Source organism: Euleptes europaea, chromosome 2 (genome assembly GCF_029931775.1).
Source record: "Euleptes europaea isolate rEulEur1 chromosome 2, rEulEur1.hap1, whole genome shotgun sequence".
In the NCBI taxonomy this organism is placed as follows: domain Eukaryota; kingdom Metazoa; phylum Chordata; class Lepidosauria; order Squamata; family Sphaerodactylidae; genus Euleptes; species Euleptes europaea.
Genome location: NC_079313.1, coordinates 26726603 through 27011558, shown reverse-complemented (window position 1 = coordinate 27011558; position 284956 = coordinate 26726603). Strand labels below are relative to the sequence as shown.

Below are 284956 nucleotides of genomic sequence, written 5' to 3'. Positions count from 1 at the left end.
ATCTCATGGACCTGAAGCATCCCTTGTTGATCTGGCCCTGGATTGGCTACTCCCACCCTTTCCTTGACCTAAAGCCTCTCACTTTGTCCAGTAACTCATTTTAGAGTTCCACCATTGTTGTGTTCACTGTACCCTTGCTAGTTTTGCTAGCTCTGGCCAGGCTGGAGGAATTTGCAGTTACCTGCTACTACCATCCATCTGTCCTCTTGCGAGGAACTGTAAACAGTGCCACACACAAGGGTGTGCGTGGGCATGTGTGTTGATTTCCCCATATACACACACATTTCCGGAAAGAGTTGTTCCTTAAGCCTTGCCTGAGCAAGGGAACGTTTCCCACCCAGTTATTCCTACAAGATATTGGGCTGGGGGGGGGGGGTGTCCAGCACCCACATGAATATAGAGTGGTTCCCAGATCTCAAAGTGTGGTCAATTATTGATGTGTTGGGGCTAGTGAGAGCAGCAAGAGGTTATGGGCAGCTTTGGGGGTGGCAAATGGCCACTCCAGATCTCAAAAACTGCCCTGAGGGTTTGTGGACAGTCATACGGGGATGCCCGGTGGTGGGGTGGGACACAGTGTTTAGAACCTCTCTCGCTTTTTGAGTTGAGTGTTTTTGTTGCTCACTGGCAGAGCCCAGGGCAGGCAATAGCTATCAGAACACGCCCATCAAGAACAGAGAGCAACAGGATAAGAAAGACATGGGGATAGCTCCTCGACACTTGTGCTAGCATCTATCTTGGCAAGGCTCAGCCAACTCATTCAGCACTCCTAGGGACCCACTGCTGCCAGAGGCAGATGTTCCAAAAGGCCATAGTCTCTCTTTGACGACATTTTTTTCTACACGTGGAAGGCTTTAGATATTCTCCACGCCTTTTAGATCAATAGCTCTTTCGCTGCCCTGTCGCGCCCAACAGCTACTGTTCCGAAGCGCACTCTTACAGTCACTCACAACCCACAAAGCCTCTGTTGATCAGGCAACAGCTTCAGCCTCTTGCTGGAACCCCCCCTTACGCCTGAACGTCAAAGCTCCAGAGACCAGCGACAGTGTTCAACGGCGACGGGAAAAGGTAGCACAGACATCGCACGCGCGAGTGTGTGCTGAGACGTCACCGGGGCCTTGCCAAAAAAAAAAAAGTCTGGAAGGACAGCTTGCGTTGAAAACCGAGGACAAGGAGAGGAAAGGAGAGACAGGGAACGGATGCTCCATGCATTTGAGCGAAAGCTGTAAGACCAGGGAGCAGGCCACTTTCCAGTTCCATCCAGTTTAGGACAGCGCATGCCTTAGGAACATAGCATTGTGGTACAGATTATGTATATAATGTCTTAACTAGTCTTCTTTTTGCCTTCATATGCTCAATTATGCTTATGATTGGGGGAGGGGGGAGGGAACAGGGTGTAGCATAAAGGGGGGAGGGGGCTGGTGAGTTTGGTGTGGAAAGGGTTGGAGAAAACATTGAACTCCACCCCACACAGCAAGGGACCGGGTTTTAGCTGCACAGGGAGGAAGACATTTATTTTCTGTCACTGAACTTGCAGTTTTAAACCATAGTATTTGCTTTATTTAAAAATAATAATAATAATAAAGGAGAGGAAAACAGATTTGAAGATGCTGATGATGCTGATGATGATGCTGGGATAGTCATGGAGAACAGATAATTGTTGCTAAAGAGGTCATGGACAAAAAAAAGTCAAAAACAGTTTAAAATAATTGGCACAGCTTTGAAAAATAATGTTAATAAAGAAAAATTATGCTAATAAGATTTGTGTCGGCCTTCACTGTTGCTGCATCTTGCAGTAGGAAAAATGTGAAGCTCTTCCTTGAAGCATTCAAGCTTTCTTGTCCTCCCAAAGCAAGGGTAGTGTAGAAACTGGATATGAGAGCTCAGCTGGACAATCACTTGCTACCAGAGTCATAGTTTCCTTCAGTGTACTTTGGGACTGCAATATTAACTCTAGTACATTTGAATGCTGCCATAGCAGATTGGCAGAGCAGATGCTTTTTACATAACAAGTCACAGGTCCAACTAGGGTTGCCAGCTCTGGGTTGGGAAATATCTGGAAGTTTGGGGGGGGGCTGAGAAGGGTGGGGTTTGGAGAGGGGAGGGACTTCAATGCCATAAAGTCCATTTCCCAAAGCGGCCATTTTCTCCAGGGGAACAGATCTCTATCGGCTGGAGATCAGATGTAATAGCAGGAGCTCTCCAGCCACCGCCTGGAGGTTCAGTACAGGAGCGAAGAACACTTATAAGTGCAAACAAATATTTATATGCTACAGTGTCTAATACAATACGCACTTCATAAATATACAAAAAGAACCATTCATACAGTTGTAACACACATACACAAAATCATCTCTAGGATGGTGGTGAATGGAAAAAGTTCAATAAAAGGTGCAGTTTCTCTCAAGATATGCTCAACAGTCTTCTGTATTCATTCCATGCAGGTAAGCAGGTAAGTAGAGGTAATAAATATTAATTCAGGAGGAATAACTTCATGGAGGATACGGCCATTTCAAATTCTTGACAATTTGAATTCTTCATCAGTCCTTCAAGCATTTTCCTCTTATATTGCACATCTTGATAATAAATAGTTCAATTCCCACGAAGGGTAACATTCACAAGTTTGTGAATGTTACCCTTCGTGGGAATTGAACTATATCCAGCACTTTGTAATTTATCTTGATAATAAATAGTTCAATTCCCACGAAGTTTGTGAATGTTATCCTTCGTGGGAATTGAACTATATCCAGCACTTTGTAATTTATTATCAAGATGTGCAATATAAGAGGAAAATGCTTGAAGGACTGATGAAGAATTCAAATTGTCAAGAATTTGAAATGGCCGTATCCTCCATGAAGTTATTCCTCCTGAATTAATATTTATTACCTCTACTTACCTGCTTACCTGCATGGAATGAATACAGAAGACTGTTGAGCATATCTTGAGAGAAACTGCACCTTTTATTGAACTTTTTCCATTCACCACCATCCTAGAGATGATTTTGTGTATGTGTGTTACAACTGTATGAATGGTTCTTTTTGTATATTTATGAAGTGCGTATTGTATTAGACACTGTAGCATATAAATATTTGCTTGCACTTATAAGTATTTTCTCTCCTGTACTGAATTTCTTATCCTTTGATACTAGTACAGTGGTGTCTATTTTCTCCTCCACCGCCTGGAGGTTGGCAACCCTAGGTCCAACCCTGAGCCTCTCCGAATATGTCAAGTATCAGGGTTAGGAAAGACCTCTGCCCAAAACCTTGGAAGAAGCTGCTAGTCATTATTGATCTAGTACAGGGGTCCCAAACATGGTGCCTGTGGGTGGCTTGGCAACTGCCAGCACCTTTCCTGGAGTCTGCCAAGTGTTTTTACAAAGTGGATGGGACCAGGCAGAGCTTTTGCCTAGCAAGTGTTCTGATAGGCCATTGGAGATTTGATTGGCTTTGCAGATTTTTTAAAACATTGCTTGGGCAGCCACTGCTATCCCAGCACAAGGATCTTTACTGTGCAACTGAACATAGGCTGTAATATACTTGTTTTCCTTTTGCTCTTACATACAAAATTAGAATACTGCTTTCTAGAGCTATTTGATCTAGCCACGTCAACTGATCCATTAGATGGCTCGATAAGATGTTCGGAAGAGGTTCCCAGCAGCTCAATGTCCCCATTCAATTCACCGTTACTGATCCTGGGGGCAAACAATGACCTTAAGATGGACAGCTAAGGTCCAATCTAGACATTACAGCATCCATGGATCTGGCCCGTGGACACGGATGCCGCATTAGAGCTGACCTTGGCCACTTAAAAATACCTTGAGTGTCTGATCCTGATTAGGCCTCCCAGTTCAGCGGGTCCAGGTGGTTGTATTCCCTCCCCCATCTTTTCAAGTGCCAAAACAGCGGCACGTGAAAAGGCACTGGGGGAGGGAATAAGAACACCTTGTCTGGCTGTGCTGTGGGCCTATTTTTAAATGGCTGGGTTCAGCTGTAAAATGGAGAGAGCGCCCATGGGTTCAACCCTTGGAAACTGTAATGGCTAGTTTGATCCTAAGTTGCTGGGTTGGTGGAATGAAGAGAACTCCGCTGGCTCTAGGCAGCTCCCCCAAGATTGCATCAGAAACTGATTCTGAACTGCTGGAGAGTGGAGCTTGCTCATATAGGGTAAAAGGTAAAGGTCCCCTGTGCAAGCACCGGGTCATTCCTGACCCATTGGGTGATGTCACATCCCGACGTTTCCTAGGCAGACTTTGTTTACGGGATGGTTTGCCAGTGCCTTCCCCAGTCATCTTCCCTTTACCCCCAGCAAGCTGGGTACTCATTTTACCGACCTCGGAAGGATGGAAGGCTGAGTCAACCTTGAGCCGGCTACCTGAAACCAACCTCCGTTGGGATCGAACTCGGGTCATGAGCAGCGTTTGGACTGCAGTACTGCAGCTTACCACTCTGCGCCACGGGGCTCCTATTGCTTATATAGGGACATTGTGATTAATGAACTTCAATCCAAGGTCCCAACTCTGCTTTTAGGGTTCATTCCACCCAGAGCTCTTGCTTCATGTCCCTTCACCAACAAATCACAGCCAATTTAATTTTGACTTCCGTACAATATTTTTGCTCTTCCACCAAGCTTGTGAGTTTCCCCCAGCTCTGTTGTGATTTTTCCCAAACCTGCTTTGATAGATCTTTCCTGGAAGATCATACCCAAACCATATTTGGGAAACTGTGGAAGGAAAGGTGTGGATTTCCACACCCACAAACCCACAGCTTCTTTCCAAACAACCCTGGAAACTGTAGTTTGGCATGAGTCATGAGAATTCTCTGAGATCCTCAGGTTCTCCCACCGCTTGGAGTAACATTTCTCAGTGACCACAGAACAATAGTAAACCTGACTATGGCTGTGGTGTACATATGTTAGTACTGATGGAGAAGCGACTGAGGGAGAAATGAAAACGAATGGTAATAACAGATAACTGAGTACAAGTAGTTTAGAAGAGCATGACTTCCAACTTGTTATATTAAATAAAGCTGAGATAACTTGAAAGAACGTTGGGGACGTTCAGTTGCAGCTATTGGCTACAAATTTTGAATACATTCACACACTGAGCAGGGCACATTGTGCTGCTATATTTTTGAGTAATACATTCTCTTGTATGCTGAGCTGTTCACAGTCAACCTCTTCATCAAGCAGCTTGGTCTTTTCTCTTGCACCCCCAGAATGGAACATCTGGAACCGCTAGCTTTTCCTACCTTGGTGGCATTGGTTACATTGCTGTCCACAATGAGGCAACTGTTAGCCAAGCCTGCTGAACTGAACCCAAAAAGGATCCAATCAGCAGAGTCACATACAGCTAGTCCTTAGGAGGCCTGGATCTCTTCAATAAACCCAAACCATTGGCCTAACCCTAACGTTGTGTCCAAGACCTGATAAACAGAATACAAATCAGTCTGCCCCCTCTGCCCTCAAAGTCTTCAAGGCCTCTCAATGGGTTGTATGTTGTAGCACTTTGTGGGGAGATTATCACGGATCTCCTCCAGGTTCTTGATATCAGCAAGAATCTCAGCGATGCTCCTCTCTAGTGTTTGGATCCGGAGTTTCTGCCGGCTGGCTGTTTCCTCCAGCTGCAGCATCAGTTCTTTTAACTGGTGGTTTCTTCTTCTGGCTTTGGCAAGATTCTCTTCAAGCATGGTCACACCTTGCTCATCCACAGCCTCGGGTTGGTCTATATGCAATGACAATTGGGGGGGGGGGGACAGCCTGTAAGTGAAACTGTCTGAAGGCACATATTCCACGGGTGGCCGCGCTACTTCAATATGTAAACAACGTTCTCCATGTACAAGCCCAAATGCTCTATTAGACCACAGGTGCCCTATTCATAAAAGCCTCCATGGTATGCAGGGCTCTCAAAGTGGAAGGAGAGTCAAATTATGCCTTCTCGCTGTGCCATTGGGTGTATTTGTCCCACCTCATATCCATGTGATTTAGGGTCTACATGTCTAAAGCCCAATGTGCATTCAAAATTGGGCAGTAAAGAGCGTAATCGTCCAAATGAAAAAGCCATACCCAACATCTGGATTAAAACCAGGCACAATCTCACCTCTCTTTTCACATATGAGATAATTGGTTCTCATAAGGATTTGAATGATCTTGAGAGGCCCACTGTTCATCACACAGAATGTAATTATGTTGTCTGAACTAAAGTGAACCATCTTCAACTACTTGAAGGGCTGTCATATAGAGGATGGTGCCAAGTTGTTTTCTGTTGCCCCAAACGGTCAGACCAGAACCAACGGGTTGAAATTAAATCAAAAGAGTTTCCGTCTAGACATTGGGAAGAATTTTCTAGCAGTTAGAGTGGTTCCTCAGTGGAACAGGCTTCCTCAGGAGGTGGTAAGCGCTCCTTCCCTGGAGGTTTTTAAGCAGAGGCTAGATGGCCATGTGTCAGCAATGCTGATTCTATTTCCTTGGGCAGATCATGAGAGGGAGGGCATCTTGGGCATCTTCTGGGCATAGAGTAGGGGTCACTGGGGGTGTGTGGGGGAGGTAGTGGTGAATTTCCTGCATTGAGCAGGGCGTTGGACTAGATGACCCTGGTTGTCCCTTCCAACCCTATGATTCTATGAACGTAAGAAAGGCTCAGAATGTACACAGTTTAGGACAGAAGTGATTTTCAGTTAATTTCCATATGTATGGATGCTGTATTCCAGGCATATTCACAGTCAGCTGGGCTCTGAGAAACAGAAGGAAAGAGAGCTTCTGAAGTGGTGAGTGATTTCCCCCCCCCCCTTAACCGCTGGGAAGAATTAGCTGAGGTTACTGTGTTGGAGGACATTGTTTGAGGATGTGTGGGTGCGTATATCCTGCTGTAGAGTGGTGCCTGTTTGAGTAAAGTGCTGTTTCTGTTTGTCTCCTTTGCCTGGGTTGTAGCTGATTGTAAAGGAAGCCACGGCCTTCAATTTGCAGGATTTGAGCAGGGCTGTCAAAGATAGGACATTTTGGAGGACTTTCATTCATAGGGTCGCCATGAGTCGGAAGCGACTTGACGGCACTTAACACACACACAGCTGATTGTACCTAATTGCAGAAGGTGATTGCAGCTGATTGCAAAAGGTGATTGCCACTGATTGTTGTTGATTGGGGAGGGTCTGCTTTGCCTGGGGCTGGCTGCTGGCTCTGCCTTCTGCCGGGTGAGCTCTGGATAGCTGCCACTCAGTCTCCCTATCCTAGTTCATCTGGACAGTAAACCCAAAAGTGGCAAAACGGATATCCAAGTACTTAGCTGACTGCCTAGTAATCTGTCCAGTTGACAGCTCAATTTCTTCTATTCATTGATTGGCAGAGAGTTAAAAGGGCTTAACCAACTGTCTTTTAAACTGAACTGACTAATTAATTGATGGTCATTTGTATTTAAATATGATAAAATTAATTAATCAGTTTCATATCAAGAGCTCATTGGAAGAGCTTTTTTTGAGATATCGGAAGCAATATAAAGGCAGCCTGTGTTTTTTTGTCATTCCTTATCGTGACAACATGCAAGAATCAAAACAACCTTTTAAAAAAGCCAACCCTTAATGCTCAGCCTCATCAATCAAAATTTGTCTTCATGGATTAAAACTATCTCCTACTGATTAATCAGTGGATGTTTTACTCAGTTAATCCACTGATGAAACCAAGGAGTGCTTGTGGCTTTAATCATAAAAAAAGGTTTTGCCTCTTACCCATGAGGCGCAGAACATCTTCCAAGGCACTTAGCACCCCCTGGACAGCGCCCCCAGCACTTGCCGCATCTGCTTTAGCTCTCTGGGATTTCTGGACAACCTTGAGAAGGGACAACAATGACAAATATTAGGAGATAATTCACAGTGGGTAGCAGTGTTAGTCTGTCTGCAGTAGTAGAAAAGGGCAAGAGTCCAGTAGCACCTTAAAGACTAACAAAAATATTTTCTGGTAGGGTATGAGTTTTCGTGAGCCACAGTTCTGAAGAAGTGAGCTGTGGCTCATGAAAGCTCATACCCTACCAGAAAATATTTTTGTTAGTCTTTAAGGTGCTACTGGACTCTTGCCCTTTTCTACAAATATTAGGAGGTTCTCTCCACAGTCCCTTTGATTAAAAGGCAGAAGAGTTACAAGACTCACTTCCTGAGCCGTGGAGGCATCCAGATCAACCTTCAGCCCTTTCCGTTGCAGCTCATTTTCCACCTCCCGGGCCTCTCCCTGCAAAGACATTATCCCCTTCTCCAGAGCTAAGACTCCATCCGCTGTCCTGTTGGCTTCCAAGGCCAGCCTTCCTATTTCCTGGAGAAACAAAGGCAACAAAACAACAGGAGGAAATATTCATGAGTCAAGAAGGTCCACGGCGATGAAGGTCAAGAAAGGCATTATGAGAATGTGAAGAAACAGGTTTGGTGGCTTCACTGTCGAAACCACTGACCAACGGCATCAGTTCAGACTTCAATAAATCAAAAAATTCCAGTTAGAGATACCAAAAGTAACACTAAGTGAAAGGTACTGATGGAGACACCTCCTTGATGGGCCCTATCAGATTCCCATTTTTGCTAGCCAATAAGTTATCATATTTCCATTACAGCCTCCTCAACAAAGCCCCCTGTCTTCACCTCTGACCAGTCCTAGATGCTACCAAATACCTATGTAAGCATGTATAGAGTCAATGGAGCATGTGAGCCTTTGACAAATTTGAACCCAGGCCTAGGAAGACAGTGACAATATATTTCAGTCTAGATTCAACACAGGTTGATGTACACACATCCGTAAGCATTGCTCATTTTGCATCAGATTGTGTGAGCAACTGTCCATGTGGCAAGATCCAAAATTGAGGTTAAGAATTCACATCAAGCCACACCAAATATTAGATAAGAACATTTCATTAGGTTTATTTCCAGATGTGTTTCTATAATTTTTTTACGACCACTGAGGAAGGCCTACTCAGGCCGAAACGCATCTGGTTAAGCACTGGTCATTTACATTGTTATAGCAACTGTGCATAGGAATTTTATAACCGATATTTATATATGTAGCCTGTATCCCAGGCCCTGTGTTTTTAATGATCTTACTGTGTACACCTTGAAATAAATGTAATTATTTTGTTATATTCTTTAGTTTGTAGCTCAGCCTTTTAAGCTTTGTCTTTATCCAACCTAAGCCTCCAGGTGCAGGTTCAAGTTTACCTGTGCAGCTGGCCAGCCAAGCTCCCTCTCTCACACGCCCAGGATTCCAATCGGTACCACCTCTTCCATTCCCCCATACCTGATCAATGCCCACAGCAATCTCCTTGGCCTCCTCAGCCGTTCTTCGGGCCTCCTCTCCTTCCGTAACAGCAGTGCCCAGGGCCTCTTCTGCACGCCTGGTCTTCTCATTGGCACTGGTGACAGTGCTGCTTATGAGAGGAAGTTTCCGCATGGCCTCTTCTGCTTCCCTTTGCTTGTCGCCTACCTGCAGATTAAACTCTGAAAGCCAAAAAAAAGGGGGAAACGCTTGTCTGAGTAAGGAGGCCACTGAATGCAGACAAGGTTCCTTTTTGTGCCAGCAATGGGGGGCAGAGAAAAAGCTTGAGCCAAAAGCACTGAACTGGATGAAAATAGGCTGCAGTTTTATTGAATAATTGGATTTCATCCGTTTAGTAAAGATGGCTGAATAAAACTAGGAAAGCGCAGGTCAGAACCAAGCGTGGACCAAGTAATTAAAAGGGCCCAGAAGTGCTCGGATTGGTCCCTGCATGCTTGGTCCCTGCCTCTCGGAGCCATTCAGCTCAGACCTGGCCAGCAGCACCGACAATGGGTATGAGCTCACCCACTGCCAACACCCATCGTTAGTGCCACTGGCCAGGTCTGAGGTGAGTAGCACTTGCAGAGCTACTGGGGCTTGGATCTGCTTGCTCCTGCCTTTGGTTCCCCACAGGAGTGGCCTACCAGGAACTTTCCGGGTAAGTTAAATGGCCAGTCAGCTGCTGCCCTTTGCTATCAACCTGGAGCTGACTGATTAATTAACTGCACCCTACCACAAAGCCCAACGGATCCTCAAGGAGGCTTACCACTAGGGTTGCCGGGTCCCCACTGGTGGCAGGGGATGCTTCCCACCATCACTCTGAAGGGTGGTGGGAGAAAAATGAATGGGGAAATGGGAGGCATGCCAATGCGCTGATGTTGCTCCCTGTGCCTCAGAAGTGACGTCAGTGTATTGCCAGGGATCTCTTTACATCACCGGTGAGTCTCGTTCCACTGGTTGTCAGCCTTGTGCTGACAACCCTACTAACCACCCTGTGTGTGTGTTAAGTGCCGTCAAGTCGCTTCCGACTCATGGAGACCCTATGAATGAAAGTCCTCCAAAATGTCCTATCTTTGACAGCCCTGCTCAGATCCTGCAAATTGAAGGCCGTGGCTTCCTTTATTGAGTCAATCCATCTCTTGTTGGGTCTTCCTCTTTTCCTGCTGCCTTCAACTTTTCCTAGCATGACTGTCTTTTCCAGGGACTCTTGTCGTCTCATGACATGACCAAAATACGACAGCCTCAGTTTAGTCATTTTAGCTTCTAGGGTCAGTTGATTTGATCTAGAACCCACTGATTTGTTTTTTGGGCAGTCCACAGAATCCGTAACACTCCCCTCCAACACCACATTTCAAAGGAATCTATTTTCTTCCTATCAGCTTTCTTCACTGTCCAGCTTTCACACCCATACATAGTAATAGGGAATACATAGTAATAGGGAATACTAACCACCCTACAACCCTACTAACCACAGTCCCCTGTAAAAATATCAGAATATAATCAATTAAAATCATAGTATCAAGATGTTTGAGATTAAAAATCAACTCAGTGACAACAATCAAAATTCAAATCCATCTGTAAACATCTGAAAAATTCTTACAGCAGCAGATCAAACAGGTCATTAATCAATTAATATTCCTTAGTCAACAACTTCCAATTACAATGAGGCAAAACCTATCACTCTGCATATGCATTAGTACAAGATTTCCATACAAACACACAAGCACCAAGAAGTGCACCTACATCAATTCAATCCAAAACTCCAAGCCCAGCCAAACCCCAAAGGTCAGAATACAGCATGCACATTTGAGTCCATTTGGACAGAAGCCTGTTTGCAAATCTTTTCCTGATTTACAATATTTAAGTTGCAACATTTTCTTGACAAAGAATTGGATCTTTTCCTTGTTGTTGTTGAGTGCTGGGTGATAACACTATCTGCTGTTTCAAGCCTTGCCCTTCATGGAACTCGCAAGGCCCAGAGCACATTGACAACAGACCTCCAGTGCATCTGTTTTTTAAGCAACTCACCCCTCAGGTTCTTCAAGATGCCATCAACTTCCTCTAAAGAGGCATTGCCAGCACTCAGCGCCTTCTGGGCTGTACCCTTGGCAAGGTTGGCACGAGTCAACAGTTGGGCTGATGCCTGCAGTGGCAGGAGAACCAAAGAATACACATAACACAGAGCACAAAAACACAGGCCCAACTCCCAGAACTCACACTCAACCAGTTCTGCTATATAGGGAAGGATCCTCATTCATGGGCTAAGAATAAAAACTCAAGATGACCCAGCACCGTCTACAGTTCCAAGCCTGGATCATATGAGTGGAGCAATCAGAGGGAATTCCCATGAGGTACATGATACAATGTCCTTGTGGTTGCCACATGATCTTGGAGTTCCATCCCTCCCAGGTGCATGGTGAGCTGTATTCTGATTGTGGCTGCTGTTTACATGGACAAGGGGTTTCAGCATTCCACCCATGCTGTTTTTGTAAACTGAAACAGCTCCAGGAAGCTGACATTTATTCTGCTGAGAAAGCTTGTGTGTAATGATGGCTGCGCATAGAAGAAGAAGAGTTTCTGTACAGTAAAGACTCTCAAAGTGGCTTCTCCTCTCCCCCCCTCCCCACAACAGGCAGTTTGTGAAGTAGGTGGGGCTCAAAGAGTTTGGAGAGAACTGTGACAAGCCCAAGGTCACGCAGCAGGCTTCATGTGGAGGAGTGGGGAATCAAACTCAGTTCTCCGGATTAGAGTCCACCGCTCTTAACCACTACACCATGCAGATTCACGTAAGCCTCCCAGTGGAGGAAATACAAGCTCCTTGCAGCCATTTCTATTCACAAAAAGAGCACAGGGGGAAGGCTGAAGACCCTTCTTCATGCATGCCACCGCCTCCATCTGAACTCAGCCTCCCTTCCCCCAGGAGGCACGGAACTCTCAGCACTTGTGGGAAGAAGTCCTCATGGTGTCCAAGAGGACTTTGTATCATGTGATTTAGTCCTTGACCTACTTCATGGAGAAAATACAGGCTCGGACCCATTCAAGACATTTAGAGGTCACTTGGATGGGTACGTTCATGTGCCATTCACTTCAGCTTAGAAATGCATGAACATCTGGCTTAATGGTCCTTCTGAACAGGTCAAGCTGTCACAGATTACATCACCACTGCCTTCTCAAACTTCCCAGGTCATTAATATGGATGCACTTTACCAGTCTGTCATCGTGTCCTTTTTGCAAGAGCCCTTTGATCTCTTCTTCTTTGTTCCCTATGTTGCTTTGCAGCTGGTTATATTCTGCCATATAAATTTCCACCAAGCCTGCTAAAGAGTCTGCCTTCTGTCGGAGCTGCTTGGCTTCCTCCTTAGACATCAAAATGGGAAAAACCATGACTTTACTTAGTGCTACTCATGCAGGTCACAAGAACTGGTCCTTTCTATTACTGAGTTTATTTATTCACAAAATTTATATCCTAAGATTCTGCTTTCAACAGGGCCGCCAAGGCGGCTAACTGATGAAAAATATACATAATAAAAGCCATCAAAGCAAACAAAAGCTCATCATTAAAATGAATAAAATCAAAGCTAAAAGACACAAAAACATAAAAACAACAATTAAAATATTGGGCAGGAAAGGGAATCACTAAGGGAATGACAAATGGAACAAAAAAGTCCTCACCCACTGGCGGAAGATGCCAACAAAATGAGACAGAGACCAGGTACCACTCCTACTCCCCAAAGTGTCTGGTAGTTATATCCTAATTACTATGGATGATAGCGATCTACCCTTTTCGGTATTTTTCGGGGGTGGGGGAACCGTTAAAAAAAATGGTGGCAATTAAAGGGAGCTGAAAAAGCGAATCCTGAATAATGCCAATTTTTTGCCATTATTCAGGGCCGCTATGGCCCTGCCACCATTTCCCCCTCCCCCTTACTTACCTGCTGGTTGAGTCCTGCTGCCACCTGCTGCTTCCAAAGTCCATGTGGATTTTGGAGGTGGTAGGCCGTAAAGATCTGAACGCTGGGCTGCCTCCAAAGTCCATGTGGACTTTGGAGGGACCAGGCAGTGCAGAGCTGAATGCCGGGCTCTGTGGAGCCCAGTGTTCAGCTCTGCACCATGTATTTTTTGGGTTTGGGTTTAATAAACCTCAAAATTTTCATTTATTTGAAAATGCCAAATCCCTTATATTCATGTTTTTCAGATTTTTCAAGAATTTCCAGGTTTATTAAACCCAAAAAATATCGGGGAAAGGTGCACAGCCCTACTACTGACTGTTATGTGGTGTCAAATGATTGCATGTTATGAGCTGTCAAGTCACTTTGGACTTATGGTGACCCTATGAATTAATGACCTCTAAATATCCTATTATTAACAGCTTTGCTGAGGTCTTGCAAACTGAAGGCCATGCTTTCCTTTATTGGGCCAATCCATCTCATGTCTTCTCCTGTTGGGACCAAACACATGAACGCACACACACACACAGAGTCCTTACCTGGAAGATGCTTGTGTCAACCTTTGGTAAACGAGCTAGAGAGCTGAACAGCAGCTGGCTACTTTGATGGGCATGGTCAGCACTCAAAGCAGCGCTGTTAGCATCAGCCTCCAGTTCATTGAACAGCAACTTTACCTCATCATACCTGAAAATGAGAAGATGATTTTGAGCCCACAAGTGTGAGTTTCCCCCACCCCCATGATCACAACCCATACTTAATGTATGAATTGGGCACGGGTCAAAGAAAATTATGCATTTTAGCTCTTCCATAATCTGCCTTGGCTACTTCTAGCCAGGACATTCTCTTTTGCCATGATCTTTATTAATGAACGGCAGACCTTCTGAGTATCCCTAACTCTACAGTGCATTCCATGTTGTGGTGGGATTGAACCCCAACATTTGTCTTCTCCCTAGAAACCAAATCATCTCCCCAAAGGGGCCCCTGAAGCCACACAAGAATCTCCAGGATCCTTGTGGTGCTGTTCTGTGTGGAGCAGCCAGCAAACTATAGAGTCCATGAGTCTACCTAGATGCAGCTCCAACACGCTCAAAGTTCTGACCACAGAACCTGATGTTGTGGTTGTTTTCCACACTGAGACTGGCTTGAGTGGATTCCCTATCACCAATAAAGCACAGTGGCAACAGGATTCCCACTTGGTAGGTTTCCGTGCATTTTACCTGCCCCGTTCCTCTGTGATTGCCATTCCCTTTTGTGCCACTGGGGCTTTTTAGGTTTTCTTAAAAATTGCCAATTTACATTCTTATAGCATTATAATGTTATAACTATTCATCTTTTAGATTCTCTGAATTCCCCGCTTTCGTTTTAAAAAGCAGCCTCTACTTCCCCTTTTCAAAGAGGTAGAAGGAAAAAAGAGCCAGTGTGGTATAGTGTTTAAAGTGTCAGACAAATCCCCACTCGCACCATGGAAGCTTGCTGGGTGACCTTGTACTAGTTGCACATTCTTAGTCCTGGTCTTGGCTAGTATTTGGATGGAAGTCCTCCAAGGAATACCAGGGTCATGACATGGAGACAGGCAATGGCAAACCATCTCTGAATATCTCTTGCCTTGAAAACCCACCAGGGGTCACTGTAAGTCAGATGTGACTTGATGGGTGGGGGGACCCGAGAAAAGTATACCTCTGCAATAAAAAGGGCTAGAGACTTACTTTAAAGCAGGGGTGGGGAACCTTTTTCCTGCCAAGGGCCATTTGCACATTTATAACATCTTTCGGGGGCCATACCAGGTGTAGATCTCCCGTGGGGGGGGGAGAGGCTAGGGTTGCCAGGTCTCCGGCCACCACCTGGAGGTTGGCAACCCCAGGGGAGGCCACAAAGAGAAGGTCTGGAGGGCGCCCCCACTCCCCCCCAGGCGGGAGGGCAGCCAGCAGGGGGCCCGAGCAAACGAGGCGCATGGGGGGTGCAGCCCGCAGTAGATCAGCAAGGGAGGAAGGAAGGAAAACAGAGAAAGAGGAAAGGGGAGAGAGGGAGAAAGAAATAGAAAGAGGGGGAGAAAGAAAAGGATGGAGGGAGACAGACAAAGAAAGAGACAGAAAGAGAGGGAGAGAGAAAAGCCTTCCCCCCCACACACACACACCTGCCGGCCCCACGCGACCTGGCCCCAGGCTCCATGCCTTCCCACCCCCAGAGTCCACAAAAGGCCCCCCGAAGCCCAATCGGCTCCTGTGCGCATGCTCTGCTGCCAGGAGCCGTGGGCCTCTTCCCCCAGCTCCCTCTTGCTGCTCAACAGCCGACAGGCAGCAAGAGGGGCTTACAGTGTGCCCTGGCGTTCCTGCACGCTGCGGTAATAGGGGGCAGCCTTGGGGGACGCGTCCCTCCCCCTCCTCTTGCTGACCAACAGCCGTCAGTCGGCGAGAGGAGGTCCAAAGGGCGCCGCAGCTCCCCTGCAAGCCGTGGCCCCAGGAACACCCTCAGGGAGGGCCGCCCTGTGCTGCGCCTCCACGGCGAGGCCCCGGAGCTCCCAAGGGCAACAAAAAATGTCCTCGGGGGCCGCATACGGCCCCCGGGCCTGAGGTTCCCCATCCCTGCTTTAAAGAAATGAAAGCTGGGGATTCAGAGCACTTGATAGACAGACTGTTATAACACTATAATATGTCAAATGCTGTGTTTTTTTAAAAGGGAGACTGAAGCAGGACTAGGAAGACTTGGCTTTCCCACATGGGTGCCTCCCAGGCTTAGCTGTGAGCTTTCCCAAACTATCACAACAAAGCAGGTTTGGGAAAGATCACAGAAATTAATGGGATGACCTGGGACACACATGAAAGCCGGGGCAAGCAGCCCATGGGTAAGCGGCCCAGACCTGACTCAAAATTTGACCAAACTCAGGAATGAGCAGAGCGAAGGACAGAGATGACAGGGAGCTGAGAGCTCAAATCTCAGGCCTCTAATGTTGACCCTTCTGGTGAAGGGAGCTTTGACTCTCAAAAGCTTATACTCTGATAATCTTGTTGATCTCTAAGGTGCTACTGGACTTCATTCATGCTTTTCTACTGTAGACCAACACGGCTACCATGGTGTTCTGGGCTTTTCAGCTCGAGCCAGTTGCCTAGAACCTTTCAGGGAGAGGAGAAGGCAACGCAGCAAAAACTCACTGTCTTCTGAGGAGTCCCCTGCTCAGGCTCTGCTACCCCTTACTGAAGGGCTTACTAGAAGCCACAGCAACAGAAGCACTGCCAGGACCAATTGGGGTATTTCACGTTAGCTCACATTTTCTAAACTTGATTTATTTTCTCTCATTCCCTGAGGTGCTTGCCCCCTACAAAGATATCAACATCTCTGTCTTTTTGAAACTGAGAAAAGAGGATAAGATACTCAACCGGGAACATTTGAGAGACATTTGGGCTGACCCCCTTGGTAGCACATTCACATTTACATGTTAAAGGTTAAACCAGGGGTGTCAAAAATACGGCCTGCGGGCTGGGTACGGCCCCTTGAGAGCTCTTATCCGGCCCGCAAGCCAGCTGAGGCAGCCAACCCCTCCAGTCTCGATCTGGGCTGGCGAGGCATGGCCCGGCCCAACCAAGTGACATTTATGTTCTATCCGGCTGTTGTAACAATGGAGTTTGACACCCCTGGGTTAAACAAAACAATTTGATTTTTACTTCAAAGCCAGCACACTACTGTTTCCCACCACTACTTCTGTATCCTGCCTCCAAGCATATTCTTCTAATGTGCCTCTCTTACATCTGCTCTGGCTTGCAAAACAAAAACATTATCCTCCCTTTCTAAGACAACCATTGTCCTTGATGAAATCTCAACTACTGGGTTAAATTTGAACCAGTGGACCCACTTCTCCCCCCCCCCGCAAAAAACTAATTGTTTAACAAAAGTTTTGTAATGTAGTGGCTAAAGGTATGTATAATTGTCCACCTCACAGGGTTTATAACAGAGACAGCATATGTGAAGCATTTAAATACTCAAAAAGCACTGTATAACTGTTATTACTAAAATTAGATATTATAAAATGTACCTGAAATAATAATTTACTGTGAAGGGGGAAAGTGTTGCTCATCTTCATTAAACATTTCATTTAATGGAACAACCAATAAGACCAGTTTTCTATGAAAGAACAGAGTGTTCAGTAGAGGTGACTAAAGGTAAAGGTAAAGGTCCCCTGTGCAAGCACCGTGTTATTCCTGACCCATGGGGCGATGTCACATCTCAACGTTTACTAGGCAGGCTTTGTTTGTGGGGTGGTTTGCCAGTGCCTTCCCCAGTCATCTTCATGATCCACTGGGTGACTAGATACAATTAATTCATTTTACCATCTTGGTAAAGTCAAATTCACATTTTTGCATTTAAGTCACACAATTGTATAGTTAATGGGTCCTTGGGGAGTGTGTGACCAACCCTACCCACAATAATTTCTGTATATAAATGCCAACACCCTCCCAACATTACCTCACATTCTAGGTTGGCTAAGAGTGGCTAAACAATCAGATGAGGGTGTGGGAGACTTAGGTTTCAGTCCCCAGTGGATCATGAAGCTTGTTGGATAACCTTGGTCAAGTCTCACACACTCAGCTTAATCGATCTCACTTTGTTATTGGGAGGGTAAAATGGAGAAGGAACTATGTGTGCCAACCTGAGCTTCTCGGAGGAAAGGCTAGATAAACACGTATAGATCAACAGGCTAGATAAACACAGATAGATCAACAGAACTCCAGGCTATACAGATAAGGCTTGATCTGTGATCAAAGCCGAGGTCACATGGGACATAGGGTAGTTTTCGCTCCACCTCAATGGTGGCTTCCATTCACACATGAAGACATGGTAGCGGTAAAGGAGAATCCTGTCCTCTGTCCTTGACGTTGTGTGGTCAGTCATCACAAAGGGATAAAGCAAATGTGCCTTTGTGTACCTCGCAATATACAACCTTCCCCTGACCCCATCCGTATGCAAGACTTCCATCATAGCAACAAGCAGAGTAATAGTAAAATACTAGCAGTACTTAATGGTGATAACAATTGTTATGGTAAGACCTGGACCAATCTGAGAAGAAAGATGAAGGCAACTAACTACCCGTGCCCTTTAAGTGAATGTAAGTAAGTCCTGCTTGAGCATACTTTTTCTGGAGCCCTTGCACAGAGTTTGTCAGGATGTCTCCGCCGCTCCCGGCTGACTGCACCAAAGCCAGCGCCTGGCTTGAGGCATCTTCTGCTGCCCTGGCTGCTTGCTCAATAGTATTTGCCAGCTGCATGTGGCTGAAAAGCAAAATTTTAAAAAAAGAAAAGAAAAAGATTATCTGGGAATAGGTTGCAGGTGGAATGAGGCCAATTCATGGCCATCACTGCCCCTCCATTTGTTATCTTTACCCCGCTCAAGCGTCCCATGCAAGCAATAAAACAATTATGATGCCTGGCTATTATCTGGCTTCATAATTGTTTTGTTGCTTGCATGGGACGCTTGAGCAGAGAAAGATCCCCCGGAAGAAGCTCATGCGAAACAGGGTACTTCGTTTATTAAATTTTATTCCCTCACACCATTTGTTGCTTTTTTGTCTCCATTTTGTTTTGGTGCAGCACCCCCCTCTCTTTTTGCATCTTTACCCTGAACAGAATGGTACAACATGAAAGCAAATTTTTCTCTTTTAATAAAGTTTTGGTCTGCAGATCTGGATTTCTTTGCTGCAAAACTAGTGCTCTCTCTCTCTTTTATTAAGTTTTGACATTTTTTGTCTTAGTCTGACATAGAATTCCAATACATAACCTTATCCATTGGCAATCGAAACTGGGCCAAGCGATGGAAGACAATTGTCGACTCACCTGTCTGCCAACTTCATGGCTTCTTGGGCCAGAATTAAAAAACTGTTTGACCCTCCAGGGAGATCTGAAGATGGAATAACCTGAGGAGGTGAGGGAAGAAAGGAGAGAGAAATATCAACCTGTGCTTCTGAGGAGCAAAGGGGCCCAGGCCCAGTTGCATTCCAGAGCTCTGGTTGCATCTATTTTTGTCAATACTCTGACTGGACCAGTCATGTGTGTGTGTGTGTGTGTGTAGTGCCGACTTATGGCAACCCCTTTTGGAGTTTTCATGGCAAGAGACTAACAGAGAGGTGGTTTGCCAGTGCCTTCTTCTGCACATCAACCCTGGTCTTCCTTGGTGGTCTCCCATCCAAAGACTAACCAGGGCTGACTCTTCTTAGCTTCTGAGATCTGATAAGATCAGGCTAGCCTGGGCCATCCAGGTCAGGGCGGGCCAGTCATAAACACACGCAAAAGGTAATAATCTCTTCCTGCCCCACACATAAAACCTGCAGTGACAGAAAGAACGAGGTTATTTGCCACCTCTTCCTCCCAGGAACAAAATCCTGGCAGTATTTTTTATGTCTTTCTGTGACTTGGTTCATAACTGCTGCTCCCATGCCCTGAGGTGAGGAACAGCCGCAAGGAAAGATACTTGCCACGCCTCCTAACTTTGCCTTGCTTTGCTCCAAATCCAAGCGAGCTCCCTGGATGAGCCTCCTGGTATCTTGCACCTGCCTCTGGTATTGATTCCCCAAAGACTGTAGCCGGCTGGCTGTCTCATTTATCTCATCCAATTGGCTCCGGTAGGTGAATTCTTGACCCTTCATCTTGGTGAGGCGGCCCCCCAAGGACCTGTCAGTAGCTTCAATTTGAAGAGAGAAGAGAGGAGGGAAAAACAATGTTCACTAGGCTAGAGGAAATACATTGATAAAGAAGGGAAGAGTGGGCTTTTGGGTGGTGATGGACAGACAAGCACAATTCAAACAATATGGAGGAAATTCTTTCTTACAAAATGAGATTTCAGTCCCGCCATACTAGCAGTCAGAAGCAAAGAAGTGCTTGGAAAGAGACGCTGGCATGAAATACTCGTAATGGCCAACCCATGATTTCTTGCTCTGTGAACAAATCCCCTTGTAAACAGCAACCTAATACTTTCACAGCAAGCCATACGTTGTCATTTCAATTGAACCAAACACAATGGTTTGCACTCTCCTCTACAAACCAGGATTCCAAACATTAGCTTAAATCCTGGTTAGTACAGAAGAATACAAGCCATAATTTGTGGTTCAGATGTAATCGCAAACTATGGTTTGTTGCAAAAAACAGAAGTCTGTCATTAGCTTGCTGTATGTGAGTGGAGGAGGGGACCCATGAGTGGGGGGGGGGGAAATGGAATGCTACCTTATGTTAAAGAGTAAGGTTAACTAATGATCACCTGGCAATTGCTTGCAGGCCAAACCAATATTAAAGGGACAGCTGCAGGGACCAGATTAAAAGTTATCAACCCTAGCTGCATAGCTAGGACATTTGTCCTGCAGGTTACTTCTAAGGGTCTGAGGACCATCTGCTGTAGCTCAGTGCAAATAGTGAGGAAAATGCTCAGATAGACATTTATTTAGATATATATACCCCATTCTTCTGCCCAATGGAGACCCAAAATGGCTTACAATGTCATTCTCCCCTTTTCCATTTTATCCTCACAACACAACCTATGAGGTAGGTTAGGTTCAGAAGAATTGCCTGGGCCAAGGTCACATGGTGAGCTTCCAAGGCAGGTATTCAAAACCTCGGTCTTTTTCATGCTAATTTTCTACATTATGTAATATTACTTCATATCATCTATTCATAGAGCCACCATACACCAGAAGTGACTTGACAGCACTTCACACACACACACACACACACACACACACACACACACACACACACACATCCATTTCTTTAAACAAAAGGCAGGGCCAAAGATGGGTGGGGCTATGTGAGGGTAGTAAAAGGAGAAGGCATAAAACTCCCCAAGAGTACAGCAAAATATGTTGCTACTTCATCATTGCTCTAAACTGGGTTTCTATTTCCATCCTCTCCAGGCAGAAAAGGAACTACATTTTTTTTGCCATCAAGTCACATGGCAACCCCATGGGGTTTTCAAGGCAAGAGATGTTCAGAAGTCTGCCATTGCCTGTCTCTGCGTAGCAACCCTGGACTACCTTGGTGGTCTCCCATCCAAGTACTAACCAGGGCTGACTCTGCTTGGCTTCCGAGATCTGACAAGATCCAGCTAGCCTGGGCTATCCAGGTCAAGGCAGGCTGCTCTCAATGGTCTTCTTTCACTTACTCAAGCTCCACTGGCATCCTGAAGATATCTGGAAAGTTTTACCTTGCAAAGTCTGGGCTTCTCTTAGGACTTCCTGGAGCATCTCTTCAGCCTCTCTCATCTTCCTCTCCAGCTCCACATTATCGCCGGGTGCTTCGCCTGTCTGCACCTGAGAGACTAGAACCTCGAGCCCCTGCAGCTTCTGGAGGTATTGATCTACCTGGGGGAAAAGGCAAGGCTTACATGTCAATGAACAATGCAAAGTCATGAACAGAAAGGATCAGGTAGTGGGTGATGTGAAGGACTCTGCAGGGCTGCTACCAGTCAGAGTAGACTATACTGACCTCCGTAGACCAAGAATTGCTCAGAATAAGGCTTATGTGTTCATAGGGGCATATCTGACCATATGAAGTTCTACCAACAGCAGCATTTCTGTTTGAAGAAGAGTGGGTAACAATTTTCACTGATTATCCCCTCCCACTGCAGGCCCCCTCCACTTTCCCCTCATGGTGCTCCTAAGCACTCACTGTCCCTCTAAGAATAAAATGGGGAAGGGGCTCAGTGGACCACAGCAAGAGGGGATGTGAGAACGTCCCACTCCGCAAACTCTGCAGATGGTTGGATATACCTCATTATCATTACAAATCCCAAAGCAGAATAAAAATCCCATACCTGATCACTAAAATCTACTCCTTTAGCCTCAAAACCTGAAAATACAGGGTTATCCACCTCAAGGGTCACAAGAAAACCATCTCCAGCCCCATCTAGTCCACCAGCACACCCATTGCAGTTTTGTCCTCTGCTCTTCCTCCAAAGAGCTACTGTTACGAGCTGCGGGATCCGCCCGACACCTCGGGACTTTGCGAAGCCCCCACTCCCCCAAAATGAACCATCTCTCCCCTGAGGTCGGGGGACTGGCCAGCCAGCCCCGGATCTTCATAATAGCCTTACAAGATGCTGTGTATCTCTGGCTGACCCCCAAATCAACCAAGGCCTGACATGTGGTAGACCAGATCATGATGGAACAACTCATCATGGTGGTTCCTCCAAAAGCCAGGGAGTGGATATCTTACAACAAGCCCATCAACCTCCATGAGACCACCCGGTTACTTGAGAATGCCATCGCCACAAAGAGCCGAGAAGCCCGTAGCAACCTTGTGCCCCTGAGAATCTGCCTCCCTGGCCCCTCCAAGACAGGGAGAGGTGGACAGCCATGATCTGTACCCTACATCCCCGGGGGTGGCCCACTGTGCCCCTGCTGGATTCCTCCGACCGCTGGAGCATCGCTGGATGACACCAAAATGCCCCTGGAGGCGCTGGACTCTGCGACAGCACACCCAGAGGAGAGGGTGGATCCGTCGGTCCATGCGACACCTAGGGCAAGTGGGAACATATCTGCTGAGATTGCCCCCTTATGGAATGCGACCTCAGGTGGGACGAAGCCTGGCAGATGGAGCGAGCTGAGAAATGACCTCCGCCAGTCCTGGTGTCAGTACATCTGAACTGGAAGTCCTTAACGGCTTTCATAGACAGTGGCAGTTCTGTGTCTAGGATAAGCTCACATCTGATCCCAGCTCAACTACCAGTCATCTGCCACATCGCTTTAGCCGGAACGGAAGTACGCTATGGTCATATATCCTGTAAACCGCCTTGAGTGTCAGTCAGAAAGGCAGGCTATAAATTAAGTAAATAAATGCAGCACCTTGGGACGCAGGATCCTTGGGGGGAATGGATCTGCTGCCTTGAGAATTGCCTCTTTGCTCTCCTTGTATATTTTGTAGGTAAAGCAAATATTACTATTGAGAATTGCCTCTTTGCTCTCCTTGTATATTTTGTAGGTAAAGCAAATATTACTATTGCGCCCTTTGAAGCATTCTGTGCTCTCTTATGCAAAGGAAACCAACTCGGATAGCAGTGCCCCTGAAAATTCTCACCTGATGGGAAGTGGGAAGCTTGTAACAATATAAGCCTGGGAATACAAGGGCACTGCTGTGCACAATTGGTGCTACGCCTCTGACTGTGATGGCCCAGGCTAGCCCTATCTTGTGAGATCTCAGAAGCTAAGCAGGGTCAGCCCTGGTTAGTTCTTGGATGCAGGGAGTGTCAGCATGCCCTGTGGTGGGACCGCTGATGGACCCCAGGGTTTCTGGGAGGGCCCACTGTCATGGAGCCCCCCACCCACATGCAGGAGTGGTGGTATTCCCATCTGCAAACCCAGCACCCAGTATCATTGGGGAAGGTCAGTGAGAAGGCTCAGGAAGAGGAAGGGCATATAGGCAGATGGGGATGGGGTAGGGTTGCCAACCTCCAGGTGGTGGCTGGAGATCTCCTGCTATTACAACTGATCTCCAGCCAATAGAGTTCAGTTCACCTGGAGAAAATGGCCACTTTGGCAATTAGACTCTATGGCATTAAAGTCCCTCCCCTCCCCAAACCCTGCCCTCCTCATGCTCCGTCCCACAAACCTATTTCCCAACTCGAAGCTGGCAACCCTAGGATGGGTTGGGCTGGAAGAAAGGCATGAGCAAGGGTCCTGGAGGTACTCAGAGGAGAAGAGGGGGCGGTAGCAGTGCAGTGTCCGGCATACCATTCAAGTTGCTTGAATGGTATGCAGTACAACTTAGGTGAGCACCCTGGGGCATCATTTGGATGGTGAAGGGTTAACCCTCAGACCAGGCCTGGGGCCTTGGGGCCTTCATGGACTTGGGAGCAGAAGCCCTTAAGTGGTGCCATAAGAAGTGTCACATCTCCCTCAAGCCTCACAAAGGCTTGGCCAGGAGAAGCCTGAGTCATGTGTATGAGACGGCTCAAAGCTCAGCACCAGGGTGGCCTCGCACATAAATTCAGGGAGGAGCAAACAAGAGGAGGCCTGAGTCTTCTGCATCCCACCAATCGCCCACGCTGCAAATGAGTTTGGAATGGGGTTCAGCCTGCAGGCATCACAGATCCCCTTTGATTTGTTATGTATGTATATAGTTAGGCGATATGCAGGGGGAACTTAGGAACTTGAGTCCTGGATGAAGGATCCTAAGTCCTGCATGCGCCATTGGTCCAAACCAGCACGCGCCATTGTCCCTAAGCCGGCACGCGCCATTGGTAACCCGGGGTTGTTTCCCCCCTATCACGGATCAGGGGGGGAGTGGCCGCGGACTGCCAAGGGAGCATATAAGCAGGGCCGTTTGCACTATGTTCTCCAGTTCTGTTCCTGTACTTCAATAAAGCGGTTGCTGTTTGAACTCCGTCTCCAACCTCGTGTGTTCTCCCCACGCGGACGTAACAGATCAATGTAAGAAGTAACTGGATAAAGTTGGCCCGTTTTATCTCCCAAAGGAGGTGTCGGCTCTCTGCATTCTGCACCTGTAGGCAAAGGAAACAGCTCACCTGTGCCTTCACTTGTCCGTAGCAGGCAGGACAGCGAGTGTGTTCACAGCCAGGACCATCAAATCCTGCCTTACAAATGCAGCTTCCATCAGTACGGCACCGCAGGGGCTCAGCACCCACTGAATTGCAATTGCAAGCTGCGCAGGAGGAGAAAAAAGCTTACAGTTGGGAGAGAGCCTCCAAATCAGACTTGCAGAAGCTTGACAGATTTGTTTACTCCATCTACACCCCCAACAGATAGCATTGTTATCTATTAAAACTTCTGATTAAACGCATTATGTTGGGGAGAAGTAACTTGGGGGGGGATTCCAAATGCTGCAAGGTATTTGTTTTAAGCCAACTGTTAACTGTATGGATGTTTTCATGGGTATTTCTGAACTGCTACAGAATGAAATAGAGAGCCAGAGTGGTGCAGTGGTTAAGGTGTCAGACTAGGATCTGGGAAACCCAGGTTCAAATCCGCACTCTGCCATGGAAACTTGCCAGGTGTCCTTGGGCCAGTCACATACTTTCAGCCTCAACCGTGGCAAGTATTTGGATGGGAGACCTCCAGAGAATACCAGGGGCGTGACATGGAAGCAGGCAATGGCAAACCACCTCTAAACATCCCTTTCCTTGAACCCCCCCCCCCCGGGTCACCATAAGTCAGCTGTGACTTAATGGCAAAAAATCAAGAGAGAGAAGGAAACTATCCCCTGGTAGATCTGGGAGGGCCATCTTCTCTATTCTTAGGGCCTACTTGCTGAACTGGATGTTAGCCTGGGGGCCAAAACAGTCACACCCTTTCTTGGATGATAATGTGCTATTAAGCAATTGGCATCAGTTAGCAGTAAGGCATGGGGTACATGAGCTCAGATGGGAGGAAGTCTTTGATGAGGCCGAAGGAACTAATATGTTTCCTGACAGCTCCTCTAAGACACATGTTGGCCTCTCCAGTGGTTCTTTGCATTTCTGGAACAAGCATGAGATTACAATTCAATTTTTTAAAAAACTGGCTGAGCAGCCATGAGCCAGAAAAAAATTCTTTCAATGTTGACCAACACTGTTTTCATTATTCATTTAAAGTCTCAAAGTATAATATGTGTGGGAAACCACAACAATGTAAATAAGGAGGAAAGAATGAAAATGGGCTCACAGGAATTCCACCCACACTCACTCTTGTCGCGAAGTAGACCAGATTGAAACCTCTTTTTAGCAAATTCTTTATTTTCTTGGATTTAGATATCCCTAACCTTTGGGCACAGGGTGGTTAACAGTACTTTAAGGGCCAATCCACACTTTACTGAAGTCTTTGGTTGTTTATGCATGGGAGTTTTACCTGAGATTCATTGCTCACTGGACCCACACTTTCCTGTTGGGAATCTATGCACCAGCAGTCTCCAAGCTCAAATCAAGAAGCATTTGAGTCCCCGCCCCATAAAATGCTGCTCTGTAATTGGCTGTAGTGCTTACTATGAGAGAAAAGTCCTGTCACCCTGGAAACCCAATTGCCACATAAAAAAACATTCTAAAAAACTGAGCTCTCTAAAATCCTTTGTTTCTAAAATCCTTTGTTCTGCTCAGAAAGAAGCATTTGAATCCCCACCCCTTGACACGCTGCTTTGTAATTGGCTGTAGTGCTTTCTGTGAGAGAAATGTCACTCCCCCAAGCTTCTGTGTCCCACGCTTTGCTTTATGCATGGGGATTTTATCCAGGTTGAGCTCAGGGGAGAGGGAAGAATCGGGTTAATCGAGGGACGGAAAGTCCCAGGATTTGTGAGGGCTGGCAGCAAGGGCATCTCTAACGGACAGAAAACTCATGCATAACTCCAAGGAACAACCGAGACAGACCAGGGGCAAACATGAGTGAAAGTACCCATGCATAAATGATCTTTGTGGTCATTACAAGAAATCAGGATCATACTCACATTACAAGTTTAGTGGTTCTCAGGAGTGTGGGGATTGGGACTGCAGTGTGCACGAACAAGAGCTTCAGACTCCCAACCCCCACCATTTCCCCAATCTGAAACAGATATTTGCTCCATTGGCGAAACATTCTTGTACTGATGGCTACATGTAAATTTCCACAATGGAACAAACAGCAGCTCACAAGAGCCACATCAAGTCAGTAAAATGGCACAAGGGGAAAAGGTGTAACCTCCTCTCCTCATGTACTGCAGTCCTAATCCAAATTGGGCCCATGTGTGCCTGGGAATTAAGTTCCCAGCATTGAACTCCCAGCTCACATTTACTCCACATGTCAGCCACACGGACTTTATAACATGAGAATCAGCTTGGAGTAACTTTGACAGACCACACCAAGTGACAGAGTGGTTTGTAAGATGGGTCCCCTGATGGTCTGTATAACTGTGAGTTAGGTTGGAGCATTCTACTCACATCACATCTATCATATAGTTAGGCCCAGGTAGCTAAGATGGGAGATTGTGGCAGATTCAAGGTTATGTGTAACTGAGAGTTGTGTCATGTTCCCATTTCAGAGGCCATTTATTTTGCATTCTTCTGCAGAAAACATTTAGAAACAACCCAACCGAGTGGGAAGAGCTACATCCTTTGTCGTTCTTTTTCATGCATCACAGACTCTCTCCAGCCAAGTTATAGACAAAATGACAGCCCTAACCATCCAAAGAGACACACACACGTAGTATAAGGCTTAACATACTAGTTTTTCAGCTCAGCAGGATGCCCTAGGCTGACTGAACATGCAACAAGTTCCCAATAGAGCAAAGCCTGAACAAGTGGTGTGCTTGACTGGCTACCAAATAGTCACATGAATTCACCAATTTTGAGGCAGCTGTGCACATCAGGAAGTTACTGACATACGTTCCTCATTAAGGCAAGGCATTTGCACATGACTATAAAAATAGGAGAGTGATCCTGTGCCTGGGCATAAAGCTTCGTAAACACCTCTTAGGTCAAGGGTACCCAACCTCATTTTGCAGATAGGCACTTCTGGAATTTTGAGTACAGAGAATGAGCACTACCAGAAAACGGTGGCCATGGGGGCTGTGGCCAGTCACAAAATGTCGTGAGATTGCAAGCTTACAATGGAGGCATCTGTTTCTGAATGGGTGCTCCCTGCAGGCACAAAGGTGATGCCTCCTGGGCTCTTCTGAAGGATGTGTATACTTGTGAGGAAATACATGATTGGAGCATGGAAGTTCAGTCGAGTCTCTCTGGGTAAAAGTTGGTAAAATGTGGTTTAGATCCTATTACTGTTAGGTGGATCTATAACTGGTTGACAGATCGCACCCAAAGAGTGCTTGTTAATAGTTCCTCTTCCACTTGGAGAGAAGTGACTAGTGGAGTGCCTCAGGGATCTGTCCTGGGCCCTGTGTTGTTCAATATCTTTATAAATGATTTGGATGAAGGAATAGAGGGAATACTTATTAAATTTGCAGATTATACTAAATTGAGAGGGGTAGCAATTATGGTAGAAGACAGAGCCAGGATCCAGGATGATCTTGACAGGCTGGAAAACTGGGCTAAAACTAATGAAATGAATTTCAACAGAGATAAATGTAAAGTTCTGCATTTAGGTAGGAAAAGTCACATGCATAATTATAGGATGGGGAGACATGTCTTGGCAGTAGTGTGTGCGAAAAGGATCTAGGGATCTTAGGAGACCATACCCTGAACATGAGTCAGCAGTGTGATGCAGTAGCTAAAAAGGCAAATGCAATTTGTGGCTGTGGTCAGTTTTGGACACCACTATTTAAGAAGGATGTAGACAAGCTGGAAAGTGTTCAGAGGAGGGCAACAAAGACTTTGAGGAATCTGGAGATCAAATCCTACGGGGAAAGGTTGAAGGAGCTCAATATATTTAGCCTGTAGAGGAAACAACTGAGAGGTAATATGATAACCATCTTCAAGTACTTGCAGGGTTGTCGTTTAGGATAGCGTGAAGTTGTTTTCTGTTGCCCCAGAAGGTCAGACCAGAACCAAAGGGTTGAAATTAAATCAAAAGAGTTTCCGGCTAAACATTAGGAAGAACTTTCTGACAGAGGGGTTCCTCACTGGAACAGGCTTCCTTGGGAGGTGGTGGGCTCCCCTTCTTTGGAGGTTTTTAAGCAGAGGCTAGATAGCCATCTGTCAGCAGTGCTGATTCTGTGAACTTAGAAGAAGGGAAGGATGGGTTGAGTCAGTGTCTGGCTCTCGTGGCCCTCTCTTACATGCCCAGGAAAATGCCGATTGCCACTTTAGGGTCAGGAAACAATTTTCCTCCAGGCCAGATTGGCCAGGGTTCCTGGGGGAAAAATTTTTGGCCGTCTTCTGGGCATAGAGTAGTGGTCGCTGGGGGTGGGGTGAGGGAACGTAGTTGTGAATTTCCTGCATTGTGCAGGGGGTTGGACTAGATGACCCTGGTGGTCCCTTCCAACTCTATGATTCTAATATTAATGACCTTGAGGGCAACATCCATTGGTAACCTGATGCTGTACCTCGGCATTTCTCTGCTGGATTAGGAGATGAAGGATTTCCAAAGAAGCCATCCTTGCAGTTGCACTCCCCGGTCACACGGTTGCAAATCCCAGAAGCGTTTGGATCAGTGTTGCTGCACTGGCATCGCTGGCAGGGCTGCCATGGACCATTCTCACCCAGGGGGTCTCCAAAATAGCCATCAGTGCAGAACTCACAACGAGATCCTAGGAAGGAATGAAAGACAAATGGATGAAGCTTTTCTTAAATCTCCCCCACAAAACTACACAAACTTTGCATGTGGTTCTATTGGCATTCGCAAGTCATTGATCTCTGCTTTTTGTGCTACCCCACCATTCTGTAGGGAAAGAAACGAAGGTCGTTTATACATGGGTACTTACAATCACGTTTGCCCCCGGTCTGTCTCAGTTGTTCCTTGGAGTTATGCATGAGTTTTCCGTCATTAGAGATGACCTCGCTGCCAGCCCTCACAAATCCCGGAGATTCCCATTCCTCTGTTAACCCGATTCTTCCCTCTCCCCTGAGCTCAGCCCGCTTGAAATCCCCATGCATAAGGCAAAGCACGGGACACAGAAGCTTGGTTTTTATCACAGCCAATTACAAAGCAGGGTGTAAAGAGGCAGGGATTCGAATACTTCCTGCTTCCTCAGAGGTCTTTCTGAGCAGAAGAAAGCCTTTTTAAAACCAAGGCTTGGATTTCCCCCTCCCTTTCAGATTGCTCTATTTTTTGTTTTTTCTTCTTAAAATTCTTTTTATGCAGCAATTGGGTTTTTTTGGGGGGGGGGATTTTCTCTCACAGTAAGTTCTATAAATTAAGCCTCTATAAGTTCTATAAGATCAAGTCTCCCGCCCCTTTAAATGCTGCTTTGTAATTACAAAGCAGCATTTAAAGGGGCGGGAGACTTGATTTGAGCTTGGCGGCTGCTGGCGCATAGATTCCCAACAGGAAAGTGTGGGTCCAGTCAGCAACGAACCTCAGGTAAAACTCCCATGCATAAACGGTCTAAGAAGTACATCTGAATCTGAGCATTACCACTGGCTCCTGGAGGACAGTTGTTACAAACCACCTCCAGCGTCTCCGGCAGCACGGAGCAGCCGCGGCCACTGGGGCATGGGCACGGCTGGCAATTCTGCGGGCTCCACGGCGGACTGTAAAAGCCAGTTGGGCAGGCAGAACTAATGAGTTCCCTGTTTTCATCTCCAGAATAACATTCTCCTGGGCATGGTCAAAAAGAGAAAGGGGGGGAAAGAATAGCAGTTGAGATTAGCATTTGACAACACATGGTTCAGATAATGAATGCAATTCCTAAACCCTTTAGTGCTGCTTTAAAAAAAAAAAGGCTTCTTTCCCTCACTTGTGTAGAGAGGGAGTGTGAAAATATGATGGCAAAAATATTGAGGTGTATATATGCATTAATTTTAACAAAGTCTCCCGATTTCTGAAAACCACGCATCAAAATGTTTTCGAGGGTTGACTAGGAATTTTCTGAATAAGCAGAATGAACATAATTAATTTGCAAACTGTTGTTGTCATAGTTATCAGCCAAGCCCATTGTGACAGATTCTTGGTTTTATGCATCCACTGGGTATGTACATCAGATGTTATGTGGGCAGTCCTAACACGCCTGGAAGAATCTACCACCATCTAGAAAATTTAAGAATATTAATAGGTTCCCCAGGCTAGCTAGCCATTAATTCTCCTCGTCAGTGTAGTCTGCCTCTGTATATGAGATAGGAAAAAGGATCCTACCACCCACTTTCCTCCTTTAGCTAGTAGGGTTTGCAACTCTATCTTGGAAATTCTTCAAGACTTGGAGATGGTGCCTGGGGAGGATGGAGTCTGGAAAGCTCAGTGGAGATGGGATATCACTCTAGGACTTTCATTTCTCTTAGACGTTATAGTATACCATAGTCTGCCCTCTGAACCTGCCATTTCCTTCAGAGGATCTCTGAAGTCTGGAGACCAGTTGTAATTCTGTGAGAACTATGGGTCTCACCTTGAGAATGGTAACTCTTAGTTGTGAGGCTCGTGAGGGAAAATAATTCAGAAAGTCTCTCAGAATCAGATAATAAACTAAATAAAATATTTTAGTCTTCACACACCCTCAAATAAGCTAATAGGGAAATTTGAGAGCTGAAAACACAGAATGTGGAAAGTAAAAGTAAAAGCACAGTTCCTTGCTACCTAAACACTTACAAGATTTCAGATTTCTCCCCTCTTATCACCGTTCCCAAAGAAAACATCTGGAAAAGGGTGCATCAAAAAAAAATGAGCAAGGTTTATTTTCTTGCTAGCCCATATTTCAAGGACTCCCTCCGAATCAGATGTTTTCTCTAGGCCCAGTAAAAATTAAAAACAACAACGGGGTGCTCATTGAAACATCCCACCGAAGGAGGACCTGGTAAGTAAACTATTTCTCTGTGTGAAAGCTCTGCCCATGCACAATCTGAAGAGTGCAGAGCTTAGCATCACCTTCAAAAAGGTGTCACTTACCTCTGGCACTCCCACCCCCTTCTAGCCCTTTAGCAAGGCTTTAAAAAAATTGAACTGTGGATCAGCTATGAGCTGTGGGTCATCTGCTGGGGGGATGGAGACCACCGGGCTGCCCGGAGGATTCTTGTCTGGTTGGTGTTTCTGAGGTAACACGATGAGCCGGAAGGGGGTGGGAAGAGGCAGGGGGGTGGGGATGGGGCAGGTCAATGCCGTTCCTGCACACCTTAATCCCACTCGCTACTATTTCCACAGTGGGGCTGGATTTTCTCACCCTCAGGTGCAGCCCAGGATGCTTATGTGGCTTTGCTCATCGCAGTATAATGGAGTTTGTGGTTCAACTGAAATCCCACGCAAAGGACGTGGCCAATGGGGTGTGTCATAGCATCCACAACAGCGATAGACGTTAGTTGACACTCTCCAGTTCATGATGAATTTGGGATTTGCCAACCAGCGCTGAAGACATTGCTAGACAATGTCTATCCCAGTCTCTTCTCCTGGAGGGAATTATTATTGTTTCCTGTTTTTCCATGGCCACTAGAGAGTACCAACAAGTGGATGGCAGGGAGAAATCAAAGAGTTTCCCGTGAGAGATGGCTGCTTGTCCTTCATACCCTCATGCTATGGTGCCATACAGACATTACTGCAGTGATGCAGGAAATGGTATTTCATGGGTTCATCAGAAAGTAATGTAATGACAGTATCTATATCCCCAGTCAATAGATTTTCATTCTTTTGTGACTGTGTTGGCTATAATTTTAGCAGAATACGAGCTTCTTTTTACTCTTTTTAGAAAGAAGGCCTTAACGGTCCACTGAAACTCTGAGCGTTCAGAAGCCCATGTCACACACTGGCCCAAATACAGATCCTGCAGATGCAGTGTATGCATCTTTCCGCACAGACAGTACAGCGCAGTGATTAAAGCATCAAAACAGGAGTGGGAGACCCAGGTTCAAATCCCCACTCTGAATACAAATCTCAATGAGTGACTTTAGGCCGGTCACCACTGACTAGCCTAACCTACCCAGCAAGGTTATTTTAGGAATAAAATAGTGGTGAGATATCCATGAACGCTGTCGTGAGCAACTTGGATGGAGGGTGGACTAAAAATGTAGTAAATAAATATATGTGTGCACAGAAGCAAGCTTAAAACACATTCATATATTAATGCACATACAGATCCAGTTTGGGCCTCAAAAAGAGAGGGAGAATGCATTAGCTGGGTAAACACATATGTAACACCCATATCACAGGCTGTCTTGCACATAAGGTGAGGGAGAGGTTTTCTCCTACCTGCTCCTCTATCACATAGACATGATTCCTGGCTGAATACATAAGTTAACTGGCCCTAAGGGAGCTACGTTTTTCGTTAGAGACCAGATTTTTGTCCATGCACATGAAACAAATGAGCCCATCAGATTACAAATTTCCTTACCAGTATCTGGATCACAGATTCCGGCTCCCTGGCAGTTGCATAGCACACACTTGCTGAATGCCCCAAGTCTGGCAGGATCCTCTCTCTTATAACCTGGGGCACATTTTTCACAGAACTGCCCCTCATATCCTGTTGGACATGTGCATCGCTCTACCCAGGATGCCCGACTGCCAGAGGTTGGCCGTGCTGAAACCAAGATAACATTCGAGAGGTATCCTGTGCCTGCAGAAGCAAAAGCATGTTACAGTGAATACTTCATAAACTCATGAAAGGATGACATGACAAATAACCCCACATCCCAGAATTGTCTGGAATGAGTAAGAATCACCTTCAGGTGGTCAGGCAGGCAGACAGCTTATGCCTTCTCCCCCCAGTGTGATGACTTATGCAATTATTGTGTAATGAGGGCCAGGAAATAGGTAGGGGCTGGGTTGCTTGATATGTTCTGGTATGATGGAATACAGTTCTACCACACTCTTGCTGAAACTCTGGTGGCATCATGAGAGGAACCATTTCAAGCAATCCAGTTCCTTGTGGACCTTGCTTGGCTTCCAGAACAGGGAAAGTGAGGGATCAGTTTGCCTGTTGGTGGCAGGATAGGCAGGGGTGGGGCATTATTTCACCTGCACTGTATGAAATTCACTCTGTGCCCTAGAACATGCTCTCAAATTCTCTGTAACACACACACACACACACAATCAGGACAAAGGATGGTACACTATGTTAGATGAGAAGAAGTTCCTAAGAAAACTTCCTGCAAGTTAAATACCTCTTCCATTGGAGGAAGAGCCTTCTAAGTTGGAAGACGTTTCCTTAGGCTGGAGAAAACGTCAGACTTTGTTTAGTGGAGAGGTAGGATAAAGGCCCATGTGGGAAGCATTCCCTGATGATAAATAGATGGCTGACAGATTCTCTGATCCTTAATGCATTTTTAAAAAAATGATATTGTTTTAACAATTTGTAAGCAACCTTTAGGAGCCCCATGGCGCAGAGTGGTAAGCTGCAGTACTGCAGTCCAAGCTCTGCTCGCGACCTGAGTTCGATCCTGATGGAAGTTGGTTTCAGGTAGCCGGCTCAAGGTTGACTCAGCCTTCCATCCTTCCGAGGTCAGTAAAATGAGTACCCAGCTTGCTGGGGGTAAAGGGAAGATGACTGCAGAAGGCACTGGCAAACCACCCTGAAAACAAAGTCTGTCTAGTAAAAGTTGGGGTGTGATATCACCCCATGAGTCAGGAATGACCTGGTGCTTGCACAGGGGACCTTTACCTTTACAAGTGACCTTTTGGATTACAAGGCAGGATACCTTTATAATTTTAGAATTATAACCAATTAATGTTAACATTATTACCCAATCTTTAGCTCAGGTTTCCCCATCCTACTCCCAACTCACTGTCTCCATAAGTGGCTCTGATCCAAAGTGCTGTCAGATTTCCAATTAACTGGTGGAACTCTATGTCATTCAGCCTAGGGCTCCAGCTGTTGTTTGGGTGCTCATCCAACCTGCATGTCAGAGATGATGAAAGAAACAGGATAATTCTATTAGGACTTCATGTTCCTTCGGCTTGTTTCCCTTTCTCTGTGCATTAGTGTAGAGACATCAGAATCCATGCTTTATATGCTCTGAGGATCTTGTTTCTGTACTTACCTGTGAGTTAATGTTTCCTTGCATTCATGCAACTCCCCATAAATCTTTAGTGTTCTCATCTCCAGTTATTGGTATCATACTAGGCTTTGAGTTTTTGTCTCACTCCCCCATAGGTTTTAGTTTAAAGCCCTCCTTATCAGGTTTGCAAGGCTCTTACCAAACACATTTTATTTACCCTCGTGAGGTGCAAACCATCTCCCAATAAAAGAGCTTCTTCTCAAAAGTGTGAGGCATGGTCCAAAAAACCAAACCTTTCCTGACGAAACCATCTACATAGCCAGTCATTTATTTGTAGTATTTTTTTTTCCCTTCCTAAGCCACGGCCTTTGACAGGAAGAACTTACGAAAACACAACCTGTGCTCCCAGGTCCTTCACCTTTTTACCCAGAACCGCATAGTCTCTTTTAATACGTTCTGGGCTGTGCAGGGCAATATCATTTGTTGTCTAGAGGTGTAATCTATAATGTCTTATTGCTGTTTTTGGCAACCAAACAGGTTTGCAACTTAAGGACCATCAGCGATAGAGATAACAACAGAGATAATTTAGTACAAGGTAAAGATAAATAAATTCAGTTTAGGGAACAAGAACTGATTGGAACTGGCAGGCAAAGGAAAGCTTGTCTACAATTACTGACAATCTCACAAAGGAATTCCAAGATCTAACCTGGAAGTGAAAATCTAAACAATTGTTGCAAAATGGAGCCTCACCAAGCTTGTTCATACATGGTTGCACACCATCCGATTTGCCACCCCTTGCTTACTAAATACTTGATTACTGGTAGTGGAACATATGACAGGACTCAAATGAAATGCATAGATTGAGGTGGCATTAGCCAATATATAAGCTCTGTCTGTGGCATTAGATCTGTGATGGCTCATTCACGCAGAAGAGACATCACTTGACAGTGCAGTTTTCAAGAGACAAATGTGTGAACCTAGCCCACTGCTGCCAGTTCAATGCTGATGAATCTGAGGAGACTACACTGGAGGGTCTTGGGCATGGGAGACCCCCTACGTCACTTTACCTGAACGTATAGGTCTTTCTGGCACAAGGCAGCATCCTTCCATGAGGCACGAGGGGAGCAGTGATTCTTAAGCCAGCTCCTTCCAAGATGACATCGTACTGCGACGGACGACGGCCAGGTCGATTCATGCGATAATCAAAAGACAGCACCTGTCCATAGCTCAACTGCTGGTTCCCAAGGAACCTGGCTACAAAGGAAGTGCAAAGCAAACAGAAGCTTCAGAGGACAAAATTGACATGCAAAATTATGCCCATGTGGAATTTTATTTGACAGGTGGGGCCTTAGTTATATGACAACATAGCAGTGGGGGTGAGTGGGGGGGGAAGACTTTAAAGGACTGCAGTGATATCCATTGCTGAAATCCCACCAATATCAAAGGCCTCGGTAATTTCACAGAAGCGCTTAAAACTCATTAGTTTCAGTTTGATTTTAGAGTGGCTACCTTTCTCTCAACTGCATCTTATGACTACAGGGGGATTCAAAGCAACTTACATCATTCTCCTCTCATTTTCTCGTCCCAACAATATTGTGAGGCAGCTTAGGCTGACAGTGAATGCCTAAGGAGAGTTACTCCAGTCTAAGCCCATTAATTTCAATGGGCTTAGACTGGGGTAACTCTCCTTAGGAATGCACTGTGAGAGTGTGTGACTGGCCTAAGGTCTCCTGGCAAGCATTCATGGCAGAGAGGGGGTTTGAACTTGGGACTCCCAGATCCTAGTCCAATATTCTAAACACTTCATCACTCTGGCTCTCATTTTGCTCTAATGTAGGGAACTTTCAGTGCACATATAAAATGGCACGTGTGCCAATTCTCCAGAGTTGGGAGTGTTCCCTGTTCTCTAACAAGGGCATTAGAACAACAGCAAGCGTGGTGTAGTACTTACACTGTCAAACTAGGACCCGGGAGACCCATTTTTCAATCCTATGAAAGTCATCCTGTGATCTGGGGCCTGTCACTCTTTCTCAGCTTAACCTACCTCGCAAGGTTGTAGTAAGCATGAAAAGGAGAGGAAAAGAGAATTATGTAAGCCACCCTGAGCTCCTTGAAGGAAGGATGGGATGGAAGTGGATAGAATGACATTATAATAAAACAGATCGTCTGTAATCTGGCAAAAATATAATCTAGAACCCACTCGGAGTAAGGACAACAAGTAGGAATATGTAGTAACGCTGATAAGCATAACAAGTTAAAAGTGCCTTCCACTGAAAGGTCCCTTTGGCTTTTCCTTTGGCTACAGAAATACACACCTGGAGCGCTAAAGTAGATGGGATCTTGCCTTCTTGCTGTCACGTAAATTTCTTTATGGCGTGAAGACCACTGGAGTGGCAAAGGAGAGCCATTTGCCTCAGCTTTCCAGCCCTCATCACCTAGAACACAATCAAGACACAGCCTATTGAACTGAGCTAGTAATCCAATCCACACATATTGACTGCAGACAGGTGACACCGAGGACAATAGAGCACCTCCATGTAAACTGTACTGTATAATAAGAGAACAGTTTCTTGAACCAGCATAATCCAGTGGTAAAGGTTCTCTAGAACTGTACTATTGCATGATGTGGATGTTGAATGCTGTCCTATGGAAAAAAAGAATATTTCCCACATACAGAAAACTAGCATGTCAGGGGAAACCATTCCTTGGTATGCTTTTTTCTGTATGCAAGAAAAGTAAAAACAAAATGGGGGAACATTAAACATGCAGTCTCTTACCCGCAGTGTGACAGGGAACATTTCAAAGCTAGAAACAGACAGCTTTTCAGCAACACAGAGGCTGACTCCATACAAGGGGAGGGGGTGTTTCCATGGTGGTGATGTTGCCAGTGCAATTGTCGTTCAATTTGCATTTGCAACAGAGAATCTATATGGCAGAGGGTAATCCAGCTTTTCACCCTTGTCAGCCATGGCATGAACAGAGTTGCTGCAACTGAGAAAAACCTCCACGTGTAGGGTTGCCAGGTCCCTCTTCACAACCGGCAGGAGGTTTTTGGGGCAGAGCCTGAGGGGGGCAGGGTTTGAGGAGGGGAGGGACTGCAACGCCATAGAGTCCAATTGCCAAAGTGGCCATTTTCTCAAAGGGAACTGATCTCTATTGGCTGGAGATCAGTTGTAATAGCAGGAGATCTCCAGCTAGTACCTGGAGGATGGCAACCCTAAGAAAGAGCCAGAGGTATTGTTGTCTAGGGTGTCTCCATACTCCTGTTATCTTAAGTTGACAGGTTTTTAAAGTGTTTCACAAACCTGCAAATCCTACTGAATTAGAGACAATGTCACAAGAAAAGAAATGTGTGCATGCTGTGGAAAACAGCGCCTTTATCCATCTGAAATACCACTGCTTTTCTCCAGCCCAGATAAACCTTTCCCACTTGATTCTGCTGATTGTACACTACAAACTGGCAATTTTGATCCTGTGTTGCTAAATATTTATGCATCCGACACGGAAACCAAAATCCATTTGCCTTCTACTTTCACATTATGATTTCTCCCCACCAACCACTCAATATTTCTCAAAGAACAGTAGTTGAACCCTAGCGTTACAGAGAGGGACCGAGAGTTGCCAGGGAAGGCAACCATCCGTTCCATCGACTAAAAACCTGGAAATGCATCCAAGTCTGTAGAAGGCTAGTTGTGCCTTTACCCCTGGCTTCCAGTCCCCTTTAAAATCAAAGTTTAGACTGAGTCAATTTTGTCTAGTACTGGGCATATGAAATCACCTACTGGCTAATAAACTGTCGCTGTCTAATAAACGACTGGGCTTGATTTTTAAAAGAAAATACATCCCTTTTATGGAAAATAATGACTCCTTTAACTTGAGATTTACTTCGGGGGGAACTCTTGCATTAAAACGTGTACGGTCTGTCACTGAGGGCCAAACTAGATGTGACATTTATTATATTTTTCCCCACAGGGACTGGCAGTCGTAAGCCACCTACCGGTCCCCATGAACAACTCATTTGTACCACTGGGTGGTTGCATTTGCAAGCATCAGTGCATGAGCAGCTACACAACGGGGCAAATAATGGCTCCCTGGTTCCATTTCAGGTCAAGAAAATAGTGGAAAGAAGGAGCCTCTCCTCCCCCCCCACCCCATGGTCCCAACCAGAATCGGGATCCCACAGCACCTTTAGAGGGAGATCTCCACAGGAACTGGTAGCTGGTATATGGCTGCCTGTCCCTGTGGAGAACATGTGACATTTGGCCCTCAAAAATGCCCCTGGCTTTATGGGTATATAGGACCAAAGCATTTAGCCATCTTTAGAAGTAGATAAAACTTAGTTGCTCTACCATTACCTATATTTTATTCTTTCGTGGTAACTGGGTTTGTCTTCCTAAGAATCAGAGCAAAGGGATATACCTAGGGTTGCCAACCTCCTTCTATGAATCTCCCACGCTTGCTGTGAGCTTCACAATCTCAGAGATCTTTCAAAGAAGCTTCTAAGCAGATAGCTTTCCTGCTAGATTGGGATCAAACTGGATGTGATAGGAGCTGCTACGGTTTGGCTTGCTTCCTTTAATTTTAATTTTTTATTTTATTTTGTGAGCCCCCTCAAACAGTTTGTTTATTTTGTAACACGTACAGTGTTTCTGGGCCAAAGATAAAGGCTATTAAAATGAAGAGTGGCTTAAAAACACTTAAATATGACGAGCAACTAAATCATTTGGTACAAAAGTCTGTAAGGTAGGTTTGCCAACCTTCATGTGGGGCCTGAAGTTCTCTTGGAATTACAGCTCATCTCCAGACTACAAACATCAGTCCCCCTGGAGAAAATGGCAGCTGTGGAGGATGGAGTCTATGGCATTATACCCCACTGAGTTCCCCCTCCTCCCTAAACTCTACCACCACTAGGTTCCACACCCCACATCTCCAGGAATTTCCCAACCTGGAGCTGGAATCCATACTCTAAGCCTTTTTCTAGAACAATCTATGGTCATGCAATCTTTGGGAAAGTCATCAGATTACCAGTTCCTTAACATGGTTAAATATAATGGAATGTTTCCAAACTATAAATTTTATTTTTTTAAAAATATGTTGAAAACTACCTCAAGCAGTTTGCTGTAGAGGCAGCATATATATTCTCTAAATGAATATATAAATGGTCAGTTTGCTCCATACATAAATTGGAAAGTTGTGCATATCTAATTTTCACTACACCATGAACGTGCAAATACCAGCTGAACTCCCTGGCTTACCTTCTTACATTCTATCTTTCCAGGTACTTTCTCCGAAGCTTATCTCCAATACCAGGAGTGAGCCATACTAGAAAGCGCTTATCAGCATAGTCTTACGCAGAGTTTACACCTTTGTAAATTTATGGAAATCAGTGGACTTAGAAGGCTGTAGCTCTGTTTAGAATTGCATTTTAAGTGACCACCAGGAGTTTAGGGAGGGGAATGATCAGCTCCCTTCAGGAGTATCCCACTTTTGATATAAAAATATGACCCCCAACCCACTTCATATGTAAACAGGTCAAGAATCATGAATAAACAAATGTGGCTCCTTCTAGTTAAACCCTTAGAAGCAACTTCAGAGGAACTGCAAGTGATTTTTAAAATCTCCAACCCCAGGTATTAATGAATGCACCCATCTGCTCAGACTGCTCAGTTGGTAATAAAATCAGTACAAAGCTGTAACTATGCTCTGCTGGTTTGTTTTAAAGAAATCATAGCCATTAGCCCTCCCCTTATGCGCTCCATGTGGGTGTGTCGAGAGAGTCACAGGGAACCTTGAAAACATAACTGAACCTTGAAGAGCACTTCAAGTAAAATTCCTGTAGACAACAGGAGGGAATGTTACGCAAAATATGTTGGAGGAATGAAAATGTAACTGAATGATTGCTTGAAGAGCACCATGGTGCACAGACGAGGTTTGCCAACAAAGTCGGTATGACTCTTCTCCCCAAGGGTCTGATTAAACCTTACTCTGCCAGACCTGTGTGAGACATGGCCTGGCAAGGGGCGGGAGATGGGGGGAGGCTGGAACTTACAGAGGAGGGGTGTAATCATCCCAATGCAATGACACAACTTCTGACACAAACAGGAAGCAACAAGGTAATGCTCTAGCGCTTGGCCAAGCACTCAAGCGCTAGAGCATCACCTCGGCATGGATGCTGGTCACTTCCAGGTCACACCAAAAGTGGCGTCATCATGCAGGGATGATGCTGGGGTTGCCAGGTCCCTCTTCACTACCAGTGGGAGGTTTTTGGGGCAGAGCCTGAGGAGGGCGGGGTTTGGGGAAGGGAGGGTCTTCAATGCCATAGAGTCCAATTGCCAAAGCGGCCATTTTCTCCAGGCGAACTGATTTCTATCGGCTGTAGATCAGTTGTAATAGCAGGAGATCTCCAGCTACAGGTTGGCAACCCTGGAAGACACTCACAACCCACCCATCCTCATTTGGATGGCCAGTTTTGCCTGCCAACCAGGTAAACATGGGGGGGGTAGGGTTGCCAACTTCCAGGTACTAGCTGGAGATCTCTTGCTATTACAACTGATCTCCAGCTGATAGAAATCAGTTCACCTGGAGAAAATAGCCTCTTTAGCTATAGGACTCTATGGCATTGAAGTCCCTCCCCTCCCCAAACCCCGCCCTCCTCAGGCTCTGCCCCCAAAATCTCTCACCGGTGGCAAAAAGGGACCTGGCAACCCTGGGGGTGGGGAATGGCAACAAGTACCTGGAGATAGGGTTGCCATGTCCCACCCTGGCCAACGGCGGGGGATGGGGGGTAGGGTTGCCAGATCCAGGTTGGGAAACTCCTGCAGAGTTGGGGATGGAGCCTGGGGAGGACAAGGGACCTCAGTGGGGTACAATACCATTGTATGCACCCTCCAAAGCATCCCTCTATTTATGGCTCCCACCCACTCCAAATTTATCCTTGCACCAACAGCCTATCTCCGTTACTTAGAGATAAACAAATATAGGAGGGCTTTTATCTTGGCTAGGTGTGCAGCCTTACCCTCTGCTATGTTAGAGGGGAAATTTAAGAAGATACCCAGGGTGGAGAGACTCTGCCCCTGCAAATCCAGGGATTTAGAAACCACTGAACATGTTCTCCTGAATTGTAACTTTTACACAATACCTTGTTGTAAGTTTATTGAGCCCCTCATACTGAGAGTGGGACCCAACAGGGAAAGAGAAAAGATCCAAAAGCTCCTACAAGGAGATAATCCTTCAATCACCTCTCAGGTAGCAAAATTTTGTATGGCAGCAATGAAAATTCGTTGCCATAGAGTAGTCTCTTAGTCCAAATGGCAGATGTAACTTGGATGGGTTTTTTTTTTAAAGTGATTTAAGACTTGGACTGTAAACCTTTGTCTGTAAGACTATTTTAGTCTAGCCAAGGGCCGTAAATAAACAATCTAAGAATCTCCAAAGCATCTATTTTCTCCAAGGGAACTGACCTCTGTAGTCTGGAGATGAGGTATAATCCCAGGGGATCCTCAGATCTCACCTGGGGGCTGGCATCCCTACCTGGAGATCTCCCATCATAAGTGGGCTAGTGGGGCCTGGAGTTATCCCATAATTATAAGTGATCTCCAGGCTACAGAGATCAGCCGCACGTGATCGCCCCAGCCCCACCCCCTAAAACCTCCCACTGATGAAGAGGGGGGACATGGCAACCCTAAGTAGATAGATGGTGAATGAGAATGTGGTACGCACTGGCTTCTGAGCTCTGAATTTTATTTTCATGAAGCTACTTTTTATTTATTTTTACTTTTTTTAAAAAAAAGCATCAAGATTTTGTTGTATGCATTTGTATAGTGCTTGTAGTAAGTTCCTTGGAAACCCACACCAAAAAATGAAAAAGAAAAACCAAGTCACCGTGAAGTATTTACCTTGCTGAAAGGAAGAGGTGATTTTATGGATGCTGTAATTTTCTGCGCTGGAACATGCAGCTGAGTGTCCGTAACAGAAGCATGGAGAGCAGCCCTCTGGATTTCCCGAATCCAGGTTATAATATCCCTGCTTACATCTGTGAGCGAGAAAAAGAGAAAGCAAGACCACACGTGATTGTCCTTTTGTGCATACTGTATTGCACAACCTTTTCTCTTCCATGGAGGAGGCACACATATGCCACCCCCAGCAGCCTCCATGTCAAAAACATGTGCATGAAATAAATGTGTTGAACACTGAGACTGCTAGGAAAAATGCTCTTTGCTTCCTTGTCAAAAGTGGAGAAGGTCAAGAAAACAAGGGCAATGGAAGAAAAAATAGACAACATAGTAAAGCCTTTGGGGTTGGGAAGATTCCTGGAGTTTGATCAAACATGTCCTGGATTGCACACCTTTACCATCACTAACCCTCCCCCTCCAGTCTGGAGCAGGGTTGCCAGCTCTGGGTTGGGAAATACCTGGAGATTTTGGGGGTGGAGCCTGAGGAAGGTGGGGTTTGGAGAGGGGAGGGACTTCAATGCCATAGAGTCCAATTGCCAAAGCAGCTATTTTCTCCAGAGGATCTGATCTCTGTCACCTGGAGATCAGTTGTATTAGTGGGAGATCTCCAGCCCCCACCTGGAGGTTGACAGTCCTAGTCTGGCATGTCCCTGGACTTGCCCACCATTTCATGAAGTCTTACAAATATAGTATTTGCAGGTGTTTAACTCTCTTAGGGGAGGGGAGGCAGCATGGTATAGCCCAATCTCGTCAGATCTTGGAAGCTATGCGAGGTCAGCCCTGGTTAGTATTTGGATGGGAGACCACCAAGGAATACCAGGGTTGCTATGCAGAGGAAGGCACTGGCAAACCACCTCTGTTAGTCTCTTGCCTTGAAAATCCCACAAGCTGTCGCCATAAGTCCACTGCGACGACTTGACGGCACTTTACACGCACAACTCTCTTAGAGTTATGGGTTGCATCAAAACTAAAAACAGGTTTAAACTGAATTCAGTGCTTGTGCGTGGCATCTTTTTACATTGCAAGTTGTAATCTGGGGGAAGGGGATTCTTTTTCTGAACATACTTCACTGATGCCCATAATTGGAGAGTCTTTTCTGAATCAAAACAGGGAAGCCGTGTTCTTATACTTTGCTTTAATTTAAAAATAACTCAAGAGTTTGCTTAAGATGAGTTGTAAAAGTTATGTAGTATTCTCTGCAGCATAACAACCACCATACAAATGTGGAGGCCTTTAGAGTCAATGCAATAAATGTGTCAGAGAACTATAAGGATCTAATGGAACTGGATACATACAAGACCAATGACTGCAGTGTGCACATCTCCAAAGAAGGGACAGGCTCTCCATGAGCCCCCCACCTTCCCTTGTCCCAGAAAAGGGTGTGACATCTGGCTTTAAAAGTACGGAATGTACCTTTAGAAAGAAGTGTATAGGTCTGGGGTGGATTTCACCATGTAGCTTCACCTGCCCTGACATGGCACGGCTCCCAACGCTGTAATTAGAACGAGCTCTCTCCTGAATGTTTGCAATGGTGGGCCTATCTCTGACAAACAGCACAGCCTGGGGGCAGCCCTGTTATTGACATAAGTGTTTGGCAGGCAGATGCGCCTGGCCTCCTCCATAGCTTCTTTCAATCCACAGCATGTAGACTTAGCAATGAAACAGGCTGCCTAAGCAGGGTGCAGAAACGCCCTTCTTAGAGGGTAGTTTTTTTTAAAAGTTGTGCAGGAATTTGTCAAGAATGCTTTAGGAAATCCTGTGTTAGGCCATTGGCCTGGTAAGAAATTGGACTAAGGGCCATTTCATACACCATATGGCAGCAAATCCAAGATGGCCACTAAGTGAATGCCCGAGTGGCAACAGCAGCAAACCCTCTCTCTCTGGCAGAACTACACTTCATCAGAAACACAAGGCTTCCACCCAAAATGGCAGTCTTGGTGTCCAGTTCCCTTGGCCTCCTCCGTCCTGTGTAGTTCAGTTTATCCCTAAAGTATTTTATTGTATGTTTCCCTGCCCCAGCCAGCCAGTGATGTGACAAGCATGTAAATGATGGCGACCCCTTCTGAGTTCATTCTGATTGTTCCCTGGGAGATTGGAAAACCCCCACAGCTGACCCAAGTCTCCACTATTTCCAAGCATCACGCTTCTTCTTCAATGGAAACTGAAGTTCTCAGAGTTCCAAAATCATGTACTAGTGATGAGAGGGAGGGCATGAGAGAGAAGGCATGAGAGGGAGGGCATCTTAGGCATCTTCTCGGTATGGAGTAGGGGTCACTGGGAGTGTGTGGGGGGGAGTTAGTTATGAATTTCCTGCATTGTGCAGGGGGTTGGACTAGATGATTCTGGTGGTCCCAACTCTATGAGTCTATGATCAGATTCCATGCTTACCTGATGAACCATGCTTACCTGATAAACCCTGATGAACCTATGTTGCAATCAACATAGCCTTGGTTATTAACAAATCAAAGAGAAAGTGACATGTTGGTGGAGTCATATGCTGAGTGAAAGAACAGTGTCAGCAGCTGGTTGGATTCCTTGACAATGATTTAGTGGACCATAACCATAACCTTTAAGGATTCTACTCTGTTGATAGTTATAGACTTTATATACATACCGCTCACAACGGTCTCCTGCCACAGCCTCCTTGCAGATGCAACGTCCTGAAATACATTGACCTGTGCTGCCAGCTGGATCACAGTCACACTGGGAGAGCCTAAGAAATATGTAGTACAGTAATTTTGAAACTCAACTCAATTCTCATTGAGCATAATGTATAAGTATTTCAACATAGGAGGCTATAAGGCTTAGCTGATTCCAGTAAGTCATTCTGGTCATATACTTGTAATCCACCTGTGGATGGCCCATGATGTCAGAGGCCAGTGAAACCTTTTATCCTTTCAGGTTTGGTGAAGAGGGAGCCAACCATAAGTGTGTGTGCAAGGGCCCATTTATGGCAAGCAGGCTAGCCACAGATATGGGCAGATATGGACAGGTGACACATTTGATGGCCATTCTGGATTCTGGCGTGGGGCCCAGCTGGGTTCCCTATTGGTTTGGCTGCTGGGATCCAATGGTTAGGGTTGCCAGGTCCCAACTCGCAACTGGCGGGAGATTTCGGGAGGCGAGGTTGGGGGGCAGCGACCAGCGTCATCCACGCGATGACGCCACTTACAGTTGAAGCGGAAGTGCCGGTGTGAGGCTTTTCCTCCCCCTCCTGTTCCTATCTCAGTCTCCAGGCAGCCCGTTTCATTCCCCCAGTCCCACCCTACCACCACTCAACTGTTTAGCAGTGGTGCGGGCTTTCTCTTTTGCTCTGCCACATCCCCGCGGCTTCCCTGGCCGCCCCAGCGGTGCAAGCCCTCTCTGCTACTCTACCCGGTGTCCCTGGTTTCCCAGGCAGCTTCTCTCCCCCCCCCCCCCAGCTTTTCCCTGTGGTTTCCCAAGCAACTGGAGGAATGCTCTAGCAGTTGTGAGAAAAAAACTATGGTTCCCTTGTGATCTGCAGCATGGCTTCTATCAGGGGCCGGTGGGGGAGGGGATGACCAAGCAGCAAGCTGGTCCAGCTTGTGGTGGTGGCAGTGTGGGGCAAGTTGCTTGAGTTTGTACAGTACAGTACAGCTTAGGTGAGCACCCTGGGGCATCATTTGGATGGTGGAGAGGCCACGACGGCGCAAGGGGGAATTCGGGGGGCGGGGTGGGGGAGGAGCCGCCATGTAGGCGGCTCCCTATCCCCTTTCGGCCACTTCCGCCAGCGCCGGGAATGGCGGTGCTGCACCTGCATTTTAACAGGCTCAGCCTTGCTATTCCCTATGGGGCGAAAGGCCCTGGTTAAACAAACAAACAAAAAAGCCGCGAAACGGCTTTTTTGTTGTTGTTGTTTAATAGCATTCGGGGATCTGCTTAGGAAGAGGCGCCGCTGTGCCTCTTCCCCGCCATCCCCGTAGGCCTCAGCTCAGGAATGGCCTGTTAAATTTTTAATGGATCGATTCATTTTTAGTCTGCCTTTCTTCCCAATGGAGACCCAAAGCAGCTAACGTCATTCTCCTCTCCTCCATTTTATCCTCACAACAACCTTGTGAAGTAGGTTAGTGCGTTTCTGATTCGAGATCGCCCGGCCAGCTTCCATGACATATGGGAGATTTGAACTTGGGTTGAAATTATGTACAGCGAGTTCTTCTTTTAAACGTGGAGAAATCAGACACGTGACCCTCTCACATCTTCAACAAAAAGCAGCAAGTTCTCTTCTCTTCTAAACAGTCTGTGCCACTTCTAACTGGTGGCGGCAGCTGCGAGGAGTTGCATGACCGAACTTGCTCCCGTACAGGGAAAAGAAAACAAACCTCCACACCTATATAAAAGTAGATGTCTTCCTGCCACATGATCTGCTGTTTGGGCAGCTAAAACTTATACTGAGGCAAAGTATGATCACATATGAAGAGAGAGCTACGAGCAGTTAACTCCACCGATGTTATGATACTCACGACATTTGCCCACTGGCTGTGCAGCCATTCACTGAGAAGGAGTGGAACCCCTGTTGGCATCGGTCACATCTGTCACCCGTCACACCAGGCTTGCACTGGCACGATCCATGGGCATCACACTGCGCACTAACAGAACCTATGAAGAAGAAACAGAGAAAGCATTTGGGCAGTGCTTCTCAAAGATTTTAAAGTGCCTTTGGGGATCTTCTCTCTGTTGGGATCCAACATCACAGTGCCTCAAAAGCCTCCACATGAACACATGAAGCTGCCTTATACTGAATCAGACCCTTGGTCCATCAAAGTCAGTATTGTCTACTCAGACCAGCAGCAGCTCTCCAGGGTTTCAGCTAGAGATCTTTCACATCATCTACTTGCCTAGTCCCTTTAACTGGAGATGCCAGGGACTGAACATGGGGACCTTCTGCATGCCAAGCAGATGCTCTTACCACTGAGCCACAGCCCCTCCCCCAGCTTCCAGAATTATACGTCCAGGTGGTGAGGGCCATAAGGTACCTCTACTGCATCCTGAACTGTTGTCAGCTGAGCACAAACTGAACCTGTGGAAATGAATGAGGGTACAAGGTGAAGAAGGAGGAGATTGCACAACTTTGCCCACTCCTGTTCTCACCACTGGGAGAAGGGCAGCCCAGTTTTCACTCCTGGCCCAGAAGTCTGAGCCTTGAAACATGCATTTGGGTGACGGCCCAGCCTGCAGTTTCAGATAGGGTTGCCAAGTCCCTCTTCGCCATCAGCTCCTGGTTTTGAGGGCGGAGCCTGAGGAGGGAGGGGTTTGGGGAGGGGAGGGACTTCAGTGCCATGGAGTCCAATTGCCAAAGCAGCCATTCTCTCCAGGTGAACTGATGCTCTACTGATCGGCTGGAGATCAGTTGTAATAGCAGGAGATCTTCAGCTAGTACCTGGAGGTTTTACTAGAAAAAACAGCTCCCAAGTTGCAAACAATGCAAGACAATATAATTACAAAATAACAATACAAAGAACGCACAAAACAAAACACCGACAACAATAAACCGTGGGGAAATGCTGTGAGCGTATATCCCCGCGCCTCGGACCTGGCAAGAATGTGTAGGAAACATTTGCAAATGATACAAACAACAGGAGTCAATGTCCAGGTTTCTGGTAAGAAGCAGGTTGCTTGGTGCTTTACCAATATAAGAAGAAAAAGAAGAAGAGTTGGTTTTTATACCGCGGCTATTCACTACCAAAAGGAGTCTCAAAGTGCCTTACAATCACCTTCCCTCCGCCCCCCCCCCCCACAACAGGCACTTTGTAAAGTAGGTGAGGCTGAGAGAGTTTGGTGAGAATTGTGACTAGACCAAGGTCACCCAACAGGCTGCATGTGGAAGAGTGGGGAATCTAATCTGGTTCTCCAAATTAGAGTCCACCGCTCATGTGGAGGAGCGGGGAATCAAACCCGGTCCTCCTGGCTGGAGACTGCTGCTCTTCACCACTACACCTTGCTGGCTCTTTTCATACAGCTTCAGACACCAAGAGAATAGTATGGTTTACACAACTGCACCACAGAAAAGTGTCTGAAGGCAGATCATCAGCTAGGATCATTTTCACTCTCCTTACAGTTTCTGTAAGCAGAACAAATACCGAAGAAAACCCTCTCATGGTTGGCACAGGCCAAGTAACCCATTGCTCAGTCCAGTGATTCGGAAGATGTCTGAAAATCATGGGTGGGCAACAGGGACAACTGCCCAGGTGAGAGGTGCCCAGACCACCCACAGGCCCATCTGCCCAGGTGAGAGATGCCCAGACTACCCACAGGCCCATTCTCCAAAGGAGGGGGGAGAAGAAGAGCAGGCTCCTGCCGCTACTCGCACCTGTCTCATCCAGGGCTCAGGCAGCAGGCTTAGGGCAGCAGTCAGCAGTGACAACTTTCATCCACCATACATGCGTCAAGGGCCATTCCTTTTTTGGCCCTGGCTGGGTGTGTTTGGTGGGGTGACATGGATTCTGGGGCCTAGGGTAGCCAGCCTCCAGGTACTAGCTGGAGATCTCCTGCTATTACAACTGATCTCCAGCCGATAGAGATCAGTTCACCTGGGGAAAATGGCCACTGTGGCAATTGGACACTATGGCATTGAAGTCCCTCCCCTCCCCAAACCCCACCCTCCTCAGGCTCCACCCCTAAAACCTCCCACTGGTGGTGAAGAGGGACCTGGCAACCCTACTGGGGCCCCATCCTGCACTTTGGCCCCAGAATCACTAAGACTGCCCCTGTTGAAAATACATGGGACTAAATCGTTCTGCTGATTCCTCTACAATTCTACAGTATCCTTTACAGTTCTGACAGAGCAATCAGAAATATATTTTTCAATTAAAAAAGTAATGGGATTTGTGTGAGTGAGTGTGGACCAAAAATTAAGCCTCTTGTGCAATTAAAAAACAACACTTTACTTGTTTGTTTCTTGCTCACCAAGTTTCAACACTATAAACATCTTGCAATACATTTGCAGAAAGTCAGCACCCCTCAACCTTCCACCTACAATATGGGGATAAAATAATAGTGGCTGGACTTGTGAGGTTGTCACAAGGACAACTGAGTTCATGTATGTGAAGTACTTTAGTACGCTCCTTGGATGCCAGGCCTGATCGTCTTTTGTCAAATTGCTGCTTTCACTTCTAATGGGCTGGTGAATCTACATGAATCATAACGCAGGCAGCCTAACCCCAGGCAATGTGGTCATGAACAAAGTTTAATGTGGAAAGCCTGGAAAAGATGATATCATTCAGGGACACTTCCTTTTTTTTTTCCTGATTAGACAAGGTCTAATGTCTCATTCTCATGCCTAAGGCAGTGATTCCTTAAATGTATGCCAGGGCACACTGGGTGTACCTTGAGACATGTATTCATTAAATAGCTAAAGGCAACAGTGAACCCCCGAGTACCCTCCTATTGCCATGGTGTCTCTGTGTGAGTCAGTTTTATCAGCCTATCTCCACCTGATCAGCCCACTCAAAAGGTGGGTAATTCTCCTGCCCGCTTGCATTAGAAGTGATTGAATAACCCAAGTGCACTTGATGCAGAGATGCAGCAGAATTACCTAAGCTTCCAGGAGGCTGCCCGTTGAGTCTCTGCATGGGTTGCTGCTACACAATTGTTTATTTCCAATCTGGAGATTTACCCATATCAATTTCTTATAAGCACCAGGGACAGTCTCCTCTGAGGGTAATTCTTACAGTCTAAATGTAAATTATTTTGGTTGTAAGAGTAAACAGTGCCTTTCATTTCAATCCAGAAAACAAACGTGCCTCCTCAGCTGTTATAAATTTGGGGAACAATGGCCTAAGGGCAGCTTAAAATGTAATATGGGAATGATTCAGAAGTACAATTGAATCTCAAAGCATGAGGGGAAACACCAAAGGCCCATGGCTTGCCACTTCATTGATGTAGGCAAAGTTATATCTGTCCTACGCCTCCTCTAGAGAGCCTGCAGAAATGCATATTAATCATTCCATTTTATGCTTACAACAATTCTGCTGGCAGCCGTATGTCCACAAGGGAACTTACAAACAATTATTTGGATACATGTCTCCTCATTCCATGTTTAGCCCCTACATCTACCCTACTATACCTTTACTTGCTCTTGTAGACACATCTTAACCTTCCATGTATTGTTATAGGGCTATCTGCTGATATCTCTGGTTCTGTGCTTAGCTATTGTTATAGGGCTATCTGCTGATATCTCTGGTTCTGTGCTTAGCTATTGGGGATTGCTGTGAACTTCACTTGTTAGCTGATATGAACTCCAGCAATACTGAGGTATTGAACGGATTGGGGACGAGAAGACGGTAGGAAGCACATTGAGTGGGACAGGCAAGCAGGGAGTGTGCAAAGCAGATACTCTACTGCACATCCACAGTCCATATTGCACTTGGACATAGCTCCCAAACTATTGGCTTTCGCTCTACAGAAGGGTTTGGCAACTTCTTAAAGGAAATGTTCCTCCTCCGAAAACCAAGACAAATGGGTTTTGTGACAGGACGACTTGAACTGACACTTCAAATTCAATAAAATAACATATATACCTAACTTGTGAAGGGGTGCCTGTGTTTATACATTACAAATCAAATTATAAAAATACATGCCGCACCTTCAAGATGGGCAGCCCAATCCTGAAGGGGAGGGCAGATCTGTGGAGGTAAGCAAAGGCTTAAAAAGATAAAAATAGAAACAAGGGGGGAAATCCCCCATTGCCTCCAACATGTCTGCGCCACCCAAAAAGGTGGCGCAGTACCACCGCAGCTCAAGGGGGCATTCCCAGGGTGAAAGGGGTGAGGAAGTTGCCTAACAGCAGCCCCTCCCACAGGAATGCCCCCCTCCCACAGGAATGCCCCCCCCCCGCCATGCAGGGAAAGCCCTGCTGGTGTGGCTGTGCTGGTGGTGGGAGCTGGCAGCGGCCGGATGCTGGTGTTTTTACCCCTGCGCCAGCGCTACCTTATTCCGTGATAAAGTGGCACCTATGCTGGCACAGGGTCACACTGGCTCGTAAGGAGCTTCTCCCCCCCTTCAGGAATAGGATCTAACACATTTATTGTATTATAAACTTGCTTGAGACAGAGCCACTTCATCAGATGCCCATGATGAAAGTGAGTTCTAGCTCACAAACCATATGATAAAACAAATGCATCTTTAAGGCATCACAACACATATTCAAGGCACAGCTTTTCATTAGGTTTTTTTTGTCATGGTATTGACCAGTAATGAGTACTGGCACCTTTGGGAGTGGGGGGCTCTCCCAAGTCCTGAGGGTGAACTGGTGGAAATTGGTGCAACCTTATATATGAGTAGGAGCCCCGTGGTGCAGAGTGGTAAGCTGCAGTACTGCCGTCCAAGCTCTGCTCATGACCTGAGTTCGATCCCGACGGAAGTTGGTTTCAGGTAGCCGGCTCGAGGTTGACTCAGCCTTCCATCCTTCCGAGGTCGGTGAAATGAGTACCCAGCTTGCTGGGGGTAAAGGGAAGATGACTGGGGAAGGCACTGGCAAACCACCCCATAAACAAAATCTGCCTAGTAAATGTATTCTGCACGTATTCTGGACCTATGTTCGGAAATTCTCGTACGTACTGATCTAATTGTGGAACCAATATACATCAGACGACATTTACACAGGACGCAGTATACAACCTACAATCCTTTTAGTTACATTCTAGCCTTATTCAACTTTATTCTGTCCTAATGGAGACCTGAATAGACATTGCTGCTGGTCCCTAATGAGATGCTACCTACTAAGGTGTTTTGAAGTTATACTCTTGGGTAAGATTTATTTAATAAAATATTTATATATTTATATAATCTTTTAGGCTTTTTACAGTATGAATTTTATAAACAATGGATAATTGAGGGCTTAGCTTTTTATTTGAACTATTGTACTAAAAATATTGTAATAAATATGTTATTATACGGATTTTATTGTACACAGATACATGTAGCTGACGAAGCCATATGCGAAACGTGATTGATTATGATCTAGACAACTGATTATGATCTAGACAACACGTCCTGTCATCCTTCATTGTGGCTGTTGCTTGACTTCCAGCATACTGAAATATCTGTCATCCTTCATTGTGGCTGTTTGCTTGACTTTTAACATACTGAAATATAGTCTGAAAAGACATACAACTGATTCCCACAAAGGAAATATTCTTCCTATATAACTACTGGACATATTGGACTTACATCTGAATGGACTTGAGAGGTTTCCAAGTCCTGAATATGCTGGATTGAGATATATTACTTACCTGTATCTTGTTGTATTATATTGTATATATTTATTGTCACTTTTGCACTTTATTCACTTATAAAATTAAGCATTGCATATATTGTTTCTGTGCTGTTTTGGTTCTCCAACCTCCAGGTGGTGGCTGAAGCTCTATGGCATTGAAGTCCCGCCCCTCCCCAACCCCTCCCTCCTCCAGCTCCACCCCAAAAACCTCCCGCCGGTGGCAAAGAGGGACCTGGTAACCCTAGTTGAGACCCCAGGCCTGGTGGCAGTTAGGTGAGGAAGGCATTTGAGGCGGCCATCGGATATTAACATAAAGCAGTCTCTTGTGCCTTGAGTTCTGCTGTCTTTTTACACAGCTCTTTCAGGCTGAAGCTCAAACAAGGGCCACGATGGCAGAACGCTGCCTTGAGTGAGATGTGTGACGGGCTCCATTCCTTTTGGCTATAATGAACGGCACTGATACTGAACCCTCTCAGAGCATTTACATCACCTAGAAGAGCCGAGGTCATTAGCAGTAGTGATGATAACACTGTAACCACACAGCCCTTTAACAACGGCAAGTTTTCACATACCCACAGCTGGGGGAAGAATAGGAGAGGCAGTTAAGCACACACCTAACAAAGTGTTGTTACCACCAATCCATGAGCTAATTTTTTTTTAAGTCAAATGCTATTTTAGATGGCCTTAACATAAGCCCTGTGGCGCAGTGTTAAGCTGCAGTACTACAGTCAAAAGCTCTGCTCACGACCTGAGTTCGATCCCGACGGAAGTCGGTTTCAGGTAGCCGGCTCGAGGTCGACTCAGCCTCCCATCCTTGCGAGGTCGGTCAAATGAGGACCCAGCTTGCTGGGGGTAAAGGGAAGATGACTGGGGAAGGCACTGGCAAACCACCCCGCAAACAAAGTCTGCCTTGGAAACGTCAGGATGTGACGTCACCCCATGGGTCAGGAATGACCCGGTGCTTGCACAGGGGACCTTTACCTTTACCTTTTAACAGAAGCACTCTGTGACAGCGAGAGCAGTACACAAATACTGAAGGGAGGCGGGGCAGAGCAAGGGCAAAATCGGTTGTGAAAGAGCAAGCCCCATCTCCATCGTGCTGCAGAGACGGAAGGGGACATATAATTTGTGGAGTTACTTCCATTCTCCTTTGACTGTATACAAATTCCCCTAACGTTTCTGGCTCTGTTTCTTCAAGTGCCTCAGCCCCTCTCTGTTGCTTGTACACCTGCCACAGCCAGAGTGGTTGCTAGGGACTATGCAAGAAGCCTGTTGTGAAAGCCACGTGGGCTTTATAATACATGTGACTTGGTGCAGTTATTTTCCAAAGAGTCTGAACAGCCTGGAAAAACTCATCTTTTTTTAACTGAATCGAGCGTTCAGACAGTTGAGAATACAGCCTTTTAGGCAGGGGTGTTTCCCCACTAGGGTTGCCAGCCTCCAGGTACTACCTGGAGATCTCCCACTATTACAACTGATCTCCAGCTGACAGAGATCAGTTCACCAGGAGAAAATGGCCGCTTTGGCAATTGGACTCTATGGCATTGAAGTCCCTCCCCTCAACAAACCCCACCCTCCTCAGGCTCCACCCCAGAAATCTCCAGGTATTTCCCAACCAGGAGCTGGCAACCCTATTCCCCACGGTCACTCCCGCCAACTGCTTTGGGGCATCCTCTTGATTATGCATGCCTTTTCCATCCGTCAGAGGTCACCTCTTTCTGAGTGTTTTGCCTGTGTTTTCCAGATGCTGTTTTAGCCAGAATCTGAAAAATGTCGGCAAAATGCACGGGGAGAACAAGGCGACCTCTGACAGCTGGAAAAGGCATGCATAATCAAAAGGAAGCCCCGAAGCAGTCAGCGGGGGTGACCACGGGGCAACGTCCCTGCATAAAAGGCCTACATTTGTGCATCTTGACCTTTTCTCCTCACTCCTAGCCTTCTGGAAAGAACACTGCAACCCATTTTTGGGTCCCAAAACAGTTTGAGAACCAATGCTATGTAGTACCTGCATAATGCCAGTTGAGATCTGGCAACATAGTCTTACAAGATCTCAGCTAACGTTGCTTGGAAGAGGAACCATCCCTCCCATTTTTGTTTTCAGATATTTTTCTGGCAAACCCGGGGTAATTCCTTAGCTTGCAAGAAACATCTCCCTTGGATTTATTTTTTTTTTAATCCACACAGCAAGGATATTAGAAAACTGACAGCATGGTGAACCCTGTTGGAAGCCGCCTGGTTTAAATCAGAAGACCAAATATGCTAATGCTATTGAAACTCAAGATCTCTTTCATGTTACCCATTTTTGTATGTATGCTGACCTCAGTTTCAGATGAGACGATTCCCCAAGCTTTCAGCACTTAAAAAGGAATCACAGAAAACCCCTTGAGAAGGGTCTGTGTGGGTGCCTCTGCTCCACGTCATGGAAATAAGCCAAGCAGCCTGGAGTCCGCCTCCAGCATCGTTCCTGTTCATCCCACGGTTTCTTGGCAGGCCTGAATACTTGGGTTTCCCCTTTGCAAAATGCCAGAACCAAACTGCTTAAAGGAGTGTCTATGGCATCTGGCTTTACTGGCTCTCGCCAGGCCCAGGCCTGCTCAGCTTTTTCATACTGATGAATTCTGGAGAGTTCAGAGGCACTAGGGCTAAAGGCACCTGGAAACTGCTCTGTCCAGGGAATAGCTCCCTTGCTGGAATCAGGAACTTTGCTTGTGCTCAGAGGCAGTCTTAAAGCAAGCTAGACAAACAAACCACATAACTTTCTTATTTGTTCTGTTCTGGTATGGAACCCTAGTAGGGTTGCCAGATCCCTCTTCACCACCAGTGGGAGGTTTTGTGGTGGAGCCTGAGGAGGGCAGGGTTTCGGGAGGGGAGGGACTTGAATGCCATAGAGTCCAATTGCCAAAGCAGCCATTTTCTCCAGGGGAACTGATCTCTATCAGCTGGAGATCAGGTGTAATAGCGGGAGATCTCCAGGTAGTACCTGGAGGTTGGCGACCCTAAACCCCAGTTTCTCCCACCAACCCCAGTTAAGGGAAGAAAGTATGGGACTTTGGTTAGTTAATGGAAGGAGACGTGTGTGAAAAGGAGAAAGTGGTGGTGCTCCCAGCCCACTGCCTTCTGCTGTAACCAAGGGGAAAATGCCAGTAGCCCCCCCCCCAAGGATTTCAAAGCAATTCACCAGACCCTCTAATTGGCTTAGGGTTGCTAATAGGGTTGCCAGGTCCCTCTTTGCCACCGGCGGGAGGTTTTTGGGGTGGAGCCTGAGGAGGGTGGGGTTTGGGGAGGGGAGGGACTTCAATGCCATAGAGTCCAACTGCCAAAGTGGCCAATTTTTCCAGGGGAACTGTTCAGAGATCAGTTGTAATAGCAGGAGATCTCCAGCTAGTACCTGGAGGTTGGCAACCCTAATTGCCAACTCTGGGTTGGGAAATTCCTGGACATTTAGGGGTGCAACCCGGGAAGGGGACCTCTGTGGGGTATCATGTCATAGAGTCCACACTCCAAAGCATCAATTTTCTCCAGGGGTAGTAATCCCTGTTTTCTGGAGATGAGCTATAATTCTGGGAGACGCGCAAGCCTGGTAACTGGCAAAGAGACTTACTGGGTCAGGGGTATCACCAATGATGTAATGACGTTGCTGGTGACATGGTGACATCACTGCCCATGTTCCTGCAAGTGATGTCAATGTATTGCCAGGGTTGCTCTAGCGTTTGGGCAAAACTCTAGGTTATAGCATACCTCACAACACGCTGATGTAATTTCCGGGCTCATGGGTAGTGACATCAGCATGTCGGATAGCTGCAGTTTTCCTGCTCATTTGTTTCTCCACAGGCCTCTGGGGGGGATGACAGCCCTAGGGGGCTGGCAAGCCTACCTTTTACCCCTCGCAAGTAGAACTCAAAACACAAATAGGGTTTATTCTCCAAGGAGGGATGGGTAATTAAAGTAGGACACACATATAAAACTCAGACTTAGGCAACACAGTTTAAAGTTGGGACAACAGAGGGGATGAAGTCTTTTACTCTCTCCAATGCCTACTGAAAGTCTCTCACACTCTGCCTCTCCTGTGGCTTGGCTGGCTTTCTGAAGTGCTGCTGCAGATGTCCATTGACTACAGAGCATTCCTTCTCCTCAAAAGCATTTTGTTCCCTTTCCCCCCTTCAGTCTCTTTCTTTGGTTGTTTATGCATGGGAATTTTACCAGGGGCTCAATGCTCACTTGTCTCACATTTTTCTTGAAATAAAGCTATGCACCAGCACAATCACCACGCTCAAGTCCGGAAACTTGAGTCCCCGCTCCTTGAAAACACTGCTTAGTAATTGGTTGTAGTGCTTACTGTGAGAAAAACATTCAGTCCCCCCACACGTAGAAACCCAAGTGCCCTGTTTAAAAGCATTTCACAAAAAGGAGCTCTTTTAAAGGAACAGAATGGGGGGGGGGACCCAAGCATCCTTTTAAACCCCCCTTTTTTAACAAATCTACTCAGACAGAACTCTGGCTGGGAGACGAAAAACCAGGAAGCATTTGAGTCCCCACCCCTTGAAATGCTGCTTTGTAATTGGCTGTAGTGCTTACTGTGAGAAAATGTCACCCGCACCCAACTCCACTGTCCTGCGCTTTGGCTTATGCATGGAGAGGATGATTTCACCTGGGCTGATCTCAAGAGAGATCAAAGAATCAGGATTTAGCAGTAACGGGAAGACCCAGGATTTGTGAGGGCTGGCCGCGAGGTCATCTTTGAGGGATGGAAAACTCAAGCATAACTCCAAGGAACAACCGAGTCAGTCCAGGGGCAAACGTGAGCCCAAGTACCCAAGCATAAAGGACCTTCGTCTTTTTCTCTGATGCCCACTATGGCTCCTCCACTGGGACATAAAACCTTTGCCTCACATAGGGTTGCCAACCTCCAGGTGGTGGCTGGACATCTCTCGCTATTACAACTGATCTCCAGGTGACAGACATCAGTTCACCTGGAGAAAATGGCCACTTTGGAGGGAGGACTCTATGGTATTATACCCTGCTGAAGTCCCTCCCCCCCCGGGAGTCCCGGGAAGAGGGGCGGGGGGTCTTTAAACCCCTCTGCCCTGCCTGCGCAGACAGCGCAGAGGGGCTTGACAACCCATCCCCCCTCTTCCCGGGAGTCCCGGGAAGAGGGGCGGGGGGGTCTTTAAACCCCTCTGCCCTGCCTGCGCAGACAGCGCAGAGGGGCTTGACAACCCACAGCCCCTCTTCCCGGGAGTCCCGGGAAGAGGGGCGGGGGTCTTTAAACCCCTCTGCCCCCCCGCGCCTTCATGGAGCTTCCCTGAAGGCGCGGGGGGGCTCTTTAAAGACCCCCGCCCCCTTCCCGACTCTTTGAAGTGGTGGCCGCCGCCTGGGCAGGTGGCGCCCAGCACTTCAAAGACCCGGCCGAATTTTCCCCCAAACTCTGGATCTCCCGACAAATTTCGGGGATCCGATGCGGGGGAGTTCGGACTTCGGCACGGCCCGAATTTAAAAGGGCCGGATTTTGCCGAAGCCGAACTTTACCCCAAAAAAATTTCCCAACAGCCCTACCTCCTAAGCCTCCACCCTAAAAATCTCCGGGTATTTCCCAACCCAGAGCTGGCAACCCTAGCCTCACAACCTCCAGAACATTATAGGTAGATTTGGGCCTCTAAAATGAAATTACTTCATCCTTGCTAAGATTAAACCATTTCCTACATGTAAACATTCAGTGTCGTTTACATTTTCTACTTTGACTTTAGAAAGAAGAACCACCAACATTATTGAATCAGGTTCAAAAAGGAATCAAGTAATATGAACAACAGCAGCACCAGAAGAAAATCACATGGATTTAATAAATGTTTCATAGCCTCCTTTTCCTGGCAGTTGAGAGAAGTGTATCTCCAAAGTAGGAAGAACAATTGCTCCCTCATAAGAACTCCAGCTGTTACAGGCCATGTGAATTTCAATATCTTTCCAAGACGGCCTAGAAACAAATCCATGTTGTTTGGGCTGCTCCGGAAACAAGATTTCCTGTCCTTTCCCTCATTTGATAGTTAGCATGCTTGGAACTCAGCCCCAGTCATTTTGGAATGGAATTTATTTCCAAGTAAATGCTTATAGAGTATGAGATGAAGAAGCCCTTTTTAGTGCTTTACATTCAGCGCTACCAGATTAGTAAGGTGTTTAATATTTGAAGTATGTATACCACCCACTCTCAGTACCCAGGCAACTGAGAAAGCTTCTAATCATAATTCTAACAACTATAAAACAAAATAAACACATAAATAAATAAATGGAACGGCAACATCCAAATGTTAACCCCAGCAACACAAAAGTATGATAAAACTTTGTTGTTATAAATGGCCCAGAACAATACAATAAAACTGGGCTTTTTAAAAGAAACGTTTGAAACTGCACGGTAGTATGTGATTCTAATTCCCATGAGTAGCACACACTACTACAACACACCCATGCATTTTCCTTGTGTGTGCATCACTGCCCTTCTCATAATGTTGACAACTTCACATAACTTGACAAAGAAAGGGGTCCCCCTCGTTCCAGGAATATTTTCTTCCTCTTTGAGGCATTGTTGAACGCTCTGTGGGGAGTAGCAATAGAGCCTACAGGAAGTGTCTTTGGCAAGGGGGTGGAGAAACAGAGGTGTCCAGTCAAGTTCTGGGGTTCTAGAGGATCCACGATAGGGTTGCCAACTCCAGGTTGGGAAATACTTGGAGATTTTGGGGGCGGAGCCTGAGGAGGGGAGAGGAGATTTGGAGAGGGGAGGAACTTCAAAGCCATAGAGCCCAACTGCCAAAGCAGCCGTTTTCTCCAGGGGAGCTGATTTTTATCGCCTGAGGATCAGTTGTAATAGTGGGAGACCTCCAGCCACCACCTGGAGGCTGGCCACCCTAAACCACGATGACTTGCTTTACTTCACACATTAGCATCAGTCACTTTTAGCATCAGCTAGCATAATGCAACTTTTGCATCACTTGAATTTTGGAATTGCACATTTGTTCCCAGAACTGCACTTTTTATGTCTGGTTTGCCAACCTCCAGTTGGGACCTGGAGTTCTCCTGGAATTAAAACTGATCACTATATTACAAATACAAGTCCCCCTGGAGAAAATGGCAGCTTGGATGATGGACTCTATGGAAGCACATCCCTTCTGAGCTCTCTCCTCTCCCAAACTCCACCCTGCCCAGGCTCCACCCCCAAATTTCCAGGAACCTCCCAACCCAGAGGTGGCAACCCAAGGTTGCACATTTTTAAAACCTCCTGCAATGAAATAAAACCAAGCATACATTTAAAAGGGAATTGCGGCCCATCCTGGTTCTCTAATGAGTGTGCTTGTATAATAATCATACTTGTCTCCATCCACAGATTATATGTTTAGATAAACACCAAAATCATTTTAAATGCAACAAAATACAAAACTAGCCTTTCAACTGGCCTTCAGTTACTGCTAGGGCTGCCAACTTCCAGGTGGTGGAGAAGAAAAAGGCACCTCTATACTAATACCAATTAGGTTAGGAAAACAGTACAGGGGCAACAGTCATGTACAAAGAAGTGCAATTTATATAAGCTACTAAAGTGAAAACATATACAATATTGTACTCAACAAGGTAACCACACAACAAACTAACAATCAATATGTACAATATATATAGCAAGGCGCCACAATGATTTTCCAAAAGTCTCAGCAGAGTAACAGTAGCAATCCAGTTTCTGTGTACAAAATTTCATAAGGAGCCACAATCTTCCATAGGATACGGCCATTTCAGATTCACAATGATATGGAATCCTTCTTCAGTCCTTCAAATATTGCTTCCAAAAAGTGTGCTGTCATACACAAACTTGATACCATCCCACGTAGGGTAAGCATAAATCAGGTTACAAAAAGATGTCAGCAAAGTACATCACATTAAATGAATCTGAAACGGCCGTATCCTATGGAAGATTGTGGCTCCTTATGAAATTTTGTACACATAAACTGGATTGCTACTGTTACTCTTCTGAGACTTTTGGAAAATCATTGTGGCTCCTTGCTATATATATTGTACATATTGATTGCTAGTTTGTTGTATGGTTACCTTGTTGAGTACAATATTGTATATGTTTTCACTTTAATAGCTTATATAAATTGCACTTTTTTGTACATGACTGTTGCCCCTGTACTGTTTTCCTAACCTCCAGGTGGTAGCTGGAGATCTCCCGCTATTACAACTGATCTCCAGCCACTAGATATCAGTTCCCCTGGAGAAAATGGCTGCTTTGCAAATGGGACTCTATAGCGGTAAAGTCCCTCCTCTCTCCAAACCCAGCCCTCCTCGGACTCCACCCCCAAAATCTCCAGGTATTTCCCAGCCTGGAGCTGGCAACCCTAGTTACTGCAGCCAGTAACAATAGGTAGCTTCAGTGCTACTGATATAACTTATTTGTCATCTCTCCATCAGTAGGGTTGCCAGGTTAAACCTCTCCTCCAGTGAGAGTCTTTTAAGGCACAGCTCGGGATCGTGTGGCAACGCGTGGACGCGCCGACACACATGCTCGTCCCTTCCGGTTTACAACCAGAAGTCCCACCTCGCGAAAGGCCTCATGCCACTCAAACTCTTTAAACCGGAAGTGACCTGCAGCAGCGGGTACGCTGGTCAGCGGGCAAAGGGGCAAATTGCCGGGGGTTTGCCCACCACCACCGGGCATTTGGCAACCCTATCCATCAGCCCTCTTGAAGTCACCCACCTACCTAGAGGATTGCAGGCACAAGGCCTACAGTGATCTCCATGGTGCTGTTGGTAGAAACCCTCCTTGCACCGTTCACAGTGAACTCCCTCTGTGTTGTCCATGCAGTTGAGGCACCGGTATCCATTTCCTGTTTGTCTGAGCAACTCAATGTCAAACATGCACCGTCTGGATTTCCCACTGCAATCACAGGCTGAAAGACAGAGCAACCAGACAAACAAACAAAAAACATTAATTGTGAGCATGGAAGCCAAAGCCCTGCCATAAGGAGAGGTGGCTACCTTAGGTGGCCAGCTTGGGGTGCCATTTGAAAGGCCAGTGGTCTGACCCAGTGTAAGGCAACTTCATGTGTTCAAACTCAGAAAACAGAATGTAATGATAGTAGATTAGGAGACAGCCAGATCTGAGCCAAGGGACCCAGGCAGATCCCTGGCACACTCCCCATACACAATGAACGAGAGCTGTGCGAGAAAGCAATAGTTCTCTTGTGCAAGTCCCATGCATACTGATGTGGTTTGAGCAGCAGAATCTCCTAGTGGGTGGTGCTTAATTAGTGGGGGGGAGTACCACTTCCTCAAGCAACAAACTCTCAGGTTGGCCCTAACCCCGACTGCATGAGGAGGAGAAAAACCTCGCTGGATCTGAGCATGGGGGGAGCTGAGGAGTGGCACTAAGGAGTGGAGTTAGGGTCAGGCACTCTCTCGTTTCTCTTTTTCTAGCCAGTTTCTAGATCAGAATATCCTTCATAAGATTATGGAGATTGTAAAGGTCTTGAGCCATCAGAAGTTTTTTTGAATGGTGCTTTGCCTATGGCACTGTGCCAATGCAAGAACATTTTTCTTACCCAGGTTGTTCTTGAAACCTGGGATCTATACAAAGGACCATTAGCTTCTCCAAGGCCAGGGGGGTAACAACAGCTCTTCTAGCCAGACTCCACAGTAGAACAAAGTAGTCTCTCTTTCAAATTCAAAGGGAAGGGTACCCAATTCCACAGGCCCAATTCTGTATCTATAAAAGTATCACAGAGTTAAACAAATGGTCCCTGGGATCCCCTAAAGTATAGTTAAAACTTTTTTTTACTAGATGATATTTAGCGTATTAAAAAGTATCTCCAACTAAGGAGATAGGAACATAAGAAGCACCCCACTGGAACAGGCCAAACAGTGGCTAGCCAAATGCTGCTAAGGGAAGCCAGCAAAACAGGACAAGAAGTAGGGTTGCCAGGTCTCCCCTGGCCACTGGTGGGGGATGGTGGAGTAGGGTTGCCAGGTCCCTCTTCACCAGTGGCGGGAGGTTTTTAGGGCGGAGCCTGAGGAGGGTGGGGTTTGGGGAGGGGAGGGACTTCAATGCCATAGAGTCCAATTGCCAAAGCAGCCATTTTCTCGAGGTGAACTGATGTCTGTCAGCTGGAGATCAGTTGTAATAGCAGGAGATCTCCAGCTAGTACCTGGAGGTTGGCAACCCTAGTTTGCCAGTTCCAGGCTGGGAAAGTCCTGGAGATTTGGGGGATGGAGCCTGGGGAGGACAGGAAGCTCAGTGGGGTACAATGCTACAGAGTCCACCCTTCAAAGCACCCATTTTCTCCAGGGGAACTGATCTTGGTAGACTGGAGATAAGCTGCAATTCCGGGGGATCCCTAGATCCCACCTGGAGGCTGGCATCCCTGACAAGAAGGCAACAGTTATATGACATCAGGCATACTTGTCTTGAATATAAACTTGCTCTGAACATGAAGGTTCCATTTAGCTATCATAGTCAAAAGCTATTAATAACCCTGTTCCTGCTGATTCCCTGCCGATTAGAAATTACACATGTGGACCCCATATGAAATGGCATATTTGAATTAAAGCAGAAGTTGCCAAACCTGGAGAGATTTAATTAAAAACTGTTTTATGGTCAAGAGGGAAGGTCTGGGGTTGTGATGTAGCTGCCCAGAATGAGCCCAGTACTTTGTTAATCGGTTGTTACAGAATGACCTGGAGCTCCCTGTTGTTTCGGTTCCATTCAAGAAACGTTGGATTTTTTGTGTGTGTGTGTGCCAAGAAGCAAGTACCAGGAAACACATCAACGAGGAGAAGGAGCTCATAGGCACCACGTCAAGGATCACTGGCTTAATCTATGAAGTTTAGATAATTCATGTGCGCTGCTTTGAGCTTCCCAAAAGGAGAACAGAACATACATGTGATTAACAAATAAAATAAATTTTATCACCAATCATTGTCTTGGACTGCATGTGGATTATGGTATGCAATCATACCAGGATATGCTTTTATTTATTATCTGTGTCCAAATCTAGTGGATCACTGTGGCTTTTTAATGCTTTAATTGAAGGAGTTTTTACAATGGATTTCTTGATACAAGGAGCTGTCAAACCTTGCCCTCTGATGGCAACCATTTTGGGTTTTTTGGGTCACTAAGCCTTCTTCACACTACAAACTTTAATGCCTTCCTCCCTGCCTCTTTCTTGCTGGAAAAAGTCTTTCCCCCAGCTCCTTCCCATCCTTTCCCTGGCAGCCTCCACGCAGAAAAATTAAGGTCCAGCTTGGTGGTACTGGCTGCTGGACTGGACCTAGTTGCACAACGGAGAACCTGCAAGAACTTGTGGGGGACACCTAATTTCCCCTTGTATTCCCTTTGCTACATTATTTCTTCTTTCCCTCATCCTGGCAATCTCCATATCCTCTCTCTTTCCCCTGCAACCTTCTCTCCTTTCTCCCCAACCCACCCACCTTTTATTTCCCCCCTCATATTCAGCTATTTTAATTATTTATTTGCTTTATTTTAACCCTGCCTTTCTCCACAATGGAGCATTTTCCTGTCCTCCATTTTATCCTTACAGAAATTATGTGAGGTAAATTAGGGTGACAATGTTTAACTGGCCCAAGGTCACCCAGTGAGCTTCCACACCAGAGTGGGGATTCAAACCTGGATCTCCCAGATCCTAGTCTGAAACTCTACACCATGCTGGCTTCTGTAGGGTGCTGCCTGGTAGGAAGTAGCCAGATCCATATGAATCATGCAGTTCATGTAGTATAGGGTTGCCAGGTCCCTCCTTGCCACCGGGAGGTTTTGGGGGCGTGGCCTGAGGAGGGTGGGGTTTGGAGAGGGGGGACTTCAATGCCATAGAGTCCAACTGCCAAAGCGGCCATTTTCTCCAGGTGAACTGATCTCTATCGGCTGGAGATCAGTTGTAACAGCAGGAGATCTCCAGCTAGTACCTGGAGGTTGGCTACCCTAGGCCCCACTGTAGTATCATGTTGCCTGGTGGTTGCTGCCAGGCCAGGCCCTGATGAGTACTCCTCTCAAAGTCCAAAACAGCCTTTGCAAACAGCCCTGTCCACTCCCCCTGATTTTACTGACAGAACCCAAGGCTTGAGCAAGTGTAAAGTGATGCATATTGGGGCAAAAAATCCCAACTTCACATATACACTGATGGGATCTGTGCTGGCAGCAACAGACCAAGAAAGGGATCTTGGGGTGGTTGTGGATCACTTGATGAAGAAGTCCACCCAGTGTGCGGCCGCTGTAAAAAAGGCAAATTCTATGCTGGCCATAATTAGACGAGGAATAGAGAATAAAACTGCTGATATCATACTGCCCTTGTACAAATCTATGGTGAGACCACACTTGGAATACTGTGGACAGTTCTGGTCACCACACCTAAAAAAGGATATTGCAGAGCTTGAGAAGGTGCAGAAAAGAGCAACCAAAATGATTAGGGGACTAGAGCAACTGCCCTATGAGGAGCCCTATGAGGAGCGGTTAAAACGCTTAGGGCTGTTTAGCTTGGAAAGAAGGCGACTAAGGGGAGACATGATAGAGGTCTATAAAATTATGCATGGTTTGGAGAGAGTGGACAGGGAGAAGCTTTTCTCCCTCTCTCATAATACTAGGGTCATCTACTGAAGCTGGAGGGTGAGAGATTCAAAACAGATAAAAGGAAGTATTTTTTCACACAACGCATAGCTAAATTTGTGGAAATCCCTGTCCCAAAATGTGGTGATGGCTGCCAACCTGGAAGTCTGTAAGAGGGGAGTGGACATGTTCATCGAGGAGATGGGTATTCATGGCTACTAGTTAAAATGGATACTAGTCATGATGCATACCTATTCTCTCCAGGAACAGAGGAGCATGCCGAGTATATTAGATGCCGTGGAACCCAGGCAGGATGGTGCTGCCGCAGTCGTCTTGTTTGTGGGCTTCCTGGAGGCACCTGGTTGGCCACTGTGTGAACAGACTGCTGGACTTAATGGGCCTTGGTCTGATCCAGCATGGCTTTTCTTATGTTCTTATGAAGGTTGGCAGTACTGTGTGGTCGCCTAACAATGCACACTGAGGACATCTTAAAGCTACAGATGCTGCTTCTATTGTTATTATTTTATATGTATTATTTTTTAGATTTTTCTGCAAACCTTTTTCATGGTTGTAGAATGATCTGTCTCGTCTGGTCATTGTTCCAGCCTCTGGATTTAAGTATCCACAGATTTGGCCACATTGAAAATTAGATATACTGATGATAGGCCGATAGACATTAACATACATGAGATCTTACATCAGGGGTGGGGAACCTTTTTCCTGCCAAGGGCCATTTGCACATTTATGACATCATTCAGGGGCCATACCAGGTGTAGATCTCCCGGTGGGGGGGGAAGAGGGGAGGGTTGCCAGGTCTCCAGCCACCACCTGGAGGTTGGCAACCCCAGGGGAGGCCACACAGAGAAGGCCTGCGGGGTGCCCCCACTCCCCCCTCCCAGGCGGAAGGGCAGCCAGCAGTGGGCCCGAGCAAACAAGGTGCCAGGGAGGCGCAGCCCACAGTTGATCGGTAAGGGAGGAAGGAAAACAGAAAGAGGAAAAGGGAGGGAGGGAGAGAGAAAGGGAGAAAGAAATGGAGAGAGAGGGAGAAAGAAAGAAAAGGACGGAGGGAGACAAAGACAGAGACAGAAAAAGAGGGAGAAAGAGGAAGAGAAAGGAGAAAGAGTGACAGAAAAAGAGGAAGAGAGAAAAGCCTTCCCACACACACACACACACACACACACACGCTGGCCCCACACACCCGGACCGGGCCCCAGTCTCCATGCCCTCTCCTCCCCAGAGTCCACAAAAGGCCCCCCCCCCGAAGCCCAATCGGCTCCTGCATGCATGCTCTGCCGCCGGGAGCTGCCAGCCTCTTTCCCCCTCCCTCTCGCTGCTCAACAGCCGACAGTCGGCGAGAGGAGGTCCAAAGGGCGCCGCAGCGCCGCTGTAAGCTGTGGTGCCAGGAACACCCTCTGGGAGGGCCGGCCTGCGCCCCTCCTCTGCAGCAGGGTCCCAGAGCTCCCGAGGGCCACAAAAAATGTCCTCGGGGGCCGCATATGGCCCCCGGGCCTGAGGTTCCCCACCCCTGTCTTACATAGTATAAGACAGCATCCTGCCCCCAAAAAGTTACAATGTACAGTGGGGAAAACAACAAAGGGAGGGGAAGGAAGCAAAGCAGAGCAGGGTGAGAGAGATCTTGGTTGAATGCAAGTAATATTTTTGCACACAAACTTTTGCCTTTGTTTCTGTTGAGGCTGAGATCTAAAGGCACACCTACCTCATTCTTTCTCTGAGGAATCGTGATGGAGGGGCAGTGGCAGCTGTGATACTTAGCACCCTCACTAGACTACAGTTCCCAGGATTCGTTGGGAAAAGCCAGAAGAGTTAAACTATAAATGGGTACAGGGTTTTAGTACAGCCAACTGCTCAGACACTAAGGTTGGTTTCAAGGAGATGTTGCTAAGTAGACAAACCTACCACCATGGGATTCATGATTTATTTTTAGTGCTGAATTTCTGATTCGGATCTTAAACACTTGGCGTGCACATGTGTGCGCTTGCCTGAACAGTAACTGAGAGGAAAATAACAGGGAGTGAAACACGGGCTGCGCCAGCTTCTGTCTCACAAATACTGGGGAGAACCATAAGACCCTCCCCCATTTCTATCACCCACTTCACTGTGAATACTGAGATGGGTTTCCCGAGCAAGTATTTGTCTTTGAAACCTAGAGAGCACTCAGCAGCTGTTCTGGCGAATCCCCAAGTCAGCTACCATCAGGTTCAGGCATGACACTCGCATTCCAGGCACCTGAGAGGTGCCTCCAGATCGGACGTGCGCTGGGTCTGCCAAGGCTGCCAAGCCAAGTCGAGCTGATCTCATCCCATCAACGCTCACTCAGCAGCACCTGGAATTTAATCAGCCTGCTTACGGCGGTGCCTCCGTCCACGTGCCACTCGGCACTCTCTTTCCTCAACTCCTTTGCTGCCCCCCGCACCCCGAGCCAGAGGTTAGCTCCTGCTGGAGCTGCAGAGGGTTTGGTTTTTTGTGTTTGTTTGGTTTTTTTGCCATCAGGTCACAGCCAACCTATGGAGACCTTGCAGGGTTTTCAAGGCAAGAGACATTTGGAGGTGGTTTGCCATTGCCTGCCCCCACATCGCAAACATGATACTTCTTGAAGATCTCCCATCCAAATACTAGCCAGGGTCAGGGCTGAGAGTGTGTGACTGGCCCAAGGTCACCCAGTAAGCTTCCATTGCACGGGTGGATATTTAAACATGGGTTTCCAGGTCCTAGTCCAACACCTTCACCACTATACCACCTGGATAGCCCCAGGCTAGCCTGACCTCATCAGATCTCAGAAGCTAAACAAGGTCGGCTCTGGTTAGTCTTTGGATGGGTGACCTCCAAAGAATCCCAGAGTCATGACATGGAGGCAGGCAATGGCAAACCACCTCTGAACATCTCTTGCCTTGAAAACCCTATGGGGTCACCATAAGTCAGATGTGACTTGGCAACACACAAAAAAGAATTCATTTTTGGGTCCCTTTGTCTCAAACTTACATTTCACAGAATGCCAGAGAGTTTTTTTCCTCTGCTTTTTAAAAAGCCAGATGTCACTCTAGACAAACCCCGATTTAGGACTATGAAAGTGTGACCAGAGAGAAGTTTGCTTTTTCATTTCCCCTCAAGTCATTTTTTCAACTCAAAATCACCCAACCTACTTTTTCATCCACTGGGGGAAAGATACAGGGTCCCTTGTTTTAAAAATCCATTATCTGTGCTTTTACAGCAGGTGTACACGAGGCAGAGGTCAAAGCAAAGAGGGCACAAGAAAGTGAACATGGCTGATTTGCACATTACACTAGTAAAATACATATCAAAAATGTAATGTGTGAATGGGACAGATTGTATCATGACACATTATATATCATTCTGGTTACTGAAATAATGCATATGAAGAACAGTGATCACTCTGAAGTATTATAGAAATAAAAAGTGTTATTAATACAGGTCTGTACCATCACCAGGAGCCCCGTGGTGCACAGTGGTAAGCAGTCCAAGCTCTGCTCACAACCTGAGTTCGATCCCAACGGACGTTGGTTTTGGGTAGCCGGCTCAAGGTTGACTCAAACTTCCATCCTTCCGAGGTCGGTGAAATGAGTACCCAGCTTGCTGGGGGTAAAGGGAAGATGACTGGGGAAGGCACTGGCAAACCACCCTGTAAACAAAGTCTGCCTAGTAAACGTCGGGATGTGACATCACCCCATGGGTCAGGAATGACCCAGTGCTTGCACAGGAGGGGACCTTTAACTTTTTTTTATACCACCACCAGCATGACCTGGATGGACCAGGCTAGGCTGATCTTGTCAGATCTTGGCTGCTAAACAGGGTCAGTCCCGGTGAGTACTTGGATGGGAGACCACCAAGAAATTTCAGGGTTTGCTACACAGAAACTTCAGGCAAAGCCTATCAACATAAGCATCATTCAAGTTTATGCCCCAACTACAGATGCTGATGAGGAAGAAAGTTTTTATGCAAGTGTTCAGGAAGAAATTGATCACGCACCTAAACAAGGTATGCTGATAATCATAGGTGACTGGAACGCAAAAGTAGGAAACAAAGCAGAATTAAATGTTGTTGGCAGATTTGGGCTAGCAGCACGGAATGAAGCAGGAGAACGACTCATAGAATTCTGTGAAGACAACAATTTGTTATTGCAAACACATGTTTCAGGCAACCAAACAGATGATTGTATACATCACTGGTTCCCAACCGGGGGTCCACGGACCCCCAGGGGTCCGCGAGAACTAAATTAAGGTCCGCAAAATAAAGTTATAAACCCATACTAAATTAATATTTTCAATTAAAAGTTCTCTATTATTAAAAATATATTCAAATATTATTCTAAGTTTAATGTTTAACTAACAGTTATGATTAAAGTTTATTTTCAAATTCTCTGAATTTTTATTTTGAACCTTGGGGTCTCTGCACCGAACAAAAAAGTCCTAGTGGTCCCTGGTCAAAAAAAGGTTGGGAACCACTGGTATACATGGACATCACCAGATGGCCAGTATAGAAATCAAATAGATTACTTTTTTGGAAGCAGAAGATGGAGACACTCTATTTTCTCAGCAAAAACAAGACCAGGAGCCAACTGTGATACAGATCATGAATTGTTAATATCGAAAATCAAGATAAGGCTTAAGAAAAACACCAGAACGTTCATAGCACCAAAATACAATCTAAACAATATTCCTGAAGAGGTTAAAGACCATGTAAAGAATGGATTTGCATTACTGAGTTCAAGTGAATGTAAACCAGAAGAACTATGGGTGGAAACTAGAGATATTATCAAGGAAGAATGTGCAAAGACTATTCCTGTAGCCAAAAGAAAAGAAAAGCCTTGATGGATGTCTGATGAAACTCTTAAAATTGCCAAAGATAGAGGAGAAGCAAAAGTAGACGACAGAAACAGAATCAAAAGTCTAAGTGCAACATTCCAGCCGCAGCTCAGCTGAGAGAGAGGGAGGGCGCCAGCGCAGGCTTGGGGAGCATGGGCTTGGGGAGAAGGAGCACCGCCCTCAGCGCCTTCACCACGGCAACACGGCACAGTCCTAGGCAGACGCGACGGATCCACGTGTGCCCATAGAGAGGGCTCAGTGTGCCGGCTGCGGCACGCGTGCCATAGGTTCGCCAACACGGCCCTATGGGGTCGCCATAAGTCAGCTGCAGCTTGACGGCACATTCCACTACCACATACCACTACCTCATCCAACTACTATTACCTCATCCAACCATTACCACATACCACCACCTCATCCAAATCTGAATGAGCTCTTAGTGGCTTATTCTCCAGGGAAAGACAAGTTATTGATGCTTGACAGCTCCCGGAATCCTTTGCTGACTGAAAACCTCTCAGTCTAAGCAGAATGGGTTCAGATTTTATGAAAAAAGTTTCAGCTACCTTGTGTGTATCATATGTATTAAATCTGTATTCATTCCTCCGCAGTTGATACAGGAGATGCATTTGAGTTTGGCTTTTAAGCTCAAACATAAGGCAAAAAGTTTGCATCCATTAATATTATTTCTTAATGTAAACCAAGAAAGAACACATGGAGCTGGGAGAGGCATGTGTGTGTCTGCCTTCCTTCCATTTGTTTCAAGGTGGTTTTAAGGCATACATCTTCATATATCGCACTTAAACTACAGCTTATGCTGATCATATTTTAGAACCAAGCCATAGTTTCAATTTTTAAATATATAGCAGGCAAACCATAGTAAATGACTGACAGCCCATTCTTGAGAATGGGGCTGAAAGTTGATAGGAGGCGGCGTGACCTCGTCGCCGGCATAAATGCATGTAATCACGTGTTTACACGCATTCACGCTGGCGGTGGTGGCCAAGCGCCGCGGGACCGCACCTCCCCCCTCCGCTGGCGTGGCCTCTCCGTGGAACCAGCACCGGCGTGGAGAGGCCACGCCGGCGCAGGGGGGCGTTCCGGGGGCAGGGGAAGGAACCGCCGCTTGGTTGGCTTCCTCACCACTTTCGGCCACTTGCACCGGCAGCAAGAACAGCGTTGCTGTGCCTGCTATTTAGCTATTGAAGGGGTTTTTAAATGGGGCTGTTTTAAATGGGGTGAAAAGCCCCAGTTAAACAAAAAAAAGCCGTGAAACAGCTTTTTTTGGTTTAACGGTGTCGGGAAAACGGCTTAGGAAGAGGCGGCGCTGCGCCTCTTCCCAGCCGTCCCCGTACATCTCAGCTCAGGAATGGGCTGTGAATGATTCTTTATACAAAAAAGAAATTCTTGCATAGAAAACTAGATGTCAGGGGAAACGATTCTAACCGAGCTCTCTCTCTCTAATGTACTTGTTTTCTATGTGCAGGGGATATTTTGTATGAAGGAATATTCAGTCACGTAAGCCGCCAATGAAGTGGAACATCACAGGTGCAGGTTGATCCCCCCCCCCCAAAAAAATACTATGCCTGATATAGCTTGCCCATTTATTTTTCCCAAACTAAATAACCGAATATGGCAAAGATTGCTGATTACATTAACTGATACATATCATTAGCTCTACATGGCAATTTTCACACCCAAAGCTCAACCAGTTGGGAGATTATGTCACCCAATCACAGTTCAATTCCACTCCACTTTTTCAACTTTTTGCGGCTGTCAGAAGAATTGTTGGATGGAATTACATCATAATAATTATGTCTGTAATTGCATGGTGTTTTTTTTTTTTTAACCAAGGTAATTTCACATTTTTCCTGCTGCTGTTTTTGCCTGTTGCGTTCCTTCATGAAGATTCCTGAATAGGATTCTTAATGTCTAGCAGGAGCCTTCAGAGTAAAACTGTGCGTACACATGGAGACCCAACACTGCTGTGTGCTCAGGCTTTAAAGCAATCAGCTGAGTTTATTTCCCCCCTTTGACTTTGCATTGCACAAACAACTGAACAGACATCCTCAATAATTACAGTAAAAATACAGCAAGAGCTTACTTGAAGTTACTAATGCTGTAATAGTATATAGTACACTATATACTATAGTATATAGTATGGCAATCAGTTATAATTCCAGAACTCCAGGCTTGACCTGGAGGTTGGCCACCCTACTGGGGCCTGGATATAGACCCTAACATCCTTATGTCAGTAGCCTGAAGTGGTAAAGCTAAAATGGAGCCAACAGGATGCAGTGCTCTACCAACCAGACAAACCAAAAGGGCAGGGTAGGGTTGCCAGTTGCCCCTGTGTGCAGGGCAAGCTGTATTTCCAACATCCTATCAGAACAACAGGTTTTACGGTGGGCACCTCAGAATTTAGCAATGGCAATTAAAGGGAAACTTGGCCCTCTTTGGGTCATTTTGGTTAATGTATACGTGTGTGTGTGTGTGTGTGTGCGTGTGTGCGTAAAGTGCCATCAAGTTGCAGCCGACTTATGGCGACCACTTTTGGGGGTTTTCATGGCAAGAGACTAACAGAGGTGGTTTGCCAGTGCCTTCCTCTCCACAGCATCCCTGGTCTTCCTTGGTGGTCTCCCATCCAAATACTAACCAGGGCTGACCCTGCTTAGCTTCTGAGATCTGACGAGATCAAGCTAGCCTGGGCCATTTAGGTCAGGGCAATGTATACTTATCATTCTGTAATAAAAAACAGGACTCTGATGAACGATGAACCATCCTGGAGAATTACATTCTGAATTTACAGTTAAGCTATCCTAATGCTAAAGCTTGCTGGGGGTAAAGGGAAGATGACTGGGGAAGGCACTGGCAAACCACCCCGTAAACAAAGTCTGCCTAGAAAATGTCGGGATGTGACATCACCCCTTGGGTCAAGAATGACCCGGTGCTTGCACTGGGGACCTTTACCTTTACCTTTAATGCTACATTGCTTATTGCAGGGGATTTAAATGCCAAAACAGGAGCAGACAATGACACCCTTTTGAAATCTTTTTTGAAAGGATTTCCCCTGTAAAAAATTCTATTGAAAAAATAGAACTGAAGAAAACTCCTAGGAAATATTTTTCCATTTTTAAAAGATAAGATTTTACTCAATCAGAATGTGTAATATGAAGATGTTAATATAAAATCTACAGCATTAATTCATGATAATTCCTTTATATACTGCAGTTATCTACAATTTATTCTTTAAATGTGACTAATTTAGTCCACAATTGATGAGCTCTAATGTGTGTGAGAATACACAATTGACCAGTTCAATGTTATAAAGTTTAACTCAGTATCAAAATATACAGCTAGACTTGTCACTGTATAACTGTTTCTGTCCAGCAAACACTTTCTGTTTAGTACAGGTTTTTTTTAGTGTCATCTTTTATTTCTTCCTACCTCTCAGATGGCAAAAAAGTAAGATACATATACTATAGTAGCACAGGGTACATCCATTTGCAACACGCTCTCTCTCTCTCTCGGGTTGCCAACCACCAGGTACAAGCTGGAGATCTGCTATTACACCTGATCTCCAGCCGATAGAGATCAGTTCATCTGGAGAAAATGGCTGCCTTGGTAATTGGACTCTATGGCATTGAAGTCCCTCCCCAAACCCCGCCCTCCTCAGGCTCCACCCCATAAACCTCCCACTGGTGGTGAAGAGGGACCTGGCAACCCTATCTCTCTCTGACATTGGCTGTAGTCAAGTTTATTTAAAACATTCATAGACCACAATATAAATAAGAACACAATTATTCCATAAGTAAAATTGCTTACATACTAATAATATATATCTTGTTAAAATACAGATTTACATAAGGCATCTTTATACGCCACTCCACCCTTTCTTAATTTTAAGAACCAGCCAACCAAATTTTAAATTTTACAGGTAATCTCCTGCTGCTTATCCGATAGATAATATCCGTTACATTGGCTGTATTTTCAATTTTGCTTGTAGAAAGCTCAGGCATTAACCTTTTTAAATTTCACAAATATGATGAACACTACAGTTTTATGCTAATTAACATATACATGAGGCATGTTATGCTGTCCAGGAGGAGGTAGAACAAGGGAGGTGTTCCGTTCAGCTCCACCTTCTTTGGAAGCCTTTTTTGGGATGGCGCTCACCACCACCCCTCAAAGGTCTGAAGGTGCCCTCAGGCCCCCAAAAGCTGGGAACCTCTTAATTTATTATGAAAGTGTCAACATCTCTAAAAGACTCTCTGGCATGGCTCAGTCCTGAGCGAACTGCACCACAGAAATCTTGTTAATGTAACAAAGAACTTTGTAGGTAATGCATTAAACTCTATTAAACAAGTGCACACATAAATTGCATATGCTTGTTTGATATGCCCGCTCCCAAAAATGAATTTCTGTCTTCAATGTGAGCTCTAAAACCCCTTTAAAAGGTAAAGGTCCCCTGTGCAAGCACCGGGTCATTCCTGACCCATGGGGAGACGTCACATCCCGACGTTTTCTAGGCAGACTTTGTTTGTGGGGTGGTTTGCCGTTGCCTTCCCCAGTCATCTTCCCTTTACCCCCAGCAAGCTGGGTACTCATTTGACCGACCTCGGAAGGATGGAAGGCTGAGTCAACCTTGAACCAGCTACCTGAAACCAACTTCCGTCGGGATCGAACTCAGGTCGTGAGCAGAGCTTGGACTGCAGTACTGCAGCTTAACACTCTGCACCATGGGGCTCCTAAAAACCCCTTTACTGATTTAGAAAAAAATGTTTCCTTTCCACTGTCTTATATTGTCCTAGGAAGCATAGAAAAAGCATAGAGAAGGCATAAAATGTCCCACTATCTAATAACCAAGGGGAACGAGGGAAGCCACAGAAAGCATATTACCTTTAAAGGTCCCTAAATGATCTATAATCGAAATTAACTTCAGGGATTAAGAAATGCAATGTCAGCGTTATGTATTGGCTACAGAGAACAATATCCCTCCACGACTCATTTCTGCCTATGAACCATGGCTTATACACTTAATAGACATATGGCACATTTATCTCGATCACTAACTGGCCTCCCGATTGGGTGCTACAGCCCAACCACCCAACCAAGGCACAGGGATAAGTAAGTCAGCTTGCAGTTGCTACGCAACGACAGTACATGCTTTCCCATCTATCTCCAAGTTGAACCGATAGAAGTAGGGCTGGAGGTGAATGGGGGACCAAGGGCTGGGGAAAGAAGTGCGGTTTATGAAGCACTGGCTCTGTCAGGCAGATCTCCACTGTCCTGAAAATGTTTTCTGCCCATCTCCAGGGAAGGTCCATGTGCACAGAAGGGAGAGAAGTTCTCTCACTCTTGCACACCAAGTGGTTACACAGCAGCTTGGAGAACCCCTCTAAAGGAAGACCAACATGGAAAAAAAAAGGGGGGGGGACTGTTGTTAAAAGGAATCCATTCCCAACGCAAAAGCAGGATGATTTCTATGCTTGCAAAGCCTCACCTTCTCTTCGTTGAGTGCCAACGGCTGCAGGGAAGCGGAGAGAGGCAGCAAAGCAGCTCAGAGTTACCAGCCAGTACACAGCCATCCCAAGGAGATCAGTATTATGTCCTCCGACAAGTTCTCCAGTCCAACACACTTCTAAGCAAAATGCTGGAGGATTGTGTGTGTGTGTGTGTGTGTGTGTGTTGGGGAGGGGGGGAGTTGCAGCTGCAAACTGTTCCCTTGCGCCTGCTTTCCTTTCCTTTCCCCGTTTCAGGTGGTTTTATCACCTCCTCAGCTTGAATCACTCTAGACGGGAAGAAAAAAAACGCTTACCTTCAGCATGACTCACCTTGTGAATTTTTTTTAAAAAAGGCCCAGCCCATGCACTGTGCGGGGAGACAGTTTCTTCTTAGCCATTCGTAGGGGCGGTTCTAGTTCTCAACAGATTGCAACCAGCAGCAAACGCCCCTGGCCTCAGGCCCAGAGCGGGTGGGGAAAGGTGGCAGAAGAACTGGCAGCAAGATTTTAACACTGAGACTCCACTTTAAAGTCACCTTTCAGGGTAAGAAGAACAACTAGCTATGGAGAGTTTTCTTCAAGGAGAGGAAACTCAAGCGTGTCGACTATGACATTGTTGAGGAGTTGTGAGTAGCCATGAAGGAATACCATTTTCTCTTCAAAGCTACACCAAACACTGGAATGATCTAGGCCCTCCAACACTAGATACATCCTGCTCAAGATCAATTGATCAAGGAGCTTCTAAGGGATAAAAGGAAAGGAATGATCTAGGCTTGTTCTCAATCAGCCTTCACCCAACTGAATCCTTGTCAAGAATTTGTTTCCATTATAATTATTATTCTGACTGTAGAAAACCCAACTCACTTGCTCTGTGAGGAAGCAGATCAAACACTCTCTTCTTGTCTGCCTATTTGAATCCAAACCAAGAAGAGGGACAGAAGTGGGGATAAACTGGGGAGATAAGTCCAGATGTCTTCTTAATATTAAAGCTTCCTCAGCTAATGAGCCTCTTTATATCTTATGCCAGCAAATTCCATGTCAGCTACATTTTGTATTAAGCAGTACATCCTTGCTTCTGTCTTGAACCTACTGCCAGTCAGTGAGTGACTTCAGGTTTTAGAATGGTGAGAAAGAGAGAAAACCCTGTATCCGTACTATTCATGATATGATAAGCTTCTGTTATATCACCAACCCCAGTCATAAACTATAAAGCTCAAATTCTCAAAGGGAAGTGCACTAGTCCCCTTGCATCATTTTGATGAAGCAACCCAAACGGTACACTGTATTCAAATGTAGCTGCACTACAGATTTGCATGAAGGGTCTATGCTACTGCCAGATTTAGGCACTTTTCTCAAGGGGACAGGATTGTGCAGTAGCAATAGGGTTCCTCATGGCTGGCTTCCCTATTGTTTCCCTGCTCCACTTCACTGTCAGTGTCCAGTCTTCCCCCCGCCCCTTGCCACATGCCCCCTAAGCCTTTTCAGCTTTTTCTAAAAATCAGCAATTGAATATCATTCACCAATGGTATAACAATCAGTATATAATTTCCTCTGAATTCCCAGCTTTCATTAATTAAAAAACAAAACAAAAAAACACACAACTAACTCCTTTTGTTGTGGAGATGTAAGAGCTCAAGACTTAAAAATGAAAGCTGTGAAATCACAGAAAGTGATACATAGATTGTTATGACCTTATGTTAATGGAACAATATTCATTTGCTGATTTTTAAAGAACAGAAAGAGCATATATTGCTGCAATTTTTTTTTTGCTCCAGTATGCGTTAGTTTGTGCTTACTTGCAGTGAATCTTATTTGCCATTTTGTTACTTTGCATAGTCATCCAGTTTTCAGATATTCTGTTGGAGCTTTTGATAGTCAAATTTGGACGATGTTATCCTGATTAATTCCGAGTCATCTGTAAACTTGGGTAACTCACTGTTCACCCCAATCACAGATCATTTTGCAAATAAACTGAACAGCAGTGGTCCTGACATACATCATTAAGAAGCCCTATAGCTTACTTCCCTCCATTGTAATGTTATGGTATGCTACCAGTCTCCAGCTAATTTCCCCAAATAAAAGGAGACCCCTCTGCTTGGCGTAACAGTAAAACTTGCCTGTTTATACCATCTGTCTTATTTTATTTAAACTATTTCCAATCCCCAAGAGCATATGTCCTCTTATGCCACAACTGCTGAGTTTACTTATGTGCTCAAATGTTTTATGAAAGTCTGAATATGGCCTTGTATGCATGGGTTATTTATGACATGTTCATCCCCTGACTTCTTAGGGGCTTCATTTTCAGAAGTCACTTCACTCTCCCCCTGCATTTTCCCTGCGTTTTCCAGATGCTGTTTTACTGTGAGATTAATGCCAGCGTCGAGGCCAGTTCAATTGCTACTCCAGTGCATAGTTTTAACTTTGGGATTGTCTCCCCTTGCCCATATTCTTGCTTCTCCCTCCCACTCATCCTTCCCCCTCCCAGCCAACTCCTCCCCTCAAAGCCATTTGCGAATGCACTAGCGAGAGAATGCTAGAATACTATAGGGCTGCTTATTTGATCAGTTTCACAGTGAGTTTCAGTCCTTGGCCAGATGGAACAGAGTCGGGCTGATTTGCCGCCCTTCCTTTATATGCGTCCTCTTATAGCAGGGGTGGGGAACCTCAGGCCCGGGGGCCGTATGCGGCCCCCGAGGACATTTTTTGTGGCCCTCGGGAGCTCCGGGGCCCTGCTGCAGAGGCGGGGCGCAGGGCGGCCCTCCCAGAGGCTGTTCCTGGCGCCACAGCTTACAGCGGCGCTGCGGCACCCTTTGGACCTCCTCTCGCCGACTGTCAGCTGTTGAACAGCGAGAGGGAGGGGGAAAGAGGCTGGCGGCTTCCGGCGGCAGAGCATGCATGCAGGAGCCGATTGGGCTTTGGGGGGGGGCTTTTGTGGACTCTGGGGAGGAGAGGGCATGGAGACTGGGGCCCGGTTGCGCGGGGCTCTGTGCGCCTCTGTGTGTGTGTGTGTGTGGGCAGGGGAGGCTGGGGCCCAGTTGCGTGGGGCCAGCAGGGGTGTGTGTGTGTGTGGGGAAGTCTTTTCTCTCTTTTCTTCCTCTTTCTCTGTCACTCTTTCTCCTTTCTCTCCCTCTTTCTCCCTCTTTTTCTGTCTCTTTGTCTCCCTCCGTCCTTTTCTTTGTCTCCCTTCATCCTTTTCTTTCTTTCTCCCTCTCTCTCCATTTCTTTCTCCCTTTCTCCCTCCCTCCCTTTTCCTCTTTCTCTGTTTTCCTTCCTCCCTTGCCAATCGATTGTGGACTGTGCCCCCCTGGCACCTCATTTGCTCGGGCCCACTGCTGGCTGCCCTTCCGCCTGGGAGGGGGGAGTGGGGGCACCCTGCAGGCCTTCTCTGTGTGGCCTCCTCTGGGGTTGCCAACCTCCAGGTGGTGGCTGGAGACCTGGCAACCCTAGCCTCTTCCCCCCCTCCACCGGGAGATCTACACCTGGTATGGCCCCTGAATGATGTCATAAATGTGCAAATGGCCCTTGGCAGGAAAAAGGTTCCCCACCCCTGTCTTATAGGCACGAAAGCCTTTTTTTATGAGGCGGCTTATTTGGTCAGTTTCACAGAGAGTGGACAGTTTCAGTCCTCAGCTGGATGGAACAGTGCCAGGCTGATTTGTCACCCTCCCTTTATGTGCATTCCTCCCTGCTTTGGCTGTAAAATGGCTACTCAGTTCAGCTCAAATGAAATAATCCCACTGTGAGGCTAGCAGGGGTGGGGGGGCTGGTGACATTTTTCTTAAAAATACACTACAGCCAATTATAAAGCAGCATTTTCAGAGGGGAGGGACTCACATGTGTGCTGGCAAAAGTGTTTTTTGGGTAGCGACCTCACAATTTATTGCTAGTATGCATGTGTGAACAAAAAATTTTTTTAAAAAAGGGGTGGCTAGCCACACAACAATGGTGAAATTTGTGACCACTCCCCCACTGGTTCAGAAGCTCCGCATTTTCACTGGGGATGCATAATTGTTCACAAGGTACTCCTGGAATTTGTTCGGGGGGGGGGGGGGAAAGCCCCTGTACATAGTGTTTTGAGAAATCGACTGCAAATACTGTGCAGTTAGAGAGCAGCAGAGCCAGTGGAAAGAGACCATGCATAAAAGGCCAAAAATGTTCCCTGGATCACCTCTGCATGCTTTAGTGAGTCTACGAATTAATTCTAAAGGGCATTCCTTTACCTGATTCATCCTCATTAACAACTGCTTTATTCTAGCTATAGTAATACTTTCTGCCAATATACCTGGGAAATCAGACTGACACACACTGTAATTTCCTAGATCTCCCCCAAGATCCTTTTTAAAATAACTGGTGTTACGTTAGCAGCTCTCCTCTGCGAGGTCTGCTTTAAATGAATGTTGCATATTTTTGCTACAAGTTCACATTTGCATTTTTTAAGAAATTGCAGGTGAATTTAATCAAGCATTGGCAACTTGTTAATTTGTCTTTTTAATAATATCATCATTTAATACCACCTCTGGTTAGCATAGCTTTTGTGCTGCCCTTCCCAAAATCCTATGGTCCTTGTTTGGATCTGTCTCCAACATCTTCCACGCTGAAAACCAACGCTGTGAATTCACATTCTTTTCAGCTCATCATGGCTTCACAAGTCACAAGATAATATTTTTCCTGTACATGGTAATGCTACCTCACAATGTTTAAAAATGATTATAATATGACAAACTGTTCTCATTCATTAATGTGGGACACCATTTACTTGTGTTAGCAGCCTGAGCACCCCAGCATATGTAACAAGTTCTTTTCACAGGGACTCCTACACTGCTTGTTTGGCAGTAAAGGCTCAGAAGCTCCTAGAGATAAGCCAGTATAGGCTACAATATTGGACTAGGATCTGGAAGACCTGGGTTTGAATACACATTTGGCCATAGGACGCTCACTGGTTGACTGTGGGCTGGTCAGTGGTCACTTGCTCTCAGCCTAACCTACCTGACACGTTGTTTTTGTGAGAATGAAACAGAGGAAGGGAAAACTCATTTGGGTCCCCACTGAGGAAAAAAGTGGTGAATAAATATCTAAATAATAATAATAATAAAAATACAATATGCTTATCTGATTCCAGAGATGTGGATGACATGCATCCTAAAATTCCTTCAGTGGCTAGCTCAGCACTGCGGATTCCGAACTCTAATTCTAAATAATTAAAGTTTACGTGGTTTCCATCATCTCTTGATATGTTTGAAATCTTACTCAGCCGTAAGCTGCTGATGCTGATTCAGGCAGGATAATGTTCTGTGGTCAATTGCCAGGAGAATTAGTAATAGCACTGCTACAGTAACCATGGGGTGAGATCACCAAGCATTTCAGAAGTTTCTTTTACCAAAAGTGGAAAAAAATGCAAAATTCAGTTTGTTTTTGTCAGGTGCTTTTTCTTTCAGCCATAGCGGGAAGGCTGAGATAGCAGAGGTAGAGGAGGGCAGACGGTTACAAAATTCCGGGCATTGGAAAAGTCAAAATCAGAGCGCCCAATGCATAAAAAGGGTGAAGTAGTAAAAGACAAAGTAAGCCCGAACCAGTCGAGGAGCAGGCAAAGGGACCATCAGGCAGGCAACAAGAGGGTCAGGCCATTTATTCATGGAAGGTTTTGCATTGGATTTGTCACTCTATAGATGCACATTTTCCCCATCTGAATTCTCAAAACTCTGCATGGAGGCTTATTGTTGAGTTTTGAGAATATGGATGGGGGAAAAGTGCATCTAAAGAGTGGCAAACCCAGTGCAAAACCTTCCACGAATAAATGGTGTCAGATTCTGGGGCAACAACTCATGTGATTTATGGTGAAGAACAGCTGCACATTGAAAGTGATTGTTGCCCCCATGGGCATCTGACTGCCTAGCTCTGGAAGGTTCTGCTCAGAGCTTGCTGGTAGCCAGCCTGAAGTTCCTGGACCGTGTCCCCCTGTCAATGGGGAACTGGCCCTCATGGCTCCCGTTTTCACCTCTGAGGACTCGAAACAGAGCAACAGGAAATTAATGGTCAACAATCACAGCAACAATATATTGTCTCAGGTGTTCTCTCCCCTGCTCTCAAAGGTTTGTGGAACTAGTTACCAAGGAGAAATAAAAGGGCCGCACCAGTCACAGAAGATAAAAATAATAATAAGGCCAAGGCCAATGGTGCAAAATAGGTGAAAATATATTTTATTATTTAGATAAAATTCCCTGCGTGTTCCGCCCAAGAGGCTTTTCTGGGGGAATCTGTTAGTCTTGCAGTAGTTTTTTTTAAAGAAGAGTACAAGACTAACAGATTCCCCTGAAGAAGCCTCTTGGGTGGAACACGTAGGGAATTTTATCTAAATAATAATATGTATATATTTACCTATTTTGCACCATTGGCCTTGGCCTTGATTTTTGATCTCCTGTGGATCTTATTGCCAGATCGCTTTTAGCACAAGGGCAGCTGAAACAATGAAAAAAAATGACAATAGCTATATTGCTATATTCAGGAACATTTCCCTCCCATCCCTTGTGCACCATAAAAATGGGGAGATCTAATGCCATGGGACATCACTAATGCCCAGTGCAGGGGTGGGGGTTGGGGGTTAGAAGTACTCTTTGCACAACTGGAGGAGCATGCAAAAATTGTACTTTGCAATTTGTATAGTCACCATCTGACACATTACTCTTCTCTTGCCCTATATTCATTTGGGAAAACGTCTTCTGGTAACAGTGAAAATCTTTGCATAACCTATTTGCTAAATACATTCACCCCAGCCTAAGAAGGGGCTTCCACATGCAGAAACAAGACTACAATGGTTGCACAAACTAGTACACATCTGGATACACCACCACATCACAATCAATGCTCATCCACAATCCTTGTACAGGCTGATGTTTCTTTCTCATGGGATATGCATTCTTATTTGGGGTTCCCAATAGGGTTACCAGGTCCCTCTTTGCCACTGGTAGGAGATTTTTGGGGCGGAGCCTGAGGAGGGCAGGGTTTGGCGAGAGGAGGGAATCAATGCCATAGAGTTCAATTGCCAAAGTGGCCATTTTTCTCCAGATGATCTGATCTCTATCAGCTGGAGATCAGTTGAATTAGCAGGAGATCTCCTGCTACTACCTGGCAGTTGGCAACCCTAGTTCCCAAACATACTCAAGCAGTTATGGATTGGGGACATTGGCTCTCGGAGTGCATGATTATTGACAGGGATTGCTCTCCCCTGACCAAATGTGTAGTCCCAAAGGACATCTTTTGAATTATGTTCATATTACTGCAAGTAGGAAATTGGGGGGGGGGGGGAGGTGGAAGACAAAGTTATTCTGGATTAATGACAAGCAAAGGAGTGTGATCTTGTGCAAATAAAGGCAGCTGCATATCTATCCAGGTGTAGCTTTACAGTCTATCAACTATGCATCATACTAAATCATAGTTGCCCCTCCCTTTTACTCATCAGTAATAACTGTTTTGTCTAAGCATTTACTATCAGTCATACCAGACCAGAAGTAGCTTTTAGTTAATTCAGTAGTTCACTTGAATGTGGTGTTACACTCTGATTGCCATCCAAAACCAACAAACAGATTCCACCCTTCAAATGCAGTTGTCCTTTCCAGAAGCCATTTCAGGAGACTGTATATGGGCCTGGAGCCTCATGTAGCTCCATGTTTGTTTGCTGAGAGCCAACATGCAGCGTAGAGTTTGGCTGACTTCAGCCTTCCTGAATGGCCAAGTTTTTTGTTTTTAAACTAGAATTCCCGTGCTCCACAGATAGGGTTGCCAGGTCCCTTTTTGCAACCAGTGGGAGGTTTTTGGGGCGGAGCCTGAGGAGGGCGGGGTTTGAGGAGGGGAGGGACTCCAATGCTATAGAGCGTAATGGCCAAAGCAGCCATTTTCTCCAGGTGAACTGATCTTTATCGGCTGGATATCAGTTGTAATAGCAGGAAATCTCCAGCTACTACCTGGAAGCTGGCAACCCTAAACCTGGCTCTAGGTGATCCACCATAACCTGGTCTTTGGTGGACCATGGTTTACCTTCTGCCTATTCCAGATATAGTAGATTGCTCTGCAGAACGCTGATATAGGGCCCTAAGGGCTTCGGAGGCAAAAGATCTGAGTGTAAGTTCTGCACATTGTACCACACCTGGTCCCATTCCCTACATGCCCAGTACGGAGATGATCACCGTTCCTGCTTAAACGTGGAGCCTGCCTAGTAGCATTTTGGGTTTTTTAAATTTACATATTGTGTGTGTGTAAAGTACCTTCAAGTCGCAGCCGACTTATGGCGACCCCTTATGGGGTTTTCAAGGCAAGAGACTAACAGAGGTGGTTTGCCAGTGCCTTCCTCTGCACAGCAACCCTGGACTTCCTTGGTGGTCTCCCATCCAAATACTAACCAAGGCTGACCCTGCTTAGCTTCTGAGATCTGACGAGATCAGCCTAGCCTGGGCCATCCAGGTCAGGGCAATTTACGTATTACCTGTGCTCATTTGGCTGTGCCATAAGCTTGGGTTACCAAACATTATGCCTGCTCTTCAAGAAATGTGTTTCCCATTGATGCTAATGGAGAGAGAAAATGAAATAAATGACATTTATTTATGTAGGAAATGTCTATGTCACCACTCCAGATTCCTGCTCAGGGTTGCTGACAAGTAAAATCAATTCCATAAGAGCAATGAAATACCATAAGTTAGCAATGTGGCTTTAATTGTGAATCTAATGATACCTCATCAAGGTTTTTAAAAAGAAATTGAGCTAAAAATAGAAACTTTTTTGGACACCCCTAACCTACAATTGCTGCGAATGCGCTGGGAGGCTTAGGTGAACGGGGCCTTCCCCACCTCATGTTCATGCAGCAAAAAAGAGGGCGCGTGAAAAACACACTCTGCCCCACTCCCTCTTGCGCTGTGGGGTTCCTAACACAGATCTACCTTACAGAGTGGTTGAAGGGTAGAGTCACCAACCACAGGATGAGGCCTGGAGTTCTCCTGGAATCACACCCAAACTACAGAGATCCTTGGAGATCAGTTGTAACAGCAGGAGATCTCCAGCTAGTACCTGGAGGTTGGCAACCCTAAACCTGGCTCTAGGTGATCCACCATAACCTGGTCTTTGGTGGACCATGGTTTACCTTCCTGCTGTTACAACTGCTGTTACTACTGATCTACTGCAGTTACAACTGATCTTACAGGTTTCCTTGGAGAAAATGGCAGCTTCAGAGGGCAGGCTATTCCGCATCACATCCCTGCTGCGCTACCTCTCTCCCCCAAACTCCACCCTTGCCAGACACGGCCCCCGAAATCTCCAGGAATTCCCCAAGCCATAGAGGGCAATCCTACGTGAGGATCACTGTCAGGTAATACATAAGAAGTGCTCAAAGAGGTGTCGGGCGTTTGCTTCCACGAAAAAGCATTTTTCTATGTGTCGAGGAGCTCCATAAGGGTGCTACAAAGTGGATAACTGCTGCAGCAAGAAAGCTTAGTGTACACCCAATTTATGACTAAAAAATGCTCCTCGCTGGAATGTCTGTCATGACCTGGTCGGTGACTGTGTGTTAAACTTGCCTGTTCAGATAAAAACCGCCTGGAGGGCTTCTTTTCTCAAGCGAAGTTTGGAGTCAAATTCCAACCCCTCCAGGGCTGCGGCAGATCAGTCAAGGCCACACCCTTCCTTCCTGCTCGGTTCCAGTGAGCAAGCCAGGTGAGGCCGAGGTGGCGAGACTGTGGCTGAGGTGTCAGCAGTGCGAGGAAGTACAGTCACACCTGGCCTTGCCGAGGCCACATCTCCTACCTGCACCAGGATCCCTGCCTCCCTTGGTTAAACAATACGTTCCTTTAGCCCTCTACATCCATCCCATGTTTGCTTTAGTCAAGGGGTGGGGAACCTTTTTTCCACTAAGGGCCATTTGGATATTTTTGACATCATTCGCGGGCCGTACAAAATTATCAACTTAAAAATTAGCCGAGCAAGCCCCAAGCAGGCAGCTGCCCCAGATGACCCCGCCCCTGCATCCAACTGGTGGCGCACTCGCCCACCTGGTGGCACAGGATGGTCTGTCGCACCAGCTGGGAGTAGCCATTCAGCCATATGCCGGAGTTGCTCCTGCTCCTCATGGTCGGGGCCGGATACTACAGCCGGCTCCTGCTACCTCCGCCTACAGGGATGAAATGAGGACACACCGGCTAAGAACTCACCCCTCCCTGCGCATTCTGGCCCTGCCCCCTTTAACCCCTCCATTGTCGCCACTTCTGCCCCCAGCCCTCTTGTAGTACAGAGGGAATACGTTTCTCCATGGCACGGGTGGGAAAGGGTTAACAAAGTTTCTTGGGCGGTCCTAGCAGCTCCATAGCTAACAACTTTTCTGCAAGGGGGGAAAAGGTTCTTTTTCTCAGCAAAACAAACTCACATCCGCCTTGATCCTTCTGAGCTAGAGATCTGCCAGGGGCCGGGAAGGGCCAGACCAAATGATTTTGCGGGCCTTAAATGGCCCCCAGGCCTGACATTCCCCACCCCTGCTTTAGTCCCTTTGGTCTGTCTTCTACAGGGTCAACGGGGGGCGGGGGGAACAATGCAATTCTTCAGCAATATTCCTCGCATTTCCTAGTCAACACAAAAGGTCTTTTCTGTCCCTTCTCGGTCTGCTGAAGGAGTTCATCTAGATAGAAGTACTTTTCACAGAAGCTATCATGTACTTCTAACAGGCTCAGGTATAAGGCAAGGTAACAAAAATTGTTAACAAGAGTAATCCTTCATCATAAATCACCACATAATAAGTTACATCTAAAGTTAACTTATGTGCAGCAGGCACAAACGTTTTCAGTAGTGCTACCATGCTAGATAAATGTATGTTATGTTTATGTTTTTTACTATATTGGACAGATCAAATATAAGCCTCTGCTTAAATGAGCATCAGATTTTTTTTCCTGACAGTTCCTCCAAAAATGGATACTAGCTGAAGCAGTCTTAGAAAAGGCATTCTATGCACGCCTCTCTCACACAGAATGTCTTCTCTAAGAGGAGGATGGCTGTGACAACTGCATATAGCATTTAACTAAGCATATGTCTTTTTTCTTGATTCTCTCCCCCCCCCCGCCATATGTACAGATTTAATGAAAATATATTTAAGGCCTGCTAAAAATTCTTTGCCCTGACCTGGATGGCCCAGGCTAGCCTGATCTCGTCAGATCTCAAAAGCTAAGCAGGGTCAGCCCTTGTTAGTATTTGGATGGGAGACCACCAAGGAATACCAGGGTTGCTGTGCAGAGGAAGGCACTGGCAAGCCACCTCTGTTAGTCTCTTGCCATGAAAACCCCAAAAGTCAGCTGCGACTTGAAGGCACTTCACACACAAAAAAATTCTTTATCCAGGCAACGGGACTAACTTTAGGTTTTTATTCAGCTCTGCAGTATGGAAGTTCACTTCTGCATTTCTAAGGTATATTTGAAATGATAAGATGACTGGTATTCTACCACCTTGCCTGTGCTCATAGCCTAAACTAAGTGGTGCTCTCATATTCCCACAGACAGCGTAAAAGCAAGATGCTGCTTTTCAGGGGGGAAAGGTATCCTACAAAATACTGAAATTCCATCAGGTCCTCTCAATCTCTCCTGTTATTGCATCCCTCTTTCAAAACTATTCATTTGGCCACAACCTGGGTGTGTTCCTTTGCAGGAATAACCAGAGAGAGTGCGTACTCTGGAGCAATTCCACAGGCAACACAAGAATCTTTGATGGAATTTAAGATGTGCTGGAGGTCCATATCTTTGGAGGTGAGGGCTTAATACTAGTGTAGTTTGTTGGGTTTTGTTTTTTTTTAAATAATTGTATTCCTTTTTTAAAAGAGGTACAGGAAAGGAGAAAAAAAAAGGGAAGGGGCAGATAGGGAAAAGTTATACAATTCGTTTCGCGTCCATGCCTGTCCAAACCCGTCTGCATTTCTGCTTTTATTGTTATTGTTATTAATAGTATTGGTCTTTTTGGAGGCGCAGGAGGGTGAAGGGGAGGGTTTGAGCGAGGGGAATAGGGGAGTGGTGGGTGTGTTGTGGGCCCTTCTACCCCCGTCTAGGTCTGCCCTTGATAGTTCTTCATGTGAACCTGCGCAACTCATTGCTAAGTTTATGTTCTGAGGTGTTGTCTCTCAATAATCGACGTTTTGTCCATCTCATAGTAAGGATCGCGGATTCTTCTTGCTGTGCCCTGGGAACAATCCTGGATGCACTGGCGTTGCGGCCTGATTGTGACTTAGATCAGTTTTCAGCCATATTTTTTGTAGAATGGTCGCCATTTTTGTTGATGCTCCTCCAGTTGTGTGCCGTGGATTAAGTTTGTCAGTCTTGCCATCATTTTTGTAATCCATTCAGATATTTTTGGGATTTCCTTGTTTTTCCAGTTCCTTGCATATAGAACTCTCGCCGCAGTCACCGCATATTGGAAAGCTTCCTTATGCACGGTCTGTATCTGGGTCGGTGTTATTCCTAAAATAATGGATTTCGGGTTTAGATCAAAGTCCACCCGAAGAATTTCCCTTATCTCTTTGTGTATACGCTCCTAGAATCCCTGGGCCTTTTTACAGGTCCACCATTGGTGATAAAAGGTTCCTTCTGCTTCAGAGCACTTCCAGCAATTTGCTTGGTCGGATTTGTACATTGTTTGTAAGTCTGAGGGTGCCAGATAACATCGGTAGAACATTTTGCACCAGTTTTCTCGGACGTCTTCGGATTGTGAGAATTCGATTTCGGAGTTCCACAGCTTCTCCCAGTCTTGCATTGGGATTGTTTCCCCAAAATTCTGCATCCATTTTATCATGCATATTTTGACTTGCTCCTCTGCAGTTTCCATGGCCAACAGCATTTTGTAAATTTTGGAGAGCAAGTGGTCTTGGGATTTGGTGATCAGTAGTTCAAATTCCATGGGTGTATCTGAGGGGTTATATTCAGTTTTCAGTCCGTGGACTACTTGATGATATGCGAACCATGTAATTTTGACATTTTCTGCCGTTAGCTCCTCAAGTGTTTTGATCTGTCCGTTCTCCTTCATGAGCCCACCGTAGGTCAGGGAGACGTTTTTTCTACTTCTCACATCCAGGTATGCTTCAGTGGGTGACATCAGGTTTGACACATGTGGACTGAGTGTCCGTTTCAGGTAGTTCCAGATTTTCAGCAGATTGAAGGCAATGGAGTCCCGTGGCAGAGCCTTGGGCATTGTCTTTGGAGTCTTGGACCATAGCCAGTAATGAAAGCCTTTCCCTAGCGGGGCTTTTTCTAGTCTGATTTTACGGTCTTCTGGGTATAGAACCAAATCAGTAATGGCTACCAGCGCTGCTGCCTGGTGGTATAAGAGCAAGCTTGGCAGTGACCGCCCCTCCCCTCTCTGCGTCGTCTTGCAACACCGCGAACATGACCCTGGGTTTCCGTCCTCTCCAGATGAATTTGTTAATAGTTCTTTGCCATTGGTGTATTAGCATCTTGTTAATGTGTATTGGAATTTATTCTTGGTAATACGTTCATCTTGACTGTAGAAATTCTGCCAAGCCAAGAGATTTGCAGCCTATTCCATCTGTCTAAGTCCTTTTCTATTTTAGACCATGTCTCTCTGTAGTTCAAGTTAAACAGTGTGTCCTTTCCGGTTGGGATGTTTAATCCTAAGTATTTGACGCTCTTCTTTGGAGTTGAACATTGAATGAGTTCTTGGATTTCCGCTTTTTCTTGATTGGTCAGGTTATAGAATATCATGTTGGTCTTTCCTGTGTTTAACTTATATCCGGAGAAGTAGCTGAAGCGGTCAATTTCATGTAGTTTGTTGGTTTTTCATGCATTTTTACCAGCTTTGGTTCGTGTTTTATGGTGCCTCACAGCACCACTTACGGCAAGAGAGGTGGGATAAAACCATTAAAAGATCTCTCAGTACATCAATATTACATAAGAACATAAGAAAGGCCCTGCTGGATCAGACCAAGGCCCATCAAGTCCAGCAGTCTGTTCACACAGTGGTCAACCAAGTGCCTCTAGGAAGCCACAAACAAGACGACTGCAGCAGCACCATCCTGCCTGTGTTCCACCGCACCCAAAATTATAGGCATGCTCCTCTGATACTAGAGAGAATAGGTATGCAGCATGACTAGTATCCATTCTAACTAACAGCCATGAATACCCCTCTCCTCCATGAATATATCCACTCCCCTCTTAAAGCCCTCCAAGCTGGCAGCCATCACCACATCCTGGGGCAGGGAGTTCCACAATTTAACTATGCGTTGTGTGAAAAAATACTTCCTTTTATCTGTTTTGAATCTCCCGCCCTCCAGCTTTAGCAGATGACCCCGTGTTCTGGTATTATGGGAGAGGGAGAAAAACCTCTCCCTATCCATTCTCTCCAAACCATGCATAATTTTATAGACCTCTATCATGTCTCCCCTTAGCCGCCTTCTTTCCAAGCTAAACAGCCCTAAGCATCCTAACTGCTCCCCATAGGACAGTTGCTCTAGTCCCCTAATCATTTTGGTTGCTCTTTTCTGCAGAATATTGAAGAACGAACATGATTTCTTAACCTTCTATAAAGTGTTATGAATAACTGAAATACACATAATAACTAACATAAGGAAGAGTATTGCTTTTGAATCCTGGAGAACGGGCGTGGGGGGGGGGAAAAAATGGTTGATCCTGCCGCAAGTACATGCTCACTCTCTGCCTCTATTTTCACTTTTCACGTATTAGTGGGGAAATTTGCAATTCTTCAGAATGTTGCAGCTTGAAGTTCCCAGAACTAAACAAAGCACCAGATGTTTTCAATACACATGCTGGAATATACTCAACACCCACCAGCAGTAAACTTGTAGGGCAGGCATAGCCAAAGTCCAGTTACCTGAAAGTGCATTGCATTAAAATGACTCACACTTACTTCTGAGTAAACACATCTAAGGGTTGTTTTCACTCCTGTTTTTGCAAGCAGTGATGGGGGTTCTAAGGTTTCCCACAGTAAAGGGGATGTTTTCCCAGATTCTGGCTTTGTGAATTCCTCCTACAAAGTCTTCAAGGGTGGTAGTTTTAGTAGTGAGCTTCCCACAAGTGGCATAAAATATTAAGAGAAGCTCCCGTGTCTATGAGAAGGGTAGCAGAGGATTTGCACTTGGAGGTCCCAATGCCTGCCTTCACCATTGGCTCTCTCCAGTCGTCATGCACAAGTTTTGCCATGACTCCTGGAGGAAAGAGTGATGCCTCTGGGCACCCCTGTGCAAATCGGTGTTGGGTCGCTGGTGGGACAGAGTGTGGGTCTTGCCCACCCTCGCCATGGGATGGGAGCTCTGATTCTGCTTCAGTGCCACGAGAAGAGCGGTAACAAGTACATGAGTGGGTCTCTTGTCAAATTGTGACATGTCTGCCCCCGTTTCACATAGTTGAGCCCAAATAGTAGCTCTATACTTGTCCCAATCCTGAGGTTGTGGAGCAGAAGGGGTGTGGGGACCTTTGTGGGAGTTTGGAACCTACTTCTGGTGGGGATTTTCAGGGTGGCGTTTAGGGTCTGAATCACTCTGGTACCAGCAAGGAGGCTCAATATTGGAGCCATTCCGTTGGTCCCTCCAATTGCGGTAACTACTCCCTACGCCAGGGCGGTCCTGGTCTCTGTCTCTATTGCCTGCCCAATTGTTGCGGGGTTGATAGTAGCGGCCATCACCTTCACCATTCCCAGTCCTATACTGCGAATGGGAGCCATTATTAGCGTAGGTTGCAGGCTGGATTGGTTCTAAGTTTCAGTGGGGATTGTTTGCTGGGGCCATTTTAAGAGCTCTGGTTTCTCAGAGAAGGTTTGAAATTTGTCTAATTTTATCTCAGAACTCGTTCCATGTCACATTTGTGGGGTCTATGGGGCCAAGAGACATGTTAGTTTGGGCATTAAAGCTGGCGTACAGGGTCCTTTTAAAATAGTTGTAATTAGGGACCCCTCCCCCACAGATGGCTATTTGTCCTGCTAGCCAGGCTAGTAGCTTTTTACGGGTTACATAGGACTCTGGATATTCTCTGGGGCGGGAGGGGGTTTCGCTCCATGATGTAACATGTCATCAGTTTGGTCAGGGCAAAGAAGCTGTGCTGTTTCCCACATCCAGTTAAGCTGGTTAAGCATGGTAGGATCTCTGGTTGCAATGCCCGACTCTATGGCAGGGGCAAATGCTCCAGAGGCCCATAGCCGAGCTAGCTAAGTCAAATCCTTCCCCGCCCCCCGCAGTAGGGTGAAGATGTGAAACAGCAGTCAACCATGTGATCCCAGGGTCCCGATTTAGAGGGCCCAGCTGGCCAGCAATCGCCGTAGCTTCTGTGGCTTTCCAAGCTACCTTTTCCTTGATTTCCTGATTCTCTACTCTGCTATTGCCTACCCTCTTGGCTACAGTCCTAGTTCAAATGGGGTAAATTCGGGTTTATGACTCTACCCTATCAGGATTACTCAGGGTTTTAGGAATGGTGTCCTCGAATAAAGGCTCAGAGGGAGCGAATACTAGGAGTTCCAGCAGAGACTCGGGATGAACTGAGTTTTAAGCTACTGATTTCTTCCTGGCATGCCTTTTGGCTTATTTTGGCTCTTTGGGACTGACTTTGGGCTGCTAAGAATTGGGCCGTGTGTTTGGCTTGGGTAAGCTGTTCCTTTAAAGCAGCATTTTCTTTTTCGGAGGCTTCCGCTTGAGCCAAAGCATCCTCCAGCTTCTGCCGGTTTTCCTGGGCTGCGGAAGCATAGCTAGCTTTGTCCATGAGTAGTTCAAAATTCTCTGCCCAAAGTTTGTCTACTTCCCTTTCTAAGCATTATACGCTTTCACTGATTTCCTTGGTGGTGTTTACCCCGCTATTACTGAGCACAATCCAGAGGCCCCACACAGTGAGAGCTTCTTTCTTTGAGCCCTTCAACTTTCTACTCTCATGATGTTCTTGAGAAGTATCTCTCAATGTTTTAAGGGGATCGGAACTTTTAAAGGACCCCATTTCCCAAGGGTTGGAACTTTTCTTGACCACCCATTTCTCCAGTGAGGCTAAACTCTGGCTGTGCTTGAACATTTTTACTAAAGCTTTGGCAGATGCAAATGACTCTTCCTCTTTCTCTAGCAAAGCTGCTCTAACTTGCTAAAAATCCTGGCAGATGGACAGGGGAATTCTCCCCTTCCTCCCAGTTTCTGATAAGACCAAATCTCTGAAAAACTGACTCTCTCTCTGGGGAGCCTCACCGACTGCTAGGATGCCTTGCCACATTTGTTAAGACTAAAATCTAACTCCCTGGAAGCCTTGGCAAAAGTGGGGAATTTTTCCCTCCCACCTTTGAAAAGACTAGAAACTCTGGCCCTCTAGAAAGGTCTCGGCAGGGGCTTGGGCTATTTCCTTCACCTGCTCCTGAAAAGACCAACTCTGAAACCTCGGCTCATGGCCGGCAATAAAGGGACTTCTGCTCCTAGCGTGAGCAAACTTCCTCAACCTGTCCGATTATTTCCTTTCTCTGTCAGGCTTAGTTTTAAACTGGCCTCCATTGGGCACACTCTACACAATTCAGATTCTTGGCTTCTCTGGCCGTTCCTAAAGGGGAAGTTTGCCTATATCCGTTAGCAGCTTCCTAGTAAACTCAACTTCTCAGCTCAACAGCTATTTTTAAAAGAGACGCTTGCCTATATCCTTCAGCGAGGTTCCTGCACCTAGCAAATCTCAGTGAATCTCGGCTCAGCGGGCCGTTTAAAGGGGACGCTCACCTATATCCTTCAGTAAGCTCCCTACAATTAGTGCATTCGACAAGGTTGGCTCTCTGCCTTTTTAGAAAGGATCTAGCAGGGGGTTCTGTCCAACGGTCCCTATTCGTACTCTCAGAAACTCACCCAAGAATTCCTATTTTCCTACAACCCACTACTCTCAACAAGGACACTTAAGGATGGACTGTGCTGACCCCTTGCATTCTAAACAACTCATGTGGGTTATCAAGGTGTGGCTGACCAAATACAGTCCAAAGTGGTGAGCAGTGAAGAAGCCAAGGATAGGTTCCCACCTGATAGGTTCCTCTAATGCACAAACACACAAGATTCTCGCTCACATGCCGCTACAGAGTTTTCCACTGGTAGGGTCTCCTTACATTTGTCTGTGCAGAACACACGTTGCGACTCACATGTTCCCACGAACAGGGTACTGCTCACGTTTGAACACCAAATATGTTACGCCAATTAGGTAAAGGTCCCCTGTCAAGCACCGGGTCATTCCTGACCCATGGGGTGACGTCACATCTCAACATTTCCTAGGCAGACTTTGTTTACGGGGTGGTTTGCCAGTGCCTTCCCCAGTCATTTTCCCTTTACCCCCAGCAAGCTGGGTACTCATTTGACCGACCTCGGAAAGATGGAAGGCTGAGTCAGCCTTGAGCTGGCTACCTGAAACCAACTTCCGTCAGTATCGAACTCAGGTTGTGAGCAGAGTCTGGACTGCAGTACTGCAGCTTACCACTCTGCACCATGGAACTCCGTTTAATTGGGGGAATAAGCAGTGGAGGCAAAGCTTTGTGAGAAGTTGTGCTCAGGATCTTTTATACCTTTTTCTATGTGGAAGAGCATACCAGTGGAAATATTCTCAATAAAAAATGTGTTGTACGAATTTTAAGGATTTTATTAAAATAATTTTAGTTGCACACACTCACAGTAAACCATACAGAACCCGATAAATTCAAGAACTTGGAAATAAAAGGAATGAGGGGGTGGACATAAGGATATCAGGATGCAGGGGAAGGTATAGTTACCATTCAGAGGGGTGATATCCAAGATGGCAGCTGCATTGAAGTGAGGAACGACCAGTGCTACTCACAGGAAAGCAAGAAGGACCATACATGCAAGTATGAGGTGCCGCGTTTTGGATCCAAGAAAACACTCACACTTTTCCATTATGAGAGGAAAGATACTTATATCCCAAAATATATCCTGAGGCGTTATGACTTCACTGGCAAACAAATATTGCCAGGAACAAAGGCTTAATTACTCTGACTAGTTTAGATGTTTGAGTATGAAAGAACAGGAGGTAGAACCAGATAGGAACAATATCTAGGTTCCCCTGATTAAGTACTGTTATGTATTTTATTATAGATTTCCAGATGACTGAAGATGTTTGGGAGTGGTTTCCCAGGAAGGAGGAGATGACTCAGAGGGTATTGGCTTTACCTGTTTTGCAACTTGATGGGGTTAACTAGAAATCGAGATATATATGAGTTCTCTAAATAGGGTCTTGAATGCTGATGCAATTAAGAGGGTTGCTATCAGCATCTAGGTGGCTGCTAGGAGAGCTTTATTGCATATGTTCAGGCTGTCTTCTCTTCATTGTTCTTAGGATTCTCACCTGTCATGAGGCCTGGGGAGATGTGCCACAAGATGGATTGCAGGGACCTTCCATTTTGGTCCTATATACCTCTAAAGGGTACACCAGGTAGCTTAGGGCAGTCCGTAGGGTACCACCAGATCTTTTCAATGCATGTGCTAGAATATACTCAGCACCCACCGGCAGTAAACTTGTAGCGCAGGCATAGCCAAAGTCCAGTTACTTGCAAGTGTGTTGCATTAAAGTGACTCACACATTTAAGTGTTGTGGTGTAATTCTAATTGAGCATTGAGGTGCACTTGGTAAAATGCAAACCAAGCCTCAGCAGGGGCCCTTCTAGTGGTACAATGAAATGTGCTTGGTGAGCACTTAGAGCAGCCTCCCCTGCTAAATTAGCCTGACTGCTCACAGTTCAGTCCTCTGATCATAAAAACACAACTCATAATTAATTAAAACCACAAACAGAATTGGCTGCAGGAGGTTGACCGCTCAAAAGAACATTTCTCTCCTGCTCCCTTGGAATCCAGATAATTTTGTAAGTGTGAAATTTACTTCATTCTCTCTCTTTGGACTGATACTGGTGCACTTTTAGACATTTCAGCAATGATGCAGGAAACTAATTCCCATCGATTTAGCCCATTTTGCCACTGCAACATGAAATATACACTACCACACAAATTAGGCCAACACAGTGGGACGAAACCATGGAAAAGCAGCTGTTATGGGGTGCTTTTCTTGTATAAAGGTTGCCCTTCATTTTGTGTTATGTGTTATGCATTACAGGGCTGGAGGAACTTAACTTCAGATTCATCTTCAGCCTCTATTCACACTGTAGGTGTATACAGGAAGCACCCACTTTTTCATTTTATTTTATTACAGCCAAAGACCAGCATAAAATATAAAATGTACATCCTATGATAAAATTATACAGCTCCCGCTTACAGCATCTCGTCCGTACTAATTAATCTGAAGGTTTGCCCATAAGGTCTTTGTTCTTCATAAATGCCTTCCATTTCCAGCAAACATAACAGCAAAATTTTGCTATGGAATATGAAATATAAGTCACCCTGTCTTCCAGTAGATATTCTACCAAGGAGGCTTCAGAGGTGTAAGTGTACAAATCGAGAAGGAAGCACCCACTGTTTTTCCCATTTCCCTTCAACCTTGGATTGCAAAAGGTTGCCAACAGTCACAGCCCCCTCCCTTTTCCCTGGCAGTTGTTTCTGACCCTGTGAAAATTTATTCCCAGGATCATGGAATCCAGATGGACAATCATCATGTCGGGAAACTTCAGTGGAGGGGGAAAGGAGGCAAAATTGCCCTTCCTGCTGCTTCAATCAGTTCTGCCAGATCAGGAATCAGAAAGGACTGCTGAGGAGAGAGGAATGCAGGAAAGATCCATGATCGTTGCACCTGCAGACTTTGGGATTTACAATTTGTGCATGAAAGGATTGCCCAAAAGAAAACCTTCATAGAACATGTTGATTCCTTGGTGTTTTAACACACACACACACTCCAATGCAATTCCTGAATTTTGTAATCAGAAAGGTCTCAGGAATGGCCCATTGGATCCAGAAGTCTGGATCTTTGACGTGGAAGTTCACTGCAGAGAGAGCACAATTGACACAGATGGATGAGTAACTGAGCCTCAGTTATGCAACACAGGAGCCATAATGACTAAGCATGCTAAGAAAGTTAACATGAGAAACGAAGGAAGCAAAATGCAATAGTCATCCATATAAAATCCTCCCATTACAAAAGCTAAATCAAGGGTAACATATTTTTGGAAGGAAGGATAATGTCTGAGTTATTTAAAACTTTAGAATTCAAACTCTAAACTTAAAGAATTCCCAGTAGGTTTGTTCTAATTTTTGTCCATGGTGCTAGAATATTGTTCCTTCAGAAACCCAGCTATTAATAAAACACTGAAACGAAATCTAGAGCCGCACTGTAAAACTAAGTTTAGAGAATATTACAGATTTTTCACTTGGTCTCCTCCATTTCTTGAAGTTAGGCACGGTTGAAGGCATTTAGAAAGTTAGGTTCTGAAGGGTTCAAGATTTAGTATGGCAGAATTTTAAAATGAGCTGTAGGTTTAGATGTAGTTCTGTCATTTGAGTCTTTAGGTAAAATTCTAAATTTAAACTGTAGATTAAGCTACATCAGAAGGTGCACAGAGTTCAGATCTGGCTGTAGCGGCACTCATCTAGTCTGAATATCGGTAGAACTACAAATGTTGTGCTGGTTAGGCTGAATTAACATAATCAGCTACAACAGGACATAGGATAAGCTCAAGACACGGTTTTGGCTGGAGAGAGTGGGGTAATAAGTGGAAATAATAAATAAATAAAATAAGTAGCGTCGAAGGCTTTCACGGTCAGAGTTCATTGGTTCTTGTAGGTTATCCGGGCTGTGTAACCGTGGTCTTGGTATTTTCTTTCCTGACGTTTCGCCAGCAGCTGTGGCAGGCATCTTCAGAGGAGTAACACTGAAGGACAGTGTCTCCTTCTCCAGACACTGTCCTTCAGTGTTACTCCTCTGAAGATGCCTGCCACAGCTGCTGGCGAAACGTCAGGAAAGAAAATACCAAGACCACGGTTACACAGCCCGGATAACCTACAAGAACCAAATTAAGTAGCCATAGGCAAGAGCTCCTCTACCGATAAGAGACCACAACAGCCACAATCAGGCGAAAACAGCCAAAATTAAATAACATGACTTTCTTGTCTCCTTGGAATTTCATTTCCTTAGTTCCCTACCAATACCACCCTGGCTACAACAGAAAATACTAATAAAATAACTCCTGGGAGTCTTTGATTATGGGAGATGATCAGGGAATGAAAAAAGTAGGGTTTACATCCGCACAATCCTACCTTTTTGTGAAGGCATCCATTCCTCTCTCAAAATTCTAGATGTGCTCACAGGATCAACTAGGCTGGGGACCTCTTGCCTTGAACAAGCAGGACATATGAATGGAGGGTGTCAATAACTGATCTCTCCCCCCCCCCCAGTAAACTCTCAACAAACCAGCATTATAAGGGGTTACAAATATTCAGACTTTATTATAAATAAGAAATACTGTTTTATACATAAAAACTGCCAAGTGTTGCATTTGTTGTTGCTGATCGCTGCCCCCAGACAGCAAGACCACAGATTTAAGGCAAAAAAAAAAGGGGGGGGAGTAAAGGCACATATGGAGGTGCTCACAGTCAAGAATAAATGTAAAATGAGGGGAACTCTTCAAACGGGTGTCGGCTGTAGCACCTGGGTGTGCGTTTCTGCGAGCAACGGTTGTGTCATTTTTGTTATATAAAAGAAATAAGTTGGACCTCTAACAAATGTGATAATGGCTGTTAACGCAGTATTTGTAATTAAGAGGATTCTTACAAAGGTCTTTTTATTTAAAATTTTTTAAAAAATCTGTTAAAACTGGTTTTTCAGTAAAAAGGGAAAATACTAAGAAAAGCAGGGGACCTTAAGGCCAGAAGCACGCAAAAAGCAAGCGTTATCATCCCTCTGCTATGATGGAGAAGTGATACAGTTAGAATGCAGCCATCTGACTGGCTCAGCCAGACGAAAAATACTGAAGTGTAAAGTGTGACAAGCCACAACAAAAAGGTCATTTCCAGTAAATGGCTTCAGGATTGTATGCCAGCAAGTTGGTATCATGTAAACTGTAGAGAAGTCCCTAACCCTAACCCTTTGGGGTCAAAGAAGGGGGAGAAAGATCAGACCCATACCACTCCCCTGGCTGTGGAAATGCGGTAGTCCTCCGTGTCTGAAAACAGGGCCTCCCCACACACAATGGCACAGGCAGAAAAGGCGACTGTTTTGCAACAACAGACTTTGGGTACTGGGCCTATAACAACCACCTATTTTTTTTTACTGAGGAGGGAAAACCTGTGTCTGGGCTATATTCCTTGAGACTGTGCAGGAGGGCTCACAGGACTGAAAGCTGCTCCCTGATAAAAGAAAATTAGCATGTCAAGAAGACTAAACTAAAATGTTTGTGCCTGACATCTACCTTTCCACGAGGAGCATTTTTATAAAGGGTATTTTTGTGCCCGCTCACTGTTTTTATCCTTTCATTTTCTCCAAGGACCTCTGGCCATCATATCTAATTCTCCACCATTCCTTTTATCCTCACAACAACTCTGTGAGGTAGGTTTGGCTGACTGTAGTAATGGCCCAAAGTCACACATGAAGCTGCCTTATATTGAATCAGACCCTTGGTCCAGCAAAGTCAGTATTGTCTACTCAGACCAGCAGTGGCTCTCCAGGGTCTCAGGCAGAGGTCTTTCACATCAACAACTTGCCTAATCCCTTTAACTGGAGATGCCAGGGATTGAACCTGGGACCTTCTGAATGCCAAGCAGATGCTCTGCCACTGAGCCACAGCCCCTCCCTCGCCCAGTGAATTACACAGCTAAGTGGGGATTTGCATCCATGTTTCGCTACTAGTCTAACACTCTAAACCACCACGCCGGTTCAAATCATGTCAGTCTAAAACAGTACCGCTCAGTCACAGGTTTATCGTCACAGTGAGAACTAGCCCCCGGAAATAGTTGCCTCACAAGCCCGGCAAAAATCCCACAACAATTTATAAAATTAAATCTATTCAAACATAATGGCTTGGATCCCTGGGAATGTTTTTGCAGATGGAAGGATTTTTGTCTGAAGAGTGTGACTTTTTAGTCTTTGCCTTTCCACTGCCATCCCAAATGTTGCTGGGCTGGGGGTTCCCTGTCCTCCAGCATTTGAGGGCATTGTAAGCCAAAGCGGGAGGTGGAAGGTGAGAAAGTCATGTTCCATGACTGGAAGTCCTTCTGTAAGCAAAAACACTCCAGTGGATCCAAGCCAACATTTGTAAACCAGAGGCAGAGGGCCTGGGCAGGCAATACTTTGCCCCTCAGGACTGTACTTGCAAATGGGCCTCAGGTTTGTATGCACTTTCCACTGTTCCCCTCATCATATGTGGAAATATAGGAAGCAATCTGGAGAAAACCTGAATTTATCTGAATGCAGAATCTCAAATTTCACATCCACTCACAGTGACGGAAAGACTGAAGCCTTGACCCTGATCGCACCTCAGGTAGAATCCCGAAATGCAAAACATTGAGTGAAAAGGCCCAATGGATGTTAGTTCTGTGTGTGTAAAGTGCCTTCAAGTCGCAGCTGACTTATGGTGACCCCTTTGGGGGTTTTCATGGCAAGAGACTAACAGAGGTGGTTTGCCAGTGCCTTCCTCTGCACAGCAGCCCTGGTCTTCCTTGGTGGTCTCCCATCCAAAGACTAACCAGGGCTGACCCTGCTTAGCTTCTGAGATCTGACGAGATCAGGCTAGCCTGGGCCATCCAGGTCAGGGCATGTTAGTTCTACACAAGCCAAAGCCCTCTGAATCTTTTGGGCATCCGTGCTGGTTTTACAAAGACACAGAAAACTGGTATCTTGCCTCAGTATACAAGGGAGTAGGCTAATGTTAACACCACACAGTACTGTTAACTGCCAACGCATGAGTATGCAAAGTAGTACGCAGGCTGGGCAGGGAAAATACCTGAACACCCCACCCCACCCCGGGAAGTAATGAAAAGGACAGAGGGCATGTAACTGTGATGGTTAAGAGAAAGCACAGAGGAGAACAGGGCCACTCTAGAAACAAGACCAAGCCTATTTACATGGGGGAATTAGGGGAGGGGAATAGACTTTTCCTCACACTATAATCATGATTAAAAAACACAAAAAAATACCCACATTCACACAAAAATATAAATTTGAAATAATTAATAGCACCAGTGTGTGTGTCAGATAATAAATTTCTTCCCCTCTACGCAAACGTACAAAGTTGCATAGTGTTTAAGGGCAGGTATACATGGATCTCAAAAAGGCAGGGGGTGGGGTGGGAGCTTCAGACCAAACTAATGAGGAAACCAGAGGCAGATCATTTCCTCTAGTTAATGACTTAAATGGGTGAGGAGAAAGAACAGAGCTGTCTTCTCCCTATTAGGAAGATAAGCTAATGTGGAAAGCGGGGGAGGGAGAGAACCTTTAGGAAGGCAGAAATCCAGGCCGAGCGGCAAACAACTCTTTGTAAATACTGCAAACTTTACGGAATTATTTATCCCTAAAATTAGGACTGGTATTCTTTCCCAGAAAAACTGGACCAACTGTAATTGTAGAATTTCTCTCCCATCAGACAAAAAAGCCTCCCATGGTGAAAGAAACACCAGCCAATTTCCAGGAAAGAGAGGACTGGAAAGACCTGGCCTATTTTCTAACAGAAGATTGTGATGACTCTAGTAACTGAAGTTCTCTCTGGATGGGTGATCTCTTAAAAAAGAAAACTGAAGTCTGATTTTGAGACAGAATCTGTTCATGTGAATCCAGTTGTTCCTGGAATATAAGAGCATCCTAGTGACTGGTTGGTGACAGGAACGATCACAAGCAGATTTCCCCATCTTCAGGGATTCAAAGTCTGCCTTTGTTCTCAAACGCCGAAGGCCAAGATACAGCTCTGTGGAGACCTAATGCACCATTCCTTCCCCTTGACTCCCCAAAAGTTGTTTCTGAGAAGCTGTGCCTCAGGAACGGGATATACATATTGCACGTTAGAAAATTGGCAACTGGCTACCAAAAATGGTAATTTTATTGGCCAATTATTTATATATATGGCGGGCTTGTTATTCTCTTTGTTTTAACGTGGTTATTGTGAAGGCCATTGATGCTTCTCACAACGTGTGGCTATACTGGCCATTGCTATTAAACACTTTGGTAGCCAAACCTTTTCCTTCATAGAAAAAAAGAACACAAAATTAGAGAGGGTGTAGAAAAGGGTGAGAAAGCTACAAGAAAGAAGGGAATGGAAGGGGGGGAAGCTTGTTTGTGACTCCACTGTACACCATTTCCCATGGCCACTTCTACAATTCAGTACAACAGTCCAGAATATTTCACATCATTGTGTAAATTAAAAGGGGAGTGTTATCTGAGAAAAAGGGATCAAGTGGAGTGTGTTTGAGCAGGAAAACCTATATATAGTTGTCTCAAAGCCCAAAAGACTGATTCTTAAATTTGCTTTTCATTCAGAAGTTTGTTTGCTTGTTTTCTCTTGAATTGGGAAACAACAGCTGAGAGCTGTATTGGGAGATGTGGTGAGGGTCCTGAAGAAGGTAATTTTAGGAATTAAGGCACTCCACGGCCAAATAACTGCTCCACCAGTCACTGAGGGGATGCCCCCCTGCCCTTAGCACACCCTTAGGGTTTCTCAATGGACGGGGTGTTAAAGCAGCCTGTTGGCAAGGTCTTCTTGATGTCCTCTAGATTAGCAATGTCTTTCAAGATAGTGTCAATGTCCCTGTTGTAGTCATCAATGGCACCGGCCTGCTTCTCGGCTGCCTTTTCTAGATCAGACACTTTTCTGTCCAGCTCGTTGTCTCTCATCTGCTTCTGGGCATTATTTAAGGTACGTTCGATTTCCTCCAGTTTACTCAAGTCCACAGTCTCTAGATCCCCTGCAAAACAAACAAAGCAAAATGCAGAATGAGAACAGCATTTTAACTGAGTTATACTTATTTGTGACAGAACTGAATTCCAATCACAAAGCAATGCAGAACGGAATGAGACAAGAGTAATTACTGCATGGTAATTACATTCACTGGCACTATTTCCATTTCCTAGTATAAAAATTAGCTCTAACCAGAAGAAGAAACGATTCCACTAAGGTGTTTTAATTTCAGAATTTTAACTTGAGATTCAAATAATTTGTATCAATTTGGGTGCTGCCACCCACCCTCAAATCTGTACTCAATCCAAAATTTCCTGAAGTGTACACTTGTGAATTAATGTACCATAAAGTTTACAAATATTAGCACTGTGAGGATTTGACCATCACTCAGCATTTATTTTGGCGGCTTTAAAACAGGCTGACATATAATATTTGCAGAGAGTTTTTTTTGGACAATGCAATACAAACCACAACACAAACAATTTATTTTCCATTCTCTACATTTTCTATGTAACCATTTGCTTGTTGACCTTTGTCTGTAGTGCACATTTAGGAGCACTCACATCGTCTACAGCTTGGGCCAATCTCAGAAGTAGTACATATGACATGCAAAGAGCATAAAGCTTCCATCCTTACTCAGTCCCAGGAGGCTACAGCTATACAGCAGCAGTCCCAGGAGGCTACAACTGTACATGCACGTAGCCTGCAAAATAAAAGAATGATCTGGGATCGTGTAGCTTCCTGTTGATCACTTATCTCACGAAGGGTCTAACCAACAGCTCCCTGGCTGGGAATAAGTCCCTTTTGGGGATCAGAAACTAGTTAAATAGGAAGCAGAGAGTAGGTGTAAATGGATAGCCCTTCCAGTGGAGAAAAGCAAGGAGTGAAGTTTTGCAGGGATTGGTATTGCAACCTGAGCTATTTAGAGGCGAGAAGCAAAGTTGCCAACTGTAAGATTCATGGCAGTGTGGAGATTTGAACCTTGGTCTCCAAGGTCCTAGTCTGACACTCTAACCACTACATACTGATATAGTTCTGGTCATTGCATCTCTTTATAAAGATAATACAGAGCTTGAAAATGCTACAGAAAACTACAACTGAGATAATTAAGTTGGAGCATCTTGCTTATGAGGAAAGCTTGGAGCTTCTCATTAAAAAAGGGGGGGACATGATGGAAGTTCATAAAATTATACACAGGATGGGGAATGTGCAAAGTTAACTTTTTTCTTCTTTTCAAAATATTGGAGAACTGAGGGCACCCAACCATGCATGGACATGTTTCAGGACAACTCAGTGGAACTTCCATGTTCAGATGCAGTAATGATGACTCATCCCCAGCACCTGTCCTTCTTTGCCAGCTAAGAACCTGCAGGAAGGCTCCAGTTCCTAGTCAGAGTGCAGTCCTGATTTCTGGAATATGGATGTGATTTCTAGGGTGGAGGGCATTTCTCCACAGACTGAATTTATCTCCCCCCACCAGTTGGGGTTAAACAGTGAAGTAGCCAAGTTTGCAGATGACACCAAATTATTTAGGGTGGTTAAAACAAAATCGAACTGTGAAGAGCTCCAGAAGGATCTCTGCATACTGGAAGAATGGGCATTAAAATGGTAAATGAGATTCAATGTAAGTGTAAAGTGATGCATATTGGGGCAAAAAATCCCAACTTCACATATACACTGATGGGATCTGTGCTGGCAGCGACAGACCAAGAAAGGGATCTTGGGGTGGTAGTGGATAGCTCAATGAAGATGTCAACCCAGTGTGCGGCTGCTGTAAAAAAGGCAAATTCCATGCTGGCCATAATTAGACGAGGAATAGAGAATAAAACTGCTGATATCATACTGCCCTTGTATAAATCTATGGAGAGACCACACTTGAAATACTGTGTACAGTTCTGGTCACCACACCTACACAAGGATTTTACAGAGCTTGAGAAGGTGCAGAAAAGAGCAACCAAAATGATTAAAGGACCAGAGCAACTGTCCTATGGGGAGCAGTTAAGATGCTTAGAGCTGTTTAGCTTGGAAAGAAGGCGGCTAAGGGGTGACATGATAGAGGTCTATAAAATTATGCATGGTTTGGAGAAAGTGGACAGGGAGAAGTTTTTCTCCCTCTCCCATAATACTAGAACACGGGGTCAGCTGCTAAAGCTGGAGGGTGAGAGATTCAAAACAGATAAAAGGAAGTATTTTTTCACACAACGCATAGTTAAATTGTGGAACTCCCTGCCCCAGGATGTGGTGATGGCTGCCAGCTTGGAGGGCTTTAAGAGGGGAGTGAACATATTCATGGAGGAGAGAGGTATTCATGGCTATTAGTTAGAATGGATACTAGTCATGCTGCATACCTATTCTCTCTAGTATCAGAGGAGCATGCCTATTATTTTGGGTGCGGTGGAACACAGGCAGGATGGTGCTGCTGCACTCATCTTGTTGTGGCTTCCTAGAGGCACCTGCCCTGCCCTGGATGGCCCAGGCTAGCCTGATCTCATCAGATCTCAGAAGCTAAGCAGGGTCAGCCCTGGTTAGTATTTGGATGGGAGACCACCAAGGAATACCAGGGCTGCTGTGCAGAGGTGGCAAACCACCTCTGTTAGTCTCTTGCCATGAAAACCCCCCCAAAAAAGGGGTCGCCATAAGTCGGCTGCGACTTACACACACACAGGCACCTGGTTGGCCACTGTGTGAACAGACTGCTGGACTTGATAGGCCTTGGTCTGATCCAGCAGGGCCTTTCTTATGTTCTTATGTCAAGAAGCTTAGTCCCTTAATGCAGTGTCTTGTTCTTTTAAACATTAGTTCAGCCTATATATAAAAGTTTAAGTTGGAAAATAACTGTGCTGTTGCTTGGAATTTAGTAAGCTGTGACCTTCTGCAACTGAGATAAGATTCCAAATGTTATGAGGAGCCACTTTCTATCCTGACTCCTTCTTAGATCTCCAAGGTCGAGAATAGCGGAGCCACATTCCATTTAATTAAGAGAAAATTTTGAGCCTTGCCGCAGGTGAGAAATGTAAGGGCTTAGCCTGCAGATAAGCCCTACCACTTTATTACACTTTGACCCTCTGGGTCACCCGGCTAGTAAAAAGGCTACACAGTTAATTAAGATTATCAGCCATGGATCTGATTGGTCAATTACCTCAGGCCAACCCAGATCCTATGGCCATAAAAGATTAGCATTTTCAATTTGGTATTGTTCTTGGTGCTATATTCATGGCTCCCTGATCCAACTTTGGACCTCTTTTGTGCTTGCTTTATGGGTCAGACACATTGACTGTCCATGCTGACTCTGGACAGAGTGGACTGTGGCTGCTGGAGGATTTCAGCTGGAAGGGTAACATCTGGTAAACTGAACTAGTGGTATTACTGTGTAGTTAGTCCTTTTCATCTAGTTTTGTTGTTTTAATTCCTCACTGTGCAACATTCTCTTTTACAAATATACTTGCACCATTTTAATAAATCACTTTAGTTACATCTTGTGGTGTTTCATCTTCAGGTGGCTTCAATTTAATTCCAGTACCTAGGCCAACATGGCTACACCTACCAGGTTGTTTTGTGAACTCATGCTGCAAGTGGTCTACCTTGCAAGGGTGACTTTCTTGACTTTAATCCCAGAAATGTTGGAAGCTTGCCCCTTGGCTTCTGGCTGTTTGGGTAATTAAAAGGGGCTGGTGGCAGCTACTAAGACTGAGGTGTGAGGATTCATACCCCGGAGTTTTGTAAGTATGTTTTGCTGACCCACCCCAAGAGAATCCCCTGGACGAGAGGTTCTTGACACCCCTGTTCTGATGAGATCAGGCTAGCTTGGTGCTTATTAGCATCTTGCAATTTGGGCTTCAGTAAACTGTGCTCTTTAGTGTTTACCACCAAATTCTGGACATTCACTGGAAGATATAAATTTATCCAAAATTAACAAAGAAATAAATTTACCCAAAATTAACGAAGAACCAGTTAGGTCATCAGTGAGAGGGGGGAAAAAGATTACTACACCATTCAGGCTGAGAGGTGCAGAACTCCATAGAAGTTTAGTAACCCAAGAAGAGGATACAAACCTAATTTCCCAAGCAGGTCATTAATCATATTGAGCAAGCTGTTCACAGAATTCTTTGCTTTCCTTGCATTGTCTTCCGCTTCCTGAGCAGCTTGCGAAGCCTGTGGAATCAAAGGGCGAAATACAAAGTAATGCAAGAGTTTAGTTACAATGTGCATGCTCAACTATTTGCAAAAGTATGTACAGTTGAAAGGTACTTGAAATTTTTATAAAAGCTTCCATCTGTGGCATTTGCTTCGTGATGGCTGTTTCCACAGATGCTAAGCCATGAACGCGTCGTCAAGCAATGCAGGTGTGTGTAAATTCAGCCTCAGATTTTACCGCATCCGGTGATGTTTTGGCAGGAAGGCAAAAGGTGAGAGGAAGAAGAGAAAAGGACACGGCTCTGGAATGACGAAGGACTACTACCCAGACTTGTACCCCTCATTTTCTTTCTGAAAGGGTTGTGCGCTCATAAGTACCGGTCTTTCATACGTATACAGAAAATATGCAATGTGACCTGTATCGGAGGAAACTCTGAAGTGTCAATAAACATGAAGCTTAAAAAAAAAGTCTCACCATTCCTGCCATCATCATATCTTGGTCTGCACTGTCCTGTTTCTTCTTCAGCTCTTCCTCTGCATCCTGCAGCTGCTGCAACATATCATCCATTTCTTTGTCCAGCTCGGTGACAGTCGCAAAGGTCTTGTCAGCATCGGCCTTTGCAGTCGCAGCATTCTAGAATTGGCGGGGAACTAACAAGTTAATAAACTGGGCACAAGGAACAGAAACTCTCCTACACCGGACTGCTGGCATTGCCTACTCTCACTGGCAGCGGCTCTCTAAGGACTCCAGCAGAGATCTTTCCCTCATCTTGACCATCTAAGAATCCTTACCTGGAAATGTCAGGGGTTGCACTTTGGACCGTCCACGTACAAAACTTGCGCTCTACCACTGTGCTCCGCCCCCCCCTTCGGGTCCCTCCCTCGACTCACTTTTTGTACAGAATTAGCAATTTTCTCAGCATCGTCAGCTCTGTTCTTCGCTTCCCTGGCATCAGCAGCTGCATTGCCCAGTGCCAGCTCAGCTTGCCGTGTCTTATTGCTGGCCTCTGCGATGGTCCGGGTAATGGCAGGAATCTTTTTCAAGGCATCCTCAGCCGCTGTCTTGTTATCGTTAACACGCTTGTCAAAGTCTGGAAGATCAAGAGAGCCACTCTGGATCAGACTGGACGCTCATCTAGTCCGGTGCCCTTTTTTCAACAGTGGCCAAACAAGATGTTTCGAATTCCAAGCAGAGGCTCTCATGACAGAGTTCACACAGAGAAACATTATGTCAGGGAGAAGGCTACTCTAGAAGACATGATTTTTGTTTTTCTAGGTACAGGGAGTGTACGTGAGTGTCCCATTCCTCCCCTGCCCCCCCCCCAATTTGAAATGGTACAGCCCCAAAGCACAGGATTCTCTCTGCTTCAGCATCTGGTGTAGTGGTTAAGAGCAGTGGACACTAATCTGGAGAACCGGGTTTGATGCCTCACTCCTCCACATGAGCGGCAGGCTCTAATCTGGAGAACCGGGTTCGATTCCCCATTCCTCCACATGAAGCCTGCTGGGTGACCTTGGGCCAGTCACAGTTCTCTCCGAACTCTCTCAACCCCACGTACCTCACAAGGTGTCTTGTGGGGAAGGGAAGGCGATTGTAAGCTGGTTTGAGACTCCTTCAAGGTTGAGAAAAGCGGGATATAAAAAACAACTCTTCTTCTTCACCATCTAAAGAAAATCTGCTGCCATGTAGGTGGAGAGAAAAGCACCTCTCCCCATGTTCTAGATTAGTAAAGGACAACAAAAGAACTGCTGGCACTAAGCCCTGGGAGACCCGCTTACAAGACATAAAGGTTAAAAAGTTCCCTTGAAACTGGACTAAGTTGATCTCTGTGGCGTTCTGACATGCACAGAGACTGATTTTTAAGTTCTCTCCCAGAGCACGGCCTTCAAGTGGAAAGCCCTGCCTGATCGAGCCTTCAGGGTAAATGCTACGCAGATGGAACAAGCCTGCACGATATGCTCCTCTCCTAAGCAGAGCAAGCATTCCCCACATTCAGCACAGTGTGGCACTTGAGTGCCACGTTGGGTGCCCTTCTTTAAAAGGGCCTTAGAGGCCATAGCAGCCCGAGGGCTCAGCGGCAACAAAGGATGGTCAGGCTTAACAGGTTAGGTCAGCCAAAGCTACCCCAACCTCAACAGATCTTACAGCTTTTGGCAAAAAACCCAGACACTCACAACAAATGTGAAGATTAAATTGTCCCTGTAGCAAAACCCGTAGCATCTAGCAAATAACGTCCACTCGCAATGGCAGCAGAAAAGGAACTGAGGGAAAAGGGGGCGCCCCCCCCGTCAGGCCATGTGACAGTTTGAGTGGGGGGAATCCATCCTGTTGGCTCTGAGGGGGAAGGGCACCCCCCGCTGTATCTAGGAGGCTAGAAAAGTCTACTGATAGCAGGCCTGAGCAGGTGCAGTCCCATATGTGGGACTGCACAGAAGACTGAAGACGAACCTCAATTTCCACTCAAAAAGAGGCCTGAGTCACTCGGACAGGAAATCCGGACATAAGAAGAGCCCCACTGGATCAGACCAGTGGTCCATCTAGTCCGGCATCTTGTATCACAGTGGCCAACTCATTACTCTGGAAGGCCAACAACAGGGCATAGAGGCTGAGGCCTGCCCCTGAATTCTAGTATTTGGGGAGGGGGAGAAAAAGTTCTCTCTGTCCATGCTCTCTATCTCATGAATAATTTTATAAACCTCTGTCATGTCCCCCCTCTGTCAACTCTCTTCTAAACTTTTCTAAACCTGACTCTTCAGCCTTTCCTTATAGGAATGGTGTTCCAACCCCCTAATCATCTCGGCTGCCCTCTTCTGTACTTTTTCCAGCCCTGCAATGTCCTTTGAGAGATGCAGCAACCACAACTGCACAGTATTCCCAATGAGGCTGCATCAGATCTACACAGGGGCATAACAACACTGTTTTATTTTCAATCCCACAAATTAGGACAGTTTGTTATGCTGCAGGATGACTCAACAGGAAACCACACAACCTACCTTTCAGATTGCCAAGAATGTCTTTGGCCTCCTGGAGTGTGTTGTTCCCCTTCTTGGCTGCTTCTTCGGCCAGAGCTTTGGCAGCATCTGCTCGAGCCAGCAGCTGATCAGCGGTCTAAGCAAACACATGGCATGTCAGTGTATGCTTCCTTTTCCTTTCCACCAATGTGTACATCTAGCCTCACTCCATTGCTCAAAACTGCAAAGCTTATTCCAATCGACACCCTGCTGCCTCTCTACAAAGGCACAGGACCAGGTGCTAAAAGCAAAACAAAGCTGGACTGAATTCTAATTCAGTGACCATTACAAAAGTCCCCAAAGGCAGGTTTCATAATGCTTCTGAAAGGGGCTAAAAGCTTGGGACATCAGTGAAACAGCTGAAGAAGTTCCATAACTGCAGGAAACTCCTGCTTCTGCAGACTGAACTGAGGCGGTGGGAGCAGAAAAGAGAGACTACAACAGCATATCAGGAAGGTAACGGCCTCAAAGGCACGCTGGCCGTCAGTAACTCATCATCAGAAGAGCTTACAAATAAATTAAACAGTGAAGGAGGCTGTGAAATAAATCTCCGTTATTTTAAAAAACCCTTAAAAGTATTTTAAAAAGGGAACACTTTTTGAGGAAGACATGGTTGCTACGAAGGAGGCAAGGTCCTCCATCCCTCACAATCCCTGTTCATGACATATGACTTTGCTCTTCTGAGGAACCAGCATATATGGTGCTTATAACCGTTACGATCCATTCTGGCTCACTTCCAGAGCAGCTTGCATTCTACATGAAATGCTCGAAGGCCAATTCATTCGTCATACAGCAAACAATCACCTGCAGCACAAAATATTGTATATAGAATGGCACAGGATTATAAGCACATGGGGGAGGCACAATGTTTTGGGGAGCCAGGCTTCCCTGGTGTGCAAACACTGTGCGTTCTAAAACCTGTGTCCGTTTCACAGCGGGTTTACTGCGGCAGATGCCCGTACATGAGATGCAAATGCACTTACTGTATAAAATGTGCACACACTCTTATTACTCAGGTTCAACAGCCCACTGGAGTAACCATTGTCCTCAAGAAGCAAACCAAGATAGAAAGGGGGCTGACCCTATGGCCCCCTCCTCCTAATCTTGATATCAAATAATTTCCCACGATGCCTTAGCTTTTCGTTGAACACACGGCTTACCTTACAAATCGCCTAATAGTGGATCAGACCATTGGTTAATCAAAGTCAACACTGTGACATCTGACAGGCAGCAATGGCTGTCCAGGATCTTATGTCGAGGTCTTTGACATCTCCTACTACCCAATTCTTTTTACTGGAGACTGAACCTGGAACCTTGTGCATGCAAAGCAAGTGCTCTGTCTTTTAGCCACAACCCTTCCATCACCACACTGAAATTTTCACCCTTTAATCCCCTTTCAGCCCTGCCCTTCCTTTTCATATATCCATCCCTTGGTCATTTATCATGTATTTTACAGCCCAACACAGTTCTCCACCCCCCTGGCGATGAACCTAAATTGCCCTTCCAAATCAGGCAGAGCAGGCTCACAGATATAAATCTTTGAGAACACTGCTGAAGAGTTTTGAACATCTGGCTCCCACGCTTCTGCAATGTTAACCAGATGTCAGAAATGTAAGAATAGTTAAACTTATCACGCTGGCTCTTGCATATTTTATGGCTTCCCTCAGTGATGCAACTGACCTGCTGTTCAGTCTTTCCTTTCTCCAAAAGGTTTTTCACTTCCAGTTCTTTCCCTTTCATGTCTTCGATAAGGTCCTCATAATTCTTCAGCTTCCTATTAATTAGCTGGTCTAGTTCTTTGGCTTCCTCCTTGATCTTCGTTGCCTCTTTCTGTACATGGAGGGTAAAAAAAAACAGGAAGAAAAACAACTGTGAATATGGAAGATTGCACTGGGATAGCACTGCTACATTTTCTTTTTCTTTTTTTATAATTATTTTATTGGTTTTTATAATACAAATTTTCCATGATAGTAAACAACAATAAAAGCAATATGAAATTCAAAATTCTAACTCTATGTTGTTATAATTTCTTGAATTCATAACAAAAAAAAAACAAATTAGAGGAAAATTTATGACTTCCCCATCACCTCTCTCCGCCTCTTAATAAAATATTCATCCCATCGTAATTGGTCTGATCTTAACTATCATAAATTCATTTAACTTTCATAAAACATCTTCTATTAATATAAATGATTATAACTCTTAATATTAATTGTGTGCACTGCTACATTTTCAAGGAGAAGAAATTAACATACAATCGGACAAATTGGATCAGTATATCCTTAAGGTTTACTGACCCAGGGTCACAATACCTTCAAGGTGAGTCACAGAGCCTCACCTCTAGACTTTCTGTGTCCACAACTGGTAAGCTGGTGAGATTAGCATAGATCTGCAGAGCTTTGTTTCCGGCTTCTTCTGCTTCGGCGTGGACCTTGTTCGCTTGCTTTTCCAGATCTCGGGAAATGTCTTTTGCTTGATTATACCTAAGTGGAAGAGAATCCCATTAATCTGGCTCACGGGTCTCACTGTGGGTGAGAAAGGCCCAAGTTTCAAATCCCGATAATACTATATACTTTATACTTTTCAGCATCCAATTAAAACCTTTTGTATTCTGGACTTTTTAGCATTCTAATATAAGTTTGTTTTCATCCTTTCAGTTTTTCATCCTGCAGCCTTGTTTGCAGCTGTGAAGCTATTGGGGTTCGTGGCTAAAGACATCATTTGTCATGTTCACACATTAACTTTTTAAAATGCACATAAAAAAAAAAAACACCTTCAGCTGTCTCAAGTTTCCTGGCTGAAAACTGCTTTTTACTTATGGATCCTGTATGTCAAATGTTTCTGAGCCAGCCTGACGTAGTGCTTAAAGTGTTAGCCTAGGATCTGGGAGCCCCTGGTTCAAATCCCTACTCTGCCCTGAAGTTTTGCTGGTTGCCCTTGGGCCAGCTACACACACTCAGCCTAACCTACCTCACAGGGTTGTTGTCAGGGTAAAATGGAGGATGGGAGACCAATGTATGCCACCCAAAGGTCCTTGGAAGAAGGGTAGGATCAAAATGAAAATAAATTCTGATGCAGTGTAATGCAGTGGCTGGAAGACAGTCCCTGGCTCAAACCTTGCTACTGCCATGTATTTAGTGGCCATGTGTAAATCATTTTCTCTCTCTGCATGCCCCCCACTACAGTATGAGAATAACACTGGCCTACCTTGCTGTGAAGATTTCAGTGAGAATATATGTGAGATACTTTGAATGGTTTCAGAACGCTGTATTCATATGAACTATTATTAAATGTGCTATAATAATATGCCTTTGAATTGGTATTTTTATATTCCCTGAACTGCTCTATTTACACTTCTGGGGAGCAACTAAAACGTGTTAGTACTAACCCTCTAAAGTCCTGATTAATCTGGGCTCCTGCATGCCTTCTCCTCCATATTCCTTCTTGCTCCTTCACATCTGCTAGGGGAGATCCTGCTCTCATCCATACTCAAGTGAGATCAGTAAGGTGCACACACTGTGAAATAGCGAAACTGATTCCCTCTCTCTTCCTTTCCTAGCTGGTCCATAACCTTAGCAAGGGTGGGGTTTGGGAAAATGATGATGATAAAGGGTCAAGATCTGCCTGCCACTCTGGTACTTGCAGTTGTTTTCTTCTTTAAAATTATCATTTTTCTTTGGCGTATGTCTGCTACAGGTCAATGTTTGTCATTTTATTGTAAACATACATTGTGCGCTGCCTGTGTTTCAGGCAGAGAGCACAACTAAGAAATGTAAATAATTCTGCTGTAGATGCTTTGTTTATTAACAGCCAAGCTAAAATAATTCATGAAGGCTTTTAAATGAATGTTATCTCCTTTTGTCCTATTCTTTACCCTTTTCACATTAATTTTATTGTTTGCTGGTTTAAAATACTACTGATGACTATTTGAGTTTACTAAATTCTAATCACATTGTTTTACACATATACACTTAAAATGAAACAAGTGCTAAAGTGTAATTCAGTCAGCCGCCTCAGGCACACTCTGGAGAGTGCAAGATAGAAATATTTTTTTAATTAATAATAATATTGTGAGTTAAACTGGGCAACACAATTTCAGTTTATAAATTAAAAGACAATAAAAATGAGACCAAACTATAGCATCATCGTCTCTACACCCTTCCATACCAGACTTACTTTCTGTTGAGATCACTGATGTCATTCACTGTTTGATTCTCTCCTGCCAGTGTATCTAAGAGCAATTTATATGCTTGTGTTGATGTATCGTTTGCTTCTTTGGCTACGCGCACAATGTCATCAGCTTCTTGCTTGTGCCTGGAGTAATAATATTAGAAGAGGAAAACAAACTATCAAGAAACACTTCCCCCTCCAAGCACCCTTTACTGGTGGTTGAAACATGAGGCATTGCTTCTGAACAGAGTAGGATGCACCCTACCCTTAGGCTGGAGAAGATTCCTCAGCCTAAGTGACTCCTGTTGAAGGAAGAGTCTTTTAAGTTGAAAGGAGGCTCCTGGAGCTGGAGGAATGCTTCAAACTTTTCTCAGTGGAGTCGCAGGAACCAAGCCAGCAATGTGTTCTATTTCTCTGGTTTAGACAACATTGTATGGATTGCGCCTGAGCATACAGCCCAGTTGAAAGCCAGTCTGTAGAACCCTTTCTGGCAAGCATGCCAGCAAGCTAAGTACAATCCCCTGTGGCTTCCACTCACGTCTATTGACCTAGGGAACCTACAGCCACACAAGAGAAGCAAGCGGGAGCATTGTGTCCCAGTCAGGTCCACTGGAACTTCTGTACCTCTCCAGGAGGTGCCATGTGCTCCAGCTGCCTGTGCCAAAAATTAGCCCTCCGTTATCTAAATTATGTAAACAGCTGTGTTGTAGCTGATGGGAACTGTTACAATAAGGATTTTCACTCAAAGTCTTGCAGAAAAATATATTTCCTGTTACTAAGACCACTCAAAGAGGGAGCAACTGGTATGGTCTACCAAGCTTTGGAAAGGGTGGGGGAAGGAAGAATGACAGGCTGGCATTTAGAACTAGCTGATACAATCCAGTGGTATCAGATCACTGGAAAAGCTGGATTCGAGCCCAGTAGCATCTTAGAGAACCAACAAGATTTTGAGGGTATAAGCTCTCGAAAACCTTGCTGGTCTCTAAGGGGCTACTGGACTCAAATCTAGCTCTTCTGCTTAAGACCATCATGGCTGCGCTCCTGAAACTAGATCACTAGACACACTGATGATGGCTCTTAAGCGCTGATGGTACTTTTGTGGACTGGAGCCCAGGGATAAGAACCAGGCCACACTGCAGAGTGAGGTCACATCTCTCACTATTGCTTCTTAAAAGGCATTTTATATTTGGGAAGAGATATGCCAGGGCACAACACACGCATAGTGTAGGGAACTTTTGGTTGCATTTTCTTTTAAAATAAAACACAAGTGGGGATTTAATCCACCAATGCTTGCTATCCGGTGCACCGCCAGCTGCACTGGCTCCAGACTAAGTACCGGATCAGGTCCAAGGTTTTGGTATTGACCTTTAAAGCCCTAAATGGTTTGGGACCTTCATAACTACAGGACCACCTCTCCCAATATACCCCTCAGAGAGCATTATGCTGCTCTAGAAACAACCTTTTGGTAGTCTCTGGCCCTAAAGTTGTCTGGCTGTTCTCGGCCAGGGCTTTTTCAGGCCTGGTGGAAATCTCTGTCTAGTGAGACCCGTGACCTGTGGGACTTTGTCCAATTCTGCAGGGCCTATAAGATGGAGATGTTCCACCAGGACTATGGTTGACGGCAGCCATGGTATTATACTAGCTGGCCTCCCTTCCCCCCCTCCCCATCCTCTCCTCCCCCCCTTTCTTTTCTGGTTTCCCCCTCCTTTTTGGGTTGTCTCCTTCCCACTGAAGTGAGATCACTGTCAGGTGGGGGCCACTTATTGTCACTTTGGCCTGTCAACATGTGGAATATTTTCACTCTTTCCCTGCTGGGTGTGGTAGGCAAATTAGAGTTTATTTTAAGGTGCCATCGATATATATTAGATATATATTCAGACTAGGTTTTATGGTTTTAATTAAGTATTTAATTTTATATATGTATGTATACTACATGTTGTTAGCCCCCCTGAGCCCTCTCCGGGAAAGGGCAGGGTACAAATTAAATAAAAATAAAACAAAACAAATTAAAAAAATAAATGCATCTATAAAAGAGAAAACCTGCTTTTTGTACCCTTCATAACCTACACAATTTGCATGTGTGTACTGTGCATTTTGTACTTTAGTGAAGAAAAATGTCTCAGGAAGCAGCCTTCATTTATGTGAATACAATCAGAATTCAGTGTAGTAAGAACTCAAGTACATGTTTTGGCTTTCTATTCCTGAGCACACCCTTCTTTTTTAAGGCAGGAGAGCTGACAGTAGACTGGAATGAGCATAAGCAAAGATTTTGGAGATGGTAAAAATGGAGAGTGCACCACACACAGTACCCACAAGGGGTGAAGGAGGATCAGAAACACAGAGCTTCTATGTTACAGGGTGAGCAATTAAAGAGAGGCATGGCTAGAGACATGAGTGGAGGGGGGGGGGAGGAAAAACAGCAAAATTGAGGTGGGGGGGGAAGGTGAAGCCTTGTGTCACTGGACAATGCCTCAGCACAAATATAGCTGGAATTAAAGCACAGTATCCCCACCAGACACCTTGTGTGTAAGAACTTCATGGGTCTCACCGCTGAGCTAGCTGACGGGCCTCATCTACCAGGACAGTCATATTGTTGGGGTCGCTGATCAAGTCTGGTGAAGGAAGAGCCTGCAGAAGGAACCAAAAACACTTTCAAGAGTTGTTTTTTTAAGCATCTTCGACTCAATGGGGAAAAAACAAGAAAAAGCGGTTCATACATTTAATATACACTGGCTTCTAACAAAGAGCTCAGAAAAGAATCAAGTAATAAGGTGCTTTTCCTTCACCCTCAAACCATGCACGGTGAAGCCATGGTCTCTGCCAAGGGGATCTACCAATTGTTTGGGTCAAAGTTCTAGAATATTTCCCAAGGTACTTTTGCATAGGTACAGAACCCGTAAATGGGACTGTACACAGATTATGAGAAGAGTTTTAAAAAAAACAGTGTTGCTTACCTGTAACTGTTGTTCGTTGAGGGGTCTTCTGTGCAGGCACACATGGGACTGCACAGGTGCAGGCCAGCCACGGAGAAGATTACCAAAGCTTCTGGAAGAGTCGTCTCCCTAGGAGCGCTCCCCTCCCCCCGTCTGTGACCAAGCCTTAACGGCTTTTCCCGCCCTGGAGTCACATGATCGGGGGTGGGGAGCACTCTTCCCTCAGTTCTCCAGTTGCCGCCGTGGGGAGTTCACTCTTTTACGGTGCCAGCCCACAGCGGGGAAGGAGGGAGGGATGTGTGCCTGCACAGAAGACCCCTCAACGAACAACAGTTACAGGTAAGCAACATTGTTTTTCGTTTTTGGGGCTTCTGTGCAGTCCCACATGGGAGAATAGCAAGCTCACTTATTGTGGAGGTGTGTGGGTGATGGTCAATGAAATAACGTGCTCAACACTGCTTTCCCCACAGCTGCGTCAGCTCTTGAATCCACATCGATGGCGTAATGATGAAGGAAGGTCATCGGTGTGGACCACGTCGCGGCCTTGCAGATCTCGGCGATGTCGACCGTCGCTGCGAAGGCTGCTGAGGATGCTTGAGCTCTCGTAGAATGTGCGTGCAGGTGAGGAGGGCAATCTACCCCTGCTGCTTGGTATGCCAGCCTAATGGCCAATACCACCCATCTGGATAAGGTGTGAGTGGAGACTACCTTCCCTTTGTTTGTACCCTTAAAACAAATAAACAAGTTGTCATCCCGTCTAAATGGTCTTGATCTCTGTAAATAGAATAACAGTGCCCTCCGCACATCCAAGGAGTGAAGCTGCTGTTCTGAAGGGGACTGTGGGTTTGGAAAAAACACAGGTAAGGTGATGTCCTGTGAGAGGTGAAACTTAGATATGACCTTGGGGAGGTATGACAAGATTGGGCGTAGGACGACCCTATTGGGGAAAAACCTGGTAAATGGAGGGTCTGATCTAAGGGCTCTCAGGTCACTGACCCTCCTAGCCGACGTTATGGCTACCAAGAACGCCGTCTTGTATGACAATAAGGATAAGTCACACGAAGCCATAGGCTCGAAAGGCTTTGACGTTAGGTGAGAAAGGATCAGGGAAAGACTCCATTGCTGCACCGGAGTGTGCACCTGAGGAAATAAATTCTGAAGTCCCTTCAAAAATTTTCTACACAGTTTATTAGAAAACAGTGAGGAGGCATCGATACCATCATGAAAGGCCGAAAGAGCCGCGAGGTGGCATTTAATGGATGAGTTAGAAAGACCACCGTCCTTCAAGGACAGGAGGTAGTCAAATACAAGTGGTAAGCGACACCTCTGTGGTTCAATCCCCCGTGACAAAGCCCAGGTCGAGAACCTTGCCCACTTGAGGGTGTATGCTTTCCTGGTGGACGGTTTGTGTGATGACAGGAGGACATGGGCCTGGTAATACGGAATCTATCAAACCAGGGCTTGGCAGAGTAGGGCTGGACAGTCAGGACATATTTTTCTTGCCCCCTTGATCCGGGGGGGGTAGCCCCCTTTCTTTCCCCGCCCCTTAGGGGTGAACGTTTTGTCATGTTGGGGAGCTGAGTACTGGCGGGACTGGGATTGTTGGTATCCCCAGGATTGGGGTCTAGTAAATTTCCCAGAATAGTATGGCTGGGATTGTCTAATATAGAAAGGTTTAGGCCTATACGAGGGTGCAGACTGTTGGGTGACCCCCAATGATTTTGCAGTCGCCTTCTGTTTCTTGAGGTTACGTAGTACTTCATCTGTTTGTTCACAGAAGAGCACCTTCGCATCGAAGGGCATATCCTCTATTTTGGCTTTTACATCCTGTGTTAGAGAGGAGGCTCTTAGCCAGGAATGGCGTCTAAGAACAATACTTGATGCCATGCCCCTACCCGAACAATCCGCCATATGGCGGGCTAACGCTATCTGGTTTCTACCCAACCTCTGGCCCTCTAGTTGGATGCTCTTAAGTAGGGCTCTCTTGTTCTCAGGTAGTACGTCAAAAATCTCAGACACTCTGTCCCAAAGGGACATTTGGTATTGTCCCATAAGGGCTCCGAAGTTAGCGATACGGATGCCTAAAGCGGCCGAGGAATAAAGCTTACGTCCCAACCTATCTAACTTACGCCCCTCCTTGTCGAGAGGGGCTGAGTGAGAGCCCGATTTGTACTTTGCAGCTAATACCTCAGTTATGATGGAGTTAGGCTAGGGAAGTTTATATAAAAATTCAGCCCCTTCCTCTGTAATCTTATACAAATTCTCTACCTGTTTGATAGAGGCTATCACTGAGGCAGGCTTTTGTCAAGTCACCACCGCGACCTCTTTAATGCCCTGCACCATCGGTAGTGTGGCAGGGCCTGCATCTGGGCTATACAGGACCCCATGATTGGGTCAGATGGCTTGGGGTCAGCTTGGATCGTTATTAAGCCCAGAGCTTTAGCAGGAGCTCCGAAAAAACCTTAAGGTTTTCCGTAGGGGAAATCGGGGTAGGATCCCCAACCATGTCCTCGGGGGAGGGGAGGGAAGTGTCCTCAGAACACAGCTCCGATCCTATGTCGTCCTCCGAGCATTCAACGTCGACGATTTGCCTGGCTCTCGACACCGAAGCTAGGTCTTTGGCGGCTGTCGACGTCGATGAGAGAAAATCAACGGGTCCCGCATCTGTCACTGGGGTGACATCCCTATGGCGCCGACGGGGTACGGAGTCGAGGGGAGACGGTAAGCACCGTTCCTTAGCACCCGAAGCTGTGGTTCTCTCCGCCAGTTGGAAATAGTCCGAATCTGTCTGGCGTCGTTGGTGCCAATCGGAGTCGAACTGACGTCTCTGATAGAGATCGGCGTCGAATTGACGCTGAGGATCAAAAAAGCCAAGAGGTGGGTACCAAGGGGGAGGGCAATATCCCCAAGGGCCCCAATCCTGATAACCAGAGAAACTCTGTGGCCGGTACATATGCTTCGGCAGGGGTTCCTCTGGGTCGGAGATGATGACCTCTGGGATCTCCATAACCTCGTCGTCGGACGAAGAAAACTGAACCTCCAGCCCCTCTGGCGATGGGGTGTGAGGGCGCCTTAAGAGTGTTGCCGCACTCTGCAGGCGATTGCGGGGGCTACAACCCCGTTCACCCGGCGGAGTAGAGTCCCTGCTTGAGGGTGCTCGGCGCTGAGGCGAAAGCGATCTCTCGGGGATCCAGCGCCTTTCCTCGATGGTGCTCTGTGCCTTGGCGACTGCCTGTCACCGCTAGCAGCCTACGGTCTTGAAGGCGCTCCCTCTGGAGCCGACGTTGTCGACGCCAACTGCTTCGATGTCGAGAGAGTCAAAGTCACTGGCGCTGAGTGCACCGAATCCCCCCCTCTTATTTTTTGGGGAAGAGAGGTGTTTCTTCTTTTCTTTATGTTTTTTAGTAGGTGGTTCAGACATGGCTCTCGTCTCCCTAGGGGTCTGGTCGGTTCCCCTCTTAGAGGCAGTACTAGGAGAATCTAGGGATCCCGGTCTCCCCGCTTGGTCTGGACGGAGGGACTGCTCATACAGCGCGGCCATTAATTTCTTTGCCCTATGCTGGCAGCATTTTTGGGTGAACAGTGAGCAGGCCTTGCAAGACGCCACCACATGCCCCTCTCCCAAGCATAACAGGCAATCCTGATGTTCGTCCGAAGACGCCATTTTCATGCCGCAAGAGCGGCACTTTTTAAACAGGGCCATGTCCATCTATCTAACTTGCGAAACGGAGGAGGTAAAATTTTTTAACGATTTACCTCACACAACTCTTTAATCTGTTCAAATCTAAAACGTTGTTCTCTCCGCGGCGGCAGAATGAGAACTGAGGGAAGAGTGCTCCCCACCCCCCGATCATGTGACTCCAGGGCGGGAAAAGCCGTTAAGGCTTGGTCACAGACGGGGGGAGGGGAGCGCTCCTAGGGAGACGACTCTTCCAGAAGCTTTGTTAATCTTCTCCGTGGCTGGCCTGAACCTGCGCAGTCCCACGTGGGACTGCACAGAAGCCCTGAAAATGAATATAAGCAACTATTGTTCATACATTGAAAGCAGATTGACTTAGACTGAATCCAGTGACAATAAGTAAATGATGAGTGCCCATTGGGGGGGGGGGGGAAACCAGTTGAGGCCTTGCTTTTCTCACTGGAAAGCGTGCAGAATCTTTATTGCTTTTGGCTGAAGGCCATTACAAGTGTCAAAATAACAGGAGTTCAAGAATACTGACTCAAAGACATAAAATCAAGGCTATTAAATAATTAAAGCTAGATTTCCCACACGTAAAAACATAATTTACTTCAGAAATGCGATTATAAGCTTCTTGTTAAAAATAAAAAACCACACATGGCAATTTACTGCCAAATCTAAAATAGCTTTTGCTTGAAAATTCATAGTTACCAGAACATAAAAGAAATAATCTAAGTTATACATGGATCTGTACCAGATAGGGAATAATTTAGGGATCTAAATTCATTGCATTGTTTATTGCAGTATAGTGATTAGTATGTTGGACTAGGATCTGGGTGGCCCAGGTTCAAATCCCTGCTCTGCCATGGAAGCTTGCTGGGTGAATTTGGGCCAGTTATACACTCTGTTTAAGCTGACAACAAGAGGGTTGTTGTGAGGATAAAATGGAACAGAACTCTATAAGCAGCTCTGGATCCCCACTGGGGAGAAAGGTAGGGTATAAATGAAGTAAATAAAATAAGTTGGAGGAGTGAAATCTTTCAACCTTCAAGAAGCTGATCCATGTCAAAATGTGGATTTTAAAAATTCAGGAATTTCTCATCTATAATTAATCTTTCCTATGGATGAGCAACATGACTGAATCAGTCTTTCAAAAAGCACTGCCTGCCTGGCCCCATAGTGAGTCCAGAGGCAAAAAGAGTATGCAAAGGGAGCTGTCGGAGGAGGAGGAAGAATAGGAGAAGGAGGAAGAAGAAGAGGAGGAGGAAGAAGAGGAGAAGGAGGAGGAAGAGGAAGAAGAGGAAGAGCTGGTTTTTATATGCCGACTTTCTCTACCACTTAAGGAAGAATCAAACCGGCTTACAATCAACTTCCCTTCCCCTCCCACAACAGACACCCTATGAGGTAGGTGAGGCTGAGAGAACTCGGAGAGCTGTGACTCGCCCAAGGTCACCCAGCTGGCTTCACGTGTAGGAGTGGGGAAACAAATCCAGTTTACCAGATTAGCCTCCACTGCTCATGTGGAGGAGTGGGGAATCAAATGTGGTTCTCCAGATCAGACTCTACTGCTCCAAATTACTACACCATGCCAGCCATTGCACTTGTGAGGGTGGGCGGGGTGAGCGTATGTGTCTTGACCTTCTACTCACATGACTCCATTCACAAAGCAGGATTATGAGAATCTTGCCATTGATCGGTACGACACAGGTGCTTCATATTAAACAATTATTTCAAACAGCAAACCCCAATCAAAAGGATGAGGAAGAACTACCCTGCCATTCATTTTTGACTTACACACTTGCCCTGTATCATTTTTAAAAATGGGGGCAGGGGGAGTCTAATTCAAGACTTCATTCTGTACATTCAAAGTACGCTGTCATGCTGTACGTTTATTGAAGAAAAAGACCAGAGGAAGAAAAGGTACATGCATCCCAAGCCTCTACATGGGCAGTTAGGAGTATGCAATGCTGACTAAGGTACATTTCCAAGTCAAGCAAAGGTAGGACTGCAGCCCGAGGCAGGAAGCTATTCTACTGCAAACCAGATTATTGCTGGCATTGTGTATAGTCTATGCTGCTTTAAAATGAAGCACCAAGGGAACCCTAATTCTGGGCCCAGAAAAGCCAAATCCTGAAAACTAAATTATGCAAATTAAGCAATTTGCAAGATTTATCATTTTATATAATTTATTCTTCATTTTGTATTAGGTGGCTTCATTTATATTTTGGTTCTTCGAGCTATGGAGAGCAGCGATCCATATCCTGACTAGTGGAAATGTTATTCAGCAACCTACTGGGGCTTTGAAATTTCACTAGGCATTGCTTATACCTTTCCAAGCATACAGAAACTCACTTTAAAAAACAAATGAATAAACAAGAAATCCAATATTCATTTTAGGAGCGTCAGCATACTTATACAGCCATGGCTACTTCAATCAGGTGGTATGAAATTTCACAACAGAGCACAGAATTCACTCACCACTTTGGCAACTGCTGCCGATGCTTTCGACAGCTTATCTGAAGCAGTTTTGATCAGTTCCTCCGTGTCGTCCACCCGGCTGCGGGCTTGCTCAGCAAGGTTTTCTGTATCTGCCACTGTCTTCTGGATGTTCCTTAACCGGCCAAGTTGACCAGACAGGGTTCTGTTGATCTCATGGAGACGATCCATCAAGCCCTGATCTACATCTGGGTAGAAATGTAAACATCCCATGGAAAAAACTCATTTTGTTTCAGGGGAAAAAATAGAAACTTGGGAGGAAATTGGATTATATGCCTGAAGAAGCTTTTTTACTCATTCTGAAAGAGAAAATATTTCATATGAATTTCTTTTTAGTGCGTCTTCAAATTTTCCATTTCCCCCACTGGCAAAATGGGGGAGGGGCACCTCAGGACAAAACAGGGGGTGTTCCCCACAAAAAAAAATATTTCTTGTTTTTTACCTGGGCCCTCACATCTCTACATCTGAGAAAGGCAAGGTAATAAAATATGTTTTCTTCATTTACCACATTTCTATTAATAGCACAAAGACAGGCAGGGATTAAAATAAAGGCAACTCGGAACAGGCTTTAATGATTAACAACTTTTACTAAACGATATGAATAGAAATGCAAAAAAAAAAAAGGCAGGGGAGAGATGCATTGGCTTCCAGATGTTGCAGAGATCTGGACAATCTGCCAAGGTCTAAGCAATGATGAAGATGAAATAATCTTGAATGAAAAATTAACCTGATAGTGCACTAATTTGAGATAACCCTAAAATGTGTCTAGATTTCTTCATAGACCAGTAGATAGGATTACAGCAGAATCGCTTCAAATTCCTTACTACAACTCACTTTTCCTGGGAAACCCCTGACTTTTCTCAACTCCAAAGTAAACAAAAAAGAATAAGCTGCCCTTTATGCAACTTTTTAATTACCAACTTCAGAAAAGGGATTTTAAAATTTGGTCTTGGATAGATACAAATATCGAAGTTGTTAACAACAAGCACTGGAGGCACAGTACTTCAAACATTACTTTCAAAGATGGGTGTGAGGTATTCTTGGAGTGATGAAAGCATCCACCTACCTTTGCTGTTTTGGGCATTCTTAAGCAAGTCCATGACATCTCTCTCTGCATCCTTCAACCTGTCTTCAAAGGCCTGATCTGTTATGGTTTCATCACCTGTTCCTAGGTTGGCTATAAGATTTTCCAGCTCCTGCAGTCTCTCTCGCTGTTCTGCCACCTAAACAGGGAAGGACAGATGGAAGGAATGGCTAAAAGGTCTCTGTCCTAGGGCAGAAGAGACCGGTCAGGTGCCAAGCATTTAAGACTCCAGCAGGTGTCACCCAATCTCTGTGCAAGCAGGTATAGGTAGGAAAAGTAGGATTCCACATGGCTGCCCCTCACAGAAATCTCAAGAGGACACACAGAAAATACCTACGGGAGATGTAATGTCAACACCCAACATGGAATGGCCTACCTGAGGCCAGAAAGGCTCCTACACAGCTGACATTCTGCAAACTATGTGAAACAGAATTGTTCAGGAAGACATTTCTATAAAAGTAGGAGGGTTATGCTACAATGGAATGGTTCAGGAAGGGCACAGAACTAGGGACTATACCACTGGATGTGTTATGTATTAACTGTTTATTATATGTGTGCCCTCCATCCTAGAATTCACCTCAATGTTTAGTAATTGGGGCTGCACATCACACAGGCTCCAGAAAGTTTCCATGCTAGTAAGACTGGCAAAGCGAAAACTACAGTGAAGGAAGTAATGGCTTCCCCCAAGTACCAAGTACTTCAGTGCTTTCAAAAGCAAATGGCTCTGGCCAAAAAAACAACATATAGGTTACCATCTCACAGACCTGCAAGATTGTCCCACCTGGGGACAGAGACTACTAAAGCCGACTGGCTAAATAGTTGTTTTTTTCTTAACCAGGAAGAGCAATAAGGACCCTAGAGGGGGTTGACTGTCAAAGGGAAAATTATAAAATGCCTGGACAGGAGGAGGAAGGTGTCTTTTATGTCCTCCATCTTGGTCTTCTCTTTGGATAAGCACAAGCCATAAAGGACTACACCTTCATAACAGGATTCCATCCTCACCCCATGTCGAGAAGTCCCAAATCTAAGAACTGAGATAATGAAGGACTTCTAAATGCTACAACTTCAAGAATTACTAGCCTATAAGATGGCTAAACTTACAGCTTTTATTAATGAAAGTGATAATGAACAATTTTGGGGGGAGTGGGAGGCGTGGAGAATATACTGTGAAAGTTATTTCTCAATAGGTCAATTTAAAGGTTATTCCTTAATATAATCCCTAATTTGAACTTCTTATTATAGATATTTTAGAATATTATACGAACTGGATTTGATAATATAAGATAAATAAGATAAATATAATGTAAATCTACAAATGAGGATTACATGTTGGCAAAAGTATATACAAATTAAATGCTAGACAGAATAGAGTGAAGGGGAAGTCCCTTTTTTTTGTAATAGATAATTGTCTTTGTTTTCTACTCTGTTTAAATGTATAAGAATTATATGATGAAAACTGATTTAGTTTGTAATAAATGAGAAAATAATAAAAAAAATATTAAAAAAAGAAGAATTACTAGCCTATCCTAATTTAAAATCTGTTAGGATATATAGAGTTTAGGATTAGAAGGATTGTGTGCCTTTTCTTTATATCCTTGCTCAGCCTGATGCTGTGTCCAGACCAAGTGTATGTTTTTTGTTCATTTATTAAACTTTCTTATAATTTGAATTACCAAAGCCTTTGTACCCATATTGTGGCTGTTTGGTCCAACTTTTTTTTTAAAAGCAGTAAAAAGGAGTGTGATGGAGAGGAGAAGATCCTGCCCTCTTTTCTCCCCAATTGGATTCAAAAATGCTGACCAGAATGCTGACCGGGGGGGGGGGGGGAGAGAGAGAGTTTAACTGTCAACAGCCAAACAGAAGAGTGGGATTTTGGAGGAAGATTGAATAGGCTGCCATGGCTAGGCAGGGAATCCAGTAGGGACTGTAGTATATGATTTTAGACAGACAGTGAATTGTTAATGTTGTCTAGTTATTATCTTGTAATCTGAACTGCTGAATGAACCAATATTATCCTCAACACAGTTAATCCACTACACACCTGTAGGATCCAAGGAAAAGGAGTCTGAATTTGTAGTTGATGTGCTCTCTGGTTCAGGATTAAGAAATCCTGACACAGGTGTGAAAGCAAACATACTAAATACCAAAAATCCACGTTACCTCACTCATCTAAGGTGGACAGTAGACTTGCTATAGTAAACATAATAGGGCATGGAAAGTGAGGTGGTGCACAACTCTCCAGTCTGAAGGGCTTGTTATTGGTAAAGTGGTAGAAAATAAAACAACAGGAAAAAGGCCTGGACCAGGACAGGAAGCAGCAGTAAATGAACTTGCCGTCTCTGGAGATGAAAAACTCGAAAGTGATAGATCATCCCTGCACTAGCTAGGAAGAGTGAAGACAGGAGGAGACATTCTTTCAGATTTATTGGTGACAGCAGTTACTATCCAAAGAAAAGTTGAGGGGAAGGGTTTCCTAGCAGGGCAAAAGAGCTGGACAGCAGCAGGGTCTTTTCTGAACTCTTAAGGACCAGAGGGAACGGGGCTTGCAAGACCATTCTGTCACAGTAGGTATCATCCTGCTCTTACTACATTGTTTTCTATTTATGTAATACCAGTTTCTGCATTGTCTGACATATCCCTTCTGATACCTTTTGCACTGTTTCTAATTTTTGTAACCATAGTCCTAGGGTTGTAAGCTCTGAGTTGGGAAATACCTGGCGATTTTGGGGGCGGAGCCTGAGGAGGACGGGGTTTGGGGAGGGGAGGGACTTCAATGCCATAGAGTCCAATTGTCAAAGTGGCTATTTTCTCCAGGTGAGCAAATCTCTATTGGCTGGAGATCAGTAGTAATAGCAGGAGATGTCCAGCTACCACCTGGAGGTTGGGAAATACCTGGTGATTTTGGGGGCGGAGCCTGAGGAGGACGGGGTTTGGAGAAAGGAAGGACTTCAATGCCATAGAGTCCAATTGCCAAAGTGGCCATTTTTTCCAGGGGAGCTAATCTCTATTGGCTGGAGATCAGTAGTAATAGCAGGAGATCTCCAGCTACCACCTGGAGGTTGGCAACCCTACATAGTCCTATTGCATTTCTTATTAAATGTTTTGTGCTATTTGAGTACATTAACTTATACTGTGTAATCTGTCTTGAGTTTCATTTAGAAAGGCAGACTTATAAATAAAGTAAATAATAAGTGAAAGTAAATGAATGGTTTGCAAATGGTGGGCTAGCCTTGGGAACATATACTCCATACTCCTCTGGAGCAATTTCCCCTCTCCTTTCCCAGAATTAACAATGGTTTCACATTAAATAGTGCCAATGCAAACAATGCTTAATATAAACCAGGTTCCCCTGAAACTATGGATCTGCAATGGTGCTCAATAGCTAGATTTATATGGGTGAGGAAAGTGGAAGGAAATATAACACTGGGGGAGGGGGAGGGGGAAGGAACTTGAATCCTGAGAACAATCTCCTGCTTTACAAACCATGGTTTGCAGAAAAGTAAGCATTACATCTACATGGGCTAAAAATTAAAAGCTTCAAAAACAATAAAAGAAATAAGAACATGAGCCAAAGATATATATATATATTTTAAACTAGTTAAATGCTAGCAGAGACCTAAAATCGATACACATATCCTGATATAACCAAGGCTCTCTCCGCTTAAAACATTTGGGTGGTTAAAGAAGTTTGGACTGCATGTAAAGGGGGCCTGGCAAACCCACATGCATGAAAGTTTGGGGTTTACAACTGTTAACATTTGTTACTTATAACATAAAATTCCTTATTGCTTCAGACCTGCTTGGGCTGTCACTCTACTATACCCCCCTCCCAGCCCAATCCCAGCTGGTTTCCCTGCCTACAAATTAAACAAGGCATGATCACACAATTTCCAACCTTATCTTTCACCAATCTGTAACAGGCAGGACACTCTTGGCAGCCTGGCCAGGACCGGTTGTAGAAGTAGTTCTCTTCACACTGGTCACAGCGAGTCCCCACAAACCCTTGTTTGCACTCACAGCGACCGTCCTCTTTACACTGAAGGGAATGGGAACCCTCAGGGTCACAGTCACACGCTAACAAAAAGAAAGAAGAATAAAGGTAGAGACAAGAGGAAACAAAACTTGACTGAACTGATATCTTCCAGAACGTACACAAAGAGCCCTGTGGTACTTTAAAGACTCACAGATCTTAATCTCTAAAGTGCCACTAATGTTTGTTAGTCATAGGACTAAAAGGTGTCACAGGACTCAAGTCTGTTACAAAAACACACAAACAAAACCCTCAGAATCACAGCTACCCCACCAGAATATGGACATGCTCAGTTCTCACAAACACCAGACAAGGTGGCCTGATCTGTGTTTGGACTGTACTACTTCAGGTGGGGACTCATATGAGCAAATGCTCCCTTGCGCAGGAGCAAAGACAAATTCCCTGTGCACAGAAAAACCAGCATATCATGCAGGTTAGGCTGCATCAGAGAAAGGTGCTTCAGCCTAGTCTGATAAAGTTTATTGTTTGTGGCCGAAGGCAATCACAATCTATCATACAAATCGTTGAAATAACAATATAACATAAACTAACACTGAAATAACTTTAAAACAGTCTGACCCCCAAGAAGCTAGTAATTAAATTTGTTAAATTCCCTGATTAAAAACAGCTTTAATTTCGTCTTCTCCTCAACATAGTGGGGATGTGTCACCTCACTTGCTCTTTACGAGAACTAGGACACAGAATTACAACTAATAATGAATTACATTACATGCTGAATCATAACTAATAATGAAGTTCAAGACAATACATTCTCCTGGATTGAATAGGGATCTGAGATTCCTGTCTCATTACCAATGCTAATTTCTCCATGTCTACTACCCCTCCGCATATCACGCCTAATCCAATCACGCCTACTAATGTCATTTACTTGCTTTTGACATTTACATTGCCATTGTGTGTCTGAATTCACTCTTCTCTACTTATGGACAGTTGGACTCACATTCTAGCTGTATATGAAGAAGTGAACTGTGGCTCATGAAAGATCATACCCTGCCAGAAATTTTGTTAGTCTTTAAGGTACTACTGGACTCTTGCTCTTTTCTACTGCTATTGACAGACTAACATGGCCACCCATAGTGATCTAGGACATAGAATGATTGCTTCTTGCATCGCATTTTAATGCATTAAATCCATTCAGGTGAGGCAATGCTCATGTTCCACTATGTAACAAGGAGGACATTTTTAGTTATGAATTCCCATTCATCTTCAAGTGTTACTTACCAGCACAACACGATAACACACTGTGGCTAATGTAGGCTCCAACATTGTCTCCTTACAAACCAGAGTGATTGGAAGCCAGCAGTGCAGTTGGATGTGCATTCTCTCTCCCTTCTCCAGAGGGATTCCCCCCCTCCTTCCATCCTTGACAACATTAAACAGGGCGAACCACTGCAAACTAAGCCTCCAACACTCACTTAAATCCACTGTTTCAGTCTTTGCTTTATGAGGACACCATGGGTGGCATCAATGTATATTCAATGTACACAAGGAAGGGAGGAGAGGGGAAAGTGCTCTGGAAAAAGGAGCCCCAGCAGTCAGTCCTCTGGCTGGCTCCGTATTTGTAGGAAGCCAACCCTGAAGTAAACATTTCACTTGTTCTTGAAATATTAAGGAAGCAGAGACTGGAAAATTTAGATACATTCCTATGTATGTCCCAATTTTTTACACTTTGCATGTTCTAAAGCCTGAGCTAGCAGCTAAAAGCCATATTCCGCAGGAGTCAAGAAAAAAATAGGTCAGTTCCGGGACAAAATTCATCACAAGTGTTTGTGACAAGGAGCAGCAGATGGGTTACAAGCAAATGTAATCAGAATGCCCTGGAGGGAAAGAAAGACGGACGTGTATGGCACACAAAAAACAAAAACATCCTCACTGGACTTGAAGCTCACGCAACGTGCAAGAAACGGACAAGAGAAAAAATGGTATCATGCTCTCTGCCACAGGAAGGTTGTTTCCCCGCTCCCTGACAAAATGAACTCTCCTTTAGTTGCTGGTTGCCAGGACTTGTGTGAGCCACCACAGACCCCAGACAAAGGTCCTTTTGGCACCCCTCTTTACTCAACCAAGATCCAACCCAAACATTGTATGGAAATGTGGTTTGCCCAGGTCGACTGAACCCCCGCCCAAGGATGATTTGGGCCCCTGGACTTTTGCCCCTCTAGTTCCCACCCTCTTGATGGTCTTGCCTGTTGACCAGAAACGGCAAGAGCGAGGGGAAAGAGGCCCCAGGCTCTGCCACCAGGGCCACATAATCACCACCAACACCCAAGCAATGCCGGCCGGACCATGCCCAATTCCCCGAGAGTCTTCCTCTCTCAGAAAAATGGGGGTCAGACTGCTCTTCAGGCTGAGGGGTGTTCCTGCTTCCCAGTCCACTATTTAGGAGCCGGAGAAATTTGAACATTTCTTGGGTCCCTGGGAGCTCCCGAGGAACGTGGAGCTCAGATCAGTGTCTCTAGCGGAAGCCCTGGACCTGGCTTGCTGGGGATAAGGGCAGGCTATATATTTGAATAAATAAATAAATAAAACACACTGGGAGATGATTTCTTAAAGCACAAATATAACAAGACAACCAAAACCAAGCAGATCTAGAGGAAATGGAGGAAGACCACAAACAGATGCAAAATGAGATGGGAAAAAATTGTGTTCCCCGCTCCCTCTTACGTTTGCAGCCTTCAGGACCAAATCCAAAATGGTTGGCCTCACACCTCTCGCAATGCTGGCCAGTGATCCCTGGCTGGCATTCGCATTGCCCGGTCTGTATGTCACAGTGTCCGTTAGTGGAACCCAGTGGATGGCAGTCACACCTAGGGGAAGTGAGGTAATGAGTGATTTTGAGCATCAAAGCACAAGCATGTGGTTCAGAACATGCCGCCACCAGGATTTCATGTGCCCATCAAACAAGATTCACCCTTCCCCCAAGAGCAGTTCACAGCACTTCTGGCACAGGTATGGGATACAAGACAAAGAAGAAGAAGAGTTGGTTTTTATATGCCGACTTTATCACTTAAGGAAGAATCAAACCGGCTTGCAATCACCTTCCTTTCCCCTCCCCACAACAGACACCCAGTGAGATAGGTGGGGCTGAGAGAGTTCTGAGAGAACTGTGACTAGCCCAAGGTCACCCAGCCGGCTTCATGTTTAAGAGTGGGGAAACCAACCCGGTTCGCCAGATTAGCGTCTCCCGCTCACGTGGAGGAGTGGGGAATCAAACCCGATTCTCCAGACCACTGCTCTTACAGTGAGGGGAAAAAGTATTTGATCCCCTGCTAAATTTGCCCATAATTTTAATGGTAGGTTTATTGTAGCTGTGAGAGACAGAATAACAGGAAAAACCCCAGAAACCCAGAAGACAAAAGTCAGAGATTGATGTGCATTATAATGAGTGAAATAAGTATTTGATCCCCTATCAACCAGCCAGGTTAGGGTTAGGGTTCTGCTGTCGACAGAAGCAATCAATCCATCAGATTCCAAACTAGCCACCATGACCAAGACCAAAGAGCTGTCCAAGGATGTCAGGGACAAGATTGTAGACCTGCACAAGGCTGGACTGGGCGACAAGACTATTGCCAAGCAGCTTGGGGAGAAGGTGACAACCCTAACACTAACTGTCAACCTCCCTTGGTCTGGGGCTCCATGCAAGATCTCATCTCGTGGAGTTGCAATGATCATGAGAACGGTGACGAAGCAGCCCAGAACTACACGGGGGGAACTTGTCAATGATCTCAGGGCAGCTGGGACCATAGTCACCATGAAAACGGTAACACACTACGCCGTGAAGGACTGAGATCCTGCAGAGCCCGCAAGGTCCCCTTGCTCAAGACAGCACATGTACAGGCCCATCTGCAGTTTGCCAATGCACATCTGAATGACCCAGAGGAGAACTGGGTGAAAGTGTTGTGGTCAGATGAGACCAAAATCGAGGTCTTTGGAATCAACTCAACTCGCCGTGTTTGGAGGAGGAGGAATGCTGCCTACGACCCCAAGAACACCATCCCCACCGTCAAACATGGAGGGGGACATATTATGCTTTGGGGCTGTTTTTCTGCTAAGGGGACAGGACACCTTCACCGCATCGAAGGGACAATGGATGGGACCATGTATCGTCAAATCTTGGGTGAGCACCTCCTTCCCTCAGCCAGGGCATTGAAAATGGGTTGAGGATGGGTATTCCAGCATGACAATGACCCAAAACACACAGCCAAGGAAACAAAGGAGTGGCTCAAGAAGAAGCACATTAAGGTCCTGGAGTGGCCTAGCCAGTCTCCAGACCTTAATCCCATCGAAAATCTGTGGAGGGAGCTGAAGGTTCGAGTAGCTACACGTCAGCCTTGAAATCTTACTGACTTGGAGAGGATCTGCAAAGAGGAGTGGGACAAAATACCTCCTGAGATGTGTGCAAACCTGGTGGCCACCTACAAGAAACGTCTGACCTCTGTAATTGCCAACAAGGGTTTTGCCACCAAGTACTAAGTCATCTTTTGCAAAGGGATCAAATACTTATTTCACTCATTATAATGCACATCAATCTCTGACTTTTGTCTTCTGGGTTTTTGGGGGTTTTCCTGTTGTTATTCTGTCTCTCACAGCTACAATAAACCTACCATTAAAATTATGGACTGGTAATTTCTTCATCAGAGGGCAAATGGGCAAATTCAGCAGGGGATCAAATACTTTTCCCCCCTCACTGTAACTACTATACTACACTGGCTCTCTCAGTTACTAGATATGTCAGTTACTATCTAGCAACAAATGCATATGATCAAAAGGAACTTGACCACACTCAAGAAACCCACAGAAGGGATTTTAGATTTAATAAATTAACTTGGTAACCAATCCTTCAAAGTCCATTGTTTGAAGAGCATTAATCCTTGGTCTCAAAAAAACACAATTTAAAACCTTCACGCAGTCTAACCGATGGTTTAGTACTTTAAAACTTATGTGCAAAATAAATATAATCCACACAATAATGTTTTTAGTCCTCTTCTTAGACAACAACACAAGAGATAAAACTTGCAAATCTGCTTTGAAAAGAACATTATGAAAGTCCTGGTGTTGTCTGTCATCCCTTTCAGCCCAGGGTAAATATTTCAATTTCATTGTCTAGGTCTGCTACTCCAGCTGCATCCAATTAGGAGCACTGCCTCGTACTAACCATAGGAACCCAGCAACTAATAATACAGCCTAATAGTGCAGTACAAATATTTACAGTTACCAAGCTCCCTTTTAGTTCTAATCCTTTGAGTAATTAAACTGTTGTTTTTGCTTGCTTATTTGCTTTGGCCTAAATTTTGTTATCTTAATGCTGGTGAAAATTCAATAATAAATCAGGAGTCCACAGACCTGATTTTTAGTGTATTATTTGTTGACCATAGCTCCATGGATACGTGTTTCACTTTAGAAAGCAGCATAAGCAGATGACAGGCCTCTGCCCCAAGATGTTTACAATCTACATCTCGACAGAGGGAGGAGACAAAGGCACGGTAATGGGGGGGTGCTAGGCATGTGGCAGTTGCAAGTATTTGGGGTTAATTTCTGAAAGGACGCTGTGGGCGGATGAGACATGATGTGTGAAGACACACCTTTCGCAGAACAGGGTGAGGTTTGAAAAGGGATCAGAAGGAAGAGGGGAAGAGAGAGGTGGTAGCGTGTAGGTGTTCTGGGAAGGAGGTTCCACAACTACAAAGTAACACGGGAGAAATGGCAGATACATTTTTAAAGTGAATTTCTTCTACATCAGGGGTGTCGCACTCATTTGTTAGGAGGGCTGGATATGACATAAATGTCAATTGGTCGGGCCGGGCCATGTGCACAGAAACAAAGGAAGGAAGGAAGGAAGGAAGGAAGGAAGGAAGGAAGGAAGGAAGGAAGGAAGGAAGGAAGGAAGGAAGGAAGGAAGGAAGGAAGGAAGGGAGGGAGGGAGGGAGGGAGGGAGGGAGGGAGGGAAGGAGGGAAAGAAGTGGAGAACGAGCCAGAAAAACAGAGAGACAGAGAGAGAAAGAAAGAAAAGGAGAGTGACAGAACAAGGAGAAAAGAGTGATAAAGGTGGCCAATGCCCGCCCGGGGATGGGGGAGGGGAGGGAGGAGGGAAGGTTCAGGCTGGCCGCGCGTGCTTCAGCAGCCCGTGCACACCCGGAGAGGGAGGGGGAAAGAGGGGGATAGCTCCAAGCCAATCATGTGGGCTTCAGAGGCCCGTGTCCGCCCGGGGAGAGAGGGATGGAGGGGGGGGGGAAGGCTTCCGGCTAGCCACGCCGGGGAACAGCGGCCCAGGAAGCCCAGAAAAGGTCTGGGGAAGGGGGAAAGGGGGGTTAGCTGCCTCAGCTCCGCGGGTTGGAGAAAAGCCCTCTGCGGGCTGGATCTTTCCCGCGGGCCTCATGTCTGAAAACCCTGTTCTAGATGCTTCTAACTAAGAGCCAGTTTTAACAAAACCTATAACATATTTACTCTTGGACAATTTTTGTTCATTATCCTATAAACTTGTTTTCCCTTCTTCCTGCCAAAAAGGACTTTGCTTCATCTGCCAGTTGCCCTGAGATACTGAAGAAAAGAGGGGAAAGGACTCTCTGCCTTTGTTATCCACCAGAGGGATAAGGGCCAGAGGACAGTTCTACAACTTCCAGCAAAACAAGATCAGCCTGGCCCAGTTGTACCTACATTCTTACTATCAAGCTGATCTCCCTTCCTCTACCTTTTCAATCGTCTTGTCTTTTTTAAAGATTTTGAACCCAGACAGCAAGGCCTGCCCTCTTTAGTGATGTAAGCTGCTTTGAGAGACGATTGTTGGAAAAGCATGACATAAATTTAACACATAGATCTAAACCACGGTGGAAACTGCATCAGTCAACTGCAAACACCCATGTGGGTATGCCACCCTATCCTCAAAGGTACCAATGGTACCATACCCAAAAGGATGAGCTCACCTCTCACAGCCACGTCCACTCTGCAAGTTGTAGAACCCAGGCTCACAGGAGCTGCAGTCCCTTTCCGTGACACGGGGCAGGCACTCACATTGCCCTGTTACTTGATTACAGCTCATCTGCACATTTGCTGTGCCGTAAGGATTGCAGTTGCAAGCTGCAAGAGCAGAAAAGGGGAGCATCAACATGCATGTTGTGAAAAGCAAGGTTTCTGAGACCCCTTTCAGATCAGGAAACTCAGGGTGAGAGAAATGAAACCCTCACATCTCCCCTTATAGGAAAAATGCACAAGGTAATCTTCTGCAGAATTTCTAGTTTGCATTTCAACATTTTCTTTACGCAAGGCGTGATATATGTGTTTATGCAATATCCCAGAGGGGAAGAAAAGATAAGCAAGTTTTCATACACGCTGAAGACAAAAAATGTCAAACAGTACAAAAGGTCATCATGACTAGCAGCCCATTCCTGCGCTTGAGGGCTGAAAGTCCTTAGGTGTGCAATGGCCCGCACCGGTGTCTGTGCCACTTGCGGCAGTGCCCATGCCACTTGCGCCAGCAAGACCGGCAAGGACACCGGTGTTGGGCCACTAACGTCAGCAGTGTGGCCCTGGGACACTGGCTCAGCCTCCCACTGGCATCCTGACAGCACACTTCTGGGGGGCAGTCCAGAGGAGGAGCTGCCTTTAGGCAGCTTCCTAACCCCTTACCTTTTTAGGTGGCGTATCCCCATGGAACCCCATGGAGCAGTTTTACGGGGCTCGAGGATAAGGGCAGGATTTTGGTTTTGGGGGGGCTGAATCCTCCTTTGGAGGCAGTTCAGCTGCGCTGCCTCCAGTCACCGGCTTAGCCCTTTCCCTCAGGAATGGGCTGTAATAACGGACCCCTCTTGCAACAGTTAAAGGCATCCACTGATTTTAGAAAACATTCCTGATTTGGCCTGATTCCACCCTTTTTTATCCTACTCTTCCTCCAAGATGCTTAGGGTGGCATACATGATTCTCCGTTCCCCATTTTATCCTCATAACATCTCTATGAGGTAGGATACGCTAAGAGTGTATGACTAAGCCTGAGGTCACCCAGTGAATTTCCATGGCAGGAAGAGTGAGGATTTGAGCCTGAATCCCCCAGATACTAGTCCAACAGTCATAACCTAATTCTAAATTAACAAGCCAATCTTTAGGGCCCTCCAGAATCTCCAAAGTTATATGACAAGGGAGGGGTATTAGGCTTTCTCTAGTAATGATGGTTTGGATCCAACACTTTCATGAAAGTAGCTTTAAAAAGCCATTTTTATTGGCTTTCACTTCCCCTAGAAGCCCTCTAAAAAAATCATTATAAAGGGCTAGGGGCCTCTAGAATAGTAAGCCATGCGGCCCCAAAGGGGTGTAGCAAGAATCTCCCTTATTCCCTTTTGTGTGAATGGTTAAATCTGTGCAAGCTTGAGCTCCGCTTGCATAAGAGGACAAGAATCACAGTTCCTCCGAGTTATCTTCTTGCTGCATCTCCCTGTACTGCAGAAGCATACTGCTCTGAAGGATACCCCTTCCCCAGTCACCATTAGCCGCTTCCTGGGGTACAAAGGGTACACTCATTTTTTAATTTATATATGTGTGTTACCCCTTCAAAAAATCTGTGAAGAGATGTAATGTGTATGAGCTGTTTTTTTGTATTATGCCTATTAAAGGTTATTGAATGGAAAAGAAAATTGCAAACTGCTGTAGCCTATGATACCATAACACATGTAGAAAACAAATTCTTAGTAAAAAGACAAGACAGAAACTCTCCCAAAGGCGCAATAGGTAGGACTTACAGTATGTCTGCACATTAAGCTAAACTTTATAACACTGAAAATACTAATGATTAAAGAATTCAAACACATTATAGCATATTAATTGCTGCCAAAATTATTTACAATTAAACAAAACTATTAAAAGTGTTGTATATGTCCATAGTAGAAGAGGTTTTTTCAGTACTCTGCAAAATTGCACAATTTTTCCATTGGAAAATCTGAGGAAGTCCTCAGACTTTTGTAAAGTGTAAAATGCTTTGTAAGAAGGTTTTCTTCACTCAAAAAGAAAGTATCTCATGGGAAAGTTTTCTTCAGCACTCCCCAAAGTTTTCTAATTTTTCTGTTGGAAAAACTGGAGGGAAAGTCCTCAGAAATAAATGGGGGGGAAACTTTTCCTCTCACATGTTTACATTTTTCCCCAGGCCTTCACATCTCTAGTCAAAACACCCCAAAAGTAATTTGAGGACTGTACCGTATTTAAAGAGTTAAAAGTTGTTCCTTTGCATTAATTACCCCTGTTTACATTTCACTCATCATGTGAGCATTGTACATTAAAATCTGTTTCATAAATGTTAGAATTTTGAGGCAGATGAAGGGCAAGAACATTGCTTTTTCTGCATTTTTCCATCACATGAAAAAAGTTATATGGAGCAACTCTCAAAGATTAGGATGTGTGTGCATGACCCCTGGATCACAGTTACCCCCTGGTTTTTAATGCAGGAAAAGGTTGCAGGTAGTCAAAGTACCCCCCAAAAAAACATGCAATACGTCTTTATTAGAACCAACCAAAATGACACAAAACAGCATTCAAGCGTTGAAGCTTGATTGATCCTAAGAAAAAGCTGTTAGGTGTTTCTTGCTTTTGATTACACACAGGAAAGAAACTTACCTTTGCACTTGTCCTCTGGATTTGGGGCTAAGGGATTCCCAAAGAATCCATCTTTGCACCGGTCACAATAGAAGCCAACTGTATTATAGATGCATTTCAGACATTCTCCTGTCAAGCGGTTGCAATTACCAACAGCATTGGGGTCAATGTTATCACTGCACTGACAGAGGCGGCAAAGCCGGACCGGGCCATTCTCACCAAGAGGATCCCCAAAATAGCCATCATCACACAGCTCACACCTTTTACCTGCAAGGGCAGAAAGCAAGGATTCAAGTATATCTTGAAGAATATCTTGACCCCCTCCACTATTACACACCAGATTCATTCAACTGGCTTCTATGAGTGCCACATTTCTACAAAGTCCTGTTGACCCAGTACTGACTTGTTAACATAATTGCCACCTGTCCACTATTTGAGAGTGGCAGAATGAGAAGCCAACAAAAAGCCTGAACTTCAGAGATAAACAAGGGCTTGGAGCCTCTGACAAAGCAGCTTTTCCATTGTGGTGGTGGAAGAGGGGGCTGTTTTTACTAATCCCCCACTGCAGCCTCCCAATTTCCCTCTTCCCTACTGTTCCTTTGGATCTATGATTTTGAGTGATTTGGGGGGGGGAGTGGGGAAGCTGCTTTCCTTTAGCATGACTCTCTTCGCACTGCTCAGGATTCAAGCCCGAGTTGGCATCTCAGCAGTTCGGACTGATAAGAACTACAAAGAACTCCACCCCAATCTAGCACTCAAAAAGGCCCGGTCAAATTGCTTCTGTGCCGGCTTGCACAATGCTTCCAAACAGATCTGGAAGCTGTCTGTGGACACGGTCATAGGCTGAATTATTAGACAAGAATCACAATTCTTGTTGCTTGCAGAGGGGATCATTTTAAACTATCTACCCAGCCATCAATACAGATGGTGGAAAGAGAGTGTGAAGTGGGGATGCCCTGGATCAGATAGGAAAACTTCCTGTTTTAATTACTTTTCCCTGCTTCCCTGGATCACCTATTGTCCTTGACACCAACTTCTAGTTTACCGAGGGGAAGCTAGGCTGACAATAAAAGGCATCAGGTTCATAGCCACAGAGTCCTAACGTTGGAAGGGACTTTAATGGTCATCCACTCCAACCCCCTGCCCCAGCCCCTACGTGAAAACGTCCAGTGGGGTAGAGGCTTCTCCCCCAGCTAATTGACTCCATGGTCAAACTGCTCACACTCTTAGGAATTGTCTCCTAATGGTTAACTGAGATATACTTTCCTGTAACTTAAGCTCATTACATTTATCTTTGCCCTCTTCCATTTGAAGAATGGAAATTACTCTTCAGGTAATTTCAATAGCATGATAAGCCCTGAAAGGATAAGATGGTTCAATTACTTGTGCTGAGTGTGCAAAGAGTTCCCTGGGGGATGGGGGGAGTTAGAGGAAGAATAAAAAGAAGAGAAGGAGGGGGAGTTGGTTTTTATATGCCGACTTTCTCTACCGCTTAAGGAAGAATCGAACCGGCTTACAATCACCTTCCCTTCCCCTCCCAACAAAAGATACCCTGTGAGGTAGGTGAGGCTGAGAGAGAGCGACTAGCCCAAGGTCACCCAGCTGGCTTCATGTGTAGGAGTGGGGAAACAAATCCAGTTCACCAGATTAGCCTCTGCCACTGTAGGAGTGGGGAATCAATCCCGGTTCTCCAGATCAGAGTACACAGCTCCAAAACACTACACCATTTTATGCTGCACACCCAAATGTTACTATTTTCTTCCTCCTTTTGTACCCAGATCTGTCAGAGCAATATGGGTCTCCAGCCAGGCTGCATTCCATGACCTCTCTTCATCAACCTTGGAACGGCATAAGTAGCGTAGGTTATTTTTTTTTCCTGCATTGGGGGAGACACACTACAAAGCCTTCTGCTAAATGCATCTGACAATTATGCTTTGATTTAAGCAAATTAAGTACTTAACCAAGTACATTCAGCCATAATTATGAGAGACACTTCAACCATGTTACTCCCAATGTGGTCCTGCAGGCCTCTGACATTCAGCATCTTTGTGAACACAGCAGAAATTCCATCGAAAGCAGCGTACCTGTGGTACCAACCGGGCAGTTAGTACAAACCACCTCCCTGGTTTTGGGCACTATGGCGCAGCTCGAGCCCCCTGGACATGGACACGGTTGACAGTCCGAAGAAGTGCCCATGGTTGCATCTCCATAGTAGCCATCAGTGCACTTCTCACAGTGAGGACCTGCCGTGTTGTCGCTGCAGTCGCACGCTCCTGTATTGAAGGGACAAACAGGTGGGATGCAGCGGGTTGTATCCAGTGGGGAGCGGTCAGTTTTGACTTTCAGGAGCCTCTTCTGACCCAACCACCTGGTTGGCACATACACAAAAACCAAGGGAAGGGGCTGTGGCTCAGTGGTAGAACCTCTGCTTTGCATGTAGAAGGTCCCAAGTTCAATCCCCGGCATCTCCAGTTAAAGGGACTAGGCAAGTAGGCAATGTGAAAGACCTCTGCCTGAGACCCTGGAGAGTTGCTGCCAGTCTGAGTAGACAATACTGACTTTGATCGACCAAGGGTATGATTCAGTATAAGGCAGCTTCATGCGTTCAAGGCAGCAGCCTACAACCTGTGCCTCTTCCACCAAATGCGGCTTTTAAAGCTAAAGTATGCCGGAGGGTAGGTGGGATCACAGAATCACCAATATGGGAAGCCAAAGATCTTCATGGGACTCCAGGACTTCTTATGAATGCTTTAAAAGGTAAAGCACCAGGTCATTACTGACCCATGGGGTGACGTCACATCCCGACATTTATTACTCATTTTACCAAACTCGAAAGGATGGAAGGCCAGAGGTAAACAGTTGCCACGAATCCATGTGTGAACCATCCACATATTTATTCCAGAGAACTAAAACAATTGTGCAGGGTGCTCCTGTGTATATTTATTACTTATTGTTACACCTTATGTATGCCATTTACCAAACAAGGTCTCACAGCAATATAGAAACCTTATGGATTATTAATCAACATGGCAATGATCAGTAATGTTAAGCTCTATAATTTCAGCTATGTAAGTATGTTCTCTCATACAGGATCTCTTTGCTGACATCATGTTCTAAATTTTGATGTTGTTTGGCTCTTTGATTATAAAAAGGTTGCTCATCCCAGGTCAAAAGGAAAATGTAGATAAGGAGTGTGAAACAAGGGAAATACTCCTCTGTGGTTCAGACGGAGTAGGAGTTTCAACCCTGGCTTCCTGGCTCAAAGGTGGCAGAGTCTTGAACCAGAAACTCTGACAGTCAGAGCAAGTCACTTTCAGTTGTGTACTGCGATGGCAGCTATGAGCCCAATTCTTTAATGCCCAGAGCTGCCACTAATGCAGTTAGGTGGAAGACAGTAGTGCAGCAGTGTCAGGTGACTCAAGGAGCCAATAAGATCCCACCAGGCACTATGAAGCTTCAAATGCAGCAGCTGAGGTACAGGTTGAGACTTTAGTCCTCTGGATGTGTTGCAACATCAGCAAGTGACAAAATCTATCAATAAACATCTGGAGACATAAAAAAATGTTTGCACCATGTATACAAATTTCAGGTAAAATACCTTGTAAAGTGCATTTCTGGATGTGTTTTTGAATAACCGTGTTTTGTATAATTTTACTACTGAGGAAGGCCCAGGAGGCCAAAACGTGTATTGTCTATTGGTCATTCATATTTTACAGATCAACGGTGTTGATTATTTTTGTAACAGTTTATTCTTGTGATTTTATATGTAGCCTGCTGTCCAGGCCCAGTGTTTTTATCCATTTATTGTGTACACATAATAAATATATAAATATATCTTTAAAGAAGTTTGAGTTCTTAGCTCAACCCTTAATTACTATGGCTTAAGCACCCTTTGCATCCCTGAGACAGTTCTTACCAGATTCGCGGTCGCAGATGTCACTGTGGCCATTGCAGAAACACGGCACGCACGGACTATAAGGACCGAGACTAGGGGTTTCCCTCCTGTACCCCAGGGCACACTCTTCACAGAACTGGCCAAGGTACCCTGTGGGACATGTACAACTCTCCACCCATGTAGCTCTGTTTCCGGACCCAGGTCGAGCACTTGTAATGGTGATGTCATCCAAATATGCAGCATCTGGGGGGAAATGTAGAGAAGCACACATCAGCATACATGCATGTCAGCAAGGTTAATGACGAACCAAACCACTTGCGACACTGAGGAACTGTCATCAGTCTCGAAACAACAGCTGCTGGGAGTGGGGAAATTATTTGGCACTGCATAAGGTGGAGATTAACTCCTTGCTCCTACACCATTTCCTAAACCCACCTCAGATACTTTTAGCCCAAGAAGAGGGCTATAGTGGGTACCCCTCATTGTGGGTAACAGACTTTCAGTCTGAAAAACAATGCTCAAAAGAGTTTAAGCATTAAGCACAGTGCACACAGTGTGGTTCAGATCTATATTGCCACCCACCCCCATCCAGGTTAGGGAATCCAACCAGGATCCCCCAATGTCATGTCATCTTTGCCTTTAATAGGAAGTGTGAATATTTAACATACTCCACAGAAGAATGGGCAACAAAGAGTCTCAATGCCACTTTTTTAAAAAGAAAAAAAGAGATAGATAAATCCATGATTTCCAATTATAGGTCTGACAGGTATGACCCATTAGGGACAGGAAGTAACTAGCGGCCACTGAGACAATAATATATGTACCTGAGCTGTAACATCATAGATTGTAGGTGTGGATTCACATGATTCAGTATTCCTCTATACATATTCTGGCATATAAAGGGATTGGGGCCTAGCTTTTACACTGATACACTAGGTTTTTATGTTAAGAGCGGTTTGGAGTGGTGGACTCTGATCTGGAGAACCGGGTTCGATTCCCCACTCCTCCACATGAGCGGCGGAGGCTAATCTGCTGTACTGGATTTGTTTCCCCACTCCTACACACGAAGCCAGCTGGGTGACCTTGGGCCAGTCACAGTTCTCTTACAACTCTCTCAGCCCCACCTACCTCACAGGGTGTCTGTTGTGGGGAGGGGAAGGGAAGATAATTGTAAGCCGGTTGGATTCTTCCTAGAGAAAGTCGGCATATAAAAACCAACTCCCCCACCTCCCAAAACTAGTTCATATGGAAAAGCATTCGATCGCATGGATTGTTATGTACCTTAGTGCTGGTGCAGGCTCACTGCCTCAAAAAGACCAAAGTCAAGGTTAACACTCTAAGTAGCCTCCCTCCAATGGAAGAGCCATTTAAGCTGGAGGAAGGCTCTTTAGACTGGAGGAAGGATTCAAACTTGAACCAAAAGGAAAGGCAGGGTACAAAGATTTCAATAAATAACCAAATAAACCTGGCTCAGTGGACTGATAGGAGTAAGGTTCCACCCCAATATTAAAAGATCAACCCCTTCATTAAACACCTGGGTAATAAGAAATGTTTCAGCCTGGTGCCTAAAAAAGAGTAGGGCAGGTACCAGGCAAGCCTCAAAGGGCATTCAACGAGCAAGGTGCCCCAGCGGAAACAGCGCTGTCTCTGAAGGTGGAGACACAGTGAGAGCAGGACTTGTGAGAGCTTAGTAAGCAGGCTGGACAACATGGGAGGAGATGGTCCCCCTCCCATTCTATGTGGATAGGACTTTGTATTAGGAAACTGAGTTTGAAGAGACTGCCCTTCAACACCTTCGAAGCTTCCATAAAGCAAGTTTAATGAAATTAACCGTGTGCAAGGCATCTACTGTGCAGTGTCCAAGAGGAGGTGATTTCCTACCAATTGTACTGACTGCTGCCTTTATTGCTAGGGCCTCTGTGCAAAGAGGGACAAGAGAAGGCAGCTTGGTATTGACATAATACTGACTCCTTTCCCCCCCCCTTCCTCCTCCACAGTGATTTTCCTTGCCTCCCCCCCCCCCACCCGCCCAGCACTAACTGCGGGGTCACACAACGTGCGCTGAAGCAGGCCACAAACCAATTTCGCTCATAGCCATAAATTGCAAAACTCACTCCAAACCACAGCTGCAATGTTCTAGATCAGTGGTTCCCAAACTGTGCTCCACAGAGCACTTGGTGCTCCGCGAAGCATCTCCTAGTGCTCCGTGAAGAGACTGGAAAGAAAAATACTACTGTCATTCGGTTTAGTATATAGGTGCTAGGGGAAAATTAGTGCTCCATGATGAATCTCTCTCCTGAAAAGTGCTCCATAACTCAAAAGGTTTGGGAACCGCTACTCTAGATTATGAAAGTAACTCAGTTTGCCCCACTGCACATATAATACAAACAATAATAATCACAAAAAATCACAAAATCACACAAGGTTGGAAAGAGACCACAAGGGCCATCCAGGATCCCACAATCAGAGCGCTCCCGACAGATGGCCATCCAACCTCTGCTTAAAGACCTCCAAAGACGGGGACTCCACCACCCTCAGAGGCAGCGCATTCCACCGTCGAACCACCCTCACCGTCAGAAAGTTCTTCCTAATATTTAGGTGGAATCGCTTTTCTATTAGTTTAAATCCATTACTCCGTGTCCTAGTTTCTGGAGCAACAGAGAACAAGCTAGTTCCCTCATCAACATGACATCCCTTCAAATATTTAAACATGGCTATCATGTCTCCCCTCAACCTTCTCTTCTCCAAACTAAACAAACCCAACTCCCTAAGTTCCTCCTCATAGGGCATAGATTCCAGACCTTTGACCATTCTGGTCACCCTCCAACTTATTAACATCCTTCTTAAATTGTGGAGCCCAAAACTGGACACAGTATTCCTAGTGAAGTCTGACCAATGCAGAATACAGTGGTAGTATTACTTCCCTTGATCTAGACACACTACTCCTATTGATGCAGCCCAGAATTCCATTGGCCTTCATAGTTAAATTGCCAGGAAGGGAATGTATGTGTGTAAAGTGCCTTCAAGTCGCAGCCAACTTATGGCGACCCCTTTTGGGGTTTTCATGGCAAGAGACTAACAGAGGTGGTTTGCCAGTGCCTTCCTCTGCACAGCAACCCTGGTATTCCTTGGTGGTCTGACATCCAAATACTAACAAGGGCTGACCCTGCTTAGCTTCTGAGATCTGACGAGATCAGGCTAGCCTGGGCCATCCAGGTCAGGGCAGGAAGGGAATGGAGAGGGGGAAATACTGAATGGTAGGGGGAGGCACAAGGAGGGAGTGTGCTTCTCTGTGGCTGGCTCCCATCCTGCAAGACAAGGCCGGGAGCCAACTTCACTTCTGCACCAGGCCTGCATATGCTGAGGTATCAGAAAGGGTCGGTCCCTTTGTTCAGCAGGGCAAAGAGGCTCCAGTACAGATGGCAACTTGCCAAACACCCTTCTTGTAAAAGCATGGGAGTGGGCAAAGAATGAAACATTTACTGCCTTAAACATATTTGGTTACATCGTTCCTTCCTGTATATATGAGCAGGGAAGGACCCGTACGAGTGCCAACCCTTTGCAGAGCAACTGGGCTCAGCGACCAGCCAACCTGACTTTCTAATCCCATCCTTTATGAATGTCTACCACGGGCCTTCCAACAGAATTGGATTCTTACTGAGAGAGGAGAGAAAGGAACTGTCCTGTCGCCACCAGCTTCAGGAATCTCTTCCAAGTGGGCTTGTGCCTGGCAGCTGCACCTTAGTAATTTTATAGGCCTGTATGTTGATGCAAGGGTATTTACATTTTGGGTAGCAACTGTAGATATCTGACCACAGCCCTAGGTGCCCCTGCATGTTAGCAATGAAAGGAATGTTAATTACGCTGCTGTCTTTCTGCTTTCCCATTCCCTACCACCACCACCCCCATCACCCCGGGTAAAGAAATTTCCCATAAGTATGCTCCGTTTCCCCAATTCTCCCACAAATTCCACACATATTTGACATGACTTATCACTAACTTCTTCTGCACCACATCAACCTCAAGTTAAATAATGGGAATCTTACATCAAAGCACATTCAGAACCTAAACAATTATGTGGGGAAGAAGGAAACAGTCAACTTGAGTCGAATGAGCCATCCAATCTACCACACTTCAAATTATAAAATGCACACATTAGCCTTTGGATAATTACAACCACACATAAACAGAACAGAGTTAGCCATGGTTATAATCAGACTCATGAGAAAAAGATAATCCAATTATTCTGACTGCACAAACCCAGCAAAATTCCTATATCTGGATGGCACAGAGTTCAGTAGTTCAGGCTACAAGACAGAACTTCAAATCAGCTCACTAGGAGGAGTAATCAGCAGGGCCCGATTGGGGGGGGGGCAGGAGGAGCACTTGCCCCAGGAAGCATTGTGACAAGCAGAGAGGGCCAGGTCAGAGGCTGCAGCTGGCTGCCCGGCTGCTGCTTATGCTGCACCCTGGACCACGTGAAGCCAGCCAGACTAATGCCACTGTGGCAGGTGGAGCAAAGGAGGGGTCATGTCAGTGTCTCCTTTTGTGTAATGGTTTGGCAGGAGGGGGTGACTGAAGTTGGCAAAAGGCTGGGCACTCTCCATCCCACCAGTCAATTTTGATTGGCCTTCTATTATTTGGACTGTGCCCATTGCACACACGTGTGGTGGTAGTGGTGGAAAGTGTCGTCAAGTCGCAGCCGACGTATGGTGATACTGTTGGGTTTTCAAGGCAAGAGATATTCAGAAGTGGTTTCCCATTGCCTGCCTGTGCAGCAACTCTGGGCTTCCTTGGTCATCTTCCATCCAAGTACTAATATCCAAGTCATGACAAGACACAGGTGTGGATAAACAGGGTTTGCTACATAGTTTTATGCTGCTTTTACAGATGACCCCAATTGCAGTTGGCTTGCCATGTTTTTCTGCATAAAATGCTTTAGGCTGTGTTAGTTCAAAAGCAACAGGAATGCAAAGAGGTAATGAATTGGAAGCACTATGGGAATTGATAAGTGCCATATAAATACTAAATATCATTATTCTCATCCACCACATATTTCACAACCCTCTCTTATGTACCAACTAGACAACAATGACAATGGACATTCCACACAAACAGCTAATGAACATGGTCCTTCTTTGATTTACAGCCAGGAGTCTAACAAACTTTGTTGGTATCCTGGTCCCGTTCTCCTTTGTGAATCATAAATATGGCTACATCTCACTTTGCATCCAGAACTCTAGAAAAGAAATAGCTAGTTCTAATTCAAAAACCATCAAAAAAACCAAAACACCTAGTTAAGTCTTTATGTGCCATAGCAAACCGAAGTACAGCCAGAATTTTGAAAGATACCAAAGGGCACAGAATTGGAAAAGAAGAAACAGGGCTGTTTCACACAGCACACAGATATAAACATGGGTTTGTTGCTGAATGTATATTCAACAGAAAGTTGCAGTCGGATCCTCAACAAATGTAGCTGTATAATATTCTGTTTGCATGAACAGATGTGTTACGTCCATGCTCAAAATGGGAATCTAATGTATGAACTGCCTCTGAAAAAGGAAATATTGGGGGGGGGGAGTCATGTCAAATAGATGAATCTCTTTTTTTACCCTGCCCTTCCTCACAGGACCTCAGGGCAGAATACATTATTCCCCCCCCCCCCCGACCTCAGTTTTATGCTCACATCAAGTTTGTGAGGTAGATTAAGCCGTGACTGTTTCAAGTTCACCAACAAACTTCACTGCTGAGCGGGGATCTAAACTTGGGTCTCCCCTGGTCATAATGACACTCAAACCACTATGCTACACTAGCACAGAAAGCTGGAGCAAGACTTCCTTCCTCTTTTGTAGATGGTTTTGGAAACAAATCTCCAGGGAATGTACAGGTACAAAAAATTGCATGCCCAAAGCCAGAGTTTTCTGACTACCTTCTGCTACGGATTAATTACTGCAAGTTTCAGAAAATTGACATGTTGTTGTAACAGTTTAGCAGGCTGCCAGTATGCTAGTCACGAGGCTTTGTTTTGACTCATATTAAAGGCATAGAAAGCATAATTTACTGGCTACTTATGGAACTAAGCATGACATCTGGGTATTTACTAAAAGTACTCAGTGGGTTTTGAGAGTTACTGGTAAATGTTGAAATTTTGTGAGATTTTCGTACAGGCTTTTGCAAACCTTAAGAATTAGTGGAAAAGATAACCCTTATCACAACATATCTCATCCTTGTCATTCTAAAGTAGATGAATACCCTATTCCTTTCCTCATGTTGTAAGAATTTTCGCAGCTTCTCAGTCTGAACTCGCAGCTGGTGGGCTGACTTACTCCTTTCACTGTAGGTTCCACGAATCTTGATAGCTGTTAAGTTATAAAGCAGCTTCTGGAACTCAAATGCCGTTAGAGAAGGCCTCCAGGGATAGTCAGTTGCTTCATGGAGTCTATGGGGGGGAAGGAATATCTCTTTTTGAAGAATTCAGACATGCCAGTGAACAAGATCCTTTTACAAACTATCTCAAGTAACTGGACAGTGTTACTGTGCTGGAACATCTGCCTCCCTAAAGCCTAAGTAACAGTGGTCTCTGTGTGTTCTACTTTCAGTGTTCCAATTCTTGACCTACCCCTGTGCTGGTATCCCAGCAGTCCTCTGACAGAGCTGTACTTATTGTAGTCTGCCTGCCAGAGCCACGGGGTTCCTGACTTGTCCTTCCACTAAGATTTTCCCAAACTTTCCCAATCCAGAAGTGACTCAGCAGTTCTCAGGCAAATTAATTGTACCCGTAACCCCAACTTCTCTTAAGTGCCTTGCTACAATTTTAACAGACACAAGTTTTTCTAAAAAACATCTGGTGGGCTGGGACTGCACAGCAAAATGGCAAACCTAGATCCGAATTATACATGCATGGCAGGCCAATCTTTAATCTTCGTTCAAATTGTACTGTTAATATGCAAAGCGAGGATATGAAAGGACAATAGCTGGAAGCCAGGGACCAAATGCAGCCCTAGGGCAGGATAAGAAACTTTCAGTGAAAGAATGACCTGCAGACTGGCCTGAAAGCTCACAGTGCAAGCTCTGCAACTGAAGACAACAGTGTAATAAAATAAGAAAACCATTCCCTTCCCAATCTAAGCCCACTGCGCTCGAATATTTTCATTAGATTCTGGCTGCAGCAGTTTGTCTTCCATCAGACTTCTCCGGATCACAAAGCACACCGAAGCACACACACCCTCACCTGAAGGCATACTTCAGTGTGTTCTCACTAGGGTAAGAGTTGCCTTGAGCAATGAGAGGTATAGACACTCTCAGTCCAGCACCTTCAAGAACTATGTCTTCAGCAGAAAGTCGTGTGTCCCGCCTATCAACCCGAAAGGAGAACGACAAGTTTTGGCCATAACTCAAAACTTGATTCCCAAGGAACTTGCCTAAAAGGGGGAAAAAGACATTATGTGAAAAGGCATAAACTTTAACTGCAAATATAATTATATTACGAGTGTGAACAGCTGTACCACTGTCACTAGATACCTGGTGCAACGAAATAGATGGGAAAAGGCGTTTCCGAGACCACAGAGATTTCTTGAGTTTCAGCAATCCACTGAACTGAGACTTCAGAGCCATCCCGTTGTTCTGCGTGCCAATCTTCCTCTCCTGATAGCCACAAGCAGAAAGTTAAGGGTAAAGAGACCCACCACTTCCCACATTATCAAGAAGACACTAGAAGTGCTTTTTGGGTAACCTGTCTGGCAAAGCCCATAAAATGAGAGAGAAGCAACCCTCAGCTAGAGTCCTAAAATAATTTATTGTGACAGCACCATAGAGCAACACATTTCAGATTAAAACTACTACTCAGAGGCAAAGTTAATTATTTCTGGTCAGCAGATACTATTACTTTTTGCTATTGGGACTAGCTCGGCTTCTCAAAAAAGCTCTTTAACCTGGAACACACTGGGCCGCAATATTTTTCAACAAAAATCCATGGAGTTCAAATGAAGACTTGGCCAAATTTAAAACAGCTGTTTTTTGTTTTGTTTTTAAATAAAAGCACAACTCATTAAAGGTGTACATCTGCATGGTTTATACTCCAGACTGCTTGGCAAACAGAACTTGCTATAAGTTACCATTGCCAAACTAATTTGCTGCAAAATCTACATGATTCTTGTTGCCGTCTTATCAGTTTATAGTTCTACCTAGATTTGATTTATATTGCTGGAACTCTTAAGTATGTTTGATCATAGTTCACTTGGAATGTGGCACAGTTGCCGCACAAACAGAAGATAAATTACTTTAAAGCTTTATAGTTTGCATGATAATACACGTCTTGTTCACATCAGACTGAAAGCCAGAATTTACCGCTCTGGAAACTGGAGGTAATTCTGTAGATACTGTAGCCAATGGCATTGGTACAGACCGATGAGTGTCCAAAGCAGAAGCAGGGAGTACATCCCCTAGGATTAGCTTGATCCAGATTAAAAAAGCCAGGTTTACACCTAAAAAACCCAAAACATTTGTATTCAGTCTCCACCTGCCCTTTCTTCTGCATCCATGCACATATTTTTAGGAGTCTCCTTTAGGGTCACAGGCCACAATGACAATGCATCAAACAATCATGGTGGGGGTAGGGACACGGCTCAATAATAGAAGATCTGCTGTGCATGCAGAAGGTTCTCAGGTTCAATCCACAGCTTCTTCAATTAAAGGATAAATTAGCTGATGGAAGTGAAAGATCTCTGCCTGACACCCCTGAGGGCTGCTAGCAGTCAAAGGAGACAACACTGACCTTGAGGGACCAATAGTCTGTCTCGGTATAAGAAAGCTTCAAGTGCTCATGTACCATTATAGTAGATCTTCCCTTTGTGCAAAGTAACTATAAGCATCCAGGAAGAATACAAGAAGGGCAGATGGGTACAAATTGCCCTTTCCCTGGGGTGTAGCTGCTAGAATGCTGGGTTTGAACCCCTACTGAGAGAGGCTCCATGCTTTATATAGCAATGGCACTTGCTGTGGATATACCCATGTTACACCACAGTTTCCAACAGCCAATAAGCGCAGTTTAAATGACAGATGCAAACCCTTGATCTCAATGCATGTTGGGAGAACAGCGGCCCTCTCAAAAGATCTCTTCCATAGATAATTAAATGTATACTTTGCATTTGCTCTGGAAAATACATGCATTACCCCACAACACACACAAAATGCCACAAAGATACATTTCTCAAACAGCAGATGAGGTGGTAAACCTGGGACCGTGGACTATTACACTTCAGGCTGCAGGTGGGGCTCATATGACTGTTCTTCCATACACACACACACACACAAATCCTGCAGACAGAAACCTGCAGTATGACAGAAATAGGTACCATCTTCAATTTTTTGGAACTGAAGATTATTCACTCATGTAAACCCTACCTGCAAGCTGAAGTGGTACTGCCAGACAGTGGTTTACCACCTTACCTGCTGTATGTGAGAAATAAGCCAACATGAAGCTAGGTAGGGCTGGCCAAAATTAGTGGCACATACTGCCAACTAGGCAGTGCAAGAGCACTGTTGTGCATGAAGCTATTTTCATGTGATCCCAGAGATGTTCTCTCTCTAGCTAACCTATTTCACCAGATATTTGTGGAGATACAACTGGGTAACTCCCAATTATGCTGCCCTGAAATCCTTGGGTTAAGGGCAAAATAAAAAAAAAAGTGACAGGATTTTCAAATGTGGGCCAATCCAAGACATACTGCAAAACCAAATTACCTCTCACAGTTGAACCCTTCTACATTGTCCTTGCAGGCACAGCGTCCTGTTTCCACATTGCATTCATCTGTACTTCCAGCAGGATCGCAAGAACATGGCCTGAGGAACAAACAAAAGAAGCCAGTCAGAACACTAGGGACCATAAGACCTGGTCAAAGCATGAGGAGGTGGATTGGGCTGAGCCATTTCAGACTGGGGGCGGGGGGCATTTTTAACGTTCCTCTACGTTAAAACTCTCTGCAAACCAACAATCAGCACGGAACGGTCTAACCTAACCATTTACATGCTGTGCTGGTTTCTCACTTACAGGGATTTATTAAGGTACCGGGAGGTCAAGGGATGTATGCCTTCACCCATAGTGTGAAATAGTACAGTGTGTTCAATCACCTCTGTTGCCTCATTACCACCTCACTGTGATTACGTCTAACGGACATTCTTTCTTGATGCAATTTCCTTCACCTCCTGCTTGATTTTGTTACCTGCAACCCGCCTCTGTGAGAGAGTGGAATCCTGGCTGACACCGGTCACATTTGTCACTCATCACCCCGGGTTTACAACTACACCTCCCGTAGTTGTCACACTGTGTGCTGAGAGAGCCTGTGGGGGTAAAAATGTGGTTTAAGATAGTGCTCATAAAAAGGAGGGGGGAGGGAGACATACACCCCAGTCCTCCAACTGTCACAGAGTATGGATCTCAGGTGGGCGGAGAAGATCAATCATTCTTATTTCTGTAAACACCAGGATTAGCCAGACTGCACTTTGTTTAATCTAACGACCAGAAGTGACACTAGATTATGTACAAAATACCCTCAACATTTCCAGTCTGAATGCTTCAAACCTAAGCATGACCACTAAAGTATGTAAGATTTATGTCATGAACTAGAACATTCAAGCCATACTATGTGTATTTAAATTATCAATAATTTGATTGTTACATTGCCCTTCCACTTGCCTTCTCCCAAGTTCTTTGTATTTCCATTTTACTGCCAGTATTATCGATTTTAAGATGATCCCCCAACCCTATAATTATATAGTCTTTCAATTGTCTGTCTACTATATTAGACCCAGGGGAGTTTAAAATAAAATTATTTAAGAGCAATTTTTATCCCACCTTTCCATATGCTGTAAGCCACATTATAATTTAAAATTATAATTTAAAAACCAAAATTTACAAAGCATAAGAGCAGCAGAATAATAAAATTCATGTCCAAAGGGCCAAAACAGAGACCTGTTTCTCCTCCCTGACAAACGAATCCCCTCTCTCAACTGTACCACATCAGACTGCAGATGCGGCTCATATGATGGAATATTCCCCATCTCAATTTTATACACACAGAAACCTAGCATCTCAAGGAGGACTCTAGACTTTAACATACTATTTTTTTAAAAAAATGTTCAGGGAACTTTCCTGTATTAAGGCCTATTCAGTAGCATGAGCTCTGCTGTGTGAAAAAACAACATACTGAGGAAACACAGAACAGGACTCTGGTTCAAACAAGGAGATGTTCCCTGAGAAAATGCAAGTGCCAACCTGCAAAAGCACGTGCCAGCAACTCTTTTTCCTGCAGGGTCACTCTGAAAAGAAGTGAAAAGTATATAGGCTATTGTCTCGTTTCCCTATGCCCTAAAGTAGCCTGATGTTAACTCCTGTTGCTGCAGATGTCATTTCTCCACACCTCCTTCACACTATGATGTGGGCTGGGATTAGGATTCTAAAGGTACCACATGTGGTCTAGAGGCCTCCAGTTGCAAACCCCTATGATAACCCCCACACTCAGACAGTCAAAATCGAGCTGAAGTGGGGCCTTGATGCTAATGGGACCATAATGACTGTATATCTTTTAAATTAAGTTGCATTCAAATAAATTACTAGGTTCAAGTATAGGAAGCATCAATATTTTAAGAGACAAGCAATACTTGAAAAGTTAACTTTTCTTTAGAAAAGAAAGGGATTGCTTCCTTTTTAGGCTAGATAAAAATTTTTTTAGAGAGAACAAAATCTGTCAGTCTTAAAAGGATTAAACAAAAGCAGAACCATTTATCAACAAAGAACTCAAAAAACATGTACCGTATACAGTGAGCATACTTCTGTCTAGCCTATAATTATTCAGAAAACAATTACTCAGACGAAAATACCACCTTAAATCAACACTCACGCTTTAAATACACACTGGCTGCCTATGTGTCATGGAATATATTATCAGGTTTTCCCACTCCTTATCAAGCCTTCTAAGATTTGCCCTTGAAGACCTAAGCAGCCAACCTTCATTGCTGAGACACTGCCCGACATTTGTACTTGGCAAGGTTTCATCCATCAGACAACATAAAGGGAAACACTGGTATTAAGGAGGGAAGAAAGGCACAGATACCCTCTCTGGATCAAAGGCACTTAAAGGTGGAAATTCCAGCATACATGCAAACAAAAGATAGCACCAAAACAAGAATGCCCCAGTGTAGCCAGACTATGATGGAAAAAGACACTGCAACCTCAACTTGTGTCTGCATTTGGACCTCTCACCTTTATATTGCACATACTTTCTTTATTTACAACATGTATATTCTATCTTTCTATCAAAACAGGGCCACCAAGATGGCCTTATAATTGAAAAATCATTATGTACTTGCTGTATATAGGTAAACCTGGTTACCACTATCAACAGCAAGTGTGCAAATTTTGTTCTTATTTTAAACACACTGTGTGCATGGACATTTGTGTTAATGTCTTAAAAGTGTGAACATGAAACCAGGCAGTTAAACCCCTGTTAACTTCAGCTACAAAGACTTCTCAAGGGTGCTGGTAAAGGCACTGAAAACCAAATCTGCAGTCCTGAGCCCTTAACAAGGAAGAGCAGCATTGAAAAAGCAATAAATATAAAATTTAAAAATCTGTTCCTTGGCCATGCTAGATTGTGATGGAATGTTCGCAACTGGGAAGCTGCTGGCATCCCAGTATGATCAAGAAACAGAACTTAGAGGATACCAGGGAAGGTCTGCCCCTGTCCTTTGCTTCCAAACACTGGGGTCATCAGCAATAGGGAACAGAGGGAGCCCTCAGTCCTAGGGGAGAAAGTGCTACATTTTGGGACATATTTGCCCCCTCCTGATTTGATGTGAATCCCGGCCCTATTGTGAGAGACTTCACAGGGTGCACTGTACCATCAACAGCAGTCCTTCAAGATCCTTGACAGAAACAGACTCTCCCTTCCATGTACATGACACCAAGGACACCAGTCCTTTCACTAACTTTTGCTTAGGGCTCGCTCCACACCCATTTGGGGCCCTTGTTGAAAACAGCAATATATGATGTGAATGAGATGCTAAGAACTCCCTCGCTTCAGTGCTTTTCATGGCACATGTTTCTTAGTTAAGGAACACTAAGATCCAGTATTCCCTCCCACTCACCAACAGGGTTGCAGCTACACGGCAGACAGTTTTCCTCACTTCCACGACGGTAGAAGTTTTCCCGACACCTCTCACAGTTGGGCCCGTCAGTGTTACCATAGCAACCCGTGCAGTGGCCACCATGGCCTGTGGAACGGTACAGCTCAGGGTCAAAGTAACACTCCTGGGAACGTCCATTGCAGTTGCAGGCTGTGGGACAATGCCAAAAATAAATTAAGTTACAGCTGAATTAAGACAAGCTTCCCTTAAATCCTCTTTACCCCCTACCTTTCCACTGCAACAATCCCAGAAACAAATGATACATACAAGCACTGTAGATGTTCCAAGGTAAGATGCCAGCCCTGGGCATGCGAACAATTTCAAAGTCAAATGGCTCAGGAGTGGATGTGAAAAGAGAAGCCGAAAAAAGCAACTGTTTTTACTTGTGTGCCGTGTTAATTGAAGGAGCAGATGATCTGGCTATACTAAGGGTACCAAACTTATTGCACCTGTGAGTACTGTTGAAATTTTGAGAATGGAGATTGGGCACTGCCACAATATGGCTGCCATGAGGTGCTGGGCTCAACCAAAGAATACTGGGAGCTTACAAGCAAAGCTTCACCCTACACTGAAGGCAGCTGTTTGGAATGGGTACCTTTTCCTACAGAGAACAGAGTAACTCCTGGACTTTTCTGAAGCACCTCCTGCTCCAATGAGGTAGAAGGAAACCAGGACTGGGTCCTTGCTTTGGGGAAGAGATGCTTTTGTCAAAGCATCAAGTGCACACTATGAAGCCTATCAGTGTGCCGGCACCACGGTGACCACAGGTGCCACATTAGAGATCACTGGCTTACGCAATGCTTTTTGGTTCAGACCTTCAACAAAGGCCAAACTATTGTGGTTTCCTTTCTTTGGGTACACAGGGTTGACAAAACTGGCACAGGTTAGAGCACGGGACTTGGATTTAGAGCATGGGAACCTATGGGTTTGGCTCCAAAACAGCTTGGGTCAGCATATTTTAAAAAACCAGGTATACTTTAAGCTTAGCAAGAGCTGGAGGTGAGCAACACAAGCTCTACCCGCCAACTCCTGACCTGAACACAAGGGGGGGGGGTCTTGCTGAGGCTCCAGTGAGGCATTCACCTGTGCACATCAGTTACCCCAGTGTCCTGTGTGCAGTTAAAGACCAGGGAGCCAGCAGCAGAGGTGCATTTGGAGAGAACATTCATAGAATCATAGAGTTGGAAGGGGCCATACAGGCCACCTAGTCCAACCCCCTGCTCAAAGCAGGATCAGCCTAGAGCATCCCTGACAAGTGCCTGTCCAGCCTCTGCTTAAAGACTGCCCGGGGGGGGGGGGGGCTCACCACTTCCCTAGGAAGCTGATTCCACTGTCGAACAACTCCTACCATAAATTTTTTTTTCTAATATCCAGCCAGTACCTTTCCTCTCGCAATTTAAACTTTGTCAAAGCCTCTTGTACTAGGATGGAAAGTCCTTGGCATGTGGAAAATTGACTGAGTTGTATGATAGGGGGTGATCCCTGGGATTGCAGCTATTCAGGTGGGGAGACGACGCCAGTCCTCTGTTAACAGAGTCAGGCCCCTCCTTCCAGTGCTGTTCTACTACCTGCTCTTCAGCTCAGCCCACAAAGTACAAAGAGTGAGGCGCGCACTAGAGAAACTCGGCCTCATAACTTGGACTTCATTTGTGGCTCACTCGCTATAAAAGATTGGCCACCACTGTTAAGAGGAAACAGCCTTCGGAAAAACATTAGCCTATGGACAAAAGTGGAGGGAGGGGGCGTCTGGGATATGCTGCTGAGTGTACCAGATTTTCCGTTCCAGCTGTGCTACAGTTTCTATCCCTTCCCTCAGCTCTCCCACACAGTTGAGCTCCTCTAGCGTGCAAGCTGCAGGGAAAAGATAACGGTGAGACCAGCTTCCCCCAGCTGCATCCTGTGAGGAGGGGGGGAAGGCTTCTGCTTTCTTTAGCACAGATAAACCCAATTGCTCATGTCTAGGATGCGAGGCAGAGAACAAGAGCTATCAGACATCAGTTTCAAGCCTTCAGCTCCAAGTCACAGATTCACACGGATGGTTGGGGATTTTCAGCAAATCTCATTTGCAAGAGAGGAAGAAAAGTGGTACTCAGAAGAAACTCTTCTTCCTCCGTACAATGTGTCAGGGATTCCAAGTTGTGCGCTTGCGGGGACACACCCGCGTGCAACAAAAGGGACTTAGGCATATTGGGGTTGGGGGGAGAGCCACTATACTAGATTCACCATTTCTCTCTCTGCCTGTATATAGAACATCAGAGCCCTGTGGCACAGAGCGGTAAGCTGCAGTACTGCAGTCAAAGCTCTGCTCACGAACTGAGTTAGATCCTGATGGAAGTCAATTTCAGGTAGCGGCTTAAGGCTGACTCAGCCTTCCATCCTTCAGCCTTTCATCCTTCCGAGGTCAGCAAAATGAGTACCCAGCTTGCTGGGGGTAAAGTTTAGACAACTGGGGAAGGCAATGGCAAACCACCCAATAAACATAGTCTGCCTAGTAAACGCCGTGATGTGACATCACCCCATGGGTCAGTAATGACCTGGTGCTTGCACAAGGGACTACCTTTACCTTTTACCTATATATGGAAAGTAACATAATCCCAAGGAAAGGAACAAAGGTGCTCCTTCATTCTCTGATGCAGCCTGAATGAAAACTAGCAGGCATGGGGTAATCCCAAAAGTTTTCCTCATTACCCAGGAAACACACCACTTTTACCTATATATGGGACCAGAGAACCTCAAGGACCACCTGTGTGCGTTATGTGCCGTCAAGTCATTTCCGACTTGTGGTGACCCTACGAATGAGCGGCCTGAATGAGCGGCCTCCAGAACAATCAATCATTAACAGCCTAGCTCAGGTCTTGCAAACTGAGAGGACCGCCTATCTGGCAGTTAACATCTTCTCTGTGGGCATTACTCCATGTTACCCCCACTGTTTGAGGCGAGGTGGATGTCTAGTGGAGGCAGAGCCTTTGGAGCCCCCTCCCCACAGCTGTTCATCTGGCATTGAGCCTGTTGAGCTTTACAAGCCAACGACGTTCACATTTTCCCAGGCAATTTCAGATTGTTGAAGGGAGGAGAGGGAGGGTGTGAGACCAGCTCTATCATCGGGTTTTTATGCTTGCTCTTTTTGTCTCGGCTTTTTTGATGAGAGTTTTATTGTTTTGATTTTTAGGTCCTGTAGAAGGCTGTTGCTTCTATGTTTAATTTTGCTGCTGTCCATAGTTTTATTATTTGCTTTATCTTTAATAAGTTGCCTTGGGGAGTTTTTTTTTAAATAATTAAGAGCACTGGAGGTTATACAAATTTCAGATAAAATAGGTTCTCTCATGCTGTTGTATTCATCTTGCTACTTCAAGTGAAAATCTCTGGCAAGACTAATGCTTCCCACCTCCCTGCCAATCCCTTGCCTGTCAAAACACTGTTCTAGATGTTGACAGATACTGAGCTGCTCCTTTTTCCATCTGCTACATGCAGGATTTCCACCCAGCACTTCCAAAATGACACACCTTTATCTGCCTCTTATCTTTCAGGAATAACATGCCCCGACTTCCAGATGACCCACAGTTTGCAATCCCAGAATGATTTAAAGGATGGAAATACATGGTATAAGAAACACAGGACTGCCACCAAAAATGGCAGTCTCACATCCAGTTCCCAACTTCTCCCTCTATACAGTTTCTGGTACACCTTGCTTGGTATCCAAACATCATTGCCCCACCAAAACCCTGGCAATCTGCAAGCACTTTCATAGAGGGTTGCTGGGGTGCCCCTCCAGGAGAAAAGAAGACACTCACCTTTGGGCTAGTCAGAAACATAAAATGCCTTGGCTGTACCAACTTTGTCACCTAGAATGTTATAACCCTCTAGGTACTAGAGTAATTTACTATGGACATGTTTCACACCAGTATCTTTTTGGTCTGCCTAACACAGGGGAGGGGCTGTGGCTCAGTTTGCAGAGCATCTGCTTGGCATGCAGAACATGCCAGGTTCAATCCTCCCATCTCATTAAAGGGACTAGGCAAGTAGGTGATGTGAAAGACCTCTGCCTGAGACCCTGGAGAGCCACTGCCAATATCAGTAGAGAATACTGACTTTGATGGACCAAGGGTCTGTTTCAGTAGAAGGCAGCTTTATGTGTTCACATGTTCATCACTTGACTCAGGAATGCTTTTTTTTTGTGATAGACACACAGGTATTCTCTGGAAGGAAGAAGCACTGATGCCTGCCTAAACCCCTCCCTCCCACCTCACCCAGGATAATGACAGTGTGGTGCATTCAATCATCCCCAGACTTTATAGAGCAGGGTTTTCCCACTTTCCCCTCCCGCTGCAATACAGTAAAAAAATTTGTTCCTGGGGATCTGGCTAAATGGGGGCAGGGGGGAGATCAGCACAGGTCTTCAGTCTGAAGACTTAAGCAACGTTAAGTCTTTGGAACTGCATGCTTGCATATGTGCCAATAACCTTAGATTACTGCCCATTTCCCAGACTGTCACGAATTTTAACAATCATGACCACAGCTGCCCATAAGCATCAGTTCTTCTGAGAACACATAAATGCTATATGCTGTGGTATGCAGGTAGATGATTCTGTTCCCTAACACTTGCAACTTTATTTAAAAACTAACACAAAAACTAAGTTTCTAGTCCTTTTGGTTGCAAATATGTGTTTGAAAAATAATGACCATTGCCTGAAGAAGCCTCAGAAGCCAGAGAAGTTTCTGAACAGAATTTTCAGAGGTCAGAGGGTCAGGACTTCAGTGCCCTGTGAAGGTCCTTGCCCCAAGCCCGCGCTGAATAAATTCTGCAGACCAGCAAAAGTGGCAGATAAAGTAAAGTAAAAGAAATCATGTAAATGTAAATCATGACATCAAAACTCTGGAACTCTCCCCCCTCTCTAGGGTTGCCAGCTCTGGGTTGGGAAATACCTGGAGATTTGGGGGGGTGGGGCCTGGGGTGGGCAGGGTTTGGGGAGGGAAGGGACTTCAATGTCATATAATCCAATTGCGGGAGATCAGTTGTAATAGTGGGAGATCTCCAGCTACTACCTTGAGGTTGGCAACCCTACCCCTCTCCCAGAAGAGTCATCTATTTGTTGCCACCTTCCATCAAGCAAGAGAAGACTTTTTTGTTTCCTATGGCACTCCCTTCCTTCCTGCTCAATATTTTAATTGTTTTTCTTTTTGCCTTTGGATAGATTTTAGCTCTGGTTTTAATTGTTTTAATGATGCGATTTTTGGTTGGTTTTAATGGTTTTAAAATGTTATTATGCATTGGTTTAATTTGTTAGCTTTCTTGGTGGCCCTTGTGAGGGCAGAAAGGCAAGACATAGATTACATAAAATAAATAAATAAAGTTTATCTTACATATTCCATATCAGCAGCAATATTTTGCGGTTCTGTTTGCATGATCTGAGTTGCCTTGGTACCAATGTTTAATTTTTTTAATTACTAAGAGCATAATACGCACAGCTCTGGTTTCAGTATGATAGCTCCTCTCCCAACTATACTAAATCAAGGGATGCATGAGTGAGACATGAATTTTTAATCTGGCAGCTTGATAAACAGAAAGGCATGCCAACAATAACCATAGATAAACGAGCCACTAGTAGCTAATGTGGTCTGGGATTTAAGATAGCAACAGAAGAATTACCTAACTCTCTACCGGGCCCAAGAAATTTCTACCACATGCTGAGTGATAAGATGAACATACAGACATTGGAGTGGGGAGACAGAGAGAAAAACCGTTTAAAACTATGTTAAGCTCCTGCATTAATACAGATGACAGAGACAGGAAGCAGCTAGGCTTGAGCTTGCCAAAAGGAAAAAAGGAAGGAAGAGAACACACCGAAGGGTTATTAAAATTGGCTACCACCCACCTGACAGTAGGAGGCAGTGAAATAATCGGCAGGGAGGATTTCCCCCCCCCCCATTCTCAGACAAAGCCGGATTATTTAAGAACAATCCCCCTCACACACTTACGCAAACATTCGCTGGCACTCTCTGCTGTTGCTCTTCGCCAAGGCCGGTCGTTGTAAAAAGGGAGGCACTTCTCACAGTCAACCCCAAAGGTATTGTGCTTACAACTGCAAGCGACTTTTCCATTTTCCTTCTTCACACACTCGCTCGCGTGGCCGTTACACTTGCACCTGCGAGGCGGGAACAGGCTTCAGACAAACGGTACATCTTGTGCCCAGAACATGTCCAAGCCTCCCACACAGCCACGGACCAGCTCGCTTCCAAGAAAGGAGGGACTCCCAGGACCTGACGGTTACCCCTAAAAGGAAGGGAATAACGCTCCAGGGGAAACGACTCTACTTTTAGTAACGGGCTGAAAGAGGACAATCCTGATGCATTCAAGTAAAACCCCTGCTGTGGCTAAGAAAGCAAGAGTTTTACCATGTTTTGACATTACTTAACTGAGGAATCAAACTCTTTTCACAACTCATGAGGAAAGAGAGTACCAGATGCAGACATTTGGCAATCTAAAACCCCTGTGGCCCCTCAACTTTCCCATTATTATACAACCACAATTTATTTTTTCCTAGTAACACCAAGATGTGGGCAATCAGCTCTTCAACATTCAGTCCCAAATTGTGAATAGTAACAGAGTACTGTCCATGTTATGAACCTCAGCTGAGATGCAAGCAAAGAGCGCTTTAGCACCCTATTCCTTTCACATGTTTACCGCTGATGCATCTTAAGTGCTGGTTGATTCTCGTATATCAGATGAGATTCAGGCAAGTGGAAGTGAGTAACAGAGGAGACTGCCTAAGCCGCCATTACTGTTCACATAAGATCAAGAAAGGGTTACATAGAAAGCATCTTGGCCGAAGCAGGAATAAGTAAGTGGGCAGAATCAATATTGCTAGCCACCCAGATCTCAATTAAAACAAAAGCTACAACAACCACCACAAAAAAGCCTGTGTTGAAAGTTAGCTGCTGACCAGGGCTGCACATGATTAAATTCCTTTCATGCCATTATTTGTTACTGAAATTTATTCAGACCACAGGTCATAACAAAAATGTGAAAGAATATACTGTACATCAATATACAAATACCATGGGCTGGATCCTAAGGATTTGTTTTTGGCAGCGGAAGAGCCTCTTGTGTCAGGGGAAGTCACCTTATGCCTGAGGAAGGTGCTGTCATTAGCAGAACAAATCCATAGGATTCAACTCAATATATTTAGATCATTTTCAATCTGGATTTCAACCTGGTCATGATATGGAAGCCACCTTAGTCACCCTGATAGATGATCCATATCACTGAGAGACAAGGAAAGTGTGTTCTTGCACCATTCACTGGCCTTTGATCCCATCAATTGTGGTACTGTTCTGGACCACTCCAGAACTGTTCTGTTCTGGACGGCCAAAATGAGTATATCGCTGTACCAGCTTTGATCATTCTTAGGAGTCAGGTTTATTTATTTACTTCATTTATATAGTGCTTTTCTCCCCAATGGGGTCCTAAAGTGGTTTACAACATTCTTCCCTTCTCTATTTTAACCTTATAACAACCCTATCAAGTAGGTTGGCCTGAGTATGTAATTGGCCCAAGGTCACCCAGCCAACTTCCATGGCAGAGCAGAAATTCGAACCTGGATCTCTCAGATTCTAGTTTGACACTCTAACCGCAAGGTTTTAGATGGCATTAATCTGTTTTGCCCTGTGAGTGCTGGTTTATGGCATCCCACAGGATTACATCTCGAATCTTATGCTATCTGATATCCATACAAAGTCGCTGAGGAAGAGCTATCCAGAGACGTAGAGCAACAGCACTCTACACAGAGCAGGCATGAGTGTAGTGGCCCCACCTCCACACTCTGCATGTTCAGTCAGCACATGAAGGGGTTGTGTGTACAAGGCTAGAATGCCATCAAGATGCTGATTATATCTGTTTCCCTCCCCCTTGACCTAATTACAGGGAGGCAACAGAAATAAATAAAATGGTGCCTGGAAACTGTGAATAATAGAATTGAGGGTGAATAAATTAAAAATTCAGACAAAACGGAAGTGCTATGGGTTGACAGTTGAGTTGAACACGGGGTCATCTGTTAAAGCTGGAGGGCGAGAGATTCAAAACAGATAAAAGGAAGTATTTTTTCACACAATGCATAGTTAAATTGTGGAACTCCCTGCCCCAGGATGTGGTGATGGCTGCCAACTTGGAGGGTTTTAAGAGGGGAGTGGACCTATTCATGGAGGAGAGGGGTATTCATGGCTATTAGTTAGAATGGATACTAGTTATGCTGCATACCTATTCTCTCTAGTATCAGAGGAGCATCCCTATTATTTTGGGTGTGGTGGAACACAGGCAGGATGGTGCTGCTGCAGTCGTCTTGTTTGTGGCTTCCTAGAGGCACCTGGTTGGCCACTGTGTGGACAGACTGCTGGATTTGATGGGCCTTGGTCTGATCCAGCAGGGCCTTTCTTATGTTCTATTCTGGAGGGGGTTACAATCCTCTTGAAATGTTATTGCTTATCTATGATCGTAATAAAATTATTTAAAGTAAATCCTCCTGAAAGACTAAGTAAGTAGCTGGGGCTGATCTCCTAGATGCCTTATTGTTCCCAGAAAGACAGTTGGCTGTGCTGCTAGGAGTGCCTTTAGCAGCTTTGGCTCATTTGAAATGTTCCTGGAAATGCTGACCAGGACACAATCAAACATGCCTTGGTAATACTTCAGATTAGATTGCTATAAACTGCTTTGTGGGACTGCCCTTGAAGACAATTCAGACATTTAGTTGGAGCTGAGTGCAAGTATTTGATGGGCACTTGTAAAATTGAACATATAAGTTGAGTGCTATTTCAACTACTACTGACCACCTGACTGTTTAATGATTCATTTGTGACTATTTTATGAGCTTTGTTAATTTTTGATGGGCTTTGTAATTTAAACTGTGAACATGAAATTGTTAGCCACCTTGGGGGCCTGAAAGGCAGAAAGATGGTATAAGGCTATTCTAAAATAAAATAATAAAAAATTGGGAATATATTGGTTGTAAAGCACTAGAAATATTTCTAAGTACAAACAATCTCAATTGTGCTTTTCTTCACAGCTCAGAGAGATTAGTAGAATTTTCATCTAGCGGACCAGGAACTAAAGCTTACCAACAGCAATATACCAAAACTGTAAACAGTTCAAGGCAGATACAATGATTTTTTAAAAAATGGAAGAAGCAAATCAGCTGGTTTGTATGGTGCCATAGGAGATCAGTCTGTAAAGCAATTTTAATGGGTAAAATGCTTATAAATATTACCACTTCTAATAATAACAGGTAGTACAGCATAGCATTTAGAGTTGTCAGATGGAGAAATTCAGCTTTTACCTTCCTTACAGCCATATGCAAGCCAGTCCAATTCCATCCCCAGATCCCAAAACATGGATGTTAAAGGCTGCCGTGAAAATTACCACTACAATGTATGTGGAGTACTTTCAGCAATATGGAAAAGAATTACACAAACAGTAAATATTCCTATTCATATGAAAAATAAACCTAGCCAGAGTTAGAAGGTACACAAGAAGCTGCAATTTCCATACTAACAGAAAGACATTTTCTTCTTTCTTATTGGAACTATTACACTGGATGAAAATAGCAAGTAACTGGAGAGGCACAGTCTGTGATAACAGGTGGTTTCACACAACAATTTTTTAACCCAATCAGTTTTTTCTACCCCAGATAGAGGCTTTTCTGTAAATTGCAAGTGGCACCCAGCAATTAACGTAATGGTACATGTGAATCCAGTGCCAATAAAGTCAATGGATGCATAATCAATACAGGAATAGGCCATAGGCATGGTGCCTACCAGGACGCTTCTTGGCACCCACTTCCATCTGTTCCTCCATAGCAAAGAGTCAATCCAAGCTTTCTTTCACTTCACTGGAGTAGGAATTGCTTCAGAAGAGCCTAGGAATTATCACCTTCTTAGTAGCAGGGAGCACCCATTCAGAAACTGCTGCTTCCACCATACAAGGATACTTGGCTTGGCAGCTCCTAGCATTCTGTAGAACCTCTCAACTTTGTATAATTGGAGTCAACCCCTCATGGCAGACATTTTGTAACTGGTCTCACCCGCAAGGATGCCATTTTGTGGTGGTACCTACTACCTGTTCTCAATGTCCCCAAAGTGCTCACCAGCTCAAGAAGGCCTGCTTGTGTAAGAATGTCTCAGAAGAATGGTTCCTTACTTACCTGCCACCCACAGCGAAGTCAGAAATGGCGTAATAATATGACTTGAGAACTTTGGGATCATTAAATACTTCATCTCCGAAGGTGTTCAGACGATTGAGGCTTACTCTGATATCAGTAGCAGTTACCCATTCCTAAAAGGAGAAATGGAAATCAATCCACATAATCCAGGTCCATAAAAATAGACAAACCACAGTCGAGTTCAGCTAACGCTAATGCCATGGCTTACCAAGTATGAAAGAGGCAAGGGCATTTTGAAGGAAAGCAGTGTCAAGATATAAAGGTAGCAAGAGGGAATATCGGTAGGATAGACATGAAAGACAAGTATGTCCATTGGGCACCCTTGCCGAATACACTTCAGCTTCTCTCTATAATTTTCCAATATTAAAATACATACTTGGAGCTGCCTCAAACCTATTTAATAAAGTTTATATTAAGGTATATTTTACAAATTGTGTTCATAGAGTGGTGTCTTATTTCAGACATTTGTTTATTAATGTTTAATTACACATCTGAAGTTTTTGCCTCCAGGACATGCAAGGTACAGAGTGGTGTGTGTGACTACTAAGGACCAGGTAAACCCAGTCAGCTTACCGGAAATGGTCACCACTTCGAAATAGTTTATCATAAGGCAATACAATATGAATTCCATGAGCAGCCATGTTCTCCCCCCTCCATCCCGCAAATTTGTGACAATTTTGAGAGAAGTGATAGTCATATAATATTAGCTGTGTTATCTAGACAACAATAGGATCAAAGAGATCTGCTGCATTGCCTCCTCTAACAAAACAGGATCCTGGCTGTACATTACTGGTACCAAACCACAGAATTCTGAACAGTGACTTGAGCTGGGTCAGTGCAAATACACTAAGTTTCTTTTAAGTTATTAGAATATAAGAATCTTACCTAGCTGAAAAGCCAAAAGTCTAAAAGGCCTAAAGCCCTGGAAACAGGCTGTACAGTGTTTACTTCTGTAATTCCCAAATGCTGTGCCAGGACATGACTAATGTGCCAACACAAATTATTTAAATAATTTGAGGTTCCTGAGAGGAGGCTGTTTGCTTCGCTTCTACATGATCTGATGTTCTGGCTGCATCTACTCCTGATCAGAAGGAAGCTGATTGAAAGACCTGCCCAGATCAGTGATTCAAGCAGAAATCTATGGGATATGTACCTTTGAAGGTAATTCATACTCCTCCATGCTCTAAAAGCAAACATTTTCCTGAGTAAAAGTAGAAAATATGCCTCAGCTGTTCCAAGTTTGGAAAGCTCTGGAGGGGGAGGAAGGGGAAGGGGAGGAGGAGAAGTGTTGGTTTTTATACCCTGCTTTTCTCTACCATTTAAGGCATCTCAAAGTGGCTTACAATCACTAAAAGACACCTTGTGAGGTAGGCGAGGCTGAGATAATTCTGAGGGAACAGTGATTAGCCCACGGTCACCTAGCAGGCTGTATGTGGAGTGGGGAATCAAACCCAGTTCTCCAGATTAGAGTCCAGCACTCTTAACCACATTGGCTCTCAGTTCTTCTCCCACTGGATATTTTTTTCTTCTTCTTTTCTTAACTAGGACAGAGTGTAGCAGCCCCTATTTCAACCCTACTTAATTTTTAAAAAGTTAACAGATATGAATTTGTGAACTTGTCAATGATAAACAAAATCATCAGATAGAATGTTCTTATGGCAGCCATCATTATCTTGTGACCACAGCTCATTCGTCACTAAAACTCTTCCCATTTCCATTAAGTCCCACTATTAACTTCAGATGAGAGTTTTAGAAGCCCCTTTGAATACGGTTTATAAAATCCTAAACCAACTGTGCATTCCTTCTCCAATCAACCCATGTCGTTACTGCTCTGTGCTTTGAAAGCCATAAAGTTACAAATTCAACAGAGTTAAAAACAACAACCAGTATGTCTCAGAGTGTGTATGTAAAGAGATTTTCCTTTAAAAATGCCAGCTTTAGTGGGGAATCTAGCAGACAGCTGTTCACTTGCAAAAGAACACAAGTGGTTTTAAACCATCAGCCTGTAGCCAAATAACCTGCTGATACAGAAGCATAAGGAGAGAGTCTCTCACATGCATGGGGCAGAAAGAAAAGAAAGAAAAAGACAAGCAGAACCAAGCAGCTTTATAAAATATTTACATACCAGATCTCTCAATGCCATATCCTACCTTCCATAAGCCACAGCTATTAACCTTATCTGTCCAACTTTGCATTAACCTGTTAGCAAATGTAACCAGTCTCAATGCACTTCTTCTATGCTGTTTTTTTTTTTACAACAGCATAACCACAATATGAAAGCAAACACACAAAGCAGACTCACCATAACCAGAGATCCACACACTGCACATTTTGACTTGGATCCTGTGAACCACCAGTAGGGGATCTTTGCCACCCCTCCAGCCCTTTCCAACCCTGGGAAAGTTTATTCCTGGGTGTGGGGTGGAAGAACTCACATGTAGGGAGGGGAAGGAAACAAAATCTGTCCCTTGTGTGAACAAAACTCTGCTCATGGAAGAAAAAGGAGCAACTTCACTCCCTTTGTCCTCCCCACTACAGCTGCCCAAACCGAATAGCTATTAGTACATGCAAGCCCTCCCCACCCCAGGAATAAACATTTCAAGAATAAAAAGGGCTGGGAAGGGGCACAGGGAAGATCCCACAATCCTCGCATGGACTCCAACCTTCTCTGTGTTTGCTACACAATCAGAAAATTTACTGTCCGGAACACCATTCTTCACTTCAACTTGTATGTACAAAAGATTGAGCAAGAGAAAAACAGTGTTGCACTTACTTGTAACTGTTGTTCGTTGAGTGGTCTTCTGTGCAGGCACACATGGGACTGCGCAGGCCAGCCACGGGGAAGATTTAAAAGCTTTTAGAAGAGTTCGCTCCCTAGGAGCGCTCCCCTCCCACCTGTCCATGTCCAAGCCTTAACAGCTTTTCCCACCCAGGGATCATGTGACGGGGGTGGGGGAGCACTCTTCCCTCAGTTCTCCATTCACCGCCGCCACGGGGAGTGCACACATAGGGGTGACAGCCCACAGTGGGGAAGGAGGGAGGGATGTGTGCCTGCACAGAAGACCACTCAACGAACAACAGTTGCAGGTAAGTGCAACACTGTTTTTCGTTTTTGTGGCTTCTGTGCAGTCCCACACGGGAGAATAGCAAGCTTACCTTCTTAGGAGGTGGGTGTGAACTGTCAACAGAATAATGCATTCAACACTGCTTTTCCCACAGATGCTTCAGCTCGAGAGTCAACATCAATGGCGTAGTGTCGAATGAAGGTCACCAGAGTGGACCATGTTGCTGCTTTGCAGATCTCCTGTATATCATGGATAGAGGAGAATGCTGCCAATGCAGCCATTGCTCTAGTGGAGTGAGTATGCAGCTGTAGAGGACATTCCACACCTGCTGCTTCATATGCCAACCTGATCGCTGAAACCACCCACCTAGAGAGAGTTTTGGTAGAGACTGACTTCCCTTTATTGGGGCCTTTAAAGCAAATAAAGGGATTATTATCCAATCTGAATGGTTTTGTTCTTTCTAAATAAAAAAGTAAGGCCCTGCGTACATCTAATGAGTGCAATTGTCCATCTGCTGATGACTGAGGATTCGGGGGGGGGGGGAACAGGTAATGTGATATCCTGTAAAAGGTAAAACTTAGAGACCACCTTGGGCAAGTAAGTCATGCTTGGTCTCAAGACTACCCTATTAGGAAAAAATCTTGTGAACGGTGGATCATACCTCAGGGCCTTGAGGTCACTGACCCTATGAGCAGAAGTGACCACAACCAGAAAAGCTGTTTTGCATGACATAAAGGAGAGGTTGCATGATGCAATAGGCTCAAATGGTTTAGGTATCAAACATGAGAGGACCAAGGACAAACTCCACTGTTGTAGTAGTTGTTTAACAGGAGGGAATAAATTATTCAAACCCTTAAGAAACCTCTTACATAGTTTACTTGAAAAAAGGGACGACATGCCTACTCCATTGTGGAAGGCGGAAATGACTGCTAAATGTGTTTTAACTGAGGAGTTTGATAGGTTACTATCCTTTAAGGACAGAAGGTATTCAAAAATCAGGGGTAGTGGACAACTCTGAGGTACTACTCCCTTGTTTGTAGCCCATGTGACGAATCTGTTCTATTTTAGGTTGTATGAATGCCTGGTGGATGGTTTGCTGGAAGCTAATTACACTGCAGCCACTCTATCTGACCATTCGGTTACTGATTGATTCTACATTCTGTTAGGTGGAGGACTTGCAGGTTGTGGTGTAACACCTGTCCTCTGTGCAGTATGTATGCTGAATTTTGGAACCTGATGTGATTGCCCCAAGATAGCGACCATAGCCTCTTTGGCCAGAAGGGTGTGACGAGTATAATGTTTGCTCTGTTTGCCATGATCTTCCCTACCACTCTCAGGATGAGAGAACTTGGGGGGAAAGAATACATCAGATGCCCCGACCAATGTATCTGGAACGTGTCCCCTAAAGATGCCATGTCTGACCCTGCCCTAGAGCAGAACCTTTGGCATTTTGTGTTTAATGATGTGGCGAACAGGTCAATCGCAGGCCATCCCCATTTGTGAAAGATAGGCTGCAGGTATGATACGTGGATGGACCATTCATGGCCTACAGACAAATCTCTGCTTAGCGCATCCGCCATGTAGTTGGAAATGCCTGCCACGTGAATTGCAGTAATGTCTACATGCTATCTGATCGCCCATTCCCAAATGCAAGAGGCCTCCTGGTACAGAGCTAGTGAGTTTGTGCCCCCTTGTTTGTTGATGTAGAATTTTGCAGTCATGTTGTCCGTGGCGATCAGGACAGATTTGTTTTCAAGGCTGTCTGAAAAAGAAATAAGCGTATTTCTAATCATCCTCATTTCTAAGATATTAATATGTTTTGAAGCTTGGCTGTGAGTCCATCTTCCCTTAGCCACTAAGGCACCACAGTGTGCACCCCATCCCCACAGTGATGCATCTGTGAAAATTTGCACATCATGTGAGCGAACACCAAACCTGATCCCTTTAACCAAATTGGATTCCTGTGCCCACCAGGATAGCGATCAAATGATCGATCTGGGTATGGAAAGTTTTTTCCCATTGTGGGTCCACATTCATGCGAAAAGCTCTGATGAACCAATTTTGCAATGGTCTCATACACAACCTGGCATATGGTATCATTGTCGATGTCATGAGGCCCAGCAACTTTTGAATAGTAACCGCCTTCTGAAAACATTGTGCACTGAAAAAGTGTACCATCTTCTGTATTACCCTGCCCCTCGATATAGGGAGAAAAGCTGCTCCCCTGTTGGCATCCAGGAATGCACCTATGAAATCAATTACCTTTGTGGGATTCAACCTGGATTTCTTATAGTTGACAACCATTCCTAATTCCGAAAGAGTATTCGTCACCATTCCCACTGAGTGAGTAAGGTGTTGCTCAGAGTGGCCCACTATGAGACAGTCCTCTAGATATGGAAAAATAGTGCAACTTTTGGCTGCCAGAAATCCTATGATCTCCGACACTACCTTGGTGAACACTCGTGATGCTGTTGCTAATCCAAAAGGGAGCACAGTGAATTCATATATCACCCCATTGCAAGTAAAACGGATAAACTTTCTACAATCTCTATGAATCACCACATGAAAGTAGGCATTTTTCAGATCTAAAACTGTGAACCACATGTGTTGAGACAGTAGGGCTAGTGATAACATTTGGAATTTCCTGACCCTGACAAATTTGTTTAAGGCTCTGAGGTCCAATATTGGTCTCTTGCCACCTCCTTTCTTGTCTATTAAGAAGTATCTAGAATAAAAACCCAATTGAGAATCAGAGGCGGGACAGTCTGAATGGCCCCTTTTCGGAGTAAGTTATAAACCTCTTCCAAAAGTTCCCTGGGATCCTGGCTCTTCACTGGTGGAGGTAGGGAATAATTCGGTATTGATGTAAATTCGATATAATAACCATGTGAAGGGGTTCTCGGGCGCTCTGATGCAGGTATCTCCGTACTCTGTGATCGTCGTCTTGGGCTCCTACCCCGTTCACCCGTGGAGTCGGGCCAATCTGCCTTGGATGATTTGCGGCATGGTGAGGGCGATCTGTTCCTAGGAGATGAAGGGCTCCTTCTAGATGGAGACCTGTGTCTAGGCGACGGAGGTTGTCTCTGCTCCACGGCCGTATTCACTGACTGCTCTCCCACCCCAGCCGAAGTGGAAGGATCGCTGTCCTGAATGCAGGGCGGAGACTAACCTTGATGAAATGTAGGCACCGGCTGCTCCAACGTTGAGCGCCTGGGTTCCGGCAACTTCGACCTCTCGGCGCCCTGTGATTTATCCCTTCTCTTTAACTTGGGGGAGGAGGACAAGTGCTTCTTTTTTGCCTTATGTTTTTTTTAAGCGGTTCCGTAGCAGTTCTATGTTTCTTGGGGGCTTCCTGAAGGCCTCTTTTAACTTGGGAACTAGACGATGCTGGGGATCCCAAAGACTTGGCCTTGTCCCCCAGTCGGTCTGGGCAGAAAGATTTTTCATATAATGCTGCCTTGAGCTTAATAGCCCTATCTTGCCTTGATTTTTGAGTGAAAAGTGCACTCTCAGCATGTAGAGACTATATGCCCCTCCCACAGACAGATGAGGCACTCAAGGTGACCATCAGCTGTAGCCATTTTGGTGCCAGCATTTTTTAAATAAGGCCATATCTTCTGCCTTTAATACTGCTGTAGATTTTTTTTTGATCATCAACGAAAAACGCAAGAGTAACCGCTACTTTGAACGACGCAGCACTCGAAGCTCTGTGTTCTCCCTGCGGCAGCAGAAAGAGAACTGAGGGAAGAGTGCTCCCTGGGTGGGAAACTCTTCTAGGAGCTTTTAAATCTTCCCCATGGCTGCCCTGCGCAGTCCCATGTTGGACTGCACAGAAGCCACGAAAACAAACATTTGAAACAGCCTCTGCCCAAGCTATACTCACAAAACGATTTGAACAAAACAGGAATAAGTAAAAACGTAAAGCAAGCATCATACTCTTACACTGCGTGATGTTTTCCAGTCAGAAAAGCAGTGTGCACATAACACACACAAAGCGACACTCGGCTATAAATTTGAAGGCTACTTCATTCTAATTCCTATTTTCCATTTGCTATCCTCCTATAAACCACCGCCACACATGGGGATCAAGAATCACTGCTACACCATGGACATCCATCCCCAGGTATTCTCGTCTCTCAAAACAAACAGTTAATGTTAGACTTTTCTTATTCAGGTGCTGCAACTGCACTTGTCTACATGGAAGGGGACACACATGAAACAATAATTTAGCCATAGCTGTGGTGTTCACAGCAATGCGGTATTTTCCCCATTCATTTCATGTAAAAAAATGGTTTAAAACCATGCTGAGAACTCGACTGGGAAGCTGATAGATGCCATGGAGAAACAACAGCAACACAACCCCAGAGCATTAATTTCCTAAAAAGGGAAGAGTCTGGTATCCACATTTGAAGTGTAAAGCAATGTAAGCTTAATGAGATAAAATTCAGCATTCGTTTCCTCCTCTGAAGGACAGCAGGAGGACAAAAGTACCAGCCAGAGGAATAAATTTCTAGCTCTCTTTCACTGCAGCTTTTAAGAACTATTTTTCATTTTATTTATTGCGTGTATATTCCATCCCATACTTCCTCTCCAAGGAGCCATTGCTGCTTATTTCCCAGCTCTGGTTCCTGTGAATATGGATATCATACTGCCTTTGTACAAATCTATAGTGAAACCACACTTGGAATACTGTGTACTGTTCTGGTCACATCTAAAAAAGGATACTGCAGAGTTTGAGAAGGTGCAGAAAAAAGCAACTGCCCCTATAAACGGTTAAAAAGCTTTGGGCAGTTTAGCTTAGAAAGAAGCTGGTTAAGGGGAGATATGACAGAGGTCTATAAAATTATGCATGGTATGGTGAGAGTGGACAGGGAGAAGCTTTTCTCCCTCTCTCATAACACTAGAAGGCAGGGTCATCTGCTGAAGCTGGAGGGCAAGAGATTCAAAACAGATACAAGGAAGAACTTCTTCACACAACACAGTTAAATTGTGGAACTCCCTGCCCCAGGATGTGGTGATGGCTGCCAACTTGGAAGGCTTTAAGAGGGAAGTGGACATGTTCATGGAGGAGAGATTCATGGCTACTAGTAAAAATGGATACTAGTCATGAAGCATACCTATTCTCTCTAGCATCAGAGGATCATGCCTATTATATTAGGCGCTGTGGAACATAGGAAGGACAATGTTGCTGCAGTTGTCTTGTTTGTGGGCTTCCTAGAGGCACCTAGTTGGCCACTGTGTGAACAGACTGCTGGACCTGATGGACCTTGGTCTGATCCAGAATGGCTTTTCATATGTTCTTATGAATGTGGGAGTACTGGCTGGCAGAATGTGCCCCAAGATTCAGATCTGTCTCCTTTATTCTACTGCCCTAAAAGGAACACCAAAAGCGACTTTATGTGCTCAGGCAGCACCTGACTGGCTGATACAGAAGTTCTGAAATACTGTCAAGAATCTTATTAACCAAGGAAATTTTGAGAGGGCTAGGAGCCTTACTGAGGGTCCTGGTCATATTTACACTGAAGGGAAGTTTAGGCTACATTTGGATGTTACAAGCTGAAACACAGCTCATTGCACTTGCTTGATCCCTCCCAATGAACACAGCACTATCAAAGACTTCCTGGTTTCAGAAGTCTTCAATCTAAGGATGTCTAAATGCAGGTGGCCAAGATAAATTTTGTTTCTTCTCCTGCCAAAACAGGGATTCTAAGCCAGGATTAAGCATAGTTTCAAATCCCAGTTTGTGGCAAACAAATAAATGGACTCTATTTGGACATCCCAACAAAACCACAAAGTCTTCAGTTGTGCTCTGTGCCTGAGTTAGTGTCCCTCACAAAAGACGTTTGTGACATCCAAAGAGAACAGTGGTTCCCAACCTTTTTTTGACCAGGGACCACTAGGACTTTTTTGTTCGGTGCAGGGACCCCAAGGTTCAAAATAAAAATTCCGAGAATTTGAAAATAAACTTTAATCATAACTGTTAGTTAAACATTAAACTTAGAATAAAATTTGAATATATATTTTTATAATAGAGAACTTTTAATTGAAAATATTAATGTATTATGGGTTTATAACTTTGCTTCGTGGACCTTAATTTAGTTCTCGCGGACCCCTGGGGGTCCACGGACCCCTGGTTGGGAACTAGTGAAATAGAACCTTGGATGCTAAGAACTGAGGCATACTTGCTACAATCTCTTACTAAATTCTAACTCTTGTTACCTGTAACACAGGACTGTTATCAAAGTTGTAAGCGCTGGGCCTCCCCTCCAGAGTTGAAAAAGCCACATTGCCTCCCGTGAGCGGAGAGATGTCGCTGAACTCATCTGTGCAAAGTGCTTCCTGTTCATCCTCCCCGGTCCTGATGAAGCCTCGATTGGGTTTGCGATAAGTGTTCTCACAAGATCCACTGTAATACTGGTATGGCACCCACGGACCATCTTCCTGAGTACGCTTGTAGATGGCAAAACTCTCTGGCCGGCTGGTGTGGAATTTCAGGCGTACATATGTAATATCAAACGCCTTTCCTATAAAACAACCAAAAAAGAGTTGAGATTAAATCCAAGCAGCTGACTGTAAAAACAGAAAGAACAGCTCTTCTGTAAGTACCAAGATTTTTTTTAAATGTTCTTTTGAAAATACTGCATTCTGGCAAGCTGTCTAGAGCAACGAGGAGCCTCTCCAAGTGAGGAGTAGGGAGAAGTTCATAGAATCATAGAGCTGCAAGGGACCACAAGGGTCATCTAGTCCAACCCCCTGCACAATGCCGGAAATTTACAACTCCCTCCCTCCCACACCCCCAGAGACCCCTACTCCATGCCCAGAAGATGGCCAAGATGGCCTCCCTCTCATGATTAACTCAATGAGAATGGACCCCTCCCCCCACACACACCCACCAAAATAGACAGCACAGACAAGTGGAGTAGTAAAAATAGTCATAGGCTAGTAACCTTTATCAACATATGCGTGAGACTAATATACCATGCAGTTATTTAAAGGCGATCATAAAAAAGCAGCATGGCCAACTTTCACATTTTCTTAGTTTACTAAAGCAATCTGTTATCAATCACATTTGTCTCCTGCCTTTCTCTTGGAGAAGTTCAGAGCTGGGTAAATGCTGACAACAACCCTGTTATGTTCATCAAGATCTACCGACTGGCCCAAGGTCACCCAATGAGTTTCATCAGATGATTGGGGATTTGAACTCAAGTCTCCCCAGTTTGAGCAGTCACTGATTCTCATATAACAATTTTCAACCACATATATGGAATGCCAGTGTAACGGCTATCCCTAGAAACATAATTATGAATCCATCATTCAAGTTATATCACATACAAAAAAAACTTATAGTAAAGATCAGCTGGAGAAGCATTTTTCTTTATAGTAATTATGAGACCTATTATTCCTTAGGAATGCACATATCGGATTCTGTTCATTAAATGAAAACCCTACTAATACGGTTGGTTTGTATTTTGTTACTAGCTCCTGCTATTTTATTATTTATTTAAAACATTCATATGCCACAGCTCTATAGAACCTGCTCAAAAAGGCTTACAAAGTAAAACATGGTAAAATAATTAAAAACGTGCAAAGTAACAAACTATTAAAACAAACCATTAAAACCCAAACCAAAGAATAAATGTTTTTTTTTTAAAAAACCCACAAACTTTCAGCAGCCTAAAAATTGTTGGCACAGAACAGCTCTCAGGCTAGAAGCAGACTGAAGATAATTTTAAAAGAATTAACCCTTTAATTAAATGACAGGGTAAAAAGAAATGTTTTGGCCTGGCGTTTAAGAGATAGTAGGGGTAAGCACCAGGTGAACCACAAAGGGAAGGGTATTATAATATTTGAAAGCAATTCTTAAAAGCTATTCTTTAATCCCCAGCTTCTTGAATGTTATATAGTTTTAATGTTTGGCATTTTTAGCTTTATATGGTTGAAGAGCACAGCTTGAAATCAAGATTGTGGTATAGCTTAAAAGCACAAAAATATAGCGATGCACGAAAAATATTATGTATTTAGTCATTTTATGTTGGTGCTGGAGAAATGGCACTGAGAATTATGCCTGGATGAGTATTTGGCCTAGTTATAGTTCATGAGCTCATTGTGCTGGTGGTGGAAAGTGCCGTCAAGTCACAGCTGACCTATGGCGACCCCGTAGGGTTTTCAAGGCAAGAGAAATTAAGAGGTGGTTTGCATTGTAGGTCTCCATATTATTATAGCTGGTACAGCACACCTATCTGTGAGCTGCAGAGACATCAGTTCAAAGTGAACCCTAGCCAGAAGTTCTACTGGTTGCCTTTGACGGGTCATTAACCTGGCAACTTGAGCTTCCTGCCCAGCAATATGAAGACACAGGAAGTGCTACTGACGTAATACCCACGAAGCTCTATAAATTAAATTTATGTGCTACTACTTTGATAAAAATGGGATCTACATATTCTTGGGTTTGTACTGCAGGACTCTGTAGACATCACCCTGGGATGTAGGCCCAGGAAGAAATCAGAAGAACTGTGAAAGATGTACTTTATGAGAGAATGTAACATGCCCAACTTTTCACTTTCTTTACAGCTGACATAACAAAGAGGAAATGCTGAAGCTGACCCAGAGAACTCTGCAACTGGGACTTTCATTGTTATAGTTAAAACCATTTGTTAGTTACCAATTTCACTCCACTGTAGTTTGAGTAATGGAATTGTAATCTGTTTAACCTACAGCCCTGGAAAGAAAGACCCAGAGAGCAAGGTGGAAACTCCCTTAATCTCATGCATTACCTCTGTAGACAATGACTAAAGGATAGATAATAATCTATGAAAGTTTCCATAATTTTTTGTTTGTCTGTTGTTATTTTACCCTCTTTCTTAATTTTTAATATTGGTAATTTGTTCTCTTTATGTTTAAGCTGCCAAGCTAATAATTTACCCGGTTTATTGGCATGTTCAAAAAAATCTCTGTCTGTTGAACATTATTTTTTTCTCTATTTCTGAAGTTATTAAAAATTCATATTGATATTGTAACTTTTTTAACCTATCTGTTCTTATTTGAGTGATTTATTTTCTGATTTTCTTAGCTGTCTTTCTCCCAGTTTAATTTGTTCTAATATCTTCTTCTTTTGTGCCTCCCTCTCTTTAAACCATCTTGAATTTTGTTGTATCAAAAGTCCTCTAACTACTGCTTTACCGGCATCCCATATTACTTCATCTGAAATTCCTTTATCTTCATTCTCAGAAAAATAATTCTGTATATCTATTTTTATCTTATCTACAATTCTTTTTATTTTTTAATAAAAATTCATTTATAGACCATGGTTTATTTCTCTTGTCCCCTATCTTAATTCTAATTGAAACAGCATTGTGGTCAGATAATACCTTAGGTAAAACTTCCGGACTTTCTGACAAGTTTATAATTCCTTTAGAAAGCCATAATATATCTATTCTTGAATGGGTAAAATGTCAAGATGAATAATGTGTATATCCCTTTTTATTACCGTTTACCAATCTCCATATATCAAACATTTCCCACTGGTCTATAAGATGGTTAAAAATACCGGGTAATTTACCCTCACAGTTACCCTTTTTTTTCCTTTGCAGATCTGTCCAACCTTGGTTCCATCACTCCATTAAAATCTCCCATCCAAATCATTTTTTCTTTAGCATATTCAGCTAATATCGATGCCAAATTATTATAAAACATTTTTTGGTTTGTATTAGGTGCATAGATACCCACCAACAATATCTTTTGAAAACCACTTACAATTTCTATCACCAGGATCCTCCCATCTTTATCTTTATATAAAAGTTCCAATATCAAAGGAACATACATAGCTATTCCATTAATTTTTTTCTTTTCATTGCATGAAGTAAAAAGTTTACCCAGTTTTGATTGTTCCAGTCTTATGATATCCTTTGGTAAAATATGAGTTTCCTGTAAACAAAAAACATTAGCCTTAGATTTTTGTAAATGGTAAAATATCTTCTTCCTCTTATTGGGAGAATTTAAACCATTAACATTCCATGACAATACTTGTAGCATATTAACGTACAATCAACCTCATTTCTTAACGCTTTTTTTAAATCTAGCCCCCCTCCCACCCCCATTACTTCTTTTAGTATCATTTTTATTTTTAATAGTTCAGCCATCGTCTGACTGAGTCCTCCTCAGTTGTTTCTGGTAACTTTGGCCCACCACTTGCTTCTGCCGTCTTATCTTCTTCAGGGAGATCCTTTTCTGAAAGATCTTGGGATGGATGACGTGTTGATTTACTTAGATCTCCTTCATATCTTCTTAGAAATTGTTCAGCCTTGACAGTGTCTGTAATCTTGAATCTTTTCGCTTTGAAGAGAAAAGATATACCTTGTGGAAATTCCCATCTATGTTGAATCCCGCTGAATCTCAGTCGTTCCACAATCTCTGCAAAATCCTTTCTTTTCCTAAGTAGTCTTCCAAGAATCTCCATTAGCCTCATTGGTGTACCTTCTATTGTAAGTGGATTTGAATAGTGTTTATTCAAGATCAGATCCCGATGACTTCTGGAAAAAAGTTGAACTAAACAATCCCTTGGAACTTTATTTCTTGTTGTGTAAGCAGAGTTGATTCTGTAAGCTGTTATGATCATTCCTTCCACAATTGCTTCATCTTCTTGGAGAAAATCAGCCAACAACACATTTAAGAATTTTTTTAAATCTTTCCCTTCGGATTTTTCTTTGAGGTTCCGTATGCGAATGCAACTTTCCTTTATTTTAAGTTCCAACATCGCTGAATGGTTGTCACACTTTTCTTCTCTCTCTTGGCTTGCTTCCATTGACAGTTCCAAAGTATCAACTCTTTTTCTGGTTTCTTTGTTATCCTTTGAGTGTTTCCGAAGTTTAGCCGCCAACTTGTCCTGTCGCACTGTCAAAGATGAAATGGAATCTTTCAGAGCAGAAATGGCGGCCGTATTTTGTCCAGCAGCCACTGTATTTTGAGTCAGTTCTTTTTTTACTGATTCCACCTCCTGCTTTACTGATGACACCTCCTGAAATGTTTTAATCATCAGTTCATGTAAAGAGTTCAGGGTGACTTCAGGTTTTGTTTTAGGTGTCATCTTTACAGCCATAGATATCCCTGTTTGGACTGGTGAAGTGGTTAATGGAACAGTTATATTAGATGCAGAGGCTCTTCTCTGGGGTAGTGAAGTTTGCTGAATCTGGAGCTGCTTAGTATCTTTAAGGAGTCTTTAGGATGTTTTTCTGTATCTTTTTTGTCTTTGTCTCCCATTCCAAAAAGCCTAGATTGGCTGCAGTTTGTAATCCAGAGAGGGGTGGCGGCACTTGTTGTTTAAATCATCAGTTTAAAAATCACATAAAGAGCTGGAAATCAAACTTAGAGAGCACTTTAGCACATCAGTTTCTTCAGTCTGCTGTCATTTGCCAGCTTTTCTTCACCACGGAAATCTTATTTGAGCTCTTTAAAATGGTTGGCTGAGCTGGCAAGACTGAATTTTAAGTGCACCACAGCTGGCAAAAAGCCAAGTTTCAATTTAGAGCTGTTAGTGAGTTTTAGATAAAGTCCAGAGTACTTTCCCTTTATAAACAAATCACTGTCAGACACCTCAGTCGTGTAAATTTTTAGTTATAAATGAAATGTAGAAAAAAACTTGCTATGTGAAGGTCAGGGTCTCACTGTCGCTCTTCCCGGCTGCTTAAGACGATAATGGCGCCCGCTCCTCGGCTCACCCGTCCGAGCGATCGTCGCCGCTTCTGCAGCAACGACCGCTCCTAGGACGGGGAGCTCACCGGCGTCCCGTTCAGCATCCCCTCTTACACAAGCGGTGCCGCTTGCCAAGTGGTGGTGGGGGCGGTTTCCCTGCCCCCCGGCAACTTCAAGCCGGCCCACGATCAGTCACACGGCCGCGGCGATTCCCCCCCCCCCAATCCGGAAGTGCAGCAGCCACTGTTGAGCATGGCCATGCAACCGAGTGGCAGAAGCTACTGCCTGTTCTTTATATGTGGGGAGGACAGAGGGGGAAAACAGGCAGGCTAGGGGTGTGTGACGGACAAGGGCTTAATCTGCAGGAATAGCTCACAGAAGACACTCTGAACTCTGAGGGAAAGGTATTCGAAGCTTGGTAACCAGCCTGAGAGAAGGCTTTGAGAGGAGTCTAAGATTTGTAACCAGCCTGAGAGGAGGCTGTGATAGATTCTGAGCTGAGAAGCGAGACTAAGAAGAAGCGGTGGAAGGTTCTGAGCTGGTGAACCTGCGTGATAAGCAGCAGTGACCAACTCTGCAAACCGAAGGGTTCTATATAGCCTAAGCTAGTAGAAACAACCTGTGGAGTGACAGGATTGGGAACTGGGTGAAAGAGGGCCTTTTCTCAGGTCACAAAGGGGGATTAGTCTCTGGGGCAGAGCTATTCTGGTGGCAGGGTGGTGTGGAGGATTACTGCCACTGGTGTGGAGTAGTCAGTGAGAACTGGAAGACTTTTATTGCCTTTACTGTGTGTTAGTTTGTATACTATGTGCAAATTTTGGAATGACTAACCACATATATATTTGGGACAAGGGAAAGAAAATTCTCCTACTCACTTGGAGGCAATTTGTACTTGCTGCAGGTATTGCTAGTCTGAAGCTTGGGTTTGGTTTTGGATCATTTTTTTTCTTCCTGAAGGGACTTCTCGTGATGATTCTGCGGCTCATGTCATTCAGTGGCCTGTATTCTACCACTCTGTTGAGCAAATTTGAAGCTTTTCTTCAACTTAACTCCTGCTAGAGGAAGAGCAGCTTGGAGTAAGGCTTCCATCTGTGCTCAGCAGGCTGGTAGGATAAAGGCCAGTGAATCCGGTTCCTCATGAACCAAGCTGCAGTTCATAGTTGTCCCCATTCATTCTTGTGCCTGGGGTAGTTGCTGAAGCAATGAAGACAGCATAGTCTAGGTAGGTGGCGACAGGGACATGTCGCTCTATGTGGTGGAGTGTGGTGGTGATATTCTACCTGGTTGTTTTCCATCATGCCACATTAATCGAACAGAAAGCCTCTATGTGGACACTGGTTTAATAAGGTAATGTTCTTCCCATTGTCACCATCTTTGTCCTTGGACAAAGCTTCGTTATCCAAAAAGAGAATTCACAGATGGGATGGACAAGGAGTTAACCTGCAGGAATAGCTCACAGAAACTAAGAGTCTGCAGAGCCACAAAGCCGACACCCTGAGCTCTGAGGGAGAGAAAGGGATTTGAAGCTTGGTAACCAGCCTGAGAGGAGGCTGTGAGAGGAGTCTAAGATTTGTAACCAGCCTGAGAGGTGGTTGAGATAGATTCTGAGCTGGGGAGCGAGACTGAGAAGAAGCGGTGGAAGGCTCTGAGCTGGTGGACCTCCGTGACAGGCAGCAGTGAACAACTCTGCGAACCGAAGGGTTCTGCAAAGCCTAAGCTAGTAGAACACACAACCTGTGGAGTGACAGGATTGAGAACTGGGTGAAAGAGGGCCCTTTCTCCGGTCACAAAGGGGGATTAGTCTCTGGGGCAGGGCTATTCCGGTTGCAGGGTGGTGTGGAGGATTACTGCCGCTGGTGTGGGGTAGTCAGTGAGAACTCGCAAGAGGGATTTTGGATATTTCCCCATACTTCTGGAAGTTCTCTGAGGAGAAAGGGATTCAAAGTCCCTTCGCTCCTGTTAGCTAGGCTGGGAACAGAGTCCGTGAAACGGAATCTGTGAGAGTTCTGAGGGACAGAACTAAACTTGTAACTAAGAACGGAAGGAAATTAATTTAAGAAAACATCTATGCTAAAGACAACTTGAATAACACCTAAAATAAGCTCTCTCTGAAAGATTCTTGTGTACATCTATGTGCTTTTGAGTTTTCTCTCCAATTCTTTGTTTTCCTTAAAAATCCATCTTGTGAATACTGTTCAATAAACTTCCCTGTTCTGTTTGTTAAAGTCAAGAAGCCTCTTGTGCCAAATTTCTCTCTGAGGTAAAATACTGATGTGGGACTAAAGGAGAAGAAAAATAATCTCCTCACAAATACACTCAGGCGAACGCTTTCCCCTCAGCATACACAGTCAGGCTGAGAAAGAGTGGGGTACTAAAGAGAGGGTAAAAAGGGGGGGTGCGTCATAGGGGGTATCCCCCAGCCTCCTCTCCATGTAGGGGCTGGCTCAGAATTCGCTGTCCTGTCTCTTCACATGGCAGCACAATTTTAACAGCCTGAAGATTGGCTTTGTGGGGAACCGGGGTGGGGAGAAGCTTTTTTGGGGCTAGAAATGAAAAGAAGTCATCCCAAGCCTCAGTGTTCAAGAACAGTGGCACGTCTGTTGAAAGGCGCTCCGAGGAATTTTCGGCAGGGGCTTGGCGAGACAGTTTTCCACTACAGTGCATCCACAGGGGACGGTGCCTATTGTTTTCAAGTTTAACAGTGAGGCAGACCGAGGTGGAGCCGGCTGCCATTCCCAGGCCTGGATTTAAAAGCAGGAAACTTTCTGTCAGTGGCCTCCCCGACGCTCAAGACAAATGGTTTTTCCACTACAAGGCAAAGTCGGTTGCGGTATGAGCTTCCTCACCGTGGTGTCCTGGTGACATCAGTAAGAACGAGAAAAGATCGGGACCTCACACGGCAGCGGAGAGACCTGGGGGATCGGAAAAGCTTAAGGAGAATTGCAGCTGTGGCAAGAGCCTGTTTAAAAAAAAAAAATGCTTCAAGTCACCTTCCTCTCAGGGCTTGTTGGCTGTGAGAAAAGTTCCCAGGGTGAGGTGTACAGCTGCACACCAGCTGTTATTGTTTCACCTCAGTGGGCAAGGCTGTGCACACACAATCGGACCGTAACCAACAGGCCCTGCAGCCAGGCAACAAAAAACGCACCAGAGAAAGCCAACCCACTCAACAGCACAGCAGATGAGATTTTTTACAGGCACTATTTAAAAGTTTTAAAAGAACTCTTAGTTATTTATGGTACGGTTTGTCACCTCAAGCTTGACTGGATTTCTGAACAATATCCCTCAGTTGCACCAGGCCTGTTTTTCAGTGCATGCCGCTGCAATGGGGTTCCTCCTAATCATGTTACTCCGCTGAAACAGTTGTGTTGGGGCACCTTGCAGAGTGAAATTTGGGGGGCGGGGGGCAGTTAATCTGTAATCGGTTACAGAGGCATCTAATTTCTCGCAGGAGTGTAGAATATAAAACCATCAGATGTACCAGTGACTCACAATGGTACATCTGTAAACATACTGTAAATTCTTATAAAAAGTTAAAAGTTTGTTTGCATTTTGTTTACTGTAACATATTCTTCGTGACCCCACTCTCGCAAGGCATTGCAAACAGATTCTAATTTCCCCCCCTACTTTTTCATAAGGGCCAGTACCTAATTAAGTGGCTTGCTTATTCATTTAGATTCCTTTGCTTTTTATATTACTGCTGACCCCAATGACCGAAAAATTACATTAAGTTATTTTCAGATGCCTGCTGAGTATTTCCATTAGTTAATCTGTGGTTGACAGGAAATTTGGGGGGAGGGTCTAAAGGGCATCTTAAGGACTTAAAACCTCATTATATCAAGCAAAGTGTGCAACTGCAGATACCAATGTGTAATTGATGTTTAGTAAGTAAGTTTAGTTTAGTAAGTAAGAGTTTTCCCTCAGAGTTTTTGAAATGTGGATGCTAAAAACAGATTTAGAAAAAACAAAACACAAAACACAAAACACTCTGCTATATTTTATATTTAAATGCAATGTAAAACTAAGATATATTCTTAAGGCTTCAATTTCTTGGAATTCACTATCAATATTTTAAAAGCACTGTCCTTCAGTGTTACTCCTCTGAAGATGCCTGCCACAGCTGCTGGCGAAACGTCAGGAAAGAAAATACCAAGACCACGGTTACACAGCCCGGATAACCTACAACAACCAATCTTTTCATACCATTTACTTATCATGCTCTTTTAGATTATTTTCAAAATACATCATAAATTTTAATCAAACAATGCTTCATTTTTGAGCCAGGGCCCCAGACTTCAGTTTTCCTGGTTTTCTCAACTCTTTGGAGCTGCACATCCATTTCTTCTGCTCCCCAAAGCCTATCAAATGTACTATGGCACGAACTTCTGAGAGAAAACACTTATTTCATCAGATACAAGGCGGAGACAGTAATACTGCTGCCATTAGGTGCACACAGGTTTATAATTTGGGGAGAAGGGAGAAAAAATTTGGCCATGTGGTTGTTGCAGATGTACTAGTGGCTGCAAGAAAGATTAGACGCCACTCACAAACATACAAAATAAATATTGGTCTGGTAGATGGGAGACAGTAATGCCTTATTTATTGTGAATATACTAGTCTTTTTTCCTATATGCCTATGTCATCAGACTCCTTTTACACATGGAAACCGGAAGTGAAGATGGAACCAATTACAGGTGAAGCGTTAGTGATGCTTTCTGTGACTCAGGTGGTAGCGAAGCAGGTTACCACCGTAGTGGCAACCAGACATAACTAATTGTTAGGGTTGCCAGGTCCCTCTTCACCACCAGTGGGAGATTTTTGGGGCGGAGCCTGAGGAGGGCGGGGTTTGGGGAGGTACTTCAATGCCACATAGTCCAATTGCCAAAGCGGCTATTTTCTCCAGGTGAACAGATCTCTATCAGCTGGAGATCAATTGTAATAGCAGGAGAACTCCAACTATTACCTGGAGGTTGGCAACCTCACTAATTGTACATATTTTGATATTCACATGCTATTTTCTACATGCAAATACAATCAAAGGGGGAGCCCACAGACACTTGGGTGTGGGTCAATTTGGTGGCAATTAAAGAACCAGCTCAGTGTTCTCTTCTTCCCTACTAGCATGGTGTAGCATACAAAGAAAACAAAGAAGAGTTGGTTTTTATATGCCGACTTTCTCTACCACTTAAGGGAGATTCAAATCGGCTTACAATCACCTTCCTTCCCCTCCCCACAACAGACACCCTGTGAGGTAGGTGCGTCTGAGAGACCTCTAACAGAGCTGTAACTTGCCCAAGGTCACCCAGCTGGCTTCGTGTGTAGGAGTGGGGGAAACAAATCCAGTTCAGCAGATTAGCCTCCGCCGCTCATGTGGACGAGTGGGGAATAAAACCCAGTTCTCCGGATCACAGTCCATTGCTCCAAACACCTTATATTGTCAAAAAGTCTTAAAGCTCTCACTTGCGCCAATAGAATTGCAAAGTTAATCGTACATAAAGCACAGACCTCAGCTGCAAGGTGCCCTAACTGCAAGGTCCGCATCCAAATAACCTTGCATTTCCTGGGCTTTGCTTCAGCTAGTTCAACACAGGCTGAAAAAAGTAAACAGCTTGGATTCAGAAAAGCCCATTTCTAAAAATAGCAAGACCCTAAATGAGGGCTTCTAGCAGGCATAGTTATTGCCATACCACAAAGTCTAGTATACAATCTATGGACAAACAAGGAAGCCTAAATATTTTGTCTACACCATTGCACTGTAAAAACAGGTTGCCATGCAGGAAAAAATTCGCAACAGATCAGTGTACATGGAGGCCTTTTCACTTCCGCAGCCCACAGATCCCTCTGAAAACCTTGCTCCAAAGGTCTGGTGACCCTCTCAGAACAACACTGCATCAGGCACAATAAGCTGCCACCGGAAGGGAAAACTGGCCTGCCATGCACACAGAATGCATACAAATAAGCCCACTGAGAGCGCACATTTTGAGTTGTGTTTGTGGTTTAATATAAAGAAATGGAGGCTTCACACCAGTGATTAAGAACAAGCACTGCAGAAGTTTCTGGAGAATGTTCCAGGATGCAAATTTGGTTTACATAAGAGGACTTGTAAGGAGTCGCAGCTGAGGGCCCCGTTCCACTCCCAACACCATCACCTTGTGGTGGATGCAGCTGCAATGTCAGGCACCATGCTGCTGGAACTTGGGAGGGGGGAGATTTTTCAATATGTGCAGACATCACTGTTAACTTTTTTGGAGTTTACCCCCTTTTTAACAGTACATAAAGCATTTTTTTCTGCAAACCTGGAGATTTCTCTCAAGGTTGGAGAAACTGGTGGCTGGCCCTGATACTTAGATTAAAAAAAAAATCTGCATGGGGCCCACTTATTAGATATAACGATGGGGCTGTTACCACTGTGGCCCTAAAGCAGGGTAAAACTGGAAACAATGAGCTTGTGGTCTTATAGCCACATGTCCGCTATTTCTGTTCTTCTTGTTGAAGAATCCCTGGCTTCTAAGAATACAGTCTGAAAGCCTCCAATCTATAGGAGAAAACAAGAAGCCAGCAGCAACCGGTTAACTTAACAGACTCTGGGGGGGAAAGCTGTATAAATCCTTTGTGGGGTGGAGAGAGAAAAACTCAGACTAATAATCAGTGACATTGTGTTGCAACCTTGTATGACTTCCCCTTTGTTGTTATTAAAAGGGTGCAGCAAACATCACCTTAGCAAAAAGGAAGTAAGGGAAACAAGGAAGCCTTGGCAGGTAGGATGAGAGCAAGGGAGTTCAAACATCTGTTCTAGAAAAACCATTAAAATAGATGCTTACTAAACCAAGATATCCCTTAAAACTTCATTTGGGAAAACTATTATTCTCAAATGATCCAAGCCAAACAGAAAAACTCCAGCTTACAAAGTACAGTACCCCAACACAAGAGCCTGCACCGTATCTAATATTACACTAAAGCACAACAGTTTAACTCATTAATCACAGAACGGGGATAAATCTCACGTGAAAAATCACAACACTTAAAAAGCAGCGGGAGAACATTTTAATCTTCCAGGGCATTCCATTGCTGACCTAAGAGTGGCAAGTCCTTGAACAGAGAAGCTTCAAAGGGAGTTTACAACATGAGATTGCTGAACTTGAGTTCATTAACAAATTCAGAACAATGACTCCACCCCCCACCCCCACTAGGGTCGTAGGATTCTTTTCTCATTAGAGATGCTAATTTCCCCAACGCATTTCTCCCCTGCTCTAATCAAGCTGATTACATTTTGCGTTGTACCTTTATCTTGACTCCTTTCTTTGCAACACCTCCCACCACCACCACCACCTTCCGACTGGGAAATAAGGACTAAGGGATCTCCATTCCTACTAGACTGGAGCTTTGACTCTCAAAAGCTTATACCCCAAAAATGTGTTCATCTCTAAGGTGCTACCGGACTCAAATCTAGCTCTCTCACACAGTTTGCACACTCCCCAAATATTGCTATGGCGCTGACTACTCAGAAAGTCATTCGAAACTCTGTTTTTCTTCTCCCATATGCACTGCAGGACCTTGGGAGAAAGTGGAAGAAAATGTTTCTAGAAAGCTTTGAAGTTTGCAATTCAGCAATTACTGGCAAGATTAAATAAATAAGCTTCCTATTCCTACTCTGAATCTTCCAAAAACTAGGAAGAAGCAAGACAAAACCAGGAGCAACAACTAGTACCAGAAATATTGTTCTGTGAAACATACCACCTAAACTGGTGCCTATACTTGGTGAATACTTTGGTAAATCACTCCCCTGCTTTCCAGGGCCAGTGGAGAGATTGTACCTTACTTAGCAACTGGCTGTGCTTCCTTCACTAGCCCTGTACAATGTTGGCACACACAGGAAACCCATCAGCATGCATTAAAAATCTGTATTTTCTTAGCACAGAAAATGAATAGCCCCGGTAATAAACACAAGATTATACAGTACATCAGAACTCTTCTTGTTTACTGTCTATTAAATTGCTGCGTTCGCTGGTAACAGGTCAACTTTCGAGAGCTGCAGATCACTTATTTACACCCCATCCTTCAACCAAAAGATTCTGAAGGGTTATTTATGCATGGGAGTTTTACCCTAGGTTCATTGCTCACTGGACCCACGGTCCAAAGAAGGGAGCCCCCACCCCTGCACAATTCCCCAAAAAATCTTTGTCCAGTCTTTTAATGGAGACTTCGAAAAAGGAAAGGGGGGGATAGTCCAGAAAGTGTAAGTTAACTCTAGGTAGCAATGGCTTAATGTTGGTTTCTTTCCCTAGCCAATCTTGCTGTATTTTCCTGTGCTGCAGAACATTTCCTATGTCTGCTTCCTGCTTAAATTAGACTTAGTGGAATACAGCTCTGTTTAGAAACCAAAGAGTTTGATCCTTGGGAAAGAAGAGTTGGTTTTTACATGCCGATTTTCTCTACCTTTTAAGGAGAATCGAACTGGCTTACAATCTCCTTCCCTTCCTCTCCCCACAGACACCTTGTGAGGTAGGGGAGGCTGAGAGAGCTCTAAGAGAACTGTGACTAGCCCAAGGTCACCCAGCTGGCTTCATGTGTAGGAGTGGGGAAACCAACCCAGTTCGCCAGATTAGAGTCCACCGTTCATGCGGACGAGTGGGGAATCAAACCTGGTTCTCCAGCTAAGAGTCCATTGCTCTTAACCACTATACCATGCTGGCTCCCTAGTTAGTCTTTAGATCGCTCAGAAACCACGAAGGCACTGACAGCCCTGGGGACGACAGCTTCATCTCTAATTGAGAGAGAAACCCAAAAGGGAGGGGGAAGAAACCGGGAAGAGTTAGCCCACCCTCCTCTCCAACGCACACCTACTTGAGGTGGACTTGGACCATCTCTGCTAGTAATATACTGGGGAAAATGCCTCTTTACTGGGATTTCTCAGGAGCGGTGATGCTACCCTGCTTCTAATCCAGTTTGCACTGAAGGAGTTCAAAACTAAAGGTTCGCCCCATGAATTCCACCTTCTTAGCACCTTAGCTGAAGCACCAAACCCACAGGAGAAGACAAAAGAGCGGGAGCTGTGTGCCTGATGAAGGGAGATCCATAACACACTCCAATCCCGCTCTTTCTAGACAGTCCAGTAGAATACCAGGTTCTACAATATCAAAGAGATCCAGGAGAATCAACAGGGAAGTATTCTCCCAGTCCTTCTCTTGGAGAAGGTTATCCCATCAGGGTGACAATGGCTGCTTCAGTTCCAACCACTTGTCTGGATTCAGAAGATACAGAGAACAGATCAGCTCCTGCATGACATCTGTTCCCACAAGGTTGATATTTTGGTCTCTCGGTTGCCAACTTAAGAGGCCAATAGGAATAGTGGCTTACAAATATCTTTGGATGTGGGGGTATTCCCCCAGTCCACATTCCTTCATGACAGTTGGCACTGAGGTAAAGTAGTTGCCGTTTGGTTCACTTGACTTCCTTCAAGGTCATTTTTTGAATTCATTACTAATAAAATGCAGCTGCTGACATACTTAATTCAATTAGCAGGTGAAAGGCGCCTGCAGGTGAATTTACTCTACTAGGGAGGTTGTGTCTCATCCTTTTTTAAACCAAAACAGGAAACCGGGAATCAAACCTCATTTTATTTATTTGCACAGACAGCCAAATGGGACCAGTTTGTGGAAATTTTCACAACAACAGAGATTAACGGGGCAAGGAAACTATAACCATAGTCATTTTATGGGCAATGTAACATGAAGTTAAGTGCCAAAAAGACCACAAAATGAAACATATCAATTTTTAGCCAAGGTGTTATTATTTTGTCTTCTAGAAGTCTACTGCCCTGAGCTAAGGCTTTGCTTACCCTTTAACATGATTATTTTTGGGATGGAGGACACAGAGAAGATAGATGAAGAAATAGATTTACAATGTTTTGTAACAGAAATAATTCTGCCCTCATTGACTGCAAAGCACTGAAACATTACACATACTTCTTTCTACGGGCTTGGCTACATATTGCACACATGTGAGTAAATCAATCCTGAAAACCACATCCCCTTACCCTGTAAAAAATAAATAAAGAGCTACTCTGGGGAGCGCAGTACTTGGGAGCAGAAAAGCAGTACACAAGGAATCCACACCCAGTCTTCGCACTCAAAACAGTCGTCCCAAACTAGTGGAGGAGAAGGAAGCCCATAAAGGTTCAGTTCACTTGCAGCTGCCTGTAGTATCTATTCCACATATTGCATGTAGCCCTTACATGAGTGTCCCACAACATGCACCTGTGTGAGGAAGTCTGCTGATTTGTTTCTTTCCATTAGGTTGTCAGGTCTGGCCCGTACAAGCGGTCAGGTCCTGGTTCAGGCTCTTGACATGTTTTAGGCCTGTGTTTGCTGTTCTGTTGCTCTGTGGTTCCCACTCCCTGTTCCTCGCCCCTCCCGAGTCCCGACCTTGAGTAGCTAACGGCCAGGCCGTGTTTAGATTCCTGTTTCACTCCTCCTTCCCTCCTTTCCCCTGCGCTCTGCTATCTCGCTGTTTCCCAGGCCGTTTGATCTTGCACCTGTGATGTAATCATGTAACCATGCTTTCAGTTAGGCCTTGTAGCCCAGCTCTGTATTGGCAGCTTTGAAGCTGCAGTGCATCCATGCTTACTAGATGCTCTCAATAAACGTTTACCTGCTTCTGACATGCCTGTCTGAGCGAGTGACATTTTGAGACGACCTAGGTTGGCTGGAGGACCTGACATTCTGCTGTTAACACAAATGCGAGGGCAGAGGGTGCTTTTAGGGAAGAACTGGTATATGGTGTGTGAGTGCTTCCCCAGTGGGGACCCCCCCACACAAGTTGTGACCCTCCCGGATCAAGTCATCCAGTCCTACTGATGAATCACAATCTACAGAGGATTTGAGATATATTATGGCAGTACCAATATAAACACTGTAACTCCTAATATTACCTTGTTATATGATGTACTTTTGCTGCACAAATCTATGGACAGATATTTTTTTCAAAAAAAGATGAATTGAGGCTCAACCACCTCACCCTCTTCAGTCCAATTATTTATGTTTCGAGTTCCCTTCCAGTTCTCAGCGTTTAAACTGGGGAAGTGCAGCGCAGGAAAAACTGAACCAGAGTCAATGTCTAACAACACATAACTGTTAAATTTTAAAAAAACAACCACTGGATCATTTCAGCATGCCAAAGCTTTTAAAATTACAGTGTGTTCTATTATCCCGGAGCAGAGATCACTCCTTCCCTGTTTGCCTTTATTTATTTGCCAGAAGTATTAGGGTTGGGTTAAAGATGGAATGAATTTGTGCCACAAAGATTAAAAATCTAAGAGAATCCTCCGATTAGTAGCTAGAATATTTTGAACAGAAGGTCTCAAGGGATGGGTAGAAATAGCATTTAAATGTTTTCCCTGGATGAGTATCCAAATACCTGTTGCCTAATGTATCAGTGTTCACCCTACCACACACCCTATCATTCCCTATGGACTGGAGGGGCCCACTTCAGTAACCTCACAAACACTAGCCTTCTAAAAGTTGCTTTGAACGTTCTACAGCAGATAAAAGAAATGAAGAATATATATATGCGTCGTGCTTCTTTTCCTTGTCTCATGCTGGGGGATAGGGTGAAGAAGAGCGATGCACTCTGCTGAACACTGGGAGAAATGCACCTTTCTTTCCTCCCTTCATCAGGCACCAATGGACTGTTAAAGAGATATGAATTGCTCATGCTTCCTTTCAGTTCCCACTGGTTTTGTAAAACACATTAAGTTAACTTACTCCATTTCAGCTTCCATGGCAAAGTGGGGATTTGTACCTAGGTCTTCCAGATCCTAGTCTCAAATGTAGCACTCATGGCCACCATGGTGCCTGCTAAGCTTTTACAGAGAGTGGGCCAGGCTGTTGTAATGTGAGGCTTGTTACTGTTAAGTACCCAGAGGACTGGAAAGCACCCAGTTTTTCCTTAGTCAGTGAGTGGTTCCATTCCCGCTTCTCTTTCCCCCTTCCTCCCACCCTCAGACTTACTTTCATTTCTTTTTTATTCTGTGATTCTTTTGCCAAGCAAGGAGGGTAGTTTTGTGCTTGGCCCTAACTCCTGTGGAAGCCACTTTGAGGTGGAGCTCATCATCCCCTCCCAAAATTCCAAAGCTGCCTAAAGGTAAAGGTCCCCTCTGTGCAAGCACCGGGTCATTCCTGACCCATGGGGTGACGTCACATCCCGACGTTTCCTAGGCAGACTTTGTTTACGGGGTGGTTTGCCAGTGCCTTCCCCAGTCATCTTCCCTTTATCCCCAGCAAGCTGGGTACTCATTAGACCGACCTCGGAAGGATGGAAGGCTGAGTCAACCTTGAGCCGGCTACCTGAAACCCACTTCCGTTGGGATTGAACTTAGGTTGTGAGCAGAGCTTGGACTGTAGTACTGCAGCTTACCACGCTGCGCCACGGGGCTCCTCCAAAGCTGCTTACAGGCTCAAAAAAGTTGGCGACCCTTCCTCTAACACTGCACCACACTTATTCAATGCCTTATTCAACTAAGCCTTTCACAAAATGCCACAAATTTCTGCTTGTGTTTCCACCACGAGTGTATTCATATACATAAACATTTATACTTTGCACTTCCATGTATTCTTCACTCTTGCTGTGCTGAGGGAGTGCATGCATGATGGCAACCATTAACTAGGTTTGTGCTCACCATGACTTCCAAACTGAGGCACAGAAGCCATACTTTAATAATGCATTACCTTTGGGTTTCATATGTTATGCCCCGCATATTTAGAGTGTATGTTCCCTGTGGAACTCTTATGGCTGGGTGAGACCAACTGTTATGGACCCTGACTATTCATGAGTAAAGTGGTTTGTAGACAAAATACACTTCCCGACCCCAAACAATTGTTCACGGATGTGACTATCAAGACTATAGACACTTCCCACCCCTCTCTAGAGAGTGACAGCAGAAACATTTGTTGCCCTGGCTGGCAATTAGCTGAGCCAGACAGCCCAGTGCCAAAAACCCAGTCTTCCCCTCTGTCCCCAGACTCACAATCAAAACTACTGCCCCTACTATAGCTTGCTGTCTTCTGGGTTGAGATCTGGGAAAGCAGAGTGCTCCCCTCAATCAACTGGATTTTGGACAATAAGTTGCCGAGTGATCTCTAATTTATCAGTGAATAAGGGGAGAGGAAGCACTTCATTTCACAACTCTGGAGTACATAAAAAGGTACATCAGAAGATTAATTTTATTTAGCCCCAGTACCTTGGGATTTTGGGTACAAGTTCTCATCTCTTAAACTGACAGGTTGAGAGACTGAACTTTGGGCTCCACACGTACAATGTATGCTTGTTCTGGTCTCTTCCCAAATGCTAGGGATGCTGAAGAGCCAGCCATTACAGTGCTGGGCTAAGATCTGGGGAGACCCAGGTTGAAATCTCCACTCTACCATGGAAGCTTGCTGGGTGACGCTGGGCTACTCACACACCCTCAGCCTAACCTACCTCACAGGGTTGGTGTGAGGATAAATGGAGAAGAGGAGAATGACGTTAAGCCCTTTTGGGGTCCCCATTGGGGAGAAAGGCAGGGTATAAATGAAGTAAGTAAATGAGCGGAAATGCAAAGTAGCTCCAAGCAGAACAGTGCTCCTGCTTTGCCAGGAGGTGTGTGTGTGTTTACTGGTAGCCAAGGACGTTAGATTAAAATGGTTGGGAAAGGGAAGGTTACAACCATGTTCATCCTTTCGGATAAATACCAGATGTATTAAGGAAATGCTACATACAGCCTTGAGTCTATTATTATGGAGAGAGAGGGGGGGAAAAAGGCAAGCAGATGCCATTTAAAGTCAAAGGGAGAAGGGCCGCTCCCTTGTCCTCAGAGCACAAGAGCCGCCTTGTTTTCTTGCTCTTCAGAACGGATGGATTAATTCATATCACAAAATATCCCTGCCAGCTGGCACTCCTGCTACAAGTGCCAGATTGTGAGAAGATTGCCTTTGTGAGATAAGCATGGGCTGAAATTCTCCCACTCCTCCTCTTCCTCCCGCCCCTTGAACTTTTGGATGTGGATTATTGCCGCTTTTCTCAATCTCTCACATATCTAATTTAATAGTCTGCTATGACGCACCCCCTCTTTTTACCCTCTTTAGCACCCACACTCTCAGCCTGACTGTGTATGCTGAGGGGAAAGCGTTAGCCTGAGTGTATAGTGAGGAGATTTCCCAAATAATAAAAGCCGGTGCTGAAGGTATCTGCTCCCCTCGTTTTTTAGGCCTTTCTTATCAAACAAACTCTATGGCCCAGTATTTTTTTAATTTAACTATACCCTCTCACCGTAGAGCATTTTTGTTGGCCAGATTTAATATATTCCCTTCAGCTGTTGTTAGTGGTAGATACAAGGGAATACCACGCGAAGCAAGATATTGTAGGTGTTAATGCAAAGAACCTGACACAATACAACATATTCTCTTGTACTGTCCACTTTTCACACAGCTTCGATGCAGCTTAATTAGCTCCCTTCCTCAATTTACTATTGTAATGACTACTGGAAACATAGCCCATTTATTGGATGACAAAAGCTTTGAAGTTACCACTCAAGTAGCCGAGTTCCTGGCCAAGGTCCTAAAGGAGGGAGAAAGAAGGAGGGGAACCCTCATTTAATTGTTTATTATAATATTTACCGATGAACTGTGTATTCATTCTTTTTTAGATCCATATCTAGCTGCTTTACATGTTTGTTTTGTTACTGTTAATGCCAATAAAGGTTCTGTTTTCTGTTAGTGAGGAGATTATTTTTCTTCTCCTTTAGTCCCACATCAGTATTTTACCTCAGAGAGAAATTTGGCACAAGAGGCTTCTTGACTTTAACAAACAGAACAGGGAAGTTTATTGAACAGTATTCACAAGATGGATTTTTAAGGGAAACACAGAATTGGAGAGAAAACTCAAAAGCACATAGATGTACACAAGAATCTTTCAGAGAGAGCTTATTTTAGGTGTTATTCAAGTTGTCTTTAGCGTAGATGTTTTCTTAAATTAATTTCCTTCCGTTCTTAGTTACAAGTTTAGTTCTGTCCCTCAGAACTCTCACAGATTCCATTTCACAGACTCTGTTCCCAGCCTAGCTAACAGGAGCGAAGGGACTTTGAATCCCTTTCTCCTCAGAGAACTTCCAGAAGTATGGGGAAATATCCAAAATCCCTCTTGCGAGTTCTCACTGACTACCCCACACCAGCGGCAGTAATCCTCCACACCACCCTGCAACCGGAATAGCCCTGCCCCAGAGACTAATCCCCCTTTGTGACCGGAGAAAGGGCCCTCTTTCACCCAGTTCTCAATCCTGTCACTCCACAGGTTGTGTGTTCTACTAGCTTAGGCTTTGCAGAACCCTTCGGTTTGCAGAGTTGTTCACTGCTGCCTGTCACGGAGGTCCACCAGCTCAGAGCCTTCCACCGCTTCTTCTCAGTCTTGCTCCCCAGCTCAGAATCTATCTCAACCACCTCTCAGGCTGGTTACAAATCTTAGATTCCTCTCACAGCCTCCTCTCAGGCTGGTTACAAATCTTAGACTCCTCTCACAGCCTCCTCTCAGGCTGGTTACCAAGCTTCAAATCCCTTTCTCTCCCTCAGAGCATCGGCTTCCTGACTCTGCCGACTCTTGGTTTCTGTGACTATTCCTGCAGGTGAACACCTTGTCCATCCCATCTGCAAATTCTCTTTTTGGGTAACGAAGCTTTGTCCAAGGACAAAGATGGTGACAATGGGAAGAACATTACCTTATTAAACCAGTGTCCACATAGAGGCTTTCTGTTCGATTAATGTGGCATGATGCAAAACAACCAGGTACAATATCACCACCACACTCCGCCACATAGAGCGACATGTCCTTGTCGCCACGTACCTAGACTACGCTGTCTTCATTGCTTCGGCATCTACCCCAGGCACAAGAATGAATGGGGACAACTATGAACTGCAGCTTGGTTCGTGAGGAACCGGATTCACTGGCCTTTATCCTACCAGCCTGCTGAGCACAGATGGAAGCCTTACTCCAAGCTGCTCTTCCTCTAGCAGGAGTTAAGTTGGAGAAAAGCTTCAAATTTGCTCAACAGAATGGTAGGATACAGGCCACTGAATGACATATGAGCTGCAAATCATCACGAGAACTTCCCTTCAGGAAGAAAAAAACGATCCAAAGCCAAACCCAAGCTTCAGACTAGCAATACCTGCAGCAAGTACAAATTGCCTCCAAGTGAGTAGGAGAATTTTCTTTCCCTTGTCCCAAATATATATGTGGTTAGTCATTCCAAAATTTGCACATAGTATACAAACTTACACACAGTAAAGGCAATAAAAGTCACCACACTATACAGTAAGACAAAAATAATTGTTTTGACTACAAAGTCACTACAATGACAACGCACACCAAACAGACAGCTACAATAAACTCATCGGAAAGTGTTTTTCATAGGCAGGTCCAGGCTATCCCAATCTCATCAGATCTCAGAAACTAAGCCAGGCCAGCCCTAGTTAGTACTTGGATGGAAAACCACTCAGGAAGTCCAGGGTCGCTACACAGAGGCAGGCAATGGCAAACCACCTCTGATTGTCTCTTGCCTTGAAAACCCTAAGAGGTCTCCATAAGTTGGTTGCTACTTGATGGCACTTTACACACACAAACAATGCAGACTTAGAAAAATACATCTTAAAAGGAGTCTTAAAAAGACTGTGGAGCATATTATAACTTCCTCTTCAATCCTTAACACAGCTGCATGCTCATTAAAGCAAGAAGGCAGGCAAGAAGAGTCCAGCATGCAGGCTCAGTAACCCAGCTTTATTTTAATACAGGACTGTGGCCATGCTCAAACTTGCCCCTTTTCCATTCATAACTCTAGAAGCATGCACGTACACAAAACCGTGCATGGTTCTGAGCAGTTGGCACCACATTTATTCCAGGTTCCTGGCATCTGCTTGTGTGATCTTACCATTATCAGAAATCAGTGACTGTATCGGCACACTAATAATGCATGCACTGGTGCCAGAGACCCAATTTAACCATGGCACTGACTACATAGAACCTGGCACAGAGAGGACTTTAAAGCTAAAGAATCTCACACACAGGTTGGCAGCACAAACCATGTATTCTGCTGTCACACAAATTGAGAGACACAATTTAAATGACAGAAGTGGTGGGTGGGAATTGTTTTCACCTCTGTGACCCACAAAAAAAGCCACCATTTTGACCAAGCCCCTTTTCTGTACATACTCCACATCTGATCAGAGCAACAAGGCCTGGCCAAGAAAAAAGTAGCTGTGGGAAAAGGGCAAAGGTGCGTATGAGAGTGTTCAGGATCCCTTTCCTATCTGCTGGGTGGCAGTACACGCTCAAACATTACAAAGTATAGTTAGACACAGAGTTCATGTACCATTGAGGCAAGGCATAGGACAGGTCCTCCCTGCCTCTACAGCCTCAAAATTGGCAGGAATAGTAACTGCAACGGAAGTAACGGTCTGTACTTGGTTTCCTATCTGGTAGGGGTGTTGGGGAGAGTCAGCTAATTTCCATCCTTGGAAACGTTACCAACAACACTCCCATAATGTATGAATGCAATGCTGGCTTACATGCCCACCTTCCAACTGTGCTTTCAATGACTCCACAAAGAAGCATCTATTTTAATCAATCACATCATCTTCATTCATTCAGGAAAGGTGCTGCAATATCTACAGCATTTGCAAGCGTTTTTGTTCCTGTCCGCAGCAAACAGGCTGATTGTTACCTTAGTTTTTCTTTGGAGAGCAGCCAAGGTATTTCCCTTCCTTCAGATGCCAAAGATCTAAACCCCCCTCCAACTCCTGCAGGAATCCCCTTGGGAGCTGGATCTATTTGGGAAATGGGAATTCAAGCAGAGTTCACTGAATGGACTATAAGTCACACAGTGGGTCCCATATAGTCCAAGGCCCATATAGACCCATATAGACCAAGTGCTACCAGTACAAATGAATGACACAATTCATATTCACACATGTAAAACACTCTCACTGTACTTACCACCACTGCTACATCAATATTACAACTACAGTGAGGCAGCAGGAGTTAATATACATATATTGAAAGTTTGGGAAAATTCACCAGCTGATTTCGAAAACTAGTTATTATCCTGTGATGACTCCTGCCGCGGACGTCTCAAGCCTTCCCTGCCCCCTCCTCTGACCTCCGCTAATTTACTTAGCTGAGAAAATACGGAGCAATGTAAAGACAAGGTGGTAGAGAGAGTGCAAAACAGTGATACTAGCTTGCTAGTCTTTGAGTCACCTACTTATTTCAATCAAATTGGGTCTATATGGCAGCCAATACCAAATTCTCTTCACCCCATAATACAATTTATATATAAACCTTATTGTGATGCCAATGTGACTGCACTCCCAGTCAATGATGTAGAGATGGGACAAGGAAATATATCACACAACAACACAGGTAAAAGTGTTGCTAAACACATTTCAGGGTGGGGGAACTCAACAAAGGGAAGCCATCTGCAAACCATACAACTTATTTGTTTCTACCAACTTCTGCTGATATTGGTTTTGTCTGTTAAAATTAATTCAATTAACTACATAGAGTTGAAAAATCCAAGATTAAGTGGTTTGATTATAGTACTAGAAAGATACCATAACTCCTAATAGAGGAATCTATAAACAACAAGCTATACATTGTTCAGGAACTACACAGAAAGATCTCACACTGGTAGCAGAATGATGGATGAAGATAACCTGTGTGATAAACTGGAATATACAACATGAAGAAAACAGACTTTACATTCAGAACTTTACTTAGTTCTGAATGACAGCAAAAATTTAAGATCATAACTGGATAAACTGCATACAGCATACTCAAGAGCTACAGTACAAGGAGAGAGGACAGAAGTTGCTGTTATCCACTCACAAGTCAAGCGCTTTTCAAATATTAAAAGTAGAAGAGTTTTTAAGAGTAGAAGACAGTGGTTATGGAGACGCCAGGGGGCAACTAAGGATGGTTCTATACTAGGGCTATTCTCTGTAATAAAAACAGGGCAGTTCAGTCATTAGCTGGATTTGGAATTAGAATGGAGGACCCACACGTCAGTGAATATTGCCCAACTGAAATGGAAATTTTCCCATCCTCAAAGGAGGCACTGTTAGGTTACAATTGTGAATCCTCTTTTGTTCACCAACATTGGCAGAGGTATACCTCTGCCAATTCAGCATTATTACCCCTTGATAGCATAGCTACCTGTTTTTTCTTCTCAAAGTGAACACTGCAGACAGGATTCCATCAAGTCTCTACAACTTTGGAGCACAACAACAATATAAACACTTCAGCCTTGCTGCAGCACTCCACAGTGGTTCTCCTATGATACCAGTCACTCATTTTGTCAGAAATACACAGAAGTCCATATTACAGTCACTGCTCAGGCTCTGCCGCTGAATTTTCTCTGCTCCCTAAATGTCAAGGAGACCCAAGATTTCCTCATGCTGCCAGGACACAGCAGACTCGGTGCCTTCCTCCCCACACCTCACATGTCATATCAGAATATTATCTAATAGTAGAGGTGGCAACAATTTGGAATAGTGTAATAATGGTACAGCTAAAAATGTAAAAAAGTGGCAAGTGCAGAATGATTGTCTGAATTTTCCAAAACACACATCATCCCAATGTAAAATAGTAGCACAAAGACCATACAGGAATCTCAGAGGTTGTGTTTCTATTCAGCACATAAGCAAAACATTGCAACAAAACGGTTGACGGAGGGGAAAATGGGACTCAAACAGGGAAAGAATGAGGAAACAGCTAGTAGTTGATACCTGGAACCCCTGCCATGATACTAGTTATGCTACATTTCACTACTGTGGGACCGCTTTAACAGAAGGAAGGAAAGCTTGTTCCATTGTACTGGCTACTGACTACAGCAGTAGTCTCTCTCTCCCTACTTCTCTTTCACACCCACACTCCAATATTAAAATGTAGCATACAAGGGTACACCTGTCCACATCTACATACAAATGCTCAAGTTTCTACAAATGCAACTAGCTTGTTCTGTGTTTTCAGCTGACTAGGCAAATAAAGCAGCTAAATTTTGCTATCCTTGATGATTTAATCCTTGCGCAAATAAACCTAGTTACATGAACTGATGCATAGATAATCCTGTCAAGCCATGCCTTCACAGAGTTCACTGCAGCAGGACAGAACACCTTGGGTAAGATTCTCCACCACGTTTGGCCTGCACGTATACAAATACAGCCTTTCAGAACAAAGCCCTATCTGTGTAGGAGGCAGTTCTACCACATCATTATACAGGCAGTGGCTACCTTGCTGCAGACTGTTTGACTGGGAAATAGGAGGTTGGGAAACTACATGCAGCCCAGACAAGGGCTCCTTATAGTTGTGCTATCTATAAGGAGGCAGGAAATACTGGGACCCTCTGGGAAATTTTGCAAGGCTTCTAACGTACTGGAACTAAGCTCAACTCCCACCACCCTATTAGCTCATGCATTCTTCTAACACAGTCTGGAACAAAGACTCCATTGATTTGGCCATGTAGGCGGCTGTAGACAGCACGGGCCTATATAATACATTATTCCGTGACAATTCAGTGCAAAGCCAAACCTACTGACTTCAGCTACATTCTTCTGTAACTAACTTTCACAAAGTTAAACCAAAGACAACTGCCTTCTGCCTTGCTCCATTCACAGAAAAGCGCTCTTACACACGCACTAGGGCACAGCAGAAATATTTAAAAGCCAGAAAATGGCCACAGGGGTGGAATGGAGAAAGAGGAAGAGAAGTAGTAGCAAATCTTTAATTTCCACAGCTTTGATTTCTAAACAATATTCCTGTCCTGGGAGATTGTACTGAAGCCACCTGCACATATCCAGCAGATACTGGAAAGTATGCACGTGGAATGCTCTTAGCAAAAGTGGAAAGCCATAAATCACCCTTCCATCAGAAAAAGACAAATAGTTTCACTTTATACAATGGTGCCTAACTACATAGTAGTTAATCTGGGATCCACAGGGGACAGTGAGTAGAATCACATTTGTATATCTATAACCACAAATATCAAGTCAGCAGAAGGGCTGCAAAACATCCTATTTAGCATCTCTTCATGTGTACTGGGACAAAGTGGCTGTTTTGTGCATTCTTTATCCATGGCAGTGTGCATGTTTTCCCATATACAAAGATGCCCTTTCTCCTGGGGAGATAATTTTGAGGTGGCTGGGATGGGCGGGGAGACATCAAATAAAATCTAAGTCTCTATATAGAACTATACAATCAGGCCAAAGACATATCAAAAGTGTCCATGTAGGATAAGACAGCAAAAATAGGGTTTTGCCACAGTGCTCTCCAACTTCAATTTTCAGGTAGAAAATAGTGCTTTCAGAGTAAGAGGAAATGTTTTCTGAAAAACTATCAGTGGTTAGAACAGTGGTTCCCAACCTTTTTTTTGGCCATGCCCCACCTAAGCATCTCTAAAATCCTGATGCCCCCCCGTGTGACATATAATTCTTATTATTCAAAAAGTGAACTCCTATTCACCACTCCTCTCTGTTAGTGGGCTTTCCCCCTCTCCATTGTCACCAGCTGACCGCCGTGTACATTCTGATTTTAATTTTAAAAATGTGTATGTCACAATATATATTTATATACCGTATATGAGGCTCCTAGAACCGTAAGAAATGCAAAAATTTCACTGTTAATAACTCATTATCGAATTGCCCCCCTTAAAAATCAAATTGCCCCCCTGTGGGGCGTGTGCCCCACGTTGGGAACCACTGGGTTAGAACATTCAGTATTGTTGTCAATATATGCTGCTGCTTTGGCACCATCATCACATGGGTGACCCTAGCCATTTAAGCATCACATTCTAAATAAGATGACACCACAATACTACCGTATATACTCGAGTATAAGCCGAGTTTTTCAGCCCAAAAAAAGGGCTGAAAAAGCCGAACTCGGCTTATACGCGGGTCAATACGGTAGAGGGGGGAGGAGGGAAGAGGGAGGGGGGAAGAGGGAGGAGGGAGGAGGGAGGGGGTAACTTACCTCCATCACCGCCGCCGCCGGGCCCAGGCGCCTTCCTCCGGCCGGTGGGGGCCTTCCCGCCCAGGCAGGAGGCCCCAGCCGCCCGCACGCCTGGGCGCGTTCCTCTGGCCGGTGGGGGCCTTCCCGCCCAGGCAGGAGGCCCCGCCGGCCGCACCACCGCCACCTGCGCGCCTGGGCGCCTTCAGCCGGCAGGGACCTTCCCGCCCAGGCAGGAGGCCCGCGCCGCCCGCGCGCCTGGGCGCGTTCCTCCGGCCGGTGGGGGCCTCCTGCCAGCCCAGGAAGGCTGCGCCGCCGCCACCGATTCGCTGCCTTTCCAGGTAAGGGGCTCTTCCCCCTCCCCCCTTGAATGGCACTGGGGTTGGGGTGGGTTGGGGTGGGTTGGGAGGGCCCGGAGGCCAGCGGGAGGGCGACCTGGGGCAGGGCCCTGCGCTCTAAAATGGCGGTCGCCATTTTAGAGCGCAGCATTGCCGGTAAAGGGAATTTCTTATTGACCCTCGGCTTATACGCGGGTCAATAAGAAATTCCCTTTTCTAGCCTCAAATTTGGGGGGTCGGCTTATACTCGGGTCGGCTTATACCCGAGTATATACGGTATATAAGCCTGATTTGGCTATGTGCTGACATCACTGAGGGCAAATGAAGGCAAATAAAAGAAAGGGCAATGATTCCTGGACGCCTGAATGTTTTCACAACAATTACTGATTAATTGCCTTAAAGTGAAAGAAGAACTTTTTGACACTGCTGAGAAACAAGACGCCTCCTTTTGAATCAATCTTTGCAAAGAAAGAAGATTGTGAGTCAAGATGACCAGTACAAACCTCAGCTTAGCCAAAAGCTCACTAAAATCCCAGGCAACCATTCATTCCTCCTCAGTCCTCATTTGCAGTACTGGAATACTGCCTGGCTTTTCAGATATTTGTAAGGATTACTGAAAAATCTAAAGCGTCACCTGCACTATAAATAGCAAGCACTATTATGATTAGAAGGAACCAGAACCAAATATGTGTAGAATTACATGCACAGCAGAATAAACATATTTTTAAATGGTTGCATTTAAAAAGTCACAAGAAAGGAGATTCTAAATCAGGGAATTGTATTATTTTGGAACACAGAACCAAGATGCTTTAAAGCATTAAACAAGATAACATCAATGTATTGAAAACATTATACAGAAAAACCTTGATGTTCCTGATTTTAAAATACTTCACTAAAAACAAACTGCAATTCGTATTAATCTGGCTCCTGTAACCTCCTTTTCCTGTCTCATCAAAAATGCTTATGATTTTAATTAGCATCCCAAGTGAATCATTGGTAAAACGGCCACTGGTTGGACATGGGTCTCTGAAAGTCATTACTCCCTCAGCTTTCCCAAGCCAGAAAAAAACATTAACATTCGTGTTGTTTGCCTTTCAGTGCTGCAACAACCCACCCTTTCACATTCTCAGCCAACACTAACATATTCCTCCTGCACTCAATCCTCAATCCCACAACTGCAGTATTTTTATGCATCAGCAGGCACATAAACCCAAAACAGTAAAATGCAAATGAAATGGCATTCTTCCCTTCTTCCTCTCGATTTAATAGGGAATAAACTCCCTTCCTTGTAGCAGCTACAGCTTCTAAAAGTTCAAAATCTGCTTGGGAAATTTTTGAAATATTTAGTTTACCCAAAATTTGTCAGCTAAATTTTATTATGGATGATCTGACTAATGTAACACTTAATATATTAATGTGTTGAAGCCAAAATTATATGTAACTGTCTGTGTTCCGGTTCCTATTGTTCAATTACAATTAGCTTAGAAAACCCACACAGATACACACCAACAATTGTGCACCCATAGCATTTTCTTAGCAGTTATATTCTACAAGCTTAAGGTATCTGATGATGGGAGTTTTGCCTCTCAAAATCTTATACCCTGGAAATCCTGTTGGTCTTTAAGATGCTACTGGGCTCGAATCTAAGCTTAAGACATGCATATGAAAGCTAAGAAATCAGCTAAACTGTACGCTTACCCTTGCAAATTAATCCAGCAAGGTTTTTCACTCTCCTGCATGCATTATATCTCTCTTATGCAGGCAAATTTGTGATGGCCCACTCTTTTTCTTGATGGCGCATGTGGAAAAAATTAGCCTTCCTGTCAGGTACACAGGATACTAAAAATAGATCCATACTGCAGACATGGGAGATCCACATACATACTATCACAAAAGCCAAGATGGCTTCTGTTTACATCACTGCTTACAACTGATTTCTTAGCAAAAATAAAGCACCGATACTAAATAGACAAGCTGTGTGAAATAATAGCATCAAGCTCACTAAGTTATATGCAAAAGTGTGGTTATATTATATACAAGTGCAAGGAGCCAACAATGATAAGGATACATACATGAACATATATGCAAAGATAGAATGTAGCTAGCAAGCCATCAAACAAGATGGTCAGTTTCAAACAATTTCAACAATTTCAACAATTGTCTTTCAAAGGTAAGTACAATGACTTATTCTATATATTTCTTTCCAGGGAAGAAGATGGAGCCTGGAGCAGATAGAGGCACATCAAAGCTGGAAGAGCCCTCCGGATGGTTTCAATGCTTTCACTGTCAAAAGACAGCTTCCTCAGCCAAAAGCCTCAGGATGTTTCTCCTTATAATCACAATGTATTCTTAAAACATAAGGATTCTCCAGGTAAAAGGATCTCTGACAGCAGGGCAGGGAATGATGTGTTGGTAAGAACCTCAGACCCACTGTTGTTCACAACGGTGGGCAGGCTGGACCAATGGTCTGACTAACACAAGGCAGCTTCACATGTCTCGAACTACAGTCCTGTGTTCATTTACTTGGGAGTAAGCCTCTATAAACCCAGTGGAATTTTAAAAAGGTAAGGGTGGCAAGCACTGGGTCATTACTGACCCATGTGGTAAAGTCACATCGCAATGTTTACTAGGCAGACTATGTTTACGGGGTGGTTTGCCATTGCCTTCCCCAATCATCTACACTTTATCCCCAGCAAGCTGGGTACTCATACTACTGACTTTGGAAGGACGGAAGGTGAGTCAACCTTGAGCCAGCTACCTGAAAGCGACTTCTGTCGAGATCGAACTCAGGACGTGAGCAGAGTTTTATTACTGCAGCTTACCACTCTGCACCACGGGTCTTACTGCTGCAAAAAAATGTATCCGATCTACTTACTTAGAGCATTTTTAGTTCACTGTTCTCCATAACCAGATTCAGGCTATCATTGAAACCCAATGGCTACTGGGCTTGAAAAAGCTTTTTAGATTCTGATTTTAGATTTTTAAAAGGAAATACATTCTTAACTGCTAGACAGCTTAAAGGAGTGTTGTCCTTGTAGTGGCACTACACTCTCTCCCCTGCCCCCCACTTTCTGGTCAAGATTATATCAGGACAGAAAAAGACACCAAAGACAGGCTGAAAACAAAAGTAAAATCTGCTGTATGCTTAGTGCTATGACACTCTTAAAGGCCCAAACTCCAGGAACAAGCACTTCCTCACCACCAGCAACTGCTGTGTGCTCTTGTGCAACACTGCCAGAAAAGGACAACATTGTTGTGTGTTTCTTCAACTAACATAGTTAGGTTAACTTGTTAAAGAAACCCCACCAAATAGAGGGTAACAGACACACCTCAGCAGCATGACTGGCCACTCCAACAGCAAATACCAGTGCGAATGGAAGGGAAGTGAACTCATTGGAGCCAGCACCTAGGACACATTCCTGGCCCCCATTCAGGATTATTACTGGAGAGGGGGGTATCTAACAGCAGATCAATAGCTGAGTTCTCAGAGGGACTCCATGCCTTACCTTCCAGAGACAGCTCTTACCCTATCTCTCTCCCATGCACATATGCGCAACACCCTTACACTTCCCCAAGAACTTGCTAGCTGGAATGCAGCCAAAACCCAGTGGACTTAAATAACCTGGTGATTCACTTGGGGAAAGTCTACAGTTAACAGGGTGTAATCTCTTATTGTCAAGGGAGGGGGGCACAGAGTTCTGCACTTTAAAAACTGCTGTATGTTCTGTAGTCCCTGCCAGTATTTGCTACCAACTAATTTCATGATTACCTTGCAAGCCCCAGTTTACGCCCTTCAAAATGTACATCTTCCCTTGGCTGCCTTGAAAATAATTTCATGAAGGGTTTTTTTTTTTAAACCATCTGATATAAATCCATGAAAGACTAATCCTGAGTCATTGATATCACTGAGTAGCATCTAAAGCAAACAAGCTGCTTTCACTAAAAAGTGAGGCAGGTGTCATGCCTCAGCAATGAGGTTTCCAAAACCAGTAATGAATTATATCAATACAGAGTCAACGCCTTGATTCTCACCATCCTTGGAGCCCAAATAAACTTCTAACTAGTTTGCATCATCTGAAGATTTCCAGTGCCTCAAAGCACCAAGCACAGGGGGAAAACAAAAATTCTTCACATTTTTTAGAATCTCACTTAAAAGTACTAAAGTCAAAACAATGTTCAGATGAATGTAATATGTAACTGAAAAAACTAGCTTGCAAAAACACCTTTTAAAACAAAAGTTGAATGTTTATAAGTAAAGAGAATATTTCCTGTTCACACAAGTAACAGCAAGACAGCATACAATAGTGCTACAATTCTTCTCTCCATTGGATTCATAACCACAGCATGAGATGGGAGTGTTTTTTCCTATTTCTGTGTTGCCTCTTACAGTGCAAAGTACACTAACACAGTAGTCAGAAACCTTTCTAGACCTGGGACTCACTAAGCTGCATTAGAGTTAGGGTGGGGCTGTGACTCAATGCTATTGCGTTTGCGTGGCATCCAGAAGGTCCCAGGTTCAATCCCTGGCACTTCCACTTAAAAGGGCCAAGCAGTAGGTGGTGTGAAAGATCTCTACCTGAGACCCTGGAGAACCACTGCCAGTCTGAGTAGACAATACTGACCTTGATGGACTGAGGATCTGATTCAGTATAAGGCAGCCTCATGTGTAGAGGCATGACAGGAAGAGGAAGAGCCAGGGTTATGACCTCACTGGTTTCATGGCAAGGACTGTGGGCAGCAAAATGTTGACTCTGTAGGAACTTGTGACCCAGAAGGTGGGGTTCTGTGACTCACATGAAGGTCCCAGAGTGGTCTGAAGACCACCATGGCACCAAGATATCAACTGCACTGAAATGTGTGAAAAGTGAGAAAATTACCAACTCAACTGTCAGCTTGCTCAATTCATCTGGGATTGTCAGCATTCACAGATGAATAACAACGTGTCGGGCATCTGCCTACCATTTGCAGGTTTCATTGTGGTGTGAACCATCTTAAATGTGGACAAGCTATACACAAACATTTCAAACAAAATATTTATAAGTGTCCTTGTTTTGAAAATAACATCACAAAATAAACAAATAAATAAAGGAAAACCTGCATCAAGGAGCATTAAGTCTAATAGTAAGGGTGTGATAAGCAAGGATGGAAAGAGAGGTGGGCAGATACAATGCCTAAACCTGTATGATGGCATAGGTTGAGGATGAGGAGGGAAAGGGTAGGCCATAGGCCTTGTTGAAAGAGCTACTTTTCAGGAGGTCTTTGAAGAAAAGATAAAATGTGGTATCCAGCAAAGTACTATACTCCATAGATAAGTCTGTCACCTTGGTAACATATAAAACTCTGAATCATGTGGGGTCAGGCTGAGCACCATTGTTCCTTTCCACATCATCAACGCCGTCCTCTAATCCAGTCACTGACAGTGGCGTGGGAAGAGTCAGCACAATGGAACATGTTTTAGAACCTCAACGGCACGTGTTTCAGAACCTCATACGTTGCTAAGGCAATGTGAACCACAACCATAAAAGCCAAGGGAAGGGGCAATTAAATATCAAACCAGGTTAGTAATGTGAGAATTGGGTCTATGTCCTCTGAATATGGGTGGCTAATACAAATCATATATTAAGAAGTCCCTGTGTTTCCAGTTACATTTTATGAGCACTGGCAATGGATTTGGGAGCTGTTTGCAGTACACAGGGAAACATCTCTTTTTTTTTTACCTCTGAGTATCTTTAGCAAACACACACAGATCTTGAATCAACTTGTGCTGATTTCTTATCAATGCCCTTCCCATTGGTCTTTTTAAAAACTTGAGCTGAATACAGCTTGCCCCTCCACCCCGTATGCTATCAGTCTAAGCCCTACTCTAGATATACAGCAGAATGAAGTCATAGAAGCCTGAGGTGCTAAAGCAGACTATGCCATTAGTAGGGAATACTATTTGTTAAAAAATAATGTATATTTTTGAAAAACATTTTGGCAATCTAAGGACAAAAGTTCCGGCTAGCCTATTCTTTGCTGTACTAGTTTTCTACTTAAGTGTTTGTTTTTAAGGCAGTCCATTCAGACTGAGGCAACACAATCCAATTCTGTCACCTCATCTCTACCTCATTCCACTGTATGTGCAGGCCAGGCCTACGATGTGTGTGTTATGTACTGTCAAGTCACTTCTGACTTATGGCAACTCTATGAATTAATGACCTCCAAAATGTCCTCCTATTGTTAACAGCCTTGCTCAGGTCTTGCAACCTGAGGGCTGTGGCTTCCTTGATTGAGTCAGTCCATCTCATGTTGGGTCTTCCTCTTCTGCTGCCTTCAACTTTTCCTAGCATGATTGTCTTTTCCAGTGACACTTGTCTTCTCATAATGTGACCAAACTATGGCCATTAACGCACAGCCGTTTTGTCCAGGGAAACTGGGCGTGGGATCCAGGTGCCTTAAAGGTACCTCAGCTGCTGGCACCGGGACTGCCAGTGGCTCTCCTCCGGCGGGGAATCGACCCGGAGGCTTAGTGCTCGGGCAAACTCTCGCCCTTGCAGCGGGGCTTGCGTTTAAGTCGGGTTAACAGAGAAATGAAAAAACTTGGGGAAGCTCCGGGATGGGCCAGGTCGAACATGCTGTCCTCAATCAGAGCCAGGGCTTTTTCGGCCCTGGCCCCAGTCTGGTGGAACTCTCTGTCAAGTGAGACTCAGGCCCTGTGGGGTTTAATCCAGTTCTGCAGAGCCTGTAAGACAGAGATGTTCCGCCAGGTTTATGGTTGAGGGCAGCGACTGGAATACACGATGAGCCAGCCTCTCGTCCCTTGTTTCCTTTTTTCTTTTATTCCCTTCCTCCCTTACTTTCTTTTTTTCCTGGGTCCTTTCCCTCAAACCTTTTTCTTATTGTTTCTTCTCACCCTTCCCTGCTGCTATGTTTTTTTCCCTTCTCCATCCTCTTCCCCACCCCAGGACTGAAAAATATCAGTGAAGGGTATGGAAGCACAACCACCCTAAATAACATCCTTCTTAAATGTGGAGATTTTAAATGCCATCGTGGTGGGATTGAATTTACTGAACTGTAAATTGATTATGTTGTACTTACATTTTATAAATGTGTGACTACATTGTTATTTTATATGATGTTAGCCGCCCTGAGCTCGGTTTGCCAGGAGAGGGCGGGATACAAATATATTAAATTATTATTATTATAACCTTGTAGTGTAGAAGTAGGTACAATGATATTGTGAAAGATCTCAAATTGTAACCTCTGAAAATCTGAGAGTCAAACTAAGAAGACTTCTAGTCCTAATCACAGCGCTGCCCACAGCTTCCCCCATTGCTCAAAGCCCCATCTATATGCAAATCACCAGCAACAGTCCTGAACAATCCTCAAGTGACCCCTATTTGCAGAACTGCACTAAAAGTATTGATAACCTCACAACCTGTGTGATGCTTACTTCAGTCAGAAGATCTGACTAATCCAGCGTAGCTGCACAGCTGGGAGTAATGCAGTGGGGCAAAAACAGAGAGATAAGACGTTCCTGGATCAAATGTCACCTCCGCCCAAGAAACTCTAAGAAAGCCAATTCCAAATCCAATTAAGTAATTTGCCTTAAGTCTCAATAAGAAAGGTAGACAAGACCTTGGGTCAGCCTCTCTCTCAATCTAAACTACCTCAAAGGATCATTGTTCTGAGGACAAAATGGAGGCAGGCACAATAATGTAAGCTCCTCTGGTTCACCACTGGGGAGAAAAACTGGGCATAAATATCTTCATATCAAATGAAGTGAATAAACAACTTGTTATGGCACACATGCACTGAGGCAGAGTTTTCCGCATTTCAAAAAGCAACTTGATTAAAACTTGGTTGGGCTTTCAGAGGCCAAAATAATTTGCTTTAGCCAACCCTGCTTTATGGAGTCACTATTTTTGTTGCTTTTATTCAAATATTTACATTCACTTCCCTCAAATTTATTTTCCCCCTGCTTTGGCTTTCTTCTGCTCTTTGCTTTCATCTGCTCCCCTTCTGATGATTAAGCCTCAGATGTTTAAGTATATTTTTCATTTCTGCTCTTTTTTTCGTTAGTTGTTCCACTGCCTTGCAATTGCCATTTGACATTTGCTGAATCCCTCCAACTGTATAAACAGCCACTAAGACTTATTTGTTTTGATTAACAGATTTCAATCCAGCTCACCCTGCCTCCTCTTTGCCTTCTTTTCTCTGCCCTTCTACTTTATACACTTGGATTGTAAGCAAGTAGTGCTACTTTACCTTCTGTACAATGCAAAGTTGTAGGCATCTCATAAATAATGTTTATGTTATAGTAAGATAATATGTTATATAGTAACAGTGTGGCCACAATTTGGTTTCCTTCCATCAGAATAGACAATTCTGACCATAGTTCAGTTTCATAATGACCAACAAGAAAGATGAGAACTCAGCATCCTTTTTGGACTGCCTAGGCAGCCTAAAATGAAACTGGCCAGTGAGGTGAAAGGAAGAGGGTGCAGGCACGGTAGATGGAGGGGGGTTCTTTCCTTTAAAAGAATGCCCTTACTTACTAAATTTATAACAGTAGCACATCCCACATTTTGAAAACCATTTTATATGGCAACTTTTCCTACCAGGAAAAAGGATTCTAATAGTTATTTAATGTAATAACAGTGCATTCCTAGGGAGAGTTACTCCAGTCTAAACCCATTCATTTAAATGGGCTTAGACTAGAGTAATTCTCCTTAGGAAAGCACTGTAAATGAAGGGGGAAAAAGCCAAGTTCTCACATTTCAAATTTTGGCAAAGGCTTAGGCTGGTTTTAAAAAGTTTACACAAAAGTTTTACTAATAGTCAAATCAAAGCTGTGGCTCTTCCATGCAACTGAATAATGAATGTCAGAAATGTTTTTCATGCAAGAAAATGCAGTTTTCATGGAAGAAAAAGACAGTCATCTAGGGTGCATGAAACAACAAAAATACCCCAAGCTTCTGTCTGGAGATCCCTATCTAAATTGGAAAGGTTCAGCATCAAGTGCAGTCAAGGAGGGGGAAAAACAACCACTATCTTGACTGCAGAAGCCTAGAAATTTCTCTGTAGCTCAGAGGAATAAGAACCAGAGTCAAATGTGCAGCAAAACAGGGAAGGGCAAGGCCAGTCGCAACATGCCATGAGCAGGAGGTTCGTTTGCACTATAATGATAAAGATCCACATCTATGCCTTTATATAAAAGGGATTGGTTAAAAGCTTTTGAAATCTACAGCAGAGCCCATGGGGTTACTCTTATCCTAAAAAGCAAAACACTATCTGACAACAGACTTGGGCCATTTAAATCATTATCAGCTTCACACACACAAAAGTTTCAAGACATGTCAATTTCATTCCCTAGCCTATAAAAGTAAATGGAACTGATAAAGTTTTTCCCCCAGGGGAGACTTTTCTGCAGATGGTAATGTACCAAGAAATCCAATTGGTGGGAACCTGCATATGGAATCTCTCTCTCTCTCTCTCTGCAGCTGCCCCTTGTACTGAAGACGGCTCCTCCTTTAGGGCCCTTCAGCATCATCTGAAAACTTGTTTATTCTGAAAGGCTTTTAAAACCTAATTCGGGGGTGTCAAATATAAGGCCTGCGGGCCGGATTCGGCCCCTTGAGAGCTCTTATCTGGCCCGTGAGTCAGCTGAGGCAGCCACCCCCTCTACTCTCAATCTGGACTGGCAAGGCATGGCTCAGCCCCCACCATGAGACATTTATGTCATATCAGGCCCTCATAACAAATGAGTTTGACACCCCTGACCTAAATCTTGTCCCTAGATGTATTTTTTTTTTTAGATGTATTTTTAAAAAATGACTTAAACATTGTAAGCCATCTTGACTAGTTATCTTTAAATAGAAAGGCAGGATATGAACATTCAAATATGTAAATACTTTTTGGTTTTGGGTAAAATGGTTTCCCTGTGTTTCCAAACTGACATTTGGTGCCAAGTAGGAAAGACAGAAACATCTTTGGATCTCATACACAAAATCATTTGTCAAAAGTTCTTACTCTTGTGGTTGTTGGGCTAGTGGGTGATTAAGGTTGATTGCTGCCTGAAAGCTTGATTGTTACCTTGTTAACTGTTGTTGGGGCTGTTGTGATTGGAGCTTGTGTGAGAGAGGTGGGGGCTATGTGCATTTAAATTCCAAGGCTCCTGCTTGCCAGAGGCGTGAGCACAAGGGCTCTTGCCCTGTGGCTCTTAGCCTGTGGATCTGTAGGGTGAGTATAAAATCTTGTTATCTTGGCAGAGTAACTCGCTCCATCCAGTTGGAGTGCCAAGCAACTTGAATATCCCTGTGAATTAGTAGCATATAGCTGCAGGGCAAGGAACTTCGGCACTCAGTTCTTATTTGGTACAGGAAGAGTGCGAGAGAGTAAAAGGCAGGGATACAACACCAAAAAATAATATAATAAATAAATAAATAAATAAAATACCAGTTATGAAGGTAGGCCTGATCTCGTCAGACCTCAGAAGCTAAGCAGGGTCGGCCCTGGTTAGTATTTGGATGGGAGACCACCAAGGAAGGCCAGGGTTGCTGTGCAGAGGAAGGTACTGGCAAACCACCTCTGTTGGTCTCTTGCCATGAAAACCCCAAAAAGGGGTCGCCATAAGTCGGCTGCGACTTGACGGCACTTTACACACACACACACACACACACATGAAGGTAGAAAGCCAGCAGGGGTCGGGGGGCTATCCAGTGTGCTGCATGGAGTGTCACATGTATGATTATCTGCCTGCTGGACAGAAGTCGTGGGTGTGTGCTCGGTGCAGGGAGCTCCTGGCTCTCAGGAAGCGAGTTCACTTCCTTGAGGCCAAGGTAGCTCAACTGGACGAGCTAAGGCAGGCAGAGAGAGAGGTGACTAAGGACTCTGGGGATGAAATAGTCACATCCCAGTCCCAAGGTGACGGCAACCTGCCAGTCACGGATGATGGAGCCCTTGGGGAAGGAGGCCATCTCACGGAGGTAGGGGAACATGGTTCCTTAGAAGGGACCTCTTCCTTGGTGGATGAACAGATATCCTCTCATACCAAGGATATGCCTCAGAGGGGAGGGGGGCTTCTTGTAGTGGGGGATTCAATCCTTAGGAATGTAGATAGCTGGGTTTCTGGTGGGTGCATGGACCGCATGGTGACTTGCCTGCCTGGTGCGAAGGTTGCAGACATTACCCGTCATATAGGTAGTCTGGTAGATAGTGCTGGGGAGGAGCCAGTGGTTGTGGTGCATGTTGGCACCAACGACGTGGGGAAATGTAGTCCGGAGGTCTTGGAATCCAAATTTAGGTTGCTAGGAAGGAGACTAAAAGCCAGGACCTCCAAGGTAGCTTTCTCAGAAATGCTACCTGTTCCACGTGCAGGACCAGCTAGGCAGGCACAGTTGGTGAGTCTCAATGTGTGGATGAGACGGTGGTACAGAGAAGAGGGCTTTAGATTTGTAAGGAACTGGGCAACATTTTGGGACAAGCCGGGCCTATACAAAAGGGATGGGCTCCACTTGAACCAGGATGGAACCAGACTGCTGGCGCATAATATCAAAAAGGTGGCAGAGCAGCTTTTAAACTGAACCTGGGGGGAAAGCCGACAGGAGCTGAGAAGTATCCGGTTCGGGCAAATTCAGTGCATACGGACAAAGGGAAAATTGCTTCAGATTGCCCACATAGGAATTACTTAGAAATTAAAGGGAATGGGGGAAAAAAGATGGATAGCCACTTAAAGATGCCCAAAGGCACATGTCAGGCAAGTCGAAAGAGAGAAACAGTGTGGAGGTGTTTCTATGCTAATGCTAGAAGCCTCCGAGCAAAAATGGGGGAATTAGAGTGCATGGTTTTAAGAGAAAACATAGATATAGTGAGCATTACAGAAACCTGGTGGAGGGGAGAGAACCAGTGGGCTACAGTCATCCTTGGTTACAAACTGTATAGAAATGACAGGGAAGGGCGTATTGGAGGGGGTGTTGCTATGTATATCAAGGAAGGCATAGTGTCTAATAAGCTAGAGACCATAAAAAGGGCAGACTTGTCCACAGAATCCTTATGGGTGACGATTCCGGGCCCCAAAGGAGATTTAGTACTGGGGACGTTCTACCGGCCCCCTGACCAAATGGCTCAAGATGATCTTGAGATGGAGAATGAAATTAGGGAAGCATGTAAAGGTAACGAAGTAGTAATAATGGGAGACTTCAACTTCCCTCATATTGATTGGATAAATGTATGCTCCAGACAAGCCAAAGAGATAAAAAATTTAGATATCCTAAATGACTGTACCTTCGAACAGTTGGTCATAGACCCAGCCAGAGGGGAAGCAATCCTGGATTTAATACTCTGTGGTGCTGCCGGTGACTTAGTGCGGGATGTGGATGTAGTTGAGCCAGTTGGCAATAGTGATCACAATGGCATCAAATTTAATTTAGATGTAAGTGGGAAAGTGACTGGGAAATCTCATACAATTACCTTTGACTTTAAAAGAGGGAACTTCTCTAAAATGAGAAAACTGGTAAAGAGGAAGTTGAAAGGAACAGTTAAGAGGGTTAAATCTCTTGAAAAGGCTTGGGGGTTACTCAAGTCCACATTACTAGAGACTCAGCTAGCTTGTATACCGCAGGTCAGGAAAGGTAGTAATAAGTCCAAGAGGTCACCACCATGGCTAACGGGTAAGGTGAAGGAAGCAATTAGAGAAAAAAAGTCTTCCTTCAGAGACTGGAAGGTTTGCCCAAACGAGGCGAACAGAAGCAAACACAAACTTGCACAAAGGAAATGCAAGCAGATAATTAGAGATGCAAAAAAAGATTTTGAGGGGCTTATTGCTAAACACATCTAAACAAACAATAAGAAATTCTTTAAGTATATTAGGAGTAGGAAACCAGCTAGGGAAGCGGTTGGACCATTGGATGACAATGGGAGTAAAGGAACTCTAAGGGAAAATAAAGCGACTGCTGAAAAACTAAACGAATTCTTCTCATCTGTCTTCACTGTTGAAGATACAGGGCAGATTCCTTCTCCTGAACAGAGATTTTGGAGAGGGGAAAATGAGGAACCAAAGCAAATAGTGGTAACAAGGCAGGAAGTCCTAGAATGTCTAGACAAACTGCAAACTAATGGGAAATTGCTGAACTTCTAACAAATATATGTAATATGTCTCTTCGATCAGCCTCTGAACCAGAGGACTGGAGAATGGCCAATGTAACACCCATTTATAAAAAAGGTTCCAGGGGGGACCCAGGAAATTACAGGCCAGTTAGCTTAACGTCTGTTCCGGGTAAATTAGTGGAAAGCATTATTGAAGATAGAATTGTCAAGCATATAGAAGGGCAAGGTCTGCTGGGCAAAACCCAACATGGCTTCTGTAAGGGTAGGCCCTGTCTCACTAACCTATTAAGAGTTTTTTGATAGCATCAATAAGCATGTGGACAGGAATGAGCCTGTGGATATTGTGTCTTTGGATTTCCAAAAAGCTTTTGACAAAGTCCCCCACCAAAGACTGCTAAGCAAACTTCATAGTCATGGGATAAGAGGACAAGTCCTCTTATGGATTGAGAGCTGGCTGAACTAGGAAGCAGAGAGTAGGAATAAATGGTCAGTTCTCACAATGGCGGGATGTGAACAGTGGGGTGCCTCAGGGATCTGTGTTGGGACCAGTGCTTTTCAACCTGTTCATCAATGACCTGGAGTTGGGGTTAAACAGTGAACTAGCCAAGTTTGCAGATGACACCAAGTTATTTAGGGTGGTTAAAACAAAATCGGACTGTGAAGAGCTCCAGAAGGATCTTTGCGTACTGGAAGAATGGGCATTAAAATGGCAAATGAGATTCAATGTGAGTACGTGTAAAGTGATGCATATTGGGGCAAAAAATCCCAACTTCACATATACACTGATGGGATCTGTGGTGGCAGCGACAGACCAAGAAAGGGATCTTGGGGTGGTAGTGGATAGCTCAATGAAGATGTCAACCCAGTGTGCGGCTGCTGTAAAAAAGGCAAATTCCATGCTGGCCATAATTAGACGAGGAATAGAGAATAAAACTGCTGATATCATACTGCCCTTGTACAAATCTATGGTGAGACCACACTTGGAATACTGTGGACATTTCTGGTCACCACACCTAAAAAAGGATATTACAGAGCTTGAGAAGGAGCAGAAAAGAGCAACCAAAATGATCAGGGGACTAGAGAAACTGTCCTATGGGGAGCGGTTAAGATGCTTAGGGCTGTTTAGCTTGGAAAGAAGGCGGCTAAGGGGAGACATGATAGAGGTCTATAAAATTATGCATGGTTTGGAGAGAGTGGACAGGGAGAGATTTTTCTCCCTCTCCCATAATACTAGAACATGGGGTCATCTGCTAAAGCTGGAGAGCGAGAGATTCAAAACAGATAAAAGGAAATTTTTTTCACACAACGCATAGTTAAATTGTGGAACTCCCTGCCCCAGGATGTGGTGATGGCTGCCAGCTTGGAGGGCTTTAAGAGGGGAGTAGACATATTCATAGAGGAGAGGGGTATTCATGGTTATTAGTTAGAATGGATACTGGTCATGCTGCATATCTATTCTCTCTAGTATCAGAGGAGCATGTCTATTATTTTGGGTGAGGTGGAACACAGGCAGGATGGTGCTGCTGCACTCGTCTTGTTTGTGGCTTCCTAAAGGCACCTGGTTGGCCACTGTGTGAACAGACTGCTGGACTTGATGGGCCTTGGTCTGATCCAGCAGGGCCTTTCTTATGTTCTCTTGCAGTGCAACTTGTAGTAGTGGAAAATGCTGTCAAGTCACAGCCCACTTATAGTGGCCCCATAGGGTTTTCAAGGCAAGAGAAACACAGAGGTGGTTTCCCATTGTCTGCCTCTGCATAGTGACCCTGGACTTCCTTGATGGTCTCCCATCTAAGTACTAGCCAGGGCCAACCTGCTTAGCTTCTGAGATCAGGCTAGCCTGAGCCATCCACGTCAGGGCAATGAAACTTATAAAATGTCAGTAACTGTTAGTGGTAAAACTGTAGTCAGTGCCATCTCTTGTGGTGTTCCACTGCACATCTGGAACAGCAAATTAAACTTCAGAGATGGATGGGGGACCTCATAATGTGGTCAAGTAAAATCAGAAAGCTAGGCGTTAGTTCCCAAAGGATGAAAAAGTTACAGCACAATAAGGGGCAAACCCCCCCCCCCTACATTCTAATATCTATACTGAGCTTCTGGGTTGAACATCATCATTAGTGGGAACTTCTTTTAAATCCACCAGGTAAAGGAAAAATTCTCCTATGTCCTTGTGTTGGTGAGCCTAGCTAGGTTTACAGTGGGAGGGGAAAGGGACATTTCCTTCCTGATAACAGAAAGAAAATGGTATCCCTGAACCTGTACAAAGGGGAAGGGGGGATGGAGGAAAAAGAAGAGAGGCATACTGTTTCCACAAATGTTTTCACTACTGCTATTAGTAATTCCTGTTTAATTTAGCTGGATGAAGCAAGAACTTGCAGATTAATTGGTCTTTGAGGGAAGAGGAAGAATTAGAACAGAATAAATGGAGAGTTCAGAGTTACACTTCACAACTCTCAAATGCATAACAAAGATCAGCAGTCACCTTTTCTTACCCACAATGTGAGGAGGAAGAGGACAAGCACCATCTTGATAGCGTCACCATTCAGGATTTCTACCTACTACTGGGAACATAAAAAGCCTTCTGTAGAAGACTGAGGAGAAGAAAAAATTAGCTTACTGAACTCTGAGGCTAGCTGTCCCTTCCCAGAGTCCCAAGAAAAGGTATATGCACTCATTGGTATCTTTAAAAATATCACCCGATTTCAAATGCGCATACCTTTTCTTGGGACTCTGGGAAGAAACAGCTAGCCTCAGACAAATCGTACTGACAGATTTTCCTGAATACTTGATGCACTTCTCCCTGTTTTCTCGTAGAAGTGCTGATGAAAGAGACCAAATCTGTTATAAGCTATACCATTTACATTGAGTTAGCGGTAATTCCTAACGGCACTGGTATGTTGCTAAGTTGATAGCACAGCTGGATACACTGTTTGATGCACTTGCTGATAGCTGCCTTTGACATTTTGCAACCTTTATTGGGTGATGAAATAGAAACGAATAAAGACTCCGAGCGCCGGAAAGGTTCCGTCCTTCTCAAAAAGATGCGTAAAGCTCTTTTCATGTCCAGAGTGTGCCAGTTCTTCTCCTTTGGATGAGAAGGGTGAGGGCAAAAGGATGGAAGATGGAGTTCCTGTTGTCTATGGAACTTAGAATTTACCTTCGGGATAAAGGCCGGATCTGGACGTAGTACTACTTTATCCGCGTGGAAGATGCAGAGGCTTTTTCTAGATGACAAAGCCACCAGTTCCGACACCCTTCTAGCTGATGTAACAGCCGTGAGGAAGAGAACTTTCATCCTCAGGTGACCCGGGGAAGCCTCCCATAAGGGTTCAAATGGGTGTCGAGTCAGAGCCTGGAGTACCACGTGAAGTCTCCAAGTCGGAAATCTATGAATTATCGGAGGAGAGATGGCCGAGGCTCCTTTCAAGAAAGTGACTATGTGGGGATGCCTTGACATTGGGTAGCCATCCAGTTGGGGAATAACCATCGCGATCGCCGTCACCTGTCGTTTGAGAGTAGATGCCTTCAGCTTTTGAGCTAATCCCTCCTGGAGAAAGTCAAGCAAGTTGCCAATGGAAATGGTCACTGGATCAGTATGTTTTCTCCTGCACCATCTAGCGAAGGCCTTCCAGGAAAAATCGTATATGCGCCTGGTGGATGGTTTCCTGGCTTCCAACATGGTGTCGATGACCTCTGAGGTATAGCTCGTCTCTAGCAACCTTGACCTTTCAAGAGCCAGGCGGTCAGCTTTAACCAGGCTGGATCTGGGTGTACTAAGGGACCCTATTGGAGAAGGTCCTGGACTGGAGGTAGGGATCATGGCTCCTGGATTGATAGCTCTCTCAGTGTCGCGAACCAAGGTCGTTGGGGCCATCGAGGGGCTATGAAGATGACCAGGGCCCTCTCTTGCCTGATTTTTCGCAGAGCTTTGGAGATAACTGGTAGAGGTGGAAATGCATAAAGGAGACCCCGTGGCCACTGGGACAACAGTGCGTCTATTCCCTCTGCCCTTGGATGCATAAATTTTGACAGGAACCTTGGGAGCTGGTGATTTTCGCCTGTTGCGAAGAGGTCCATGATGGGTCTTCCGAATTTCTCAGTTATTTGAAGGAAGGTCTCTCTCTTCAAGGACCACTCCCCCTCATCCACCTGCTCTTGGCTGAGCCAATCTGCCTGCTCGTTTAGTACTCCTTTTATGTGCTCTGCCCTGATGGATGCCAAGTGAACCTCTGCCCAATTCAGAATTGTTATGGCTTCTGCGTGAAGGGAGGAGGAGCGAGACCCACCTTGCTTGTTTATGTAAGCTTTGGCTGAGACATTGCCTCTTCTCAGCAAGACGTGACTGTTCTCGATTCTTGGCTGAAACTCTATCAAGGCTTTCCGGATTGCCCATAATTCCAGCCAATTTATGTGGAGGTGACTCTTTTCTGGTGTCCAATGACCCTGTGCTACTTGTTGCTGCAGAATCGCCCCTCAACCTTCCAAGCTGGCATCGGTGAAAATCTGGACGTGGAGAACAGGAGATAGTTCTGGCCCTTGGCTAGGTTGTGGGACCTGGTCCGCCACCTTAAGCTGTCCTTCACTTGTCTCGGGACAGTGAGGCGTGGGTTCCTCTTTTGAGTTATCTGCAGTTGAAATGGCTTGAGAAACCATTGCAGGTCCCACATGTGGAGGCGAGCCCATAACACAATCCCTATGCATGCCACCATTTCCTCCTGCAGTCTGACTAAGGACGACAGGCCGGAGGATTTGGAAAGAATCACTGTCCTTGTCAACTTGACAATGGAGGAAATCTTGTCTGGTGGAAGGAAGACTGCATTCTGGTTCGTGTCTATGAACATCCCCAGGTGATGGATGAACTGGGATGGAGAGAGGGTGCTCTTGATCCGGTTTACCAGGAAACCATGGAGTTCTAGAGCCCGGAGTACAGTTGTTCTGAAACAGCGCTCACCAGGATATTGTCTAAATATGGAAAGACGTGGATCCCTACCTCTCTCAGGTGAGCCAGCAACGTCACCAGGACCTTGGTAAAGACCCTCGGGGCTGATGAGAGATCAGACGGGAGGGCCCGAAACTGATAGTGATCGAGGTTGTACGCAAAGCGGAGAAACTTTCGGTGTTCGGGGTAGATGGGGATGTGTAAATACGCTTCTGTCAGGTCTATCGACGTCAGAAACGCTTGGGGACAGAGTGCCTCTATGATGGACCTGAGTGTCTCCATCCTGAAATGTCTGAGCTGGATAAATTTGTTGACGTGCTTTAGATTTCGGATTGCGCGCCAATCTCCATTTCTCTTCAGAACAGTAAAAAAAAAGGAGTATACCCCGGTGCACCGTTCTGTCTGGGGGACTGGTTCGATTGCCCTGATTTGAAGCAGGTGGTCTATGGCTGCTTGATTGCGGGCTATCTTGTCCGGTTTGGAAGAGGAGGGGGAGAGAAAGAAGCAGTTTGGGGGGGATTTGCATAGTTCTAGGCTGTATCCCTCGTGAATAATCTTCTGCACCCAAGTGTCTGGGTGAAGGGAGTTCCAGGTATTGGCAAAAAGCTGGAGTCTTCCCCCCACCAGACTGTCCCAGTAGTCATTGTTTCCCGGGTTTCTCACTAAATCTGTTGGACTTGTCCAAGTGTTGTTGTGGCTGGAATCCCTGGTTAAACCTGGGGCCCTTGCGAAAGGATCCTTTTCCAGAATTCCAGTTGTTCCTTCTGTTGTCCGCTCTGCCCCTTGCCAGGGTGTGAGAGGTTCGGAAGGGACGAAAGGAAGAAGAGTAAGAGGTCTTACCTTCTTTCCTTATGTATTTTGGCAAGGCCTTTTTATTGCTTTTGCCTTGACTAGTATGTCCTCTAGTTTAGAGCCGAAGAGCCGATCACCCTTGAATGGGTATCCCAACAGGATGGATTTGAAACCGAAGTCAGCTGACCAGGACAGGAGCCAAAGTGCCCTCCTAGAAATAGAGGAAACTGCCAATGCCCTGGCCGACAGAGTCATGGAATCAAGAGTGGCGTCCACCATAAAATTTACTGCTTTCAGAACTCTGTTAAGACCACTCAGAACCCTTTTATTGTCTTGTGGAGTCAGGTCAATTATTTTTCTGATCCACATGATGGATGCCTGAGCCACCAATGCTGCCGTAGCCGATGCTTGTATGGATACAGCCGAAGCCTCATGGGCCTTTTTGATAGCATAATCAGCTTTTCTAACTAGAGGGTCCCTGATGTTGCCAGCCCCATCCTCAGAAAGTAAGCCGGTGGACTGCAGAGCAGCAACTGGTGCTTCAACTAAGGGAACCTGAAGGAGGTTAGAAGCTCAGGACTCTAGATTATACATTCTTCTAACAGCAGTGGGGAGCTGTCTGTTAGAGAGAGGCTTCTCCCATTCATTTTTGAGAAGGTCCTCAAAGTATTCAGGAAAAGGCACAGCCCAGGTATGGGTCCTCAGTCTGGCGAAAAATTCCTTTATGCCCCTAAACTTAGCCTTACTTTTGGAAGCCTCTGAGTCCTCATCCTCATGAAGATCTAAGGCTGCCAATACCTTGCTCAGAAACGCCTGATAATCTTCCCTGGCAAATATTCCTGATTTTGAGTCTCCTCCCCCTCCTTGTCTTCTCCTGAGGAGAACTCGCCCTCTTCTCTATCGCTAGAGGAGGAGAAGGGGACCTGTTCCTGCTGGAAGAGGTAAACGGTGACTTCCTTGCTGCCTTAGTTTGCCAGGCATGGCGTGTGTCGCTGGAGCATTCCCCACGTTCTGACTCAGAGTGGATGGAAACCCTGGAACCCGGGGATGAGGCTCTGGATCTTGTGACGTCCCCACAAGAATGGTCGCTAATTTGGGCAAACTCCTCTCTCAATGCCTGCCGCATTAAATTTATCAGACTTAAGTTGCCCTCCCTCCCCTTCCACAATTAAAAAATGAACATTTTCAACATTATTCGGGGTAGTCCCAGTCGCATGAACTCCAGAGGAGCTGGCATCACTGGGATCAAGTTCGCCCTCGTAACCTCTAGAGGCCGAACGGGGAGTAGATACAAGAGGAAAAGGCTGTTGGGTGCACACAGACCAAGTTTAGGACTAAGAAAAAACACAGAAATAAAGTTAGACAGGAATAATTATTGAAGTGCAAAGGCTAAGAAAGGTTTGCTACAGAGCTAACCACAAATGCTGCTTCTCCCTCTAAGGCAGGAAGAGAACTGGATATGAGAGGGCAGTCCTAGCACATGTGACAGGAAGCAAAGGTTTTTTTGGATCCTGCCTCCCTGAGCATAGGAACGACAAAACCCGCTGATGAAGATGTACTCAGAACTCAGTGGGAGAACATCGGATATATCAGTCTGCGGATCAAAGAGAAAATTATAGCGTAAACCCGGTAACTAATTTTTTAGTTAGTTCAACAGACTACATTCTAGCAATCTAACATAGCTTTGAATCTATGGCAAAACATTTAATTTTCTATTCTACAATGTATATCAGCCTGTGTTGTTTTTATATTTTGTAATTGGACTTGAGTCTCAGCAACAAACATAGGCTAGAAATAAGTAAATTTAAAGGAGACATGAAGAAATAATTTAACTTTATCCTATAACAGTGTTGAAGGTCATGATAATCTTGTACTGCAACAGGCTTATGTGAATAAAGTAGTTATCTAGCAAATGACTTCAGCTATCCCATGTATTGCCAAAGGCTACCACTGCTGAGGCCAGAACATTCATCATGAAGCCAATGGAGGCATGTTATTAACTAAGATTGACTATGCTCCATCATGGAAAACATCAGCTGGCGCGTACCCTTTACTGAGCTCAACCACAACACAACCAGAATGACTTCAGTGAACTGAACCAGAACAGGAGCTGATTTTTAAAAGTGATTCATGTATCAACAAGTTGTAACAAGGGGATTCTACACTCAAGTGTATTTTAGGCTAATTTTAAATTGAACTTAATTTAGTGGAAAGAGGACTGATGGTTCCAGCAAGATGTTTCCTTTTGTACATCTATACCAACTTTTAGTCTCTTAAGAAAGCCATTCTAATTATTCAGTGGTCCATTTGTTATCCAACAGACCAGATAACAAGACTCATCCGTCTTAAAACCACAAATACCTCCCTGACTTACCAGCCCATGTTTGAAGAGCTCACTTCCTCTACAAAATTCTCACGCAGCTCATCTTTAAACAGCCATATGGGAATGCAACCCAATCCTCTTCCCAGACACCTTTGTATGCAAACAAGGCACTTGGGAAGAGGAAGAGCCCCCACTGCCTTAAAATTCGCAAAGCAAGCACAGAGCACTAGTGTGCCATTTCCACATTCATTCCCTAATGAGCAGTTCAAAAGGCTTAAACAGTTGGGCAAACACAGAACAGTAACTCTGAGTTATGTGAACATACAACACACAATGCATAATTAGCATACAGAATTCAGGGTCACAGGATGTAGCAATGGCCAGTGATATTTTTAAGGAATTTTTTTTGAAGTCACAAGTAGTATGATCTATCAGCAGCTGCAGATCCTGAGAGAGATAAACTGGCTCAGAGCATGAGTTTGACTAACTACCAGATACAGAAAACAAAACAAGGGAGGGAGATATATTGCTACATAGCCGAAGTGAGCTTCCCTGGTACATCTTGTTAGGTATTGTTAGAAATGGAACACTAACCTAGATTTGTGATTAATCTGTTTGGCTAACTAGCACAGTAATCTTTATTCTTCAGCTTTTCCAGTATAAATATCCTCCACGGTCTTATTCAAGTGTGTCTCTGTGTCCACATTTCCCATCGTACCCCCATTCACGATCACCAACTCTCATGATCATCATCTTCCACATTCTCCCGCTCTTCTTCAAAAAGGTCTCCTGATTAACAACTCTACCCCACCTTCCCTTATTCATGTAATACTCTCCACTGAACATCTCCAAGACTTTCCATTCCTAATGGTCAATGGTAAGAAGCAGAACTTGCTTGGAGGTTGCCAAGGTTCACAGAATGAACTAGGGTATATTTGATTATATTACTTCTTAGGATTTAGGAGATTATTTAGGAAAGCTTCTGGATAAACAGAGGGAGGAATGGGTGGCCTTTTTTCTTATTGGCTGGTTTCACTTGTTATTTTTAGCTTGACTTTTTGATATGTTTTTGTTTCATAGCATGTTATGTTTTAATAATGTAAGCTACCTTGAGCAAGTCCAGAAAAGGTTAAAATATTCTGTAAAAATAAATATGTAGTGCCAACTCTCATTTTCTTTCAAGTCCCTTCTCAAACCCCAGTTTCTCCATTATCGTTTCCTAATCCCTTAGACTTCATCTCCAGTTGAAGGAGAGTCTCAGTAAGTATAGCTGCTTTTATTTACATTAAACTCATTTTTTTGTGTGTGTGTTAAATGCTGTCAACTCACATCCAACTCATGGTGACCTAAAGAATCAATGTCCTCCAAAACATTCTATCCTTAACAGCCATGCTCAGGTCTTGCAAACTGAGGGCAGTGGTTTCCTTGATTGAGTCAATCTATCTCATGTTGGGTTTTCCTCTTTTCCTGCTGCCTTCAACTTTCCCTAGCATTATTGCCTTTTCCAAGGACTCTTGTCTTCTCATTATGTGACCAAAGTACCATAGCCTCAGTTTAGTCAATTTAGCTTCAAGGGACAGTTCAGGCTTGATTTGATTTAAAAATTACCTTGGTCTTTTTCTTCCCTCTGTTGTTTGCCTAAACGTTGGGATTCAGATTGTGAGCTCCTTGGGACATTAATTTAATTTTAATTTGGGACATCCTTGGGGCATTAAAATTAAATTAAATTAAAATTAATTTAATGTAAAGGGACCATATAGTGCTTTAGAATGACTAGCTGTATCTGAAGAAGTGAGCAGTGGCTCACGAAAGCTTATACCCTACCAGGAATTTTGTTAGTCTTTAAGGTGCTACTGGACTCTTGCTCCTTTCTACTGCTATTGACAGACTAACACGGCTACCCATTGTGACCCAATGTCTTTTTAATGGCTTCAGAGTTTTCCAAAATGGTCAAATATAGTAATATACACAAAAATTACCATTCTACAAACACGAGCAAGATAAATCGTTGGTCTCCAACCAGGGGTGGGCTGTTCCACAGAAGGCCTGCCAAGTTCACACTCTTATAACCAGATCTGCTCCATCTGTTTGCTGGTGCAGTGTCTGAACCTCTGATAAAGGACAAGTTGTCCTCTGATTTTATTTTTCCCTGTTTATCACAGCTGCAGCTAGAAAACACTCTCTCAGTGTAGAAATCCCAGTGGGCACTGGACTGGGCTGAACACCACCATGGAAAGAACATATTGTATTTGCTCCAGTTTAAGCGCGTAGCCACGTGCAAATGTTGCAAAACACTTGTTACCCCTACTCATAAGTTCAAAAACCAGAAATTTGAGGAAATAAAATTGCTGGGGAACTTTTTGAGGGAAGGGGGGGGGGTGGCTCACATACTGCTTCTCGGCACGATGTTAATATTACAAAGCAGCCAAGCAATTTCCCCCCCTTTTTCACATAATTTTTAAATCAAGATTTAGAGACTTAATAAGAAGTATTTCACATTTATACAGTGCATTTTAAAGCAATCCAGGCAGTTCATGTATATTCTCAAGAATCCTTACAACAGAACCACGAGGGATACCAGTATTATCCCTTCTTCGGAAGATTTTGGAGGGGAGAGAGGAACCTCCCTCAGCTCACACTTAATTACTACTATGCTGTACCAGCTCTGTGATTAAAAAACCCTATAGAGAACTCTTTTTTCCCCTGGCAAAAAAACTGCTGTGGTTACACAATTGGCAAAACCTCTGGATTTGGTGGATGTAAAATGAACTCACAATGCCCCCCCCCCAAATAGATATGCATGAATGATGGCCACCATTTTTCAAAAAGCATGCCTGAATACCCTAGCTGGGAAGCTAAGAAGGGTTGACCATGGTTAATACCTGAATGGAAGACCACCAAGGAAGACTGGGGTTGCTATGTGGAGCAACACAATGGCAAACCACCTCTGTTAATCTTTACTATCCCATGAAGGGCTGCCATAAGTTGCATATTACTTGAGAGCACTTAATTATTACTCAATTTAATTTAATAATATCATTTACGGTACATAAGATCTTTCAAAATACCAGCATCATCTTTCTATAATCAGAAACACTATTCCAAAACATCGACGGCTTCAGATTCTAAACATCCATTTAAAATATTTTTATGTGGCTGTCAGAGAACTGAATACTTGCATGGATCAAAGCAAGCTTCTCTAATCTTCTCAGATGTTAAAACATACCAAGTTCAGAGACAAGCCGCTTCCAAACAGACCACTTTCTTTTACATGCTACAATACAGAGATAAGAGGAATTAAGGAAATTGTACACATCTACCATATATAGCTCTTGTGATTTCTCACACACAATTTCCAGTAACTGTTAAACAGTTTACTCTATGAGATAAAGGGGCAGGTAATATTTTAAAATCTTGGCTTAAAAGGCATCGCAATCATTCAGAGATTTCCCCAGATTTCCACTCCTCTCCCCGTTACAAACAGTGACAGAAGTTCTCAACATTGAAGCTAAGGGGTAAAAACAAAAAACACCTGTCCTCACCCTGCATTGTTGGTTTTCCCCCAAAAACATTAATATCATACCTCTACCTGTGGGCTGTGAACACAAACCTTTACAGTTACACTATCAGCAATGTTCACCACAAATGAACAGGCCACATTTGGTCGTCACAAGGGCCTTATTCACACACATGCATGATCACTAGATGTTGGGGGGGGGGGGAGAGAGAATCAAGCGATAGGCAGCATGTATTAATGAGCCACCTCATTTCTAATGTTGCAGGAAAAAATCTGCTTCCTAATTATGTCTGAAAGACAATGCTTTCCAATAGAATCAATTCATACATTTAGCTGCCAATAATTATACACAACAACAAACTCATATACATGCATGTTTAAACCAAGCCAAGAAGATTTTGTTCAGCTAATTTTCTCAAACGAATGTACAGTCAAACTGCAGCACTGGAAAAAGAAGCAGCAATGGGGGGGGGGGGTTCCATTGCTATTCTTGACACCAAGAAATCAAGTCTAGCATTGCAGAAAATAAAAAAAAAATGAACAGCTGAAGGTATTATAACCTGGAATATTTTATAAAGCAGAAGAGACATGAAAGACCACAAATACAGGCCAATTGGGTTCTATTCCAGACCTAGTCCAAAAAAGGCAGAGTACATGTACCAGCATATGTGCCAGCAAACTTTAAGAATGTCCAAGTGTTAGGACAATCCTGCCCTCAGGAATGAATAATGTTACAACAGCTCACCCAACTTCTTCTTGGCAGCCAAGCAGAATGCTTACTTTAACGGAAGATAAATGAAGTTTCACTCAAGCAGGCAATTTCTTCTGGTGTTTATCCATAGCCAGAGCTCAGAAATTACTGTGTGACTGACTTTTTAAAGGGCCCCCTCTGACAGTACCCCAGCAGTTTGGGAATTGAAGTGCTATTGCTCCCACACGCCTATACTGAGATAATATGAACTGGCATGGAAGATGCTTGTGTGTGTGTGTGTGTGAACAAGATCTTGGGATACAGGTGGACCGTAAGTTAAATATGAGCAGCCAGTGTGATACAGCGACAAAAAAAAGCTAATGTGATCCTGGGGTGCCATCAACAGAGGTATAGCATCCAAATCGCAAGATATCATAATTCCACTGTACACTGCATTTGTCAGGCTGCACCTGGAGTACTGTGTGCAGTTCTGGAGGCCTCACTTTAAAAAGGACGTGGGCAAAATTGAGTGGGTGCAGAGGAGAGCAACGAGGATGATCAGGGGCCTGGAGACCAAGCCCTATAAGGAAAGGCTGAGGGAGTTGGGAATGTTTAGTCCGGAGAAGAGGAGGTTCAGAGGGGACATGATTGCTCTCTTTGAAGGGCTGTCACTTAGTGGAGGGCAGGGAGCTGTTCCTGTTGGCAGCAGAGGATAGGACTTGCAATAATGGGTTTAAATGGAGGGCGGAAAGGTACCGGTTGGATATTGGGGGGGGGGATTACAATAAGAGTTGTTCGACAGTGGAATCAGCTACCTAGGGAGGTGGTGAGCACCCCCTCACTGGCAGTCTTTAAGCAGAGGCTGGGCAAACACATCTAGGCTGATCCTGCATTGAGCAGGGGGTTGGACTAGATGGCCTGTATGGCCCCTTCCAACTCTATGATTCTGAGCCAACAAACAGAGCAACTTTCCCACATCAGCGCTGTCCCAATTCTTAAATAGCCAGGCCAGTGACAACCTTATGTGATTTCAGGTCTCCAGCATTACTTCAGTAGCATGCAAGTCCAAATGGATGCTACAGAAGCTCCCAGTCCCATGAGAAAGGGCTTCCCTTATTGACTTCTGCTCTCCAGCACATCACCCAAGCCCTGTTACCAGAAGTTATTTTATCTGAATGTGCCAGGAATTGTTCTGGGAACTTTACACATTCAAACTACATGCTTTACTACTGAACTATAGTCTTACCCCTCTCTTCCCTTTTCTTCCAAAACCACCCGTACTCATTATGCAGCCCACAAAGCCACAAGACAATGTTAAGCAAACTGCATAACATAGTCTCTATACCACATAATGAATACTGCAGTTCTTAACACAAAGTGACCTAGCAATCACTTGGGTGTTACTTTACCAAGAAACATTAGTTGTAGCCTGCAACTCCCTTTGGCTGCAGACGCTGTATCCATAACTCAGGCTTGCCATAAAAAAGCAAGTTAGCTTTCTATTTCCTGTTTAACCACAGCACAACCTATTTACAGTTTTAATTCCTGCACAGAAAAGACTGAAAAGGGAGCCTCGGTAAACGATAATGCTCTTAACTCCTAATTACTAAATGGAAAGGTATGACTATTAAGCATGACTTGTTAAGCGAACAACTCAAAGGCACAATGTTTTGGATACAACACACTGACTAGAGGCATTCCCCCCAAGCTACTCTCCCAGAGTTGGGAGGATTTCCACCCTAATAAAAAGCTGCCTCACAGTCCACTTCTCACAACTAAAACACGCTGCTCCAGCAGAAGTTATGTGATGACACACACTGCACTTAGCTTACAAGGAAAAGTGATACCTTAAGATGTAACTAATATAGACAAACCATCATAATTGAAATGGGGGGAAGGAAGCAGTCTCTTCACAGCGGCTACAGCAGGGGGAAAGATTTCTAAATATAGCCTGAACACAGCAGTTATTATATAGTCTTATTCCACACAGTAGATTTGGAGTGCCATCAACTGAGAATCTAATACAGCCTCTTAACAAATGAACTGGCCTCCTATCAGGTACCTATGGTCAAATACTGACAAATATACTGTGCATGTCCTTGCAGAAGTAACAGCTTACCTTTTTCATTGCAGCATGCAGACATATCTCGGCAATAGTAGGAGTTAAAGCTATGTGCAAACCAGCCATGAAAGAGTGGCTTGCCTGCCTCTCTTAGGAGCAGTCACACTGCCTGGAACTATTACCATATTAATTAACTCATGCCCTCTTGGAATGCCACTTTTATGAGGAACTTAAATCACATTATATCTCTCCCCTTTAAACATATAAATCTAATGCCTCTGTGTCTGACATGATTCCTTTTTTACTAAGTGACAGGGATCCCAAGGCTACATTGTCAGTGACAAGATTTGTTTCAGTCCTTATATCCCTCAAACATTAGATATATGCTGCTCAAGATCAATGGATCAAGGAGCTTCTAAGGGATAAAAGGAAAGGAACTATTACTACAGAGTTTCTGCTTTCTTTTCCCACTCCAATTAAGCCACAAGGCCTAGCTTTTCCTACTGGCCCTGTGCTTTAGCTATAAGCATCTCTGAACAGGAGCATAGAATTCAAGAAAGGGCGCTTCTTGCGCCCCAGCCATAGTGAATCTTTATATGGTCAATTTTGAGAAAAACCACATATTTAACAACCCCTTTAAGGATAATATCCTCCTGTATCATCGCTCTGTGGACGATCTGTTTTTGTTTACATCTGTAGAATCTTTCCACGAATTCTCCAAATGGATCAACACATGTGATAGCCCAGTGATAGTGAACCTTTTAGAGACCGAGTGCCCAAACTGCAACCAAAAACCCACTTATTTATCGCCAAGTGCCAATACGGCAATTTAACCTGAATACGGAGGTTTTAGTTTAGAAAAAACAACTCATACATTCACATATTTTGCGTTAAAAGAAAAACACAATAACAGAGCTTTCAATGATACAAACAACTTTTTATTGAAAGGTTAAAGTTTGGATTTGGCATGCATCTCTCCAGGACTCGTCCTCTGCTCAGCCACCAGACATTATTGTATGTAAGTAAACAATTATACTGTGCCTGAACCTCCTCAAGAAGTGCTTGAAACCGGACTTCCTGTAGAGCATTTGGTCCGAGCGCCATTGTTTCCTGGGGGCTCCCAGGAGACACCAAGAGTCGTTTAGATTTGGAGTGCAAAAAGCACTCCAACTCGGTCCTAAATAGTGGATCGGGAAGCAGGAAATTCCCCTGCAGCCTTCAAGAGCGGTTTGGACTCCCATATTCTCTGAGAGAGCTTTTATTAAGCCTCTCTTAGACTTGGAAGTTGTCCCCGCCGGCACATAGGGGCCACCATTGCCAAGGACGACTCTTTGGATTATAGGCTTTGACCTCCTCTATACATTAACATCAAATAATCTATGAAAAGAACAAGAAGCCTCACCTTTGGAAGTCAGAGTGAGTAAAAAGACACTTTTTGCCTTTATCTTGATTGAGAAGACCTGAATGACGATACAAACACCTACGAAAACCGGCGACTCCCTGTCCAGCGTAACGAGACTTTTAAAATAAACAAATGCCATTAAATGAACTGACTAAGACCTTATCAACTTGATCAGTGAGTAGACGCAATAAAAGGGACTTTTGAATGACTTTACAACTACCAATTAAATGCTTTGAGGGGAGGGAGGGAGACGAAAACCTTCCCCCCCCCACTTCCGGCTTTCTTTGATTCAATGTCCAGCCACGTCGCCTCTTAAGACCGGAAGATAATAAGAAGGGCTTTGTTACCATCGAAAAGACAGGGCAGATTGGAAGACTTGAAGTGAATCTCCCCGGTGTAACCATCAAATCGTTCCTACTACTTAACCACCGAGAGGAGACGACGCAGGGTCTATGATACTGCAGTTTCCTGTCTACTTTCTTTTCTTTATCTGTGCTGTTTTGAAGCGTAATTGAGGATATCTTGAAAATTACAAAGCCTGCTTCTATATAAGAATACAAGCAGATATGTCAAACAAGAGGATGGAAGAGATGTTACTCAAACAAATGGACATGTCTGCAGTGCAACAAGATTTAGTCTTTGAAAAACAACAAGCGCTCTCACATCAAGTATTTCAACTAGCTGAGGTGATGAATATCCTATTTAAATCAATTAATGGAAAACTGGACACAATTATTGAGGAGATCCACGATATGAAGACCCAAGATATGACAACAGTTATGTCAATGGAAAAAAATGACAATGAATTAGAACAATTTATTTTTAAAGAGGTAGCTGCAAGTGACCAGCTGGCAATGAGAGAGAGCAATATGAGAGAACTCAATACCTCTACAATCTACTTGTCTGAGTTACTGCTGACAGGAGGAACATTATTATCCCAAGAAAACACTTCCTGGCAGCCAGCGATGGAGGGAGACATGACGAAGGATTTTACCAAGAAGCTGCTGGAAATTTTAACAAGAAGCCAATGGATACAATCACTGGGATCTTTTTTTACATTTTCAGAGGCCAGAATTGCAGCTACTATATTGAAAAACGGGGGGTGGGGATTGGGAAATAAAGAAGGACTGGCAGATCCCCTCCCAAAACAAGATAATGGCTAAAATGATGCTTATTTTTGGGGTGTAAGGGAGCCACGATGGATTTACTTTGATGAATTTCTAATGGGAAAATTTGTTTATGTATTGATCTAATCCCTTTATTATAGAATAATAGAATGTTATATAGAGACAATGATGATAATATTATAACTAGGTAGGACTTGAAATTGCTTATAGAAGTAGTATAGATGGCTTAAAGCAAGTCTGTAGGAGAGAAAATAAGGATTAGAAATTAATTTGAAATGCAAAAGTGTTAACCAGTAGAATTAGTGACTGAAGAAGATGCGGGGAAGTCACATATAGTAGATAGCATTGAATATTATAGATAACATATTCTCAGTAATAGCAATGAATTTTTTTTTGTTACAAGCAGTTACAACTGAATATATTGTTGAGATATGTTTATTTTTGTTGAATTGTAGAAAATAATAAAAATAATTTTAAAAAAAAAGAAGTGCTTGAAACCGTCCATAATTCAGAGAACGAGCCATGATGTAATTCACCATTTTTGTGACATCTTTGAGGACATCGTCAAATTTGTTTGGAAGCAGGGAAATAAAGCAGGGCGCCCTGACAAACAGCTGAGTTGCCCCGCAGCTCAGCTGAGAGGGGGGCGTGGCAAGGTGCTCGGCCACAACCTCCCCGTCCAAACTGAAGAGGGGAGGGCCCCCGACAAACAGCTGAGCTGCCACCACAGCTTAGCTGAGAGAGAGGGAGGGGCTTGCCCCGGTGCAAGGAGAGGGAGGGCGCCAGCGCAGGCTTGGGGAGCATGGGCTTGGGGAGAAGGAGCACCGCCCTCAGCACCCTCACCACGGCAACAGGGCACAGCCCTAGGCAGACGCGACGGCTCTGCGCGTGCCCACAGAGAGGGCTCGGCGTGCTGGCTGCGGCACATGTGCCATAGGTTCGCCAACACGGTGATAGCCACTTAGAATTTACTGGGACCTGTAATCCCTCTCAAATTCAATTTTTAGACCTAGAGATTTTTGTTAGCCAAGATCACAACATAGCTATCAGACCTTTTAAAAAGCCTATGGCCAGAAATTCAGGTCTCCATTATAGCTCCTATCATCCCCTACACCTTAGAAATAACTTACCCTTTAGTCAGTTTATACGTTTAAAACGTAACTCCACCTACAATAAAGATTTTGAAACAGCAGCGAACAGTCTAAGATCTGATTTACTAACAAGAGGTTTTCCTAGTAAAATCATAAGTGAAGCTAAACTGAAAGCAGACCTAAGAGAACGTGGTACTATGTTACCAAAAAAATCAATCGACTACTAACACTAATAGAGTATTTTGTTCACTTACTTACAGTAGACATTCAACATCAATCCAAAAGATTATTCACAAGCACTGGCTTATCTTACCAGCATTCCAGGCTGCTCAGAAAGACCTAGATTTGGTCTATGGAGAAATATCTCTTCAAGAGACACCCTGGTGCATTCTGACATCTTGCCCAGATCTCCGACCATAACTGCTATCGGACATTACCCTTGTGGATCTTGCAGTGTATGCCCACTCAGCTTACCAGTAAAGGAGTTTAGCTCCACAACATCAGATTTTAAGTTCAAACTGACTCATTTTTCAAACTGTGCAACCAGCAAAGTGGTTTACGCCGTCTCTTGCAAATGTGGAAAACTTTATATAGGTAGCACAATACGCCCGGTAAAACTCCGTATCGGAGAACATAGGTCTAGAATACGGGCACGTACATTAGATGCTTCACTTACTACACACTTCATTGAAAACAAACACAGCAAAAACGATCTCCGTTTTTTCGTTGTATGGACTTATAAGGGTAACCAATTTGACATAAATATCCAAAAAATATTGTTGAGGCATGAAATGAAATTTATTCACTTATTCAAATCTTATGCTCCGTTTGGCTTAAACAACGAACTAGACTTATCTTGTTTCCTTTAATATAATATAAGCATAGGTTTCAGCTGTTTAGAATTTCACTATGCTCCTTGAGCCTCTTAGGATCCAGCTGCAGTGGATAAATTACACACACCTGGCTTTTCAAGCCCACACTCAGAGACAGAGAAAGAAACAGCCAGCCGGGCGTTTTGGAGAGTCAATACTGAGGAGCAAAATTTATGCCAAATTTTGATGCTTTCAAGGTATGTTCACTCTTCTACTTCTATCTATATATTTTATGTTTTAAAATGATAAGACAAGAACAGACATCCTAAAACATTTTGCGCACATACGTTATAGGAATGGCAGTGAACTGGAAATCTTGGCTGATGAAGCTGCTTCGAGCAATGAAAGCGTGGTTGTTAATCCGGACAGCATTTCCAAGTTCCATTTCTATCTTGTACTGTAGCATTATATTGTTAAGCTACATTGTCCCCTGTTTCATTGCTATTTTTGTTCTGTAGCAATATATTTTGCAGAGTTACATTGTCAACTTTAAGACTCTTGGCTACACTGCATCCTTGCTTAGTGGCACAAGAAAACTGTTTTGCTATACTGTTAAAAAAGAGTGAAATTGTATAGCTATACTAATAACAGAGTAAGAGAAGAAGATTCTACGTATCCAAATGTTTAAGAATATATAGAAAAATGAAAGTCTGATGACTTAAACAAATTTTGGGTTTCAAACCATTGTAATATTGTTTTGTATGTTCTTGTATGTTACATGTTAGCGACACATAGATAGATTCACATTGCACTTCGTTGTTTTAGTGTGGTAATGTTGACACAGTAAATTGTGATATGTGAAATTGAATACTTGTGATTTTGTATAACCATTGAGAGCCCCTTACTATTCTTTACTACAACTACCTGAAGGTTGGCAACCCTATATGGGAGGGATGCAATACAGAGACTTCACAGGGACAGATCACCGGGGGTGGGAGAAGGAACTGAAATGTACGCTGAATTCAGAAACTGACCCACACCACAGCCAGGGAACCAGAGGTGCAAGATTCGAATCCAGTAACATCTTAGAGACCAACAAGATTTTCATTGTATAAGCTTTCGAGAGTCAAAGCTCCCATCGTCAGATACCATCCTATGATAGAGACTATCCGACAAAGAGAGCTCGGAGTCTCAAAAGCCTATACCCTGGGAAATATTGCTGGTTTCCAAAGTGCTACTGGACACGAATCTACCTGTTCTAATGCAGGCCAACACAGCTACTCCTTGGAAGAAGAGTTACTGATGCTTTTTCATATGCATTTACACCATACAGAAAATTTAAGCACAGGTAATGGTCTTGTTAGGAATGTGCAGAAGGGTATTGCCATACCATGGGGCATATAAAAGCAGCTGTGTACAATTGGGCGGGGGGGGGGAGAAATTACAACGCAGTTTTGGGGCAGGCTATTTTTTAAATACTGTATTTACTTCAGTGACGTAGCTCCTGTAACTGTATCTGGCTGCCACACATAAGTACTCTAGGCTGCTATTTCAAACATACATTCTCTTGCAGCACTGCACTGCCAAGCCTGCAAATGCATAAACTGTACTCCCAGCAGCAAGGAGAAAAGCGGATTCCATGCTGAACCCTGCATCTGAACACGCATTAGGTTACAAAGGAAGTGCGCTTCTAGAGGTAACCCCGTCTACCCCTCTGTTTACAGGATACTCAAGTTCAAAAGCTCTAGTCAGCCTTTAACTGGAGGGTACTACAGAGTAAACAGTCATGAAAAATACAACCAGCAGCTATAAAAAGATGGGGGTGGCTAGGAAGAAAAAAAAGTGCTTATCTGCAGTTTATACTATAGCAGCACACACATCAATCTAACCTGAGTTGCTCACGACAAAAATAATGTGTTAAACATAACCAACTATGAACAGTGGCACCTTCTTGATACACACTTGACTGCACTAAAATTCTCCCTCCTAGTGGTAGCTTAAGACATGCAGAATGTATTTTACGTGCAGGAACATTAAAAAGAAACCCTCACCTTCCATTTGTAATCTGAAGACTGTCTTTTACGCGCAGGAGCATTAAAAAAAAACTCACCTTCCACCTACAATCTGAAGTGGTACAAGTCTAAAAATTTTCCCCAGTCTATCAATAGCCATAATACAAGCTGTAGACCCAAATGACTTCTCAGCCTTCAAAGCTACAAGTCAAATGAGTTATAATTTAAATATATTTTCTTCCATTCGTACTCTAACTTTTTCTTCATGACATTCAGAAGCATGTCTACCCATCCAGGTTCAGATTTCAGTCACTTCTGAGCAACATTTTGTGCATTTATGTGTCCGGCTTGGTTTCTCCTCACCTGAATACACAAACTGTTTAAAACACCAAGTTGAAACACCAAGATGAAATCACAGTTCTGTGTCTGGTTCATTCACACTTGAAAGAAACCATATGACACAGCAAGGAGCCAGGTAGAGAGCTATTTCAACTTCTGATCTGTTCGTTCTTCAGGCAGAAAAAACGCCACAATATCATCAGTTACCACTGTAAAGCTAGAAGTAATTAATTGTCGTCAAAGCTTATTTGTTTCACTTGAAATGTATAATCATTATCCTACTATTTCATATATTCTCCATTGCTAAATTTTGCAGTTGCAGGTTAGCTTGTCCTTTGACAGAAAACTTGTTCCATGTGTTCAGGACCAGGAGAACAGCCTGACAGGACAGATCCATACACAGGATGGTGGTGTGTGTTTTCTAAACAAGAACCCTCACCGTTTGCCACCGGAACGGGAGCAATGTCCTTGAAAGGAGACTACAGCTTGGGTCTGGAAGTTAAGTTCCTGAAGTACAATAGGCACACTTGCCCTCAAGATTATGAACTAAATCCTGGCAACCACTAATTTCAGCAACCAGCAGGATGATTATGAGAAACGGCTTCAATATGTTGGTATCTTAAACTGACAAACTGTTCCCTCAATTTTTCAATTCGATTGCTGGCCCAGAAAAAAACATCGTGAGCACAATCATGCAGCTGTGTATTTGTTGATCAAGCATAATCAGGAGCATTTTTCCCCAAACGTTTTTGCACATTCCGGAGTGTGCTTGCAATGCTTTAGGGGAGAGGGGGCAAAAAGGAAGATGTACTGGATGCTAACGTTTGCTTTCCCTCAGTATTTTGGATAATATAAGTTACTCCCAAACGTTCACCAACTCACCACTTAGAGCAGTGGCTTTCAATCTGGGGTTCCTCTATCTGCAACACCAGAGATGTTATCTCGCAAGACAAGCTTGTTCACCACTTAAGTACATAAGGAGAGCCCTGCTGGATCACCTCTGGTCCATCTAGTCCAGCATCCTTTTCACACAGTGGCCAACCAGGTCATGGAGGCCCAGGCCCTGATGTTGCCTGCTAGGACTGCTACTGAGCAGTTAACTGCCTCTGAATGTGGAGGCTGCCTTTATTCACTACTAGCCACTGGTGGACCAAATCTCCATCAATCTGTCTAATGCCCATTTAAAGCCATCTATAAGAACATAAGGCCTTGCAACCAGGTGTCCACAAATCCACAGTTATCATGGTAAACATCCCTCCCCTCCAGCACACAGAATCATGCCAGCTCCCTTTAGATGCTGATAAGAGTGCGGGAAGAAACTCTGGTGGACTTCAGTGATTCATTCTCCTAGCATCAGCTCATAACGTGAAGGAGCAAAAAAAGGTGTCCACAGGCTCAAAAGTGTTGTGAACCCCAATCTAGACACTGGTTTCAAAATTACTACACTGTTCTTTGGGAACTCTGAAGCCTTGAAGACTTCACTTTACAAAGAGGTTAAGGCACCTTTGGAATTTTGTGAGCTCCACCCCAAAATGCCTCTGCTTCCTGTGGAAGCCAAACCCAAAATGGCTGTCTCAGAAGGTGAAGCCAAACTGATTATCTCCCTTCTCACACCTCCTGGGAAGAAGGAAATCATGAATGAGGAATGGAACCACACACTGACAAAAGAAAGCCAGATGGTTACCAGTCCTCCTCATCCCCCAGTGGAAAACTCTTGAATGTGGAAAGCCAATAACAAGCCCTGCCTTACAGTGGCCCCACCCTCTTTCTGAAAAGCTTAGTGAGCACCAAAGGAAGTACTGGTGGGTACCATGATGCCCACTACTTTGGGGGACGACGCTTTACAGCATACCCACCAGAAACCAGAGATGAGTGAGAAGTCTACAGCATGCAAAATAACCTAAACTGTTACTGCAAAGTGTTGACTTGAGAGAAAAATCAAAGGATAAAATACCAGATGCAAGTAATTTCTGGCCAATATTTTATGGCCAGTATTTTAAACACAGACACAAAACTGAAGGGAAGACAGGACCTGATATGGCATAGGGCAGAAGTGTTTAACACACAAAGCAAACTACTCTCCTTATCCACGTGTGCACATCAGTGTTTACAGAATAAGCCAAATTCCACTCCTGTACATCAAAGTCAGCAGGATCAGCAGGAATTCCCTCTGCCCACAGAAGATTGCAGACAGGAAGCAACAGTGATGGATAGATGTGGGTTTGCAAGAGAATAATAGAACACCACCAACTAAGCAAGAATATCCCAGAGCCAGAAGAGCATACTCACACCCCAGAAAGAAGACATGGTATAAATTGTTTAGGGAACTAGTTAGATGTTAAGTTCCCTACACAATAAACAAGTATTGACAATACAAGAGCAATTAAGGGTTTTTAAAAGGAATTTCAGGTTTAATCATGTATTGCATGCCATTTCATGTTTTTAATAGTCAAAACACCAGGTGTGAACTAAAGGCTGAATCAAAGCACTCTTCCTGTATTGGGGTACCTTAATATTTGGATTTATTTCCCACCCTACCCTACTGGCCACAACTGTATCTAAATAAGGCAATGTACATACATGTGTGTGCAATTTAAGGACCAAACCAGGCATGGGTGGAGTGGTTAGCTCTCTTGTGGTAAGGGACCTAGGAAATCCATCGCCACTCTTTCAAATGGGGTCTCAATGAACGGTGATGGGTGCAAGGGGGCCCTCGGTGGGGCCATCTTATCCCACCTTTTGCATTGAGGACAAGAGCGGCAGTATCACTTAACGTCCTTTGAAATAGTGGGCCAAAAGAAATGATCTTCCAGGCGAGCCAGTGTGTTCTTAACCCCCTGATGTCCTGGCCACGAGTGATCATGGCTCATTTCCAATATCTGAGCCCAGTAGCTCTGGGGCACCAATACCTGCCTGTGTTCCCCGTCTCCCTTTCACTACCCGGTACCACACCCACTGCTCCTTTCTGATAAGGAGCTCTGCACTAACCTGCTAATTAACAGAACAGGAACTGTCCAGACATCAGACACCTTCAGCTTCCATCTGTTTTCTCCGACAACCTGTATAACTCTCTTCTACAATAGAAGCCTGCCACCTAGACCAGTGTGTGTGTGTGGCGGGGGGGTTGGATTTTTTTTTTGGGGGGGGGCTGGTTTATATCTCACTCATCACTACAAAAAATCCTAATCCATTAAGAAAACGTACAGCCTAGTTTTTCAAAGCCTGATGATGAAAGCAGATCACCCACTTGCACTAAAGCCTTTCTCTTTTGTGTGTGTGTTAAGTGCCGTCAAGTCACTTCCGACTCATGGCGACTCTATGAATGGAAGTCCTCCAAAATGTCCTATCTTTGACAGCCTTTTATTTCTCTTTTATTTATTTTAAAAACACACAAGCAGTTAAGGCAAATGGGTTTTAACAGAGATTGCCAAGGTGAAAGTCTTACAATCATGTTGTTTGCACATGCTACCAAAATATATAGACTGAAAGGCTGCAAAACAAGTTCACGTAACCGAAGGCTACACCTTAAAGACACAAAGTAAATTTTCAAATCTGCTATACCACTTGAGAATTTCACCTACTTGAGAATTTCAAGGAAATTTCAAGAAAATCTACTGCTGATTTCATTCTGTGTGTGTGTTGAGCATTTGCAGGAGGCTGTATACTTTCTCTTCTATATGAATTCTTCTTCCCTTCCCAGGGTTAGCCATGGTGCAGCATTATGGCTGCACTAACACTATCCATAATTAGCGCAAACCAAGGTTTGAAAACCAGCTTGTTTAACTAACAGTGCATTCCTAAGAAGAGTTACTCCAGTTTAAGCCCACTGAAATGAATTGGCTCAGACTGGAGTAACTCTCCTTAGGAATGCACTGTAATTGTTTTAATGTCGGTACAGGCAACTTATTGCTCCATACTGATCAGAGAAGGGAAGGAGGATAGGAACCACATGGATCAGCCATGGTTGAACTATGGGGAAATGGAACCTCTACACTATGTCTAAGATGTGGTTTACACTATTTGGTAAAATCATATTAAAATTATGCAGAGAGATTGTAGGATTTATGAATAGAGGCATCCAACTTCATATCTCCCTGTATATAAATAAGCAACATGAATGAATGCTTGCTCAAACATCCTATATACCAACAGAGATCAGGATCCAATAAATGCCTCTGACTATCTTCTATGAAATCTTCTGGGAGCACCTGTTTATGCACAGCATTACCACATAACAGAAGCTGCATGATATCTGGATACCAGGATGACAGATTTAAAGTGTTACCTCCCTGATAAAAACTCAACACCAATTATGAAACTTTACTGAGATGCATCAAACTTAGCATACCATGGATATTAATGCTTGGCAAAAATGTGAAACTCTCTTTTCTGCCCTGCCAGGCAATAGTAGAGACCATACGGCATCTGGGACATAGTTGTTCAAACCTTGGGTTTCCTTGGAAGCTTATCAGAGATTCCTCAGTGAAATCAGCAATGGCAGACAAGCTTCCCTAAATGACAGCCTGCCCAAAATACATAACTGTTGGAAATGCTGGTTGTGTTCAAAGCAATGGTGAAGTCCAACAGAGCTGGCCAATGCTGCATGGGAGCAGAACATACATCTAGAACACTACCCAGAATGTTATGCAGTGTGCTGAATTCCCTGGCAGACATGCAAAGGTTCTAAAGTACACATGGGAATAACTTCCTGAAGGCAGAAAGTTTGGAAACCATCAACTCCAGATGGTAAGCTGCAGGGTAGAAATCAAATCAAAGAAATACATCAGCATCACCTACTAATACTTAGGGGAGGGGCCATGGCTCAGTAGTATAGCAACTGCTTGGCATGCAGAAGGTCCCAGGTTCAATCCCCGGAATCTCCAGTTAAAGGGACTAGACAAATAGGTGATGTGAAAGACTTCTCTGCCTGAGACCCTGGAGAGCCGCTGCTGGTTTGAGTAGACAACACTGACTTTGATGGACCAAGGGTCTGATTCAGTATAAGGCTGCTTCATGTGTTCATGTGTATTGTGGGAATCTACACATCAGATCAAGGCAGCAAATCCTCTCTCAGAAGGGTTCTCTTTTTGAAACAGGGAATAGTTTCTACATAAAAATGCTTGGGTCAGCTATGTATTTTGTAAGGAAAAATGAGCCTTGGATTACTCACCGTGAAGGCTTGTTCTGCTCTGGGGTACAGAGGGCATCTTCAGATTGGGTGATTTCTCTTCCCTTGTTTCAGGAGGCAGGAACAAAACTTGAACTTCCTGTCTCCTGGGGGAATCGACCCGCCTTCTCCTCCGTTCTAATACTTTCCAAGCTATAAAGACTCCCTTTTTAAAAAAACAGACAGGAAGAAATGACAGGTAACAGCAGAAACAAAGGGTTGCCCTAATGGGCTAATCTGAAAGTGTAACAGCATAAAGAATTGTTAATAACCTGAGTTGAAGGCGTATGGGAAGAAAGACCCTTAGTCTGTTTTAAACTGCTAATCTATTTTCCCTTTTATAATGTGTTTAGGTAAGGTTTATTCTGTTGATGCCCGGGTGGGCAAGATGCCCTCCATACCCCAGAGCAGAAAGAGCCTTCATGGTGAGTAATCCAAAGCTGGTTCTCGCTCTGGGCTAGGAGGGCATCTTCAGATTGGGACCTACAAGAGCTGTCCCAAGTCTGAGTGGGTATCAAACCTCCCGGAGAACGCTCTGCAGAACCCTTCGGTTGAAGGCAGCATCTGCAGAGAGGTAAAATTTATTTTATAATGGCATGTAAACATGGAAATGGACGACCAGGTGGCGGCCCTTTGATGGATAACTGGGGGTTGAAGACAGCAGAAGTCACAGCACTCCTGATGGAATGCGCAGTGATTCCTGTAGGTATTGGTACCTTGCTGGACTTATAAGCTAGCTCTATTCACCGCCTGATAGTATGACTGATGGCCGCCCTAGACATAGGCTTGCCCTTATTGGGGACCGTCAAATTAATGAACAGGGCATCAGAAGATCGGATGTCCTTGGTATGCCTGATGTAAATATGTAAGGCCCTCTTCAAATCCAGGGAGTGTCATTCCTTTTCTTTTGGGTGTCTCAGACTGGGATAAAAGGATGGCAGGACAATCTCTTGCTCCCTATGGAATTGGAAGCTGACTTTTGGGTGGAATTATGGGTCCGGTCAGAGGACCACCTTGTCCTTGTGGAAGGTACACAAACTGGGTCTGACAGATAGAGCCCCCAACTCTGACAATCTACAGGCTGATGTCACCACTGTCAAAAACAAAGTTTTCATCCTTAGCCACTTGAGCTTGACCGATCGGAGGGGCTTGAATGGAGCCTTGGTAAGAGTCGATAGTACTGTATGCAGCTTCCAGGTGGGAAACCTGTGAACCACCGTGGGAGAGAATAGGCTGATGCCCTTCAAGAAGGCTTTAATGTGAGGGTGTCTGGTAAGGATGAAGCCCAAGATCCTGGGGACTATTGTGGCTATCGCCGCAAATTGTCTACGAATAGTAGATGGTCTGAAACCCTGTTGGCAACCATCCTGCATGAAGGATAACAGGTTGACAATGCGCAGCTTGAGAGGATCAACATGCTTTCGCTGGCACCACCTGGCAAAGGCTTTCCACATTGAGTTATATACGCAGCGTGTGGATGGTTTTCGAGAAATTATGATGGTGTCTGCAATGGCTGGGCTGTATCCCAAGGCTAGGAGCCAGTCCCTCTCAATACCCAGGTGGTCAGATTGTATCAGCCAGGGTCCGAATGACATATGGACCCCTGGATCAAAAGGTCGTGGCGCTCTGCTAAAGGCCAGGGATCTTTAAGGGACATCTCTACTAGGGCTGGGAACCAAGGATATCTCGGCCGGTGAGGGGCTACCAGGATGACCGATGCCTTTAGTAGCTGGATGTGCTGCAGTACCCTCGGAATGAGAGGAAGAGGAGGAAAGGTGTAGAGAACACTCTGAGGCCAAGGTGCGAACAGAGCACCTGTTTGCTCTGCCTTGGGGTGGTGGTAGCAAGTGAAGAACCTCAGGAGCTAATGGTTGGTGTTTGAGGCAAACAGATCCATGAGTGGATTGCCCAGACATAGGGTAAGAAGGTGAAAGATCTCCAGGTTGAGAGACCACTCCCCTTTGTCGAGGACTTGTCTGCTGAGCCAATCTGCTTGTGTGTGCAAGGTTCCACGGATATGCTCCACTGAGATATGCTCCGCTGAGGCGAGGTTATTCTCTACCCAGCTCAGAATCGTCTTGGCCTCGTTGTGTAGTGTCAAAGATCTGGAGCCGCCCTGCTTGTTTATGTGTGCCTTGGCCACCACATTGTCTGTTCAGACCGGAAGGTGTTGGCCTTTTAGCTGGTGATGAAAATGGATCAGGGCTCTTTGGATCGCCTTGATCTCTAGGTCATTGATGTTCAATTTATTCTCTTGTGGGCTCCATTGACTCTGGGCTGGTTGACCTTGAAGGGTGGCACCCCAACCCGATAGGCACATGTCTGTGAACGTCTGAATTGGGGTAGGGTGGATGAACTGAAGGCCTCTGAATAGATTACTCGGCTGAGTCTACCAATTGAGGATGTTGCGCACTGAGGTAAAAAGAACTCGTGTCTTGCTGGCTTTCAGTAGGATGTCCTTCTGATATGGTCTGAGGAACCACTGCAAACGCCTTGCGTGGAACCGGGCCCACTGGACTGCTAGAATGCATGAGATCATTAGACCCTGTAGTTTGGCTAGGGTCATAAGGTGGGTCAATGCAGCGCATAGTGTTGACTTGGTTAAAGATATAATCTTGACCACCTTGTCTTCCAGGAGGAAGAGGGTGTTTGAAACCGTATATATGTGGACCCTTAGATGTAGGAGGCATTGAGAAGGTGTTAGGTGACTCTTCTCACGGTTTGCCAGGAACCCGTGGTCTGCTAACATGTTTAAGACGAACTCCATGTGAGCTAGACAGCTGTCGCTGGACTGCACAAAGATCATGATATCGTCGAAGTAAGGGTGGAGTCTAACTCCCTTCTCGTGCGCCAGGGCCACCAGTGTCACCAGGACCTTCACGAATACCCAAGGTGCAGAAGATAAACCGAAGGACATCGCCCAGAACTGGTAATGATGGTGCTGGTAAAGGAAGCGGAGAACTCTGCGATGGAGAGGATGCACTGGAATTTGAAGGTAAGCCTCCATCAGATCTATTAGCATTAGAAAGTCCCCTGGTCTCAGTGCCTCTGTGATGGATCACAGTTTCCATCCTGAAATGTTTTTGGAGGACATGCCTGTTCAGATATCTCAGGTCGAGGATGGCGCATCAGTCCCCGTTCCTTTTTGGCATGGTAAAGAAAATGGAATAAATTCCTGATAAGTGTTCCGCTGGATTCACTGGTTTGATGGCCCGAACATCTAGGTCAGGGGTGTCGAACTCATTTGTTAGGAGGGCTGGGTATGACATAAATGTCACTTGGTCGGGCTGGGCCATGTGTGTAAATAAATAAACAACTAATTAAATAAATAAATAGAGGGAGGGAGGGAGGGAGGGAGGGAGGGGAGAAAACAAGAGAAGAGGAAGAGGAGGGAGAGGATGGAAGAAGGAAGGAAGGAAAGGAGACAGAGGGACACGAAAAAAGGGAGAAAAGAGAGAAGGAGTGATAAAGAGAGAAAGAGGGAGTGAAAGTGAGAAGAGAGAAAGAAAAAGAGAATGAAAGAGAGGAAAAGGGGCGGCTTACCGGCTGGTGCATGGGGCCACGGAAAGCGGCCTGCGCACCCTGCCGAAGGACATGGGTGGTTTCGTGGGGCCGCGGAGAGCGGCCTGCGCGCCCCGCCGAGGGACAGGGGTGGCTTTGTGGGGCAGCGGAGAGCAGCCTGCGCGCTCCACTGAAGAACAGGGGCAGCTTCCCAGTTGGGCCTCCGTGCCTCGCCGAAGGACATGGGAAGCTTCGTGGGGCCACAGAGATCAGCCTGCGTGCCCTGCCGACGGACAGGGGTGGCTTTGTGGGGCCGTGGAGAGCGGCCTGCGCACCCCGCTGCGGGACAGGAGCGGCTTCCCGGCTGGTACACGGGTGGCTTTGTGGTGCCGTGGAGAGCGGCCTATGCGCCCCACTGAGGGACAGGGGTGTCTTCTCAGCTGGTGTGTGGGGCTGCACAGAGCGGCCTGTGCGCCCCGCCAAGGGACAGGAATGGCTTCCTGGTTGGGCCTGCGGAGGGTCAGGAGTGGCTTCCTGGTTGGGCCTGTGCGCCCCGCCGAAGGACATGGGCGGCTTCCCGGGTGGTACAGGGGCAGCTTCGTGGGGCCGAAGAGCGGCCTGCACGCCCCGCAGAGGGACAGGGGAGGCTTCCCACCTGGTGTGTGGGGCTGAGCAGAGCGGCCTGCGCGCCCCACCGAGGGACAGAGGCGGCTTCCTGGCTGGAGCGCGGGGCCACAGGGAGCGGCCTGCGCACCCTGCTGAGGGAGAGGGGCGACTTCCCAGCTAGTGTGCGGGACTGCAGCAGCTCCGGGAAGCTCACAAAAGTTTAGGGAAGGGGGGAAGGCTCCGTGGGCCAAAGAATAGCCTTTCGGGGGCCGCATGTTTGACACCCCTGGTCTAGGTGGTGTTGAATGGGTGCGCCCGTTCTCAGCTGCTTTTCCTTGTGAGAAGAGGTTGGAGAAATGACCATCCGGTCCAGAGGGGTCTTGGAGAACTCTATGAGGTAGCCCTGAGATATGATTTGTAGTACCCAGTGGTCTGGTTGGGAGGTTTTTCACTGGGCCAGATAATAATTGAGCCTGCCCCACACAGGTGGAGGAATGGCGTCACTGTTTTGACTGATGTGGGTTCTTGCCACCCTTGTCAGCCTGGAAGTGGGTAAAGCGGGACAATCTGGAGAAGCGCTCTCCCCTACGAAAGGAACCACGGTTGGAGCCCCAATGGTTCCTCCTTTGATCCTGTCTATATCGGGTAGAGTGTGAAAGGACCGAAAGGGCGTGTTTGTTGAGAATCCTTTCTGCTCCCTACACAGGTTTTTAGGTAAGGACTTCTTTTTGTCCTTGGTCTCGACAAGAATGTCTTCCAGCTTATCCCGAAAGAGTTTTCTACCTTGGTAGGGGAACCCCATCAGGACTGATTTTGATCTATGGTCTGCTGGTCATGGGCGTAGCCATAAGGCCCTCCTGGCGGTGCAGCCTGTGGCCATGGCTCCAGCCGCAAAAGACATTTATCTAGTGTAGATTCTGCCAAAAATGTCACTGCTTTTAATATCCTGGAGGCCCCTTCTAATGCTTTCTTATTGTCCTCCAGGATTGAGTCAGCTTTCTTGTCCACACCATGGCAGCTCTGGAGATAAGGGCTGAGGTAATGGATGTGCTGACTGCCCAGGCAGCTGCATCATGGGACTTCTTGCAGGCCAAGTCTGCTTTTCTATCTACAGGGTCCTTAATCATGCTAGCACCTTCCTCTGTAACCAAATCAAAATAATGGAGTGTAGTTACCAGATTTTCCACAAGGGGGACCTGCAACATTTCTGCAGTGTTGGTAGCCAGATTATAGAATTTCTTAGTAGTTATTGGCAATCGGCAATTGGCCATAGGCTTAGTTTATCTGGCTCTAATTAATGCCAGGAAGTAGTCTGGTACAGGAATGACTCTGGAAGGGACATCATGCATATGGAAGAACTCCTTAGAGCCTTTTAACTTCTCTTTAGGTTGAGAATCAGAGTCCTCAGACAAATCAAGGGCAGCCATTGCCTTAGTTAGGAGGAACTGAGAGTCCTCTGTATTAAAAAGCCTGGTCTGTTTGACTTCAGGCACCACATCTTCCCTATCAGACGAAAAGTCGCTCTCTTCCCTGTCATCATCCAATGATGCTGTGGGGGAGCTTGCCACTACTAATACCGAGCGGGTGACTGGGGCAGTTGAGTGTGACCCCGCGGCAGTAACAAGCTGACTAGGAGCAGCCAGCATGATCAGTATTTTGCTGCCTTTTTCGCCACAAGTCGAGCCGACTCTTTTTCTTTTGCAGCTCCCCGTGTCCGCTAGCATGTTCGTCCTCTTAGAACCACCTGAGTGGTTGCCCAAGGGTTGTTTATTCTTCCCCTCAGAACCACCTGAGTGGCTGCCAGGGGGTGGATCTGGGAACGCTGGCCACCAGTAAGCCTGAATCTAAATCCCCTGGGGCAATATAGTTGTAGAAGCGACTGTCCACCATTTTGTTTTGGCAAGAAAAAAGGGGACTGCTAGGCTAGAGAAAGCAAACGATTAAGAAACAAGTTTTTTTAAGAATTAGAAACTGAATAGAGATCAGACAGAAAAAATAGTTAACAGCAAAATGGAATAAAGAGAAAGGCAAAGAAATCGGACTTTCCTGAGTCTAGTAGCAGAGAGCTGCTAACAGGGCTCCTCTCCCGTAGTGAGGCAGGAAAAGAACTGAGGAGAAGCGGGGTCGATTCCCCCAGGAGACAGGAAGTTCAAGTTTTGTTCCTGCCTCCCAAAGCAAGGGAAGGGAAATCAGCCAATCGGAAGATGCCCTCCTAGCCCAGAGCGAGAAAGCCACTGACATTTCCCGTACTGCTGGCTACATAACCAAGCACAGCTTAAATGCTGTTAGTACACCTTGCTAATGGCAGAAGAAACCACATTCTAAATTTGTACCCTTCCAATCAGTCCTTTCCACACCCTACATGAAAAACACACAATGACCTAACCCTGTTCACCTTTTGTATGATTTGATACAGTCACTTTTCACCAATCAGAACCATCTTCTTGAAGCAGAAGAATTACTTGCTTAGGGTTAAAGTAAACAAGAGTCTCAGCACAAGGACGGACAGGTTTATATTCTAGCATTAACATTCATGGACTAGAGCCAACCTCATCACATGCATGCATCTGGCAAAGCGAGCTCTAGTCCATGAAAGCTCATACTAGAATAAAAACATCTTGAGGTGACACCGGGGGGAGCGGGGAAGAGAGACGGAAGGTGCCAGCCACAAGACTAATTCCTGGATTTAGAGGTGCTTCATACATCATGGAATCCCACATGTACATCATTAAGCAAGATATATATAATCAGTTTTGCTGTATATACGTGTAGTGAAACAGAAACTTTCTGGAGTGACAAACACTCAGTGTCTATGTAATTTCTTGCACAAAAGTACTTTATAAAGGTAAAGGTAAAGGTCCCCTGTGCAAGCACCGGGTCATTCTTGACCCATGGGGTGACGTCACATCCCGACATTTTCTAGGCAGACTTTGTTTATGGGGTGGTTTGCCAGTGCCTTCCCCAGTCATCTTTCCTTTACCCCCAGCAAGCTGGGTAGTCATTTTACCGACCTCAAAAGGATGGAAGGCTGAGTCAACCTTGAGCCGGCTACCTGAAACCAACTTCCGTTAGGATCGAACTCAGGTCGTGAGCAGAGCTTTGGACTGCAAAACTGCAGCTTACCACTCTGCACCATGGGGCTTTAAGGGCAGATAATTTAATATCGGCAGAAGCAGGCTTGGGGATGGCATTTAAGTTCATTAATGTATGGGATTACGTTCCATTCAAAACAGCAACAATGGAATTTCTAAAACCCATTCTAATCTAAGAATCCAGACACAAGGAAAAATCATGATCTACCATCCTTGGAATACCTATCCCAAACAGGTCATTAATTAGAAACACACACAGAGACATCTACCATAAGAATGGAACAAATAACTTGATAACATCATGGGATGTAAACAATGGTGTTGCCTAAACATTATCAATTCTTTACGTTTTCGTAACGGGCCAGGAATAGAAAGATTTCCAGACACTCAAACTTCCTGGTCATTACTCTGGGCTGTAGTGTAACTAGGGTGGAGCAACTGGAGCACCTATAACAAGCACAACCTGAACAAGAACAGATAAATAGACAAAGATCATGTAACACACTGACAGTCATTAAAATCACATTAATGGTGTGTTCTCTTTCCTGAATAAACAAAGAGGGTTTTCAGTATGGCAGACAAAAACAAATACACCCTCCTACTCCGTGGCGAAGTGGCAATGTGGCAGCTTTTTGCTGGTTCCATGCCCATAGCTTAACACAGTTGAAACACATCTGGCCACTGACTACTGGAGGAAAAATTCAGAGACCTGGATGGCAGCAGCTGGTGGTTCTTTTACACAACTGCTTCCAAGCAAGAACAGTACAATTGAGCAGTGATCTTGGAATATCAGTAATCTGGACCCTTAAAAAGGCCCAAATAGACTTAACTGGAGCTGGTTGGGGGATGGAGGGAGGAGGAGAACAGCACAGAACTGGGACCCTATGAAGGGTGTAGGAAAATGATGGCACCAAGGACACTGGGAGAGGGGAGAGACAGATGGTTAAGTGTGAAAGCATCCTAACACAGCCATGCTTTTCTAAAACAAACCATTCCATGTCAATGCCCTTGTGAAAATGATTTGAAATCTATACCAGAGAACCAGCAACAGCTTGCAAAATAGCTCTGCAAAGCTTGTAAACAGGATTCAAAGCTAATAGAAACCAGATTACCAAAAACAGATATTCCTGCAGCTGCAGCACAGCTGGTCCAAAAAGATTTCAGATTAGAGCTGGGTGCTATGTGTTAGAACAAGAAAGCCAGTCTTTCCTTCATGGAAACCCATGTTTTAATTTCTCTAAATACCATAATGCAAACAGCCCCAGCCTCCTTGCTCCCGGTCTGCTTTGAACTGACCTGTCAATGAACCACAGCACATGAATTCAACAACCACAGTTTTTGCTAAAGTGGAAGGGGTTGACTGAATTCAAAAGGACTATACCAGTTTAAATTGACGAATTGGCCCCTTCAGTGTTACACTATTATGCTGGGGGAAAGAATCTTCCCCTCCTTTTTAAAACAGTTGTGTACTAGCAAAGGGAGAACCAAATAAGCAAATAGGTCTCTAAGGGAATGTGGTATTCAACAAACTCAGTGAGTTATTTCCTGAAATTTTGTAACCTTTTGAAATACTACAGATGTTAGCTGCTTAAAGAATGACTGGAACATCAACTTTGAAGAACATAATTATTTAATTGGAGATTCAAAGGCTACCACATGTGCGCAATAACCATCTCATGGTCCTCTTCTTACACTGCAAACAGCAAAATAAATTTATTCCCATTGATAGGAGGAAAAATAGCATAACTTGCTCTGTGTATATAGTGCTTCTGTCCAAGCTGTGTGTACTCTACATCACAATAAGAATTCTGCAAGCAGACAGCTGAAATTATACACCGAGAAAAGCAGAATCATGCTACTTACATAACTTCTGCAAATCTGCATTATTTTGCATAGTTTATTCTAGCTCTGCTAGCCACATAAAGGGGCAATGAATCATTCAAGACAGCCACTGGAAACCCAGCTGTGTATTTGCAGCTATAAGGGCTGCAAATCTGCTGTTAAAAAAAAATAACAAAAAATAACAGTGGAATCCTACGAAGCGTTATAGCCTTCTAAGTCCACTGAAGTTATCGGGCTTAGAAGAGTGTAACTCTGTTTAGGATGGCACTACAAGATTCTCTGGAAGTGAAATTCTGCACATTAGACCACCTTTGATTATTTTTCCATGCTTGCCCAGAATCCCAAGTATGCTCCCATACACCCTTTAAGATAGCACTAACAAGTCTAGCTGTAGATAAACTAGCATGGTTTTACAATCCTCAGCAAGAATATTCCTTGCAGAAGTGAAGACAACCCACCAACTACAACTGGGTCAAAAGGCATCAGCTTGGTTATTATCAGGAGGCAGCCAGGCTGTCAAAGGTAGGACATTTTGGAGGACTTTCATTCATAGGGTCGCCATGAGTCGGAAGCGACTTGACGGCACTTAACACACACACACACACAGCCAGTGGGAACATCTCCCATGGATTTTAAAAATACAGTGACTGCCAGCTTCCTTTAGAGTTTAATTTAAAGTGCTATTAAATTCTGTCATGGCCAATCAGAATTATAACTACTCTAACGGGATCACCCACAGCAGCTTCTTAGCAAGCATTCCAGATTGCTCACTCACAGCTCTAGAATGCTTCTGTCAAGTATTTGGAAAATAGTGCATTAAGGTTTTCTAGAACTAGGAACGGTATATTTCCACTACTAGATAAAATAGAAGAAGCTTAGAATGAAGAGTTCCGGTATTTACTGCATTTTTATCCTACCCTCACTCCTAGGAGGACAGATAACTCGGTCTGGAAAGTAAGGGAGGCATCAGACGAGCCTTGAGGAAGAGAGCTGTCCAAAGATGAGGAACCAACACTGTAAAAGCCCTGTTTCTAGTCACTGCTTGCTTCATCTCTACAGGGATGGGGGGCAAGGAGAGATCAGGGCTTAGGTAGCAGATCTTAACTAGTAAGCTGGATAGTACACGAGGTACCCCTGCCCCAAGCTGTTCAGAGCCTTAAAGCACCAGCACTTTAATTTGTGCCCACGTACAGCCAGTGCAGATTTGCCAGCACACATGAGGGTGACATGATCTCAGGACCCAGTCCCTGGCAGTAGCCTAGCTGCTGTGATTTGAATCAGTCAACATTTTCACACAGTTTTCAAAGGCAGCCCCACATAAAAAAGCATTACAGTAACCGTACGCAGATGAGATCAGAAAATGGATCACCACAGCACAATCATGCTTTTCGGGGAACGACTGGAGCTGGCAGACCAGCTGAACATGACTCAAAGGTGACATGTGCCATGGAGAAGACCTAGGCCTCTAACTGCAGGTGAGGGTCCTATAGCATCTTTAATGTACACAAACCTATGCCTTCAGGGTGATCTCTTTCAGCATAGTGTAGTGGTTAAAAGTGGTGGTTTGAAGCGGTAGACTCTGATCTGGAGAACCAGGTTTCATTCCCCACTCCTCCACATGAGTGGCGGAGGCTGATCAGGTGAACTGGATTTGTTTCCCCACTCCTACACACGAAGCCAGCTGGGTGACCTTGGGCCAGTCACTCTCTCTCAGCCTCACCTACTTCACAGGGTGTCTGTTGTGGGGAGGGGAAGGGAAGGTGATTGTAAGCCAGCTTGAGTCTACCTTAAATGGTAGAGAAAGTTAGCATATAAAAACCAACTCTTCTTCATCATCCCCTTCCAGGACAGGCTGACTCTTCAGGTCTCAAGCAACTTTATCACTGACTTCCTTTACTACTGCATTCCATTAGGGTGGAACCTAATCCTATCCTCCCCCTCCACTGAGCAAAGTTTGAAGCCTTCCTCCAGCTTAAAGAGCCTTCTTCAAATAGAATAGCCAACTAAGTTGAAGAAAGGCTCCTTAGAGGAAGGCTGGGTCTGCACCATTGTTCTGTTCCCTTCAGTGAGTACATGCCAGCCTAAATCTAGCGCTTCTTCCAAAAGAATTTGGAAACTCCTTGGTATTTGCATGTTACTGGAAACAACCAATGCTATTTTTCAAATGAGAATGATTCTTGAAGATATGGGAATTGTTTGCAATAAGTAAATAGCAATTCAGATTTCTAACAATATTTTAGATGGCAAATATTTGATACAATTGGCTGCATTTTTAAAAAACCCTTAAGCAGTTAGAAATGAATGGATAAGAAAGGAATAACTATAACTGCGTATAGTCTCTTCCTTCATTTGTTTTTAATTTGTGAACAAGGCATGTTGTTTGCTCGGTATACTGGTTCGGATTATCTACTGTTGCATTTTTTATTTAAAAATTAAAAAGAGTTTGGAAATTCTTGTCTGCAGCAAAACCACGTACAGGGGTAAGGGTTGCTGGGCACTTGGGAAACAGCTGGACATTGGGAAACCGCTGGACAAAGGCACAGTTACCGCATGTCTGGTCCACCCACATAGGAAACTGAACCTGGCCCCATCTCATCTCTGCATTTAATCAAAGTAAGTGTTCTTGAAATAAATATCTGTGCAATGCTTTCGAGTGGCAGATGCATTATATTGTGGTACAGCTTACAACATCCATGAAATGTGTTATCCCCATGTTATTCAGGGTAAAAGTAGTTTGCTTAAGGTCACCTAGAAATTTCATGGCAGAGATGAGATTTGAACTGTGGGTTTTCAGATTCATAGTTCATTCACTCAGCCACTGTAGAACACCAGTTTTACATTAATATAACAAGGGTACAGAAATTTGGTTTGCTGAAAACCAGTTCAAGATAGTTAAAAGTGGTCATTCCTCCTGTTGTTGAATTTAAAACACAAGCAGACAAGGGATTTTGCTCCATCCCCCAACAGATGCCATTTGTAATGCCATCAAGCTAATAAGCCACCATTTTTCATTTGAAACCCACCCCCCACTGATAATGTGTAAGTAGGGTTAGTTACATACTTGATCTGACTTGAAACATCAGCACCCATGTCTACTTTCACTGTTTAAAAAGTATTTTTTGCTCATCAGCACAGCTGAGTTTCTGACATGTTTAAAATCCACTTAAAATCTTCCAAAAAACACCGTTCTATTTAGCCAAGCCTCTACAAAATACATTCACACACTAAACATATCCCAATATGTCATCCCAGAAGAGAGCAAGGAAGGAGGCCAAGCAAGTGAGGGGAAAAAAATACTGGTGGGGATGTGAGAAAGTAGCTGTGCGTATGTACAGATGTGTGTATAACCAGCCTGCTTAACAAGCAGAGGAGCAGTGATTCATGTAATGTCATTTAATCAGTTAATTCATGCCTGCAGAGAATACTAGGGGGAAGGCATTGAACAAAAGTATTCCAGAGTCCTGGGCCCCATGAGTGGCCAAGCAACATCAGATGTTAAGATATCCGCACTGGGGAAATTTCTCATTCCGTGGCTTAGCATGCAGCAGTTTAAACCAGACATTAAAAGAAACCTAGTGAAAAGAACAAATGGAATCACAGTCTCTCTACTGTGATTGAGGCTGCAGGCAGCCACCTCACCAAGAGCTCTGGTTTGCAGCCTCATAAAAGGACCACTATATTAAAATTATGCTTCAATGTGGAAAGCCCTTTCTCCAGAACCCGGGCAGAGTTCACACAGAAGTGAACAGACCACCATTCAGATTTGCACAACATCTATCCATAAGCAGACATTGTCATATTCTACCATTTCTGCAAGAATAGAAAAAGCAGGAAAGAAGATACTGAATAAGAACAGAATTATCCCTTAAAGGTGGAGACACAGGCTTGCGTGAGCGCCTGCAATGCCTGGAGAATCTGAGAAACCAGAGAAGTGCCTGCATAAGATGACTAGTAACCAGGATTCATTAGACCATCAACACAAAATAGGAAGAAGAATGCAATCCCACACACATCCTTAATCCCTTAAATGTGGTGCCATTCTGTCTTCAAATATTATGATAAAACACAATTAAAGATAGCTTAGCTATGTTTTTGTGTGATATCTGAACTGGCAAAAATAAACATGGTTTGCAACTGACCAGCAAACAAAATTAGAAACCATGGCGTGAAGTTGGCCTGAAAGCTGTAGTTTGTGCTAACTAAAGTTTGGTATGACTTTAATTGAGAAACCATAGTTATGTCTCTGGAGGCTCTGCAAGATAGAAACACAAGTACCAAGCAGCTGAAAAATGACAGCAAACAAATTTCCAAATTGCAGGGTTATACCCTACACTGCAAGCAAAGTTCTCCTTGTGGAACAGTACTTCCTTCATTCAAACTCCCTCCACCAAACAATCATGTCCTACAGGCTCAGGACCCCTCACCTGGTAGAACATCACTGGGCACTGTGGAGTGAGAGAGCAATTGGTTAAAATTATGCCCCTACTCCACCAATACAAGTGAACTCATGCCAGACTGTGGGATTTAACCACATTTTCCACATTTGGAAGTGCCAATCATTGCTTAGGTTCTCAACTACAGTTCAGGCAAACTATAGCACCGTGTGCGAACTGAGCCTTTTGGCCTGCATCAGACCGAAGTGTCACCTTTGGTATTCCGACTCCGACTGCCACCCCTCTCAAATCCTCTTTTGCAATGTCAATGGGTTAAACCAGGCAATCTGTAAACCTTTTAGGGTTTTTTGAAAGTGTCAATAAGCTCGTGGACAGGAATGAGTTTGTGGACATTGTGTATTTGACAAAGCACCCCCCTGAAAGACTGCTAAGCAAACTTCATAGTCATGGGATAAGAGGACAAGTCCTCTTATGGATTGAGAGCTGGCTGAAAAATAGGAAGCAGAGAGTAGGAATCAATGGTCAGTTCTCCCAAAGGAGGGATGTGAACAGTGGGGTCCCTCAGGGATCTGTGTTGGGACTGGTGCTTTTCAACCTGTTCATCAATGACCTGGAGATGGGGTTGAACAGCGCGGTTGCCAAGTTTACAGATGAGACCAAATTATTTAGGGTGGTTAAAACAAAATCGGACTGTGAAGAGATCCAAAAGGATCTCTATGAACTGGAAGAATGGGCATTAAAATGGCAAATAAGATTAAATGTGAGCAAGTGTAAAGTGATGCATATGGGGGCAAAAAATCCCAACTTCACATATACACTGATGGGATCTGTGCTAGCAGCAACAGATCCCCTACCACCCCATCTTGGGGTGATAGTGGATGGCTCGATGAAGATGTGTCAACCCAGTGTACGGCTGCTGTGAAAAAGGCAGATTCCATGCTGACCATAATTAGACGAGGAATAGAGAATAAAACTGCTGCTATCATACTGCCCTTGTACAAATCTATGGTGAGACCACACTTGGAATACTGTGTACAGTTCTGGTCACCATACCTAAAAATAGATATTGCAGAGCTTGAGAAGGTGCAGAAAAGAGCAACCAAAATGATCAGGGGGCTACAGCATCTGCCCTATGAGGAGCGGTTAAAACTCTTAGGGCTGTTTAGCTTGGAAAGAAGGCAAAGGGGAGACATGATAGACGTTTATAAAATTAGGCATGATATGGAGAGAGTGGACAGGGAGAAGCTTTTCTCCCTCTCTCATAATACTAGAACGCGGGGTCATCTGCTGAAGCTGGAGGGTGAGAGATTCAAAACAGATGCAAAGAAGTATTTCTTCACACAACACATAGTTCAATTGTGGAACTCCCTGCGCCAGGATGTGGTGATGGCTGCCAACCTGGAAGGCTTTAAAAGGAGAGTGGACATGTCCATGGAGGAGACGGGTATTCATGGCTACTAGTCAAAATGAATATTAGTCATGATGCAAACCTATTCTCTCCAGGATCAGATGAGTATGCCTATTATATTAGGTGCTTTGGAACACAGGAAGGACAATGCTGCTGCAGTTGTTTGTGGGCTTCCTAGAGGCACCTGGCTGGCCACTGTGTGAACAGACTGCTGGACTTGATGGACCTTGTTCTGATCCAGCATGGCCTTTCTTATGTTCAATAAATAAATACTATAAGCTACACACAACTGGTAGGAAGCGGCAGCTCCAACGAGAAATCCTTCCATGGCAAGTCTGCCCAAGACCACAAATAGCAGCTATTTTGTACAGCAAAATGCCACACAGGCTCCAACCCCTTCCATCCCTTAAAATAAATGCTCAGCCATGTATAGTATTCCCTAGTGTCTCTCACAGCGCCACCACTACTCCAAGAAAGCGATTCAAGGAGAAAGGAACTGCAGAAAAATCTGAGAGTTTGAAGAGTGTAAGGCTGAGATAAAGAGCTTTACAGCAACTTTATATAGCTGTGCTGAACAACTGCTGGGCAATTTTTTTTAAAGGCTCCCTCAACTACTCAAGCTGAAACCTGCAAAATGTAAATCAAGCCTTTGTGAGACTAACTAAAATAGAGTCCCCCTCAGGGCTCCACAAATACCACAGTGAAGTCACTGTTCATTCAATCAAGGTCTGGGAATAACTTGATGAAGTCTCCAAAGGATTTCCTGACAAATTTCACAGAGTCACAGTTCTCAACTGAGAGAGATTTCTTCCAGATTGTTTAATCTTCACATCTTGGGTGCCTAAAACAAAATCTCTATTAAAAGAATGGTTACAGGCAAAGCCTATTAAAGCACAGAAGTTGATGTCATGGTTAAATGGCTCACTTTACTGTACCCAAATGAGGGTTGTTCCTTATGTGCCTTTTCTACAAAGGAAGAATACCATATAAAGTAGGTATTTTGTATTCAATAAAAAATACACATGAACACATGAGGCTGCCTTATACGGAACCAAACCATTGGTCCAACAGGGCCAGTATTGTCTGCTCAGGACAACGCAGTGATTCTCCGAAGTCTTTTACATCACCTACTACCTTATCCTTTTTAACTGAAGATGCTGGTGACTGAACATGGAATCTCGCACATGCAAAGAAAGTGTTCTGCTGCCTAGCCACAAAGATATGTTAATAAACCCCAAGGTTGTGAAGATTCAGTAGAAGACAATTTGCATTTGGGGACAGAACTAGCATTTGGAATGCCAAGCTTCTCACCTACAATTAGCCTGTTAGTTAGGTCTAGTTCTTGCCTTTAGTCAAGAACTCTAGTCATGGCCATTCTTCTACTTTACCCTTAAACTGCCTTACCCCCTACACTATTACTGCAAAATGTGACCAACTGCCTCGAGAGACTACAGCAAGAGAACCGCACAAGCTTATGAGAAACAAAAGATGCAAACCATGTGCTGATGTACAAAAGTGTACTGCAATGCACAAAGAGATTATTTTATGATAAGTGGTTTGGTTGTGGTCGGAAGTTGATCTGTTCAGAACTAACAGGAGGCCACAATGGCCTAGAGAAGCAAGGGCAGAAGAAATGACAGCCCAAAGCAAGAAAGAGATGAGGGAATGAGTAGGCCAAAGGAAACAAAGAAAATCCAGGAAATAAGCGCAAAGTGAGAGCATGGTCCAGAAGATTGACAGGAAGTGAAAAAGGTTAAAGGGAGAGGAGAAGGAGGACTAAAACAGGTACAATACGAGTACGGGTGAAGAGAATCAAAGTTTAATTTAATTGAAAATTAACTTTAAATTTAAATTAAAGTTAACTGTAAAAGAGAGGCACATTTTTGGCTGCAGGCCTACAGTTTATTTTCAGGCCAGAAAACGACTTCCCGTGGACTGAAGAAAAGCCACACACAGAGTAGAAAAGAGGTCAGTTTAAAAAACTCATAGCCCACAGTTGACAGCCATTTTCAGTACCATACCATTACCTTACAGTCCACTCATTTATTTAAAGAAAAAGATTCACACCCTGCTGAAGCTCTTATATTTCAAGCTTCCTACAGAAGTGATTTACAGCCAAGTTAACCCCTCACGACAGAGGCAGTTTATAACTTAAAATTGACAGCTCCTCAGTTCTAACAGCACAAGCAAGAACTAACATCTCCCAGCACCTGTGACCTTTAAGAGGAAGTCTTTTATTGTAATAAACATTAATAAAATAACAATAAATAAACAATAAAATAACACATATTAAATACTGAAAGGCACTTCCAATTAGTATTTCTTATACAACACAGTGATTCCTTAGGCTGCTTAGCTTTGAAAGTCAACATTATGGTAACAGAATCCGTTATAATGTTACTTTAAATTAGGAAAAAAATCATTGAAACAAGTTGGCATGTTCACATGAAAAGTATTGGGGGGGGGGAATCTGACAACACGAAATACTACTACTTCATGTTTATATAGCATTTAGGGTTGCCAACTCTACCTTGGGAAATTCCTGAAGGTTTGGGTGCAGGGCTTGGGGGAATCTGGGTGGATATGAGGGATCTCAGCAGGGATGTGATGCCATAGAGTCTGCCCCACAACACTGCTAGCTCCTCCGGGGGAATTGATCCCTGTCATCTGGAGATCAGTTGTAATTCCAGGAGGCCTCCAGGCCCAGCATGGAAAATGGCAACTCTAACAGCATTCAAGATACATTCTCTTTAAAATCCTAACGGCAAACCACTGGTGTAATATAATAGAGAAGAGAAAACCTGTGCTGCTAATTCATAAGAACAAAAAATAATCAGCACATAGGCTAGAAGTAAATCTACTATTAGCCTACATGCTGATTATTTTTTTGTTCTGGTAATATAATAGAGGTCAATACTATCCTCCAATGGCGGGAGGGGAGAAAGAGACTTCCATAAAGTCACTTAACAATGGGTTAGATTTGTAGAACTTCCTGATCCACAGTTCAGTCTTTTCTCCAGTACACTACTCCAACCTTGGCACACCCAAATTTACTGTACCACTCCAAAAAATAATTCAACATCACAGCTGTAAACATTACTGCCAGTTAAATGGATTTATATCTTTTTCAGTAGCCACTGTATGTTCTATCCTCCTTTTAAGGCTACAGTTCTGAAACCATAAAATGGGCCTCCTTATGGCACATGCTGTAGCTTAGGGCAGGGTCAAGCATTTTTCCAAAAACGTTCAAGTTACGCTCAACTTCTGTCAGATGGAATAGCTACACAGATTAATCGCAGACTTTACAACCACCTTCACCATCTAGTCACATGTAGTGTGAAAGAACTACCTCCTGGGGAACTTCACAGAAGTAGGTTCTTTTGGCCACAAAGGATTAACAGAGCTATGTTTACAAGATGAGTAGCAAAGGAAGGATTGAGCCACTAATCTGCGGACTTAATTCACAAGGCTGTATAAACCCTCCTTGCTACTAACTTCTTGTACCTAGCTCACCTGTGTTCCTATTCATCTTAACTACAGTGATTGGGTCTGCTATGAAATAACAAATCTATTCTATTTTCACCAAGTTCATTAGGACTTTTCAAGACCCTAAAGCAAACCATACTTCCTCCAACTTGCCTGTATGGGCTTCTTACTAGGGTCAAGTTTAATTTTTGGTTCAAGTTCCCATTTATGCTGTACTGAGCAGTATGAAAAAAAATTGGGGTAAAATGTATTAATTAAAAACAAAAACCATGTAAAAGAGGTTTCAGTCAAAACCCTTAACCCAACTACACAAACTACCATCCATTTTTAAAAAATAATTTTCAGTATAGCGAATGCTCATATAGCGCTGTCAATATGCAAAAGTATGGATAAATTTAGATAATCTAGCCAAAAGGCATACAAAAAGAAAAATAAATAATAACCTCTTTGAATTCATGGGAAAATAAAATGAGACTTCTCCAAATCACCCTTGCACAACATACTTTACTAGTATTTCCTCAAAGTGCAGGATGGACACAAGAGACTGGGGCAGGGGAAGAAATCAAGATGAGGACCAGGGAGGGACCATGGCTTAGTGGTTAAGGATCTACCTTGCAAGCAGAATGTCTCTTATTTAATCTTGGCTACTCCAGTCAAAACCATCAAGAAGTACCTGATGTGGAAAACTTCTCAGACCCTGGAGAGCTGCCACTGCCAGTCAGAGCAGACAACAATGACCTCAGTAGGCCAATGGTTTATTGTGCACCAGTTATGCCATTTATGAATGTTGCACAAAGTAGAAGACATATCTGGCAGATGATACAGCTTTCCCAACAATTTATTTATTTTTACATTGCAGGGAAGTTTTATAAATAAGTATAACCCTTCTGTGAGAGATGACCCAGTGGGAAAGACGTTTGATTTTTACCTTCAGCAGAAATAAGACTGCCACACATTTCTTTCAATTGGTCGATGGAGACACAAGCATCTCTGTTTCTATAATGTCTTTTCTATCACCATTTGAGGCAATCACATATGCTTTAATCATGGCTTTTTGCATGTTCAACTGGGTTCTTGTCCCCTCGGTACCCAATAACCCTGGTGAATCACCCTACACTGCTCTCAAAACAAAGAAGGTCCTAACAGCCTTGTGAATTATTTGCTTAATGAACGATGGGTTGCAAATTCCAAGCTGAAATATGTTTAGATAAAAAAAAGTTCAGAAGTAAACACTGTAAACTTTCTTCAGTTTTAATTGGGCAAATAAAGCCGTTTCCAGGCAACAAGGAGCCCATACAGAAGAGATCTGCCTCCACTAGTCATATTCTACAAAACTACTGATTTCTAAAGTTTTCAGACGGCAGACAAATTGAGAAAGAGATAATAAAATCCTCCTTCCACCCTTCACAAAAACACAGCTCCATAGAATTGGAGGGAGCACACACAAAAACTCTCATCCAATTTTTAAAAGACAGTTTTAAACACACACATTCTGAGCAGTTTACATTTCACAGCTAAAATAAACCCACAACCAAACAACCACGGCATCGAACCTGTGTCTCCTATAATAAACCGCCTGTCCAACGGAGTACAGTATAAAAAGAAACATGTTACCTAATGGCTTGAGAGACCGTTTCCATGCCTCAACGGTGAAAGGTTAGTTTTGCAAATAAAACAATTAAATAATAAAGACGTGTCCACTGTGACATTCAAGCTGTCTAAAAATATTGTCTTTACATCAGCGCAAGTAGTTACGACAGCAAAAACAACAATGTGTATTCGGCACAAGACTTTGGAGGGGGAAGGTGTTTTAACACCAGCAGACACTAAGCACTTTCTTGAGGAGGGACTTCCATAAAATGGGAACCACCACAGAGAAGGGCTCTGCTCTGCACCCTCTCCAATCTAACCACAGTAACAAAGACATCCCCTAATTACCTTGGTAAGAAGATACATATGGGGCATCTTGCATGGACTGAAATGCCGTTATATTAAACCAAACCTCAAAACTGGAGACACAGCTTTCATAACAATTCTCATCAGATTGGTAGGGAATTGTAAATTCAGTCATTTCCCAGGAAAGATCCTAATAGTTTCACCACTTCTAGACAAAACGGCTGCTTTTGTTAGAATAGCATCATTTGTTAGCATAATCTCTCCTCAGCAGGATCCTACTGTCTGCTGATTCAGCCCAAACACCCTGAAAGCAAGTAAAACTAGAAAGAATCATGGCCCAGTCACAAAGGCCATTAACATCAAACAGCACATAAATGCACAGCATGTGAATACACATAAAGAGCCACCCTCTGATACAGTCAAATAACCAGGAGAATCCCCAAAAAAAAATTTTATGCTTTAGTCACAGACCGTAACAATGTTCACATTAAAACCATACAAAATATATAACCCACAACACCCAGAATTACATGAATACATTTTTTAAAATGTTACAGACAGTTGTGTATATACATATTGTTGCTGATTTAAATGTTATAGTTCCCCTAAAATATTCTGTCTGTGGCAACTTCGGAGCCTAATTTCCAATAAATTTCTTCCTTAACTTAGATGCTGTGTGTGTGTATGTGTAAAGTGCCGTCAAGTTGCAGCAGACTTATGGCAACCCCTTTTGGGGGGGGTTTCATGGCAAGAGACTAACAGAGGTGGTTTGCCAGTGCCTTCCTTTGCACAGCAACTCTGGTCTTCCTTGGTGGTCTCCCATCCAAAGACTAACCAGGGCTGACCCTGCTTAGCTTCTGAGATCTGACGAGATCAGGCTAGCCTGGGCCATCCAGGTCAGGGCAACTTAGTGCTAACATGATAAAAAAAAAAAAAAAAAGCCACACTAAGCGTGATCTTAGAGTTAACGTCTGCCATTAAAAATCTAACTCTTCCCTCAACTGTATCTAATACATCTGGGATATGCTGGGTTAATTTAAAACAAATGGAGTCGTAAAATGGGCAACTAAACAAAATATGTGGGAGATCCTCTATCGAACCTGTGGAACAGGGAAATAACCTTAGATTATGGGGATTTTTTTTTATATCTACCATGGGTGCAAACTGAAGGCATCGTTTGAAATTGTGCCGTAGTAAATGCTCTCCTTAACCTTGGGTCCAAAAGTTTCACTAAATACCGTAATTCGAGAAGAACTTATTTGATTTGAATAACGGATACCATGGGGAGAACTTGGACTTTTGTATTAGGCACATATCATTATCAGTTTCTTTGTCAGCAATCTATTTCCTGAGAATCCAAAAATACCTAAAGGGAACAACTGGACCGTGACACAGAAATAAAAAATGAATAAGGCAAATCAACGTTTTAAACACACCTTTGTTTCTCTGAACACAAAAAAATCACCTCAGGTGGTTAATACACCCACCCATTCACACAAAAATGTCCTTGAGCACTTATATCAATGAGATATACAACTGACCATTTAAAAGGAAAAGAGGATAAAAGCGAGGAGTCCTCCCTACCCTCAGCCTTAAGCATTATCTATGACTGGTTCTTGTAGGTTATCCGGGCTGTGTAACCGTGGTCTTGGAATTTTCTTTCCTGACGTTTCGCCAGCAACTGTGGCTGGCGAAATGTCAGGAAAGAAAATTCCAAGACCACGGTTACACAGCCCGGATAACCTACAAGAACCAATGAACTCTGACCGTGAAAGCCTTCGACAATATTATCTATGACTGTTTCAAAGATTTAACTTATGTTACATAAATTGATAGGCTACTCTGATTTTTCTCATTAACTAAATACATACAGTAATATTACTCCATTATTCCACCCCTCCTTTGGTCCCCAAGGGCTTTCTCCAAACCATGGATAAGCCACTTACTACTGAAACAAAAGATGTTTTAGTGATGCCGATCACCTGGAAGAAGTTTCATGTTATCTCAATGCCACTTCAAAATAAGAAGAGAGACCAACAGGTAAACCAAAATTTCACAGAGCAGCAAGCTAGTACAGTTTAATCCAGTTCAAATATGCCGAACTGAAAACCATTTCAGAGGGTAGCCCTGTTGGTGCGCAGTAGCTAGATTCGAGGCCAGTAGCATCTTAAAGACCAACAAAAAATTTAAGGTATAAGCTTTTGACAGTAAGAGCTCCCTCTGTATCTGACAAAGGGGGTTCCAACTCTCAAAAAACGTACACCCCCAAAATCTTGTTGATCTCTAAGGTGCTACTGGGCTTGAATCTCACTGAACTGAAACAGTGATCAAGAAGTGGAACATTATTTTAATACACTCCTTGCAATGAAGAGGCATGACTACTTTTAAAAGGAGCAGTTCCTATACAAGCAAAGCTAATCAGGATATAGAATTGTTCAGGTCTGAATTCTGTAAGGAAATACACAGTAGAGAACGAGGAAATACCAATCAGATAAAATCAGTCAAATTAAAAAGAGGCACCACCTGACTGCGTCTGCCCCACCTTTCTCACTGAAAAGGGTACCACCACAGTTACCTACAGGGATGTATCACCAACAATTTTGGCCCTATCCTGCTTTACTAGGCAGACTTTGTTTATGGGGTGGTTTGCCAGTGCCTTCCCCAGTCATCTTCCCTTTACCCCCAGCAATCTGGGTACTCATTTTACCAACCCCGGAAGGATGGAAGGCTGAGTCAACTTTGAGCTGGCTACCTGAAACCAACTTCCGTCGGGATCGAACTCAGGTCGTGAGCAGAACTTGGACTGCAGTACACTCACTGCCTTTTACACCTACCACATCGCAGGCGCACAAATATTCGACCATTTGCAACTAGGAAGAGTCAAGAGCATTGCCCCAAATGACGAAGTCATTAAAGCAACCAGCTCACTTTTGAGGGGGGGAGAAATTTGCCCTGACTTCAAAATCCCTCCTCTGCCACACACGCTGTTCAAAGAAAGCCAAAGAAAGAACAAATCCAGCAAGGAATAACCTGTTAAGATACTGCACAAATCAGCCTTCACAATTTATTACCTCTAAGGGCCAGCCCATTTTTTTTAGCTTTGTGTGTGACGGCACTAACTGTGCAACCGCTTTTGTAACCTTTTAAAATTATGTTTGACCACCACAAAGCAACAATTTAACTCTCAGACAGAAACACTCCTTTGAAGTGGTTATTCCCAGTCCCCGGATAGACAAAGGAAACATGGAACTGTGTTCTGTGCACGTTCTCCATAACTTCACTCCTCCTAAAGTTTTCAGTCTTGTGATTATTATTTCCTACCTTTGTTATCCACTGACCTGTTAAACCCGGCCATTTCTGTCCACTAAAGTTCCCCCTCCCCAGGTTAAATATTACAGCCCCAGCAAGAAGATGGTCATTGTTAGGAAATAAGCACACAAAGGGAGACAACCATGGTCTCTCAAAGTGTACAGGAGGAGCGTTTGGGATTGTACCGAGGAATTAGGAAGGAGAATTCCATTCCGCTTTTATAAGACGGCAGCAAGAAGAGGAAACAGAGTCCTTGTATGGGAAAAGGAAGAACGCATGTACAGGAAAGGGGTGGCGTAGAGGAGACAATTCCTTTGCGGATCACATCCAGAGAACAGATTTCATGATCCAAGAATAAAAACACAAGAGGCCAGATATGCAACTACTTACTAAATATGGAATTATGGAAGGGAGGGAAGATAGAAAACCCTTTTGTATGGTCAAAGAAAAGGAACTCCACAGGGCCTTTACTAGGCACAAGGTTCCAGTCAGTTGCACAATACATGCAGGTGGTGAAAGAAACCAGGCCTGCAGGTATAGCTTTAGCTAGATGCAGATAAGCAGGCAGGTGATGCTAACTCTGAAGCTCTCTCCTTCCCCAATGCAAAGCAGTTGTGGCAGGAGCACAGATTTCAGAAACAGACAAGTATTAAAATCGTTTTAAGTTCCACTCCTCAACCCTCTAATATAGTTCAAGAAGGCAGTACTGTGTAACGAGGCCGACCAACTTCAAAGCAAAAATTTAAAGAGTTGGGCTGGAAGCATTGCTAAAGCAGCACCCACTCACCACCCTTTGAAAGCAGCTCTCCTCACACTAAGCCCTTTGCACTTGTGTGGGGGGAGAAACAATCACTCTTTCCCACCCCATTTTGGTATGTTGCTTCTGGAACATTTGTGAAACGATAATTTTTGCTACTCTGCATATGTAACCGTACAGCACGTACAAGCACCCATGTTGTTCTACTGTGGAACTAAAACCAAACAACTGCTCAAAATAAACAGACAGACACAGTCTAATGTATTGTGGGGGGAAAGAACAGAGTGACTGCAGTGGCCGCCATCATGCCACCGACGTTGCAAAGGTAAGATTACCAAATGGCCCTTATCAAACCACAGCACCAAGAAGAATCAGTGCATATCAATGGGTATCACACGACTCACTAGAAGGCCTTGCCCTGACCTGAATGTTCCAGGCTAGCCTGATCTCATCAGACTTTGGAAGATAAGCCAGGTCGGCCCTGGTTAGTACTTGGACGAAAGACCACCAAGAAAGTACAGGGTCACTATGCAGAGGAAGGCAGTGGCAAAGACTTGAACGAATCTTGGCTTGAAACTTCTGTGGGGTCACCACAAGTCGGCTGCGGCTTGACAACACTTTGCACTATTCCAGTCGACAAAAATGGGACAAAGCAGAACCAAACGTTGTGATAATCACTGCAGAGCAAGAACTGGTGTTTGCTCCAAGCCTTAAAGGTAGGGCAGAGGGTCTAAACCCAGAGCATTCTCCTTATATAAGCAAGGGAGGGCTGCTGATATTGAGCAATAATCGGTTATCATTTCCTATGGCTAGAGATGACTAAGGCTGCCATTTACACCAGTAATCTCTCTTCCACTGGACAAAGCAAGTTCTAACATGTCCAAATGCCTCTCTTAACTAGGGGAGCGGCTGCTGAGTCAGTGCATCTGGGATGCTTCAGCCAGAGCCTGGTTCTCACGTCCATTTTATGCAGTTGACAAGGACGAATGCCACACCTGCACCAACAGTACTGGGCAGCACTCTTTTCTGTCTCTGTGGAACAAAGAGGGTATCATTACAGAAAAAAAATTCACAGTTACTGTGTGGACACATCACCAACACGACCAGGTTAGAGAGACAGACTTATCCCCATAGAAGAAGATTCCCAAAGTGGTTTACAAGCACAGAGCACACCAACAGAACCAGAATATTAAAAAAAGCATAAATGCATGTAAAAATTATCAACACGCCTTAGGATACCATCAAACCACACTTAAATCTCAGGAACCCAGAATGGATCAATAAAACCAATGCAACCACAAAGCCAAGGACAGAAACAAACCAAAGTAGAATGCAACAAGCATAAGTTAGACAATAAAACAAGACCTCTCTTGGTGAAACAGGTAAAACTTCTCCTGGCTCAAGAAACTTAATAGATCTGGTGCAAGGTGGATAGATTAGCAGAGGGCTATTCCACATTTGGGGTGCCATGACTAAAAAAACCCCTGTCAATGACATTAGAGGATCCTCATTCCATAAAGCAGCAATGTCTGAAAGTCAGTTCTTCCGGCTGTCAGAAGTAGGAGGGAACTCTCCCTCTCCCTCCACTACTATGAAGCTGCAAGGAACATGCCCAAGTCTTAAATATGGCCTGAGAGCTTTGCAGACCCACAGTAGTACATCTCTGGAGTACATACAGAGTGTCTTTTCTCTCAGCACGCCTATACATCTGGGACTGCTGGATAAGTTACTGCCCCAAGATGTGATGATAGCAGTATCTTTAAAGAGCTTTCAGAAAGGGATTAGAAACATTCATGGAGAAGAAGTCTGCCAGCAAGTGCTGGCCAATGAGGCTAAATCCTGTTTAGGGGTTGCAGAGCTCAAGTGCATGATGCACGCTGGTGTTGTAGTTACTACTTATTGTAATGCCACCAATCTGTATGGCGCTTCACAGACAATAGAAGAAGAGTTGGCTTTCATAGGCCGACTTTCTCTACCACTTAAGGAAGAATCGCGCTGGCTTACAATCACCTTCCCTGCCCCTCCCCACAACAGACACCCTGTGAGGTAGGTGGGGCTGAGAGAGCTCTAAGAGAGCTCTGACTAGCCCAATGTCACCCAGCTGGCTTCATGTGTAGGAGTGGGGAAACCAACCTGGTTCACCAGATTAGAGTCCACCGCTCCTAACCACCACTCTTAACCACTACCCCACAGCAGAAAAACCTCTTTCCTGAGGCACTTAAAATGTATTTCTCGACAATGGGAGCAACCCCAAAGAGAGCAACACAAACTGAAACAAACCATGGAAAACCAAGTGTGATGTAGAGATTAAGACCGGTAATAATTCCAGAGCGGCAATTGTGCTCGTCTGCTGACTAAAACTAAATGGGAGTCTAGTGGCTGCACCTTAAGACTAACCGAGATTTTATCCCAGCACAACTTTCATGGACTAGAGAGCACTTTGTGAGAAGTGTGACTAGAACCAGGAAGCCCAGGGTTCAAGCCACCCACTCCACCACAAAGGTTGCCAGGTGACCTTGGGCAATCCCCCTCACTCATCCTAACCCTCCTCAGGGGGTTGCTGTGAGGCAAAAGTGGAGGAGGGAAGAACCCTGAGCTCCTTGCTGGAAGGGCATGACAGAAAGGGAACAGACATATAGGAACTGGGCTGGGCTGGAGAATCTGTGACCCAGCAAGGCTGGTCTCCTGCTTGGAGTCAGGCCTCTGGTTTCAAGACCTCTGTCATTCCTGAGAAGCTGCTGCTACAGAAATAAACAGGAGCCTGGCAGCTTCTCAAACAGTAACAAGGTTTTGTTTAGACTAGAAGCTACCTCTTCACATACTATGAGTGGATCCTCGCTATGCAAATATTTAGGCTGTCGCTCTGTTACAGCAGCAACAAACAGGAGCATCATTCTCTGGGGGCCTAGTCTACCTCTCAGGGTCGTCGCCAGGAGAAAAACGAAGAAGAGGTCCAGGAGACAACACCCTGAGCTCCTTGAGAGAAGCAGGGTATACCAACGCACTGGAATAAAAAGGCACCGTGAGAAAACGAAGTAATTCTCCCTTTTTGTCTGCCCAGCATCTACTGTGGCGGGCTTCTTCAGAGGCATGAATGGATCCTCCACAGGGCAAGATCTCCCCCCTCCCCGACCTTGAACACTGCCTTATACTGAATCAGACCCTCAGTCCATCGAAGTCAGCACTGTCTACTCAGACCGGCAGCAGCTCTCCAGGGTCTAAGGCAGGGGCCTTTCCCATCACCTACTTGCCCCGTCCCTTGACCTGGATATGCCGGGTCTCAGGCAGGGGCCTTTCCCGCCACCTACTTGCCCCGTCCCTTGACCTGGATATGCCGGGGCTCCGGCCTCAGGCAGGGGCCTTTCCCGCCATCTACTTGCCCTGTCCCTTGACCTGGAGATGCCGGGTCTCGGGTCTCAGGCAGGGGCCTTTCCCGCCACCTTCTTGCCCCGTCCCTTGACCTGGAGATGCCGGGTCTCGGGTCTCAGGCAGGGGCCTTTCCCGCCACCTTCTTGCCCCGTCCCTTGACCTGGAGATGCCGGGTCTCAGGCAGGGGCCTTTCCCGCCACCTTCTTGCCCCGTCCCTTGACCTGGAGATGCTGGGTCTCGGGTCTCAGGCAGGGGCCTTTCCTGCCACCTTCTTGCCCCGTCCCTTGACCTGGAGATGCCGGGTCTCGGGTCTCAGGCAGGGGCCTTTCCCGCCACCTTCTTGCCCCGTCCCTTGACCTGGAGATGCCGGGTCTCAGGCAGGGGCCTTTCCCGCCACCTTCTTGCCCCGTCCCTTGACCTGGAGATGCTGGGTCTCGGGTCTCAGGCAGGGGCCTTTCCTGCCACCTTCTTGCCCCGTCCCTTGACCTGGAGATGCCGGGTCTCGGGTCTCAGGCAGGGGCCTTTCCCGCCACCTTCTTGCCCCGTCCCTTGACCTGGAGATGCCGGGTCTCAGGCAGGGGCCTTTCCCGCCACCTTCTTGCCCCGTCCCTTGACCTGGAGATGCTGGGTCTCGGGTCTCAGGCAGGGGCCTTTCCTGCCACCTTCTTGCCCCGTCCCTTGACCTGGAGATGCCGGGTCTCGGGTCTCAGGCAGGGGCCTTTCCTGCCACCTTCTTGCCCCGCCCCTTGACCTGGAGATGCCGGGTCTCGGGTCTCAGGCAGGGGCCTTTCTCGTCACCTTCTTGCCCCGTCCCTTGGCCTGGAGATGCCGGGGCTCGAACCTGGGCCCTTCCGCATGCCAAGCAGAGGCTCCCCCCCCCTGAGCCCCCGCCCCACTCACCCAGGTGCAAGGTGAGGTTGATGGTGCTGGGGTACTGGACGCCGGCCAGCATGGTCCTGCTCTGCCACCAGGTGGTGTCGGCCTGGTTGTTGTAGTCGGTGAGGGCGGCGGCGTCGTGGCGCAGGGCCGGCCGGGCGGCGTCGCACAGGTGGCACGACTTGGTGACCCCGGTGACGCCCGTCTGCACGCAGTACTCCTCGGCCGGGCTGCCGCACGTGTCGGTGGCCACCACGCTGGCGTTGAAGGCGGCGTTGACGAACTCGGGCATGCAGCGCTGGGGCGGCCGGCCCGACGCTCCCGACGCCTCCCCGCCGCACTCGTCCATGGCGCCGCCGCACGGGCCGGCCAACAGCAGCAGCAGCAGCAGCAGCCCGAGGCGCAGCCGGCCGCTCATCCTCCTCCTCCTGTCTCGCTCCGCTTCCCTTTCCTGCCTAGGCAGGGCTGGCCGCCACCTCGGAGCCCCGGCCTCTCAAGGGAAGGGGAAAGGGGGGGGGAGAAACCAGCCTGCCGCCGCCGCTCCCGCCTCTCCCTTTCGAAGCGGACGGCTCAGGCCCCGCCGGCGGCGAGAGGAGGCACGGGAGAGTCACCGACGGCGAGCGTGCACGCGCGCGCGCGCACCAATTCTCGCTCGCTCTGCAAAAAAGGGTGGGGGCCCCGCGTTGCACGCTGGGATGCTCAGCCCTCCGGGTGGGGGGGAGGAAAAGGTGGGGAGGGGGGAGGAACCGGGGATTGAGTGACTCGGCTGGGGACCTTCGGCTACGGACCCTCCTCCTCCTCCTTGGAATGCTTTGAATGGGAGAAGAATTCCCGCACGGGGACGTCATTGGGGGTTGGGGTGGGGTGGATGGGAAGGAGGGAGGGGAAAGTTCAACTTCCTGCAACGCTGCGGGCTCGGCGGATTCTTTTCTTTAAACCAGGGGTCTGCAAACTGCGGCTCCCCGAACTTGGTTCGGAGCCCCTGCTCTTTGCGCCCGCTCGCATCAGCAGCCGGGCTGCGGAGCCACGCGCCTGAGAGAGAGCGGGCGTGCTTTCTCTCCCCCCCCCCCCCCATGGCCGGGTCCCCCTTTCCCTTGCCCTCAATGGTTGGGAGGCTAAAGCCTCCCCTCTAGCCGCGCGATTGCTGGGCGGGCGGCTCGGCGGTTCCTGCCCCCCCCCCATCAGCTGTTGGGGGGGGGCTTCCTTTGGTAGACCTGGCCTCCGGCTGAGTCCCATTGGGAGGCCAGGTCTACCCACTGGCTTTCTTGGCAGTAGACCTGGACTCCGAGAAGGGGGAAAAGTCCCCCTTCAGAGGCCAGGTCTACCCATTGGCCTCCGGAGGCCAGGTCTACTGCCAAGAAAGCCAACGGGTAGATCTGGCCTCCCAATGGGACTCAGCCGGAGGCCAGGTCCACCAATAGGCTTTTATGGCGGTAGAGCAGGCCTCCAGACGAGGACTCCGGACGGGGAGGGCGAAATGGCAGGGACTTCCAATTTAATTTTTATCAACAAAAAAGATCACTTTTAAGTATGATATCATGTTTTATTCAGTGTACCTATAGTTTAATTAAGACTTAAAACTTTAATTAAAGTTTATTAAGTTAATAAACAGTGTACCTACCTATATAGTTTAAGAAATTTGGCTCTCAAAAGAAATCTCAATCGTTATACTGTTGATATATGGCTCTTTTGACTAATGAGTTTGCCGACCCCCATCTGCAGTCGCGGCGACCGCACAAACGCAACGGTTGCAGGCCGCTCCTAAACGATACCTGGTTATGTTTTTAGCCCGGGGTGCGGATCTGACCTCCGACGCGTCTCTACTCGCAAGTAAACCCTGATGAATTCAAGAGGGCTTTACTCCCAAGTCAGTGCCCGTTTATGCACGGGGGGGGGGGTTTGCCTTGGATTTGCTGCTCTCTAGATGCACGTTTCCCCCATCCGAGTTCTCAAAACTGCGCGGGGGCTTATTCTTGAGTTTGGGAGAATTTGGAAGGGGAAAATGTATCTAGAGAGCAGCAAATCCAAGGCAAAACCTCCCGTGCGTAATTGGCCAGTGTGCGAGCCTATGCACGTTTGTTCCTAAGTAAACCCCCCTGAATGCAATAAGAATCTGCATACTGTTGTGTGTGTGTCCTCCGAAAAATAAGGAATAGGATTTACACCCTAATTTGGAAATAAATCATGTTGACTGATTCCCGTGTAAACGTGCCGAGGGTTGGCAGTTTGTGTTCATTTCTACAGCGTTTGTCCATCTGCCAAGGAAATCGCTTTTTTATTTAAATGTCACTGTCATTAATCTGAAGGAGAGTGGCTTGCCCGTGCAATCGTTCAATTTCTCTGGGCGCGACAGTGCCATTCTGAACTGGGATGTACCCTTTAAACCCATTGACTTCAATGGGCTTAAAAGGCTGTAACACTACTTAGGATGGCTCTATGATATATACGTTGAACGTCATTAAATAATAGGATTTTTCATACCCTCTAGCTATCACATTTTTCTTCTGTGCATTTCTTTTGCAATGCATATTTCTAACCCATTTTATATGTATATATAAGCATACATGTAGATGAGGATTCTGGGTTGGACCCAGCTTCCACCTATTTCCGCTTCCCGCAGTAGATCCTCCCTCTTGTCATTCCTCAGGGGTCTCCTGTCCCCCAGGAGGAGCATTTTGTGGAGGTCTCTGGCTGCAGTGAGGAGGAGGAAGCTGGAAAATTCCATTCTGCCATAAGAAAATTCAGCCTGGATCCAGCACTCTGAAATCAAATTCCCATCCCAGTTGAAGATGGTCTTGCAGCAGTGATTCCAGGCATCTGCTCCCATTTGTATGAGCCCTGGATTTGGAGGTACGTATTTCCTACTGGACCAGACTAGATCAATAAAATACTAGTCACAGGCTGAGAAAGAGTTTTAACTGCAACATGAGTCATTTCCAGAAGCCTCTCCAGGCGAGACTGAATATGATTTTTAATAAAACCTTGCCAGTAGAAAAAGCCAAAAAACATTTACAAGCTAGAAGGTTTTAGCTGCTTTCAAATCCCTCGGAGCTATTTCCTGTTATTAATTTCCTAGTACTTTAAGAGTAGGACAGTGAGATAAATAATGTAGCCGAGAAGGAGAATATATCATTTTAATTTCACCCCATGCAAGTGATCATAAGCATTTGGCCAGATATATTTACTTTATGTCCACTGGAAATGGAAGATAGTCATTGCCTATCAGCCTTCCAAAAGGTTATTTGTGCAGGGCAACTTAGAGAATTTCCTAAGTACACCAGACAGTTTGCTGCCCCAAGATACTTAGAATTTACATTTCAGTAGTGGCGTGGAACAAAAGGATGGGAAGGAAGAGAAAAGCAAGTGCAACAAAAAAAAAATAGGGGAGAAATGGAAGAAATTAATTGGTGTGAGAGTTTGGATAGAGAAGAGAAATAAGGTGTGACAAGGGAATAGTTCGGAATTGCATTAGTGTTTTATGTGACTCACTTTGGAGTACTGTACAGTAGTCGAGATCACTGTTAAATGTTTCACTATTTCTGCTTCTCCATATTCTGTCCTAATAGCCTCTTGTCAAGAGGTTGCACATCAAAACAATCAGATGCTGTGGCATGCCCATTTCCTTTAAAACCAGCCATAGCTTTTCATGATCCACACAGTCAAAAGCTTTGCTGTAATCTATAAAACGCAAAATGATTTTCCTCTGAAATTCTCTCGTATGTTCCAGTAACCACTATAAATTTACAATAAGATCTCTAGTGCCTCTTCCTTTTCTGAACCCAGCTTGAACATCAGGCATTTCTTGTTCCATATATAGTAAGTCTTTGTTGTAAGGTTTTGAGCATCACTTTACTTGCGTGAGAAATTAATACAATGGTCTGATACTTGCTGCAGTCTTTGGCATCTCCTTTTTTTTACCTGCTCCCTTTTGTTGTTGACTCCAGCCCATTATAAACCAAGCCTGCTGCTATCTTCCCCATCCCAAATTCCCATTCTTTAGCCACATCCACATACATAGTGAAAAACTGCACTGCCGTTGTTATAGCAGTTGTTTACCACTGAATTTGTGTTGACAAGACAATCTAAAATAGCTTAAAGAGGCTGTAATCCTACAGGCACTTTTTCTGGGAGTAAGCCCCATTGAGTAACATAGGATTTACTTCTGATTGGCTTCTTAGGCTTGCACCCAGAATATAGAAATTGACATTAATATTTAAATTGTGTTTCAGTTGGTTTCTCATGTTCTTTTTCTGATCAGACATTGTCTCAGCAGGCTTTTCAACAAAAATGTTTTTAAAAAACCCAGTTAATAATAGAGATAAGACTTTGGTTGCTTCTGACATTATTAGTACATAAAAATAAGGGAACTGAAGCAGAAAAAAGGTAAAACATTTCCCTTTCCACAGTTCTCAATCAGTTCATCCTCCTAGGCATTAACTTGTCTGAGATTCTTAGCACTGACATAGACCAGTCCTGCCAGCCCTAGCTAGGGACCTGGGACCACTTCTGATTTATTGGTCTAAGAATGAGACAGCTATCACCATGGGATCTCCCTAGGCCTTTTGAGATTCAGGAATGCAAATAAAGGTTGGGCTTGCTCTTGTGTAAGGCCTGGCTGACTTTTAGGGAGGAAAGGCAAGCTTACTTCGACACATTTCTTTGTTCGGCCAACAATCATTGAGATCCTAATTGATGTGGGAACTGAAGTCAATCTGTCAATTTTGCTTTAGTTATGTCACATGAGGCAAAAGCTTCCAACTGGCAATTTGAATGCTGTGACAGAGAGTGGCAGATTGGTTCTTACAAGTATACTGCATAAGAATAAGTGTGCATGAAATATGTTGCATCAAATGTTTTTATTTTAGAAAGATTGGAATTCAGATCGTTGCAACATGTTGGCTGACTTTAACAACTCGCTAATGCGTGCAGTCCCACACTTTATGCAGCAAATATGAAAACTGTAGGTATATCTACGTACACTGGTTTCTCCTCGGCAATCAAATGCATCCTTAAATACCTGGGTATGTACAGCAGGCAGAAAAGTGCATGGATTTTTAAGGATGTGTCTTTTTTTTTTTTTTAATTTACATTATTTATAGTCCACCTTTCTCACAAGGCCTCAAGGCAGATTACACATAGTGTCAGTACACTCAACGAAATGGGACATTTAATAACCAATGCATTAGGATATTAGAAGTCTGGAACCAACAGAAGGAACAATACGCAGCAGTATAGACTACAGTCTCAAGCATTTATCCAAATAAGTTTCTGAACCATTTTGTACAGTGCAATTCTCTTGTGTGTGTAAAGTGCCGTTAAGTCGCAGCCGACTTATGGCGACCCCTTTTGGGGTTTTCATGGCAAGAGACTAACAGAGGTGGTTTGCCAGTGCCTTCCTCTGCACAGCAACCCTGGTATTCCTTGGTGGCAGAAAAGCCCTCTTGAATAGTTCAGTTTTGCATAGTTTGTGGAAGGCCCCAAAGAGTGGGAACTTTCCTGACCTCCTCAGGCAGGCCATTCCACAATGCAGGAGCTATAATGGAGAAAGCACGTATACGGGCAGTTGTTGATTTTGCCCATTTGCTGGTTGGCACCTGCAGAAGCCCCTGCTGACATGAGCAAAGTTGTAGTGACAGAGCATAGGGAGAGAGGCGGTCCCACAAATAGGAAGGGGCCAAGGCCATGAAGGGCTTTATTTGCGATAGCCCATACCTTAAACTGAGCTCATTAACAAAGGGGTAGCCAATGGAGCATCTGCAGAATGGGAGTAACCTGCATGCTCCATCTAGCTCCCGCTAATAGTCGAGCAGTGGCATTCTGTACCAGCTGGAGATTCTGAGTTGATTCTGAGGGGAGACCAATGTACAGTGCATTACAGTAGTCTAGTAGTCTCGATGTTACTGTGGAATGGATCCAGGTGGCCAAGTCAGGCATATCAAGGTACAGGGCTATCTTACAGGCTAGACGGAGTTGGTGGAAAGCCTTTTTTGCAGCTGCTTTAACTTGCTTCTCCAGTAATAAATCTGGATCCAGTATGACCCCAAGGCTTTTAATTGAGTCAGCAGGGGTCAGTTGAACTCCATCAAAAGTGGGGAGAACAATGACCTTTAAGACTTTCACCTTTTCAAACAACATTACCCCTGTTTTTTCAGGGTTTAGTTTCAATTGCTTCACTTTTAGCCAGTTAATTGCAGCCAGGCAGCAATTCAGGACCTTTATTTCATCACCAGGAGATTTGGATAAGGATATATAGAGTCGAGTACTGTCAGCATATTGATGACAACCCACCCCCAAAGTATGAATGGTTTGTTCTAAGGGCTTTACATAGAGATTAAAAAGCATGGGGGGACTGAACTGCGCCCTGTGGAACCCCACAAGATAGCTCTCATACCAACGGCAACTGGTTTCCCAAAGCAACCCTTTGAGTCCAATCCATGAGGAATGATTTGAACCACTTCAGTATACATCCCCTGATACCTTCTTCTGCCTCCAGGTGCCTCAACAAGATGGTGTGATCTACTGTATCAAAGGCTACACATAAGTCCAATAAGAGCAACAGAGAGGCTTGGCCTCTGTCTATACTCAGACAGAGGTCATCAACTAAAGCTAGCAGAGCCATCTCTGTCCCTTAGCCTGGTCTGAAATAAGGCTGAAAAGGGTCTAGAGCAGTTTGATATTCATCTATGAATACCACAGGTCAGATATTTGGAAATATTTATTTATACTCTGCTTTTCTCCCCTCAAGGGCATACATCATTCCCTGTCCTCCATTTTATCCTCACAACAATCCTGTGAGGTAGGTTGGGCTAAGAGCACGTCAGTGGTCTAAGGTCACCCAGCGAGCTTCCATGGCAGAGTTGGGATTTGAACCTGAGTCTCCCAGATCCTAGTCTGTCACTCTGACCACGTAGGCTACTAATCAGCTGTTCTGGGTATAAGGGAAACTAATGCCAGCTCCTTCCCTCCCTCCATTCAGCTATTAGGAACTACTGCCAGTCTCCTGACTTAGGCTATGAGAGAGCCCAGAAACTGGATCAAGCTCGAAAACAAAGCAGCCATTTCCAAAAAGGTCTCTGCATATCAAAGGTATCTCCAGAAAACATGCACATAGCTTGCTACTGAATGCATACGGAGCTTACAAGTTACCGCAGCAGTGCTCATTGCCTTTAAAACAAGCAAACAAAAACTCAAAGAGTTGGTTTCTGAAAGTTTACTGTGTATTTTGGGAAACAGAGGATTAAAAAGAGCAACTGTTAAAAGCAAAGACAGCATTGTGTCCTCTTTTGAGGATCTTGCCCTCATCACATATTATTAATAAGTGATTTTAACTTCCAAACTAAGGATGTATAAAGATAACCCACTGTATGCATGTAATCGCTTGACAGGCCGATTTGTCCTGCCAAGGAATGCCAAAAGAATGTAACCATCGCTGTTTGTTAATTTACTTAAATATAGTCTACTTTCTAATAGCCCTTGCAATGCAGCTGACAACATGATTAAAAGTACATCACGCAATAGAATACAAAAAAGACAATAAAAACCCATAAGAGAAACCAGTACAATAGAAACAAGAATCAGAATGCTATTTTTTAAAAAATTCAACCTGCTCAAAATACAAAACCAGCCAACAGCAAAACAACTTCTCTACAATCATTCTATTCAAACCAAAAAGCACACTGAAAGAGAATGGTTTCCACATCTTCTGCAGGGTTACCCAAGAGGACAGGACTAGGGGGCAAAATTCTGGGAGCACTGATCTCCCTTGAGGGCTTAGGGAGCTGGTGACTGGCTATAAATTCAGTGGTGCCTGTCAGGCCTTTGCCTTTCAGCTGAAGCAAAGGCTCTTGACATGAGTTAGGCCAGGTTCTGGCCACACGTCAAGTCCTTGGTTCTCATGCCTATGAACGTCTGTGTACAGTTTCGCTCATCCTGTTTTCTGCAGCTGTGGTAATGTTTAGGCTACCTTCCAGGAAACCGCTTATCTTCCTGGGAACCGCTTATCTCGGGGTTGCTTAGCAATGTTTACCTTTTCAGTCCGTAGTGTTTTAAGCATGTAACCTGCCTGTGTTCCCCATTACTGGCCTCACCTGCCTGTAGGCAGTCAGCCTTTAATCTGTCTTTTTGCTCCTAATAAAGTATTACTGCTTCAGAGCTACCTGCCTGGATGAGTTTGCTTATGGGATGCTAGAGACAGACGCCTGAACCTGACAGTGCCTTTATTGAAAAGGAGGAAGTAGGAACTTGGACCAGTCACCCTCTCTCAACCTACCCTATCTCATTAGGGTTACCAGGTCCCTCTTCGCCATTGGTGGGAGGTTTTTGGAGTGGAGCCTGAGGAGGGTGGGGTTTGGGGTCGGGAGGGACTTCAAGGCCATAGAGTCCAATTACCAAAGCGGCCATTTTCTCCAGGGGAATCGATCTCTATCGGCTGGAGATCAGTTGTAATAGCAAGAAATTGCCAGCTAGTACCTGGAAGTTGGCAACCCTATATCTCATACAATAAAATTGTGATGTCTGCAAATGTTCTGAGGGCCTTGTAGGAAGGGTGGGATACAAATGTGAGGCATGAAATGAAAACAGAAGGTGTAGTATGCACAGAAATAGCACGGAATAGCCTAATGATTTGTCAGCACCCAGTTACGTGAAGTATTATCTTACTGAATTGGATCCTGCGGATGCCTATCACACATTCCCCTCCTCCCAGAAGGGTCCTTTTCCAATCCTGAGAAAGTTTATTCCCAGAATCGTAGAACTTGCAGTGCATTAATAACCTTTCCAAGTCCGTGAGCCACAAATGAAGAGGGGGAAGAGGGTGAAAGTGTTCTCTTTGCCATCTTCCATCAGTGGAGCTTCGCTGACAGAAGAAGCAGAAAGGGACAGTTTGTCTCCTTCCCTCTCACCTCTGCAGCCTCCAAGGGTGGTCTTAGCCATGGGCATCTAGCACATCTGCCCCAAGCACCAGGGTTTTTTTTGGGGGGGGGGCAACCACCCATAGCCCCATCCCCTGACAGAGGGGGAAAGAGGAAACTATAGAAAGCCCCAGAATTGGCAACATGCTGTTGTTAAATAGTTGTTAAAAGAATCCTGATTTTAGAAACGGAGTGCTGCTTCAAACTTATCAAACAAATGTGGATACATTTATTTATTTATTTAATTTGCATTATTTATACTCTGCACTTCCCACTTTGACTCCTCTATGCAATGACAATAAAGGTAACCTGAAACAGAAGATGAAGTTCTGAATGTGACCTTAAAAGAAATCACAACAAAATCAAGACGGCCCGCGCACCTTCCTGGGTGTCTGTCTCTTTGCAAGGCTACAGCTGAGGTGAATAAGAAACAAAGGGCATGAGCCAGCCAAAAGCACGCATATTAAGTTCTGTTGATTCAAGAACATGGTTAATGAGTCCCATGAAATCAATGGGGCTTAAAATGTGATTAACTTTGGCAGGGTAGTATTCATACCTTATAAATTAGCTACTGTTTACCCAGGACTTCCAAAAGCCCTTATGAACTCCCCAAACTGAACAGAAAAGGATGTATCATCACATATGGTATGGTTATAGTCAGAAATTCTGTTTGTTATGTCTTAATTTAAAACTTTTTTATTGGTGAAATGCAGTTCCAATTGGCCTGAGCAGAGTTCTCTGTAGTTATCAGAATCAACAAAATAAAACCATAGTAATACTAACAACAATTAGTCATAGAACATCTTGTAGGCAAACTACGTGATTTTAAAGGACTCTCTGTGAGTTTATTTTTTCCTTTTGTTCATTTGTTCTAATTTTGGACAATGGCAACAAAAAACGGTGAGAAAAAAGATGGCATGTACTTGGGGCTAGTAGCATCCCTTAGCAATAAATTGGTAAGAAAGAGAAGAAGAAGAAGAAGAAGAAGAGTTGGTTTGTATATATGCCGACTTTCTCTACCACTTAAGGGAGAATCAAACCGGCTTACAATCTCCTTCCCTGCCCCTCCCCACAACAGACACCCTGTGAGGTAGGTGGGGCGAGCCTCACATTACATGCAAGAACATGTATGGGACACTTGATGAAACAACAAACAAACAGCAACCTGAAAGCCAATTCAGGAGGAGAGAGACACAGGGCGAAAACGTACGGTCGCTTTATGCTCCTTTAATCCCTGTTTCAGCCAGGATTCAGCCAGGATCGAATGCATTCGTTTCGCCTAATGTGCGTTCGATCCTGGCTAAAACAGGGATTAAAGGAGGATAAAGCGACCGTGCGTTTTCGCCCAGTCTGAGAAGGAGGTGCTTTTCTACACCCACAATTTCTCTGCAAATTTCTCTCCAAGTGACTTTTCATTCCGGTTACATGTTGCAAGCACAAGCCTGTCAACCAAAAGTGGAGGGGGGGGGATGCTTGCTTGAAGGAGTGATTTGGAGTAGCAAAATGGCATGCCCCCATTTGCCTATACATTCCCCTTTCTCAAAGTTACTTCTAATTTTGAAAAATAGCATCCACACTCTCCTAAGACATGCAGTGGAGCAGGGACAGCGTGCTGCAGTGCTAGAATTGACTGTACCACTTCAGGCTGCAGGGGAAGGATTACATTTTCACAGTTCCCCACCACCACATTAACAATTCCCTGTAAATGGAAAACTAGCACAATTGTGCATGAAAAGGGCTAGACTAGTTTCCCCTAACCTGCTGCTTTTTACTTTGTTTGAACTTTGTACATAAGAGAGCCTGAGAAACTTGGTTCTCCTCACCTATGTTCAGAAGTGCGACAGCTCATTCTACTGCCTCCGAATTCCTCCCCCTCATTCTGTTGCATGATCAGGCAGGTTTTCCTCACATCATATATTTGTATACTGCTTTTCTCCCCAATGGGGACCTAAAGTGGCATACAACATTGCTCTCTTCGCCTCTACTCTTACCCTCACAACCACATGAGGTAGATTAGGCTGAGAGAAAGTGACTGGCCTAAAGGTCACCCAGTGAGCTGCTTTGGCCCAGTGGGGACTTGAACTTGGACCTTGTCGATCCTAATCTGGCACTCCAACTAACACACCACAAAACCCACTTCACTAGAGAGAGAGCAGAAAACATGGGGGCTTATAGCATGTGGTGAAACAGGATTGGCTACCTGGAGTCATTTGACTCCCAGGGCCAAGAAGATCCTGGGCTGTGTAACTAATGTCCTAATTTCAACTGTCCGCAGGGAACCAGTAGCTTATCTCACTGGAATCAGATTCACCATGTTAAAACCTTATATGAAATGCATAATGAAACAACGAATGTGTAGTCAGTGAATCATATAGACAGCAAATTTAGTACTAAAAGAAGGATCAATATTTTAAACACCTGGTCTGCAGCTAGTCTGTTTTTCCTTTCCAGGTAGCATTTAAGACAATAAAATAATTTGGTGCGATGGAATTTAATTTGTGGGGCATTATATTTTCCATTATAACCATGTCCTATGCACTTAATCACCATAATGGGATTCACTGCTTTCCATGTACTAGCTATAATCAATATACCTGCAATAGTGTGGTTCAAATACATTATCTCTGTATAACTCCATAAATAAAAAAATGAACTGTGTTTCTCTCAGACCTAGTTACATTATGCACACTTCTGTTAACCTTGATATACCAGTGTGTGCATTAGACAAAGTCTGGCTAGTAAGATGCTCATTATTCAACCCAACTTGGATTAATATTTTTGAGTACAGAATGGATGTTATATTTTATTGTTTCTCAGCAGCATTATTGATTGACTGATTTATTGCAGCCTGGATCTTTTATTCATTTTTGTAAATAAATAGTTCCTAGCCAAACACGGAAATGTCAGGTTTGGAAAAATAAAAGTCCTTCTGTGTCAATTTCACAAAAAACATAATGTGTGCATAAATCTGGACAACAATATTCCAGGGTCTTTTAAAAACTGTGTTTAAAACCCATCTGATTTTGCTTATAGCACACTTACTACAACCCAAAAATGTTGTTCTGGGAAATCTCAGAAGAGCTGTTGTGCCAAACATTCCAGCCCTCTAGCAACCCCTTTAGGTGAAAATAACTTCTACATAAAACTGAAGCTCTCTCTACAAATGATATCTTCTTTAAAATGGAACATATCCCTGGGAACTCACGGATTTTTCAAGGCCAATGTATCTGTAATGCTGCATTTGCTTTTTCTTCATAAAATAGTATAAACTGGTGGTCCACTGCAGGGATTTTCATGTAATACTGATGCATAAAACTTTAATCCTTCCAGAAAGGAATCAACAACAGCCCTACCACAGATACATTCCTCTCATTTTTCTATATACATCAGAGTGCCGAGATGCTGACTGCAAAGGCCTGTTTGTGCCATTTATCCAGATGGGAATGAAAGATGATGGGCTCTCTTCTGCAGCTATATATACATAGGGATAGTAGCCCTTCCTGCACATAGAGTAATTGATAACTAACAATTTTAAACCTCTGACATTTTGAGAATTTGGTTTTAATTTGCATGTGCAAAGAAGTTATTTCATTGGTTCTTGTAGGTTATCCGGGTTGTGTAACCGTGGTCTTGGAATTTTCTTTCCTGACGTTTCGCCAGCAACTGTGGCAGGCATCTTCAGAGTAGTAACACTGAAGGACAGTGTCTCTCAGTGTCAAGACACTGAGTGTCTTGACACTGAGAGACACTGTCCTTCAGTGTTACTACTCTGAAGATGCCTGCCACAGTTGCTGGCGAAACGTCAGGAAAGAAAATTCCAAGACCACGGTTACACAACCCGGATAACCTACAAGAACCAATGAACTCTGACCGTGAAAGCCTTCGACAATAAGTTATTTCATGTTGGAACCCAGCAGTTCCTGCCTGTTTTGGGGTATCTCAGACATGGCCAGTTTTAATGAAAACACTTTGAATTTGTAAAATGCTATATAAGAATGAGCTATCATTGTAGAAATCTGGTTTGTCGTCTTTCCATTTGACAAGATGATGGAGGAAGGAAATGTTGCTATTAAACTTTGAATTGGGAATTGCTAACAATGGAAAGAAAGCTATATAAGTGTATTCAAAATAGACAAGTTTTCAGAGATCACCTTGTTGGCTTTCCAAGTGCCAGCAAATAAAGTGATTTACAGGACAGATGTTGCTCTGAAGTCTTCTTGTACACAATGAAGAATACAGCAAAATATCCTCAGTTTCAAAGCAGATTGTTTGTTTTTTATTCTCAGATCTTATCATAGCTACAATCAGTTGTATCAGTTCTAAAACTCAAGTGGGGCCGGATTAAGGCACTGTAACAATGTAAAGTTTAAGAGGAACCATAGCATTACCTCCCAAAATTGGTACTTTAGTAATTTTTAGCAAATTAGTTTTGCAGTTAGAGGCCCCTCACAATCTAAAACCCTAACCTGTAGTTTACTTAGCTTGAGCATAAATCTAGCTCTGAACTCAGGCATTTCTAAAAGACATATTACGCCATTAGAAGGGTGAGTGTCCTGCATAATGACATGCGATGGTGCTCAAATGGACCAAGAAAGGTAGATTTTTTTTTACACTGGAGACTCTTGAGGCACCCAATTCTTCTACTCCTTCCTGACATGGATTTGGGGGTATAGGGGAGAATCTTTTTTTACACTGGAGACTCTTGAGGCACCCAATTCTTCTACTCCTTCCTGACACGGATTTGGGGGTATAGGGGAGAATCTTTGGCCTCAGTACTATCCCAGGGCTTCGTGCACCTTGAACACGGGACAAGAAAAGAGTCTGCCTTGGTAATTCTCCAGCCTCTGCAATGGCTTCAGGGCTGGAAGGGGGATATATATTTTTGAGCTTGGCCCACCATTTCCTTCAATCCCATATTGTCACACAGCTTAGTTTAGGCAGATGTCTGCATACCTGTCCTGAGTTCAAGGTGCTCAAAGACCTGGGATGGCATTTAGAAGAAGAAGAGTTGGCTTTTTATACCCCAATTTTCTCTACCTTTAAGGCAGGGATGGGGAACCTTTTTCCTGCCAAGGGGCCATTTGCATATTTATAACATCATTCGGGGGCCATACCAGGTGTAGATCTCCCGCTTGGGGTGTGTGTGGAGAGGCTAGGGTTGCCAGGTCTCTGGCCACCACCTGGAGGTTGGCAACCCCAGGGGAGGCCATGCAGAGAAGGCCTGGAGGGCGCCCCCGGTCCTCCCCCCTCCCAGGCGGGAGGGCAGCCAGCAGTGGGCCCGAGCAAACGAGGCGCCGGGGGGGGGGGGCAGCCCGCGGTCGATAGGCAAGGGAGGAAGGAAGGAAAACAGAGAAAGAGGAAAAGGGAGAGAGGGAGAAAGAAATGGAAAGAGGGAGAAAGAAAAGGACGGAGGGAGACAGACAAAGAAAGAGACAGAAAGAGAGGGAGAGAGAAAAGCCTTCCCCCCCACACACACACCCGCCGGCCCCACGCGACCTGGCCCCATGCTCCATGCCCTCCCCCACCCCGAGTCCTCAAAAGGCGTCCCGAAGCCCGATCGGCTCCTGCATGAACGATCTGCTGCCGGTAGCCGCGGGCCTCTTTTCCCCCCTCCCTCTCACTGCTCAACAGCTGACAGGCAGCAAGAGGGGCTTACAGTGTGCCCCAGCGTTCCTGCACGCTGCGGCTATAGGGGGCAGCATTGGGGGAAGTGTCCCTCCCCCTCCTCTCGCCGACCAACAGCCGTCATTCGGCGAGAGGCGGTCTAAAGGGTGCCGCAGCGCCCCTGCAAGCCATGGCCCCAGGAACATCCTCAGGGAGGGCTGCCCTGTGCTGCGGCTCTGCGGCAGGGCCCTGGAACTCCCAAGAGCCACAAAAAATGTCCTCTGGGGCCGCATATGGCCCCCGGGCCTGAGGTTCCCCATCCCTGCTTTAAGGAGTCTCAAACCGGCTTACAATTGCCTTCCCTTCCTCTCCCCACAGCAGACATCTTGTGAGGTATGTGGGGCTGAGAGAGTTCGGAGAGAACT

At 44.7% G+C, this 284956-nt stretch overlaps 2 protein-coding genes across 2 annotated transcripts; both read right to left on the bottom strand.

Annotated features, from left to right (window-relative positions):
• Positions 1-5391: 5391 nt before the first annotated feature.
• On the bottom strand, positions 5392-75877 carry LAMC2 (laminin subunit gamma 2). The gene is made up of 23 exons (XM_056845441.1): positions 75793-75877; positions 61601-61789; positions 47116-47251; positions 45249-45347; positions 42578-42714; positions 36998-37117; positions 35750-35936; positions 34470-34579; positions 33080-33301; positions 30187-30369; positions 29156-29359; positions 24720-24856; positions 21402-21558; positions 19684-19889; positions 19046-19125; positions 18347-18484; positions 13763-13907; positions 12484-12633; positions 11305-11419; positions 9259-9458; positions 8131-8289; positions 7713-7812; positions 5392-5716 (listed from the first exon to the last, which is right to left on the bottom strand). The coding sequence occupies exons 1-23, from the start codon at positions 75875-75877 to the stop codon at positions 5466-5468; spliced, it is 3510 nt and encodes a 1169-aa protein (XP_056701419.1). The 3' UTR covers positions 5392-5465.
• A 26068-nt stretch (positions 75878-101945) lies between these two features.
• LAMC1 (laminin subunit gamma 1) lies at positions 101946-270451 on the bottom strand. The gene is made up of 28 exons (XM_056845439.1): positions 270043-270451; positions 174299-174603; positions 164997-165127; positions 160783-160949; positions 154768-154956; positions 151845-151962; positions 151366-151464; positions 149971-150107; positions 149146-149268; positions 148856-149045; positions 147951-148063; positions 141646-141867; positions 139814-140002; positions 137751-137996; positions 135077-135230; positions 130821-130963; positions 128001-128179; positions 124088-124244; positions 123004-123209; positions 116462-116541; positions 113920-114057; positions 112082-112226; positions 111424-111573; positions 109726-109840; positions 107623-107822; positions 107207-107365; positions 106650-106749; positions 101946-102604 (listed from the first exon to the last, which is right to left on the bottom strand). Exons 1-28 carry the CDS (start codon positions 270434-270436, stop codon positions 102348-102350), a joined length of 4806 nt encoding a protein of 1601 aa, XP_056701417.1. The 5' UTR covers positions 270437-270451; the 3' UTR covers positions 101946-102347.
• Between the last annotated feature and the right edge of the window lie 14505 nt (positions 270452-284956).

Coding starts and splice junctions, on each gene's coding strand:
- LAMC1 (XM_056845439.1), bottom strand. CDS start 270,436: ATGAGCGGCCGGCTGCGCCTCGGGCTGCTGCTGCTGCTGCTGCTGTTG. Junction 150,108..151,365: donor GAAGGGTTCAACTGTGAGAG/GTAATTTGGTTT, acceptor TGGGTTTTTTAG/GTGTAAACCTGGCTTTTTTA. Junction 128,180..130,820: donor TGGTCCTGAAGGCTGCAAAC/GTAAGAGGGAGC, acceptor TCTTTTTGTTAG/CGTGTGACTGTGACCCTGAG.
- LAMC2 (XM_056845441.1), bottom strand. CDS start 75,877: ATGGCTGTGTACTGGCTGGTAACTCTGAGCTGCTTTGCTGCCTCTCTC. Junction 21,559..24,719: donor ACGGACAAGTGAAGGCACAG/GTGAGCTGTTTC, acceptor CTTTTCCCCCAG/GTAGATCAATACCTCCAGAA. Junction 12,634..13,762: donor TTGACACAAGCATCTTCCAG/GTAAGGACTCTG, acceptor TTGATGTCTAAG/GAGGAAGCCAAGCAGCTCCG.